The sequence below is a fragment of the Delphinapterus leucas genome, chromosome 8, assembly GCF_059928025.1.
Source record: "Delphinapterus leucas isolate spDelLeu-1000000601 "Yukka" chromosome 8, BTC_Dleu_Yukka2, whole genome shotgun sequence".
NCBI classification, from domain to species: Eukaryota; Metazoa; Chordata; class Mammalia; order Artiodactyla; family Monodontidae; genus Delphinapterus; species Delphinapterus leucas.
Window position 1 is genome coordinate 52,427,014 of NC_143136.1, and position 288,358 is coordinate 52,715,371.

A 288,358-nucleotide genomic window follows, 5' to 3' on the forward strand; every position below is an offset into this window, starting at 1 on the left:
TATTAAGTGGCAGAGACACTTTTTTTTTTTTTAAGAAGATGTTGGGGGTAGGAGGGTTTTTTTTTTTAATTTACTTTTGCTGTGTTGGGTCTTCGTTTCTCTGGGAAGGCTTTCTCTAGTTGTGGCAAGCGGGGGCCACTCTTCATTACAGTGCACGGGCCTCTCACTATCGCGGCCTCTCTTGTTGTGGAGCACAGGCTCCAGACGCACAGGCTAAGTAGTTGTGGCTCACGGGCCTAGTTGCTCCGCGGCATGTGGGATCCTCCCAGACCAGGGCTCGAACCTATGTCCCCTGCATTAGCAGGCAGATTCTCAACCGCTGCGCCACCAGGGAAGCCCAGAGACACTTTTTAAACACAGTGTTTAAAAAGCTGTTTTAAATACCAACTATTTTTATGAAAGGGGATATCATAGACTCGTGAAGGTGTAGGAGGAAGAGGGAAAGCCACAGATAGAGGGAACAGGAGGGATTACTGGGACATAAGCCAAGAACTAACATTTAAAGAGTGTGGACCACATGCCCCACTGACTTCTAAGCACTTTGCACACAAAATGGCCTTTAATCTTCTATGAAGTACCTAATTTCTCCATCTCCGTTTTACAGATAGGGAAATTGAAGTACAGAGAAGCTAAGTAAGTTAACCAAAGTCACAGAGAGGTAAGTGGCAGAGCTAGAATTTGAAGCCACACATTGTGACCCATTAGCCCAGACTCTGAAGCCTACTCCACACTACTCCCAGTCTGAGTCATAGAAGTCACCAACCAACAGACCTCCCTCAAGTTCCAGGTTTTCTTGACAGACCTGAATAATCAGAAATGCATCAGTTTTCACTTATTTCAGCAAACTTGTAGCAGGGAAGAACCTTTGTATTCTATTAAAAGGTAATCACTAAAGGGATGTTGCCTTTAAGCTTAAACTATACATAATGCCCATCTCTGGGAACCCTGCCTCCCAGGTAATGAGCATTAAGGTAAAATACCTTTGCTTAGCTCACAGGAAATATCCTGACTAGGTCCACCTGTGTGGAAGAGGAAGCAATTAACACATCCCCTCTGGAGGATGACTGGAACTAGGAAATGTTTGACTTTACTCCTTCCCCTTTTAGTATAAAAGATGCCTGAATTCTAATTTGGGCAAGATGGTTCTTTGGGACAAAAGTCCACCATCTTCTTGGTCTGCAGACTTTCCAAATAAAGTCATCATTCCTTGCCCCAACAACTTGTCTCTTGATTTATTGGCCTGTCGCGTGATGAGCTTGGACTCAGTAACAAAGTAACATCTTGAAAAAGTCATCATTTTCTTAGAATGTTGGTTTTAGTTTCTTTTTAATAGGTGGAAGTAAATCAAATGATTAAATAGCAAAGTTTAGCAGTGATTTAACAACCTATTATTTTTAAAATCACTACTTTATTGGAGGAAAAAAAATGCTTTTATTGCATGAAAATACAAATTATCTGGATATATTCATCATGAGCTAGGTTCAATAGCAGATTAAACAATAACTGAGTAAACAATTACTTAATCTTGAGGCCACAAGATAGGAACACCTTCAACCCTTCCCATTTATCTATAAATCTACATCCTGGTTTTGGTTTCCCTCCTGCTCAGAGCTGTGGGTGTAACCATTTAAATGGGGGAGGGGAGAAATATGTATATAACAAATATATATTGACAGAAAGAGAGGATTTTAGGAGTCTTGTCTTCTCACACTAAACCCAGAGATGGAGCAGTTTTACCTTGGACTTTACTAGACTTTGTTGAAAATAGATTTTCTGACTTATGATACCCACTGAGTCAAAAAAAATTCTTTTTAATCTTTGGAAACTATAAAACTAGATTTATCATTCCAGATAATACGCCCGTCTCCTACTGGCTCAAGACCAAGTGAATTTAAACTATTATCTCTTGCAATCACATTTGAACTTGGAATACTCAATAATAACAAGCGCAAGAACAGTGAAACTAGACCTTCGGGCAAATAGTGAGTCTCAAGTTTATTTCCTTTCAGCTTTCTACATGGAATTTAGTGAATCAATTATTAAATATTAGTGCCACTCATTGAGTTGGATAATCTACCAGCTTTACTGTTCTACTCTTACCTATTCACTTCCTTTGTCTGGAATGATTTTCAGAGATAGAGACACAAGATAAATTGCCTGGCTAGATTTTAAACACTTTACCTTTAGGCATTTTCTTTGCTGTTCCTTTTTTTCTGTTGTTTTAAATCCTTGCAAATTTAGACACCATAGAAAACTGTTATTTGCTTCATAATGGCCTCTTCAGTGTGTTTCACAGTCTTTTGTGGAGAATAATGACATAATGATAGTGTTCTCAGACCCATATTTTCTACTTGATAAGCTAGCAATTATATGATTAAAGCACTTTTTAGAAACTCACATTAAGTATATGATACTCTAGAAACCAGTCCATCATGTAATTACACAGTCAGGAGAGAAATAATTTACATAACTAAAAACCATCTGAAACAGTATTCATGATCAGTATGTGATTATTTTAATGGATAAATATTTAAGAAATATTAAATAATTCTATAAATAATATACTTTTACTTAGGATTATAAATTCTGAATTTTATCAATTGTGTTTAAACTTTTATTTTTTGCCTCTACTGAAAGAACACTATGCTGAACTTTGCTGAAAACATGTGCTGGATATGTTAGGACCAACGAAGAAAAACCTTATGACCTTTCTCCAAAACAACATACAAATACAGAGAACAGAGAAAGGCAGGCGATGCCTAGGTATTTAAGCTCTATGATGAACACCAATTTGCCCAGGATTTTTCTTAGATATCTTTGAAAGGCAAATCTAACCAGATCTTTGTGATATTCTTTAAATGTCAGGTCATTACACCAACATCTTGATGAGTTGGAGGAGATATAAATATATTCATACATATTATTTTCTTTAGAAAACAAGAAGGACATTTAACAGGATGCCCACAAGCTTCAAACAGCATGTACTGGAAGGACCCATCCTCAAAACATAAACATAATAACATCTCTTTTCACTTTTTTGCTCAACTTCTGGAAGAACCGGTTACCTTGCTTTTTCCCCAGTTCATTGAGAAAAACTACAAACAGCTACAGAAGTATATCCTGAGAACCAACCTCTCAAAGGGATAATTTTATACATACAATTACATGGGCGAGTACTGCCTAAAAAGAATGGTTAAGTTATTAAGTAAAAATAATCAAGGTGTAAAACCACGTATGTTACTCTAAGACACTCGCTTGTTTTTTAAGAAAGACAAATAATGTATATTTATATTGGGTTACAGCTATTTAAAAAATATCTCTGTAAATAAACACAAGAAATCTATAGCAGGGTTACTTTGTTTATGGTTGTGGTAGAGAAGGATGTATGCAAATTAGACGTGGGCAGGGAAGCAAGGAAGACTTTTCATGTATATTTGTACACTTTGTTTTTTTGAGTCATTTGAATGTATTATCTACTCAATAATTATGTCAAGTTATAAAAAGAAAGGAGTCTTGATCCCTGTGTGGAGCAGATAAGGGAGTGTGAGCTAGGCCAAGTGTATTCTTAGCCGTGAAGCCAAGTGAGCTTTAAGAGAAAAAGGGCACAAAAATTAGATGCCTCTTGTTACTGGTTTATTCCACCACCGTTACCACGCACAGTGACACTGGCTTCTAATTTAAAAGAAATTGAGGGCTTCCCTGGTGGAGCAGTGTTTGGGAGTCTGCCTGCCGATGCAGGGGACACGGGTTCGTGCCCCGGTCTGGGAAGATCCCACATGCCGCGGAGCGGCTGGGCCTGTGAGCCATGGCCGCTGAGCCTGCTCTCCGCAACAGGAAAGGCCACAACAGTGAGAGGCCCGCGTACAGCAAAAAAAAAGAAGTTGAAAAACACACCTTATTTTATGTTATAATGATAGCAACATGGCAGAATCAAACCACCACAGGGCACTTGGGTATCCACGCCATTATCAGCAAAATCATAAACACTCTTGACAGTTCCTAAAGGAGATAATGAGGAAACTACCCATGGCCAAAAACCAATTGCCACCATCCTATATAAAGCTTAACCTTGACCCTCGGTAGTATAATTGGGATACCCATTCTCAAAAGCCCTGCCATTTAAAGCACTATGAAGGGCGGAGAATAAAAACAAAAACAGCTAATGAAGTACACAAATACCATCACAACCTTGCTGATCTGACCTGCTTCTCTGCAGTTATCTGGTTCTTCCAGACCTACACTTCCTGAGCCATTCACTTTGTGACCGGGGTATCATTGACTCTGGTATTAGGAAAGAAGATAAAAGAATTGTTAATTCGTCAGTCCTTGTGTAAAGGATAAAAATGATGGAGATACCACTTGGCATAAAGCTTCACAGAATCATCACTTGCAGAACCTTGGGGGCCCATCATGACTCTGGGAAGTAGGTAGGGCAGTGGTCATTAGCTATACTTTCCTGTCACTTAGTGGGTGAGGAGCCTGCTTCAAGGCTAGTAGGTGGCAGGACCAGGACTCTATCCAAGGTCTTTCTGAGTTCATGTTCACTGCTATTACGTACCCTGTGCCTTCTCAGTGTCTGGGTTTTCTCCTTCCCCAAAGAGCAAAGGTTTTACACAATTGTGGAAAGTGAGACGTATAAATACTTAATAAAGTTTACTGCTATGCTGAGGGAGAAATCCAGCAACATGCTGTTTTCTAGGTCTTTGCTGAAATTCTCTATAAAGGTCAAAACCTTTAAAAAGGAACTGCTGTATTTTGCAAAACGAAGCTAACACTGATTGCAACATTTGAGCTTTTGACTCAGAACTTCAGAACACTGTGTTCTGTAATTTTGACTTTAGATAACCAAATGTAACTACTGATACAACCCCTGGCTGACCTTCTTGGTTTATATCTAGGAATGCTTTAATGAAAAAATAGTGAGTTGTTTCTTTATCCTACTTTTGCCCACCCATATGATTCCCATCTTCCTAGCCACAATGGGAGGCAATGTGGCAGCATGTCGATATAACCCACTACAGAAAAGAGTCAAAACTTGATGGGGAGTCTAAATCATACTCTACTTTGGACTATTCAAATAAGAAAAAAAAAATCTTGAAGAGACGTTTTCTGTTTTTATTTCCACTGTGCTCTGGTAAATGCTGGTAGAATTTCAATGCACACTTGCTCTCAGGCCTTAAAAGTAAAAACAGTGGCAGTCTGGAGGTCAGGCAGGCTACCCTGTTGTCATTCATTTCCTGTGCTAATTTTACACTGAAAAAAGTTTTAATGGTTTGGTGTAAACAGAGCAAGATTGAAAAGAAAGCTTTTAGAAAATAGATCTTCAGAAAATAAAAAAAGGCAATAATTATTGCATTAAAAACTCCATCATTTGTGCCTTAATATTATAACCTATCATAAAAATGCCACTTTAATTGTTTTAACATCTCTTTAAGTATTTTGTACTTATTGTTATTCCCAGCAGCTAACAATAAGAAAAGAGCAGCATTAAGCTCAGTTTGAGACCATTTTTACTAGAAATCAGGATACTAATGAGCTGTGAAGAAAATGTTGTTAATCATACTTCTTTTGCAGTCTTATAAAATATTACTAACACATATATAAGGTATACATGAAGTAAATATAGGTGTGTGTATATAGCTTGACAGATATACTTCTTTAATCAGAAAAAGAAAACCAAAGCTTTAGATTCTCTTTTCCATACAACAAACCACATTTAATGAATTTCACTTAAAATTCATAGTAGAGATTAAACAAAAGAGAACACATGGTGACAAAATATTTCAGCATACGTTGAATAGCGCTCAGAGCCTGTCTATGGAGATATGTACCCCAGAAGCAGATTATCCTGTGATGTTGGGGTAATTGAGAGGCCCTCTGATAACAAAGCCCATGTAGCTGGTCTTGGGGACAGAAGATCTGGAGTCTAGCCCTGATCTAGCCATCCACTGTATGTTTGAGAGCTCTACCTCCCACCTTCATATCTTTAAAATGGAGATCTTAATTCCTGTCTTATGGGATATTTGAGAGATTTAAATTCAGCACGTAAACAGAAGTACCTAATAAACTGTAAAATGAGATACAAATGGAAGGTATCATGTTATCATAACTAACACCTGAACCTGGTTATAAACAGCATTAAAATTCCAGTGTACAGATTCAAACAATCCCTCGAAGTTTTTGAGCAGAAAGAGGAAAATAGGTTATCATTTTAATTTTTATTTATGTTTTGAAAATATAATACAGATGATACTTATATTGGAGGGAAAGCAGAAAATCTGCACTTATTCTTAAAGATAAGTGTTCATCTACTCCTACTTATCTGGCAAAACACAGAATGTTCATCTCCTACTTGACAGACAAAACACAAAGATGTTAATAATGTTATTTTAAATAAGGCAATAGAAGAGCTGGGTTCTAGAATCCTACAAACCTCTCAGATCCACCTACTAAATCTGCGACCTCGGGTCAGTTACTTAACGTATTTCAGTTTCTTCACTTACAAAAAGCAAGACAGTGGAAGTATCAATGCCTCAGAAGACTTGTGGATAGAAATGAGTTATCACAGGTTTAGAGCTTAGCACACTGTCTGACACATAGTAAGAGCTCAATACGTGTTTGTTGTTACAGTATTTTATATTTCCTCACATGGGCATTTCAGACATGTGAAATCTAAGTGATCCTTGCTTTCAAATGCAGCTGGTTAACTTGATAACCAAAATCATCTCACCAAAAAAAAAAAGCTCTAATACACTTTAACAGCTTAAAGGACATATTTTCTAGTCTTAAACAATCACAACAAACGTAGTAAAGGTTTATTCCAAATTCTTGCTGTGTGGCTTCATTTCTTCATTCATTCATTAAAAAAGAAAGAAAAAAGTATTTATGGAAACCCTATCATATACCAGGCACTGTATTTGGTGGTGGGATACAAGGTCAAGCAAAAAAGAGCTACAATCTCTGCCTTCATGTTTTAAGGAAGATAAATATTAATCAAAATTATTACACACAAGGAATGTAAAATCGCAATGTAAAAAGTGCCAAAAAGGAGGAAAAGCCAGTGCTTATGGGAGTATAATATTAAAAAGAAATGAACAAATTGTGTTGGTGAGGGAAAGCTTCCCTGAGGAAGTGATAATTGAGTTGCTATCAGAAGACTGAGTGGAGTTAACAGGATAAAAAGCATGAGCTACTGTGTCCTAGTACAAGGATCTATGTGTGGGTGGTAGGGAACTTGGCCCCTTTGGGGGCCTGAAGGAAGGCAAATGAGATGGGAGCTCAGAGAAAGAGAAGCAGGGAGTGAATGACGTGAGGCTGGAGAGTCAGCCAAGCCCTGTACGCCACGATAAGAGTTTGTTTTCTTATTCTAAGAACAAAGGAAAACCATTGAAGAATTTTAAGCCTGGGTATGCCGTTGGTTTTGAGGAGAGGAAGGGGTTGATACGATCCAATGTGAATTCTGTGTGTAAAGAAGAGTTTAGAGGGGGTCTGAGTACTTGTGGAGAAACTAGTTCGGAGACTGTTGCCAGGGTTCCAGAAAGATAATGTGGAAGCATAGATTAAGGCAGTTGAGCTAGAAATGTTTGCAAGTGATAGAGGAAGAGCTTGGTTTTCCATAAAACATACATTCTTTTCTTTCACTGCCCAGGCACATTTTTCAAGTAAAAATGTTTTCCTTTTGGAATGTTCTAGAGAATCCAAGTAATGGTTAATGGTAAGTAAAGGGTTTCCACACACATTTGAATTCAATGAGGGATCAAAATGCCAATTTCTAAATAATCAGTATTGTATTCCTCTAGGTGAAAGCCTTTGTCTAGTTTTACTATAAAGCATGCGACACCAAAAATGAACCAAAGGAAATAATTTCCACTGAAACACATTTTTATTACGAAAATGTCATAAGTAAACAATCATTTATTAAAAATTAGGTCAAAGAGCAGCAACACTTTCCAATTCAAGTTGCAAAAAGGCAAACACATCCAAGAAAGGAAGAAAGTCATGGGCAACAGATCCGATAGTAATTCTAAAATAACCAATGTCATTATCTTTGGAATCTGCCAGAATAGCTGCTACCTTAGGAAGAGTACTTCTCATATTTTGGCCACTAAGCAACGACGCTTTGTATGTAAAAGTGATATGTACAATGGCCAAGGCACCTTCCTAGTACCTCATAGCAACTGAATGAATGCAGAAACACACACACATACAACCACTTACAAACACTGAAATGTATTAAGCTCGCACATCTTGAAGGATTAAGCAGGAAAACAAAAAGGACAGCACGACACACATCTTCATTTCGCAAAAAAGACATGCAGAGACATCTATTACAATTTTCTCTAAGATAAATTGTATCCCTCAACTAAAAGGAAAAAAAAATGAAATCATTGGCAGCCTAGTTCTCCCTGAGTAGAAGTGAGACATTAATTTAGATCACTGTGCACATTGAAAAGCTATTGCACTGCAGGGATTTCCAATTACATAATGCAGAATCAGAACTCTGTTTGGGTGTCACTTGGCTGCCAGCATCCATGGGTGAGCTGTATAACACTCCTCTGTCATGTAGCTCATGTGAGAAAAGAATTCTGCTGTTCCAAGAAATGGCACTCAGCTTGGAGACCTTCCCAGTTACACAAAAGAGCATAATTTCCACATTATCCCCAGGCATACTGTCTAGGACGATAAGTCTATGATAGCTTTATGTGTAAATTATATACATAGTTCTACTAATGAAAGGCATGCAGACTGCTTTTTGGTGATGGCAGTGCAGAAAAACAAAATCAATTTGCTTTTCAATTTTAAAATGACGCCCGAGCTATCTATAATAATCAAAAGAGACCGTGAGGGTTAGATGGCAGATAACGTAATTGCACTATATTGTCTAACAGGTCAGAACTAGTTTTGTCAGGCAATGTCTAGAGTGCAGACTTACCAATCACCTCATAACTGGCTTGTTTCAGGACTTTGGTTTTAAGTCCCTGATACTCTTAATATCATACTTATCTCAGTTTTTCATCAGGGACTGCACTCTTGATTCTGGTTTAATTTTTTTCGACCTATGAAAGCACACTTACAGAAGAGAGACAAGAAGTAAAGGAAGGATGAATATTTTCACGTTTATTGTCTATTTGGTGACAAAATTCCATATGTAGTGCATAGTGTGCACCAGATACAGGTGATAAAGTGGAGAACAAGACAGTGTTCTTTCCTTCTAGAAGCTCACAACTCTCTTACTAAGATGTCCAAAACATGAAAACTTTTGTATACTAGTTATCAATATTATTTTGAATTTTTCTTTTATTTCATTAAATTCAATCATTTTTATACCAAATAAAGAACAGAGACTAGAAAATTGGGGTAGGCATAATAATACCTAATATTTGTTGCATTAACTATATATACAAGTTTTGTATATATCAAAACCTAATGACAACCTAGGCATTAAATTATGAAAATCTTCATTTTAAAAATGAAAAAGCTGAGGTTTACACAAGTTATACCACAAGATCACAAATCTAATGTGTAGCTTGAACTTAAACCAATGTAATCCGATTCCATGGTGTTGTCTCTTATTCATTTCTCTGCACCACTCCAGTTTAACATTTACTATAACCTGAATATTTGGGCATCTCAATTTTTGTTTGTTTAATTTTATTGTTTGACTTGGAAACTTTTTTCATCCATTCTCCTTTTATATTATCTTGACGATCTCGGTGGGAAAAGTTAACCAAGTCTTTTTCTGGTTTATTCCATTATAGTTGAATACATAATCATGTTGCTCTCTCAAACTATTCACCTATTGCTTTCATGCTAAAATTTATTTACTGAGCATCTGTAATATGCCAAGCACTGTGTTAGGTGCTTTATGAGTAAAGATGTGATCCTTGCCATATACAGAGATGCAAATCAGAATTAAGTAATATATAAAATAAAGGTCTAATAGAAGATTTGGTAGGAAGGGTGCAGGGTGCTAAAAAAGTGACTGCCAGCAGGGGGCACAGGTGAGGCTTCCTGTATGAGGTAGTGTTTGAACTGTTAACTGAAACTTAAGGAGTACCTGGACTAGATTTTTTATTTTTCCCATCTTGACCTCACCTCCCAGAATTTAGTTTTGAATTTGCATTCCCACTGGCCTCCAACTATTACCTAATTTCCAACTGCAACAAGTCACCATATGACTGTCTACACTGTCACCGACTGCAAGTTTTTGAGGGTCTCTCTTCCTTTGATATCCCTGCTTCTACACTAATCTGGTTTTCTCCCTCCATTCGTGACTACCTGCATTTACTTTGCTTTTTCTTCTGCCCTTTCTCTACACTTACTCAGAAACTGTCCTCAGGTCCATTCTTCTCTGGTTTCTTCAAGTTTCTCTTAAACTCTCTCCCTTTTTTATTTTTATATTTATTTATTTTTTAAAAAAATTTTTATTGGAATATAGTTGCTTTACAATGTTGTGTTAGTTTCTGCTGACAGCAAAGTGAATCAGATATATATATATATGCCCGCTTTCATGGATTACCTTCCCATTTAGGTCACCACAGAGCACTGAGTAGAGTTCCCTGTGCTATACAGTAGGTTCTCATTAGTTACCTATTTTATACATAGTAGTGTATATGTGTCAATCCCAATCTCCCAATTCTTCCCACCCCCCCCTTAGTATCTATAAGTTTGTTTTCTACATGTGTATCTCTATTTCTGCTTTGCAAATAAGTTCATCTGTACCATTTTTCTAGATTCCACATATAAGCGATATTTTTCTCTTTCTGACTTACTTCACTCTGTATGACATCTCCCCCTTTTTTAAACGCATGATTTAAACTATTTTCTCACTTTTTTTTTTATGTTGACTTTCTATCAAGTAGCATAGATGATATTCATATATATTTGTACATAAAACATATAATGTATATTACATATACTATATATAATGACAAAAATAAAATTATAAATGCAATTAAAATGCTTAAAATTATATATTTATTTTTAAAAAATTTCTCTAGTAAGTTATATGAGTAAATTTTGTATTATGTGTGGAATTAATGTATGCTAAAATGGAAAATAAAAGTAAACAGATGACCTATGCTTGGAGAAAACAAGAAAAAGGAAATTGTAAAGAATAAATGTGTTCATATCCAAAATGCCGCTGATCTCTAGATCTTCCTTTTGACTTATCAAGGGATGGAGACATTAGTCTTCTTTGACTGGATTTGGGGGGGCGGGTGACAGTGGCACTTTTTCCACAATTACTGAAATTGAGGGAAATGTTACCGTCTCCTCAGATAGTACACTTCTTCTAGAAACTCACATGGCTTTCCAACAGCCCAGCAACTCAAAGGTATCAGAAAACAATGAATGAAATCCTAGACTGAATAGGATAGAGTAAAAAACAAAAGGAAAGATGATAACACAAGTATTTTATGAAGTTAGTTGAAAAAAGACTTTGAAGCTGGGAATGAATAAATGTATCTGTATTAGATCATATCTACTGAATTTACTATGAAAAAGGTATTAATATGATTTAACATGAGTTAAGGAACTTCCCTGGTGGTCCAGTGTTTAAGACTCCGTGCTTCCACTGCAGGGGGCACGGGTTTGTTCCCTGATCGGGGAACTAAGATCCTGCCTGCCGCGTGGCCAAACAAACAAAAAAACATGAGTTAGGATTGCATATGCTTCCTAAATTTGCCATCCTTATAAATTAAAGGAGAACACTGAGAATTATGGATAACAGTTCATTAAAAGCTCGTGGAACATATTCTACATATAAAGAAAATCTACTTTTCTTTCCTTGCTGCCCTCCTTTCTTCCTAATGAGGTAGAGATTGATGAGGGTGTGGCAGAGGCCCAGCTTGATGTATTGTGGTGTTAGAGCCCAAAGGGGGTTAGGAGGTTGACTCTGTGAAGGGAGAGACAGTGACAGCCAGCCTGGAGCACAGTTGAAGCCTGTGCAAGATAAGGAAGGTATTTGCTTAGGGGGCAGCTAGGCATGGAGTTGGGAGTTTTTACATATGGAAGCAATCACATTAGCACATATACCTAGAATAATGAGAGCCAGGTTTCTCACTATTCATAGGATTGCCATATAAAAATGGAGAACACTAGAATAAACTTCACAGTGTTGGATTAGAACTGGAATATTGGTGTAAACTCAAGGTTTTCAATATTCATCGATAAATATAAAAATACAAACAGGTGTAAGCATATGTGTGTATATATTCCCTAGCACTGTCCACTGGGAGAAACTGGGAGTATTGACACTCCAGTAGCAATAAACACATCTAACTCAGATCTTGGTTTCTAAATACCATCCTCCATAAAAGGAAGCAGAGATGCTTGGAGAAAAAATTAATTCCAGGACTGGGGCAGAGAAAATACAAGATAAGCCTTCTTGTGCCAGAAAGTAAGAAAGTGCTAAGTGAATATAAGGGACATGCTAAAAATACACAGAAACCAGCACGAACAAGTTCTCATTGGCCAAATCTGGGCTAAAATGGGTATTAAAATAAGTAATGATATTAGCAAATTATAACTCATTTGATAAAATGGGAATCCAGGAATCCATACTGATAAAAATAAATAAATGAATAAATAAATGGGGAGAAGAGAAAGCTTTTCTTACAGTGGACTACAACTAATAAATGCAGCATGAATAATGGAATTAGAAAATCACATTTATCAACCATCACTGTAGTAATCCAGTCAAGAAACATCGATTGATTCTAAAACTAGGGAGAGAAAAAGTCTGGTAAGGAATGAGATATTTACACAATTTCAAATTATCGCTACACAGATAGTGATTAAATTACAAAGGGAAAATGAGTAACTTTACATGCGAGAAACCTGACAAACACAACGTTAACCAAGTGATCAGTTACATCACCAGTAATGAGATAAAGTGAAGTAGTAGGACATACAATATAATACGGTACAAAAAACGTAGCTTCTCTTCTGTGATGTGATGCCAAAAATTGCATAATCTCAATCTAATATTGAGGAAATATCAAACATACTCAAATTGAGGAACAGTCTACAAAATAGCTGGCCAGTGTCTAGGTCACAAAAATCAAGGAAACGCTAAGGAACTGTTCCAGATGGAAAGTTTCAAGAGTCATGGCATCTAAATGCATCACATGATCCTAGATTGGATCCTTTTATTTTAAAGGACTTTTTCGAGACAATTGGTGAAACTTGGATAGGCTCTGTGGATTAAACAGTAGCAATGTATCAGTGTTAATTTCCTGACTTTGATGTTTATACTGTGGTAATGTAGGAGAACTTCCTTGTTTATAGGAATTACACACTAAAAATATTTGCAGGTGCTGTGGCAACATGGTGTCACCTTACTCCCAGGAAAGAAAAGTTATTTGCATTGGGCTTGTAATTTTTCCCTAAGTTTGATATTATTTTAAAATAAACAAACTTAGACACACACACACAAATATGTGTATATATGTATATAAATACACACACAAAAAAATATGTGACATTCAGTTTTCAACCAGTCTTTTTTTTCCTCTCACAAACTTTTTCATACACACGTGAAAAATGTGTAACTTTCTCCCTTGCACATAAACTTGTGAACACACGCACGCACCAAATTTTATCTCTTTAGTGGTAAATTTTTGGTATTCATTGCTGTCATTTGCTAAGGACATTTTCCATTCTGAAGAGAAGTTCTATCCACAAAAGAAGGCTAGACGAATAATGTTAATGTAGAAATATATGGATATTCTAATTCCTTTATTTGGCATATGTTTTTCTATAAAGCGTAAACAGGCATTTCTTCTGCCTGAGCAAGAAAGGATGGCTACTGAAAACTGAAAGTAAACTCTGCAGTTTGGGGAAAGTAGGAATTTTTCCAAGAACAAAATTGCTGATCAGCACTGGAGGTCATACCTAATGATCGGATAGAAAGAGAGCCCAAAGAGTGTTTAAAGTCATGGGCAGAGCAAATTACTGTAGAGAAGAGCTCTCTGCATGGACTTCTATGGTTCATTGTCTGGAATAAGAACCTTCTGAATGATACTAATGGTTGAAACGAAAGGGCCCATATTCATATTCTTGCAATTTTCTCTTAAACTGACTCCACTCTGGCTGAGGTCCCAACTATTACACCAAAACTATTTCCAGGACCACCAAGGACCTCCAAATTGACGTGTGCACTGGTGAACGTTCAGTTTTATCTCATTTATTCTGTTAGCAGAATTTTACGAAGGTGATCGCTCCCTCCTCCTTTCCTCACTTTGCTTTCATGTCCACATTAATTTTCTTCCTAACTCACTGGGTACGCCCCCTGTGACATCTTACTACTGGGGTACCTCAGAGCTCAGACCTTAGACACTTCCTCTTCTCTACCCATAATTGTGTATTTTAGTGACCTCATTCAGTCTCACAGCTCTCAATAACATCTATTCAACTGGCCCCTCCCTTGATCTCAAATTCAGATTAAAAACTACCAACTTGATACCTAGTAAACACCGAAGTAGAGATATCTCCATGTTAAATGTCCAGAATCCTGAACTTCCCCTACAAAAGCAGCTCTTCTGTCTTCCTATTTTTGTTAATGACAAATCCACTTTTCTAGTTGATCAGAACAAAAGATCTCAGAGTCATTCTTCACTTTGCTCTTTCTCTCATACCGATATCCAATCTGATCCAAATCTTGTCAACTCCACCTTCAAAATGCATCCAGAATTTCACTACTTCTCACTACCTTCACTGTCACTTTCCTGGCTCAAGCCACCTGCATCCAGCTAGGATTACTAAAATAGCCTCTTAATTGGCCTCACTGCTTTAACCTTTGCCTCTACAGTCTATTTTTAACACAGAAGCCAAAATGATCCTTTAAAATTTGTCAGATCATATCACTAAGCTGGTGAAAGTTTTCCAAGGGACTCATTTCAAAGAGTAAAAGCCAAAGTATTTACATTGCTGTATAAAGTCCTATGCAATCTGTTATTCTGTACCTTTTTTTTTTTTTTTTTTTACTTAACCTTATGGTACTTTCCTCTTGCTCACTCCACTCCACCCTCTCTGACCTCCTAGTTGCATCTAGAGTACTCCTGGCATACTCCCACCACAGAGCACTTACTGTTCTCTCTAACTAGAAAGCTCTTGTCCCAAAAACCTACATAGATCCCACGCTTACCTCTTTCATGTCTTAGCCCAGGTCATCTTTTCAGCAAGGCCTTCTCTGGTTACCCTATTTACAATCTCAGCTCTTCCCATCCCAAACCACTCCTGGAGCTCTAATTCCCCTTTCCTTCTGTAGTTTTCTTCAAAGTGCATAACATTGTCGAACGAACTATATAATTTATTAATTTGTTTTATTTAATGTTTAACTTCCTGCTAGAATATAAACTCCACAAGCACATATTTTCATCTTTTAGTTTACTACTAAATTTCTAGCACTAAATTAGTGCCTGGAGCATGGTATTCACTTCATAAATATTTATGAATGAATGAAACCTAATGGGAAAGCAATAAACTAAAGTAGGTCAACCAGCAGCCAGAATTTGATGGACAAGGTGGTAGGGAAGAGGAGAGAGAAAGTGGAAATCATACCCTTCTGTTGTATAGATACCAATCTCAGTTTGGCAGTGAGATCAGCCTGCCCTGCTACAAGCTGGTCAAAAACTCCCTTGGACAACAAGGTATCCCAGTGTGAATAAAGATTAAACACTAGTTACCTCTGATCTAGTCAGTGTAATCCGATATTTACTGAAAGGAGGAAAGGGCCAAGAACTTAGATCATAAACTTTGACAAACCAGTGTCTATATAGCATTTCAGATATTTAAAGAATACCATATTTTTAATAGTTTTAGAGGGTTAATCTCTAAATTTACATTCCAACAGACAGGTACCCACACAGCAGCAAACAAACAAAAATACAGCACAAAGGCTGATGTCAGTTTAATAACTGTGCTTTTAGAAATTTTAAATATCACAGGAAGTGGATCAGTCATCCAACAGCTAATATTAGCTAATTAAGATTTGGCAAATCACAGAATCTTGACAATTTTTATACATGAGGACACTATTCTTAATGTGAGAGCCTCTTGGGGAAATGAGAAATGTGCTTTTGAACATACAGGATACAATCTGATCCCTCAGAAATATCCCTGGTCCTTAATAGTGCCTGTATATTCCTGAGTATTCCTTATGGATATTTAAAAAACATTTCAAGAACTCCAAGTTGTCTGGCAGTAGGACTGCACAATTAAAAGCTGTTAACTACACTACAGCCAATGGACCATACAGTCGATACAGATATAGATACAGAGATAATATAAAGATTAGGATTCACCTAGCACAGGTAAATATGACATGGGTAGTGTTTGTATTGTATGTCCCAGAACACTTTTTGCTTCTTCCTTCCACTCTCTCATTTTTTCTCCCCTCAACATCCTTCGCATGTGACCAGAATTTAGATATTCACTCTACCCACTGATTTTTTATCCTCAGGAAATGACCTCATATATTAAAGTCTAAATAGTCTAATTTTTCTTGAAAGTAATAGGTCTTAGACCAAAGAGATTACCCTCTAATTGTGGAATTCAGCAATCAATAAAAAAGTAGCAATGATAGTTTTTCTAGCATCAGGAAAGCATACCAATATGATTTCTACTCAGTCATTTTCTCCATTCAATCAGCATTGAATTCAGCATTGAATACCTGCTTTGTGATAGGCAGTATTAAGTGCTGAGTATAGAGCAGTGAACAAAAAGATATGTTTCAGAGCCTCCAAAGTTTACAATCTAGTAAAGAGAAACAGATATAAAGTATGTAAATAAATAGCTATATAATTACAGAATATAACTGAAAGATGATCAAGTTTCATGAAGATAAGAGGCAGGGTACTATGACAGCAAACAACAGAGTACTTAAACAGGAAAGTTAGTAAAAGCTTGTCTGCAGAGGTACTACTTAGGTCAAGATCTGAAGGATGAGAGAGCACAGTCATACCACAAAACTAGAAGAAGAACATTCTATGGGGTGGCAAGGCTCTAAGGTAGGAAAGAGTTTGGAATTTTCTAGAAAGGATAAGTACCAGTGTAACTGGAGCATAGTTAAGGAGGGTGGGAATAGTTCGAGATAATGTTGGTCAATTTTTTTGTATCTTATAGGACATTGTGAGGAGTTTGGACTTTTATGTGCGATGGGTAAGTATTTTAAAGGATTTTTAAGAAGCTTAATTTGACTTGGTTCATAGTTTTAAAAGCTCAGTAACACTGCTATGTGATGAATGGTTATGGTGGGCTGGAGGAGGAAGTAAAGAAGGAAATGGAGAGATCAATTAGAAGACTATTATGATAATCCCAGTGAAAGATACTGTGCCCTCAACTAGGTGGTGGAAGAGATGGTGAAAAATAGCTGGGTTGAAGGCATGCTTTGGAGGTATAATCTATGACTCACTGAAGGATCAGGTATGGTTATGAAGGAGGAGAAATCAAGTATGGTTTCCAAGTTCCAAGTTTGAGCAACTATGTGGTGGTGGTATCAGATATTGAGATGGTTTAAAAAGTGGTGGGGGTGCGGGGGGAGAGTTTTCAGAGGGCAAATTAGAGTTCTGCTCTAGATATGTTAAGTTTAAGACAACTGTGAGTCATTCAAGTGGAGAGAGATGTCAAGAAGCTAGCTGGAGAAGACTTCTACTTCCAACCAAAATAAAGTTGGAATCACCAAAATAAACTAACAAAATGTATAAAAGAATTGTTTTCAAGACACTTGATATACAGCAACAAAGGAGAGTGACGCCCTGAGGTACAGGGAACAAATGAGGTGAGCCTTAAGATGATCTTATTTAAATCCCTGAGAGAGTTCCCACAAGGTGGCACAGGGACCAGAAACCTGGTAAAAGCCCCAAGTTGAGGAGATGGAGCTGAGAGTGTAGGGGGATCAAGAAGGCTTGAGTTCACAGGACAAGAAAACTGGAGAGGAGAGAACTGCATTGAGAAAAAAAAAGTCTGGAATTCTGCAGAGAACCTCACTCAAGTATATAGTAGAGCACTGGTCATGATAATGACTTGAGTAAACTACCTGAGGGACTGAGAAAGAACCATCTGAAAGGACGAGCGGGAAAAGAACTTGGAGCTGACATGGGCTGGAATAATCCCATTCACCCTAGGAAGACTGGAAAATCTCATTACTTATGGGGCATTGAGTGAATATTCAGAATTATCTAGCTTCAATAATGGTAACTGCCCTGGACTAAACACTGCTCTGATTCCACCAAATGAATCTTCAAAGAAGACCTGAAAGGATCAAGTTGTTTCCAAGAAACTTAATTGCACCCCAGAATAAAGCCCCAAAATATTTACAGGGATAAAAAATTATCCAGCACAAATAAGGTAAACTTCACAATGCCTGGCATCAAATCAAAAATTACCAGGAATGCAAAGTAGCAGGAAAATGTGACCCATTTTAAGGAATAAAAATGGATCAAAGTAAATCAACTGAAACTGACCCAGGAATGACACAGATGTTAGAATTAGGAGTCAATAATATTACAACAGTTATTATATAATTGTTTTCCATATTTTTAAAAGTTAAAGGAGAAACATGGAAGATACAAAAAAGATAAAATAAAAATTTTAGAGATGAAAACTACAATGTTTGAGATGAAAAGTACACTGAATTATATGAACAGTAGATTAGTCATTGCAGAAGAAAATACTTAGTGGACTCAAAGACATGGCAATAGAAATTATCAAAATGAAACAATGAGAAAAAGAATTTAAAAATAAATATTCACTGAACTCATTCTAAAATTCATATGGAAATACAAAGAACTAGAATACCCAAAATAACTTTAAAAAAAGCAGGGTAACACTACTTTTTTTCAAGATGGATATAAGCTACATTAATGAAAGCAGTGTGGTATTGGCATGGAAATACACAAATAGATCAATAGAACAGAAAAGATTACAGAAATAGACCTACACACATACAGACAACTAGTTTTTTGACAAGGGTGAAAGGCAATTCAACTGAGAAAAGATAGTCTTTCAAAAAGTGGTTCTGAAACAATTGAATACCCATATGCAGGAACTGGATACCATATGTAGTAAAATGAGCTTTGATCCATAATTTATACCACATAAAAATTCATTCAAAATGAACCCTACACCTAAATGTAGAACACAGAATAATAAACATTCTGGAAGAAAATATAAAATTGCTGTAATGCTGGTTTAGGCAAATATTTTTTAGATATAACTCCAAAACCATAATACAGAAAATAGATCGGTCAGTTGTACTTTATCCAAATTAAAGATGTCTGCTTTTCATTTCTCCAAAGAAGATACAAAGACTGCCAACAAACACATGAAAGGATGCTCAACATCACTAATCATTAGAGAAATGCAAATCAAAACTACAATGAAGTATCACCTCACACCTGTCAGAATGGCCATCACCAAAAACTCTACAAACAATAAATGCTGGAGAGGGTGTGGAGAAAAAGGAACCCTCTTGCACTGTTGGTGGGAATGTAAATTGATACATCCACTATGGAGAACAGTATGGAGGTTCCTTAAAAAACTAAAAATAGAACTACCGAGAGGGGAACCAAGATGGCGGAGTAGAAGGACTTGCTCTCACTCCCTCTTGTGAGAACACCTGAATCACAACTAGCCGCTGGACAATCATTGACAAGAAGACACTGGAACTCACCAAAAAAGATACCCCACATCCAAAGACAAAGGAGAAGCCCCAATGAGACAGTAGAAGGGATGCAATCACAGCAAAATCAAATCCCAGAACAGCTGGGTGGGTGACTCACAGACTGGAGAACACTTATACCACAGAAGTCCACCCACTGGAGTGAAGGTTCTGAGCCCCATGTCAGGCTTCCCAAACTGGGGGTCCAGCAACAGGAGGAGGAATTCCTAGAGAAACAGACTTTGAAGCCTAGTGGGATTTGATTGCAGGACTTTGACAGGATTGGGGGAAACAGAGACCCCACTCTTGAAGGGCACACACAAAGTAGTGTGTGCATCAGGACCCAGGGGAAGGAGCAGTGAACCCAGGGGATACTGAACCAGACCTACCTGCTAGTGTTGGAGGGTCTCCTGCAGAGGCGGGGGGGTGGGGAGGGCTGTGGCTCACCGTAGGGACAAGGACACTGGCAGCAGAAGTTCTGGGAAGTACTCCTTGACGTGAGCCCTCCCAGAGTCTGCCATTAGCCCCACCAAAGAGCACAGGTAGGCTCCATTGTTGGGTTGCCTCAGGCCAAACAACCAACAGGGAGGGAACCCAGCCCCACCCATCAGGAGTCAAGCGGATTAAAGTTTTACTGAGCTCTACCCACCAGAGCAACACTCAGCTCTACCCACCACCAGTCCCTCCGACCATAAAACCTGCACAAGCCTCTTAGATACACTCATCCACCAGAGGGCAGACATGAGAAGCAAGAAGAACTACAATCCTGCAGCCTGTGGAACAAAAACCACACTCACCAACTAAATGAAGTGGACATAGGCAACCTTCCAGAAAAAGAATTCAGAATAATGATAGTGAACATGATCCAGGACCTCGGAAAAAGAATGGAGGCAAAGATTCAGAAGATGCAAGAAATGTTTAACGAAGATCTAGAAGAATTAAAGAACAAAAAAAACAGAGATGAACAATAAAATAACTGAAATGAAAACTACACTAGAAGGAATCAATAGCAGAATAACTGAGGCAGAAGAACGGATAAGTGACCTGGAAGACAGAATGGTGGAATTCACTGCTGTGGAACAGAATAAAGAAAAAAGAATGAAAAGAAATGAACACAGCCTAAGAGACCTCTTTGACCACATTAAACGTAACAACGTTCGCATTACAGGGGTCCCAGAAGGAGAAGAGAGAGAGAAAGGACCCGAGAAAATATTCGAAGAGATTATAGTCTAAAACATCCCTAACATGGGAAAGGAAATAGCCACACAAGTCCAGGAAGCACAGTGAGTCCCATACAGGATAAACCCAAGGAGAAACATGCCAAGACACACAGTAACCAAATTGGCAAAAATTAAAGACAAAGAAAAATTATTAAAAGCAGCAAGAGAAAAATGACAAATAACATACAAGGAAAGTCCCATAAGATTAACAGCTGATTTCTCAGCAGAAAATCTACAAGCCAGAAGGGAGTGGCATTATATACTTAAAGTGATGAAAGGAAAGAAACTACAACCAAGATTACTCTACCCAGCAAGGATCTCATTCAGATTTGATGGAGAAATCAAAAGCTTTACAGACAAGCAAAAGCTAAAATAATTCAGCACCACCAAACCAGCTCTACATCAAATGCTAAAGGAACTTCTCTAAGTAGGAAACACAAGAGAAGAAAAGGACTTACAAAAACAAACGCAAAACAATTAATAAAATGGTCATAGGAACAAACATATCGATAATTACCTTAAACGTGAATGAATTAAATGCTCCAACCAAAAGACACAGGCTGGTTGAATGTATACAAAAACAAGACCCATATATATGCTGCCTAGAAGAGACCCACTTCAGACCTAGGCACACATACAGACTGAAAGTGAGGGGATGGAAAAAGATATTCCATGCAAGTGGAAATCAAAAGAAAGCTGGAGTAGCAATACTCATATCAGACAAAACAGACTTTAAATAAAGAATGTTACAAGAGACAAGGAAGAACACTATATAATGATCAAGGGATCAATCCAAGAAGAAGATATAACAACTATAAATATATATGCACCCAACACAGGAGCACCTCAATACATAAGGCAACCGCTAACAGCTGTAAAAGAGGAAATCGACAGTAACACAATAATAGTGGGGGACTTTAACACCTCACTTACATCAATGGACAGATCATCCAAAATGAAAATAAATAAGGAAACAGAAGCTTTAAATGACACAATAGACTAGATAAATTGATATCTATAGGACATTCCATCCAAAAACAGCAGATTACACTTTCTTCTCAAGTGCACACAGAACATTCTCCAGGATAGATCACATCTTGGGTCACAAATCAAGCCTCAGTAAATTTAAGAAAATTGAAATCATATCAAGCATCTTTTCTGACCACAACGCTATGAGATTAGAAATGAATTACAGGGGAAAAAAACGTAAAAAACACAAACACATGGAGGCTAAACACTACGTTACTAAACAACCAAGAGATCACTGAAGAAATCAAAAAGGAAATCAAAAAATACCTAGAGACAAATGATAATGAAAACACGACAATCCAAAACCTATGGGATGCAGCAAAAGCAGTTCTAAGAGGGAAGTTTATAGCTATACAAGCCTACCTCAAGAAACAAGAAAAATCTCAAATAAATAATATAACCTTACACCTAAAGGAACCAGATAAAGAAGAACAAACGAAACCCAAAGTTAGCAAAAGGAAAGAAATCATAAACATCAGAGCAGAAATAAATGAAATAGAAACAAAGAAAACAATAGCAAAGATCAGTAAAACTGAAAGCTGTTTCTTTGAGAAGTTAAATAAAATTGATAAACGATTAGCCAGACTCATCAAGAAAAAGAGGGAGAGGATTCAAATCAATAAAACTAGAAATGAAAAAGGAGAACTTACAACAGACACTGCAGAAATACAAAGCATCCTAAGAGACTACTACAAGCAACTCTATGCCAATGAAATGGACAACCTGGAAGGAATAGACACTTTCCTAGAAAGTGTAACCTTCCAAGATTGAACCAGGAAGAAATAGAAAATATGAACAGACCAATCACAAGTAATGAAATTGAAACTGTGATTAAAAATCTTCCAGGGCTTCCCTGGTGGCGCAGTGGTTGAGAGTCCGCCTGCCGATGCAGGGGACACGGGTTCGTGCCCCGGTCCAGGAAGATCCCACATGCCGCAGAGCGGCTGGGCCCGTGGGCCATGGCCGCTGAGCCTGCGTGTCCGGAGCCTGTGCTCCGCAACGGGAGAGGCCACAACAGTGAAAGGCCCGCGTACTGAAAAAAAAAAAAAAAAATCATTAAAAAAAAAAATCTTCCAAAAAACAAAAGTCCAGGACCAGATGGCTTCACAGGTGAATTCTATCAAACATTTAGAGAAGAGCTAACACCCATCCTTCTCAAACTCTTCCAAAAAATTGCAGAGGAAGGAACACTCCCAAACTAATTCTAGGAGGCCACCATCACCCTGATACCAAAACCAGACAAAGATACTACAAAAAAAGAAAACTACAGACCAATATCACTGATGAATATAGATGCAAAAATCCTCAACAAAATACTAGTAAACAGAATCCAACAACACATTAAAAGGATCAAACACCATGATCAAGTGGGATTTATCCCAGGGATGCAAGGATTCTTCAACATACACAAATCAATCAATGTGACACATCATGTTAACAAATTGAAGAATAAAATCATATGATCGGGCTTCCTTGGTGGCGCAGTGGTTGAGAATCCGCCTGCCAATGCAGGGGACGCGGGTTCGTGCCCCGGTCTGGGAATATCCCACATGCCGTGGAGCGGCTGGGCCCGTGAGCCATGGCCGCTGAGCCCGTGCATCCGGAGCCTGTGCTCGCAACGGGAGAGGCCACAGCAGTGAGGGCCCGCGTACCGCAAAAAAAAAAATCATATTATCATCTCAATAGATGCAGAGAAAGCTTTTCACAAAACTCAACACCCATTTATGATAAAAACTCTCCAGAAAGTGAGCACAGAGGGAACCTACCTCAACATAATAAAGGCCATATACGACAAGCCCACAGCAAACATCATTCTCAATGGTGAAAAACTGAAAGCATTACCTCTAAGAGCAGGAACAAGACAAGGATGTCTACTCTCACCACTATTACTCAACGTAGTTTTGGAAGTCCTAGCCTCGGTGATCAGAGAAGAAAAAGAAATAGAGAATACAAACTGGAAAAGAAGAAGTAAAATTGTCACTGTTTGCAGATGACATATACTATACATAGAGAATCCTAAAGATGCCACCAGAAAACTACTAGAGCTAATCAATGAATTTGGTAAGGTTGCAGGATACAAAATTAATGCACAGAAATCTCTTGCATTCCTATACACTAATGATGAAAAATCTGAAAGAGAAATTAAGGAAATACTTCCATTTACCATTGCAAGAGAAAGAATAAAATACCTAGGAATAAACCTACCTAGGGAGACCAAAGACCTGTATGCAGAAAACTATAAGACACTGATGAAAGAAATTAAAGATGATACCAACAGATGGAGAGATATACCATGCTCTTGGATTGGAAGAATCAATACTGTGAAAATGACTATACTACCCAAAGCAATCTACAGATTCAATGCAATCCCTATCAAATTACCAATGGCATTTTTTACAGAACTAGAAGAAAAAATCTTAAAATTTGTATGGAGACACAAAAGACCCCGAATAGCCAAAGCAGTCTTGAGGGAAAGAAACGGAGATGGAGGAATTAGACTCCCTGACTTCAGACTATACTACAATGCTACAGTAATCAAGACAATATGATACTGGCACAAAAACAGAAACATAGATCAATGGAACAAGATAGAAAGCCCAGAGGTATACCCATGCACCTATGGTCAACTAATCTATGACCAAGGAGGCAAGGATATACAATGGAGAAAAGACAGTCTCTTCAATAAGTGGTGTTGGGAAAACTGGACAGCTACATGTAAAAGAATGAAATTAGAACACTCCCTAACACCATACACAAAAATAAACTCAAAATGGATTAGGGACCTAAATGTAAGATCAGACATTATAAAACTCTTAGAGGAAAACATAGGAAGAACACTCTTTGACATAAATCACAGCAAGATCTTTTTTGATCCACCTCCTAGAGTAATGGGAATAAAAACAAAAATAAACAAATGGGACCTAATGAAACTTCAAAGCTTTTGCACAGCAAAGGAAACCATAAACAAGATGAAAAGACAACCCTCAGAATGGGAGAAAATATTTGCAAATGAATCAACGGACAAAGGATTAATCTCCAAAATATATAAACAGCTCATGCAGCTCAATATTAAAAAAACAAACAACCCAATCCAAAAATGGGCAGAAGACCTAAATAGACATTTCTCCAAAGAAGACAAACAGATGGCCAAGAACCACATGAAAATCTGTTCAACATCATTAATTATTAGGGAAATCAAATCAAAACTACAATGAGGTATCACCTCACAGCAGTTAGAATGGGCTTCATCAGATAATCTACAAACAGCAAATGCTGGAGAGGATGTGGAGAAAAGGGAACCCTCTTTCACGGTTGGTGGGAATGTAAACTGATACAGCCACTATGGAGAACAGTATGGAGGTTCCGTAAAAAACTAAAAATCGAATTACCATATGATCCAGCAATCCCACTACTGGGCATATACCCTGAGAAAACCACAATTCAAAAAGACACACGCACCCCAATGTTCACTGCAGCACTATTTACAATTGCCAGGTCATGGAAGCAACCTAAATGCCCATCAACAGACAAATGGATAAAGAAGTAGTGGTACATATATACAATGGAATATTACTCAGCCATAAAAAGGAATGAAATTTTGTCATTTGTTGAGACGTGGGTGGATCCAGAGACTGTCATACAGAGTGAAGACATAAAAAGAAAAACAAATATCATATATTAACGCATATATGTGGAACCTAGAAAAATGGTACAGATGAACCGGTTTGCAGGGCAGAAATTGAGACACAGATGTACAGAACAAACGTATGGAAACCAAGGGGGGAAAGCCACAGGGGGGCGGGGGTGGGGGGGTGTGATGAATTGGGAGATTGGGACTGACATGTATACACTGATGTGTGTAAAACTGATGACTAATAAGAACTTGATGTATAAAGAAAAAAAAAAGAAAAAAAAAAGATTTCCCCCTGAAAACCAACAGGGAGATCATTCAGTATATAAAAGGATTTAAAGGGAAAAAAGTCACCCCAGGGGTGCTGCCTCCTCCTCATATTGTCAGAGGACCAGATATATGCACTTGGAGCAGAAATACCAATTGTCTTCCTTCATGCTGTGGACATGGATAAGAAAAATGTCTCCTCCCCATAATCTCACCATTTACTTTGGCTCCACCTATGTATCCCTTACAAGAAAACTGGCTAATTTTGTTCTCCAAGACCAGAGAGCCATTGATTTACTTGGGTGGTCTAAGGACACCTACTCTCCTGATGAACATTTCTGGGTGACACTTAGGATTCCAGCTGTCGCTCCGGCCACGTGGGCTGCGGACTGCCCAAGTGGACTACATCTCCCAAAGGGCTCCACGGGCACGCCAACAGGAAGTGGCTGGAGCATCTCCCACCTCCATGCCGAGAAGAAGAGGTTCTATCCGTGGCCTTGGCGCTTCTCTTTCCTTTCGCACCGGTTGCCGCTGCGGAGCATGGCAGGTCCATGTGTGCAGTGAGGGGCGCTATTCCTGGGCCAGTAGCACCCGAGCCCTGGGTTTGACTGCGTCCACCCTGCCATGGACCCCAACACCATTATCGAAGCCCTGCGGGGCACCATGGACCCAGCCCTGCATGAGGCCATGGAGCGCCAGCTCAATGAAGCACACAAGTCTCTGAATTTTGGTTCAACACTGCTTCAGATTACTATGTCAGAACAACTGGATTTACCTGTGAGACAGGCAGGTGTTATCTATTTGAAAAATATGATAACACAGTATTGGCCTGATCGGGAAACGGCACCAGGGGATATATCCCCTTATACTATCCCAGAAGAAGATCGACATTGTATTCGAGAAAATATTGTAGAAGTCATTATCCACTCTCCTGAGCTCATCAGGGTACAGATTACTACATGCATTCATCATATTATCAAACATGATTATCCAAGTCGCTGGACTGCCATTGTGGACAAAATTGGCTTTTACCTTCAGTCTGATAACAGTGCATGTTGGCTAGGAATTCTTCTTTGCCTCTATCAGCTTGTGAAAAATTATGACTACCCATCTTCCTGCTAAGGAAATGTTCCAGCTGTTGCTCCAACCTCTGTCAGAGTGAGTGCCAGTTGTAGTTCTGGTATAAGAAACCAGAGGAACGGAGTCCATTGGTAGGAGCAGTGCAATATTTCCTGCCAGTTCTAAAGGACCGTTTTATCCAGCTTCTTTCTGATCAGTCTGATCAATCTGTCCTCATCCAGAAACAAATTTTCAAGATCTTCTATGCTCTTGTTCAGTATACACTACCACTGGAGCTGATACTGATAAACCAAAAGAACCTGACAGAATGGATAGAAATTTTAACGACTGTTGTGAACAGGGATGTACCTGATGAAACACTTCAAACTGAAGAAGATGACAGACCTAAGTTACCATGGTGGAAATGTAAGAAGTGGGCTTTACATATCTTAGCAAGCCTTTTTTTTTTTAAGCCTTGCGCTCCCTGAAGGTTTTCGGCAAAGCATTTTTCTTTTTTTAAACAGAGAACAGGAGTATTTTTTTATTTTTTTTTAAATTTATTTATTTATTTTTGGCTGCGTTGGGTCTTCATTTCTGTGCGAGGGCTTTCTCTAGTTGTGGCAAGTGGGGGCCACTCTTCATCACGGTGCGCAGGCCTCTCACTATCATGGCCTCTCCTGTTGCGGAGCACAGGCTCCAGACGCACAGGTTCAGTAGCTGGGGCTCACGGGCCTAGTTGCTCCGCGGCATGTGGGATCTTCCCAGACCAGGGCTCGAACCCGTATCCCCTGCATTAGCAGGCAGATTCTCAACCACTGCGCCACCAGGGAAGCCCAGCAAGGCTTTTTGAAAGATATGGAAGCCCTGGCAATGTTTCCAAGGAGTACAATGAATTTGCTGAAGTATTTCTGAAGGCATTTGCTGTTGATGTCCAACAAGTTTTATTGAAGGTGTTATATCAGTACAAGGAGAAGCAATATATGGCTCCTCGAGTTTTACAACAGACATTAAATTATATTAATCAAGGAGTTTCTCATGCTCTCACCCGGAAGAATCTGAAGCCTCATATACAAGGCATTATCCAAGATGTTATTTTTCCATTGATGTGCTATACAGATACTGATGAGGAACTTTGGCAAGAAGACCCCTGTGAATATATACGCATGAAGTTTGATGTGTTTGAGGATTTCATCTCTCCTACCACTGCTGCCCAGACACTTTTGTTTACAGCTTGTAGTAAGAGGAAAGAGGTACTACAAAAGACTATGGGATTTTGCTACCAGATTCTTACAGAACCAAATGCTGATCCTCAAAAAAAAGATGGAGCCCTGCATATGATTGGCTCTTTAGCTGAAATACTTCTGAAGAGAAAGATCTACAAAGATCAGATGGAATATATGTTGCAGAATCATGTATTCCCTCTCTTCAGCAGTGAACTAGGCTACATGAGAGCGAGAGCTTGCTGGGTCCTTCACTATTTTTGTGAAGTGAAGTTCAAAGTGACCAGAACCTGCAAACAGCCCTAGAGCTGACACGAAGATGTCTGATGGATGATAGGAAAATGCCTGTTCAAGTGGAAGCTGCCATTGCACTTCAAGTGCTGATCAGCAATCAAGAGAAAGCTAAAGAATACGTCACACCATTCATCCAACCTGTCATGCAGGCTTTTCTTCATATTATAAGAGAAACAGAAAATGATGATCTTACCAATGTAATTCAGAAAATGATCTGCAAGCATAGTGAAGAAGTTACTCCTATTGCAGTAGAAATGACACAACATTTGGCAATGACATTTAATCAAGTAATCCAGACTGGGCCAGATGAAGAAGGAAGTGATGACAAAGCAGCTACTGCTATGGGAATCCTGAATACCATCGACACACTTCTTAGTGTAGTTGAAGATCACAAAGAAATAACCCAGCAGCTTGAAGGAATCTGCTTACAGGTCACTGGAACTGTTTTACAACAGCATGTCTTAGAATTCTATGAGGAGATCTTCTCTTTAGCACATAGTTTGACATGTCAGCAAGTGTCTCCACAGATGTGGCAGCTACTACCTCTGGTATTTGAGGTTTTTCAGCAAGATGGCTTTGATTACTTTACAGATACGACGCCTCTGCTTCATAATTATGTAACAGTTGATACAGACGTACTTCCGTCTAATACCAAGTACCTTGAAATGATATACAGTATGTGCAAAAAGGTTCTTACAGGAGTTGCAGGAGAAGATGCAGAATGTCATGCAGCAAAATTGTTAGAGGTGATCATTCTGTGGTGCAAAGGGCGTGGCACTGACCAGTGTATTCCCTTGTTCGTGGAAGCAGCATTAGAGAGACTGACAAGAGAGGTGAAGACAAGTGAACTTCGAACAATGTGCCTGCAAGTTGCCATTGCAGCTTTGTATTATAATCCCCACCTACTTCTCAACACCTTAGAAAATTTTCACTTCCCTAATAGTATTGAACCAGTTACAGATCACTTTATTACACAGTGGCTTAATGATGTTGATTGTTTCTTGGGGCTTCATGACAGAGAGATGTGTGTTCTGGGCCTGTGTGCTCTTATTAATATGGAACAAATACCACAAGTTTTAAATCAGGTTTCCGGACAGATTTTGCCAGTTTGTTTTTAATTCGTTTATTCAATGGATTAAAAAGAGCATATGCCTGCCATGCAGAACAGGAGAAAGACAGTGATGGTGATGACGAAGCTGAAGACGATGATGAAATCGGAGGAACCGGGGAGGGATGAAGATGGTATTGATGAAGATGGACAAGAATATCTGGAGATCCTGGCTAAGCAAGCGGGCGAAGAGGGACATGATGAAGACTGGGAAGAAGATGCTGCTGGAGAAACTGCCCTGGAAGGCTATTCCACAAGCACTGATGATGAAGATAACCCTGTTGATGAGTATCAGATACTTAAAGCTATATTTGAACTATACAAAATCGTAATCCCGTGTGGTATCAGGCTCTGACTCATGGTCTTAATGAAGAACAAAGAAAACTGTTACAGGATATAGCAACTCTAGCTGATCAAAGAAGAGCAGCCCATGAATCCAAAATGATTGAGAAGCATGGAGGACACAAAGTCAGTGCTCCAGTTGTGCCAAGTTCTTTCAGTTTGGGAGGCCCGGCACCAGGGATGAATTGAGTTACCACTTTCCTGCAGTGTGATTGTAGTGAAGAGCTTGTGTTCCTCCTAGGAGCGGTTCCAGAACTGGTTCATGTTACCCACTCTAAACTAACTGATCAATAGATGGACAAAAAAACCCCCAGGAGGTGGGACCTGATCATGCAACTTGGCACTGAAAATGAATCCAGAAGAATTTTGGTGGGGGAGGGAGGTAACTTGGGGGGCAGGGAGTATTTTCTTTATTTTTTGAAGAAAGTAAGTTTCTGACTAAAAGTTCAAGTGACACTGTGGAAATCTGAAACAAGAGGGGATGTCATGAAGGCAGCTTTTCTTTTTCCGAGGAAAAAACTGGCATGGGCTACAGGCCTATTTAAAATGTCTCATTTACAGAATAAGCTCAGAGGTAGATGTAATTTTTACACCTATGAGTATTTGTCCGATTTCTGTCTCTTCCTCACAATTGGGTATCTATTCTTTATATGTAAATAAGATAAGGTAATCGATAGCCTTATTCAATCTTCGTCATTTTCATCATCAAAGATTGTTCCTGTGTAGATTATTGGACATTTATTGTAGCACTACATAACTGATTAAAAAAATGTACAAATGAATTAACACTTTCATATTGAAACAAGCCTGCAAGCCTATGTATAAAATAGCAAAATGTTTGCTGTTCATAAAAAGATGGGATGTAATGGGGTGGGGGGCAGGGGTAATTTCAAGTTATTAATTTTAAAATAACTAGCAATTTTGTACCTGGTGACTTTGTGGTGCACTCACCTCTGATAGTGACTTGAATTTGGTATGTTAAAAGGCGTTAATGATATTTCATTGCTGCTAAAAATGGCAACTCCCTCTGTGTCCTGTTTTTTTTTAAAGCTCTCAGTGTACAAGTGGATATTTGGATAGAAGACCTTACTGTAACAAATAGGAAAGATGATATCTGAAGCGTAAATTGGATATAAAATTCTACTCTTAAAGAGTTGATAAAAGAGTATGGCTAAACATCTATATATGCAATCTATTAGAAGAACTTAATTCTGCAAAAAAAAGAACTACCATACAGCCCAGCAATCCCACTACTGGGCATATACCCTGAGAAAACCATAATTCAAAAAGAGTCATGTACCACAATGTTCATTGCAGCTCTATTTACAATAGCCAGGACATGGAAGCAACCTAAGTGTCCATCGACAGATGAATGGATAAAGAAGATGTGGCACATATATACAATGGAATATTACTCAGCCATAAAAAAACGAAACTGAGTTATTTGTAGTGAGGTGGATGGACCTAGAGTCTGTCATACAGAGTGCAGTTAAGTCAGAAAGAGAAAAACAAATACTGTATGCTAACACATATGTATGGAATCTAGGAAAAAAATGGTTCTGAATAACCTAGGGGCAGGACAGGAATAAAGATGCAGACGTAGAGAATGGACTTGAGGACACGGGGAGTGGGAAGGGTAAGCTGAGATGAAGTGAGAGAGTGGCATGGACATATATACACTACCAAATGTAAAACAGATAGCTAGTGGGAAGCAGCTGCATAGCACAGGGAGATCAGCTCGGTGCTTTGTGACCACCTAGAGGGCTGGGATAGGGAGGGTGGGAGGGAGACGCAAGAGGAAGGAGATACGGGGATATGTGTATATGTATAACTGATTCACTTTGTTATAAAGCAGAAACCAACACAACACTGTAAAGCAATTATACTCCAATAAAGGTGTTAAAAAAAAAAAAAAAAAAAGAGAAAAAGATGTCTGCTCTTTGAAAGGCCCTGAGGTGAGAATGAAGACAACCCATAGACTGGGAGAAAATATTTGCAAATCATATATCTTGCTAAAGAATTTGTGTCCAGAAAAAAATGTATATTTAGATATAAATATATCCTAGAAAAAGAATATATTTATTCTCAAAACTCAAAACAAACAACCCGATTAAAAAATGGGCAAAAGATTTGAACAGATACTTCACCAAAAATGATACACATATAGCAAATAAGCACTGAAAAGACACTCAACATCATGTATTGCTAGGGATATAATAGTACACAGCTATTAAAATTAAAATACTGACTATACCAAGTGTTGACGAGGAAGAGGAATAACTACAGCTCTCATACACTGGTGGTGGGAATAACAACAGTACAACCACATTAGAAAGCAGGTTGGCAGCTTCCTAGAAATTTAAACGTATGCCTACCATATGATCCAGCCATTCCATTCCTAGGTATTTACCCAAGATAAATTAAAACACACATCCATACAAAGGTTTATGCAAATGTTCATAGCAGCCTTATTTGTCATAGCCAAAAATTGGAAAGAACTCAAATGCTCATCAGTAAGTGAATGGATAAATGCATTGTGATATATTCATAGGATACCACTATTCAGCAAGAAAAAGGAATGAACTACTGATAAACACGACAACATGGATGAATCACAGAATAATTAGGATGAGTGAAAAAGGCCAGACAAAAAAAAGATGAAAAAAATTTTTGCAAATGGCTGTTTAAATTAACCTTGTCTATCTTTATGTTGTCATATTAAAGCTATAGCCCTGAAACCCTTTAAATACTATAGGAAGATTCCGTACATTATATTAAACCATTCCATTTATATAAAATTCTACATGTAAACCAATGCCTAGTGACAGAAAGCAGATTTTCGGTTGCCTGGGGGACCAGTTAGGGGGTGGGGGAAATTGGAGGAATTAGAAAAGGCATGAGGAAACTTTTGGGATGGTCACTACGTTCACCATTTTGTTTGTGGTGATCATTTCTTGGGCAAATATGTATGTCAAAACTTACCAAATGCTTCATTTTAAATATGTGCAGTTTACTGTATGTCAAGTTATTCCTCAATTAAGCTGTTAGAAAAAGGAGGAGAAGTAGGAGAAGGAGAAGGGAAGAAGGAGAAAATAGATACATGAGCTTAGAGAAGTGGCGTTTGCTAGAGAGAGAAGTTTTGGAAGTCATCAGCGTGTAAATGGTACTTCAGACCCTGGGAATGAATGAAATCACTTAGGGAGAGATTAGTCAGAAAAGAGAAGGGGACCTAGGATGCTGCCATAAGAAACACCAAAATTTAGAAGTTTAGGATGGAGAGGATCATGACACATTCTTTGGTTTTCTTAAATTGTTTAAATCCAACCCATATGAAGTTTAAAGCATCTGATCACCATTTTATTCACTATAGGCTGAACCAATAGGAATGCAGACCCATTTAAGAGAGCTTGTAACTTAACAATTATTGTGTCTTTTTTACTTGCTCCTATTCATTAGTCCATAGCACTTAACATGATTATTGTTGATCTTAATTGACAGAAGTCATCTTTTGTTTTTTCCTTAATGCTATTATTTTAAGCTTTTATTCAAAATTATTATAGTGAAAATATTTCTTATATTTCTATGAAATATGCCAGCATATTTTAAAGATATATCGCATTCTAACTTATTTAATGTTCAGCTAACAACATTATATTTGGCATGTGTCATCAACAGCATACAGAACATAAAGGCATTCACAGAAATGAAAATGCAAACATGGTCATTTATCTTTTTTATAAATTTATTTATTTGTTTTTATCCTTGGCAGTGTCGGGTCTCCATTGTTGTGCGTGGGCTTTCTCTAGTTGCGGCGAGCGGGGGTTACTCTTCCTTGAGGTGCGCGGGCTTCTCATTGTCGTGACTTCTCTTTTTGCAGAGCACGGGCTCTAGGCGCACGGGCTTCAGTAGTTGTGGCTCGTGGGCAGTAGAGCACAGGCTCAGTAGTTGTGGTGCATGGGCTTAGCTGGTCCGTGGCATGTGGGATCTTCCCAGGGCAGGGATCGAACCTGTGTCTCCAGCACCAGCAGGCAGACTCTTAACCACTGCACCACCAGGGAAGCCCAACATTGTCATTTTAATTGATATTTATGATATATGTGTCAGTGTATCCTAAATTAAGTTGATTAGAGTTTTAAAATACGTAAATTTTGTGTTTAAGCTTAATGTAAATTATTTCAAGTGACTAAATTAACTTTGTCCATTTGTTTATTTCTATTTTGTTATTTTAAAGCTAAAGACCTGAAATGTTCTAAATACTCCAGGAGCTTTTTAAATTCTCATATTTATATCAGAAATGGAGTTTTAGTTTCAAAAACCAAAAAATCCAATGCATCTCTTCCCTCAGTCTTCTCTCCATCTCAAACTATTCACTCTGCTTCTTCCTGCCCATTACCAAATATTTCCATCACCGTTTATGCTCGCTGGCTCCACTTCCCATCCTTCTCAGCCAATCAGTCTTCTCAAAATGCTCTCTCAAAGTCCACCATGAAATCACGGTCCCCAGCATCCCTGAGTACTCTTCTAGTCTCCTGTTACTTGAGCTCACTGCAACATTTGAAACTACAGATGGCTCCATTCTTTTCACAACTCCCGTTTTGTTTGTTTGTTTGTTTATTGCTTCTGGGATCCTACCTCCTCTTACTTTGCTGGCTTATCCTTTTCAGTTCCTGAGTTTTTCATTCTCAGCTTAAATTTTGAATTTGCATGCTTCTATTTTCTACCCTTTTCATTCTCTTCCCTCTTCTTGGACAATCCTAGCCCCATCCATCCATGTTTTTCCCTTCAGCCTCCTAAATTATTTGCATTTTCATTTGTTCTCCCTCTTGGAGCCAAAACACCCTTGCCTACTTTAGTTTCTCAGCTAGCTCACACTGGACCTGAAAGACTCAGGTCAAGAAAATATGTAATTCTTAATGGCTTAGAAGCCATATCTGTTCAACAATAAGCAAGCCTGTTAGCAGAGAATAAACCTTACCATAACTATGTTGCAATACTGTGTAAAGTGACAACTAGACAATCAGCTCCAATTCTCAACAGAATTACTTGAGGGGTAGTTTTCGGACAAACAAGCAAACAAAAACAAATATAAACTTGTGGTTGTCAGTTACTGAGGAGTATATAAAAGTTGTAGGAAAAGGCACTCGAAAGTAAAATCTAAGAAAGGGTACGAACTTCCCACTTGGCCCAGAGCCAGGGCTCATTCTACATGAATTTCATCAACATCCTGTCTAGCTGAAAGTAAACCAAAGTAAATTAAGGTATAATTTGCAACCAGAGGATACAGCATTGTGCTGAAGCCTAGAGAGGCTCTGTTCCTAGTGTTTCTGACTCCTCACTGTTCTAGATAAAGCAACTTAAGTGCTACACTTACAGTATAAACCTCTTTGGACCAAACCCAAGATATATCTACAGTGAGGTCCATTTCAGTGTTTAGGGAACCCAGAGGATTTGGAAAGGCTTTATTCTTGTAGGTGCCACTAATGGAAGAATTTGTCTTATTGTCACAAAAGCAAATTTCTCTTCATTTCTAAATCAAATTATTCACTTCATCAAATCTTCATCAAAATCACAGTTTATGAGGAATAGACTGTATATAATTTGTACCCATGTGTTCTATAATCATAGAAAATTAACCTGTATAATCAACTATCTTTTCATTTCTTAGAAATACTTTCTTTGAGTTTTCTAAATAAAATCTGTGTTTGTAGCTGTTATTATCTGAAGTTTAATATGGACCTCAATCTTTTAATGTCCGTCAAAATATTCCATGTGTGCATTTGGTAAAGAAAAAAGGGGCAGGTGTGTGTGTGTGTGTGTGTGTGTGTGTGTGGAGAGAAAGAATATAAAAGAGAGAATGGGATTAAGAGATGATACAGAAATCAAACATTTATTCAAATTAATTTGTATATAAGATAAATGATGTGAGTCATGAAATATTAGAAGTTTTAATACACATAAGATTTTAGTTATGAATTTTTTAAATGCTTATTTTAATGATGTCTACATTCACATGTAAAATCATTTGCATATCGCTCAGTAACACACCTGTTTTTCTTATTTTTTGACTTTTGTGATCATTTTTATACCTGCATCACATGAAAACAGTTAGTGAGCTGTCCACATTAAATTATTTTTAAAACTATTTCTCTCTCAATAGTTCCTCTTACTTATAAAGTAGCAGATAACATCAGTGCATATGTACAGTTAAAAGAAAGACATTCTGTTTATTATTCTTTGATGAAGCTTTACTAGAAATGGGTTATATTCATGTAGTTTGAAGATGAGAACAGAAAATTATAAATCTTAGAGAGGCTGCAAGTATGGAGCTGGCACGTCAATGACATTTATAAAGAACATCATCTTAAACAGCTGTCCATTAATAAGTTTCTGAGCATACTGCTTGGCAGACACATTTATAACACAGGGAAGAGCCCACGAAGGCTTTTATTTCAATTACTGTGACGATTCTCCAGGGTGACTCTTGGTGTCCAGGATGAAAGGCCATTGTAGTTAGTCAATACATTTTCTACTACTGATTTTCTCCACTAATAAGATTGAAGTACATTATTTGTTTTAGGTTTCAAGATCTTAAAAAGGGTAAAGATGTTAGACTTTACAATTAAGCAAAACCCTAAGGTACTGGGGAGGGGTGGGTCCCCTCTGTAGAAACCTGTCTTGTCAAGAGATATTGAGCTGATGACTAATTATCTATACTGACTTGTACCAGAAGGCAACTGACCGCTGCACGTTAATACTGAAAGTAAGCTTCTCAGCAAATCAGCAGATGGAAACTTCCCACAGGATTCTCAGAGCAAGGGCTTTCAGCATGTTTTGATTATTCAAGATGTCTATTCATTAATTTTGAAAAGAACACTGCAACGCCCCCCCCACCCCAAATTTTTTTTCGGAAGAGTTAACTTAAAGCAACAGGAAGTAAAATGTTGATCCTGAGATCACAGGAAGAACATTATCTGACCTACTGCTCTTTAACATACTGTTGATTTTCTTCAAAAAGGATAATAAGAAGGATATTTGCCTTTCCTTATTTATGTATTTCCTTTACACTCTGCCAGTTCACATGATTCAAAGACTTCTGTCCTAAACAAGTGATTGCCAAAGCCCAGCATTATAGAGAAAGAAAACAATTAATTGCTCGTGGATATTTGCAAATGAAGCAACTGACAAAGGATTAATTTCCAAAATTTACAAGCAGCTCATGCAGCTCAATAACAAAAAAACAAACAACCCAATCCAAAAATGGGCAGAAGACCTAAATAGACATTTCTCCAAAGAAGATATACAGACTGCCAACAAACACATGAAAGAATGCTCAACATCATTAATCATTAGAGAAATGCAAATCAAAACTACAATGAGATATCATCTCACACCAGTCAGAATGGCCATCATCAAAAAATCTAGAAACAATAAATGCTGGAGAGGGTGTGGAGAAAAGGGAATACTCTTGCACTGCTGGTGGGAATTTGAATTGGTACAGCCACTATGGAGAACAGTATGGAGGTTCCTTAAAAAACTACAAATAGAACTACCATATGACCCAGCAATCCCAATACTGGGCATATACCCTGAGAAAACCATAATTCAAAAAGAGTCATGTACCAAAATGTTCATTGCACCTCTATTTACAATAGGCCAGAGATGGAAACAACCTAAGTGCCCATCATCGGACGAATGGATAAAGAAGATGTGGCACATATATACAATGGAATATTACTCAGCCATAAAAAGAAACGAAATTGAGCTATTTGTAATGAGGTGGATAGACCTAGAGTCTGTCATACAGAGTGAAGTAAGTCAGAAAGAGAGAGACAAATACCGTATGCTAACACATATATATGGAATTTAAGAAAAAAAAATGTCATGAAGAACCTAGGGGTAAGACGGGAATAAACACAGACCTACTAGAGAACGGACTTGAGGATATGGGGAGGGGGAAGGGTGAGCTGTGACAAAGCGAGAGAGAGGCATGGACATATATACACTACCAAACGTAAGGTAGATAGCTAGTGGGAAGCAGCCGCATAGCACAGGGAGATCAGCTCTGTACTTTGTGACCTCCTGGAGGGGTGGGATAGGGAGGGTGGGAGGGAGGGAGACGTAAGAGAGAAGAGATATGGGAACATATGTATATGTATAACTGATCCACTTTGTTATAAAGCACAAACTAACACACCATTGTAAAGCAATTATACCCCAATAAAGATGTTAAAAAAAAAAAAAAGAAACTCAGAATTCTCACACTGCATTAGTCTATCATTCCCCTACTTCTCCTCTGTACAGTAGGTGCATTTTTTGAGAAAAGGAGAGTTTGGTTTTGTAAATATGTTGATGGGGAGGAAACTACTCAAAGAAAAGCTAAAGCTCAGAAAAATACTCTTAAGATTTCTTTTTCCCAACCTCAGGGTTTAAACATCTTTTTCTCCTCTCGAAAAATAATTTTTGAATAAATTTTAAAATGTCCAAAATGGTTTATGTATTGGTCCAATTTTTTATTGTACTAGGATAACTTTTTTTTTTTTTTTTTTTTTTTTTTTTTTTTTGCGGTACGCGGGCCTCTCACTGTTGTGGCCTCTCCCGTTGCGGAGCACAGGCTCCAGACGCGCAGGCTCAGCGGCCATGGCTCACGGGCCCAGCCGCTCCGCAGCATGTGGGATCTTCCCGGACCGGGGCACGAACCCATGTCCCCTGCATCGGCAGGCAGACTCTCAACCACTGCGCCACCAGGGAAGCCCTAGGATAACTTTTAATGTTCTTCCTAAGTTATACCATTGATATTCATCTCTCAAACAGTAGTAAACTAGTGCCAGATAAAAATTGTCACTCGCCATCTGCCTCTACAAGGATTAGGTCACTAGTCACTGCAGTCGCTGACCTTCAATACACCCTGAAAGGAATTCAGGGCAGAGATCAGGAATGAGGCACTCTGTGTTCTGGGAAAACCTGGAAGAGCAGGCCTTCAGATAGTTAGATATTTTCAGGAGAAGATTTTATGAGCGCAAATTCTTGCATCTTCTCATATCTAGAAAAGCACTAAAATCATTAATGGAGACATCTATTCCTCGTGACGAGCAGCCACCTTCTTGTGACTAGCAGTGACATTCTGCCAAAATGTGTGCTTAATCTAAAGTATCCCCCCTCACCAAAGTCATATATATACTGACCACCCCCCTCACCTCTTCAGAGCAGTTCCTCAGAGCTATCTGAGAGGCTGTCCCCAGGCTATCATCCTCATTTTGTCCCAAATGAAACTTAACTCACAACTCTCACGTTGTGTAATTATTTTCAGTCGACACTAGAAACCCTGTAAAGATAGAAGTAGTAACACACATATTGTAGCAAAACCATTTGTATCTTCTAAAATCAATCACTATGAATAAAATAATAAAATAAAATACCACTATAAAATCTTTACCTTGCCTTCAGGGAGTGTAAGTTTAGAATTAGTATTCTTAAATTATTCTATTTAAAGTAAAGACAAGATGGGTGCCTGAATACTGCCATCCAATGTCAATTGATGAATGTGGTACATAATCCCACCCTTAGAGCTGGTAGAAAATACTGATACTGACCAGGGTTCTTGGCCTTCCCCAATCAATAGAAATTGACTAAAGGCCAGACAAGAAATTCAGGCAAGGCTTTATTGGGACCCCTGCTGCAGCAGGGAGGAGAGAGAAGGAACAACAGGTTCCCTTGCTAGCTCACTGCCTGGTGGGTAGGGGTGGGACAAGCTTGTTCCTTATACGGGATGAGAGTAGGGGTGAGTCCAGGGGTCGGACTGGAGGGGTGGCTTAGGTGTTTTGCCCACCCCTTAGGTGGTTTCTGCGCAGGAGGCATGTGGAGTACCCTGCTTTTGCTCCCGAAACCCCGTTTTTGCTCCCGAAACCCTGTTTTTGCTCCAGGTTCTTCAGAAGGGGCAGTTGGGTTTTTTGGTCTTTTTGTGTCTTTCGGTCCAGAATTTGCCCCAAATGCACTGTGCATGCAGTTATTTTTAGTCCCATACAGTTTCTTTGTATTTTGTTGCTTGAGGAGATGTTTGTCCAAGTGCAAGCATCGCAGCACTGCAGCAAAGGGTCCCAAGTCCCAGGCCTGTCTCAATACAACCAGAATAATGAATATAAAAATTCAAGTGAATGAACGCCATGATAAAGAGGACATACCCGTAGCCTAAAATATGGGTTTTCTGGACATTCATTGTATTGTTAATGATTCAAACCATATATTTTGCCTCTGCCTTCTTGCATTTCTAAGACAATGCTGCTTTATTTTCAGAATGTTTACCATTTCTAACTCTATTGTTTCCCAAAATTTCTGTCAGCAGGCTCCATAGAGTTCTTCTTATGTGAAGCACATCACCATTAAATCACTGTTGTCATCCTCTCAGGTACACTGCCCTGGCTCAGGAGTGTTAGGGCCCTAATGAACCACAAAAGGCTAAGCAATCAGGAATCAATTTCATATTGTTTCCTTGGAACCCTTCCAAAAGTGATGGGTAACAGCCTTAAGAGCATCAGGAACCTACTGCATGAAAAACAAGAGTAAAGTACATTGTATAAAACAAGTATCTTTTTCACGGAATGCAAAACGATTCCAAGTGGTGGGCAGAGACAAGACTTGAGTATACTGCTGGAACCTCTACCAGATCATCAACACTGAATTCTGAAGGAGGGTAGCTGTCTGGGGCAAATCAGCCACCATGAGTCACAGCCTGAACTTAAGTCAGGGTGAGGGTAGGATGGAGAAAGATATGACTGAAGTTGCTGTAAGCGTGTCTAGCAGAAACAAGTGCAGCTGGATCTCACACTAGCAATCATTTTATTTCCCTTTTAGTCAACTTTTAGCCCTCTGGCTCCCCTTTCCACATCCTGCTCAAAATTCATCCTGCACACACTTCCCTAGATAATCAACACCTACAACCTGTTGACAGAGAAAAAGCACAACATGCGAGTTGCGAGTTAAGTTTTATTTGGGGCAAAATGAGGACTGTAGCCTGGGAGACAACATCTCAGGTAGGTCTGAGAAGCCTCTCTGAAGAGGGTGAGGGAGGAGGTTGGTGTTACATATATGTGATCTTGGTGAAGGAAGATACATTCAATCAAGGACACATTTTGGCAGAAGGTCACTGCTAGTCACAAGGAGGTTACTGCTAGCCGTGAGGAGCGGATGTCTCCATTAATGACTTTAGTGCTTTCCTAGTTACGAACATTGAGGTGCATATATCTTTTTGAATTAACAAAAACGTAAATAGTACTTACTGTACAACATGCACTGTTCTAAATACTTCATAAATGATCTCATTTAACAACCCAGCGTGGTAGAAATCATTATTTTACAGATGAGGAAACTAAGGCAGACGGCTAGTAAGTAATTTGCCTAAAATCACATAACCAGTCAGCAGTGGTTTAGGAATTTAAATGTAGCAATTGGGCTCCAGAGTCTATACAGCAGTTTGTCAGCCATTTGAGTTTGCTATTCTATAAAATATACCCATAACCTGAATAGGTACTAAGAGAATAAAATATGTGTATATAAAAGCTACACAAATATTCCTGTTAGCTTATCATGTCTCTTGAGCCCAGAGAGAATTCTGGATATTAGAACCAGCAGTGAGAAAGAGCACAGTTACACACTGGAAAAAAACACATCTCTAGTTGAGAAAAAACGAAATTCTGGTGTAATCTCAGGTCCAGTGTCCTCTGGGATAATAGTTGCCAGAGCCAGAACTAGACACTTCAGATTTGCACAAATATAACACAAATTACTGGAAAAGATATGTTGCTAAAAGGCCCAACACATATCAACACAAAATATAATTTTCTATGTTGGAAGGTCTTTTAAATATACCCAAATGCTGACTCTCAACTATAATTGTAATAAAATAATTTATATCAATAAAAATGTGTAGAGGGCTTCCCTGGTGGCCCAGTGGTTGAGAGTCCGCCTGCCGATGCAGGGGACACAGGTTCGTGCCCCGGTCCGGGAAGATCCCACATGCCGCGGAGCGGCTGGGCCCGTGAGCCACGGCCACTGAGCCTGCGCGTCCGGAGCCTGTGCTCCGCAACGGGAGAGGCCACAACAGCGAGAGGCCCGCGTACCGCAAAAAAAAAAAAAAAAAAAATGTGTAGAATGTATAACAATCAAAGTTAAAAGGAACTCATTTTCGTTTCTTAATTGATATGTCTTAATTGATAAAGCTTACATTCCATGAGGGCAGAAAAGGGGGCAGTGGGAGCAGCCTGGAAAAAGCACAAAAGGCCTGAAGGTCAAAGGAGGCGAATCCTTGAAGAACGAGGACTAAAAGTCTCTCTCATCTATGTTGCCTTTTCGTGAAAAAGAAGGTTTAAGGAGCCCTGAATAATCTAATATTTACAACGTAGGAGAAAACTATTTCCAACATTGAAACTTGGAGCCTTTTTAGATGATTATTAAACAGCCATGTACTCTGTATTTGCCAAAAGGAGACTAAGAAAAGTCTTAGTCATGATATTGATTCTGCCCCAAGTTTAAAACTCCTGAGGGGAAATTTTTTTAAATAAAGAGGATGTCTGCTGCACAACAGGACTATATCTTTTTGGAATCACTAATCTAATTAAGTTTTCTTTGCATTTTGGGCTTAAAGATAGACTTTTAGAATGAAACAAAAAGAAAGTCTTCTAAAAACCAAGGAATCAGTAAAACTTCAGTTATATTTTCTAGGCATCATTTGGCTTTTAAAATCCTGATAAACTTCCCTTGAAAAATAAAGCATTTCCTCTTGTCTAGACAACATAGCCTGCTTTCTTTTCAGATAGGGCACTTGGGACCCCGGGCTCTGCCTCTTTTCACTCACACCATCTATGATTCCACATAAACCAGGGCTGTGTGGTCCTTCCATACCCCAAATAGAAAACCCTGCAAGGTGGTGCTTCCTATCATTCTTGGGCCACTGCCTTCAGCAAATTCTGTCTAGAAAAGCATTTGTTCCTGTTTGTTTTTTGTGTTTTTTTTCACTTACCTTGTGAGGTCTCATCCCCGTGACATCTGACAGCGGCTTTGGGTGTAGGCAAACTCAGAAAGAGAATGCAGCAAGCAGTGGTTAGGGAGGTGAGTTTCTGTGAGTCAGACAGGTTGAGTAATCTAACACAGAACATGTTAAGTTCAGGTCAGCCTTGAATACTAAATCCGAGAAGTCAGTGGTAGTGCTAGTGTGACAGCAGGCAGCTAAATGTTTCCACTATATCCACAGATGGAGTAGTGAAACGCTTCGACTGCTGAATTTTCTTTAACTACCGAATTCTGCCTTTTAAATATATTGCTTCCAACTTACAAAGACTCTTATAAGACTGCATTTTTGGGACAGGGGAGCCTTCTTCCTTTAAGGTATATTATTCAGGAACCTCTATATGTATCCCAATGCATTGCTGTCGTACCTTGTAAGTAACTCCAGGAAAGTATCCAGCTTGTATTTCGTCTCATTGCTCACAATACTAGCACGACGTGTTCCCAGCAGTTGAAGGTATGCATGCATATATCATTTGCTTGTCTGTTCACCCATTCATCCATTTATTCATTCATCTAATTTATTAGACATATATTGAGCTTCTCTTCTTTACACCTTGAGGATATAACCACAAATAAGACATAGTCCCTGTCCTCAATGAATTCATAAATCTAGTTGGGAAAAGAAAACTGAGTAAATAACTGTGAATACCATGTGAGAGAGAGGATAATAGGAATTTGTATAGAATACATTGGGCCCCAAACAGGGAAATGAGCACTCTAACTGGGATGGAAGAACTGATCAAAGGAGATTTTTTAATGGTTGTGAAGAGTATTACATGGGTATTTTCCATGCAAGGAAATGCATTCCCAGCCAGGGGTCTAGCTTATGCAAAGATCTAGAGACACAAAATAGTACAGCAGCTGGTTCTAATATATTGATGCAGGATAGAGGACCCTGAGAAGGGATGAGATAGATATTAACAAGATGATTTTTAACGGCAGGAGGCATTTCTCTCACAGAACAAAAATAAATGGCAAGCATATCCATGTAATACTTAGGAAATCTTGGTTACGTGGGTCACTTTAAAGAAAAATGTTAATGAAATGTATTGAGGAGCTCTCAATAATAGAGCCCATGCCAGAAAAAAATATAGATGCTAATGGATTTTCATAGCAGTGAATGTTCTAAGTGCTACCACATGAAGCAGAAAGTTTCTTCAAAAGGGATTAGTATTTCATAATCTATTTCCATTTTATTTTCATTTATCATAAAGATTTAGATCTAAGAGAAAATTACAGCATCTATAACAGTGTCTGGCACATAGTAAGCACTCAATAAATATGTGTTGATAGAAGTCCCACGTAAGGCTGCATTTGGCAAACAAAGAAATGCTTCGGGTACTGACCCTGACTCTTCAACCTGTAACTGCTACTGCTTTTTTGATAACTCGAGTTGCATTCACTAGGTCTCTTTTCAGTCCCTACTCCTAACTAAGCTTTCCTCTCTCCCACACAGAGCTGGAGATACTTGAATATGTTGTCACAGGGGTGTCTGGGCAGATTTGAAGGATGTAGTCATCAAGCTATTGGCCTCGCACCTGCAAATCAAAGGAGCAGAGTTGCAGTTGCCACCGTCAGTAGCAATTCAAAATGCACAAATCAAAAAGGGAAAAGCAAGAGCTGCAGGAACTGCCACAAGAAAGAAGCAGAGGCCCATTTGCTCTGTGCTCTCTCTGCTCTCTGCTATTTGGGCGCACATGGCGAGCAGGTGGGGCGGTGATGGCAGTGAAGGGAGTGCAGCAGGGAAGGAAGTAGTTAATGGACAAGTCTGCTTAACAGAGGCAGTCGAAGGTAGCGGTACAGAATCTCGGGGCCACACCCACATACTGTTTACAGAAATGCCTCTCTCCACTCACTCCTCCACTTAGCTCACCACTTCTGGGGTGCTGCCCGCCACTCCTGCTTCCTCCTGGACCTTTTGAGAATCCCTTTCCTGATACTCCCTTCACTTTCTGTTCTGCAACCACCCCACTTACTCTCTTTTCAGCAAAACGAATCAAAGCCTCAGAAACTATGAGCTGGATAGGTCTTCAGAGACCATCAGACTCAAACACCTCATTTCACATTTGAAGAAACATTAGACAGGAAAAGTCTAGCTTCTCATCCAAAACCCTGTCTCTGGTGTGTAGCAGAGATGAACTCTGTCTTCTGACAATCTCCCCTTCCCACCACCCACACCAAGTCCAAGGCTATTCTACCGTATCAGGTCGTCACTGCCCCTACTAGCAGCACATGGTAAACATGGACTCTCTTCTGTCCCATTAACCCCTTTCAGTAGATCACCAATTGAGACTGAATCCTTTTTCTCCCATGCTCCGTTCTTTTGTTCCATCTTCATCCTCTCAAACACATACTTTTAAGCCCCGGCCTCACCTGTCCTGCCCTTCCATGAATTCATCTATCTCAATTCCACTACAGTGCTCTTTGCTTCGGAACTCATGGCACCTCTCATCTGAACTCTTTATTTTGCAAGCATGTTTATCCTTTCTTGATTAAGCCCTTGAACTGCTACTTGACAAGTATCTTGTATCTTTTCTTCTTACCTAGAAGATAATCTTCCTGAGCGTAGAAACCACATTTGTTTCTGTATTTACCCATCAACTAGGATTGTGCTGTGCACAGGATGGAAATGTAAGAAATACCTGCACAATGAAGAGACCCTGGATGCTTTAATAAAAGGAAGGTTGTAATGGAAGACAAACATTTCTTGGCATGAGGCCCTTGAATACCCTGCAAATCTTGCTGTATAGTGAGCTTCCATATACCAACAAGAAAAGTGGGCCAGGCAAAGGCATGAAGATTCTTTGGTCCTAACATGTGTTTAAGAATTAGATGAAGAGGGAGGAGAAAGACTTGTCATTCAGTTTATTGAAATTAGAAGAATATGCCTAACTTGCTGATCTAGAAAGTTCTATCCAGGTCTTACATTCTAAGTGCTACAATCCATGCTGACAGTTGGAATTTGGAACACAGATTTACAGTGTTCTTCAACGTGTTTCCCTGGAATCACACCGCAAATCTAGCAATTAACTTCACCCTTCAGTCCCTTCCTTGACGAACTTCTGCCTTATTCCTGAGGAAATATGGGAGGATATGATCTCATCTATGGGTTTTTGGTTTGTTTGTTTGCTTTATGTCAAGCCTCAAGGTCCAAATGCAAATTTATTCCCAGAAATTAATTTGGAACTCCGAATGTTATTCCCTTATTAACAATATAATACATGAAAAGTAGGGCCTAAAACACAATTAGTTCTACGGTTGAGATACAGCATAGGTAAAATAAATTGCACAAGTCAGACTGAGGACATATCTACTGACTTTTCAGTTTTATATACAGAAATTTGCATATAAAGTTCTAGAATACTGAATTACAGATAAACACTTGGAACAAAATCGGTTCATACATTGGGGACTGTTTCAGCTACATTTTATCTAGCACACTCGATATCTTGAACTTATTCAATTTTCTAAATTGAATATGGTATACATCAGAGTATATCTACAGTCTTTCCTTGCCAGTTCCCATAAGAAGGGACAGAGCTGAGCACCTAATCAATTTTCATTTCTTTGCAAAATCTGCTTAGTTCCTTAGGAAGAAACCAACAACCAGATGGCACTTAATACATGTTACCGCTCAGGACAAACTTCACTTCTATACGTGAAAATTTTAAACCTTAAAGTGTCCCCTATAATTTAAGTTTTAGTTATTTATATTCATTTTGAATTCAAGCAAAACTCTCTCACTTAGTTCAGTTCTATTTAAACTAAATTATTTCAAATAAGAAAAAAATAACAGCATTTTTAATAGTTTAATATCTTGCTCTTACCCAGAATTGTAGCTTATCTAAAAGAAAAAGAAAGGCTGGTATATATCTTACATACCCCTCTATATAAAAGTACAAAAAATAAACATTTTATTTTAATTCAACAAACTACCATGCATCAGTTATATGTAGGAACGTGTGCCACTCTAAAGGCAATCAGTCGAGTTTGAAATAAACCTTCTCTGCTCTCAGTGAACTTTCATCACTTGCTAGGGTATCTCTGATGTCTTTATCCACATTACTCAGATGGAATCTTAGCAAAAATTGGACTCAACTCTTTAGTGCAAAATTTCTAAGAAGCATTATAGTAGCGGCATGGCATAGAAAAAAAGAGCTCAGTGTTTGGAGTGAGACAGCTATGGATTTGAACGCTGGCTCTGCCTCCTAGTAGCTGTGTGATTTGGAGCAAGTTAATTAACCTCTCTAAGCCACAATGTCTTCATCTGTAAAATAATGCCTACATCAGGGACCCACGTTCAGCCAGCTCACAGAGGTACTGCCACACTGGTTAATAAAGAGTTGAAGCACCTCCACACGTTGATAATAGCCGCTGCCTCAATCCCACTCTACTCCAGGATCCTCTGGACCTCCCCAGATTTAGGAACCAAAGGGTCAACACCTCTCCAGGCAGGGAGGCTTCTGGGATTCTACTCTACTCCCAGGGCTGTCATTCTGATTGGTCAGTGCCCTTGTTCTACTGTCTGTTAAACATAAAATAATAAACTTAAAACGTCTCACACAGGTATTCTTAGGATTTAGTGAGATAGCATTTAGCCTAGCATTGAGCAGGAATGTGTGTTCTATATTGTAAACTGTCCCCTCTGTGTTCAATCTCACAGGGCTGAATGTCTCTGCTGTGGCTTATCAAGAAAATCTCTCGCTTCAGAAGATCATAGAAGATTCTACCCCCAGATTATTTCCTCCTTTCTTTGATGGCTGGCAATTCTGACGACATGTCTTTAGTATAAACGTATTTAGCAATCTTAAAATGCAGGGAAAATGAAAGATTTCTAAACTACATCAAAATGAATTAGCAGACTGATTTTGAATTACAAAATGACTTGATTTTTTACTTTCATACCAATTCATTAAATTAATGAAAGTCGGTACGCTGTTTCTATGTTGTGTATAGTTTGTTCGACATTGTATAATCATAAACGCACACAAAATTAAGGAGAGAAAAAAGGTTTGTGATTTCATTTAACTATGTAGTATGAATCCAAATTGTAATTTGTTTCAGGCAAAGAATGGTTCAATTCTCAAAAGAAATCGGAAAATACATTTCTTTTCTCCAACTTTATGATTAAAGAAAATGGCTAATTCAGAAAAACCAAAATCCAAGAACCATATAAATCTTTGACTTTGAAAGACCAAGAGTATAAGAATGTAAATAGATGCATTGCAAAGAGGTGTGTTTCTTTCCCTGATTTGCTGCTCATCCCTTTTAGTGGGGAACAATAATATGAGTACACATCCCTATGTATTTCTACCCAAAGCTGACCTGCGTGCATGGATCTGAAGCATTTCTGCTCCCCTCTATTCCTGTTGGCCTGCTATGGCATAATTAGCGTAGGATATTAGGGCAGAGAGCCGGTAGCTCGCCAATCAGATTTTGTATTGAAACAGTGGGTGTTACCACTTATAGCCATTTCTGACAGTACTGTTAGGAATTAAATCATGGCATTAGCTGAGCACTATTTGGCTGTGGAAACCTAGTAGGTCATCAGTTTATGCCCCCCTCTCCAGACAAGTGGCAGGTGGAGGCATGCTAGTCCCTGCTAATGCCACGAGCTGGAGGCTGTGGCCAGTAGATGAGTTTACAGGGTGTTGTTTTTTTTTTAATTCATCAGGCCATATGCTGCCAGGCTCTCATGCGAATAGACAAAATTACAAATAATAAAAAAGAACCAACCGTTTTAGTGGTTGGCTGTTTTGTGTCACCATTGCTATCGATGTGAGGCTGGTTAATGAAAGAGGAGTCTTGGACTCCCAGTGACATCAACCTAAAGGGACGGATACTTCAAAATCCAAGCTTCATTCAGACCATGTTAAACCTCTGCCTTAGGGTGACTCAGCGCCAGTGTCTATTTGGCTGAAAACGGGGGAGCCTGGCCTTCCAGCTGGCCTAGAGATTGGGCAAGCTTCTCTAATGCTCCCTGCATCTGAGGCCCATTGTCCGCTGATGTGAGAACAGAGAAAAGGTTAAGTTTCATTTAGGTTGGGTTAAGTTGGGGCTCCTGGGTTTATCAGATTCAGGCACACTTAGAATAAGCAGCTTCAGAAAGAAAAAGAGATTAGTCAAGGTAATTTTCTGTTTTAAAATTACAAGAAAAGTAGCGTTTGTAGGCTATATGGAAATCCCTAACTTTTTAATATCAAAGACTGCAATAAAAATCTCTCCAAGAAGATCTTAAACTCTTCCTCTGAAATACTTGCATCTAAAATCAAAATGTTGCTAAACTTCTGTATAATTTCTGCTATTTCTATATTCATAATTATTACCAAGTTTCCAGTCTGTACAAATGGAGAATTTCACACCCTGGAGAGCATTCACACATTTATTTCCCATTTTAAGGCAGTAAACTCCTAACTAAAAAGTGAAGTAGACTGACTCTGAATTCATATCTATAAGTATATATTTTAAATGATTCCATTTTAGAAATGTTGTGCTTAACGTTCATTTTCACCTCTATCGGGTCACTTTGAAGCCATAATTTGCACCTTCTTAAAGACTATTCAAAACCAGTTGTACTCAGTTAATATGCAATGTGTTGCAGTTCAAGAACTGTCAAAATAAAAGTATCGTGGGAATATATACACATGCATGTGTGACACTGAAAGAAGTTTATTATGAGAGTCTCTTGCTCAACTCTTGCTACACAGCAAGGATATTCTGAAGAGTGTTTTGCCCATCGGGGCCAAGGCACAACAAATGTCTTGCAGGAAAGCAAAGGCGAATAATTTTCTTTCCTGTTTTCCTTATCATGTTACCATAACCTGTGTTCCTCAGCGTTTCACTGGGTTTACTTTTACCTCCTGGATAATTTGTAATCTAAAGTATTCTTATGAAACACACATGAGCTTAATTTTACTGTCAGGAATAGTTCCTAGATCCATGGGCAGGGGCAAGGGAATCAGAAGGTTGCAAACGTTTGTCTCCAACAAACGGTCATTAATACACTCTACCAAAATGTGACAGCTTTTCAATGAAGAAAAATTGTTAGTTTATAGATAAAAGTAACATCGTTAAAAAAAAACTATTCCATATTGTCTATAAACAATAAGGACAATGAAAGATAATGTCTCCTTTAACTGTTCAAAAGAGAGTCATTACAGAGTCCTATAACAGGGAATAACAGACACTACTGTCACTGATATTCACAGTCCTGCGTTACAAATCAACTTGAATTTTTTTTCTAATTTGAAAGGGTTTACTTCATGGGGAGTCAAGGTCCAAGGTGTAATATCTTACAAAGAAGGGTTTACCTTTCCAATGAATTTAAAGCTGAGAAAATAGCTCCCCGATTGACCTTAACTTGAACGTATGTTGAAGCAAAGAGTAACTCAGCCAGTTCATAAGGGATAAATGACAAGATTTTCAAACATTTGCATGTTAAGGGAAACTACGTAAGTGAGGAAGAGCTGGTAATGTTCTAATATCTTGGTAGGAAATTTCAAGATGTATTACTTTTCACAGTGAATTCTGAAATTTACAATTCACATTTAATGGTGATAAAAATTCTTCTCTCACATGGAAATGCATGCCCCTTATGGACAAATTTATTTTGCAAAGTAAAATAATTGCAAAAATGTACCTAGAGTTACTATACACTCAAGTATGACAACTAATCATAAATTTTAGGAGCAAAGTGGCTAATCAAATTTAGTTTTAAAAAACCAAGCACATAAACAACTTACTGATGAAAATCCCACTCTTGATTAGCTAAAGTAATAAGGCCATAAATAAATAAAATACAGATGGTTCTCATGTATAGAAAGCAAAACATTTAACCATATCCTCTAGTGATTCTTTTACATAAATAGCAGATTCAACCACAACTTCATCCCACTGAACTCCGAGTGAAATTATTTTAAAGAATAAGGAGGCTGCACTCTGGAAACGGCTGAATTCATGAACTTTTATTCATCCATTCAACAAATATTTTTGCCAGGCACTCACTTTTCTAGGCGCTGGGCATCTATCTGTGATCAAGATAATCTCTAACCTCATGGAGAGGCAAATCCTAAACAAGAAAGTAAACAAATAAACAAGATAAATAGAGACTGTGGTAAGAGCTACAAAGAAAATGAAGAGGTAATATAATCAAGAAAAACTGAGAAGAGCTACTTCAAATAGCTGAAGACAATTCTCTTCCTGGTGTGAAAAGTATAATATCATTTACTTATGTCATACTCAAAGACACACAAATCAAAGAGTCAAATCTTTGCAGAGCTAAAAAGGGCCTTAGAGATCATTCAACATTATTCCCTCATTTTATAGAATGAAACTAAAGTTCAGGTGGGTTAAGTGGCTTACTCAATGTCCTATAGCTTTAGCTGAACAATTAGCTTTCACTGTTAAAGAGTGAAGGGAAAAGCCCTGTTGGTATTTATTTATTTACTAATTATTCTATGTTGGTGAGACGTACATCTAAATGGCATCACTAAATCTGGTTATCAATCTAGTTACAATGGGAAGAAACTATATAAATAATGATCTTCATCTAATTAGATTGTTTTATAACTGTTATGCAGTACACAGACCTGAATATCTGATATCAAGTTTTCACTTTTATTCCTTCATAACAATTTTTCTTTCCAGAATGATCTAAGGAGACTGTATTCCTTGGATACTAGATACATAGGCAGATGCATAGCAAACAATAGCAACAACACGCTTTCCCGAACTTTGTAAGAAAGAGCATCACAATATTAAAAATCTATGAGTAGATCAGATCTTAAATCTTATTTAATAATAGTAGTAGTAGTAGTAATAATAGAGGGATAATGCCATCAAACACCAATAAAGCATTTTATCATTAGTTCCATAATCTAATTTGACACTCAAACAAATGAGAATGTCGTAAGTTGAATGGATATTATTATAATTCTTCTAGAGGTGATAAAGTGAGATTCAGAGAGGATAAGTGACTTGCCCAAGGTCAAATAGCCAGCAAGTATCAAAAAGAACTGAAACCTAAGCTTCTCGACCCAAACTTTGTGCGCTTGCACTAGAATGCCTATCCCCTCACAAACATGCATTACAAAATCATTGGGTACTTAACACAATGCCAAGATCCAAGGCAGAAAAAAAGACATGGTCTTTGCCACTCAGCAGCTCACAGTGTAAATGTACACACACACACACTGAAATGGATCAACTTGCTTGAAGAATGAAAGAAGCAGTGGTCCTCAGCAGCCAGTGACTCACTCACAAATTTTTTTTTTCCTATAAAATGTCCCATTAGTACCTTCTCAGGCGTGAAGGTACTAATAGTTCCCAAGCTAGCTATCTGCTAGCTTTTCTTCTTGCTTTCAAAGGGCCATATGAAAGAATATACCAAAGAAGCACATGTGAGCAATTATAACAGACTAATTTGCTTCCATCATTAACCTAAATGCAGTATATTTAAACTATAATGGACAAACAGAGGCAGCATGAGCTAGAGAAGCGCCCCAGGCATCAAAATGTTTTCATTAACTAGGAAATTTGTCCCACCAGGCTAAAGAAATCCACTATAGAAAGATCGATTATTCCATCATCTTGTGGCCAATATGGCTATTACGCGAGTCCAGCTCAGTACAACATCTCTAACTGCAGATGAACTAGCCGTTGGGATTGCCAATTGCTCGCTCAGAGACTTGCATGTAAAGCTCTGAAATGGCCCATTACATTAGGTGGTTCGGAGGCATTTCATGATCCTGACTTCTAGAACAAGCATAGATAATAAGGCTGACAGAGCCCATTATTTTTACACTCAAGTGCATCACATTAAATTAACAGACAGAGGCCACATGATGTGTGACATTTTTTCCACTGATAATCATGTATGTGGTGCCACTTGCGCTACCACATTTTTCTCTTTCACGGGCTGAACTCCAATAGCCGGTCACCATGCAGCAATTCTGTCAGCACCCAGTTTTCTTTTTTGTTTTGTTTTGATTTTTCTTAACTGGGAAAGTTATTTTGAGTCATTCTCACTGGTGGGACTCTGACGTAGTCGGAAAAAATTTGAGATAAAATAAAATATTAGCATGAAGAGAGACAAAATATAAAACTAATACTGGGCCAAATGATGCCCAATATAGATGGGAAAAAAATATGGCCTTACTGTGTCTGTTAGGAAATAATTTTTGACTATACCCTCATATTTTCAGAAATGGTATTTGCTGATCCTAGTGAATTTTCTCATAAAATGCGGCTATCCTTTGAGGAAATGAAGAAAATATTCTCACCTGCTCTGTACTTTCCAATGATATAATGTGATACTTTATAGATTCTAATTCTCATACATAAAAAAATCAAACTGAGAATTTCTATTTTCAGTAATGATGGAAATAGTGCACTTGTATCTATAATGTGGCTCTCATTACAGAAATAAATATTGAAAATGATTGCTAAAATCAAGTAATTCATAAGCATTAAATCTGACTGCAGAACAGTGAAACCTATTTGGGACAAACACACTGAAACACAGATATTCAAAAGTGTGCTTCCATCACAGTCTCTTTGAAAGGAACTGTAAAGCTTTGCTGCTGCCGTGTGGAACTAAAGCGAGAATTTAATACAAATGAGTAAAAGTGTTCTTATTTCATAGTTACATGGTCTTTCATTTTTCCCTTTATTCTTTCCTTCCTTTCATCCGTCCTTCCTTCCATCTTTCTTTTGACCTAAGGTAGTTTACTAGAAATTGACCACCTGACTCATTTATAACATATAGCTCCAGACGACTTTCATAAGTAAAATATCAAATCTACCCTTAAATGCTGAAGATTTGCCACCAGCAAAATATTCATCTGTGTGTACATAACTCATCTTTGTAATGCAACGTCCTCACCCATGAAACTAAAGTTATGAGAAGTATTATCCTTGAAACACTGTACATTTACAAATGCTCAGTACACCTACTATTTCATTTGATGAGGGGATATTTCTGAGGCTCTGTAGAACAGGTTCATCCCAAAACAGGTTTGTCTAAATTATTAAAAAAAAAATTATCACTTTGAAAATATCATTGCAAATGGTTAGATCAATTAATCTCAGTCTGCAACAAAAATTTCACCAATGGACCCCATCTCCAGCTAGAAAACTCTTCTTCCATACCCCTGCATCATCACTCTCACATCTCCAGCTTCCCATACTTACTGATAAAGAAAAAAATCCTGGACTTATCCAACAAGTTGTCTTGAGACACTCTCTTCAGAGAAAAGAATAACTTCTAACAATTGTGCTGATACATTGGAAACATCAGCCTTGAAAATGTTCACATGGTGTTCTCTGAGCTTTGTAAGGTAAACTTTGTCCGGGACACTGCTCTGGGCTCTGTGTCTCACTGATTAAGTCTGTCAGTTACTGGAAAGCTGCAGGCTTCTCCCTGTCAGCTCAGGTTTATGTGCAGATAAGTCATGTGTGTAAAGCACACTGGATGCCACACTAACAGATGCCCATAAAACATGAGATATGGATGTTGGGTTTTTTTGGTTATTTTTTAATCTTTCTTTTGGATGGATGTCATTTTTAAAGCCTCTCAGAAATGAAGTCATTTGCAGAAACAGTCTTAAGGGCCTAATAAGCCAATGTAAATTTTTTACGATTGTCACAGGATTAAATTGGGTTACACAGAATTGCCCCCACCCCAAATGCTCTCAAACTTGAGAATGGAAGCATCCCTGCGTAGAGGATGGACCTCACAAGAGGACAGAAACCACTTGACAGAGTGTGATTCAAAAAGATGCACTTGAGAAGGTCACCAGTCCCTCAATAATATCCTCATTGACTTTTGCCACAATGGTATCTTTCTTTCTTTGTGTGTTCGAGACTGCAACAGCTGAGCGGAGGGAAACAGAAAGCATGATTAAGGCACCACAGATAAAATTCATTTTCTCACAATCTTGGTAGGACCTCGCTTGATTATAAAGACACAACTCTATGTAGATAAAGATGTAAAGAGGCTTTTTCTCCGAAATAACTTTCTCCATTAATTCTGAAGCAAGATTACTGATCCAGTTTACCGGATAACTCCTTTTTCCCATATCTAAGGTCTAATAGATTATAGACGTTTTAGAAAAATTGGTGTATACAAGATGCTATAGCTTGATTTATATCTATTATTGACTTTCACCACAATTTTAGGATTCAAAAAATATCAGCCCTAAAAATTAATTTAAAAATCACCTTTGAAAACATTAATGGTTGCCCCGACACGCTCTGGATAAGGAAGCCCCACCCCCAGGCACTGCATTACCATTGGCAACGTTTCCCTACGTCTAGAGTCTAGAATCTAAATCGTTCTGCCTCCTCTGAGCCTTGAATCTCATATTATCATACTTTATCAATCACTACTCCTCCCTGTGAATCATTAACCAATTACTGGATCATTTCCCATCATTTCTTAAAGTATTATTTCCAACTAGCTTCCAAAACTTTACATCTTGAGTCATGTTTTAGATTAGATTTAGCTAATCCTCTCTGCTGTAGACTGAATGCGATCCCCACGCTACCCCCACAAAACTTCATATGCTGAAACCTAATCACCGACGTGATGATATTAGAACGTGGGGCCTTTGGGAGGTGATTAGGTCATAGGAGCAGACCTAATCATGTATGAGATTAGTGCCCTTATCAAAAAGACCCCAAAGAGTCCCATTGCCCCTTCTGCTATGTGAAGACACAGTCTATGAACCAGGAAGCGGGCCCACAACAGACACCAAATCGGCACCTTGATCTGGGACTTCTCAGCCTTCAGAACTGTGTGAAAGAAATTTCTGTTGTTGATAAGCCACCTAGTCCATGATATTCCGTTACAGCAGCCCAAACCGATCAAGAAAGCACTATAACCTGTCTAAATGTGTCTTCCTTCCACTTTTAATAAAACTTGGTGACTTCTACTTATTTCAGCTTCTCTATAAAGCATTCCATAATCTTTCTGGCTTTTCAAACTTCAAGTCACTTGGGCATCTTGTTAAAAATGCAGAGTCTGACTCAATAGTTCTGGATGGAGAGATTATGCATTTCTAACAAGCTCCTAGGTGATGCTGCTGCTGCCAGCCCTCAGGTACCCTTTAAGTAACAAGGTTCTAGCTGACAGCTGTATCTACTTCCTCTAAATTCATATAGGGCAGGGCAGGCACCATGCATGATTTATTCATCTTTATATCTCCAGTGAATCACAGAGTACTTGGCACATCACAACATTCAATAAATATTCGTTGAGTAAATGACTGACTGAATGAATGTATTCAATGTAACATACATTCAGTGTAACATTCAGTCTGGCGATTAGAAATTCTGCTTAAAATAGAGTATTTTTTACGTACTTTTTCTTTGACTGAAATTTAGTTTTGCGTGGGTATCATATTGTAGTCCTTTGCACCTTTAAAGAGCTATATATGCCCTTTGGGTCCACAGAAAATAGATACTCAATATAAACATTGATTAAGCTGTCAATTGCTAAAAGGATTGATTGAATAAGTAACTGTCAAAGGCCAACAATCTGCACATGAGCTACCTAGAATGCAAGGGTCATTTGACAAGCTGACCACACTAATAAATGGAAAGCTTCATGTTCATCAAAAGGCTGAGTCAGGGGGCAGAAATGTTAAAATGAGCAACCAGTCAAAAAAGGTCCTTTGTAGACACAGACACACTCTAATGAGAAAAGTGCTTCAGTTAGTTAAAATGCCAAGCCAGTGGTTGATATGCTTGGGAATAAAACCAAGCATTATTACTCGGGTAGGCAGATGGTGCTCTTTTTTTTTTTCTTAATTCAAAGCTTCACTTTTGTAAATAACAATGGAGATTGAACAACTGGCACATACCAAGCTTTGCAGGCTGTGTTAAGGGTGTTCAGCAATGAATTTCCTCAACAATTTCTGCCTTTGGAGTATTTAAATGTATACTGACCTGCAGTATGATTTATTCAGTATTTCCCGTCTGTGTGTTATCTTCTCAATCTGGACGTAGCCGCCCAGGAGTAGGGACCTTATCTGTGCATATGGTGGGCACACAGTAATACTTGTTGGATAAATAAAATATTTAGACGAACTTGGATAGCACACAAGTCTGGTTCCAGATATGGATCTGGTATTAAGCAGAGAAGAATAAGAAAGGTTCAGGAAGTGGAATTTGAGGCATGTAACTTGAGTTGATGCCCAGACTGGAGAGAGACTTCACGTACATTGGATATGAATTTCTTTTTCTTTTTCTCAGTTATATCCCCAGAAGATGAAGTAGCTTAGAATTCTGCCAGTGACTAGTTCTTTAAAAATATCATGTCATGTAAATAGATGAAAACTGCAGTGCCCTGAAACTTTCAGAACCACTTCACCAAACATTGACTATGCCATGAGATTACAAATAAACAGGTGCAAATAATTTATCAGTAGGGGCAATGTGCTGTTACCTTCTCATTATATTTGTATAATATATGTATTTGTATAATAATATGTATATATATGGCTCAGATTACTATATGGTTCTAAATATAATGCTTAGAACTCATGTTTTGATCTATTAACTACCTATTCTGTAATTACTTAGACAATTATGCTTTGATTCTGCTTAAAAAGCATTCTGCAAAAACATAGGGGCTTCTCATACATATAGGATTTAAAATAGAATGGAAATAGCAATCTGTAACTTAAAATTATACATAACGTTTAGCATCATTTAAAATTAGAGCACCAGAAGAAGCAGATTTCCATGGCATTTTCATTATGCAGAGAGGTAAACAACAAATAAATAAGTCATACATGAATATGAAATTAACAGCACGATAATTGCTTTATTCCTAGAGTGTGTGTGATATTAAATCCTCAAATAAACACTTACTTAACCTCATTCTCACATATGGCTATTGCTTTTATCAAAAGCAGCATACCTGGAACACTCAAACTAAGACAGCTTCCGCAAGTCCACAGAAATCACTGCCACCCCCTGGAAATTTCATAGCGGTTTCTTTGCAAGCTCTAGTATTGGAGGGATATTAGAGAATCCATGGAAGTGAGAGGAAATGTAAAAGTCAGTAAAAAATGCATTTCACATATTATTATTTTGCACGTGACATCATACTTCACTCCTCTGCTAGTTCTTTAAAAAACCTCATCCGGATCATCAGCCCAGCCATTGCAGGGAAGTACTACCACCCCACTGAGACCAAGTCCAAGCGCTCCCTCTCTTGCACAGACCCCCGCTGACTTGTTTTACAACATTTATGCAGGAAACTGTTAAACCTTATATCTGCTGAATTTTTCCTTCTCTGCAGAAATTCTTTTTTTGTATTTTTCTTTTGACTCTTAATAGCAGCTGAAGTCTATATTGTGCTCTGGGCCCAGCTTTGCCCTAAGTTTAACCCAAAGTAATGGTTTCTCTATCCTACTCAGAGCCTGAAACTTACTCATTTATAAAGAGGCTTCTGACACTACTGGAGTTTTCCAGTAAGCAAGGGTTAAAGGGTCAGTAATAATGTTACCTCTACCCTTTGAGTATGAAACTGTTAATGTTCAAAGTTGTTTGATGTAACCTGATAAAAACATCTCATCATTTTCCACAAGGCACTCAAATGTAAGGTTCGGAAGGGATGTATAGCCCATGTACTATGACACTATCTTTCCTAGCAAGAAATACCAACCACTTCATTGGAAACCAAAGACTGAAAAATAAAATAAAAGGAAAAACGTGAGACAATTATGAGATCCAAAGAAAAGAAAATCCTGTTATCCCAAATGAGCATGTTTAAAAATTATTAAGTTCTATTGTTCTAGTGATGAAATTAGTACGTCTTTGTTGATCTAAACTTAAATTTGACACAATGGGTAAATTTAAGCCTGAGGCTTTTATGCCATTATCAGAGCCTCTGTCAGTGAGTGCTTTAACCTAATTATATTTGATGCAGCAAATCAACAAAACCACTGCTGGTTATGACCTCTGCCAAGAGCACTAGCGAGCTAGACAAATGGAGCTTAAGATGCTATTCGTTGTTCTGTTGCAAAGTTCCAGATACAAGCCGACAGGAGGCTGTTGCTCGACTGGGGCATGCATCCACCAGATGGCATTCTGCACTGGCTTGTGGCAAAGCTCACAGGGATACTGGCACATTTTCTCTGTCAAAATGAAGGTTTTCCAATTACGAGGAGATAATGCGAGGAGATGCAAACTTAATCTCTTGAACAAAAGGTTGCAAGCTGTGTAATAGCCATTTCAGGGGAGTGATTTCACTATTGTTCAATCGATTTAAACATTGCAGATCACAAAATAGGCCATCTTTCCTAATAAAACCAAGGAATCGGCCGCAGTCGATTTTACTTCCTGGAACAATGTTGTAATGGTTTCATCATCTGAGCGGGGCTTCTTTTGAATTAATGCTCTACCATTGAATTGAACCCTGCGATTATTTTTGTTTGTCCCTAATGTGTGGACAGGTACAAAGAAGCCATTTTTCCCTTTCGTGAGACACAAAATGCCTTAAATGAAGGCTTCAGGTGTGATGTTATAACAGACCCCTGTTGTATACCAGACCATAGAATTTCGTTAGGAAGACTAGACATGTTAAATGGTAAGAAGGCACCATTATCATCAAAACCTGTGAGACACTTTAGCAAAAATGTTTGCTTCTTCATTTTCTAACCCAGTGAGCACTGGCAAAAATTGTACGTAGAACTATCAATAGCTATGGAAATAAGGTGACATGCCTCAACACTTGTCCAAAAATAACTGACCCATCAAAGCAAGTCAGTAGGTACTTTGTTGTAAGGTTACTTCTCAGGAAGGGGTGAATCTGCCACTTGACATGAACACGCTGTGACAAAACAGGAGAGTCATTGTATATCCACTCTGCAAATCCAACGGGGATGAGAGCTTGTGTGTGCGACTTCCAGCAGAATGTTTCACAGGATAACCATAACCACACTCCTGTACCGAATACTTTATACAGAATTTCAGCTATCCTTCAATATTTATGCTGGATTCGTGTGTGTGCGCGCGTGTGTGTGTGTGTGTGTGTGATTTAAGGAGGATCAACCAATCCCCAAAATTTTAAGCACAGATTCCGGATATTAAACAGGACAGGGTAGACTTCCAAACATTAATTAAGCAAACACATACAGAAAGTACTTTCACATCAAATTCCAAAACCATTTAAAACACCTGTTTTACTCATTTAGCTGAAGATCAATGTTGCAAGGTTGTATAAAACACCGAATTGCAGTCAATAGGGTAAAACCACGGTAAGCAGATGCCTTTTTTCGTTTCCATAGGAAGGAGCTGGGAAAGTGTCGTGTTTTTTTTAACTGAAAATTCAGTCAGCTAAATAAAGCACGATTATAAAGTCTTAGTCTCCACCGTAACATTGTAAGATCTGTAAATCAGTCAGAAATAAATGCAAGTACTTCAAATCAGAAAACTTAGATTCCTACTGAAGAGCTAAAATTTTCAAGCCATGAGCATTTTTAAAAAGTCTCAACATCAACATAAAGTGGTCTATAACAGCTGTTGTAAAGCTCGACATCAATTTTATGTTGGCTCACCTGCTAAACAGCGATCACAACGACATCCCTTAGGAGGCATTTAAGGGCCCAAGTGGATAGCAATTTAAAAACTGAGCAGAAAAAAAAAAAACAAAAAAAACAACAGCAGGAAATCAAAACTAATTCTTAGTCTGTTTACGAAAATACTTCTCCCTATGTTCTTGTACCACCACCTAGTGGTTACGTAGCTCTCAATCTGCCCATTAATAGAAACCAAATAGAAGCTGTTGTGATCTTAACAAATGGAGAGGAGAAGAAAGGAAGGAGACAGGAAGAGGGAGAAAAAAAGGAAGGAAAACAGGAGGAAAAGAAAAACAGAAAAGAGAATATAAAAAGAAAAAAGGAAAGAACAGAAGAGGGTAAAACCAAGCAAAAGCAAATACACACACCATTTCCAGGTCTTAAGATCTAATTTCTCATAAAAGCTATAGAATGCTATCAATTGAAATTAAAATATTTAAAACCATTTTGTTTTGTGCATTTATCAAGTACATGAAAATTCTGTAGTTGAGATGACAACAGCCTGTTTAAAAAAAAATGATTGGTGAATTTCTAGAGATTTATCCTACACTACAGAACCTATGGATACATTCCCCTGTGTTTCTGAAGTGCTATAAGTACAAAATTACACAGGCATTTGTAAACCTCACTGTTGATCAGTTTACGTAAATTATGGCACATCCATAAAGTAAAGCATGAAATAGAGCTTTACGTTGCTGTGGAACAATCTCTAAGATATTTGGTTAAGTTGGGGGAAAGCAAGATGTAGAACAATGTGTTTTACAAACTACCACTCGTACGAAAATATGTTTTCTTTTATATGTATACAGTCTCTCTGGAAGAATAGACAAGAAGCTGGAAAAATTACATTCACAGAGGGGCCCGGGTGAGTTGGAAGCCAAGGTGGGATGGACACTGTAGTTTTGTAGTTATTGCCTATTTAAAACCAAATACATTTTAAACCTAAGGAATAGTACATGATTAAAAGAAACTAAGTATTAATGTGGCTTTTTTAAAATCAATAAAACCACCTCTGAAACTTTCTGTTTGAAGAAAAATTTGTCACATTGAATGTGAATATAAATTTAATCTAAATTTAGTGTAACTGTGACAAAACTGAAGTTTCCATTTTTCTCTATAAAAAGAAATACAGTGGTCCAAAGGAGAGAAATTATTTGTAAAAGGCATAAAATTAAAGTAATGAAATACTAAAACCATTTTATGCTCACAGTTTGACACTCTCTAGAGACCTGGGTTGGGGAATATTCTTTCCAATGAGTTAGGATGTTTTGGGCCCTCTACTCTGGGCTGAACTGCTTGGACAGTGAGAAAAGGACGTTGGAAGCAGCAGTAGTTGCTCACCAGATATCTAAAAGTAGAAAAGTCAAGAACTATTAGGAGTAAAAAGAAGTAGGGAAGGTATATATAGTCTTTAGTAGAGAAGGAATGCGATCTGGACCATTTGGACTCAAATCAACCTTGACAAAGAACTGTGCTTTTAGACCTTAGCCGTTGTCTTCCAAATGCGGCCACACCCACAGGCACAGAAAGAGGTTGATAAAACTGGCAGAAGAACAAGGTCTATTACAAATTTTTGTGTTAAAATGTTCATTTGTTAAATACAAACATTTAACATATGCTATTGTTTCTGTAATCCTGATTTAGTAGTGCTTTATTTAGTATTATTCTAGGGGCCTCACAAAATGAAAATATCTGACAAACCCTAGAGAAGACCCTGAGTCCTCAGGAAAGCTGGAAGATAGGTTTAGAAAGGAAAAAGAAAACTCAACAGATTTTGGATCATGAGACCTGGGGAAACTGGGACTGGAGAGGGCTATAAGAGTGCTAAAGGAATAAGGCCGGCGTGGGTGAGGCACAGACAAGGCAGTGCTTCTACCTTCTACCTAAGAAAACCACCCTAACAAAAAAGAAATGCATTGGAATCCTTGACTTTTGTTTCATGACCTGATAAAAACATTCTACCCTTGATACGCCTCTTTTCTTTTTTGTTGATATTCTTATTATTCACTATATTTCAAAGGTCAATATAAGCTATGCCACTGAGATGGTTAATTGTATGTGTCAACTTGACCAGGCCATGGGGTGCCCAGATATTTGGTTCAACATTATTCTGGGTGTGTCTGGGAGGGTGTTTCTGGATGAGATGAACGTTTGAATCTGTAGACTTGAGACAGGCTGGGACCTGGGACCCTCTGCTGCAGGGCTGCAGTGCTGCACCTGGACACACCTCTCCTCCAGCAACAAAATACAAAGAAACGATAAGGGACTAAAAATAACTGTAGGCATGTGCAGTTGGGGCAAATTCTGGACAACAGGTACAAAAAGACCAAAAAACCCAACTGCCACTTCTGAAGAGCTGGGAGCAAAAGCAAGTGTTGGGAGAAAAGCAGGGTACTGCACATGCCTCCCGCATAAAATACCACCAAAAGGGTGGGAAAAACACCTAAGCCTCCCCTCCGGCCCAACTCCTGGACACACTCCTACACTCACCCTTGGGGAGCAAGCAAGGGAAACTGTTGCTTGTTTTCACTCCCCCCTGCTGCAGCAGGGGCCCCAATAAAACCTTGCCTGAATTCCCTGTCTGGCCTCTTATCAATTTCTATTGATTAAGGAAGGCCAAGAACCCTGGTCAGTATCAGACTGAGTAGAAGATTGCCCTCCCCAATGTGGGTGATGCTTATCCAATCATTTAAAGGCCTAATAGAATAAAAGGCTGAATAAGAAAGAATTCTCTCTCGCTGTCTTCAGCTGGGATATCAGTCTTCTCTTGCCTTCTGGCTCGAACTCAGACTAGAAGTTACACCATCAGCTTTTCTGGTTCTCAGACCTTCAGATCAGACTGGAATTTCACCTGGCTCTGGGCTTCTCAGTCTCCGTAGTCACGTGAGCTAATTCCTTATAACAAAGAAATACCTACCTACAAACATATATACATACATACATACACACATATGCTCTATTAATTCTCTTTCTAAGCAATCAGAACCCTGACTAATAGGCGCTTAGCACCCTGACTTACAGGTGCTAAGTTCTGTAAAAAGTTCTTAAATAAGTAAACATGTAAAATACTTAGTCTTTAAACTACGAATAGATCATTGTTGGGAACTTGGTGTGAAATCAATACTACTACATCCTGTTGAGGGTAAAAATATTCCGTAATTAACATATTATGTGAACCTAACATTAGACATATTAAAATATATTGTTTAATATTTTAGAATATTCAATAATCGGAAGTGACTAGGTTCTCTTTGGGCAAAGGTATGGGGAAGAAGATATGTCCAAGAAGCAAAGCAGCAAAGAGATACTCCCATGATGAGGCTGGTCCAACCTCATAGCTTTTGTATAAAATTAGATCAGTGCTCACTAGCATAAGCACTGACCCTTGAAAACAATATAACAAATTTATTTCTGCATTAAATTTATATCATTCCTTCTTATTGCAAAGTAACATTCCATCATATGGATATATCACAGCTTGTTTAAGTGTTCACTTGTTTCAGGACATCTTGGTTGCTTCTAATTTGGGGCTATTACCAATAAAGGTACTATGATTATCTTTGTATAGGTTTTTATAATTCTTTATTTCTCTGAGATAATGTCTAGGAGTTCAATTACTGGGTCATATAGAAGCTGCATGTTTAATTTTCTTTTTTTTTTAAACAAAATACCAAACTGCTTTCCAGAGTGGTTGTACCATTTTACATTCTCACCAGCGATGTATGAATAATTCAGTTTCTCTGAATCCTTGCCATCATTTGATATTATTACTGATTTTATTTTAGCTATTTTATTAGGCGTGTAGTGATATCTTCATTGTGGTCTTAATTTGCATTTCCCAAATAGCTAGACTGTTGAATATCTTTTCATGTACTTATTTGCCATCACTATATCCTCTTCAGTGAAATGCTTCTTCACGTCTTATGTCTATTTATATACTGGATTTTAAAAAATGTTTTCAAAGTTTTTTACATATTCTATGTATCAGTCCTTTGTCAGATATGTTTGCAAAAACTTTCTCCCAGCTTTTTTCTCTGTTGCTTTTTTCATTCTCTTAACAGGGTCTTTCCTAAAGCTAAAGTTTTATTTTTGAATTTTGATAAACTCTGTCTTTAGGGATTGTGATTTTGCTGTTGAGTTTAAGAACACTTTGCCTAGCCCTAGACCCCGAAGATTTTCTCATTTTTTTTCCAAAAAGTTTTAGTGCTTTATGGTTTACATTTAAGTCCATGTGTTCAAGTAATTTTTGTATAAGGTATATAAAGTATTTTGTATAAAAACTTAATCCAAAGTTCATTTTCTTTTTTTCCCCATTGATGTTCAATTCTCCAGCACCATGTTTTTTAACATTATCTTTCCTCCATTAAATCGCTTTTGCACCTTTGTCCACAATTAGTCGGCATATTTATGTGAATCTATTTCTAGGTTCTCTATCCCTCTGCCACTACCACACAGTCTTGATTGCTGTGGCTATTTAATAAGTCTTGAAATTAGGTAAATTCCTCCCACCTAGCTTTTTTTCAAAATGGTTTTAGCTATTTTAGTTCTTTTGCTTCCCATATATGTTTTAGAATAATCTTTTCTATATCTACAAATAATCTTGCTGGTATTTTGACAGGAATTGAGTAAAATATGTATAACAATTTGAAGAGAATGGTCCTTTACTACTATGTTGAATTTGTCAATCCATTAACATTGTATGCCTCTACATTTATATAGATGTTTGATTTCTTTCATCAGTGTTGTATACTTTTCAGCAACAAGTCCTGCACATGATATGTTAGATTTACATCTAAGTGTCTCTCTTCTTTTGAATGATTTTAAATGGTATTTTATTTTAAGTTTCAGTGCTCATTGTTAGTATACAGAAATGCTATTAATTTTATCTTATATCTTATGTTTATCTTATATCTTTTGACCTTATGTTTATCTTATATCTTTTGACCTTACTGAACTCACTTATTAGTTCTAGAGGTTTTTTGTAGATTCCTTGGGATTTTCTACAAAAACAGCCATGTCATCTGCAAATATGTACTGTTTCACTACTTCCTTTCTAATCTGTATTACTTTTATTTCCTTTTCTTGCCTTAATGCATGAGCTAGAACTTCCAGCATTATGTTGAATAAGGGAGGTGGGTGTGAATATCCTTGTTTTTTTCTGTCTTAGAGGGAAAGCATTCAATCTTTCACCATTAAGTATAATATTAAGTATAGTTATTTTATAGATTATCCTTATCAAGCCAAGGAAGTTCCCCTCTATTTCTATTTTTCTGAGAGTTTTTATCATGACTGTTTACTAAATTTTGACCAGTGTTTTTTCTGTATCAATTGATATGATCATGTGACTTTTTTCTTCTTTCGTCTATCAATATAGTGGACTACATGGATTTTTAGATGTTGAAACAGCCTTGTATACCTAGAACGAAACCCACTTGGTAATGATGAATTCCTTTTAGATATTGATGAATTCATGGAGCACTGATTGAAAATTAAGTGTATCTAATTGTCAATTGGACACCTGAACTCCCACCCCCACCCTCTATGACCTTCCACCACTCTCATGTAATAGGTACTTCCAGGACAACAGACAGCTAAAGAAAGGGTGAGGCATCTATGGAAAAAGGGGGTATTAAAAGAAAGCCTGAATGCCAACAGTAATATCCCAGTCTCCCCACCTCCCAAACCAGACCATGCTCCAGTCCACATGCAGATTCCAGTCCACACGCAGGCAAACAAGATATACTCCCAGGCTGAAAACTGGAAGATTCCTTTCATTACTAAACTAAACCAAAGAGGAAAATCCTACCTAAACCACCATTTATGTGTTTTTACCATGGAAAATCCTTTTTATCCTATAGTTAAACCCACACACTCAGCGAACACAGCCATGCACACAGAACTTCCAATCAGCTTTTTAGTGACTGACTTTTAAATATAAACAATCAAGAATCACCTGGCATTTAAGGAAATCTGCTGATGTGAAAGAGAGAAACCAAATGAAATAAGCAGAAAAATAAAAATTTGGAAGAATCAAGAACAATGCAGTAAGCTGAAGAAAAGTTAAGAGAGAGACAGGAGATATTACATTCATGAAGAAAGAGAGCAAGAGACCAGAAAAAGGAATATTCAGAGAACAAGAACGAGCTCTTAAAAACCAAAAACATAATAGAATAAAAGATTCAAAAACAGGTTGGAAGGTAATGTTGAGGATAGAGCTTAGAAAATTAAACAAAACAAAATCAGAGAAAGTATGAAAGCAGGAGAGGAAAAATAAGAAAATAATAGAATCAGATGAGGAATTCTAATATCCATTAATAAGAGTTCCAGAAAACTATTTCAGACAAAATAAACAGGGAAGATATTATTAAATAATAACTAGTCTGTGATTAGGACTGGAATAGAAGACAGAAGTTTCAAAGTGCTGACTTTGAGGAAAACATTTAAACTGATATGTTAGCTATGTGTGAAACTATATTAAGACAAGTTTTAGAGATGTAGTAGTATGGAAATGAGTTAACCATAAGAACATAGAAAACTAAGTAAACAAAATAAAATTAGGCAATGAGGGGTGACAGTAAGTTGTATAAGGAAATGTAATTATAAAATAATATATTGCTTTGCTGTGGAAGATATTTATGCTATCATAATAATGCAACCCTAAACATATATTTAACACAAATGTGATATGGTTTGGGGGGAATGGAATGAGGGAAATTGGGAGAAAGTATGGGAGGGGGTAGTGTAAAACTCCATCTTCCACGGTAGAGTGTTGTATCAATAGATAATGTCTCAAATTTGAAAGCCAAGACTGTATAAATGTGTTTTTGGAAACAGAGCTGTATAAATGTGTATAAACTCTCTGTTTTTGGAAACAGAGAGTTTAAAACCAGAAGAAAAAAAAAGTTACAAGAGTTAAAATTGAAAGCCTGAGGGAAATGGGAATCAGAAGTTGGGGAGGGTTGGAAGAGAGGCCTGGGAATCTCCTCATAAGCTTTGTACTATTGTTTTACTTTAACTATAGGTATATTTTATTTTGATTAAAAACTAATTTGAAAATACAGTTGACCCTTGAACAACACAGGTTGGAACTGCTCGGGTCCACTTATATGCCGATTTTTTTCAAAAAATGCTCCAATACCTCATGATTCATTGTTGGTTGAATCCATGAATGCGGAATCATGGATATGGAGGGCTAACTACTGGACTTGAGCATCTGTGGATTTTGGTATCATGACAGTCTTGGAACCAATCCCTCAGGGATACCAAGGGACGACTGTATAAGTAACAGTGATCACAATGCACTCTGAAAAAAATTTAAGCAATATAGAGTGGTCCGACCAAAAAAGTAAATTTCTCCCCCTTCCCCACTGCCCAAGATGATGTATCCTCTCTAGTTGTAAAGTGTGTATACTTTAGGGCATTTTTTTCTGCACATGCAAATGTGCACCTAGGTAAAAGAAATGGCTTGGGGGTAAGTAGTTTTTATGCTTAATTTTGTGTCAACTTGGTTAGGCCATGGTACCCAGATATTTGGTTAAACAGTATTATAGATGTTTCAGTGGAGAAATTTTTTGGATGGGATTAATATTAAATCATTAGACTTTGAGTGAAGCAGATAATGCTCCATAAGGTGGGTGGGCCACATCTAATCAGTTGAAGACATTAAGAGAAAACAGACTGAAAGCCCCAAGGGAAGAAGAAATTTTGCCTCTGAGCCCGTCTTTGAACACAAATTGCAATTCTTTCCAGGGTCTCCAGCCTGCCAGCCTACTTTGCAAATTTTGCCTTTGCTTCCATAGTCATTTGGACCTGTTCCTTAAAATAAGTCTCTTTTGATCAATCTTTCTAATTGTGTCTGTATATGCACACGTCCTATTGGTTCTGTTTCTCTGGAGAACCTGACTAGTATAGGAGTGTTTTTAAGGATATATTGAGAATAGACTTGAAAGCTGAGAGGAATGAGTCTGAACTAAGTAATACAGGATATGAGCTAAAGAAATCCTCAGAAAACAGAAAAGCAGAGATAAACTGATTAGGTGTTTTGTGTGATTGCAGTACCGAGAAATGCATAAAGAGGATCATTAATATGAAGCATATTTGTAATTTTAATAGTAATTTAAGAGATGACATGCTGGTGGTTATGTTCACATTAATACAGCTGCAATTCTTCTTTCAGTCAAGACAAAAACGGAAGAAACCTTTGGAAGAGAAGCTGAAATAGTAGAAAGTAGTAAGGAGTCAAACTAACTTACTCTCAAATCCCAAGACAGAGCTGGTTTCAAATCCTATTCTGTCTTGAATTTTCTGTATTGTCTTGGACAGGTTATTTCATTTCTCAAATATTGTGCTCCCACACGTATAAAAATGGGCATAATTATACTTCTCTCACAAAGTTATGGAGATAATTAAAAAGGAGAAGGTATGTGAATGTAAAACCCACATTATGTTGGGCAAGACGTCATTAACGAGTAATGAATATTAGTTGCTTCCAGGGAGCATTGTAAAGCACACCAGGTCTGAAGTGACTTTTCCTGGCAGGAGGGGTTTTATTCCTCTCTCATCACCACAGGCGAGAGAGGGGAGAAAAGCAGGGAGGGGAGGAGAGGGGAGGTGAAGGGGAGGATCCTGATCACCAGGAAATAAACCAGCTGCCATTTACAAAGCGAATGTAGGTAGAGTGTCCAAATTAGTGAGACAGAGAGCTTGAGCTACAGGGGCAAGCTAAGAGGACCTGGAGAGAATCCTTTTTGTTCTAGTCCTTGTTTGTCATTGTACGTTCAGTGAAGTTAATTTTTTCTTAGGACTTTCACAGCTGGCACCAGAATTTCTCTTAGGGAAAGAACTGCCTTTGTTCAGGAAGATGTCGTGTTTGTGTGCTCTTTCCTTTCCCCCTGAGTGCAGAGCATAGTGGAAAGCAAGATGTCAGAGGACCGGGAAGCCGCTCAGCATGGGATGAAGAAAGGGATTTCTCATTTGTCTTTTCCCCTGTAAATAAAAGGAGCAAAGATGGGTAAAGGTCAGAGGGAAGAAGGGAGGAGAGCCAGCAAGATGGAAAGAAACTGGGAAGAGGTGAGAGGAATCAATGAAACCTTCGGTGGCAGAGGGGCCGAGGAAGGACTATCTGATGTGACTGGGCTTTTTAAGGTATTTGCTTTGCAGTGATGCAAATTTGTATCTCCATTGTCTCCCCATTGGACTTTTGTGTGAGGTGATTGCTAAGCCGGGCTTTCATCTGTATGTTGGTACTTTTGCTCTCAGGAGCATATATTTTGAAGACCCCAGGGCAGAGATTTTGCATGTGCCCCATCATCCTCAAGGAAACTGTTTTCAGTGAATTCAATTTTTCAACCTTATTTTTCACTCCTTTTCAAAGCAAGTATTCTCCTACACCTATTTCTCAGCAAACCATCCACCAAACGTACTTTTTTCATTATCATCAGAGGTATTTCCACACTCTTCTGCCACCTTCTGCTCCCTATTTAATTCCTATCAAAGTTCAGCTCAATAGCCCTTCTTCCAGGAAGTCTTCCTGATTAGTCCATCCCAGATTCAGTCTCCTCTCCACCACTAACCCCAACATTAATGGCCCCCAACATTAGGATATATGTATGTGTCATTACTTTGATGATTAATCCCTATCTTTTCATATTTATATACCTCAGTCTCTAGACCAGTTCAGGGAAGGGGCCAGTAAACTCAGTAAAAGTAACCAGGAACATCAGAGTGTGTCATTGTTTAATGTTGCAGAGACAGATGACAAGGAAGTTGTCTGAGTCTCTCAAATTTTCAGCTATACGTTTTAAGCAGAATCATTCATGATAACAAAATCTGGTTAATTATCATTTCTTTGAGATTTTATACTAATTGTGTGTCACAATGCTTTGGCTGAAACTCCCAAATTAATCTTCATCAGTAATCACAAGCTACAAAACATGTCATTTGGGGAGGGTAGGACTCGGGCTCCACCAGTGAGCAGAACGGATCTAGTGTGCTTATTTATCAAATACTTGTTGAGGTACCTCTCAAAAAGCACCTCCCTTTTAGTCCTAAGTGTAGTTTTCTGGGCACAACATATTTTTGGCTGAGGGTCTTCAATCAATATCTCTCACACTTAACAACATGGATGCATGCATCCATCAAATTATTTTATTGATCGCTCTATCAATATAAAAATAATGGCATTTTGGAGCCAAAAAGCTGTGCACAGAAACACTCTGCTTTTTCTTGGTCACTTTTGGTTTCATATGATACTGTTAAAAAAAATCAGTGATGATGATATGCTGTGCTCCCTATGGGACACAGTTTTGCTTCCAGTTTCACTGAGCATTGTTTTGGGGTACCCCTGCACAGCAGTTTACTAGTGCATTACTTGGGAGAAAAATATTCTTGGCCAACTCAAACAAAAATTGCAGACAACTACAGAAATTCAAAAAAGGACGCCATGAAAATCAAACACTAGTGTTTTGTAGCATATGAAATACTTCTCTTAACAAAGCACATATACTTTTAACCAGCAAGAGGAGAGGCAACTTTTTAGAAAGCTATTGCTATCACCTGTGTATCTTGACGGTAGCAAAATCACAGGAAGTAAAAATGATGACTTCCTTTGTGCTCTTATGAAACCGAGCAGGACCCTGTGGGGCTCCTAGGCATGGAAGCCTTTCAAACATTTGGTAATCAGGGAAGGGAGAGGATGCAGAGACAAGGGAGAAGCAGTCAAGAAACAATAGTGCAGCCTTGGGGGAGGGTCCTGGTTCTGCCTCGAGGGATACACATAACAATCTTCTACAGAACTAAAACCCCCAACAAATGGAAGATGTTAGCATTCTTCATTCCAGAGAAGATCACAGTTTGATAACATCCAGAAGCTCATCAGGAGACCACCTGAGGTCAGATTAAAGGTCTGCAGGCCCTGCACACACCTTGATCCTTATCGACAACCCCCGCCCTTGAACCATTGCTGTAAAACTTCTCACCAAATCCTCCTGGGTTGGGACACACAACTTTTCAGAGCACAAGCCTGCTGTGTCCTCCTATGCCTGGCAAACCAATAAAGCAATTCTTTTCTACTTCACCCAAAACTCTGTCTCTCACAGATGTAGAGAACAAACATATGGACACCAAGGGGGAAAAGCAGTGGCGGGTGGTGGTGTGATGAACTGGGAGATTGGGATTGACATATATACACTAATATGTAATATGTATAAAATAGATAACTAATAATAACCTGCTGTATAAAATAATTAAATTAAAAAAACCCAACTCTGATATTCGATTCAGCACTGGTACACAGAGGCCGAATTTTCAGCATCACTTATAGAAGGCAAAGGACCAATAGATGGTTGTAGAAAAAACATTTCTAAGGACTCTGTTCTTGCCTGTTCCCCTGGGAGGAATCCCTCTGCCGTCACCAACACAATTGTAACAGTGGTCTGTCTACACACATCTTGACCAGCTGTTTCAAACAGCATACGTGAAAATCATATTGGACGTTTATTAAAATGCAGATTCTTGGATCACTCTGCAATAATTTCTGTGAATACATTTGGAGCGGGGCCCAAGCACTCGTATATTAGCTTCAGCCCAAATGCGGAGCTGTGGAACCACAGTTTAAGAAACACTGCTTTGGATCTTGGACAACATGGGGCCTATGTTCTCAATAGTGAGAAATGGAAATAATGTTGATGGGTCTCCCGCCAATACTGCTCAGGACCTGAGCCAATCTGGGCTCCGAGGTCGTTAATCGTGTCTGCAACAGCATGCTGCGCTAGGGAAGGATGGGCTCTAATTATGAAGATTTCCAGTAAGGGAGGTTCGCTATAACAAGGTCATAGAACTGGCAGTCGATTTGGTACAGAACGTTTGATGCTCAGTTTCAAGGCTCCCGTGCAAACTTGTAATTATCAAAACAGCAAAACACTTCAGTGCTGCATTTTTGGTGGTTCAGTTGTGTGGATAACTTTCTCTTTAATTAAATAAATAGCATTTTATGTAAATGGAGGAAGTCTGACTGGGCAGGTTGTTGCAGACATTGAGTCCTCACAATAATGATTAATTTGGGGGGCATTTCAATACATAGGATCATCTTTAGAATTGGGGCACAGTGCTTGCAGCATAAGAAACATCCCAAGATAGTGTGCCTTATGGTCTATTCTCTTTGGTGTAACGAAAGGTCATTGGCTTTGTAGTTGCAGGGTCCTGAGTTTGCATCTTGGTTCTGCCACTTTAGCTTTGCAACCTTGGGCAAGTACTTAGTCTCAATAAAATCTCCTATATTGAGGTTTTTTAAAAAGGAATCAAAGAAATCCCATATGGAGATGACAAGGCATAGCTGTACTGAGTTCTCACCCTCTCTTACTCTGACTCCCTTCTTTAGTAATACATTTCCTTTCTTGACTGACTGCATGACTATGTAGCAAGTCATCCAAACTAGAAGGTTCAGGGTCATTTAAAAACATTCACCCACTTCTTCCAGTTTTTTTATCCAATTAGTCAGCAAGTCGACCAACTCTGCCCCTAGAAACCTCACCCACACCATCAGCTCCATCAGGCCTTTATACTTGACGCCTCCTTTATCTAGAGTGTTCTTCCCCTTCTATTCCTCTATAGGAGAGAGGGTGATGTCTCTGGCTTTTAGAATGTCACAAAGCCTTTGATCATTCAGTGCTGCACAGGCTTCCTGCGGGTAACAAGGCAGCTGGATGCCACACCGTGCTGTCAAAACCACAACACTGCACACCTGCATTGCGCCCTATGGCTCAGCTCCTTCTTCAGCTGGATCCAGGCTCTAGGAGTTAGAGTGACCTTTTAACACAAGGTCTGGGTGGAGTCCTGAAGATGGACATGATCCTTAAAGCATATAGCCAATACCTATCCCTGCCCTCTCTTGAGGCTCCTAAGGCCTGTGCAAAACAATGCCCACTGCCAGCTTACCCCCTGGGGCTTACCCCTGAGGAAAGGGAAAGGGAATCACCCATTTCACAGGTATCTTAGGTCAGATAAAGTGAAGGCACTGTAAAATAAGTGAGTCTCAGGAATCAATATATCTGCGATAAATGATGGGCCTAGATATTAAAGAGTCCAATTATACAAAATAGAAAGTGATGACTGAAAGGAAAAAGAATTTCATTGCCTTATTCTTGTTGCTGCCAATTCCTAGAGCCAAGTTCTAAAGGTCTGAATGCCAATTATTGAGAGCACAATTATATACCTGGTGGTGGCACACTTACAACTGGCAGGAAAAGAAAAGCAGCAGGCACGGGCCCCAGGGACTGGTCCATTGTACCTAGTCAGGAAATCTGCCCTCAACTGGGTTAAACACATTTAGGACCTGACAATGGTTAAGAGATTTATTCAGACATTTGCCAAATACAAGACAGCCTCATGAAGTTACTACAAGAAGGTGTTCTGGGATTTGGGTGGAGGCATGGATCCTTTTGCAACATCATGACAAGGAAGACTTCCACAACACAAGTCGCCCACGGATTTATTGTTCCATCTTCTTTAAGTTCATCTATGGTCAGAAATGCTGACGCTAAGTAAAGAAATAAGCCCCCTATGAGAGGCTGGAGTAGGTGCAGTTAATCATGCAATTAGAGCTAGAAAAAGAACTAGTCAGATTGTCTAGGAAATAGGGTTCCTTTTCTGAAAATAAAGGTTATGAGGAGCTGTTTGCTATTGTACATTCGAAAAACACAGTAACTGACATTGATGGAGCACCTAACTGTGCCAGGCTCGTGTAGAGTTACACTACACTCCTGATGAAAGCGAGCAGGACCCTGTGGGATTCCTGGGCATGAAAGCCTTTTTGTACCCTGTTCCTTGTTTGTAGGGAACAGACTCTAGCCTTCAGGACCTTCCCTGAGTCCCAAAGGGCAGATTCAAACAGTTGCTAATCAGGGAAGGGAGGGGATGCAGAGACAAGGGAGGGGCAGTCAAGAAACAATAGTGCAGCCTTGGGGCAGGGTCCTGGTTCCATCTCAAGGGAGACACATAACAATATCTTTAAGCTCTTTACAATCCCAAAACCCCCAACAAATGGAGTTAGCATTCTTCACTCCAGAGAAGACCACCTGAGGCCAGATTAAAGAAACCAGAGAAGCTCATGGAGAGATTGCCTGAGACCAGATGAAAGGAGTGCAGGCCCTGCACATACCCTAATCCTATCAGCAACCCCACCATTGAACCATTGCTATAAAACTCCTTACCAAATTCCCCTGGGTTGGGACACACAGTTTTCAAGGGAAGGAGCTCGCTGTGTCCCCCTTTGCCTGGCAAAGCAATAAAGCGATTCTTTTCTACTTCACCAAAAAAATCTGTCTGAGATTCGATTCGGCACTGGTGCACAGAGGCTGAGTTTTCAGCAGCACTGACAACCTGTATCTCATTATAGCAACCCTAAAATATACATACTATTGTGATGTACATCTTACAGATGAAAAATTTAAACCACAGAGAGGTTAAGTAATTTACCCAAGGTTAAACAGCTAACATGGGGTAAAGAGACCATGTGGTTAACTGCCACACTCTATGCACCATCTTACTGTGTGACACTGACAAATTTAACTAATCAAATTTTGTCTGCTTCTCATAAACTGGAAAAACAAACCCTTGTTAAAAGCTTTAAGGTAATGATCAAATCACACTTCCTCTCTACTGAGCATAAAACTGTAACTGAGTAGGACACTATGGGGCCTTCCAGGGACAGACCTCTCCCCAATATCCTCTGCTTTAGCTTCTCTCTGAAGTACCTAGATAATAGTACCTGATACACATTTCCTGAGTTGTTTTACAGATGCTAAAACCCACACCATGTAGCCCTCCAGACTACTGGAGCCTAAGGATTGATAATGTTAATCCCTGTAACATGGCCCTGTTACCTCACTATCAACTGATCAGAGAATTGCCCAGAAGCTGATCACATACGCTGGGATGTCCCTCTGTCACCCTGTCTTTAAAAATGCTTTGCTGAAACCCTTCAGGGAGTTCGGGGTTTTTGAGCACTAGCTGTCCTGGACTCCTTGCTTGGCACCCTGCAGTAAATGCTACACTTTGCTTCACCACAACCCGGTTTCGGTATATTGGTTTTACTGCACGCAGGCGAGTGGACCAAAGTTTGGTTCCGTAACAAAACTAAAGATTTAATTAATCCAGATAACAAGATTATACTGTGAAAACATATACCATAAGAATAGAGGAAAGGGAGGTATTATCTTGATGAAAACCAGGGTGGGGAAAAGCCAAAGTTTTCCTATTAAAAACAGAAATTGAAATGGTACAGATGGCCCAAGGTTTTTTTATTTTAAACTCATAAAACTTGTAAAACGTTTTATATCTACAACCCCCTCCCCCAAGTAGCAATAATGCTAAACGTAGAAATAAACTTGATGCAAAACATTTGTTTCTGTATATTTCCTTCATGTCACATTTTAAGATAGGAATGTACATTTTCCTAGTCAAAATCCCCCTTGCCCTCTCTCACAGGAAATTGTGCCAGGGAGTGGCAGAAGTGCTTGGCAGGGCAAAGAGGATCTGGAACATAGGTAGGTAGGACCCAGCCTGGTTGATGAGCACATATCTCCCTGCCAGAGCTAGGAGAGAATGCTCAGGCTGGGTTGGGTTGAGAATGGTAAGAGACAACTCAAAACAATTTCAGAAGCATTAGAAAGAGTGTGCCTGGCTAGCTAACTCCTTTGATGATGGGCTCCAGTGGAGGGGTTGTGGGCAGGGGGTGGGATGGTGGTTCACTTTTCCCAGGAGAAGGAACACAATGGAAGCTTCAAGTCCCTAACACAGTAGTAGAAAACTAACCTCTCAACTATGAAAAACCTTTCGTAGCAGATAACTGCTAATCAAAAGTAGTTTGAGCTGCTACCACTATGCTGGGCCCGGGGCTTGCAATGAAGCATAAGGCATGGTCCTTGTGCACATGCGCTCAGAAGCCCAGGTGAGGACGATGGATAGTCAAATAGACACACAAATAAGAAAATACCTTAGTTACAGACTAAAGCGATTTCTGCTAAGAAAAAAGCCTGCTTATGGAGAGCATATAACAAAGGAAAGTGGCCTGTGTTGGTGGGATATTGAAGTTTTCCCATTTGACAATCTTTTATAGTGATAGAACAGTTGGTAATGTAACTGAACTACTAACACTGAAAGCTACCTAAGAAATCCATCCATTATAGTAGATGACATAGAGGTTTCTGTAAATATGGAAGGAAAAGAAATGAGCTCTTGATAGATTTATTGAGATTAGCACTGCTAAGTAGACCAGACTCTAACAAGCAACATTTAACAAACCTTATTCTAGTCGTTTCATTGAGTCCATGTTCTTATGTTGTTATGAAACCAAGGTTTCTCACCTATTTCCAGTTATAATACCCAGCTGTGGCATGGGGTACTTTATCAGTTCTCACAAATCTCCAAAGAGGTAAGCTAATGTTCTTAAATGCATGCCCGCTGAGAGAAATTTTACAAATCACAACACTCTATAGCTCAAAGAGGAGAGCTACATATTAATAAAAGTAAAACTGATTTAAAAATGAAAGAAAACTATATTTAATGTATTTTAAAAATATATTTTAAAATAATATTTAGCATAGTTAATCTTTGAGGCAAATTTTGATAACCCTTAATTATTAAATACTGCTATATGAAGGTCGAGTAACTGTAACCATATTTTCTCATAATAAAGATAACACTCAAAGATACCGAAGAAAGGAACTGATTAAAATGGAAAGGGAACTGCTAGTTGCAAACAATAATCTGTTCTGTATTTTAAGCTGTTTCAGTAATAGTTAAGACTGAAATTTCTTTCAAGTTAACTTAAAATACTTTTATACTTAGCCCCATCTTTATCCTTCAGCTTAACCAGAATATAATAAGCATCATTCTAAGGAGACAAGAACGTGAAAAAATTTTTTCCAGTACTCTGCGGATGTTTTTTTCATTTTCAATGTGTTGAATTCTTAAATTCCAAAAACAAAAAACAAACCAAGCAAAACCCCTAAGAATTTACAAGTTCTTAAAATATTTCTATCAAAGTTTTTAAGAGATTTTGCCAGGAAAAGTCTGCCATATTTAAAACAGTATCAGGGCTTCCCTGGTGGCGCAGTGGTTAAGAGCCCGCCTGACGATGCAGGGGACGTGGGTTCGTGCTCCGGTCCGAGAAGATCCCACATGCCGCGGAGCGGCTGGGCCCGTGAGCCATGGCCGCTGAGCCTGCGCGTCCGGAGCCTGTGCTCCGCAACGGGAGAGGCCACAACGGTGAGAGGCCCGCGTACCGCAAAACAAACAAAACAGTATCATTCCTAACTCCTGCTGTGCATCCATAAGCAGGTTGTGGATTTCAACCAATTCAACCCACCAAGGCCAGGAAACTGATCAAAATGATTTTGAAGTCCCATGCCTACTAAATTTTATTCTTTATCCTCCTGATACATTAGTATGCAAGACATAATACAAAATCTTGATCCACCTGTGTGTGACTAAGTTTGCAAAAACAAGAAACACAACATCACGAGAGCCTGAATGGGAGATCTCCTAGATGATGTTTTGGCAAATATGAGGATGCTGGGCTCACCTTTGCAGCACGTCGGGAAGTGCCCACGACTTAGAACTTCGGCATATGTTGGGGTATCGGGTGCTCTGCCAGGGTTGCAGACGCGGCTCGGAGATGTGCTGTCTAAAGCATTGCTACTCAGTCCCAGGCATCAGCAACTGGAAAGGCAAACTCGCGGCCCTCACCAACTGAATCAGAATCTCTGACGAAGGGCCCAGGACTTTGCTTTAACAAGCTCTCCAGGTGATTCTCAGTCTCACTGAAGTGCAATAACAAGAACTTCTGGGCCCCTGCGTGTTGGGTGTAGGACTTGCTAGAGACAATAGGTGAAGGAGATGAAGCTCCTCCACACGAGCAGCAGGGGCCTCACTTAGGAGCTTGCAATGCAGACTCTCCTGACCACAACTCCAATCAGAGCCTGCATTTTAGTTAATCGATTTCCTCTGTGCGCCCCGGAGGGTACTCCCTTGGGCAATCAGCCCCTGCCCCCTTCTCCCTGTCTTCTCAAGTAGTAGCTAGAATGCTCTAGGCTTCTTTTCCCTCTTTCCCTTATCAAAATCCCCATTTACCCAACAATTTGCTTCAGCCAGGTGTCAGGGGTGAGTGATTTTTCTGAGCTAATGAGCTTTAGTGTAGAGTTCCTGATAAAACTAATAAAACTCAATGTGTTACTGATTCCTGTAATGTCAGCATTAAAAAGTTAAGATTTCTGGAGATGCCTATATTTTAAGCCCAAGAATGAATCTAATGGTGGGATTCTAAGCACAGTGAGAAACTGGTAGAGAAAATAAAGGTTCTGTGGGAGCTGGAGTATTTGATATGCTACAAATCAGGCATGAGGGAGGCTGAGCTGGTCCTGGTCTTCCCCCTGGATTCCTTACCTTCCTATTTAACAGGAACTGATTGAACAAAGAATTCATCTCCAATTGAATGGGAGCCTATCAACTCCATTCAGCTATCCCCTAGGTTTGTTACAACTACTGAATAACTCTAGCCAACTGTGAGTCCAGTATTCAAGGCGTTTTAGCGGCTCCAGGAGCCCAGGAATATAACTCAAACTGAGGGCACGCCTGGGGTGGGAGTGACTTTGAAGGCCCCATCGGCACCAGTACTTTGCAGCACCTTGTAAAGTCCTGGAACCGCGCCCTCTTGCGTTCTCCACCCACCCACCCCAGCGCCAAATCTGGAAATCTGTGATCACAGGATGGGGATGGTGGCAGGGAAACATGGGTTTAAAAAAGTTTTCTAGGCAATTCCGATACACATGCCTGACTTCTCCAACGGATAATCACTAATCAGTTGTATAAGTTTTATTATTGCCCATGAAGCTTTTATACACAATTCAAGGGTGGCTACACTGTTATTACTGAAGTGCGACATATCATAAAAGTACAAGTTTTCTTTCACATATGTGAAATGTTATTTTATACCTCAATTTGATCCATGCATGATTTGAGAAATACAAGTTCTCAACCAAAACATAGGTCTAAGCATGCAAAATCAACAGCTATTCTAATTTTTAATTTTGAAAATCTCTTGAACTTTACTGGTGACTCTTTTAACCTTGCACCGTTTCAAAGAAAAACACAAATTGAAGACAGCTACATTTATTAAACATTTCTTCATCAGTATGAACATCGACAATGCACTGAACATTGCCAGCAAACAGCCTGCTGGGATTGGGGCAATCATTTATTTTCGCTCAAAATTCCCAGTAAGGTTTGAAAATATGTACTTCTGCCAGTTTAACCTTGGTTTCTGTGATTAAACTAGAACTGAAGTAAATAAACCAAACCAAATCTTTTGAATTTCAGTTGTTTACAAGGTACCTCATTGACAGGAAACAAGCCTTTCTAAAGTGGAGATTGTGGCAAATTTTTACAAGACAATAAAAACCATTTTCCCCTTTATATTATAAAAACAATGTTACCACATATAGAGGGGAAGATTAAATTCACCCATAATCTCACCACCCTAATGTGTTATCTTTTAATCTCTATCCACAAACATGATTTCTACATAGTTGTAACTTGTGTATTTACACAATTTTGATAAAATCACTATTTAAATCCTCATATACAGGACTGTATGTATACTCCTCTTTAAGAAAATTATACAGTGTAAAACCTACAAAATGCAATATGTCCATCAATCCCAAAATACCCAAGAGCTTCAACCTTCCAGACCAAACTACAACTGCGTTTCTTTCCTTCTGCATTGGAGCATATAAACTATGACAAGGCTAACATTGGTCTGAGTTCACCATCTGTAAAATAGCATAGGTAAAACACTGCTATAAATTTTTAAAGTTATCTACATCGTTTAGCACATTTTCTTTGTGCAATCTTTATAAAACCTTAAAATTCCATCTTAAACATCTCCATACTAATTGAATCAATAATCTTCAATCATTCTTAATTATCATTCCACTTTTCTTGAGCTTGTTTTTTAGGCAAAGTGGTTAATACACGTGAGAAATAAAGGGCATCTGCATCAAGTACACTTTCCATGCCAAAGGAGCAAGCAGCACTATTTAGGTAGAGTAGGTTCTGTGATGGCAGAAATACCAGCCTGGGTTTAGCAGATGTCGTCTGTGTGATCTTGAGCCAATCATTTTGTCCCCTTGCACTTCAGGTACTTTACTGTAAAATGTAAAATGAATACTTGCATTCTATCTCTTTGGGGATATCATTGCAAAAACTAGAATATAAGTAAAGCATTTTAAAATCCTCAAATGAAAAGTACAACATTTTTTAAAGATTTCATTTTTATTAGGATTGGTTGACAAATATAACTTATTATTAACCTGTATACTAAAAGTTCTCTGTATCATTCAGGTTAAAAAGTTATAGATGAGTTCCCATTTTCAATGTTTCAAAAACAGGTTTGGAGAGCGCGCTGAACTGGTTTCACTTGGTGACACACTGACATCTAGTGGAGATTTATGGTGTGCTATGGAATACCATACACCCCACAATAACTCCACAGTTCTGGTGGGGGCAAAGAGAAGCAAAAGCACCTTTTGGTCTTTATGCGAAGCATCAAGAAAATATACAAATGAATTAAAAAACAAAGGTACACTTCCTGTATATTTAAGTTTTCCCTTGTTCAATTAAAAATACCGGCCAATTCTCAAGACATTTAATCAGAAGTCGTGGGATGATGTGCGGTGGGTAGCAACAAGCTCCTCAGCACTGTAGCTTTGGGAGATCCCAGAAAACCTCCCTCTGATTCAGAGTTTAAAGGAACAACATAACTATGTGCTCAGCTGCTCTTCTTTTCCTACAACCATGGTGAGCAAAGCTGGGCGGGGGGGGGGGGCAGCAATGGGGGAGAAGACAAGGCAGGGGAAGGGAGGGAAGGGAAGGAAAATGTGTGGGAAGTAAGTTTTCTAGATTTTTCATTACATCCTGTGAGTTAAATTTTGTACCTCTTTGTGGCTAGAATTTTATTAAATCGAGGGAGAGTTTCTTTAAGCAAACGTATGTGTAACCTTTTTGGCATATCACGAAACATTTATCTAAACCTGCTCACTTAGTACACTGCATTTACTCTGGAATAAAAATATAAAATAAAATGTTTCTACAATTACACTTAGTTTTCACAAACGTCTAGCACCATCATTAAAGTGTGGCTCTGTGTTTCCTCTTCATCCCTTCCAAAGACTACAAGAAGCATAGCTGAGTGGCCTTGGGAGGAAGTAAATCTGACACTCACATTTTTAACACGTGACTATTTAAATTAAGATAAATATTCACTGGAAGATTGTCACAGTCACATCAGATCTGCTTCAGTACCAATTTAATTTAAATTTTGTCTCCCCACTTCCCCACCCCCTTTAGTGAAAGTGGGAAGATCTGAGTGCAGCTGGTCTACCGGATCCACACCTGCCTGCTTCCTTGTTTTCTACCGAGCTTCAACCACTGGATGAGACTTCTTGACACCACTGTTTAATGGCTTCGTTATTCCAGTGAACAGGAAAGTTTGAAGAGGATGAATTCTGGAAGCTGGAATAAAGAATTTGTTTTATACTGCTGTGTGCTTAGCCTCTGGTTCTGGCAGACCCTTCCACCACACCTCTTCTGGAGGAAAAAAAAAAAAAAAAGAAAAAGAAAGAAAAAAAAAAGAAAGAAAGTGAAAACATCTTACTGTTGGTCTGGAGGAAACATGGGATTAAAAGAAACCTCAAGGATTAGGAAAGTGTGATTTTTCTCTAGAGAAGAACGTGCATGAGTTTGTTCCCACCACACCCAGAATGAGTCTAAATTCTTTAATTCCTTCAGTCTTTCATTTTTGTCTGGGAATCAGAAGAATCATCTAGAAATGATTAGACCAGACCAGCTCTCAAGTGTAAAATCTAGAAGAATCTTACAGCATCTACATTGCTTAATTATAATCAAACACTCTGAAATAAATATGTATCCATTATTGGTCTGTTAAATTTAAAAAAAAGAAATATACTCACTTATGTCCTTCTTGGCAATTAAGAGTAAACTCCAATCTTCAGAGCCCAGAGACAAAAACAAACAAACAAAAAACAACAAAAAAAGATGCGACACAACCTATTAGCACAAGAAAAAACAATGTTCTAATAGTGAAGCTTCATGCTGCACTCAAAAATATAATAATCCATACAATTTGCGATGCGACACAACCAATTAGCACAAAAACAATGTTCTAATAGTGAAGCTTCATGCTGTACTCAAAAATATAATTATCCATACAATTTGCAATTGCATTGTTTTACTGCTTAAAAAAAGTCTCTCCAGACACTTTACACTGCTCAGTGTTTTACTACTAAACAAAATTCTCCCATCATTTTCCCAACATTTCTGCAGTGTTGTTCATTGTTTTTTGTTCAGTTATATAATTGAGGAAAGTCAGGCCCAGAGAAGTTGAAAAAAAAAAATCCACTGACAGAATAAGACAGTACATAAGAAATTTGAAAGCTTAGTTACTCTATCACAGACTGGTGTTTAATTAAACTATTTTGACCCTAGAGTTCAGAATCTGAAGACCCAGGAGTTAGAATTGAAATAACTACTCTTGCAGTGTTTTACTCATGAAGTAACTATTGTGGATACATCAATGACCTTTAATTACTCTAAGTGATAATACAACTAAAATTTAGAAGTTGTGATCTCTCTATTCATTTCTATCAAGACAAAGTGTCAAAATATGTCAGGTGGCAACTCTTGGTAATTAGTTTTCATATATGTGTAATAAATACTTTATTTGAAGGTAACGTTTTATTTTGGAAATGATGATTTTAAAGATTCCTGGGCAGGACCCGGACTTAAGAGCTAAGGTTACTATCCCTACTGTGTTAAATAAGCAGATTGCAGGGATTTTCAGAGAAGCCGTGAGTCCTTTGGGTGTAAATGTGTCCTTCTAAGTCACTCTTCTAGTTCCGTTGTCCCAGGTATGCCACTACACAGTAGACAGGAACTGAGTCTTCCAGACATGTTCCAGACAACTTCCAGACAAGTTGTAGATGCTAAAGAAGCGGTGACTCTGAAGTTCAGTCCATGGGTGTGTTATACGAAATGAATCTAGAGAAGTGGTCAGAGTACCTGTGCACAATATATCACTGTCAGAAAAAGAATTTACAGTAACATTATAGAATCAATAGTAATACAGAATGCCCCAGTCTTTGTGATCTTGGCTTCTCTGGAAATGTAGAAAAAATAGAAACAGGTCTGACTTACAGAATCCGTCGAAACTTTTTATTGATCTCTTTATCCTTCCAGAATTAGGAGAGCAGGCAATACAGTATCTTTAACACCAGCTCAAAGGAGTAAACCTTTTCCCAAAGCTTAAATGGGATGGACGTTTTCTCCACATCACAGTGCCCTCTCCTAAATCAACCATCAACATCCTCCATCAACAAACAGAACCCACAACCAAGTGCAGAAGGACGGTGCTTTTGCTGTTTCTCTTCAGATGTCCCCACTGGAGTGTTCTCATGTTGTGGGCTTTTGGCATCCTAACACCCAGTCTTCCCCTAATGATAACCACAGAATTACATAAATCCTACTTTGAAAATACACGGAGAGAAAATACATTTCCAGCAAATCACTAGGAAAGCTCTAACAAGCTGCAAATAAGAAAGAATACAAAACGATTTCTAATTTAAGTAACAAAAATACAGGGCTTTAGAGATGCTATTTATTGCAATCTTCCAGCCAGGCCTTAAATAACGAAATGGCTGTCTTAGCAAGGTGCCTGAGGAGAGGTTATTAACCAGGGGAATCAAATGAAACTGAGGGGAGACAATCAACATGAGACCTAAAAACCTCTGCTCCTTTAGACTCACTTCAACAACATTTGCAAACCCTCCCCTTTGATGTTAACTCTCCTTAGCCTAACAGTTAACTTTAAACCTGGAAAGTTTTGTGCCCATGTTTAAATGTGGCCGAATACTCGTTAATCTTTCTAGAAACATATCACTATAATGAAAATAGAAACAAGTGGTGCCAAACGCCAAACTGATACACAGTGCTCATCCGCTGATTATGTACTTGCCTACACTTGGAATGTCATTTTATGAAGGCGCTTACATATAGTTAGTAAGTAAGCTAAAACACTTCCAAATATTCAAATCCAGCAAAAAAATAAAAATAAAAAGCACAAAGTTGCCCACTCATCACTGAATTATTCTGGATTGAACAGAAGGCTAAATTTCAGCACTGCCAAATGCTATTAGGCACAGAAGCAATGCACCATCTGTCTTGAAGTAACAAGTATATCAATTCAGATATAAAATACTGGTGTGCCAAGCAAAGTATCTTAAGCAATCTATTTTCTGATGCTTGAAACTTAACACAGCCAGCAACAAGGTTATATGCATCAATACTTTGAACCGCTAGTAGTAAAAGAAATTATAAAAGTGTCAGAGCATCAAAGAGTTGTAGTCAGTCCTATGAGCAGAAAGGCCTTGAAGAAGAGTCAGAAGATTAAGGAAGTTTTCTCAATGAGTCACTATTGCTATTTCTCTGAGAAAATATTTTTAAGTGATAGAACGGCTGCCATTGGCCAGAATGACTCTGGTATTTTACTAAAAACCAGTGCATCTGAACCTACTACTGAAATCGATGCTGCTTCATCGTATGGGGGCGTACTGATGTCATGACAGAAAGCTGGGCTTCTAAGGAGTTTGGACTCAACTCTGAAAACAGTGGGCAGCCACTGAAGTCTGTGAGCAAGGAGTGTGCTTACTCTGGGAAGATTAATGTGACCTCAGCATGAAGAAGAGATTGGAGTCCTTTGTATAGACAAGAGGGTGACTTAAAAGACTCCTGCAGATAAGGGCCTGAATTAGACCTAGCACTGAAAAATCTGAGAACAGAATCCAAACATGCTATCCTTCAGAAATAAGGTGAAAAGCCAGCAACTATTAGCCTGTGTAAGTGTGATAGTCTAAAGAATATTATTATGATTAATTTAGGTTAAGAAAGAAGAGTCATACCCTATTTAAGTTCAGATAATTAGTTGGGTATAAGTGTGCAATAATCACACAGCAAAAGTACTGTTCAGCAAGACTCAATCAGGAAAAAAGCTGACTAAGTATTTCTTAATTCCTGACTCTCTAGGCAAAATTAAGTGGTTGAGCCAATTGTGATGTTTCGGGTCTGTCACTGACCAGGTTTTCACAGAAAATAAGCTAAGAAGAGCCCCATTTCTTATGTATGAACCTTGGAAGCAGGAAGTCAGGACAGGAACAGGAAAGAGAAACATAATAGACGGTATGAGTCCTGGTCCTTAGCTCACTGCCCCATGGGTTCTCTGGAAATGAAACTTGCCCTTCAAATTCCCTACTTCCTGAGTAAGGTAAAGGGATAGAAGGCCTGGAACTGGAAGTGTCTTCCCATGGAACCAGGGGTAGAAGTCAGGGTAACAGGAGTTGGCATCTCTGCATCCTTCTCTCACTACTACGTTACAAAGTAGACCTGGGGTAAACACTGCTCTATTTTCTAGAATCATCTGAATGGGCAAGAAAGGATTTTTGATAAGCCATTTTCCTGAGAGCTCTCTGTGCTTACCTAGGCCATCTCTTTTCCTGACTAGACTTTGATGAGCTCTTTGGGAAATGTAAGTTTCTCCCGCTTCCAGCATGTAAAGCAGCATTAGTTATAAATACTTAAATTTGTTGATTTAAAAATTTAAATCTAGTTAAGTTTGGTATCAAGGTAGATTCCTCAATGACAAGGAAAATCACTTCAAGGAAAGAAAATATTAAGGTGCTCAAGATTCAAGTCAGCTAATATTTGCTAACCATACTTGATGAAGAACAGCCATTCCAGACACTAGGGGAATTTTAATTACTTGTTCATTATTAACATGTAACTATAAAATCAAAGGCCCATCTAGCTAAACAATTCACTTAACCATTCATTTATTCTCTTGACAATAAATGACCACTCTCCTGGGCGCAGAGGAGTCACACAGACACATGAGGTCTGGTCCCCCGATCCTCCCTTTCAGCCAATAACCACTTCCTACTTCGTGGAGGTGTAGAAGCCACAAGAAAGCTTCCCACTACCACATCTACCCTCCAGCCTGGACCTATCCCCTTGCCCTCTGCTTGTTCTATTAACTATGGATGGGATGAGATGTTGCATTCCCAGAAAAGGACAATCACTTCACTTGTGTGCTACATCCCATTTTCTCCTGCCTAACTAGTAGAGCTCAAGTTTCGTGAAGGTCACTACTGCTTTAAGTGGGGACACTGTGCTTCCCAAGAGCTCCTAGTCTATTCAGGAAGAGAAAGAAATGCCCAAGGGAAGTGCAGGGAGTTTTGGAAACACCCCCAGTAAAGCACAAATGATTTTCTCAAGGACATTGCTTCTCTGCCCTACTCATCCGTTTCTCCCTCTCTGTTTATCTTTCCCATCAACATACGGTATAATTCTCCCCATCTTAAAAAAAGAAAACTCCTCTCCATCTCTCTACTGCAAAACTGTCAGAAGTCTACAGTTTCTATTACCTTTGGCACCTACTCCAACAGAGCTTTTGATCTCGCCACTCCAACGAAACGATGCTTGCCATCAGTCAGTTGCTAAATAAAATGGCCATTTCGGTCCACATCCGCACCTTAGGTGGCTCATCAGTCACATCTGAAGCTGTAGATCATTCCCACCTCCGTGAAACTTTTCACCTCCTTTTCAGGTCCCCACGCTCTCCAAGGATTCTCCTTTTTACTTCCTGATTGCTCCTTCCTGGGTTCCTTTGCTGATTCCTCGTGTCTGTCCTCAGCTTCTTAATGTTGGAGTGCCCAGACTTCTTTCTTCTCTAGCAGCACTCATTTCCTTGATGATCTCATCCAGTCCCACAGCTGTAAATATCACCTATCCACTCATGAATCCCAAATGTTGTGCCTGGCCCAGAACGCACTCCTGAATTCCAGGTCCGGATGTCCGCGGCTCTGACGCCTCCATCTGGATGCTTAACAGGCACTTCCAACTTAACCTGTCAAAAGCGAGGCTCTTCATCTGTCTCCAGTCCTGCTGAACGCCACCACCCCCCACCCGCCGCCCCCAGGTTCCTCACCTTAATTAACTACAACTCCAGGCTTCTAGTTTGCTCAGGTGCCAAACTTTGACTCCTTTTTTTACACCACATAGTTAGATCTATGAGCAAATCTTATTGGCTACCTTGAACCAGAATCTGATCGTTTCTTCCCATCTACACTAATGCCATCCAGGTTGGAGTCATCAGTATCTCTAGCCTGGCTCCCTCTCCCCTCCCCCCCAAGTCTTTTTCCTAACGGTAATCAGAAATTCTCAAACAGGTCATAAACCTATCATTCTTTGGCTAAAAATCCCTCCGGTGGCTTCCATCTTACTTAGAGTACTACCCAAACTCCTCACAAGGCACTCCACACACTACGCGGCCCTACGTGACCTGTTCAGCTGTCATCTTCTTGACTTTACCTCTTGCTGTTCTAGTTGCTGCTTTCTCTGCCCCACCTTCTCCGGGCCCTTGCTGGTTTCTGCAAACACTGAGCATGCCCCTGCCCCCAGGTCTTTTCATTTGCTATTTTCCTTTGCCTGCAATTCTCTTCACCCCGAGTGGCTTATCCCTCACCATCTTCAGCTCTTGACTCATCTTTTTGGTGAGGTCTTCTCTGATTACCCTTTCACAACTGCACTGCAACCTCCCCTTTCTCCCTCTCAGCACACTCCCTATTTCTCTTCCCCATTTTGTTTTTGACATAGCACTTACCGTCATACATATACACTTTCCCCCCCTTTTTAAACTTTGTCTGTCGCCTTGAACTGGAAAGTAAACGCCCTAAGGATAGGGATTTTTGTGTGCTTTGTTCACTGCTAATCCTAAGTATCTAAACCAATGTTAGTGAAATGAATTGGATCCCTGATTTCTAGGGGCTCGTGATCAAGGGAGGTGACAATACAAATAAAATGTGTCATTAAAAAAATTACAAAGGGTAATAAGACAGGAATAAAGACACAGACCTACTGGAGAACAGACTTGAGGATATGGGGAGGGGGAAGGGTGAGCTGTGACAGGGCGAGAGAGAGTCATGGACATATACACACTAACAAACGTAAGGTAGATAGCTAGTGGGAAGCAGCCACATGGCACAGGGATATCGGCTTGGTGCTTTGTGACCGCCTGGAGGGGTGGGATAGGGAGGGTGGGAGGGAGGGAGACGCAAGAGGGAAGACATATGGGAACATATGTATACGTATAACTGATTCACTTTGTTATAAAGCAGAAACTAACACACTATTGTAAAGCAATTATACCCCAATAAAGATGTTAAAAAAATTACAGAAGAAAAAACTGTCCCACATGAATACTTAAAATGACCTTTACCATTTGGGAATTGTGTGGCCAGGGAAAGAGTTCAGCAGAGGGCTAATGTGCTCCTAAGAAACGATAAAGGAATCAGGCAAGGGGTGCCAGCAATATCCCTGCAATACAGCTTTACTCCCTCACCTTGTGTTACTTATAATTACTCTTCTTCATCACTAGGGAGATGAAGGAATGACATGCTCATATAAAGACTTGTCATAAAGCACTCCGGTCTCAGTCCTAGAGAATCTTTAACGTTCCTTACACACTTGCCCCGGAGTATCAGGACTTCTCTTGGTGACCAACAACGCTCAGTAACCTGTTCTCCATGGGTTTATCTCTCTCCCCTCTCAGTGTGAGATGGGCCTGGAGCAGTAAGCAGCCAACATACCTGAATTTGCTTAGCCAACTTACGAAATACTCATGTTACAATGAGAAGGCGGAATTACACTTCTGGAATTAGGGAGCTTTTACCCTGTCACCTTTCAATTACACCTATTGGCTCAGGAATAACATGGGGCAATAATGAAAAAAAGTGACCTGTTTGGTTCTTTGTCCTATTCTATTTCCCTTTCTCACAGAAGATAGAAGTGGGAAAGAAAAACCAAATGAAGAGATTTGGATAATATTTCAATGACTAACTTTCAACACTCCAGGACTGCCCCCCCCCTTTGTACTACTATACAGTACAGTATACTTGTTCCTCTTCCCTAAAATATTTCTCTTAAAAGAAATTTTTTCAAAAGCTACCACTTTTCATTTTTCCTATTAGATACCCCTAAAAGAATACTGTAAGCAGACACATATATTCCATTGTCTTCTTCCTTTTTACCAGTAAAAAGGAATAGGAGAAATATATCAATTAAGACAGTAATGATAATGGGAAATGATGTACATTTTGTAGGACAGAAAGCATTTTGCTATATTTAAGAACTTTTAAAATTACAAGATTAATTCATTCTCCATTTAAAACAAGTAGGCATTAAGTAGGTTATGAAAATAACCCATTGCTACTTCTCACATTTCAAGTTTACAGGAATATCACCTACCAAGTATAAAGCACTGAATCAGTATGATGGCGGATTAAAGAAGACATGACTTATATGCTTTACATGGTCCCTGGATAACCTTATGGAGAAGATTACACCCATGATATAATATTCATTCTTTCAGCAAACGTATATCATGTTATATACTGGGCTAAGATACAGAGACAAGGACTATAGACATTATCCTCCAAAAGCTCACTATCCAGAAGTATGCATAAAGTGTTAAAATGAATATAATAAAGTATCAACATGCACGCTAGAGACATTGGATAGTCAGAGTAGTTTGAAAGACAGTAATTATTTTCAAAGCATCAAATAGTATTAAGAATGTTTAACATCATATAGATTAGATAAGACTTACCTAATTATTATACTAATATTTTCATAGCTAAATCAGCAGGGACATCTGTTTGATTTCTCATTCAGTAGAAAATGGATACACATTAGCAAAGATGTGTTCTTCTCTGCTAACAAGAGGGGAAAATCTATTTGGACAGGAAAAAAACTATTTAAGAATGTATTCATCCCTGCATGCATCACAGTGCCTGAAATGACCTTCAATTAGCAAACTCTTAAAATTTGTAGAATAAACTCACCATGGAGGTCAGTTAAGGTGGTATATAGTATAACCACCCTCCCCCCTCCACCCCTTCCATCCAAAAGAAAAAAGGAAAGAAAAAAGAATTCTTGCCCAGAAGGGCACCTGGCTTGTTTGATCACACTTGGAAATATGTACATGCTTGAATTGCTTCTATTATTTCCGATGTTTGTACAGATGGTGTCTCAAGAGAAACAGAGAGACTGACAGACTGAAGGTACATGATAGTAAAATGGAAAGGTTTCATTAAAAGAGCTGGACTTGAGATAAACTTTAGGAATTGGAAGATTTGGGGGAAAAACTGCTTTTAATGTTCTATGTTAAAAAGACCTGCATAATTGGCTTTAGCCTCACTGGATTTCAGCAAGGTAACCTACAGATACAAAAGATTTAAAGTCAATTTATAGTTCTCTAAATGCACTCATTGGTAATACCTAGGTTGATTCTGTCTGACAAGGTTTTAACACCACTTATCCACACCAGTCCTAGAAATTCAATTCATAACCACTTTGAAAGGACTATCATTCCACTGTGTAGAAACATCCCATTACACACTGGAGCGGTTCACTTAAATCACTGAAGAACTTTACCAAAAAAAAGGTTAACAAACTAGTTACAAAAAATTGTTATTTCAAATAATGCCTATCTACTAAAATGTAATTATGAATTATTTTTTATTATTTCGGTATTACTTGAAAAAACTTATTAATTGAAACATGAAACAAGGGATTTATTTACATATTCTATTCATCTAATGTAAGAAACACTAACTGAAATATAAGTGGATAATTATTGTAGAATCATTAGCTCAACCCCTTCAAATCATTTGCAATAGTTTTATGAAAATTATTAATGCTTCAAATCATGCCATGATTCTGTCCCAAGGCCACAGTATGTCAGCTGAAGATGTGCAAACGTACTGCATTAACATGACTAGGACACAGCTTACTATGTGATGCCACAGGACTGAAACTGACTTGAGTTTTACAATGCAGTCATTCTTGTAGTGCTGTAAGAACACACATGGGCAAGTAGAGGACTGACTCCAAGTACACAGCACCTCCACGTCCTTATTAGAAAGACTTAACATACACACGGGCCAAATCAAACCTACGAATTTTATCCCTGTGACATGTTAGGATATCCTAGTTTAGGGAAAAAAAAAAAAAAAAGGCAATGTCTAGATAACTGATGTATCTTATTTTGAAAAAGGTCATCATTAAATGATTGATAAATTTATCAATATATATCTTCTGATGTGGTCATGTGATGCACAGTTAAGTAAATTTAAAATAACATCGTTTATCTCATTTTCCAAATTAAAAAAGGGAAGCCAGTGATATTAAAAGTATTATGACCAATGTCTGAGACAGAAGATAAATAAACATACCTCGTATTCATTGGAATCAATTAGTAAAGGCTTATTTTGTAAGGTTCCATTTGAGACTAAAATAGAAGATTAAAATAAGGATTGACTAAAATGCAAAATTGTACTTTATCTTATAGATTACCTTTCAGAAGGTTTCTAATTTATGTATACCCGCTTTTACATATAAACATATATATATTAAATACTAACTGTAATGCTATAAACAAAAACTCTTAGCCTAGTGGTAAAGCATGGGGGCTGTGCTTCCGCATCATACTGGTTGTGTAATCTGCATCAAGCTATTTAACCTGTCCGTGAATCAGTTCTATTCTGTCAACTGAGGTCCATCAGAGTGTCTCTCTCCTGAAGCTTTCTGAGGGATATTAAACAAGATGAGGCACCTCAGTAACTAAGTGGAGCCTGGCATGTAGTGGTTTGTGCACTGCATGGCCCCTCTGAGGGCACACGATCATAATTAGAACACTCCAGGCTCAACAGGGTACATGGTGCTATGGCCATTCTTGAGTACTTACAACATTACATTTGGACTTGTAAAATTTGCTCTTAATGAATAAGAAAAAGTCTAGGTTTTAGAATATCACAATTTACATCTAGAACAAAGTTCCATGGGGAAAAAAAAAACCTATTTGTAGTACACATGGATGGACATCTATGTAACTGGGAAGTGGATCAAATATAGAAAAGATTTTTAAAAATTCAGAATTTTAAGAGAGCCTAATAGTAGGAACCGAAATGATGACTTATTACTCAGTCCATTTGAAACTGTGGCCTGATCCCGGCAAGAGAAAGTGGAACAAGCATAACAAATTTTGTAAGATTAGAATGACTGAGTTTGAGGACTAAGGACTAATAGAGAACAGGGAAATAATGAAATTAACTTCTTTGAGTTTTACATAAGAGATGAAAGTGTCTTATTTAAGGCCACAAAGGTAGTTCGTGCAGGAGCCACAAATATTTTTATGTCACCAGTTCTCTCCACTCTGTCCCAGGCAAGTATGGGACACAGCCTACAAGTAAACAGTTTGGTGGTAGTAATTAGGCTGATAGCAAGTGAAGGAAGTCAAAGGATAGCATCTCCAAATATCCTGATATTCAGTATGATGAATGCTTTTCTAGGACTAAGAGAGAAGTTTATTAACCTAGGATGCAGAATGTACAATATTGGAAGTGGGTAAAAACTACTTTCTACAGCTCATCTACATAGAAATCCTTATAGCTTACATAAAAGATGCCCATTCTCATCACATTACCTTGAACTCAAAATAGTAAAGGCTCAGAGGTTTTCATAAGCCTAAGCCTGTTTGGTGTACCTTTGTAACGTGGAGAGATTCTTTTTGGGTTTTTTTTGGCGGGGGGCGGAGAGGCGGGTGTGCGTTAAGTGAAAGACAGATATAGAAGTGTTTATTTTTACCCTGATTTAAGACTTCTACTGACAAATACTCAAGTAGGAATCCATTATTCTTTGTGAGGGTATATACAACTAGAAATGTTTTACTTTATTATCTTGGAGCAATGTATCTTCATGCTAATAATTCCAGCCTATAAATTTTAGGGTGGTATTTTATTTCCATATTTAGGACTGGAGAAGACATTTGCCCATATTCCACAACCTTGGTTACATGACCAGAGAATTACCTCAATAACTATCCCAGTCATAGAAAAAACCATTTATACTCTGTTGACCAATCTGAATATTGAAAAATAAACTCCTATAAGAAATCTAATATTTAATAATTATAACTAGAAAGAAGGAATTCATATAACCTATTAAACCCTTAAAATTCCCTATTCTTTCAACTGAGAAATAATGCCACAACTGCACAGTAATCCAGAGTTCTAGTCTACCTTCAGGGCAGACAAGGGTTTCTATGTTCATCTCTGTCTCTGCCTATATCTGTTGGACAAGTGCATAATAAGAATGGTAACGCACACCAAAAACACCATGAAAATTCAAGAACAGGATTAGAAGTCAAAAATGCATGAAAAGACACAGAAGGGCTACCAGATTAAAGTTATTTGACAATGCTGCCCAATGGTGGACAGAAGTCATCATTCTGGAAACAAAATCTTGTAAGCCAGGGTTTCAGGTTATTTTTGGCTCAAATATCATATTATCAAAGTAGAGCTTTATGTTTTTTTGAGACCAATGGTTAAAAAACGCAGTTTTGTATATTTAAACTCATGTATTCTCTCATTAGGACTTAAAGGAAAAAAACTCTACACATTTATACGACTTCAAATGTTTTCAATTTAATAAATGATTTATTTATACTAGTCCTCTGTAGTTAATCTTCATATTCACATTTTTATCTCATCAACAATCATCTCAGACACACCTTCTAACAAGACTGACTTAAAATATTACGACAGGAAACTATGCCTTCAGGAGCATGTTTATTGTGTTTGAGATGATACATCAGGTGCTCTCTGAGCTACAAAGGGTAAAAGGAAATCCTCTCGATACAAACTGACAAAGGTAAAAGGTAAAACATTTTTCACAACAGCATGAACCACATACTCAGAGATAGATCTGGGTTTAATACAAATGACGTAATTCCTAGTCATCTACGGCTACTATTATAACTTCATACAGATAATGAATTAGGCTAAAATGCACTATAATATTTGGTAGACTTCAGGACCAGTATCCTTAGTACATCACAAAATACACTTTGATATCCCAAAGAAGCAAGACTTGCAAGTAGGCGTTTTAAACGTAACTAATCTACAGCTACAAAGTTCTACTCTTGATAGCATTTACCTTTTTGGGGAGTCTCCCAGTCTCCAAAGGATAAAAGCAGAGAGTAGAATCAGTATAACATATACACAGAAGTCCGTATTGTAAAGGCTATAAAGATTTGCAGCACAGTGAGAAGATGCCTTCTGCTCCTTCACACTGCATACAAATTATGTGAATTATGTTGCATATCGCTTGGTCCACTGTCTGGCTATCCTGTCATGTTCTGCTCTGTTGGTCAAATACTGAGTGGCTATGCTTCCAACCAGAGGATCCGCTGGAAAAGTGGAAAGAACATTAAAAGATATTATATGGTGTCTTAAAGGTTCGGGTCTAATAGTCTACTGAACTGAAATGCTGATTTTTCAGCAGCAACTTGATATATAATGGCTAATTTCTCAGAAGAAAAATGTTTAAAGTAACATAATCTTCTTTATATTTTAATATTCAAATTAGAAAAGCCTCTTTAAAAAATAAATGTTGAGTTAATAAATCTGATTTTTAAAAATGTGTATGCCTTTAATATACAAAAACTATTTTTCACTCAGCATTTTATTGAATAAAAGTGTGCTAGATGATGATATTTGTTTTTCTACGGATATTTAAAAATTAATTTTTCCAAACTCAGATCCTATGATGCAATGCTATGCAGAATGAAATATTTCCTTCATTCTGTACAATAACACAACTTAAATCATTACCCTTACCTCCATTTGAAAGCTTACTTGCCATTTTGCTTTAAATAGTACTGAGTGAGAAATTGAATCTGAGATGTAAATTTTATTCTGAATTTATTTTTCAGAAAAGGTGTACTGTGTACTATGTACAACATTTGAAGTACACCAAACAGCAGCCAGTAAAATGTAAAGCTCTCTTCCCTCCTGACTCCAACTACTCAGAAGTTTCTCTTCCTGGCAAATAATTTATACCTGTTCACAGCATTTCTACCCAGAGACATTATACACATATATAAGCATTTAGAATATTGTTACGCACGTGTGTTTTTTTTCAGTGCCTTGCTTTTTTACTTAATATATCTTAGAGAGTTTTCTCTATCCATTCACATAGAGCTACCTCATTAAGCTACATCCTCTATTAATGGGTATGTAGGTTATTTACAATCTTTTGCTTTAATAAAAGATGCCACAATGAATATCCTTCTATATATCATTCTATCTATCTACCTACCTATCTACCTACCTACCTATCTATCTATCTATCAATCTGTATTTTGGGTATATGTATAACTGCTAGGCCTAATATAACAGTAATAACCTTTGGTGATTGATTAAATATTTAGAAAAAAATAAGCCAACTTCTTTAAAAAATGACCACTTAGTAAGACAGCATATGCGAAATCCCAGGTCTAAACATTATTTTTTCAAGTCAGCTACCCACATTAAAGATCATGTGTGGCTGTTAGGCATTTCTTACAGATTATGCACTAATGACTTTACCTGAGTTCTTATAATCATAATCTAGTCTAACTCTCTCATCGGCTGTCATTTTAATATCGACTATTACCACATCTAATACAACCAACCATAACCCGAAAAGGAAGGGAGAACAAGAAGCCCTTCATTACTGAGAGGCTGCGTTAAAGCACATGGCAGAATGGAAGGAGCAAGAGAAGGTGGCAGTGGTGTAAGAAACATTACTTTACTCGCGTCAAAAGGGGTTTGTGCAACTCCATTAATTTAGAAAACAGAGAGTCACCAATGACAGGGAGAAAATAATTATAGGGTAGTACGCCATTAACAAATTAAAGGAAGTTATTGTGAAACTTCTGGTCTATTCTAATTGAAATGGCATTGATAATTTCCTCAAAAAGTGTTTTATGCTGATCTTTCTACCAACAGCATTTACTTCTCAAATTCACTTTAAACTGAAAAAACTGCAGTTTTTGTAGCCTCATTGTATGTGTTAATAAAAATCTGCTTACCAGGGTTGCAGTCTGTCAAAAGAGAACAAATTGACAGCAAAACCTTTGAAATAGTCAAAGCAGGGCTCCAGTTGTCTTTAAGGATGTCCAGGCAGATGACTCCCTGACTATTGATGTTGCAGTGATAGATTCTGGTGCGGAAAGTAACCTAAGGGCAGTGACATTAAAGACAGAAAGAAAATAAAAAGCTTTATTACCAACTAAAACTCTCACTAGCAAATATGAAGTGGAACATATCACAGATCATAGCAAATAGCATATAATTTCATCGAAGAGCTAACAAACACTAGGTTTAAGTAATAGCAAAATTAAATGGATTTATTTAATTCAGTTCAAAGAAATTGTTTTTACCCAGTATAGCTGGAACTATATTGCTTTTAAACCAAATGAGTCGCTGAATTGTTTAAACAAATGATACGGTAATTCTATGAATGTATGTGTGGGCATGCACACATACACCACTATTTAAAGACAGGAAGTGAGGGGGAACAGAAACGTTTTGGTGCCAAAGGTAAGAGAAACTAGTGAAGAATTTTTTTAAACATAAAACTAAAGTTACGTTAGTTTCTTAGTAGAAAAAGGTCACCAACTTAGCTAAATCTCTTGCCACGTGTCAGAAAATACTGGAGAAGGTTGGTGAAATCACCAGCCTTTCTACTTCTCAGACTTTCATTTCCACAAATGGCTCACTGTCTTGTTAGACTGAGACAGTAAAATGAAACAAGTAAGGTCTTAAGCTACTGAATAAAGGAAACTATTATATCCTTGAGATATGTGAAAAAAGAGAATAAACCATAGAAACAAACACTCACCAGTTTCAAACAAACACAAACACAAATTGGGTGATTAATTCTTAATTTGGAGTTGCAAAGAAAGAAGACAGTTCCTGATCCCTTGGAACTAGCAATGTACTGTGATCTCCCAAGTGGAGTCTGGGAAGAAAATGTTTAAAGCACTCAAAAGTGTATTTCTGATAAGGACGCATAATTAAAAACAAGAAAGAAACCACTGGCGTAGTGGGGAAGGAGGAGAAAGAGACCACAGTAGTACTCATTTTATCCACACTTTTGCTTTCCATGGTTTCAGTTTTGGACCCCTGAGGTCAACTGGGGTCCAAAAATATTAAATGGAAAATTCCAGAAATAAACAATTCATAAGTTTTAAATTTTGTGCTATTTTGAGTAGCATGATGAAATCTTGCACTGTCCTGCTCTACCCTGCCTGGGTGTCCAGCATAATCCTGCCCAGTCAGTCTACTAAGTAGCATCTTGGCTATCAGTTCAATTGCTGCAGTATGGCAGGGCTTGTGTTCAAGTCACCCTACTTCATTTGATAATGGCCCCAAAGCTCAAGAGTAGTGATGCTGGCAACTGAGATCTGCCAAAGAGAAGCTCTAAAATTCCTGCTTTAAGTGAAAAGGTGAAAGTTTTTGACTTAACAAGGGAAGGAAAAAAAATTCTACACTGAGGTTGCTAAGATCTATGGTAAGAATGAGTCTTCTATCCATGAAATTATAAAAGGATAAAAACACTTGTGCTAGTTTTGCTGTTGTACCTCAAGCTGAAAACGCTACAGGCATAAGTGCTTAGTTACGATGGAAGAGGCATTAAGTTTGTACAAGATATTTTGAGACAGAGAGAGACCACAAACACATAACTTTTATTACAGTATAGTTATAACCTCTCTAACTTTATTATTAGTTATTGTTAATTTCTTACTGTGCCTAATTTATAAATTAAACTTTATCATAGGCATTTATGCATCGGAAAAATAGCATCATATAGGGTTCAGTACTATCCGTGGTTTCAAGAATCCACTGAGGGTCCTGGAACATACCTCCTGAGGATAAGGAGGGACTACTGTATATAACTCTAGAACTGTTCTAACACAGTACATACTAGTTACACAGAGCTCTTAAAGTGTGGTTATAAGAATTAAGATGGGCTAAAAGTGTAAAATACATACCAGATTTCAAAGACAATATCAAACAGAATGTAAAATATGGCGTTAATGATGCTTCTATTGATTACATGTTGAAACGACGATATTTTTGGATACACTGGATTAAGTAAAATATTATTAAAATTAATTTCACTGTTTCTATAAAAAATTACACATGTAGCTTGCGTTATATTTCTATTAGGCAGCCCTGCTCCAGAATATGGGAATAATGTATGTTCATATCATTGACAGCTGACTACTCAATAGATACGCATGGCTTACAAACACAATTAATACTCTGATTCCTTTCAGCTTTTAACAATCAATGAACAGAAGAGAATTAAATTTCTATTATTCTTCAAGAAGTTCAACACCTTATCTGAACTTCAAAAATAAGCAGAACTGTAGAGAAATAATTATACCTAAACCAAGATACAGCAGAAGTCTTATTTCTTTTTCACTTGTCCAACTATAGATCTGAAGAATGCTTCATAATACTGCATAAGATATCTTAGGGGAGAGGAAGGAATCAACATTAAAGGGTTAGAAAATAAAAATATTGAGACTTTAGCAAAAAAATTAACATGCTAAATTAATAAATAGCCATATTAACCAAAATAATTATGACAAATCATATACAGAAGTATGCTAGTCAATCTCTATTTCCCACTAAAAGATTCTAAGAAAAATGTCTCTTCCTTTAACAAAGTTTCCCTCATGTATAAAAATTTCATAAAAACTAAATCTTACAAACTTTTTTCTAATTTTGCTACCACGTTAAAACCAATTTCCAATATGAAAAATGATGGAAGTAGAAATAAGCCTCACTATAAATACAGTCATGTGCTATTTTGCTAAGGTTTTGTTTGCTGTAATACAGAAAACTTAAGCACTGAAGGCAAACTGAATAGTTAATGATATACTGGCTTTTAACATGTGTCATTTTGAATGTGAATACAATCTGCAGTATTGTTAACATGAGGGTTTTGTCCCTTTCTTTGATTGATCTAGCAAGAGATACTCGACATACCCGAGAACATTAAATAAGACAATCATTTAAAGATCTTAGGTTCTGATGGAACCACAAAGTAAAGCACTCAAAAACTGACAGCTGTAGTTGAGAGCCAATACCTCTAGATGATAGGGAAACTTGGTATCTGCAATTTGAGGTAAATACCACTAGGTGGAACTCTTGTTACCTTGTTAGATAAGGGAGAACCAATCTGCCTTCTTTAAAAAAAAAAAATCCTTTATTTTTACACACACACACACATAACACACGTGCACGTGAGGCAGGCATTAAATCGCTACATATATTTTAAATAGTGAAGGGAACATAAGGAACTAGGTTGACAGTTAAGGGCTTGATAACACTTCTCCCTGACATGTCAGAAGTCTTTCTAACTACAGCATAATTATGCTCAGGCTTAATACTGATGGTAAAAACTGCTGGCTTGACTATTTTATTGGGAGAAGTCAGAGGAGGAAGCTATTCAAGTAACTGTTATGTTTAAGACTTGAAAAATAATTGCCAGTGGTCACAAGACACAACTCAACCCTTCTCGCTGTTATCCACCTAATTCACATTCAGAGACAACAGGAGGCCTATGTCACCCAGCCGCCCTCACTCCCATTAATGCATCATACTTACAGAGGGCACAAAATAAGTCTATTAAATAGTACGAGTTCTCTCTTCTTTGCTATAGGTTTCTAGTCTTTGCTCATCTATAAAGATAGGGTATTTAACACAAGATTCAAGTTACTTAACTCTTCTTTCCGGAAGCTGTCAGACAAATTTACTTTTTATCCCAACAGGTTTCTTAAGCAAGGTTCATAAGATACTTTTTCTCATATCATAAATCTAAAATTTATGTGCTTACTGATGTGCAAAGTGGCATACTTTTATTTACAATTAACAAACTCTCTGCTGATTACAAAGTTATTTGTAAAAGACACAAATTAATTACTTCTAGTTTTAAAATCCTTGGTTACATGAGAGTTTCTGTATAATCCATGAAAAACAATTAAATAAAAAAAACTGCATCCATCCCCTAGAATAAACTGACTGTGGAAAAGGATAAGTATTAAAGAATGCAATTCTAGGTTCTTACCTTTGGTGGCTTAAATGGATAATCAGATGAAAATGTGATATCCAGAAAAAACACACCACCTTCATATACAGAACCTGGTGGACCAAGTATAGTCGATCTCCATTCATAAATGTTATCTCCTTTAGGCCCAGCACTATTTAAAAGAAATTAAAAATCAATGTGTATATCTGTGATCAATGAACTTAACATCTTAAACCAATTAAGTATCAAAGGTAAATTAGCAACCTAGAACAATAAGAGATAAGTATAAAAGAAATAAGTCTCAACCAACTTGTGCATGCATGTGTGTATAAACATATTTGGAAATATTTCTAACTTACAGAAAAATCACAAAAACAAAGAACACCTGTATAACTTTATCCAGAATCCCATTTTGCTCATTTGCTTTATCAACTCCCTCTCTCCCCTCTCCATCTCCTAAAAAAACAAAACAAAAAAAAAAAAACCACACACACATACACAACACACACACACAAAGTGCTTTTTTTCTGAACCATTTGAGAGTAAGTTGAATGTATCATGGCCCTTTCCCCATAAATATTTCAGGGTGCATTTTCTAATACAACTGCAATATAGCTACAACTTCAGTAAAAGTAAAATCTATACAATACCTACAATCTACAAAATAATGTTGTCAACTGAACCAATTAGGCCTTAGAAAAAAATCTTAATTTTCCTCCAGATACAAGATCCCAGTCTTGGGATCAAACATCTATACATCCTGTGCCTTTAGTCTCCTTTAATATAGAGCCTTTTAGCCTTCCTTTGACTTCTATAATATTAATAATTTTGAAGAATACAGTTTTTCTTTTAATAGAATGCTCAGCATTTGGAACTCGTCTGATGTTTCCTTATGATTAGATGCAGGTAGTTCAGTCCTGGCTAGAAGAGAATGTAAGTGATGCTGTGTTCTCCTCAGGGTGTCACATCCAGAGGCACACTGGTGATGTTAATTTTCACTATCCAGATCAAGTGCTGTCCAATTTTCCTACTGCAACCAATAAGCAACCTTTGCAAATACCCCCACTCTTCATCAGAATTTCTCCCCTAGATTTAACATCGACTTGTGATTCTTGGCTAAACTAAACCTTACTATGATAGTGATAAAATCATAATTTTCCAACGTCAGCATTTCCTCCACATTTACCAGGTGGCCCCTGAGCCCCCTCTTCTCCTGATTCTATGAATATGTATGTGTATTGTTGGTGAGGTCTCATGGATTCCTATCTTTTTTCCTCATGATTTAGAATTCTTACTGAATTTAATTATTTTGACACTCAAATCACCCCAGATTTGGCCACTGGGAACACCTTCAAAATGACCCTGTATCCTTGTGATAGGCCACCATCATTTTTTTGAACACTTCCTTATTTTCTGGCCTAACGATATGTTCCAGGCTCCCATCCTTGGAATCTGCCATTTCTTCAAGGAGTCCTGGTTCCTTTTAGTGGGAATGTTGTTCAAGGTCTGTCTGAGTGCTAGGTGCTACTAAACCCCAAGTACATTACATTGTGTTCAACACCATCATTTCATTTATAAACTACAATGAGAGATAATTCAAATAAAGTCTAAACTCACAGTTATTTGTTAGGAAGACACATCCAATGCCCCTTAAACCCTTTTCAAATTTACCTTACAGACTTCCATTTTTCTCTAACCTTTACACTATAGACTAACTTGACTTTCTGCACTAAGTTATGTATAAAGCTTTTCTTCTTTTAAAATGACCATCAGTTTATAAATGATCTGCATGTTTGATTTAATATAAGTGCAAACCTGCATTGATAAAGCAACCACACTAACTACAATAGGACATTCAGGTATACATTAAATGATTTAACTATAGCTTATTAATTCTGTAAAACATACACTGCAGACTGTAAACATCAAGTAGGCGATGCTATCAATAATCACTCTGACAACAGTTCATACAGAAAGGGTGGAGAAAACTTGACGGTACAATCAAAATGTTTACAGGATGTTTCAAAAACCTATTTTTAAGGCAGATATATATGAACTATAAAATCTTACTTTTATGGCCTATTTAGGGAAAATGCACTTTTGAAAAATACTATTTTCTAAGTTTTACGTATACACAGCAACTGGAACTAATTACAGTAATGGCTCATTGTTCTGTCATCATCTGAGAATCAGGTATATTCCTCAAGGGAATTTTCACTGTAACTAAAAGCATACAAAATGAAGTACCAATTTTGTTTAAAAAAAGAAGTTTAAACTGATTCAATGGCATTTCCTTTTCTAAGTTAATTTTTCCCTTGATGACTCAAAGTAATCGTTATAAAATTAAATTATAGTATGAGACTTTTATAGTACAGCTGCTATACTAAAATGTTTTAAACTACACATGTCACACAATGATAATAAAGATGACGACGACGATGATGAGCAGCTAAGGTTTACTCCATAATAAGCCAAGCATTTGTCAAAGCACCACAGTGTATATCTCATTTAATTCTCCTTACAAATCTATGAAGTAGGTACTATTATTACATTCCTATTTTTAGATGAGGAAACTAAAGTTCAGAGAGTTAAATAACTTTCTGTATGTCCCACAGCTACAAAATACTCAGAGAATTTGGACAAAGTCTGAATAAATCTCTATTGACTTCAATAGTTTTGCTATATTTGTATTTCCTCTTATAATTTCAGTGCTACTATGTGTAATTTAATCTCCAGTCAAGTTTTGCAAACACTTACTTGGGTAGGAACCCAAGGAGAGCAATTCTCCAAAGAAACCAAATTTCCTCGGTGATATTCTTTGGTTCTTGGCAGAAGAACTATGTTATGCTTCAGATGGCTGGGGATTACTATATTTTAATGAATCACGGAATTTCAGCATGAAAAGGATCTGGTTGAAGCCAAACCCCTCCTTTTACACTTGAAGAAACCAATTCACAGAAAGTAAGCGATCCATTTTAACTCTGCTCTGCCAGTTGGTAGAAGAGCTGGAATTCCCACACCAAGTTCTTGGTTCTTAAATTTGCTGTCTTCTCAGTTATGCTACTCTGCTACAAGACACTAAGGATATGGTTATTGCAGCAGGATACGAAATGTGACTTTCCCTACTGTTTTGGAGTAGACCTAGTAGGGTTGCAGATTATGGCTGTGTTCTAGGAACCTAGCCTAAGGTGATTTAGGGCTAAAAACCCAGCTCTTGCTGGCTGCCTTGCCTGGAGTAAGAGCCCCCATTTTCCTTCTCACAAAGGTGCCCCCTGCTAATCAAGATGGGGGGCTGGGGGCAGTAAGGAGGGTGTGTGTGGGTGTGCTGGAGGCACGACTGACTCCACCCTAATTCAAACGTAACATTTTATAGGCTAGTAATTGACCTGCCACTGAGGCTTCACAGCTGAGTAGAAAATGGGTGCTAATGCTGACAATCTCAAGATAGGTGCTAGCCACACCTTTTCACTAGTTCTCAATCTTCTCTCTTTCTCTTTTCCAAAAGGACAACACTCCAGCAATTCTACACTCCATCCTGGATCATCTATTTTTCCCTCTCTGGTGAATCATGCCCACAAGAACGCTACAAGCGCCACTTCCCCAATCTTTATTTAAAAACTAACCACGATTCCTTTACCCCTTCCAGCTCTCATTTCAATTACCTCTAACAGGCTCTTAACTCCCGCCGCCACTCCACTGAAACAGCCCTCATCCAAGGTCACCAGTGACCTCATCACTAGACTCGATGCTCATTTCTCAATCTTCATCTTATTTGACTGGCCCAGCAACATTTGACACAGTTGGTCACTTCTTCCTCCTTGATATACTTTCTCTGCTTTGTTGCTAGAATAAAACATACTTACTGGTTTTCCTCCTAACTTTCTTTGCTTCTCCTTCTCAATCACTATTGCTGTTCCTTATCTCCCTAACCTCTAAATATTGCCAATCCTCCAGAGCTCAGTCCTTAAACCTCTTCTCCTTTCTAACTACATCTACTCTTTTGTTGATCTCCTGCAGTTTTACGGCTTCCAACAGCATCAGTAAGCTCTGAACCTACAAACCTGTATCTCTAGCCTACATTTCTATACTAAATTCCAGAGCTATACATCTAAATGCCTACTAAACACTCTTTATTTTGAACTCTAATATTTTGTATCCAGTAATTTTGAAAAGTTGAACATGCCCCAAACTGAATCCCAGATATTACAATTCCTCTTACAAGCTTCCCTAATTCAGCTAATGGCAACTCTTTATCATTCTAGTTCCTCAGGGCAAACACCTAGACCTCACCCTTGACAACACTCTTTCTATCCCACCTCCTGTAAATTCCACTGGTTTTATCTTCAAAACATACCTCAAATTCTACTACTTCTCCCTACTCCTACCACCTCAACCATAATTGAAAACACCAGCATTCTCTGTCTGGTTAATTACAATAGCCTCCTCGCTTCCACTTGAGACCCTAAGCCCCACCACAGTATTCTATTCTCAATGACAACCAGGCAGAGCGATAAGTAAATCAGATCACGGGACTCTGGTCAAAACCCTCCAACGGCTTACCTCCTTATTCTGTGTTAAAGTCAAAGTCTTCTGACCTATAAGGCCCATAACCACCACCATCCTTCTTATCTGCTCCTCCTTTCCTCGCTCAACTGGCTACAGCAACCTGTTTCTCCAACTAAAATGTACATTTCCACCTCAGGGTCTCCGCACCAGTGTCTCTGCCTGGAATGCTCTTCCTCAAGATACCCACATGGTTTGCGCCACCACCTTCTACAGGTCTTTCTTGGCTCAAAAGCCACCTTCTCAGTGAGGCCTTTCTTGGCCACTCTATCTAAAATGTCACAGTCTCCACACATTTCACCCGCCTTTCTATTTTTTCTCCATAGCATCTATCACTCTCTAACATATATTTTATCTATTTATCTTACTTATTATTGTCCGTCTCCCACTAGAACTGGAAGCTCCGTGAGGCTGCAAGATGTGGACCAGGCTCTTCAACTTACGGTGAAATGGGCTTTTTATGCCCTGAAAATCAGATGTATTTTAATAACTCAAAGTGACTAAAGAGTTGTGGGATCTGCCCAAGGGGAGAGGAAAGAGAGATCTCATGGAGCAGTGGGCCCCAACCTTTTTGGCACCAGGGACCGTTTGCGTGGAAAACGATTTTTCCAAGGACCGGGGGTAGGGGGGATGGTTTCAGGATGATTCAAGCACATTACATTTATTGTGCACTTTACGTCTATTATTATTACATTAGTTCCACCTCAGTTCATCAGGCATTAGATCCCGGGGGTTGGGGACCCCTATCATAGAGCATGTTTAATGGCAGAGGAAAGGGGGAAGCAGAAAGGGAACTTTTCCTTAAATGGGTATCCCCTGCTTTTAAAAAATTCCCTTTATGCTCTTTGCTCTTACGAAAGACTTACATTAGTACCTGTTTTCACCAACCAAAAGAGATCCAAAGAAGATTTTCGCTTTTACAAAAACAGGTGAAAAGCAAAAACAGCGTTCAGTCTGTTCTGCAGTGAACATTTTAGAGACAGGGAGAGTGGCACCACCAAGCTCCTTCCCCTGGAACTACACTCAGCATCTCAGCATCAAGCCTCCATAGCTTTGAACTGTGTCTGTAAGCATCTGTGCTTGATCTCGATTTATTTTGTGCAGCCATTAGCAAGATGTGTCCTAAGGTAACTGCTTCTTCGCTTTACATCATTTAGGCTTACAAAAGGTTTTATAGGGACACTCTACTTTCAGATAGTGGGGTAAACATGTACTAATTTCATAAGAAAGGGTTCATTTACTTAGTAACTTACTTCACTGATACAGCAGAAGTAAAATTCATTCCAGTTCTGAGTCAAATTAGAAAAAAGCAGAGACAAAGTTAACAGGGACTTTGTTTACTGCAACCTCAATATTTTGCTAATGCCAAGTAGAAAGATCAATTGTTAAATTTCAGAATTGAGGACGTAAATTTTTGTTTAAATACCACTAAGATAAAGAGTAGTATTTTATTTTACTGTTTTTCCCCTGCAAACATTACTTTCCTCCCTTTAAATACCATGTTTCCCATAGCTATTATATCTTCTGCACAAAACAAACAAAAGTAAAAGGCAGGCAGAAAGTTTAGATAGAGTGACAAACTTGCACCTGGGAATTTTCTGTTACTAGCTGCTCTTACTGTTAATGAGTAACAATATTTTAAACATTAGCAGCAAGAGGACTGATCTTAGCAAAATCCATTTTCTCATCACTTGAATATTCGTTCAGCAATTACTGTTACTGCAAGGGTCATAAACACTAGCCTTTTACACAGCACTGGAGTGATTCCCCACAAGAACTCTCAAATGCCTATTTAATTTAATAACAGATTCCCTTTTACAAATATCCTTTTCTTAACACAATGCTTTTTTATACAATTTTTAAATCTCATACTAAGCCAAATGCAAAGATTTACACTAAAATCTGTATGGTTTTTATCCCTATGGCAATCTTAAGAAGAGCTGAATTAAATTCAAGGAGAAAAGAATATAACATATGTCTGACTTAAGACGGACATAACTATGAAAAGTGGTGTACTGGTGAGTGTTCCGTCCTAAACCATTAAATTGTTAAAATAAATATACCCGTGTGTGTAGTGTGCATTTAAAAAAAAGTACTAATATAAAGTTCTTATTTAAGCGTGGGTTTAATTTTACGGCTACAGAAATGAAAGAGCTTGAACTAAGATGCCATATTGGTATAACTTCAACAGACCTTATCCACCATGACTAAATTTTAAAATACTATATATTAATATAGAACCTGTTAAAATACAAATAAAATCAAAGAAGAACTAAATAAATGGAGAATACTATATGTTCATGAGTAAGAAAACTCAATACTGTCAAGATGTCAGTTCTTCCCATCTACGGATTCAATGCAAACGCATCAAAATCCCAGCCAATTATTTTGTGGATATCAACAAACTGATTAGAAAGTTTATATGGAGAGAAAAAGATCCAGAATAGCCAACTCAATATTGAAGGAGAACAAAGTCAGAGGACTGCCAGTATCCAACTTCAAGACTTACTATACAGCAACAGTAATCAAGACAGTGTGGTACTGGCAAAAGAATAGACGAATAGATCAATGGGACAAAACAGAGAGGCCAGAAACAGACCCACATAAATAAAGTCAAGTGATCTTTGACAAAGGAGCAAAGGCAACACAATGGAGCAAAGACAGTCTTTTCAAAAAATGGTCCTACAACAACTGGACACCCATATGTTAAAAAAATGAAATTTAGACACAGACTTTACACTCTTCACGAACATAAACTGAAGATGGATCACAGGCCTAATATAAAATGTAAAACTACAAAACTCCTAGAAGATAATATAGGAGAAAACTTAGTTGCCCTTGGGTATGGTGACGCCTTTCAGATACAGTACCAAAGACACAATACAGGAAAGAAATAATTGATAAGCTGGACTTCACTAAAATTAAAATATTCTGCTCTGCAAAAGACAACGTCAACAGAATGAGAAGACAAGTCACAGACTAGGAGAAAATATCTGCAAACAACACATCTGATTAGGACTGTTATCCAAGATACACAAAGAACCCTTAGAACGCAAAGAAAAAATGAATGACCTAATTAAAAAATGGGCAAAAGACATGAACAAAGATACTGCACCGAAGAAGATACACAGATGGCAAAAGAACATATTAAAAGATGTCCAACATCACATTTTGGTGTGGACTGAGTGTTTGTGAGCTGTCTCCCATCCACCCCCAAAGTTCATGTTGAAATTCCAACGCCCGACGTGGTGGTATGTGTGTGTGGGGGGGGCGGTGGCTATGGGAGGGAATTAGGTCCTGAGAATGCAGCCCTCAGGAACGGCATTAGTGAGTGCCCTTATAAAAGAGACCCCCAGAGTTCCCTTGCTCCTCCTGCTATGGAAGGACACAGTGAGAAGACAGCCATTCACGAGCCATGAAGCAGATACTCATCAGGCACCAAATCTGGAACTTCCCAGCTTCCAGAACTGTGAGAAATACATTTCTGTTGTTTACAAGTCACTCAGTCTATAGTATTCTTGTGAGAGCAGTCCAAATGGACTAAAACATCATTAGGGAACTCCAAATTAAAACAGCAAGATGTCACTACACACCTATATGAATGGCCAAAATCCAAAACACTGACAACACCAAATACTGGTGAGAATGTGGAGCAACAAAACTCTCATTCATTGTTGGTGGGAATGCAAAATGGCAGAGCTGCTCTGGAAGATAGTTTGACGGCTTCTTACAAAACTAAACATACTCCTACCATACAATCCAGCAACTGTGCACCTAGGTACTTAATGAATTGAAAACTTATGTCTATACAAAAACCTACACACGAATGCTTATAGTAGCTTTATCCATAATGGTCCAAACTTTGAAGCAAACAAGATCTCCCTCAGTAAGCAAATGGATAAATAAAGTGGTACATTCAGATGGTGGAACATTATTCAGCCCTCCAAATAAATAAGCTACCAAGGCATTAAAAGACATGGAGGAAACGTAAATGCATATTACTAGAAGCCAATCTGAATCATACATACTGTATGATTCCAACTATATGACATTCTTGGAAGTCAAAACTATAGAGATTGTAGAAAGATGAATGGTGGCTAGGGTTAAATGGGGAGGATGGGATGAACAGGCAGAACATACAGGATCTCTAGGACAGTGCAACTATTCTGTATGATACTACATGGTGGATACATGTCATTATACATTCATCCAAACCCACAGGACGTAGAATACCAAGAGTGAACCCTAATGTAAACTAAAGACACTGAGTGATAACAGCGTGTCAAATGCAGGTTCATCAGTGGTAGCAGATGTACTGGTGTGGTGTGAGATGTTGGTAGAGAGGAGGCTGTGCATGTGGGACAGCAGGTACATGGGTACTCTGTACTTTCTGCTCAATTTTGCTGTGAAGCTAAAACTGCTCTAAAAATAACATTTATTAATTTAAAAAAATACAAATGAAGTTTAGAACAAGTAAATGTTTCCATATTAAAGCAAAAAGTACTGTTTCTTTAAGTGCTGGTTTATAGAAAGAGTTTGAAACACAATAATGTGCTTTAAAATCAGGTAATTTGGAACTTTGGATCACATTTTAACCAGTAATATAAATGGTGGTTTCAATGCTGGCTCACAAGTCAATTTAAACCATTTCCCCCATAACTTTAAGTGAGGTACCATGTATGTGAAGATCCAGACTTTTCTTTTACTAATGGAGACATCAAGAGTACCTATCCTCCCCTCCAAATCGCTAATGCAAACACCCACCACCCTTTCTCCTCCTAGTGCCTTCTACTGTCTCTTGGCTGAAGCCTATAGAGTTCTACCTTCCCTGTGACACAGGAAGGTGGAGTGGGGGGAGAAGGTATGTGTGAACTAGACTAAACAACCTTTGTACTGGGAAAATGTGTCCCAACAAGAACAGCAGCTGCAGCAACAGCAGCAACCATGTGCACTGACTGAGCATTTGTATGTTGCCAGGAGTCACTACATTAAATGCTGTATATCTCATTTAATCCTCACAGTAATACTATGAGATAGATACTGTAACTATCCCAGCTTCCCGGATGAGAAAACCAAGGCTCACAGCAGTTAAATAGCTTCCCCTAAATTCCTGCTAATAGGTAGGCAGACACAGTCAGCCTATCTAGAGAGAATGCAATCTTAACCATATCTTTATTATTTCTTTCCAAACTTCAATTGTTTTATAAGTGAACAGGTCTATTCCTGACTGCTTTGGGAAAAGTTTTATTTCTCTAGGTTCAAAGTAATTAGGAGATCATCATTTATTAGGGAAATATAAGACAATGGGAGAGGGGAAATGGCTTAGGAAACAATACAGGCAAATAATTCCACTAACTACAAAATAGACCTAGAAATCTGCTAGCAGTTCACAATTATCTTCCCATTCCCCGCCCTCAGAGTGACCTCTTTCTGGTACACTTAAGGCCTTAGGAAGTCTGTGGTACATATTGCTTATTAAGCCATGCTGTGCCTTGTTGAGCATATGGATTCACTTTGAACCTGAAATATGCATTTGAGCCTTTGCAAAATTTTGCATACTTTCCACAAGACGAGTCAATGGAGAAAACAGAAACAAATTCATTCATTTATTCATTAAAGATATGAGTGTCTACTATTTTGTGCTGAGCACCTGTGCAGGAAACTAAAGATATAAAGGCCACTGCCTTCAGGGAGCTTACTGCCTACCTGGGTAGGTAGTGATTAGTCAAATGCTAGCACACACACAAATGCAGCAGAAAATGTGCTACAGAGGAGAGGTATACGTACTTTGCTGAGTGACAGGAAGTTCAGGGAGGATTCACAGAGTTCACCAATGTTTGAGATGATATTTGAAACTCTTAAGTGGGAGTTAACTAGGAGAAGGTAAAAGGGAAGAGCTGGGGAAGACTGAACAGCATATGTAAATGCCCTGAGGCAGTAAGGAGCAAGGTGAATGGCAGCGCCTGGAAGCTAAGTCTAGTGTGGTAGAGACTCAAAGAGAACTGGGGGGTGGGGTGCGGTAAGAGATGAACTGAAGAGGGAATTAGTAACAAATATCCGTGCAGGACCCTGTTAGGCTATATTAAATAAACATCTTGTCTTTATCCTAAAAGCAACAGGGAGACATCAAAATATCTTAAGCAGGGAAGGGGGTCACACTAATATTTACATTTTGAAAACATTCCTTATATTGCCGTGTGGAAAATGGTCTGGAAGAGGACCCGAGAGGCTGTGTCAGTGGACTACTGTGATAATTCAGGTGAAGATTACGGCAGACTGGACTAAGGTAATGCCAGAGGTAAAGGGAAGAGGATGGATTTGAGAGGGATTTAGGAAGTAAAAAATCAACCAAACTTCTGTTTTTGGAATATGGGAGGTGAGGGAGAAGGAAATATCAAGAATAGTTCATAGTTTTCCAGACTGTACAACTGAGATGGATACAGATACCTTTTACTAAGATACACACAATGAAAAAGGAGCTGGTTCTGGACACACTAGGATTAAGCTGCCTTTGAGATACACAAGAAATAAATATGTCAATGACGTGTGTGTGGGGTGGGGGGAGGTGGGCTGTAAATATAAATTTGGGAGACCTTGTACACAGGTGGTAACTAAAGTCCTGCAGATGGGATGAGCCAGACTGTGGAAAGAATACAGAGTGAGATGAGGAGATGACACCTGGGATGAGAGAACCACACGTAAGTCATGATAATATATGGCAGACCTGTGACAGGTGTGTAATAGAGGGACAAAAAAAAATAAATGGGAGCAAAGCAGAGGAGAGATTAATTACATGAAGAGATATGGGGGAAAGCTGGGTTTGAAAAGGATGTTATAGACTAAGGAAGACTTCATCTGGTAAGGACATGGGGATCATACCAGCTCACTGTGAGGAAAATAAAAAAGTAATTTGGAAAGATCTCTAAGACATATGTTAAATTGGGTTGGTGGGGGAACAAAAAAGAAGAAACAGAAAGAAAAAGGAAGGTACAGAACAGTGGATATGAAAAGCTATCTGCATGTGTATGCTGGCAATATAAACAGACTCTTTCTGGAAAGATACACAAGAAAATGGTAATAGTGGTTTCCTCTAAGAATAGTTCTCTACAGTAGAAAGAAAACCTACTTTTCACTGTATACTCTCTTCTATTCTATTCTGAATTGTTCACTATGTATAAAAAAAAAGTATTTTTTTTACTTGTTTCTTAATTTAAAAAGTAAGGGGGGGTGGTGGGAAAAAAACAACAGAAAACCCAGTGAGTAAAGCAGTAAGGCCACAGGAGAAAATCTAAACCATAAAGGTTTTTAAATAGGCAGAGTGAATTTGTATGATATGCTATGTTATCCTCAATGCTAGCACTCTGGCACTAGAGATTTCCTAATTCTGGAATAACAAAGATTTAATAACAGCTTTTAGATATCTTAGGTAGCACCCTTTCCCCCATTCTTTGCACATTATAAAGTCTAGAGCTCATCCAAAATTTAAGCCATTTTGCCAATGCATTGTAAATCTGTATCACAAGTCAAACATATTTGACAGGATCATGTCATTTTAATTTACCACCTTCTACTTTAAGACAGAGTATGACTGGGTAAAATACAACTAACAAGCTGATAAATGTACCAAGCTCTAGTCTAGTTTATCATGAAGCTTAAACTAAGCACAAACTCTAAAAGTACCTGTTGTTTTTTTTAGTTTTTCTATATGTTTTGTTTTGGAGTTTGATTTGAGAGCCAAGTATGAATTGTGTTGTGTGCCGCATCTTTGTTCAAAACTTAATAATCCACACTGAATCCCTGACCCGCAAAAACCTTTCAAAATTAAATAAATCTACTTCCTGTTTATGTTCTGTTTTATGGAAGATCTTTTTCCTTAGCAGATAATGTAATTATAAAGCTTTATAATATAGATAATACATATAGATATAAAACTGTAAGTGACATACTCCCAAAACTCAGGGCTAGTGATTCATTTTTGTAACATTTACTGAGTAACCACTATATGCTGGGCACTGTTAGGTACTGAAAATAGTGATGAACAGAATAGACATGACCTCTGCCCTCACAGAGATTATACAAATACTAAACAAACACCAGAAAATTATCAACATGAAATAATACTGGATAAATGCAAAGTTACTTACATAAGCGGAATGTCTCCGAAAAAGGGTATAGGAAAAAGAGTGCTTAACAAACTGATCCTTTGTTTTTTTTTGTCCTAACACATCTAAGGAGTGGGTTATACTCCTGTCAGTTGACACTGGTTCACTCCAGTTATAGGGGAAGAGGGAGGGAAGGAAGAGTGTGGAGAAAAACTCCCAGGTGATTTTAATAAGCAACCCTCTTAAGAACTACTAAGTTGCCGCAACTAAAGATCCCGTATGCCGCAACTAAGACCCGGCACAGTCAAATAAATAAATATTAAAAAAAAAAAAAAGATAACTACTAAGTTCACTGATGGTATTACTGCAGCTGAAACCATGGGTTGCAACTTTGGCTTCCAAGTGGAATCACCCATGGAGCTCTAAAAATTACTGATTCCTAGGCTGTAGCCCTGAGAGATTCTGATTTAATCAGTGTGGGAGTGTGCTGTGTGATCTGAGCTTAGAGAGATTTAAAAACTCATCAGGTGATATAAAGTGCAGCCAAGATTCAGAACAACTTGGGGGAGCAGGAGATCTGACATGCAGAAGAATGGGAAATGACAGAACAGAAACACAAGAAAATATTCTAATTCTCAGATATGACATAATTATCTAGGCTGTGTAACTGTTACTCTTATTGTACAGACAGATGTTAACAGGCTACGATAACTTCTTGCCAAAATTCGTTATCATCTTTGGATTATAGTGAATTTATGAAGGTAATGCTACTCTGGTTGGGCTCAGCCAGGGGCATGCCAGCCTCCCTGGACAACTTCCCTATCACCACCTCAAAAAGCTACAATGATAAGCAGCAGAATACAACAACTTGAAAAAAAAAAATTGGTCAAATGAGAAAATGTCTCAAAAATATTCTTACTCATATAAGGCACAAATAATTTTGCCTATACATTTGTCTCTAAAAAGTAAAATGTTTTATGATAGTTTAAGATCCTTGCTCTTGCTGTTCTCTGCTTTCTTGCCTTTTCCCTCCCTCTCTGACTATGAACAGAAGCAGACTTAAAATCACAAATACCGAGTAGAGCAGTTAGAGATGGGCAAAATACTATTTAAAATAGTACATTTTGCATTTAACATGTATCATTAAGTCTAGAACATTAATCAGTAACATCACTAGATATTATTATGACCACCGTGCTATAAAATACTTTTAAAACAGACCTGAACAGTTTCAGACCTGCGACTACCATTTGGGGTCTTTAGTAATATCATCTAAAAGAATATAAAACAGCAATAAGGTTCACTAAGAAGATCAAAAATATATTAATCTATGTGACATAAAACAGTTCTACTGGCATAACACTGGAATACTGAAACCAGGTTAGAAATGTGAAATTATAAAAGCAGTTGCTGCACTGTAAGCTAAAATGCTCCTTAGGGTAAGACCTTACAGAAAACACAGCCTCCTACTGATGTTAACCCTGCATTCTCTATCACCTTGAAAAATCCTTTTTTTCCCCACTTCCATCTCTTACCATCTGGGTTTGCCCTAAAGTTCATCAGTCTTTAACTACCCTACTTTTTGTTATATATACCACAGATATCATTACACACACTATATATATTTATTGCTTAGAGATAACTTATTTCACATGAACTACATATAGATGGTTTCTAAATCTTTAATTGTAGTATGCATATTTTGCATTTATCACTCTGCTTCTTCAAGCACTACTTACTGAATGTTATACTTATCTGTCCAACTGTCACCTCAAACTCAACAAGGTCAAAATAATCTTCAAAATAAAACCTGGCCCTTCTAAAGACCAAAATTACAGTACTTGATAGCAAAAGTGTGGGAGAAACAGTCATGCTCACACATTACTGACGGGAGGAGAGAGGAGTATAACTTTTTAAAGGTTTGCTACATGTCTCAAGAGCCATTTGATCAAGTAATCGCACTTCCAAGAAGCTGTCCTAAGAGAATAAACAGAGATGTGGATAAAGATTTTTGTACAAGGAGGCTCAAAGTAAATTAACAATGAGACCCAAATGTCCAACAAAATGGTAATAGTTAAATGACGTGGTTTTCAATGAACTAGAATGTAGTGACTAAAAATCAAGATTCTGAAGATTTACTGACACTGGAAAATGCTGATACCAGATTAATGTGCAGAAAGGTCACAACACTGTATTAGTAGTAATCAAAGTGTAAAAAATATGTATATATATCATACTTTAAAGAGGATAGATGGAAACATTAACAGTGGTTATGTCTATACTGAAATCATAGTTGATTTTTATTATGTATATATTTTGCTTTTGATTCTCATCAAATATTCTATAATAATTATACTTTTATAATCAGAAAATAAATGTTATTTAAAAAAATAGCACTTTCACTTATTGTTCAAGTTATACAGACTTGAGTTTTAAGTTTCCTTCTTCTCCAGGCCCCATATCCAATCATTCAACAAGCCCTTTTAAGCAATCGTTCTTATGACACAAGAATGGAAGTAGCAAACTAACTGTATTGGGAAGGCTTAGAAATCCTCTGGAATCCTTGGAAAAATTCCTCATGTTTTTGATCATGCCATTTCTCCCACCTCCATGATCATCCCTGTCTCTTTCAATATACTTTATTGGAATTAATTAATAAATAGAAAGCCCTCCCTAATACTAAAGTGACTTCTCCCTCCTTCTGAACTAATTTAATACACACTGCTGTTTGGTTTTTTAGTTAGGTTACACAGATGGAGGGGCAACCAGAAGAAGAGCACAGCAGCTTGAAGTCAAGGCAGAAAACATGAAACATGTAAACAACCCCTGAAGGCACCGAATAGCAACATGTTACACAATAACAGCCTTGAGTTAACAGGACAAGACTGAGTGATGCTCAGTACATATTCTGTTTCCCAAGACAAGTCAAACATTAATTTTCAAACATCTGGAAAACTTAAAATGTTCTTGAAAACTGATGTGTTAGACCAAAGAGACATGACAACTAAATGCAATGTGGTATCCTGGAAAGGATCCTGGAACCAAAAAGAGAATATTAGTGAAAAAAACAATAAAATCTGAATAAAGCCTGCAGTTCAGTTAGTAGTAATTTACCAGTATTAATTTCTTAGTTTTGACAGATATTAGCAGAAGGTTTCACAAATATTTTCCCATTTCCAATTGCTTTCTATTGCCTACATAGGCACCATTACAGTACTAAGTCAATAGTGCTAAGGTCTGCCCAGATGAGAGAGGAAGTCTTCTGCTTCACACTCCAATGCTCTTCTAGACTACGTTGCCTCATGTCCAAGTCTTGGTTGTCATTCAATCCACTGAGTGAAAGCACCAGCCATGGAATGAATATAGTTCTATTTGACAAAACCTTATCACAATTTGCAGTATTAAGAATCCTTTTGTTTCACGGCACTCACAGAAAACCCTGACATCCATTTTAGCCATTAGTACATAAAATATATTTCATACTAAGCTTGCATTACTGTTCAGTGCCCCTATGAGGAGAGGTAAAGGGCTTTGTCTCAAGTGCTATTAAACACTCTAAAATCTACTTTAAAAAGGAAAAAAAAATGTCAGTGAATATTTGAAGCACTACTCTTCACTGTACTTCTTTAGAGAAAAGGAAATGTGCTGAAGCATCAGAGGAAACACCAAGAGCCTACTCATGAAAATTCAAGTCTCCCGTTCTTCCAAGGTAAAGACTATTTCATTTACTGCACAGTCCAACTCTTTTGATCAACCTAACAATATGATAGTAAGGAGAATACTTTTATAAAAATCCCAGAAACTGTTTTGTTAAATGACATTTAAACTATGATTACTTTGAATATTATAGTTGCTGAAAAGTGATTTCCTTTGTCATCAGGCTAAACAGTTTTTCCAGTATTCTAACTTATGATACACCTGAAAGCTCTAGTGATTACTCACCCTCATCCTTTATATTATACTTTACACTAAATAGAGATTACAATTTCTTCTAACCTTAGAAGTTTAGATGTTATAGCATTTTTATACGTCCCAAAGCAGCTAGTATAATGCTTTCCACATAATATTTAATAAAATGCTTGTTGAGTAAATGTCAAGCATGATAAAAGGCATCATGGCACAAGATTGATTCTTTATAAAAATATTTTTTGTCCTATCCACCAATTTTTTATTTTATGTACATCAGAAATCAGGCACTGTAGACCGTGGTATGGATAAAAAAGATAAATAAAATGCCACATAACTAAATTTACAGAATGGTTGCAACACAGTGTAACATGTGCAGAACTATAGACAGTTCAATGTCCCATGGAAGGATGAAGGAGGATGTATGAACTCCGCTTAACTGTGTAGAACAGAAGGCTCTATGCATGCCTGAATATAAGGCAATCCACCATTTTCCCAGTACAAAGAGAAAAAAAAGTTTTTTCCCTCCAATCTAATTACATCAATTTTTAGGAATGTCAAGCAAACAGTCAGCCATTTAAAATATTCACTAGTTTTGAGATATTTAAAATCACCCAATAAAATAAGAAATTAACTTGCAAATAATGCTTTTCTCTACTCATGTTTCATTAAAATTTTATTCAGCTCCTTGACATCAGTGTCCTCACCATCACCAGAATCCTTTTCTAGAGTACACGATTCTTCACTCCTAAGTTATCGAGATACAGCACTTTTTGATTCTACAATTGACACCATTATCACAAATTTTATGGTGGCCAAAAGTACGACTTGTACAATCTTTAAATGTTTTTTCGTTCAACCTAAAAGCATATTCATTATAAACTCAATGGGACCACTTATTATATTCCTTTTTACATGTTTTAATCAGCTTTGTTGAGTTATAATTTATAATAAAATTCACCATTTTGAAGCGGACAACTGGTTAAGTTGCAACAAGTATATATAGTTCTGTAACATCACCACAATCATCATACAGAACATTTCCACTACCCCAACAGTTTCCTCATGTCCCTTGCAGTTAATCTCCTCTCCCCACCCCTATCCCCTAAGAACTACTGATCTGCTTTCTGCCATCACAGTTTTTCCTCTTCTAGAATGTCATATCAGTAGAAGTATAGAGTAAGCAGAACTTTGAGACTGGGTTCATTCATTTAGCCTAATCCCTTTAGACTCATTCATGTGGTAGCATGTATCAGTAGTTCATTCTACTACACAGATATATCACAATTTTTATTCACTCATCCAGTCTGTCGACACTGGATTATTTTCAGCTTTTGGCTATTAGGACTACAACTGCTGTAAATATTCAAAGTACATCTCTGTAAAAACATGTTTTCCTTTCCCTTAAGTAAATGCCTGTAAGTGGTATTGGTGGGTGTATTCATTTCCTAGAGCTGCCATAACAAAGAATCACAAACTGAGTGGCTTAAACAACAGAAATTTATTCTCTTCCACTTCTGGAGGCTAGAAGTATGAAATCAAGGTATTGGTAGGGCCATGCTCTCTTGAAGCTTCTAGGAAAGAACCTGCTCCATGTCTTTTTCTTAGTTGATGTTAGTGCCTGTAATCCTCAGCAGTCCATCTCTCCCCTCTGTATCCTCCTTGTCTCTCTCCTCTTCTTGGGAGAACACAGGTCATACTGGATTAAGAAATCTCTACTCAAGTAAGACCTTATATTAAGCTACAATGACTGTATTTCTAAATGAGGTCACATTCTGAGGTACTGAGGGTTAGGACTTAAACATACCTTTGGCGGGGGGTGGGGGGCACGGGCACAATTCAAACCGAACAATGAGTCATACGGTTAAGTGTATGTTTATAACAACAAATTGCCAAACTATTAGTCAAAGTGGATACACCATTTTGCCTTTTCAACTGCAAACGTATGACAGCTCCAACCACTCCACATCCTCCCCAACACTTAGTATGATTTTTTTTTAAATTTTAACCATTCTAGTCTGTGTGTAGTTGTACCTCACTGTGATTTTAAATACATTTCCTTCATGACTAATAATGTTACGCATCACTGGAATTTATACAGTTTTGTAGGTGGCATGTACATTCAATCTTTTGCCCATTCTGAACTGGTTTGTTTTTCTTATACTTAAGATATAAGAGTTCTTTATAGGTTCTGGATACAAGTCTTTTATCAGACACAGGTTTTGCAAATACTTTCTCCCTGTTTGTGGCTTGACTTTTCATTTTCTCAATAGTTTTCTATTTTGATGAAGTCCAATTTACCCGTTTTTGTTCTTTTATTTCATGCTGTTTGAGGCCTAAGAAATCTTTGCTTAATCCAAGGTCATAAAAACTGTCTCATATGTTATGTTCTTGACGTTTTATTACATTAGCCTCTACATTAAGACATGACCCATTTTGAGTTAATTTTTATACATGACGCAAGGCAAAGGTCAAGGCTCACTGTTTTGCACGTGGATATGCAGTTATTCTACACCATCTGTTGAAATCCTTTCCCTACTGAATTGCCTTGGCACATTTGTCAAAAATCAACTGACCATTTTTGTGTTGATCTATTTTGGGGCTCTCAAGTCTGTTCCACTGATCTATATGTCTATCCTTATGCCAATACCACACTATCTTGATTACTATAGCCTTATACAGTATGTCTTGGAATCAAGTAGTCCGAGTCCTCCAACTTTGTTCTTCATTTCCAAAAATTATAATGTCCAAGGTGGTACCAGTTGTATCCAGCCAGTACTTCCATCCTGTTCATTTCAATTAAAAATTTGGTATTTCAATACTACTCAAGAAAATGAGGATTATGTCTCTGCTGTTTAAAAAATGTACTGTATTGATATTACCTACCACACTGGAGACTTACATATATAGATAAGTATAAATACGTACTTCGAGTGTGTGTATGTGGATATATATACACACTTACTTAAGTGTGTGTGTATATACTTACTTTAATATATACCTCTAGGGTTCAATATCACATAAAATAAATCTTGAATCCAAAGACAGCTGACTACTGAAGGATTAAAAAAATTCGTTATAAGCATATATTGCCCATTATGTGACCCTCCTCTTGTCCCCATACTGCCATTGCCAAGAACCCTGGGAACATATAAAGTAAAACTTGTATTAACAATAATAATTATTTTAAAGTGAACTCATACTCTTTAGGAACATATTTAAAAATCAATAGAATGATGAAAATTCTTGCGCATAAAAAAAAAGAAAAATTACTAGTTGTAAGGACTAGTTGTTCTTACAACTAGTAATTGTGGCAGCAAAAAGAATACCCCAGGAAAAGGAATATTTTATGAGTGTGTGTGTATAACAAATACATACAAATATTCTTATAAGGATATTTTATATATATCATTATATATCCATCCTTATATACCTTATATATCTATGTCTGTCTATCTCCATATATATCCTTGCGTCATACAAATCATCGAACAGCAGGTATCTTAGAAATTTTTCACTTGGAGTATTAAATTTTCATTGCTGAAAATGGTTTTGTCCCTTAAAGAGGATGCACACAAATACTGCAACAAAATGGTTCTTTTGCTATATATACACAAAAATTAAAGGTTATGAATACTAAGCCAGAATTTTGTCATTTACCTACATAGAATTTATTTACCTGGAATTATATAAAATACTAGTATCTTACCTTACCCCTTTCTCTACCTTTCATAAATTACAAGTCTCAAACCAATTCCTCCCTGAAGATATTATTATATATCCTTTAACTGAAGATATTATTATATATCCTTTAACTTTAGAATAATTTCCATGACAATGATAGATATTATATATCCTTTATATCCTTTAACTTTAGAAAAATTTCCATGACAATGATAAAGTTGTGTTTTCTATTACTAAAACCATTTCACCTGTCCTTCATATTTTGTCCTCCTCAGTACCTGCTTTGAAACTTCAATATAAATAGAAATGAAATACAATTCAAAAACATACTAAAATTTGAGCAGGGCATAAAATAATATTACATCATGCTAGCTCCAAGAAATTTCAGATAGTGTTAGATAATCCTAAAATTACAAGAAACATTTGCCCATAAATTTCAGTGATTCTGAATCATAGTTGGAAATAAGGAAGCACACTTGAAAACTATATTTTTTCAATCTCATTTCCTTTGCATGTCCAAATTATGGTGATACACTTAAATTTTTCTCTTTTACATTCAGAGACTGTCAATTTTTCTTATTCAGAAAAAAAAAGAAATACCTGGTAAAAAGATTGAGAGAGTTAACTATAAAGAAATGCACACAAATGAGAAAGTTCTAAGGTGCAAAGAACATATGCAAAAACAGTGAATGAGTCACTGTAATATTTTTTGAAACTTCATTATCCTATCCATACTATCTATGTTACAGAGGTTCCCTTTGATAGGGGTTATTTGAATAAGTTAGCTAAATGATTTTTCTGTAGTCTATATATATGAAAGAATAATATACATTTTTATCAGTAGAAGCTGACTCTACAGAGAAATAAATGTCACCAATTAAAAATTAATGTTGAATATATTATTTCATACAATTACTACCAGATGAATAAGTAGGGCTGTGTTCTATTTTTCTTTCCCTTTGAAATAATGAGGCTTTCATAAGATATTACTTCAATATGAAAGTTCATTTTGTCAGAGATGTCTCCCAAGGAAAACTGAACACAGAATCTGCTTAAAGTAGCACTAGAAGATTCTACTTCTTCAGAGAAGAAAAACCTCAGAAGAGTGATTATCAGTAGGTTTTGGTTTCCAGGTTTTGCTATTGGAGTCCTTCCCTGATGTAGGTTTCCCATTGCAGAAAATACTCTTGGATGATAAACACAGGTTATATGGAATTTCCAAAGTGGCATTTGTGAGCCGGGCAAACTCTGAGTTAGACAGAAACAATGGCATTTAAAAAATTGTTAGTCTGGAACCATTTCAAATCAGGAAAGGAGCTGATTGGAGTTAAAATGTTCCAAAGTCTTTGTGTTACATGAGAGGTTGTTAAGATATTAACTTAGAACTTCTTTAAGTACTAAGAACTTCTTTAAGTAGGCATGGTAAAATTTCAAGGGAACCGTAAGAAAACAGAAAGTGTGTATCTTCTAAAAATAAAGAGGAAAAAAAATGAAAAAAAAAAAGAAACTAATAAACATGTAAAAAACCTACAATAAATTTAAAAAGGGAGAAAGAAGAAGTGCAAGAAGGTAATAGTGAGACAGGGACAGGAAAAGACAGAAAAATAGGAAGTACTAAGTAGATAGTAGAAACAAGCCCCAGTCCAATAAATATAAATGGATCACTTTTCAAAGACTGTCAAAGTGAATTCTCTCTGTCCCACACACACATACACACAAAGAGTAATAAGGTATTTTTAAAAGACAAAACCCAAAAGCTATAAAGATAAATGTTTCAGGGAATTCCCTGGCTGTCCAGGGGTTGGTACTCGGTGCTTTCACTGCCATGGCCCGGGTTCAATCCCTGGTTGGGGAACTAAGATCCGCAAGCCATGTGGGAAAGCCAAAAATAAAAAAAAAGATAAACATTTCAATTTACTGAGGCATATGATTTCAAACTTGCTTTAGCTAATAAAATAGCCTCAAGATACACTGCTATGGGAGAGATTAAACAAATGCACACATTTTCATGCTTGTTTTTGATAAGTAGGAAAGAAAAGAAGATATAAAATATTTGAACACACAATTACTGAGCTTAATATAATGGAGACAAACAGAACCCTAAACCTAACAATCAGAGAAGACACATTTTTTGAAACATACTGAAAATACTTACAAAACCTAACAATGTATTAGGCCAAAAAGCACATCTCAACAAATTTTTAGAACCACAGTATCAGAGGAACCACAAAAACAGTACTTAGAGGTAAATTTACAGTTCACAGGCTTACATTACAGAAGAAAAGTTGATGATTAGTGAGCTAAATACTCAAACTAAAAAAAACTACAAAGAGAACAACAGAATAAGCTACAATAAATAAGAAAGGATTACAAAGGTAAAAGTATAAATTAGTGAAATAGAATACAAACACAAAATAGAGAATCAACAAAGATTAAAAGTGTTTTTTATTTATTTTGGCCAAGACTAATGAAATATACAAACCTGTGACAAGACTGACTGAAAAAAGGCACAAACAACAGACAAGAAAAAAATCTTAGACAAATGGTCCTACTCCTAGAAAAATATTAATATAACTTACCAAAAGAAACAGACTATGAGAACACTGCTATTATCAATTAAGAAGTGGACTAGTAGATAATCTCTACCTTTTCTTTATGCCAAGCCACTCCAAATATAAAATTACCAGGTCCAAATATTGTTTTACAGAAGAGTTCTATTAAATTTTAAGTAGATTTTAAGTAGAAGATCATTCCAATCTTAAAATTCTTTGAAGAACCAAAAAATTTCTTCTCTGAGACCAATATAACCTTGATATTAAAAACAGGCTAATAAAGCAGAATTTTTAAAAAAGAGTTAAAAGCTAATCACACTAACGAACATAGACGAAAAACTCTTAATAATAAACCACATCCAAAAGTGTTTATATTAAAAAGGATGATATATCATGACCAAATTGGGAATGCAAAGTTAGTCTGACATTAGAAAAATTATACAAATGCAATTTCTCATATTAACAGACTAGAGAAAAAAACATGACTATTTCTTTCAATAGCAGATAAGCATTTGATGAAAATTTTAATACCCAATGAAGAGTTTCCATAAGAACACCACAAACAACAAAAATACCGTCTCAGAAAAACAGAAAAAAGGACTTCATTAACTGATAAACAGTAATCTTTCAAACATACACATCAAACATCATTTTTAAAGACAAAAATTTGCACCACTCTGTTTAAAATCTCAAACAAGACAGGAAACCCACTTATGACCTAGTGGATATTACAGTAAGATAAAGAACTAAATGGAAAAGGGATTAAAAAAGAAGAACGAAAACTGTCATTTGGAGACAATAAAATTGTCTACATAGAAAGCACAAAAAATGTTTAAGTAAATTATTAGATTTGATAAAAGTGTTGAGGCAAGGTTGCTAAATACAAGGACAGAAAAAAAAGTCAACCTAATTTCTAAATAGAAGAACAGGAACAAACTGAAATTTTTAGATGATGTAATTCACAATACATATCATCAAAATTCTAAATACTTAGGAAAAAATCTAGTAAAAGATGTACAATACTTACATAGAACAAGTTATAAAACATAACTGTAATCAAAGAAGTCCTAAATTAATGCGGTAATGTATATATTCATGGACAAAGAGATTCAACATTTTTAAGAATTTCACTTCTCTAATTTGATAAACAAGTTCAATAAAATTCCAATCAAGACCACAAAAAGAATTTTTCAAGAATTTGATAAGCTGATTCTCAAATTATATGAATCAGTCAAGCAGCTCCTGATGAAGGAGGCATGGATGTTTGCCCTAACAGATATCAAGACCCAATAGAATTTTAGTAATTAAAACAGTACCATGTAGTATCTGTGCAGAGATAGAAAATCTGATCAATACAACAGGAGAGCCCAGCATGGAACCATGCACAGAATCATGAAATGACAGAAATGGTACTCTAGTCAACAGAGAGACTATTTAATAAATCATACTAGAACAGTTATCCATACGGGGAAAAATGCAACTGGACCATGAACTTACACTATCCAAAGAACCAATTCCAAATAGATTTAAAATAAATATGAAGGACAAGGCTTTAAAAATAAAATATTGATAGTATCTTCAAGACCTTAGAGCAGGTGAAGAGTTCTTAACCATGACCTAAAAAGGTTCTAACCATGTAAGAGAATGATACACATGGACTAGGGAAAAAAAATCAAGAAGTCTGCAAAGTGTCCGTATTGATAAGCATATATAGCAAAGAGAATGACTGCACTCTGCTGATGAGACTATAAAATGGTGCATGACCAATTTAGTGTTATCTTGCACGGATGAACACACACATACCCTGTGACCCTAATTCCACTCCTAGATATACACGCAGAGAATTTACTCACATATACCAGAACACATGTTAAATAATCATCACATTAAACGTGTTCATGACAAAATAAACATTGAACACTTGATGTTCCCTACTATAGAATATATCAAGGTATTTTCACATAATGAAATATTTAGTATGCAACAATGAAATTTAATGAACTACAGCTACATGCCATGGCTCAAATAAATCTTGAAACACAATTTAAGAGAAAAAGGAGTTTCACTTTCCAAAGATGGCAACATTTAAGGCCTGTACCTAAGAGAAAGGCCCTCAAAATATCAGCTCTGAAAGGCAATGGGACATATGTCCATGAGACCCACAAGGCTATAATGAAATGAAAAACAGGTCTTAAAGGGCACAAAGAGACTCACCAAGGCTATCCCACAGAGCCCAGCACAGAGCAGCTGACTGAAATCCCCTATCTTTGCATAAAAGAGGTCATCTGCTTATCTTGAAAGCTTCTACCTGAGGGCAGGCCTCTAATTTAATACACATCTAGGGGCCTACAGAAATTCTCCCCAAAGAACAGGAAGCCAACGGGTATCATCTTCACTCTCTCCTTCCACTTGACTCCAGGTTGTTGGTATCTCCAATCTCCAAGGAACTTGTGCAGAAGTCTGGCGCCACCCTCATACCCTGGATCTGATGGCCAGCAGGGCTTGTGATCAACAGATGGTAGCAAACAAACAATTCTTAACTGGCTATCACCCCAGGGCTCAGGGCAGAGAAAGCACACAGAAACACTCATCTCCCAGTCCTCCCCAGAAAGAGGTATATCCGAATACTTTAAAAGATACTACCTGATAATTTAGCTTCCAATTTGCCTGAATCTAGGTGCTGATTAAGAGCCTTCCCTTTGGGACACTGACACACCCTGAATTACTGGGAGCAACTAAGAACAAAGTAGGCTGGCTTGTACTATTTCAAGGTTTCAAAGACAACTAAGAGCTAGGGCAAAGTTAAACAATAAAGTTCATCTACTACACTAGGTCACTACTCCTTTAAGAGATGGCTGAATTATCTAATGCATAGAAACCAACACAGAGTCAAGGAAAATGAAGAATCAGAGGAATATATTCCAAACAAAAGAATAAGATAAAATGTCAGAAAAAGACCTCAATGAAACAGAGATAAGTCATTTACCTGATAAAGAGTTCAAAATAGCTGGCATAAAGATTCTCACTATAAAAAAAAAATCTCACTGAGGTCAGGACAATGTATAAAGTGAGAATTTCAACAGAGATAGAAAATATAAGAAAATACTGTGCAGAAATCACAGAGCTGAAGAATATAACAACTGAACTGAAAAATACAATAGAGGGGTTGCAACAACAGACTAAATGAGGAAGAAAAAAGGATGAGTAAACTCAAACAGAAGGCAGTGAAACTTGGGACTTCCCTGGCAGTGCAGTGTTAAGGCTCTGCATTCCCAATGCAGGGGGCGCAGGTTTGATCCCTGGTCATGGAACTAAGATCCTGCATGCTGCACAGCATGGCCAAAAAAAAAAAAAAAAAAAAGGGAAAGAAAGAAAAAAAAAAAAGGCAGCAAAACTCATCCAATCAGAGCAGCAAAAAGAATGTAAAAGAGTGAGGATAGCATAAGGGACTTATGGAAGATGGTCAAGAGGACCAATATTAGCATCACAGGGCTCCTAGAAGAAGTGAGAATCAACTGGACAAAAATTTAAAAATATACAGAGATCTGTTTCATTTCTTTACACTAATAATGAACTATCAGCAGGAGAAAATTTTTAAAAATTCGATGTAAAATTGCATCAAAAAGAATAAAATACCTAGAAACAGGATAGAAAACCCAGATATAAAGCCACGCACATATGGTCACCTTATCTTTGATAAAGGAGGCAAGAATATACAATGGAGAAAAGACAGCCTCTTCAATAAGTGGTGCTGGGAAAACTGGACAGCTACATGTAAAAGAATGAAATTAGAACACTTCCTAACACCTTACACAAAAATAAACTCAAAATGGACTAAAGACCTAAATGTAAGGCCAGACACTACGAAACTCTTAGAGAAAAACATAGGCAGAACACTCTATGATATAAATCACAGCAAGATCCTTTTTGACCCGCCTCCTAGGGAAATGGAAGTAAAAACAAAAATAAACAAACGGGACCTAATGAAACTTTAAAGCTTTTGCACAGCAAAGAAAACCATAAACAAGACGAAAAGACAACCCTCAGAATGGGAGAAAATATTTGCAAACGAAGCAACTGACAAAGGATTAATCTCTAAACATACAAGCAACTCATGCAGCTCAACATCAGAAAAACAAACAACCCAATCCAAAAATGGGCAGAAGACCTAAATAGACATTTCTCCAAAGAAGACATACAGATGGCCAACAAACACATGAAAAGATGCTCAACATCACTAATCGTTAGAGAAATGCAAATCAAAACCACAATGAGATATCACATCACACAAGTCAGAATGGCCATTATCAAAAAATCTACAAACAATAAATGCTAGAGAGGGTGTGGAGAAAAGAGAACCCTCTTGCACTGTTGGTGCAAGAACAGTATGGTGGTTCCTTAAAAATCTAAAAATAGAACCACTATATGACCCAGCAATACCACTACTGGGCGTGTAACTTGAGAAAACCATAATTCAAAAAGAGTCACGTTACCACAATGTTTATTGCAGCACTACTTACAACAGCCAGGACATGGAAGCAACCTAAGGGTCCATCGACAGATGAATGGATAAAAAAGATGTGGCACATATATACATGGAATATTACTCAGCCATAAAAAGAAACGAAATTGAGTTATTTGTAGTGAGGTGGATGGACCTAGAGTCTGTCATACAGAGTGAAGTAAGTTAGAAAGAGAAAAACAAATACCATATGCTAACACATATATATGGAATCTAAAAAAAAAAAAAAAAAAAGAGGTCTGAAGAACCTAGGGGGCAGGACAGGAATGAAGACACAGACGTAGAGAATGGACTTGAGGACATGGGAAGGGGGAAGGTTAAGCTGGGACAAAGTGAGAGTGGCATGGACATATACACACTACCAAATGTAAAACAGATAGCTAGTGGGAAGCAGCCGCACAGCACAGGGAGATCAGCTCGGTGCTTTGTGACCACCTAGAGGGGTGGGATAGGGAGTGTGGGAGGGAGACGCAAGAGGGAAGGGATATGGCGATATATGTATACATATAGCTGATTCACTCTGTTATACAGCAGCAACTAACATACCATTGTAAAGCAATTATACTCCAATAAAGGTGTTAAAAAAATTTAAAAATAATTTATTAAAAAAAAAAGAATAAAATACCTAGGAATAAATTTAACTAAGGAGGTGAAAGCCCTGTACAATGACACTGATGAAACCAACTGAAGAAACAAATAAACAGAAAGGTATTCTGTGCTCATGGATTGGAAAAATTAATATTATTTAAAAGTCCATACTGTACAAAGCAATCAAAAGATTCCACAAAATCCCTTTCAAAATGCCAATGACATTTTTTCACAGAAATAGAACAATCCTAAAATTTGTATGTAACCAAAGAAGACCCCGAACAGCCAAAACACTCTTGAGAAAGAAAGCTGGAGACATGACACTTCCTGATTTCAAACTTTATTACTAAACTATAGTCATCAAACCAGTACAGTACTGGCATAAAAACAGACACACAAAATAAATGGAACAGAATAGGGAGCCAGAAATAAACCTATACATATACGGTCAATTAATACGCAACACGGGAGCCATGGGGAAAGGACAGTCTCTACAAAATGGTGATGGGAAAACTGGCAGTCACATGCAAAAGAATCAAATTGGACCACTATCTTACACCAAATACAAAACTCAACTCAAAATGGATTAAAGACTTAAACATAAGACCTCAAACCCTAAAAAGCCTAGAAGAAAACACAGGCAGTAAGCTGCCTGACATGGATCACCAAAAGCAAAAATAAACATGTGGATCTACATCAAAAGTAAAAGTAAACAAGTGGGACTACATCAAATTGAAAAGCAGTTCTGCACAGCAAAAGAAACCATCAACAAAATGAAAAGGCAGGGACTTCCCTGGTGGCGGCAGTGGCTGGGAGTCCACCTGCCAATGCAGGGGACACGGTCAAGCCCTGGTCTGGGAAGATCCCACATGCCTCAGAGCAGCTAGGCCCGTGCACCACAACTGCTGGGCCTGCGTTCTGGAGCCTGCGGGCTGTAACTACTGCTGAGACCCACACGCCTGGAGCCTGTACTCCACAACAAAGACAAGCCACCACAATGAGCTAGAGAAAGCCCGCGGGAGGCAACAAAAAAACCCAACACAGCCAAAAATAAATCAATTAAAAAAATAAGGCAACCTACAGAATGGGAGAAAATATTTGCATATCATATATCTGACAAGAGGTTAATATCCAAAATATATTTTAAAACAAATACGACTCAACAGCAACAAAACAAAAACGAAAGCAAACAAAACAAAACAAAAACGTAACAAAACAAAAAAACACACCAGAATCTGACTTTAAAATGGGCAGAGGATCTAAACAAACATCTTTCCAGAGAAGACATACACATGGCCAACAGGGTACACAAAAAGGTGCTCAACATCACCAATCATCAAAGAAATGCAATTCAAAACCACAATGAGCTATTACCTCTTACCTGTTAGAATGGCTACTGTCAAAAAGACAAGAGATAACAATTGTTAGCAAGGATGTAAAGAAAAGGGAAGACTTGACACCACTGATGGCAAAGTAAATTGGTGCAGCCACTATGGAAAACAGTATGGAAGTTCCTCAAAAATTTAAAAATAGAACTACCATATGATCCAGCATTTCTACTTTTGGGTACGTATCTGAAGGAAGTGAAAACACCAACTCAAAAAGATATATGCACCCACACGTTCACTGCAGCATTGTTTACAAGAGCCAAGATATGGAAGCAGCCTAAATGTCCACTGATGGATAAATGCATTAAAAAAAACATGGCATATATATATAATGGAATATTACTCAGCCATAAAAAATAATGAAATCTTGTCATCTGTGACTACATGGAGGGAACTTGAAAGTATTAAGCTAAGTGAAATCAGTGAGACAGAAAGACACATACCATATGATCTCACTTACAGGTGGAATTTTTAAAAAAATGATACGGAGAACAGATGGCTGTTGCTGGAGGCAGAGGGATGGAGAGCAGGCTAAATGGGTGAAGGTGGTTAACAGGCTCAAACGTTCAGTTATAAAATAAACAAGTCCTGGGGATGTAATGTACAGCCTGTTGACTATAGAGAATAATACTGTGTTTTCTATTTCAAAGTTGCTGAGACAGTAAATCTTAAAAGTTCTCATCAGAAGAAAAAAAATTTTAAGTATGTGTGGTTACAGATGTTAACTAGACTTATCATAGTGATCATTTCCCAATAAATACATAAATCAAATCACTGTTATACACCTAAAACTAATATAATGTTAAACCTCAATTATACCTCATTAAAATTTTTTTTCAGTTTTAACAAAAGAGAAAAAGAAGACTGTAGGAGTCTAATTACATTATGATACCAAGTATATAGTGCTCAAAAATAAGCAAAAGATACACTGTTTAGGAATATACAGAGAACCTATATTTTTAAAGTAGTAAGGGAATAATTTTTAAAATCTCATCTGGGTGAGGGGAAACAGAGGAGTGGATATGGATGGACAATATAGGTTCAATGATGTATTCTAGTCCCTTAGGTAGGTGAGAGGTCATCAGTGTTTATTTTATTACTATGCTTTACAGCATGTTACATCTATTTTTTTCTATGCATTATGTAGTGCACAGATAATAACAGTATACTTACAAACAAAACAATAGAGTATGATTTTTCTGCAGAATCAAATGACTAGGAAAGTAGTTACAGCAATGTTAAGAGTGCGAGACAGCAAACAAAACCTAGCTGAACTACATTCAGCTTCAATACTTCATTTAAAAAGTGATACTAGGAGAGAATTTGGGCTTTTCTATCACTCTAAAAGCCTTTAAAAGACACAATATGCTACAATTCTCTTGCATCTCATAATTATATAACACTTTCCTCCCAGACCTTCAAATAATTAAAAAAAAACCCAAAATGTCTAGCCTCCATAATGCTCCAATGACAAAACTTTTAAGAAGTCTACCCATAAATGAATTGTTTAAGTTAAATCTCAGAATTAAATGGCTTTACACCTAGGAATTCCTGCTAAGATTTTTTCATTTAATGGGTCAAATAGTTCTACTTTCAAATTTATTGGGTATTTTAAATCATGGTTAACCATGCCTATCATTTCAAACAAGAGGTTTGGCTGGCCATGATGCAGTTACTAACTTCTTAGCCAGAAAAGCAAAAAGCAGGATATTGTTACTATAAAACTTGCCTACACTTTTTGTTACAGTCCATCTTATATTCTAAGATTTAATTTGTACACGCATGCACATACATATACATACATGTATATTTGTTATAAATTTGAAATTAACATGAGTTATAAAATATATGACCTTTAATTTTAAAAGTTGCAGGTAACATTTTAAAGGAGTACAGATTACCTAAGAAATTTTGAATAAAGTTTCACTAAAAATGCTGATAACATTCATAAATGTAGTTTAAATTAGGAAAGAATAGATTAAGTTTGGATATGCTGCACAAATGCTGGTTCACAAATCTTTTTACTAACAAATAATTAGCTTCATAGAGAGATATTTCTGACTGATTAGATAAATCCAAATCAAAACATTTAAAATACAATTCCCTAGGTAACTGGTTATCAGTTTTATGTTTCCAATAACCATAGAAATTATACAAAATGTCACATGGTCAACAGACTCAAACTGGACATGAATTTCAATCAATATCAAATAAATACAAGATTACTGACAATTTATGTACAACGGATCCAATACTGGCATTGCCACAGATTTAATTAAACATAACCATATTGACCGACACAACAGAAGTATAGGCAGCCCAGTCAAGGAAATGTAATCTACTTGAAGTGATGGTCGAACAAATCTCATACCCCAAATTAAAATTAATGGCATTGCTGCAACTTGAAGAACACTAATTTATCCTGCTTAATTCCTTTGAAACGCAGCTTTCCCCCCATCTCTTCCTTTTTTTCTCAGCCTCTGGAGGGCATTTTTCCAGGATTATCGAAAAATGGTTTAAAGATCTAATAACTCCCTGACAGAAAATATACCCACAAAGAGAGGCCTCTTTCTTACCTGCAGACAAACAAGACATAGAAGGCACGAGAAATAAAAATTCTCTATGAGCCCACAGGTGTCTTTTCAGGGAATTTAACTGAGGGAGCTACCTAGGTTTATTCAATGTCTTCTTAAATTAAAAAAATCAGATTACAAGAAAATGCCAAAACAATCTATAGAATATGTAAGCTATTGATACATTTACCTGTTTTTCTGCTTCTATGAAAACGTCTAAAGTATTAGGCTCAAATCATTACTTTCAAAGTTTATGACTAAATCTCCCAAAGTATTTGAGTTTGCTGTTTCAGTTTTTTCTGCTGTTTTAATTCAAACTATTTATTCATTATCCCAACACACTTGATCCTAGAGCAAAAGTCTCTTCAGTTCTATCATCACTTTATTAACTACTCTGTTGACCCTCTAAATGAAATAAAATTGCTTCCTGGTATTATTCAAATGTTAACATTTTTGAACATTAAAAATAATTTTTATACATTTTAGATAAAATGTGAGTACAAGTTTACTGCACAACTTTCCTTAAGTCCATTTCCTGCTCTCTTGAAAGCTGTTTTCATATAAAGTTTAATTATCTTAGAGAGTTTTAAAAATAAAAAAGGGCTGTACACTTACATTAGAGTTATTCTTATAGAAGACAAAATGTGAATTTAATATTTCTTTTCTCTTTTATTAAGTCTTTACCGCTAACATATGTAGATGTAGATGTGACTCTGGAAGATCATTAATAGCCAATAATATGATCCAAATCCAGAATTAATTTAATGACCCGGTATTTCTATCATTTCTGAGACAAGTTCAATAACACAGCCACTTAAAACCAAAAAAAAGTGACAAGTGGTATTTAACAACTATGATTAAAGGTACCTCTTAGATAACTGTTCTGAAAGAATATCTTTAAATGCATATATTATAGGCAATTATACCTGTTTTCACAATAAATACTGAAGGAAACTACTGAAGTTATCTTGGCCAACAATGCTATTCACATTTTAACATCAACTACCAGGAAAAAATAGGTAACATCCTCAGTGACAAAAATCAACACAATGACCCTGTGCAAATTATATTTATTTGTAAATAAAATACTGCTAATAAAAATGAAAACAACATTTTCAAAAAGTAAACTTACTGCACTATCTTATACGCTATTAAGAGCACGGTTTCTGATTTATGTAGGAGAGTGTTCAGGCTAGTGAATACATTTAGTAATTCAAGCATATTGAGCAAAGTGGTCTGATCTCTGGACAAATGCGTAGACCCACGCTAAATCCGAAACTGTACCTCAAAACACTGCTGACCCTAAAAATTACTTGATATTATTAACAATGTTTTACAATTGGCTGTACTGTCAATGGAATCATGAGAATTATTTTGCTATTTTTCTACTTTTATTAGTGGAGCTGATATGAAACAGTATGATAATACACATCAGAAAGACCTACTTTAGAAGTTACTCCATCTGAATTACTACAATTTAAGCAAATTACTCCAAGTAAAAAACAAAAGACACCTTTATTTAATTTCTACTAAAGACTTCGGGGGAAAGACATATTTGTTTCTTAAAGTGTACAGCTTTGTTTATGAAACTGTGACATAAAGTTACCTTTATAGAAATAAATTGCTCAGTGACAGATGCCAGGTGGTGGGCACACAAGTAGTCACTAAAATTTTTAGCTTTGAGTAATAGAGGAGACCCTTCCTCCCCAAAAATACATCAGAAATAAATCTACATGTAGAACAGCTCCTACAGAACACCTACTGAAGGCTGGCAGAAGACCTCCGACCTCCCAAAAGGCAAGAAACTCCCCATGTACCTGGGTAGGCCAAAAGAAAAAAAGAAAAAACAGAGACAAAAGAATAGGGACGGGACCTGCACCAGTGGGAGGGAGCTGTGCAGGAGGAAAGGTTTCCACACACTAGAAGCCCCTTCGCGGGCGGAGACTGTGGGTGGTGGAGGGGGGAAAGCTTCAGAGCCACCGAGGAGAGCGCAGCAACAGTGGTGCGGAGGGCAAAGCAGAGAGATTCCTGCACAGAGGATCGGTGCTGACCAGCACTCAGCAGCCTGAGAGGCTTGTCTGCTCACCCGCCAGGGCGGACAGGGGCTGAGAGCTGAGGCTCGGGCTTCAGAGGTCAGATCCCAGGGAGAGGACGGGGGTTGGCTGCAGGAACACAGCCTGAAGGGGGCTAGTGCGCCACAGCTAGTCGGGAGGGAGTCTGGGAAAAACTCTAGAACTGCCTAAGAGGCAAGAGACCATCGTTTGGGGTGCACAAGGAGAGGGGATTCAGAGCACCGCCTAAATGAGCTCCAGACAAGGGCGTGAGCCACGGCTCTCAGCTAGGACACCAGAGATGGGCATGAGATGCTAAGGCTGCTGCTGCAGCCACCAAAAAGCCTGTGTACAAGCACAGGTCACTATCCACACCTCCCCTCCCGGAAGCCTCTGCAGCCCGCCACTGCCAGCATCCCGTGACCCAGGGACAACTTCCCTGAGAGAACACACAGTGCGCCTCAGGCTGTTGCAACTTCACTCTGGCCTCTGCCTCTGCAGGCTCGCCCCGCATTCCATAACCCGCCTGAGGGAGCCAGAGCCTCCTAAGGAGCTGCTGCTTTAACCCTGTCCTGTCTGGGCAAAGAACAGAAGCCCTCAGGCAACCTACATGCAGACGTGGGGCCAAATCCAAAGCTGAATCCCAGGAGCTGTGCAAACAAAGAAGAGAAAGGGAAATTTCTCCCAGCAGCCTCAGGAGCAGCGGATTAAATCTCCACAATCAACTTGATGTACCCTGCATCTGTGGAATACCTGAATAGACAACGAATCATCCCAAAATTGAGGCGGTGGACTTTGGGAGCAACTGTAGACTTGGGGTTTGCTTTCTGCATCTAATTTGTTTCTGGTTTTATGTTTATCTTAGTTTAGTATTTAGAGTTTATTATCAATGGTAGATCTGTTTACTGATTTGATTGCTCTCTTCCTTTTCTTGAATATATAGGTACATATTTTTTCCTTTTTCTCTTTCTGTGAGTGTGTATGTGTATGCTTCTTTGTGTGATATTGCCTGTATAGCTTTACTTTTACCATTTATCTTAGGGTTCTGTCTGTTTTATTGTTTTTTCTTTTTTTTTTAGTATAGTCTTTAGCACTTGTTATCATTGGTGGATTTGTTTTTTGGTTTGGTTGCTCTGTTTTTTCTTCTTTTTTTTCTTTCTTTCTAATTTTTTACCTCTTAATAATTATTTTTTATTTTAATAACTTTGTTTTATTTTATTTTACCCCTCCCTCCCTCCCTTCCTTTTTTCTACCTTTTCCCCTGAGCTGTGTGGCTGAAAGGCTCTTGGTGCTCCAGCTGGGTGTCAAGCCTGTGCCTCCGAGGTGGGAGACCCGAGTTTAGGACACTGGTCCACCAGAGACCTCCCGGCTCCATGAAATATCAAACGGCAAAAGCTCTCCCAAAGATCTCCATCTCAACACTAAGACCCAGCTCCACTCAACGACCAGCAAGCCACAGTGCTGGACACTCTATGCCAAACAACTAGCAAGACAGGAACATAACCCAACCCATTAGCAGACAGGCTGCCTAAAATCATAATAAGGTCACAGACACCCCCCAAAAACCCCACCAGACAGACAAGATCCAGCCTCATCCACCAGAACACAGGTACTAGACTCCTCCACCAGAAAGCCTACACAATCCACTGAACCAACTTTACCCACTGGGGGCAGACACCAAAAACAACAGGAACTACGAACCTGCAGCCTGCAAAAAGGAGACCCCAAACACAGTAAGTTAAGAAAAATGAGAAGGCAGACAAACACACAGCACATGAAGGAGCAAGGTAAACACCTACTAGACCAAAGAAATGAGGAAATAGGCAGTCTACCTGAAAAAGAATTCAGAGTAATGACAGTAAAGATGATCCAAGCTCTTGGAAACAGAATGGAGAAAATATAAGAATTGTTTCACAAGGACCTAGAAGAACTAAAGAGCAAACAAACAAAGATGAACAACACAATAAATGAAATTAAAAATTCTCTAGAAGGAATCAATAGCAGATTAACTGAGGCAAAAGAAAGGGTAAGTGACCTGGAAGATAAAATAGTGGAAATAACTACCACAGAGCAGAATAAAGAAAATAGAATGAAGAGAATTGAGGAGAGTCTTAGAGACATCTGGGACAACAGTAAACGCACCAACATTCGAAATAAAGGGGTCGCAGAACAAGAAGAGAAAAAGAAAGGGACTGAGAAAATTATAGTTGAAAACATCCCTAATACAGAAAAGGAAATAGTTAATCAAGTCCAGGAAGTGCAGAGAGTCCCATACAGGATAAATCCAAGGAGAAACACACCAAGACACATATTAATCAAACTATCAAAAATTAAATACAAAGAAAAAATATTAAAAGCAGCAAGGGAAGAGCAATAAATAACAAACAAGGAAATCCCCATAAAGTTAAAAGCTGATCTTTCAGCAGAAACTCTGCAAGCCAGAAAAGAGTGGCAGGACATATTTAAAGTGATGAAAGGGAAAAACCTACAACCAAGATTACTCCACCCAGCAAGGATCTCATTCAGATTCGATGGAGAAATGAAAACCTTTACAGACAAGCAAAAGCTAAGAGAATTCAGCACCAACAAACCAGCTTTACAACAAATGCTAAAGGAACTTCTCTAGGCAGGAAACACAACAGAAGGAAAAGACCTATAATAACAAACCCAAAACAATTAAGAAAATGGTAATAGGAACATACATATCGATAATTACCTTAATAGTAAGTGGATAAATGCTGCCACCAAAAGGCAGAGACTGGCTAAATAGATATTAAAAACAAAACCCATATATATGCTGTCTACTAGAGACCCACTTCAGACCTAGGGACACATACAGACTGAAAGTGAGGGGATGGAAAAAGATCTTCCATCAAAAGAAAGCTGGAGTAGCAATTCTCATATCAGAACAAACAGACTTTAAAATAAAGACTATTACAAGAGACAAAGAAGGACACTACATAATGATCAAGGGATCAATCCAAGAAGAAGATGTAACAACTGTAAATATTTATGCACCCAACACAGGAGCACCTCAATACATGAGGCAAATGCTAACAGCCATAAAAGGGGAAATCAACAGTAACACATTCATAGTAGGGGACTTTAACACCCTACTTTCACCAATGGACAGATCATCCAAAAGGAAATACATAAGGAAACACAAGCTTTAAATGATACATTAAACAAGATGGACTTAACTGATATTTATAGGACATTCCATACACAAACAACAGAATACACTTTCTTCTCAAGTGCTCATGGAACATTCTCCAGGATAGATCATATCTCAGGTCACAAATCAAGCCTTGGTAAATTTAAGAAAATTGAAATCGTTATCAAGTATCTTTTCCGACCACAACGCTATAAGACTAGATACAAATGACAGGAAAGGATGTGTAAATAATACAAACACATAGAGGCTAAACAATACACTACTTAATAACCAAGAGATCACTAAAGAAATCAGAAAATACCTAGAAACAAATGACAATGAAAAGACGATGACCCAAAACCTATGGGATGCAGCAAAAGCAGCAGTTCTAAGAGAGAAGTTTATAGCCATACAATCCTACCTCAAGAAACAAGAAACATCTCAAACAAACAACCTAACCTTATACTTAAAGCAATTAGAGAAAGTAGAACAAAAAACCCCCTAAGTTAGCAGAAGGCAAGAAATCATAAAGATCAGAGCAGAAATAAATGAAATAGAAACAAAGAAAACAATAGCAAAGATCAATAAAACTAAAAGCTGTTTCTTTGAGAAGATAAACAAAACTCATAAACCATTACCCAGACTCATCAAGAAAAAAGGGGAGAAGACTCAAATCAATAGAATTAGAAATAAAAAAGGAGAAGTAACAACTGACACTGCAAACATACAAAGCATCTTAAGAGACTACTACAAGCAACTATATGCCTTAAAATGGACAACCTGGAAGACATGGACAAATTCTTAGAAAAGCACAACCTTCTGAGACTGAACCAGGAAGAAATAGAAAATATAAACAGCCAATCACAAGCACTGAAATTGAGACTGTGATTAAAAATCTTCCAACAAACAAAAGCCCAGGACCAGATGGCTTCACAGGCAAATTCTATCGAACATTTAGAGAAGGGGTAACACCTATCCTTCTCAAACTCTTCCAAATTAAAGCAGAGGGAGGAACACTCCAAAACTCATGCTGGAGGCCACCATCACCCTGATACCAAAACCAGACAACAATGTCACAAAGAAAGAAAACTACAGGCCAATATTGCTGATGAACATAGATGTAAACATCCTCAACAAAGTACTAGCAAACAGAATCTAACAGCACATTAAAAGGATCATACACCATGATCAAGTGGGGTTTATCCAAGGAATGCAAGGATTCTTCAATATACGCAAATCAATCAACGTGATACACCATATTAGCAAATTGAAGGAGAAAATCCATATGATTCCAATAGATGCAGAAAAAGCTTTCAACAAAATTCAGCACCCATTTATGATAAAAACCCTCCAGAAAGTAGGCATAGAAGGAACTTACCTGAACATAATAAAAGCCATATATGACAAACCCACAGCCAACATCATTCTCAATGGTGAAAAACTGAAACCATTTCCACTAAGATCAGGAACAAGACAAGGTTGCCCACTGTCACCACTATTATTCAACATAGTTTTGGAAGTTTTAGCCACAACAATCAGAGAATAAAAAGAAATAAAAGGAATCCAAATCAGAAAAGAAGAAGTAAAGCTGTCACTGTTTGCAGATGACATGATACTATACATAGAGAATCCTAAAGACGCTACCAGAAAACTACTTGAGCTAATCAATGAATTTGGTAAAGTAGCAGGATACAAAATTAATGCACAGAAATCTCTGGCATTCCTATACATTAATGATGAAAAATCTGAAAGTGAAATTAAGAAAACACTCCCATTTACCACTGCAACGAAAAGAATAAAATACCTAGGAATAAACCTACCTAAGGAGACAAAAGACCTGTATGCAGAAAACTATAAGATGCTGATGAAAGAAATTAAAGATGACACAAACAGATGGAGAGATATACCATGTTCTTGGATAGGACAAATCAACATTGTGAAAATGACTCTACTACCCAAAGCAATCTACAGATTCAATGCAATCCCTATCAAACTATCAATGGCATTTTTCACAGAACTAGAACAAAAAATTTCACAATTAGTATGGAGACACAACAGACCCTGAATAGCCAAAGCAGTCTTGAGGGAAAAAAATGGAGCTGGAGGAATAAGACTCTCTGACTTCAGACTATACTACAAAGCTACAGTAATCAAGACAGTATGGTAGTGGCACAAAAACAGAAATATAGATCAATGGAACAAGGTAGAAAGCCCAGAGAAAACCCACTCACATATGGTCACCTTATTTTTGATACAGGAGGCAAGAATATACAATGGAGAAAAGACAGCCTCTTCAATAAGTGGTGCTGGGAAAACTGGACAGCTACATGTAAAAGAATGAAATTAGAACACTTCCTAACACCATACACAAAAACTAACTCAAAATGGACTGAAGACCTAAATGTAAGGCAGACACTATAAAACTCTTAGAGAAAAACACAGGCAGAACACTCCATGACATAAATCACAGCAAGATCCTTTCTGACACACCTCCTAGAGAAATGGAAATAAAAACAAAAATAAACAAATGGGACCTTAAAAGCTTTTGCACAGCAAAGGAAACCATAAACAATATGAAAAGACAACCCTCAGAATGGAAGAAAATATTTGCAAACGAAGCAATGGACAAGGGATTAATCTCCAAAATATACAAGCAGCTCATGCAGCTCAGTATCAAAAAAACAAACAACCCAATCCAAAAATGGGCAGAAGACCTAAACAGACATTTCTCCAAAGAAGATATACAGATGGCCAACAAACACATGAAAGGATGCTCAACATCACTAATCATTAGAGAAATGCAAATCAAAACTACAATGAGGTATCACCTCACACCTGTCAGAATGGCCATCATCAAAAAATCTACAAACAATAAATGCTGAAGAAGGTGTGGTGAAAAAGGAACCCTGTTGCACTGTTGGTGGGAATGTCAATTGATACAGCCACTATGGAGAAGAGTATGGAGGTTCCTTAAAAAACTAAAAATAGAACTACCACATGACCCAGCAATCCCACCACTGGGTATATACCCTGAGAAAACCATAATTCAGAAAGAGTCATCTACCACAATGTTCACTGCAGCTCTATTTAATAGCTAGAACATGGAAGCAACCTAAGTGTCCATCGACAGGTGAATGGATAAAGATGTGGTACATATATACAATGGAATATTAGCCATAAAAAGAAACGAAATTGAGTTATTTGTAGTGAGGTCATAGAGAGTGAAGTTAGTCAGAAAGAGAAAAACAAATTCCGTATGCTAACACATATATATGGAATCTAAAAACACACAAAAAAAGGTTCTGAAAAACCTAGGGGCATGAGAGGAATAAAGACACAGATGTAGAGAATGGCCTTGAGGACACGGGGCGGGGCAAGGGTAAACTGGGAGGAAGTGAGAGAGTGGCATGGACATATATACACTACCAAATGTAAAATAGATAGCCAGTAGGAAGCAGCCGCATAGCACAGGGAGATCAGCTCGATTCTTTGTGACCACCTAGAGGGGTGGGATAGGGCGGGTGGGAGGGAGACCCAAGAAGAAGGGGATATGGGGATATATGTATACGTATAGCTGATTCACTGTTTTAAAGCAGAAACTAACACACCACTGTAAAGCAATTATACTCCAATAAAGATGTTTAAAAAAATTTTTTTAGCTTTGCTGTATGTTTAAACATTTTCATTAACAAAATGTTGAGAAAAAAACTGGAAAAAACACTGACTCATATCTACACAGCAGCACATCACAATTACATCTTTACTATATTTTATATACAAGGATATTGTGTGCGTACATATGTGTGCATATATATAGGTATAATGTGAAGTCTGAAAATAAATTGAGGAAAAGTGTTAAAGTATAATTTATAGTTCCACAATTCTATTTTATTGGAGCTTTACCTAATCTTGTTATTGCTTGCTCATTTCATGATGACTGAAACTCAGTTCCCCAAATACTTCATTAAATGGTCCCTCTTTTTTGAAAACTTTTCTGGATTATTTTTCATGCAGTCATTCATGCTCAATGACTGCAAGATGGTAGGATAGTAGGATGGAGTCTCACTTTTCCCTGATCAAGTCTTAACATAATCCATAATGCACTTTTAAGAGTCAATCTTATATACACTGTCAACCATTTTCTAAGAAAAAGTCAGTCAAAAGACTATTCTTGGGGGAAGAAAGATGAAGATATTAATAAATATTAAAAAAAAATAATCCTTTGGTGACTCATTGCTCAAGTCCCCATATCAACTTTTGGCTCATAATGGAGGACTGAACGTACATGTTTCTCTCTTCCCCTTCCTGACTTCTTACAACGATAGTAAAAGGGTGGGGAGTGACTAATTACATCGATGATAAACAGGAATGCTGGGAGACGTTACAAACATGAAAACTATAAAGCACGGGGTTTTCAATTGCTCTATCACTCATGACAGTAAGGGGCAGGGAGGAATAAAATGGGTCTGCTTAAACTAAGGATGGTAACAGTAGTAATAATGATGACAGCTAACATTTTCTGAGCAGTAAGTTAAGTGGTGGGCACTATTTTATGTATGTTATATGTATTAGTTAATTCTCTCACCAAAATCATGATTGTATTATTATTTTCCTCATTGTAAAACAGAAACTGAGGCACAAAAAACTTGACAGAACTAAAGTCACACATCTAGTAACTGATCTTACCAAGATAGACAAGAGTCCATACTCTTAACCCCTTTGCTATACTGGATGCCCCTGATTTACACCCAGAATTACCCAGAGGTTGTCAGAGTGAAGTTGCTTAGCTACTGCTGAGTCAGGTAGTATAAGGGATGCCGCACATTGGCCACACTGGCCAAAGTCCTCTGTCATCTTTCTGATGCCACACAGCATTTCGTGATTCCTTGAATAGCAGATTTCTTATCATCAAATGAAAGAGCAAGGCATTACATTATATTTACTTATTTGTTACAAATATCATGGACAATGGAGATTTTTGTGGTTATATTGTTTGATAAATCAAAAGATAAAGATAGAGTTTATTTACTGTAAACATAAATTTAAGAAATTAAGATGAAAAGTCTCTGAATCCAACTTTAGCAATTTAATAACAACCCAACTCATTCTTTTACTGTTCAGTAGGCAGTTGATCCTCATTTATTCACGGATTTTATATTTGAATTCACCTACCCCTCAAAATACATTTATAAACCCCAAATCAATACTAGCAGTGCTTCTGCAGTCATACGAGGCATGTGTACAGTGGCAAAAAATTTTAGTTTCAGCTAAGGTAGAACAAGACAAAACTTGCTTCGGGACTTCCCTGGTGGCGCAGTGGTTAAGAATCCGCCATGCCAATGCAAACCCTGGTCCGGGAAGATCCGACGCGCTGCGGAGCAACTAAGCTTGTGCGCCACAACTACTGAAGCCCACGCTCTGCAACAAGAGAAGCCACCACAAAGAGAAACATGCGCACCGTGACAAACAGTAGCCCCCGCTCGCCTCAACTAGAGAAAGCCCAGGCGCAGCAACGAAGACCCAACACAGCCGTAAATAAATAAATAAATAAATAAATAAATAAACAATAAAAACTCTGCCTTCTTGTTTCAGCTCTCATACTGTAAACAAGTCCTCTTTTCGTGGTCTATTTAGTACCATGTTTTTCCCATTTTTTGTGCTTTTTGTGGGTGACTTGCTGTTTGGAATGGCCCCCGAAGCATAGTGCTGAAGTGCTGTCTAGTGTCTGTCCCAAAATGCAAGAAGGCTCTGATGTGCCCTAAGAAAACATATGTGTTACATAAGCTCTCTCCAGGCCTGAGTTATAGTGCTGTTGGCCACCGGTTCAATGTTAATAAATTAACAGTATATATTAGATAAGGTATCTTTAAACAAAAACATAAAGTTATGCTTTCATCTGTTGACGAAAAGGTAACCAGAGGCTTGCAGGCAACTAATCCTGTATTTCCTTTAGAGACAATGGTTCAATATTCACTAATTCAGTGTTTGTGGCAACACTAAAGAACATAACCACTGCAAATAATGAGAACTGACTTAATTGTTTTCCTACCACCTGATAAGTCTTCTTGAAATGGATCGAGCTAGCAAAATTAATCTTATTTTCAAGACAATATTAATGAAAAGGTTAAATTTCATAACCATCAGATAACTATTAAATATTCATTAAAAAAGCACTCCATAATTCCTAGATTTATAGTATATTTACCATAACAAACATTAATCAGAGGATATCACACATTCCCACTTAAGTTCTAATATTATTAATGACATCTTACTGTGTTTTACAACTGTACATGTTTTACAATTTCCAAAATGATACACACATTATTTTATTTTTACAAAAGTTGTGAGTGAGACAGGGCAGCTTTTTCCCTTAACAAAACAACTGCTCAAAAGAGAAAAACTAGTGGTTTCATTTATAAGGAAGACCTAGGTCATGGATTCTCAGGACTGTTACTCTGAACCTGCAGGTATACTTAGAAATCATTTAAGTTAAAAAAACAAAATCCAAAAACATTTTCCAACCTACATATGATCCTTGAAAAAGATGAAGTACAAACTAACAGAAACAGATAGTCTACAAGAATATTAAGAAACCCATTGCTTCAAAACACTCCTAAATTTAAAACAAAACAAACAAAAAACCACTACTAAATTACTTTACTTGGTTCCATGACCAACAGCTGTTAATGGATATAGCACATCTAAAAAGAAAAACTGTTAACTAGGGGGTGGTAGGGGTTTGCAATTATGTGAATAATTAATTTTTAAAACCTGAATAAGGACAGAAAAATGTAATTTAAATGAATACATAATTTCAAGAGGGAGAACAATACTTCACTGGGATTAATATTTTGTTTGCCAGTAAATACCACAATCTCAACTAATCTGTTTTTTAATTCCAACTATATTATTGTATATGCAAATCCACAGAGTGGTATATTGCTGTAGCAATGATCTACTCCATTATTTTTGTACCTGTTAAACCATCTTTCCTGAAATAATTACTGCTTTTTATGCACAGTAGTCTATAAAATTATTGACAAAGTATACAAAACCCTTTTATTAGTTTCAAATGCTTATACATTAAAATACTGAGACATTTCCAAATAAAACATTATGAAACAGGAAGGATAAAATTCCCCCTTTCTTTTCCATCTTTTATCAATCTCTGAATCTAAAAATTTAATTAGAATAAAGTTTTCTACTTCCTATGACTACCTAATATTTTTTTCTTGTGCATTACATATGTAACCTACTTCTAACTGTTCACCTTCTTTCTCTTAGCTTTATATGAAAACTAGTTTCAACACTTCTCTGAATCTACTGTAAGGCTTTTATTTGATCTTAGATAACAGAAACAAACAGAATTCAGTAACGTTTGCTCAGCAGATGGAAAGGTGGTAGTGGCAGTGTTGAAAGATTCATGAAATAAGGAGTAAGAGGACAATAATCTGGTTTTAGTACATGAGGACTTACGATCATAATCTTATCAACAATTAAGGGTTGAACTGTGCTTCCCCCCAACCCCTGGCAAAAGATATGTTGAAGTCCTAACCTACAGTACACTTCAAAATGTGACCATATTTAGAAACAGTCATTGCAGAAGTAATTAGTTAAGATGAAGTCATATTGGAGAAAGGTGGACCCTTAATCCAAATGGCTTCTATCATTTTAAGAAAAGAGATACAGAGACACTCAAGGAGAAGCTGGCCATGTGACAGTGGAAGCAGAAACTGGAATGATGCATCTACAAAGCCAAGGAATGCCAAGGACTGCCTGAAAACACTGGAGACTAGATGAAACAAGGAAAGAGTCTCTCCTACAGGTTTCAGAGGGGACCATGGTCCTGCCTACATCTTGTTTTCAAGAATTTCTAGTCTGCACAACTGTTAGATAATAAATTTGTGTTTAAAGCCACCCACAGTTTGTGGTACTTTGTTACAGCAGCCCAAAGAAACTAATATATCAACCTTTTGAAAAAAACTAACAGTAAATAGACTTAAAAAAAAAAAGTCACTGTACATTGTGCCCTCCAATGAAAATAAATTTTGATATAATTACAAATGAAGCCCCCCACTCCTGAAAGTTCTGTAGTTACTATTATTCCTTCAAAATGTGAAATGAAAATAAAATCCATGTTGTGCTTTCCAAAGTAACAAACTGAAACAAGAAGCTAAAAAGGCCACTGTGGGACTTCCCTGGTGGCACAGTAGATAAGAATCTGCCTGCCAATGCAGGAGACACGGGTTCAATCCCTGGTCTGGAAAGATCCCACATGCTGCGGAGCAACTAAGCCCATGTGCCACAACTACTGAAGCCCGAGTGCCTAGAGCTCGTGCTCTGCAACAAGAGAGGCCACCAAAATGAAAAGCCCACACACCTCAACGAACAGTAGCCCCCACTCGCCACAACTAGAGAAAGCCTGCATGCAGCAACGAAGACCCAACACAGCCAAAATTAAATAAAATTAAACCTTTAAAAAAATAAAAAACAAAATAAAAAGGCCACTGCACGGTGCATTTTGAAAGTTTGAAAGTATATACTGTAAGGAGGAAAAGGAGATTAATGCAAAGTTAATATGTTTCTGAGTGACATTTATGGGCAGCAAATTTTGAGCACTATCTGAACATGCTCCAATGATTTAATGTCTGTCAACTAAGAATTTCACGAACCCACATTCTCATAAATTTTAGAGCTGGAAAGAAACTTCAGAGTTTTAGTATTTTCAACTTCCTCATTTTACAATGAAAAATCTGAGCCCTGAGAACGTAGATCTCTCCTGCTCTTAGCCCAGATAATCATTTATCAGGAAAATGATTCTCCCCTACACAAAAAGCATGAGCTTTTCTAGATCCTCCAGATACTGGGGAAAAAAAAATTATATATGTTATACTACTACCCTACGTCCATTTATTGATATTACTATTGTATCAAATCAAAGATGAAGAATCCTAGCAGAAGGGAAAACCAGAATGAAAAAGCCCTAACTCCTGCAATTAAAATCATTTCCTTCTTCAAGCTCTTCAGAACCTGCTTATTAAAAGGTCTAATAAAAGAACAAACATAAGAAATTGAAACAAAATACAGAGCTGTCAGCAAGTAAGAAGGGCACACAGTTTTTAACTACCTACACTCCCCTGGGTCCTCCGGCACAAAAGCTAATAATGAATAGATCATCTACACTGAAATATGTATATGTGTATATAGGTATACACACATGCACACACAAACACACCACCCCAATAGGTATATAGTACAAAAACTGTGTCTTCCTATAGGTCAAACATATATATGTATACGTAAAAATATTAACCACATGTGTAAACATGGGTGCTTGTGTGTTTATGTATGCATGTACATTACCAGTATACAGTCCTCCAAGAGGGACAGAATCTTTAAATATAAACACTGTTCTTTAGGTTTTACTGGCATAAAGTACTACTGTAATATAACCTTTTTTATTAGTTATTTAAGAATATTCATTTTAGAAGAGATAGCCAACTAAGTACCAAAAGCAAAGCAAATGAAAGTCCAACAGGCATGAATGAAACCAAAGCAAAGCCACTTTGGCAGTCTCATTATAAACAAAATTAACAAGGGTGATCTTTGAGGTAGAAAGAGAAAGCAGAAAGTAAAGATACTGTTGAAAGGAAATGGAGAAAAAAAGTAAACCAAGCTCGCAAGCTGGAAGATGATGACTGACAACACGAGGGATGGGATTTCTGTAACCAAGAAAATCTGCCGTCAGTAGGACTCAGTCCCTCAGGTCAATAGCTCTCTTCAGAAAGGCAGCCTAAATCCCCTATTCTCTGGCTATCAAAGCCCTCTTTTTAGTTGGGAGTTGAAAGATAAGGCAGGCTGAAGGAGCATTCTGGATCTAAGTGTTATTTAAACAAGAGATTTTTAAAAAACCTTTTATTTACCACTTTTCAAATAAGCAACATATGAAAGGAATACTTCTACACAAATTAGATCAAGGAAGAACCCAGAGCTATGACAGATTAATCAAATTTAGAATCAGTCACATTTACCAAAATGGTAGTATACATACAAACTATCTCCCCTTGGAGAAAACTGCCCAAGCTGCAGAATCCATGGTCTCGTCTTAGAAGAAAAACTGTTGTCTTAGTACAAGAGAGACTCATACTTGGTCCCCCACCCTATGCCCCCAACTCATCCTCCAGGGTCCCAACCTCAGATGTACCCAACTCTAAACTTTCATTTCTGAGCTCGCCTCACTGGCCCTGCCCTTGTCCTAGTGGCCCCTCTTAGGCCTCAGACTTTACCTGCACACTTTCGTAATCTCTGGAGAGTCCTGGCCACTGTCCTGCTTTAATCTGGGCTCCCAGTCCTATGCTTCTTCCAGATTTCCCAAACACTTTGGCCCTCCTTCAGGCTTTATTTACACTTTTTCCCTGTCCCAGGGAGTGTTCCATCCTCAGCTCCAGGCTTTCCTATAATCCAGGTTCCATCTCTGGTCCAATTCTGTCCTCTACCCTTGAGCTCTCTTTTAAATCAGACCCAGGTGCTGCTTACCCTCTCCCCCCATCTTCTTGTTAACTAGGGTGATACAGTCCTCAGATGGGATCCAAACTGCTAGTCTCAAACACACCTATTCTCTGAACTGTTCTGGCATTTCCAGGCCTCTAACACAAAGAAATTTCTCTCTCTCTGGGTCCCTGGTTCTTCCAACCTTTTATAAATCTCTCTAAATTATTAAATAAACATTTCAAGTGTCAAGCCCTTTCCATTTAAAAAAGAAAACAATTTTAAAAAAATCTCTTTACTTCATTTTCCTCTGCAGCTACTGGCCTCAGTCCCCCTCCTCGCCTCCTTAACCATACTTCTTAAGAGTTGACTCATCAGGCATCCCCATTCCTCCCTTCCCAGTCACTTTTCACACCACTCCAATTTGTCTTCACTTCCACTCTTCTACAAAAACAATTTTGTTAACGTCACCTCCAAGAGGCCAAATCCACAAAATATTATTAAACCTTCAACTTACTTGACTTTTATGCACTCTTGAAATACTATCTTCCTTAGGTTCCCTTGACATACTTATATTCTTCTTGTTTTCTTCCTACCTCTCAGGCCAGTCCTTTTCAGTCTTATGTGCTAATGTAGTCTCCTCTAATCAATCATTTAAAGATGACATTCCTCAGAACCTTTCCCCCCTTTTTAATCTTCTCAGTTTACATTCACCTAAGTGAACCTACCCATACCAATTGCAATCTATATACCTAAAATTCTCAAATAATTATTTCCAGCCCAGACTGCTTCTCTGAACTAGACTAGCAGCATTCCATTCCCGTTGAATGTCCCTCATATAACTCAAACTCAGTATGTTCAGAAATAAACTTAGAATATTCCCAACTCAGCCCACCATAGCCACTGAAAACAAAAACCACTGAAAACAAAAACAAAATCTCCTTCCCCACTTTGGTCTTTATACAAAATTTCCCATCCCAGGATATGACGCCACATCCACTTGACTGCTTACGTCTGGAAGATGGGAGTCTTCTCTAACATCCCATCTTCTTTACCATCCACATCTTTTCAATCACTAGATTCTGTCCATCCTTCTGGCCTATCTCTTACATGTATCCTCTTCTTTCCACTCCCACTACCACCACCATCATCTCCCTCCTGGACTACGGGAAGTTAACTGATCTCTCAGCGTCCTCTCTTCCTCTCCCTTCTGCAACAGTCTGTATTTTCCAAAAATGACCACATCAATTCTGTGGTCCAAATACTTTTTCCAGAACCTTGCCATTCCCCATTAAGAGGTATGGTTTCTTCCTCTTTTCTTGAATTTGGGTGGGATTTTGAGACCACCCTGATGAGCAGAATGCAGCAGAAGTAATGCTGTATGACTTCCAAGACTAGGTCAGAAAAGGCAATGTAGCTAGTTCTCTCTCTCTCTCTGTCTTTCTCTCTCTGAGAATGCTTGCCCTTGAAACTCAGCCATTATGTTTTAAGGAAACCCAGGCCACATGGAGAAGCCACACTCCAACACCCTCCGCCCATCGCTTACTCCGCAGGCAGTTAGCTGCTACGTCATACGGAAATTTAAGCAGCCTATGGAGAGGCCTATGTGGTGAAGAACTAAGGCCTCCTGCCAACAGCTATATGAGTGAGCCATCTTGAAAATGGATCCTCCAATCTAATCAAGCCTGCAGATAACTTCAGCCTGCTGATACCCTGACTGCAACTTCATGGAAGATCTTTAACCAGAATCACTCAGCTAATCCTCTCCAAATTCCTGACTCACAGAAAGTATAATAATGTTTGCTATTTTAACCCCTGAGTTGTGGGGTAGTTTATGAAGCAGCAATAGATAGCTAACAAAATCCCTATGGCATCTATCATAACAGTTAGTATTTTTCCTTTGTTGCACTTAATATATTTGCAATTAAAAAAATTAATATATATGTCTTCCTGACTAAAAAAGGAAGAAGCATATGGACAAAGGCTGACTTGTTCACTATTATATTCTCAACACCAAGTAATGTCTAATACATAGTAGGGACGCCAGAAACAGTCAATGTGAGAAACGTCAATGTTTATCAATATCTCTAAATTCATGACTACAAATGTGTTATTAGATAGTAATAAAACTTTAGTCTAAAGTATGACATCAAATGGCTTAACACCTTAATTCAAAACATAGATGTTAATTACATATATATGTATATAAAATGACAGATATAGGGGTATGTATGTGTGTTTAACAAATTGTTAGTGTTCATGGAATATACTGCATTTTTTTTACTAGTCAGATCTTCCAAACTGGCTTTCAGGCATAACAAAGAGAGTACTTCGTTGTTAAATGTTAAACCTCTGTGCGCTTACCTGACGATGTGCAGTTGTGTAGATAAACGACTTAAAATCAGTTACACACACATAAACATGAATCCATGACAGTGCACGCACTTGTGCGTGCGTATGTATACAGACACACACACCTCCCCCCACCCCAACCATGTTTGTTTGTTTTTAAAAAGCTAGTAAAGTACGTAATTATACAGCAAACTACCTAGGAAACAATGTTAATCATCAGAGAACACTGATTCAAATGATAACTATAGTTGACAAACATCTTGGCTCTCTATCAACTCAATAAGACAAAATAAAATATGTGCCTGACACGTTTGAAAATTCCTAGCATACCCTATATATGTAATAGATTTGTTAAAAACCAATCTAACTGGTGTTGTTAATCTAATCAGGATTGCCACACAACAAAGGAATACACATACTATTAAAAATTATCATTCTTGGCAAGGGACAAAACAAATCTGTAGCTAGTGACCAATCACACTGCTTTCTCTCAAAAGAAGGCAATAATTAATTTTCCCCCTCCCACCTAATAACTGAGTCCTCTACCTCACAGTGGAACAAAACAGATCTGCCCTTACACATAAAATGAAAGTTTAATTCTGAAAACACTGAAGTGACAGGAAAACATGATGTATTCTATGGAGTCCACTTTGCCTAATAAGCCTCACTCAGGGAATTTAAGAACAAATAAATACAAACCATTGTTCATAATGTGAAATTAAATAATTGGAAAAAATGTTACAGTCAATCTTTACCATTTGTTCTTCCTAAAAGCAGCTAAAAGGAAGATACACGGCTCATTCGCTTCAAAAGCTAAAATAAAACAATAAATAATGTTATGATCCAATTTTTATAACACTACTTGCCAGAGGATCTCAGTGATTAAGCTGTTATAGCTCACACAAAGCTGGCATTAAGATGAAAGCTGAAGAATGGAAGAACATTACCTGGCAACTAATATAATTAGAAATGATGATTCTATATCATGGTTCCTTTGCAGCTACTGGGCTATCTTTCTAAAATAAAATTTTGCTTGAGGAACACTAGAAAGAACAATGGACTGGAGCCTGGCGATCTGGACTTCTGTTCTGGCTCTGATCAAAAATGAGTCAATACCTCATGGCCAAGTCACCAAATCACTCTTTGATTTTACTAACAACATTAGGGGCTAACAGTAAATAAGTCCACAAAGGCCCTGTGTTTTATGATGTGCAGTTGAAGTAATAAGTCTTCAGTAGTAAGTTTTAACACAGGGCACTCACTAATAAAGAAATCAGTAGGTTCATTTTTGCAGAGGCACCCAAGGCACATATAAAAGTCTGAGACAGATTTGAATATTGCCAATAAGCACATCCATATAAGAGTAAAATGCAAAAATAAGAGAATATAACAAAAACTACAAGCAGGAGGTACATATATTCAATACTCTATAACATCGTACTTCTTTTTATCAGAAAGGGTTTCTTTTCCCCTAAACAGGTTTTAAGAGTCACAGGCTGTTTTAGCTATTCTTAACTCCCACTAGAAAACACTACTTATCCAAACGGAGAAAAAGGAAAAGTATAACATGATATTGAGAAAAATTCTACTAGCTACTGTTTTCCTTTTATATCTAACTGTGAAAATCAAGTTCACATGTAACTTCTGAATCCATTCTTGGGAACCACGAAACAATTATCAAAATCTAACTAAACACCAATCCTAACAGAATTTTTACACCATAGTGAGGAAAATTTTCAATCTGACAGGAATAGTAAAAACCTGCATAGCTCCTGCACATGATCTCCCTTTTAGTAGTAATAGCAGGAACCTACTATAACTGAGGAGCATACAAAAAGATTTAGGGCAGGCAGGCACACCTGGAAATATATGAACATCCCTTTGACTTCTTCTACAACCAATAATATCAACCACTACTCTTATTTTAAAAAGAAATCAGCTAAAAGCAACCACCTCAAAAACTAACCCTTCAATGTTATAAAGGATAGGACAAACAAGAAACAGTACAATAACATGTTAGTAACCAGCTCTAAGACACCGGAAATTGACCCTACTACTGATTTCTTTGAAAATAAGAACTACATAGGACTTCCCTGGTGGCGCAGTGGTTAAGAATCTGCCTGCCAATGCAGGGGACACGGGTTCGATCCCCGGTCCGGGAAGATCCCACATGCCGTGGAGCAACTAAGCCCATGCACCACAACTACTGAGCCTGTGCTCTAGAGCCCTCAAGCCACAACTACTGAGCCCACATGCCACAATTACTGAAGCCCACGCACCTAGAGCCCGAGCTCTGCAACAAGAGAAGCCACCGCAATGAGAAGCCTGCACACCACAATGAAGAGTAGCCCCCTGCTCACCGCAACTAGAGAAAGCCCACACGCAGCAACGAAGACCCAATGCAGCCAAAACTAAATAAACAAATAAATTTATTTAAAAAAAAGGAAAGAAGAACTACATAGAGAAACACAATAATACAAAAGAATACAGTCTACCACAAATATATATCCTCTAATTGTTGTAACAGTACCATACCAGAAGTAAAACTTCGGTAGACTTTCATCTTACTGTTTCTAGTTGGTAAAACATTACCATGATCCAGAAAGGGTAAAAAAATGGATGTAACTAGAATCCCATTACAACCACATATCTGGCTAGATTAGGACAGAACAGAAATAGTATTTACGATATCAAAATAGAAATACATTAAGAGGACAATTGATGAAGAATAAAAAATGTATTAAAGAAACTGGAAAAGTTAGTTTATTAAAAAATCATAAATTGTAATTTTATGATAAAAAAGCATTTATAAAGTAGCTAAGTGCCAATGTCCTTATTAATACCACCCTGCAAATCTAGATATCAACATATCCTTAAAACAGTGTTTCTTACATTTCCTAAATAAATGAGGGCTAGCACATACTTTAGAGTACAGGAATCCAAAGACATGTTCACAATCAACACTTCAGTAGAACAGAAATACTGAAAGGAAGAAATTTATATTTGTTCATGACTTCAGGCAGGTGTATATACTACAACAGACTAAAGCCATATGATAACTTAATAACTCATAGTATCTCTGAAGATAAATGGTAGAAAAGATAATTTATTTTTTAGTCACTTATTTTGTAATGTGCCCAATCTGTCAACATTAAAAATAGTACATGCCTAGGAAAAATAACACATTAGCATTAATTACTGAGGAAAATCAGGATTAGATAGGACATTCTTTCAAAAGGAGCAGGCAGGTGACAAAATGTCAAGAGTTGGCTAAAAGGGAATTCCCTGGTGGTCCAGTGCTTAGGACTCTGTCTGCACTTTCATTGTTGATGGTGCGGGTTCAATCCCTGGTCGGGGAACTAAGATCCCAGAAGGCACTTGGAAACCGCGTGGTGCGGCAAAAAAAAAAAAAGAATTGGCTAAAAGAAATAACTATTTCCTTCACCTTATACAAACAGTATAAAATACACTGTTTTAGAACAACTGTCTTTAGCACTGCCATAGTACTTTTAGCATTGCCATAGTATTTAATGCATCAAGACCCGGTGTTATTCTATTCAACTAATTTTATATTTCCATTGGAAAATGAAACAAATTATAGCCTGGTCTGATGAGGAACAAGTATTGTTAGACTGAATGACTCTGTCAAAGTATATGGTCATAATGTATCAAATTATTATTTCGAATTTAGCTTTCAAGAGATTAATCTATCACCTCTCAGTAACTGTTTAATGTTTGCTTGTAAGAAGCTGACCTGCCTTAGCCATGCCCAGTGCTCTTGCTCTGCTTTAAGTATGCCCTTTTTCCAACCCAAAGCCACTGAGGAATCCCCTTCCCACTCCACTATCCTCAGCACATGAGCCAGGCCCAAGCTATCACCCAGCTAGAACCCAGAGCTGACCCCAGCACTCCCCTTAATGGCTTAGAACCGGGATACTTTTCCAATCAGGGCTGCAGTATACATCCCTGGACCTCAACTGGAACTAAGAACACATTCTCCACCAGTACTCATCTTGTAGGCACACAAACAAATGTCTGTGGCCACTTTAACAACAACTTAACAAGATCAGTGCAGTACAGAAGTTAAGAGCATGAACTCTGGAGCCAGTACGCCTGAGTTCAAATCTTGGTTCCACCTTTTACGAGCTGTGTGATCCTAGGCAATTATTTTCTGTCTCCGTGCCTCCGTTTTCTCTTCTTAAGTGAGAATAACATCCATAAAGCTGCTGTGAGACTTGGAATAATGCCCGGCAATAGTGATTGTTCAAGAAATATCAGAATTATTTCCTTGCAAAGCATTCAGCCAAGTCTCATGGAGAAAAACAAAACCCTCATACAAAATAACTGCCTGACTGGTACAGCAATCATATTTGTCTATACTGTAGAGACCCATGGTGTCACAACTGGTGATTTTATCATTAAGGCCAAAGCGTAAATGATTAGATCTTGACACCTGTCAAGCCCTACTTTAAAAAGCCAGGCTATAGGCTATTCAAAATACTATATTTGTTTGGTTTTATTTTCAGTGTATGCTTGGGGAACAAACACAAATTGACCTGTCTATTCCTGAAGAAGCTTGGATAAAGATTTAAGACTCCATTCACTATGGTAGCCACTAGCCACATATGGTTATTAAAATTTAAAATAAGTAAAATTAGGGAGGGACAAATTGGGAATCTGGGTTTAACAGATACACACTACCTTATATAGAAAAAGATAAACAAGGCCCTACTGTATAGCACAGGGAACTATATTCAATATCTTGTAATAACCTATAATGGAAAAGAATCTGAAAAAAAATGGGTATAATAACTGAATCACTTTGCTGTACACCTGAAACATTGTAAATCAACTATACTTCAATAAAAAATAAAATAAGACTAAATTACAAATTCAGTTCCTCATTTGCACCTTTTAAGTGCTCAGTTCCCACATGTGGCAGATCAAACATTATAACCACTGCAGAAAGTTCTTTGGACAATGCTGTTATAATCGGAGCCCTGCAGCAGCACCACTGCCGAAAAGGCCTCCACGCACTGTCTTGCCTCCCAGGGAGTGGTGACACGAAGAACATATCGAGGCACTGCCCCTCCAGAGGAGGTAAAGCTGGAGACCAGAGCTGACCCAATGGAAGGTCCAGTGGACTAATTAATTCCAGCTCCAATTTTCATCTCCTCATTAGAGAACAATGTTCTAGAGCTATTTACCCAACTATTTCCAAGCATAAAGGAAAAAGAGAGATGATCAATTTTTACTAAGTTTTACTTAGTACACAGTTTTACTTCACAGTTCTACTTCCTCTCCTTTCCCCCAGTTCAGTCTATTCTAAAATAAAAGTACTAATGAGGTTTGTTTACCAATGAAGATTAACAGCTGGGATTGACTAAGTAGCTGTGTGGGAAACAAGCTGGTCATGTTTCTCCCCATGCTATCCTGTCAAGATGAGGAAAAAAGACAAATTGAAACAAGCTAGCTGATTCAATTTGACGCAAGAACTCTGAAAACTGGAAGCATCCGGTCTTTTCTGTTTCCCATCTTATTCAAAGGTGTGGTAGGCAAATTATAATTCCACAGTTCTGAAATCACCACAAACTGCTAGAAAAGACAGAACTATAAACCCTCTTGCCAAATCTGGGTCAAAGGAGTTGTAACAACTTTAAAGGACTGGGCGATGAAAGAGATCTGAGACTACCTGGCTCAAAATATTACCTGTTCAGAGATGTCTCAAGCTAAATTAGTTCATTGTTTCCTAACATTTCCAATGCAGTATCCTGCACAGCTTTTCAAGTAATTTTATTCTGCAATTTTGAAAATGGTGAAGTACTTTTAGTAGTATCTTAACTCAAACATTATTCTTTCAAAAATCAGTCTTCTCTGAAGTATTAGAGGGTCTCCAAAAGATTTCCAACTAATATTTATTATTGGCAAAACACAACTGCTTTGAGGCTGGGTTGCCTTATGATGAAAAGACCCAAAGAGCGTTGCCAAATTTAGCAAATAAAAATACAGGGTGGTCTCTCAGAATTATTTTTCACAACTGCGTATGAATCTACAATTATCTCAAAATAAGAAGTTTATTTGAAGAAAACCCAGGACACCCAGTTAAAACTGAATTTCATATGAACAAGAAATATTGTATAAGCATATCCCATGTGTATTTGGGACATACTTATACTAACAAGTTATTTGTTGTGTAACTGAAATTCAGATTTAATTAGGTGTCCTGTATTTTATCCCGACACCCTAGACTCAAAAGGATTAAAGGCAAAGAGTGGAAGTCGACAAAATCGGAAATCACCATCAATATAGAGAGTAAATATAGACAATGGGTGGAGAGGTGTGTCTTTAAAACATGCAAAGACATGCCTGAGAGCAAACCCTAAGGCTCTGAATCTAATGCCAGTGCAAGAGAATCCTGTCGGAAGAGGTTTTTTTCTACATTAGTTGTACTCAATTCTAGATCCCACTCAATTTTAACCTGTTGACACAAATCCCAAATAGTGCCACAGACTTGTGCCTCTCTACCCCATCCAGTTCTGGCTTGCTCTGAGTCAGGGACTCTAGAAATGCCTCTGATTCTGTTCCTACAGAAGGGCTAGGCTTGGAACCTCTTCCTTCCAACTACAGCAGCCCATCCACTGGTGTTTAGATTAGTAGCTCCTGGTCTAGTTGTAACTATACATACATGCCGAAACCTTGGCTACAAGGTCTTCTAAAAAACTGCCAGATGCAGTTCAAGACATCTGGCTGAGGTTTAACCAAGAAATAAACTTGTTTTGGTAAAGTCATTTAAAAAATAACCCAACCCGGGCTTCCCTGGTGGCGCAGTGGTTGAGAGTCCGCCTGCCGATGCAGGGAACACAGGTTCGTGCCGCGGTCCGGGAATATCCCACATGCCGCGGAGCGGCTGGGCCCGTGAGCCGTGGCCGCTGAGCCTGCGCGTCCGGAGCCTGTGCTCCGCAACGGGAGAGGCCACAACAGTGAGAGGCCCGCGTACCGAAAAAAAAAAAAAAAACAAGTACTCTAAAGTACCAAGCAGGTAATGTAAATTACTTAAATAAGCCAGCGCGCTTGAAAGAGTGAGGACTATGGTGAAATAAAGAATACCTGCCACCCCAAAAGAAATGCACATTGGATTTGCTACTCTGCCCCACTCACCTGACTTGCCACTTCACAGTTGCAGCCCTTCTCATAACCTATACGCCTACCCCAATATCAGGGATAGGCATGAACCATAAGTGCATAACATTTCACCCTTACTCCACTCATCCCATTGTGATTGATTCAATGATGAACCCAATTAGAGTTATGGAGATGCAACTGGACTTCTGACAGAAATACTGGGGCCAGTAATCTCACACTATTTCATACTGCATCTGAACCTAAAGGATGTAACTGGGAGGTACTAGCAGTTATTCTATAACTGCAACGACAAAGCCTGTACAATATTGGAGTCAACTAAAAGGAAACAGACCTGGCAGATGGAGAGGTAAGTCAAGACATTGAGGACATGCCTAAGGCCAACTCTACCCTGAACTTTCCAGTTACGTGAGACAGCTTATTCAGTTGTGCCATTATTCAGTTAATGCCAACAAATTAATGCTTTTCTCAAACCAGTTTGGTTTGAATTTTCTACTACTGAAACCAAGTGACTCGATACAGGCATTCAAAATCAGTTTTTTAAAACAGTTCACACAAACACACAATGGTACGTTTGGCTTACAGGCTGCCAGTACGCAAGTATATGCAAATATAAACTCTTAGGTTTTATTTAAATTTTTTTCAAAATATTTTCTTTGTAAGATATAGTATACCTTAAGATTTAATATACCAGTACTAGCCTTCAAAACTACATCTGGCAAAAGGCCAAGAAGCAACAGCAGCCTTGATCGTCACTACATAATATATATTACTTTCTTACAAGTATAGCAGACTATAATGCCTAGGCCTCTTTAAAAAGAAACAAGCCCTAAGCATGTGCACACAACACAAGCATAAACTGACAAGTATTCACGGAGTACTGTGATAAAATGATTATGATCATCTCTTCACGGCCACCCCACATACACATTCTCACACACACAAATACACACAGCCATGCACTAAGGCACGTGCCCACACACACACACACACACACACACACACTCACACCTGATGCCGTCAGAATATCTAAGGCATTGTGATGAACAGCATGGCTTTTGGGATCAGACAGACTTGAGCTTGAAGCTTGCTTCCACAATTAATTAGCATGTTTTTAGACTAGTTACATAATCTCTCAAAGATTTATTTACTCTTCTCACTTCTAAAAAGTTGATTATAATATCTCCCTGAGAGAACTGAGAAAAAAGATAAATACATGTACATTACCTAGCAAAGTACCTAGCACAGTCAATAAGTAATAGCTATTGCATCAAATGGGCATGCATACCTCCAATTAAGTGACACTTGTCATAATTCAACACATAAGAAAAAATGGTATAAAAATATAAAAGATTAGAAGCCTTAGAAAACATAGTCTGGTTCTACCGTGTACTATCAGCAAATTTTGTTTCATGAAGTTTTTAATATTCAAATTAAGTGTTCAAAAACAGCAAAATGACTATGGCATTAGGGTAGTAAATAAAAATCACAAGCCAGAAAAACAGAGAACTAACTATCTTATTTAAAGTTTACATCAAATAAGGTCCAACTGTAATTAGATTAAGTCAACTTTACATCTTGAGGTAATATTATCCCTCCAGGAATTAAGTTCTTAGAAAATAAGACACAAATAATTTGAACTAAGGTGGTACTTCTAAGAATGCCCAGAGTGGGAACACCATACCTGCTCATTAGAGACTGTCTAAAACATGAGTGCTAATGGCAAGGTTATCCGTAACAAGGTAAAAGAGTTACAAATACATAAGCTTACATTTGCTTAAAAGGTGTTACTATAAAAAATTTAACTCACAACAAATGACATTTCAGCTTAGAAAACCAATAATAATACATTTAAGTCCAATGTAACCTCCTTACTAAATAAACTCCTCCATCTAGGAATCCTAATTAAGCCAAATATACTTCCTGTCACAAAAGTGATGTTCAAGACATGCTCTCCATTCACAAAAAGGAAAGATTCTTTCTCAAGTAAAAAGGATGCACATACTACCCTAAGACAGCAATAATGAAGAATCATGGGCAGAGAAATATATTTCAAAACAGAATCCCTTGGAAAACAGCTCGCATTTCTACACTGGGTGCTGAGCTTTCTTTTAGACCTTTCACATCTAATTACCTCCAGCCACGAAGGGTTATTAATCTTACTTTTACAAACTGGGGTGTGCCCCAGTTCTTAAAATCTATGCACAATAAAAAGTGGTAAGAGGGAGTAAAAGACAAGTTAACCCATGACAGATAGAAAGACACGGCAAACATTCCAAATCCATGCTGTCCAATACAGTAGCCACTAGCTACCTATGGCTATTAAGCACTTACAAAGTGGCTAGTCTGAAATGAAATATGTTGTAAGCGTAAAATACAGACCAAATTTCAAAGATTCTGTATATATTGTTTACATGTCGAAATAATAATTTTGGATATCTGCATTAATAAAAACTTTAAAATTAATTTCACATTTTTTTATATTTTTAATGTTACTAGAAAATTGAAAATTACGTATGTGAGTTGCATTACATTTTTATTGGACAGCACTGTTCTAAGTCATAGCGTCTAAATCTATTAGTTTAGAGGACTTTCTTCATTTGTAATCATTTCTAAGTTTGTCTTTAACAACAAAAAAGAGATAAGCATCTGTCAATTTACACAATCTACATTTCCTGTCCCACCTCCGCACTTTTCATACAACCTCTTAGGACTTGTTAACGCCAGTGAACACTACAAATACAGAATAAATGTAATATATGATATAGATTATATACTTGAACATTATGCAGTTACTAATGTACTAGTGCTTTTGTCATGCAGCCAACAACTGATACACATTTTCATCAAAACAGAAATCCATTAAAACAAATCCATTTCAAGAGGTGGTTAGTAGGCCAATCATAAAGTCAACCTAATTCCCAGAATTTTATCTGCCAGCTAGGCGTGGAAGGCCACATGTAGTTCCTACTAATGACAACTGGGCTTCTGTGATAATGTAATTAATGCCTGTTGCTTGTGATACTCAAGTCCTTGAATCCCCAATGTGCAACAGCTAGAAAAGTACAACTTCCTTGTAAACTTCCATTATTAAAACACAAAGACATATATAAACGTCACTTTTTTTAGTCACCAAGTATTTAAAAGTGAGAATAGCACTGTCTTATAAGAGGTTTAAAAAGGTAAAATTATAAAATTTCCTCATTCTTATTTGAAAATAATATATTAATTGATTTGAACAATGAACTGCACCCAGATCCATTTCCCCCTAGGAGCATCCATGCGTCAATTAGTTACCTAAGTCTCTAACCACTACAACTCACTTTACAGGCTCATCTGTTACACCTCTAAATCCCAACTCCTCTTTTCAATACTCTGCAGAGATTTCCTATTGCCCTTCCACGTCAGGATCCTTATCTTCAATTTTGAGTTTCATTAGGCTAATCTCTATTTTTTCTCTACTTTTCCGCCTATTCCTTCCATTGTGCTTGAACAAACCTACTGATCTGGTGCTCCATTAACCCACCCCTTCTCCAAATCTTCTCTTTTGTTATATTTCCACTTCCTGTTCCCCCACACATTCGTAAGGGGGAAAGTCAAGGCAAAACATAGTTTTATTTTTCTTTTCACCAGCTATTTAAGAAGCTCTTTTAATTCTACTTTCAACATGCAAGCTCTCAACTTTCTAAAGGGTATAAAGTTATTTCTCTCCCAAGTATCTTTCCTGAATAAGTGACAAATTTTAATTTGTTTCTTCATACTAATTTACAGTAAATGTAATAATCCATTTATAAAACTAGAGCTTGGAAGAAAATTTGTGGTCCCCAAACCTCCTGAAATGTTACACATAAGTATCTGACTTTTTACAGTGTATTTAAGATTTTCATCCATATGGAGATTATATTGTAAAAGTTGTGATTAACAATTTTTATTTATTTATTTTTAATTAATTAATTTAGTTATTTTTGGCTGTATTGGGTCTTTGTTGCTACGCACAGGCTTTCTCTAGCTGTGGTGAGCGGGAGCTACTCTTCGTTGTGGTGCACGGGCTTCTCATTGTGATGGCTTCTCTTGTTGCGGAGCACGGGCTCTAGGCGCACGGGCTTCAGTAGTTGTGGCACGTGGGCTCTAGAGCACAGGCTCAGTAGTTGTGGTGCATGGGCTTAGTTGCTCTGCGGCATGTGGGATCTTCCCGGACCAGGGCTCGAACCCATGTCCCCTGCACTGGCAGGTGGATTCTTAACCTCTGCGCCACGAGGGAAGGCCGATTAACAATTTTTAAAATCACTATTCATTTACCTCAACTTGATTTAATAAATACTCTTAATTCCATGTTTTGGAAAGTTACTTTAACAGATTTTTTTAAGGTGTTTGTTTAATATACTCTCTGTCAATCTGAACCTGTATTCAACAAAACTTAAAATAATACATATGTATCTTCCACGTGCTAGAAACTGGGCTAAATGCTGATAATGAAAAATGCAAAAGATGGCTGCTGAACACAAAAATTTAACTCTTACCAGAGAAATAAATCAATTACCATGCTGTGTAATATTTTCTTATTCTGTCCCACTCATCACTGCTATTTGTGGACTAGAATTATTTTCTTGTACAATTATTGGTTCTAATACCTCATTTTTTCAAAATGTTCTTCCATAAACATGCCTGTTTATTTTTCCATATAACTGCTATTTACCATTACATGTAACATATACAAGGTATGTAATATCTAACTCACTAAAAAAAACAGATGAAATAGGATTATTATCCACATTTCTGAGAGAAGAGTTAAATAACTTGCTCAAAAGCTCACAGTTAATTTGTTGGAGCTGGGACTTGAACTTGTATTTGTCTAACTCCAGAGCCCTTTATCTGGGTCAGCTGGACTTCCTGGATGTACAAAAGGACAGTTTTTGCTCGTCTGTTTGTTTTGCAGGCGGGGCGGGGTGGGGGGGGGGATCTGTCTCTGCTTTCCCAATAGTTAGGAATTTTATAGTCACAGTTATTACCTAACTATAATGGTGGCACCTTTGGTTTCCCCCCGCCCCTAAATTTAAAAGAACTGTTCGCAAGTATTTTCAACAAATAGAATATTGGCTTTTTGTTAAAGAGAAGCATATTTTATTATTTCAAGGAAAAATTCTCTTCTACTTCACTGTTTAAGATTTGAGAGTCAGTTAAAATATACCAAATGGTGCTCAACATCAGGAGCATTTAGGAAAATGCAAATCCAAACCACAATGAGATGCCACTTCACACCCACCAGAATGGCTAAATGAACAAACAAACAAATAAACAACAGAAAATAAGTATGGCAAGCACGTGGAGAAATTCGAACCCTCATACATTATTGGTGAGACAGTAAAGTAGCACAGACTTTGTGAAAAACAGTTTGGCAAGTATATGACCACAATTCCACTCCTAGGAATGTACCCTAAAGAACTCAAAACAGGTATTCAAACAAATGCCTGTACACACAAGTTCACAGCAGCACTATTCACAACAGCCCAAAGGTGGAAACAATCAAAATGTCCATAACTTATGAGTGGATAAAATGTACCAAATGCTTTTATTTCATATTGTGTTTCTTTTTTTTAAAAAAAATTGAAGTACAGTTGATATACAATATTATACAAATTACAGGTGTACAATACAGTGACTGGTAATTTTTAAAGGTTATACTCCATGTATAGTTATTATAAAATATTGGCTATATTCCCTGTGTTGCACAATATATCCTTGTAGCTTATTTTATACATAACAGTTTGTACCTCTTAATCCCTTACCCCTATGCTGCCCCTCCCCCCAATAACCACTAATTTGTTCTCTGTATCTGTAAGTCTGTTTCTTTTTTTTAGTTATATCATATTATGTATTTCTTGAAAAGCTCAATAACTTTTCTTCTTTAGCCTACTGTTGTGACTTATCAGAGGACTGGGAACTGCCATTCTTCAGTCTTGCAACAAACTCCCTTTGTTTGAAGAGTAGTCTATTTGTTTTTACAAATTTTTTTTTTTAAAGAAGATGTTGGGGGTAGGAGTTTATTAATTAATTTATTTTTGCTGTGTTGGGTCTTCGTTTCTGTGCGAGGGCTATCTCTAGTTGTGGCAAGCGGGGGCCAGTCTTCATCGCGATGCACGGGCCTCTCACTGTCACGGCCTCTCTTGTTGCGGAGCACAGGCTCCAGACGCGCAGGCTCAGTAGTTGTGGCTCATGGGCCCAGTTGCTCCGTGGCATGTGGGATCCTCCCAGACCAGGGCTCGAACCCGTGTCCCCTGCATTGGCAGGCAGATTCTCAACCACTGCGCCACCAGGGAAGCCCCTGTTTTTACAATTTTAATGCAGGGAAGCCCCTGTTTTTACAATTTTAATGCTCGTTGTTCATCAATGAAATTAGACCATTGTCATTTTGGCAGTACTAGTATCATGCTTGGGGACTTAGGTCATATTTGCCTCAAAACATGTTTAAGGTAGTTTGTCATCTTTTCCTATGCTCTAGAATAAAAGATAACATGGGAAAGAGCTACCACTTGGAAGTTTAAAACATCTTAATTGTAAATCTATAGAGAAAAGTATTTAATAAAAGTATTAAGCATAAATTTTTAAAAGTTATTTTACAAATAATCTAATCCATGTTTTCAAATGAATCATCCTCTGTCGATTATCGTTAAGAGACTGCTGTTGAAGTTTGTTTTAAATTTTCTTTTTCTTTTTTTTTTTTTTTTTTAAATAAAAACATCTAGTAAGATTTAAGGATGTCTCTGGTGCTTTTAGCTAATGCCATCTTCCTCCAAAGTTGCACCTTATTAAGTTCTGATTTACTTTTATTTTCAGCTGTTCGCACTAAAACTTCATGCCCTCATTAAGTCATTAGCTACACACACACATATACATATGCACACGGCGCTAATGTTTCTCACACTCCTCCCACTTTTACCAATCTTTTGCATTATGACACAGGCAATCAAAGTATAGAGAGTGCTTATGTTAAGAAACAGCTAGCCATTAAAAACCAAGTAAGAAACACAACCTTAACTGTTCTCTAGCTTCATAGAGAATAAACGGTATTTCATTATCTCCCCTGTCCCTTCCCAACTCTCCTCGTCCCAACAATGACCCTAAACCTCAGAGCACTATTTCTCAAAAACTGATTACAGCGTAGCTAGTACGTGAATCCTAAGACATGCTTCTCAAAATGCACATTCTCAGGCCACCCTTGGACTATGAAATTAGAATCTCTGCTTTGAACAGTGCCTGATTACAAGAATGTTTTGATTCACCAAGGCTAACCAGAACACTGCGCACATATAGCATTAGGGTAAGGTAACCCTACAACTTATCATACTAACTGGGATATTTCTGAAAGTGAAAGGAAATGCTCTTAACAATTACACCAAGACAAAAGATATAAACCAGGATGTATGGTCAAAGTAGGGTTCCTGTGGTATGCCACACCTTTGAGAATTTGGCTAGTTTCAGAACTACTTTCAACTTAGGAGTTCATTAACATTATCCTAAAATGTAGTGCGAGAGTATTATACTAAGAGGTGAAAATATAAAGAAACATAAGATCCACACCCAGTTCTGGTGCCCAGTTCAGTTAGAAAGAAAGGGCATGTGACAAGAGGCGATAAGTAGCAGAGAATAAATATGTAAGTCTCTCAAAAGAGAGATATGCAGGAAAGGCTTCACAAGATGTAGGATTTGAAATGGGCCTTAAAGGAGCACTACTGTTTGGTGGATGAAAGACATTCTATGCAGTGAGAGAAGGTAAACAGAGATGCAGAACCTAGAAACCCATGTTATGCCCAGGGGGTGGGAAACAGACCACTTCTGCCACAGCATAGCTTTTATACATAAGAGAAATTAAAAATAAAGATAAGTTAAGAACCAAATGCAGAACATTTTGGCGGACACCCACTAAAATTCCTGAGGGAATTCCATAATCAAAAAGCAGCTGTGACACAATGTGGCATGAGTGCCCAGGGGAAATGAGAAGGGATAAAAGATACAAGAGTGAAAAAAAAGAATAATATCCCACATAAGAGGAAATACTAAATACTTAAAGAAGAGTAATTAGGAGAAAGAAGAGACATTTCAGGGACATCAAAAAAGAAGTTGAAAGTAAAAACATATAAGAAGACAGGCAGTTAAAACAAAAAAGAAATTTAAAATAAGTCATATGAAGAAAACACTGACAGCTAGATTACCAAAGAGCTTTTTCAAATAAAACAGAAGAGGAAAAGCCAGATTACAAAAAGATGAAAGAAATACAAGACAGAAAAGTGGAGATGTGGCTACATATATGGCTCAGTAAACTAAAAGATAAATGGGCAGCCAGATAGTGGATAAGAAGAGAAAAGATGACAATTAAATGGGCTTAAAAAAAAAAAAAAACTCTCAGAAACAGGATAAGGTTAATAATTGGAAAGAGACTGGAGATAAATGAAAAGGAAAGGTTCAGTTTCAGGCAATGGGCTAGCAGAAAAATCCAGTTAAGAGCAAAGATTTTCCTGTAAATAAAATCAAATTCACTCACAATAAAAAGATCAAAGGAATATACAAAGATACATATTTGCCAGAGAGTGTGTATATGTACACGTTAAGGTCATACAAAAAGCTTAAATTTAATGAGATTTCAGAGTTTGGGGGAGGTGTAAAAAAAAGTAAAATGCTAGAGGAAGAAAATATCTATTTTTTGCATAGAAGACAATTTCATATGCAGTAAAATCATACACACTTGGTCATGATAGATTTTACATAAGAAGTCTATTACAAATTATACATTACTTAAAGCAATGCTATACAAAAATATTTTTATTACAGCATTATGATTTGCTATCATTATAATGTGGAATCTAGACCAGTAATTTGCAACTGGAAATGATAACCCTTCTTCCCTCCTAGACATTTGGAAATGGGAGGAGGAGTTGGTTTCTGGTGGCCACAATACTGGGAGAGGCCCTACTAGCACTATGTCAGCGAAGTCCAAGGATGCTCAGTGTCTTCTAAGGCAAAGCACAACCCAGTCCAAAATGCCAAAGTGGACACCAATAAGAAACACTGTAAACAGACAAAGAAGGTCGCTTTTCTTGTGTATTCTTCTTGTATATTTAGATAAAAATGAACAACAAAGTTCATTTTTAAATTTAATTCTTGTGATAATTTGATTCTGATAAAGGTCTTTGCATTCCACCTTAATCTATTTTAATTCAGAACTTAAGAAGAGACATAGAGTTCTAATAAAGGAATTTTGGTTATTCTAATGCTAAGACATTGATTATCCCTTGACAAATGAAGACGTGGCCAGGAAAATATGTTATGTTTAAAGCAATAGTTTCAGTAAGTATTCTGTTTTAAAAATAACACCCAGGGCATTGGTTAAGTTGAATAACATGCATTTGCATTTTTTTACCACCAAATATGTCCATGCAACTTTTACACATCCAAAGTTTCCTAAGGCAAAGCAATTTAAGTTGAAGTTTATTTAAAATTAAGAAGGTCTGTAAGGACTACAGCAGCAATATACTGAAGTACTGCAATGTAATGAAACACAACAAATACAAGTTCACAATGAGTCTGAAAACGATAATAGGAAACCAACTCATTATTCTGAAAAGGAAGAAAAAAATAAATCTGATAAACAAGGGGAAGAATTAACCACTTATTCTGCCCTCACTATGTAACTCACCGGATTGGTAACCAAATGGAAGATGTGGGTAAATTTCTCTTAAGAGATGTATTCCAATGGCTACCAGCATCACAAAAAGACAATCAGATCTTAAGTGTTTCCTGATAGAAAAGTTCACTACAACCTATAAGGCAGTTTTGTCAAAAGAAAAAAAGGAGGGGGGCTATCAATCCTGAATATGAACAAGCCTCTTGACCTAACTCCCAAATTTACAGGAAACACTGAACACAAAGAAAGATATTATACTATGACTAAGAATGCAATAAGCAAATCCAGACTTAGAAACTCAGCCCTATTTCATTAAATAAATTGCAAAAACGAAAAAGAGAAAGACAAAAACAAAAAAAGAGAGAACTTATAGATTGGAAGATACATAAAAAACATCGACCAATCTCAGTGTCTCTACTTTATTTGGATACTGATTCAAATTAGTTGCAAAGAAGGAAGGCAGACATCCCTGAGACATTTGTAAATTTGAACAATGACTGATTCAAGAATTTTGATATTTTTAGATGTGTTAATGACATCGTGGTTAAATTAAAAGAAGTCCTTACCTTTTGAAAATGCACACTGAAATAGCTGTTCTTTAAAAATGCAGATGAAATGATGTCTGAGATTTGCTTCAATGTAATATGGGAGGGTGAAATGGTATGGTGTTATAAATGAAACAAAATTGGTCAAAGGCTGGTAACTATTGAAACTGGGTGAAGGCTACAAGGGTATTTATCACATTAGTCTGTTTACTTCTGTATATGCTTCAAGTTCTCCATAATAAGTTAATTTTAAAAAATTAAGAAACCTCAGCAGGAGGGAAAAGCGATCATTTGCAACATGTTTATTTTCGGGCTTATAAAAGAACAAAATGAATACTTGGCATAGTCCTCTAATGGATATGGGGATATTAAGCATCTGGGAGGATATAACAGAAATGTCTTTAAAAATTTTAAACAGACACTGATGTAAATAAAATAAAGAAAATCTAAAGGTGCACTAGTTAAAACTGTCACTGAATTCCACACAGGTCACATGCATTTAAGTTTGTGTTTAAACCCTTCAAATGCCAGATTTCCCCTCTTTGTGATAGCAGGTAAATTTACTACAAGTATTTACAAATCCAACAAATATTACCAATACCCTTAGAAACAAGTGTGAAACAAAAATAAAACCATAAAGCCAAGGCTTTATGATGCGCTCTATATTTTGTTGTTGCTACTGTTTAAATTGAGAAGACTACAGAAAGCAGTAGGAAGCCATAAAAAATGTGTAGCCACAATCTTCTGAGATTGATTCTCTTGGGGACCCTAAATAAATGGATTCTTGACTTACTAAAATTTAATGTAAAAAAATGATCCATTTGTAAAGGACCTATAAGATGGTAAATGGCAAAACAAACTACAAATAACCACCCTCAGAAAGGGAACGAATGGTGTTTATAAAAAGCGAGTCCCATGGATATAAAGGGAGAATCATCATGATGATTTATAAGTAAAGGAAAATAAAATAAAAAGGTAACAAAATTCATGTTTCCCTAGGCCTTTCACTCAGGCCAAAACATGTGGAGCTATACTCCCAAAAGCAATTTCAGACTAGAGATGTCTTTATTTTTCCCCAGACAAGCTAGAAGTTAAACAGAATGACAAAGTATATTTACTCTGGGACAGTGAAGCGGCAAAGAAACTTCACAATGGCAAAACTGGTCCAAATCCCTCCAAAACAGACAGACTAAACCTTGGACAATGAATGAACAAGGCAATATTGCAACTCCTTTCAAAATTTTATCTGTTGCAAATAACCATAAAATTAAAACAATTATTATTTACAACAAGGACCAAACAGGAGGCTGGGATTTTAAAAATTTAATAACTCTAGAAATTTGACCCTCCTGCTATTACTTAAGGTTAATCACATCTTACTGACCATCACATCGAAAACAGGTGCTAAAAACAAGCTTACACTATTTCCTTTTATACCCTTATAAAACTGATGAAATGTCAACAGAAAGAAAAACCTGAAAGCTTTAAATTTTAATTTTAATACAGCATTTAGACAAGATGCAAAACACAGATTTGATTCATAAAACTCATTTAGTTTTATCAATCTAAAATGAACTATATCAACCTAGGTCACACTGAAAACATTAGGTCTGTTTTGCTAAGTGGAACAGTTCCTCTTCCAGAGAGACTCCTAGGAAAAAAGCAAATCTCCATACTATTATCTGGAAATATTTTTGTATAAATTCACAAGTTTAGGAAAAATAGTGTTTAAATAAACTATGAAACGATATAAAACAAGACAAAATTAAGAGGGATCTAATATAAAGCCAAATTTCTATAAAAAGTCAGATCTAGTACCAGTATTAAAAAATAACAAGTGCACATGTTGCTGAGAAATCAGCATTAAAATACTCCTAAAATCCTATGTGATTAGGACTTTTCTCCATAAAGCTAGAAATTCTTATCCATAGATTTTTTTTCCAACTTCAAAGCAATTCATAAACACAGACTGCTTCACAATACCCCAGACAAAAAAGTAGAGGCAGATTTAAAGTCTCATTGCTTTGCCCAAAGAAAAGCCTTACACAAGGAACTACAAGCCAGAGAACAAAGATTTGCCTTTTCCATTACGATCGTATTCAATCCCTGACCTTCTTCCTTACAAGGCAAGAGAATAACCAAGAAAGCTGGCAACTTGGGGAATGCTCCTTGAAAAGAAAATGCTTCTGAATGATTTAAAAAGAAGAAGAAGAAAAAAAAAAAAAACTCAAGGTGATCCTAGCACCCCCAAGCCAAAGAAGGCAACTCTTCTTTCTCCAACTCACCATCTGGACCTCTCTTGCCAGGTTCTAAAACCATACAGTATTTTGGATCCTTCAAGAGACTATAAGCAAACAAATGGGATGTACTTATACTAAACATGCACCTACAAACCCTTAAACAACTCTGAATGCTTTTACCCAATTTCTCAAGCAGCAGTGTACAAAAGCAAAAGTGCTTACCTTCACGTAAAAAGTAAGCCTAAAGGGCTTCCCTGGTGGCGCAGTGGTTAAGAATCTGCCTGCCAATGCAGGGGACACGGGTTCAAGCCCTGGTCCGGGAAGATCCCACTTGTTGCGGAGCAACTAAACCCGTGCGCCAGAACTATAGAGCCCGTGCTCTAGAGCCCATGAGCCACAACTACTGAGCCCATGTGCTGCATCTACTGAAGCCTGCACACCCGTGTTCTGCAACAAGAGAAGCCGCCGCAACGAGAAGCCCGCGCACCGCAACGAAGAGCAGTCCCTGCTCCCCTCAACTGCGAGTAGCAGTGAAGACCCAACACAGCCAAAAATAATAAATAAATAAATGTATTTAAAAAAAAAAAAAAGTAAGCCTAAATTTTTGCCCTGGAGCTGTTATGTATATGCACTACATGTGTGACAACTCTCAGATTAGCTTTTGAAATCTTAACAAGAATGATACTTCAAAGGATTGTTTCGGGAATTAAATAAAATAGCATATTAATAGGCACTATACTATGGAATCCAGCAGTGTCAGGCTGGGTGCTCACTTATTCATGAAGTATATATCCTTTGTATATAGGGAGAGAAATCGATTTCTCACTGAATATCCATATGCTCCCCGACATTTTCCAGCCACCTTGCAGTTGGTCGAGGCCATGTGATTAATTCATGCCTTACTTCCAGACCAAAGCACTTAACAGCCAGCACATGACCCTCTAGCTATCTTGCCTGGACACATGTTCCAAATGGCAGGGCTACAAGATGTAAGCTGCACAGATCTGAGCCAACACGTGGAAGAGCTAACCAGGAGAGTCCCTGGACCCGAAGAGGACTTCATATAAGTGAGACAAACGTTTATATGCTCATGTTATAAGCTTTCTAGGTTTGTCTGTTAACGCAACACAGCTTAGCAAAATTCAACGTCTCCTTTTACAGCCTAACTGCACTCAAATGCTAGACAAAATGCATACCTAAAAATGTCAAGTCCTGAGCTTAGGTATTAAAGGATATCTTCCTTTCTGTGTAATTTTGTATATCCAGAATGAACAGAATGGTTAAAAGAGAATTCTGATAGCAAAGTAGAAAAGTAATCCAATGTACACAGAATAACTTAAAAAGAAACTGATACTTATAGTTTCACCTTAAGGAGAAAAAATTCTAAAATCAAGAGTCTAAACTTTTTTCTAGTTAAGCACACAAGTTATACAGAAAAAAAAAAAGCAACAGTACAAAAATAACAACTGAGAAACTAAAAACAGCTATCAGGAAACAGGTAAAAGAAAGAAAAGCTGAACAAGACTTTAAACACCCTTTCACCATGAGTAAAATAGCTGAAGTCACTTGTGATTGTAACAGAAGTGTTATAGAGCCACAATTGCTTACCCGCAATTCTGGAATATCCCAAAAGCTCTAAAAATCAAAGATTAAAAAAAAGTAAGTTTGGAGAAAAATAATTTGGCAGCAACACCAAACATGAACTAACCAAAAACTATCTGTAGTGTCTATTTATCCCTTTAATATGAACATTCATACAATTTGACTGTAGAAATATGAATGTGTTTGATTATGGAGTGCTTCTCCAGATCCCACTGGCGGTGTTACATAAAACACAACAAATGTATCACATTCCCTTTCTAAAATCTTAAAATTTCCAAATTCTCAAACATTACTGGCCTCAAGAGTTTGAAATAAAGGACTGTGGACTTGTAACAATAATAGAAGTAAATAATCTCTGTATTGTCTTAATGATAAAAATAAAAATCAAATGAAGAGCATGGCTTTCTAACCTGTTTGTAGTTCAATCAACTTACTGAATCCAATTGAATTTTGATGACTTTCCAATGGTATTTCTACTTGATGATACTTCAATATTCCCAGTAGCACACAGATACAACCAGCCTAAAGCTAAATCATGAGAGGGTATAATTAACTAGAAGGAGACTAGTTAATTAAAAATACTGCTGTAAGCATTTCTGGCCTCAATAGACCATAATTTAGCAGGTACTCAAGGTAGCCATTCCTGTAGGTTCACATAAAAAAAACAGACATGTATCAGATAACATAAGATAAACTACAGCACAAGAGTAGTGGGAGATGGGGACACCAACTCTGAGGAAGGTACAGGAGAATGTATTCAGTAGGCATCACTAGTAAGATAGGAAAACAGTAAAAAAAAAAAACAAACTATGTAAAAATTAAAGAGGCAAGGCACTGGAATAAACATCTACAAGCAGGATTTCTCAACCTCAGCACTACTGACATTTTATAGCCCAGATAAATCTTTGTTGGAGGGAGCTGACCTAGGCATTACAAGGTATTTAGCAGCATCCCTAACCTCTACTCGCTAAATTATCAGTAGCAGCCCCTCTTCCCCCAGTTGTGAAAAGTCTCTAGGCATTGCCAATTGCCCCCTAGGCCAGGGTGGGGTGAGGGAATAAGAAGGCAAAAACTGCCCCCAGTTGAGAACTGAGGCAAGATAAATATTAAAAGTTTAAAGATGTTTATTCTTCTAGATCCTAAAATGCCAAATATACTTCCTGTTAAAAGCAGTATGGGAAGGGAAAAAAACCATTTTCTATTTCTCTAGATCTACAGGTGGTTTTATTCTGTTTTTAATCTTAATTTTGTAGGAAAGACCAGAATGGCAGATCAAGTTCTCCGTTATCAATCGGAGCGCCCGGCACTCTAAGGAACAATGACTTGTTGACTTTCTTATAACTAAACATATCCATCTGCTGTTACAGCAACTTATTCAAGGAGAGAATAAGGTACCAGTTGGTTATGTATAGAAAGGAACAAAACAATTTGAGTCTTGCATGCAGCAGCAAAGTAACCATGCAACTTTTTAAATGCACAGTTTTCACACACTTTCTAATTACATTATCTGCACTGAAATTAACAGATCCCTAATAAAAATGTGACCTTTAGATGGGGAAGAATATTATTTTCAATCACATCATTCTTTTGGAAAAAATTTTTAGTCACAACAGAACTGAGTCCTGCTACACTGGCACATATGAGGGAAATAATTAGCTTTACTGTGAATCAATTTCCTTTTATAATAAAAATGGTAACAAAATACCTCTGAATAATCATATTAAAAATTACAATTATAAAAAAGTAAAGAATATATGGGATATATAATAGATTTTCTCCAATCCAAACTCATTGTTTTGCCTGGAATTTCTATTCCTGTCAATCTGACAGACTTCAACTTATTTATTAACTTAATAAATCTTCACATGAAAAGCACTGTGTGAAGACAGAAAAATGTTCAAGACAATCCTCCTTTCAAAGGACCACTAACTCTTGCAGAAGGTAGACAAACAAGTAAATAATTATAGTATATAGTATTAACATACTGGATTCATGTATTGATATTACAGCTATGCTGAACCAATTATTAGCTTATTAAAAAATAAAACATTTAAAATTACCAGGAATGTCCAAGTACCAAGAAAAATCCTCATGATTTTTGAGGTCTATGCTGATGCCAAAATGTAATTAATTAATAATAAAATAAGAACTACCCTTGGTAGATGACCACAGTAGAGTGAGATGGAAAACACCTTCAGTCAGAGTAGTTCTATACTTATCTGTTTTACAAATTGAGCGTCCAACGGAGATTTAATTTTTATAAAAAGGCAATTGCAGGATTTCTTTTCAAGAGTTGAAAACAAAAGGACTAGATGATTAATGGCACAATTTTGTTTTATAAAATAGGGTACCTTCACATAGCACACACTGGCTAATATAAACTGGCTAATACTGTTGGCTAATAACAATCAAATGTATAAGTAAAAAAGAAAAAGCAATCTATCCATATGTGTGGGAGGGTTTAAAACCAAGTATTGTATAAGCAACCAGCAAAGCTATGTAGATATCACATTATTTTGATCATGACCTGCCTTCATACACCAATTAGGGAAAGCTTCCAAAATCTCTCCCTAGATCAGAGAGAAGGAAAGAATGCTATGTTTAGGTAACGAGTAAACTGTATCAACTCAGAATCTAAATTTTACAAAAACATTGATATAATCTCATTCTCAACACAGTAAAACTACAAATTCCTACAATGGAACATTTAAAAGGGAAAACATAACTATCACCACTATTTAAAAATTTTTTATTATAATTTATTGGACAGTCAGAGCATTCTCTACTGAATTAAGTATCATTAACCTTATGCATATTCCTTTAAAGAGGATATACTATTTGTTCAGCTTTACCCAATGTTCTTAGGTTTATTTTCTTTTTTACTCAAGTTCCAAGGAACTGCTTTTACTAACATCAAAAAAACAGCTGCCTGACATAGTCTCAATAAATAGGTGCGGAGCTGATTAAGATGAAATTATTCCTACAGTCGGATGCTGATGCACTGGAGAAAACGCCAGCAAGAGTGAAGACATACTGCTATAAACTAGCTCTTTAACCATGCTACGGCCATTTTATTGACCAAGTTTACATTGTTAAAAAAATTTTAAACATATTAATTCATCTAATCCTCACAACAAACTTATAAAGAGGGATATCATTTTAATCTTCATTATACAGATAAGAAACTGAAAGACAGAAATATTCCATACCTTATCTAAGTTAACATAGCTATTAAGTGCCACAGCAGGGATCTGAACCCAGACAGTCTAGTCCAGCGAAGTTCTATCTTCCCCAGAAATGGTGTAAAGTGGTGGTAACCCTCAAAGGGAGATAGAGCTCATCCAGTTAGACAATTAGGTTTACAAATAAATCAGGGCTTGCCAACTTCTGGTTTAGAACTTAACTGCTTCTCTTAATTTTTTTTTTAGAAAGAAGGAAATGAGCAAAACTTGCAAGCATTAGTACCTACTTTCAGGTTTCGCATATTAATGCTATAACTTGATACCATAACACCTCCCTCCCAATAAGGTCTTTCCCACATTCAAAAACGATTTACAAATGTCCCTGAATACCTACTTTAACACAGATTCAATCTGAACATATTAAAGAATATTTTTGGAGAGTATTTTTCTACTTTCTCAGATACAGAAAGAATTAGAGGCTAAGTTCAAAATCCAGCACCTTTCTAAACTTCCACCACCTGTCAAGTCCTGAGAGGACAAGAACACTCTTTGGATGGAACATAAATGTCTTAATAGCACATACAATTTCCCTTCATTCTCACTGGTGTATCAGCTGTTTATACTCTAATCTGGAGCACAGTAAAGAGTATGAATTGAAGGCACTAAATGTCATATCCCTATGTTTAGAATGCTTTGGCCTAAAGCACTCCAATACCTAAAAATTGAAATGCCATCAAATCATTGGAAATAACATTTTATCAAACTTTTATACTATTGGAAGAAGAAATATCAATACTATCAAAATGTATTCAAAGATGTTTAAAGCCAGACACTTAATTCAGTAATTAAGTCTATCCTATGATCACCCTGGGTGTATACATATTTGACACAGCTATATAATAACTAAAGAATATTTTGTTAATTAAACATAGGAAGGAATTTAAGAAAAATCTTAATCAAGTCTGAGTAAGTTTGGTTTTGTTGAGTTTTCTTGTATTCCATTCAACTTTTTCCTGAATGTACACAGACATACTTTACATTTCTTCCCTGAGGAAGAATTAAATGTGTCACGTACTTTGATAAGCTTATAAAAATCATATTCAAAACCATAATGGAATTCTGATTAACTACACATTAAAGTCAAAAGAATTAGGTTTCACAGATTTCAGGCAATATGAATTCACATATTCTAGAATTTATTAATATAGAGTCCCATTTTTAATTAAGACAAAAATTAACAAATTTAAACTGTACGATCATCATAAAGCTAAAATTCTCACCAATGCACCTGTGAATTACAAGAACACCACAAGTATGACACAAGGTAAAAATCCAATACAAATTTTAAATTAGCTGTCAAATTCCTAAAATGCCTCCACTAAACACTCACTATTCCAAATTCCTGCTCAAGAACAAGGACTAGATGTTCTTCCACCCAAAACAATCTGAAGACTTATAGAAAAACACACGAAACTATGTGGGTATTTTACTTGTCCAGCATATGAAGGAAGGCTGTCCCCAAACTAATAAAAAAAACTTCTCCAGTCTCCTACTAAGACTCATATTTTCTGTTTTTTTTCTTTAATCACTCACACAGTCACAAAGAAACTCATACATAACAAGAAGCAGAGAACTGAAAGATGTCATTTGCAATAGTTGACAGTGATCACAAGTTGTGACAAGGGAAAGCACAGATGCTGTTTCCAAGTTACTGCATACGGGCAAGCCCAAAGGTTCACTATTTCACTAGCCTAATCACTAAATGTGAAGCATTATTTCATGGACTGAAAGGAAATCTGGTAGATAAAGAGAAAAATAATAACAAGTTAAACTTTCTATCTCCAAGAAAGACTCTACTTCCTCTAAAATAATCGTCAGTGACCTGGTGGAAACATTCCTGGGCTAAACATGTACAGCACATTTCTTCAGCAACTGCAACACTAAGCTACTCCTCTGAGGGCATCTCACACATCTCTACTGGGTTCGCTAGATTTACACAAGAACACTAGATTGTGCCATTTGCAGAAAATCAACAAAAACCTTTAAAAAATGTTTGACCTTACATGCAATTTTAAAACATTTAAGACCTTTGAACTGATAGATCTTTATGTCTTTTACAATGAGAAATACCAGAATACACTCTGCCAAGTTAAGTGATTCTTCCAGAGAGCAAATTTAACTTGACCTCCCTAAATGGCTACAGATTTGACACACCATTTAGAAGCCTGAAAGGAAATACTTTGATTTATTTATTCTCTAAAGCAGTGCTGTTCAACAGAAATATAATGCGAGCCACAAATGTAATTTTAAATTGTCTAACCGTATTAAAATGGCAAAAAAAGAAATTAATTTGAAAACATTTTATGTAACCCAACGTATCAAAAATATTAATATTTCAACACGCAATAAATATTTTTCAGAAAATCAGTAAGATATTTTACAAAAGTTCTTTTCTTCATACTAAGTTTTCAAAATCTGATGTGTATTCTACACTTACAGAACATCTCATTTTGGGACTACAACTGAAATGGTCAATAACCACAAGTGGTTAGTGGCTACATTACTGGACAGTGCAGCTCGTAAGCGCTACTTTGAGATCTGACATACCACTATGTTTAAAATTAGTCTACATTCATGTTTCCTTTTTGAACTGAAATGTCTGATTACAAGTATGAGCAAATAAGGATCAGATCACCTTATTGGAGGACCCACTTAACACACATGATAAGAAGCAGTTGGATTATATCCTATTATATCTCAAGTAGACTTCAGAAATAGGTCTGATCATCACAAGTGAACACAACTTGTAGCAAAAATATAGGTAAAACAAGAAAACATTTTCATATCAAACCACGACACTTCCTTATTTCTAGCAGCCACTCTTGTTCTTGAGTAGGTATCTCCATGCAAATCATCTAAAGACTGGTTTTCTAAGTTTGATGAATTTTGGAAGCCATAAAGTCACTGTTGAAAAACTGAGCACTAAGTAAGAGGAATTTTAAAAAATTTTTCAGGAAAAAAATTACCAACCAGTTACTATTAATACACCTATACCAACCAACAATCTTAAATTATTCTGCATGAGTTTCACTGAAATGACTTCTTCCCACAAATTCCAACTCATTCACTGCTTTTTATACACGAATTTCAAGTACTAAAATTACTAAGAATTTTCCCAAGTAATTAGGCCATTTAATTAAAATGTAAATAATTCCAGCAATGCATTCTCTAGAAAACAGCAACTAAGACCATTAGCTTAGCACGTAAAAAATTTGTCCTTAAGGCAAATTACTGAATAAATCAAACAGAAACAACTATACTCTTGTTTACTGCATTTACATTTTGTAACAACACATTCAGCAATTTCTAAATTTGGAAGGTCAGTTCAGATTGCACACAAGCAGTAACTTTAAAGCTTAGCAAAATTTTAGAAGTTTCTGCAATATACTTCTGAATAAACACAGTATAGAACTATTACAGCAGAACAAAAATCAGCACTATTCATACTAATCCCGGCAAGAAGCACAAAATCATATTCGTAAGTCCAAAGTGTATGATACACACTAAAAAGGTTTTTTTCCACCCAAATTTAATTCACCCAAGACAATTTTTGTTTAATCCACTTGCAAAGCTGAAAAGAAACAAATGTAGCCTCTTCTGCAGCACACATATTCAAGGACAATACATGAATCTCTTGATATTTTTCCACAATTTGAAATTAAAACAAAATTTGTTTCTTACCTGCAGTTAGGAGGAGGATCAAGGGTTATTTCAGCTAGCTCCTTCTGAATTCTGTTAGTGAAATGAGAACAGACAAAAAGGATTTGAGAGAGTCTACAGAATAACCGGGGAATTACACTGCCCTCTACCACCATGCAGTTAAATGCAAGGCTGGCTTCGCCTTCAGTAATGCTAACATGGCTGCTTCCTCTTTGTTCTCAGAGGCATAACCCAAATCCCTTAACAGAAACTTTGCAGCTTTTTTTCTCACTTGCTACTATAAATAAGTAAGACATTTACACCTGATTTGAGAACTAGCCCTCCACTAGTACTCAGTAAAGGATATAAAATGTATTTTAAAACACTTTTTACCAAAGAAATTCTCTTTTCAAGCTTATATGCAAATGAGACAAGAAGGGAGGAGGGAAAAGCACTAGAATATTTGACAATGACTTCAAGTCACTTTTACCAAGGTAAGAGTTAACAAGCTACTGCAAGTGCACATTAATAATTTTGACAATATTTTATCCGTAAAAAAAAAAAAAAAGTTTGAAATTTACAAATATTTTTACCAGTGAAAAACTTCCAAAGGATTCTGGCATTCTTATTTAACTGAATCTGTTTTCCCTGACCTTAAGTACAGCACTTAAATTAAATAAATTTGGAAGAAGAGATAATGACATCCCTGAGGTAAGAGGAAAAAACGCAGTCCTTATTTTATTCAAATTTAAAATGCTTTCAAAACTTAAGATGTGTCTAATATGTTCATCAACAAGATTACAACAAATTGAGAATTTTAAATTATCTCAAAGACTGCTGTTATTTCATAAATATTCTCATTATTAATACTTTGATGTAATAGAGGCGAAAATCCACAGAATATCACTACAGAATGCCAACATTTTAACAGCTTTTATATTCTTTTTCTTTTGGTTGTGATCAACAAAAATCAATAAAATGTCGATATTGGTTAATGCTATAGAAGCATTTGATGTATAATTACTAGAAATCATGGGTATTCCACTACTACTACCACTGATGGGGTCCCACTGACAGTCTTTTTTTCACCATTACAGATAACATAAATCAACAAGAAACAAATGATCTTTCACTTATATCCAACAAAATATGTTTCTCCTGCTGTTGAGTATTAACGTGACAAGCATATCCACAAGTTTCAGAGTGAAGAGGAAAAATGACAAAGTTGTCACTCACCAAGTGCCACCTAAAATGTAAATGGCTACTTTTCAGTTTTATTTGCCCTCACAAGGACACAGAGCTATATAACCATAGCTTAATTACAAAAAGTAATACCTGGGATGCATGACTTAAAGTAATGTTTGTAAAACTGAAAGGAGATTTGGAGCACAATTTTAAAATCTGCTTTCAAATATAGCCAAGGCCTTGAATTTACAAATTTTCTAGCAAACATGACCATTTCTGATCATTAAGTTTCATGAAGAGACACTGCTGATCTAAGTGTCAATTTCAAGGAAGCCGAATATGACTCATAAAAAGGAAACATCCTCAATGTACCAGCTAATTTGGGTTCACCAAATTTTCCTTGCCAACTCCTTAAACAATCTGTCAGATGTTAGTCCAATCTCTGCTCAAGGACACTCTCACTGAAGTCACCAAAGTACAGAACGAGTTTGCTTAAAAGTCTAATTCTAGGGAGGTGGATTATATGCCACCTAAAGAATGACAACTCATTCAAGTCCAAATAAAACTGAGCGCAAAGGAAATGTTTTCGAACTATTGCTACTGATATAAAACCAACAAAAGCGTCCAGCCATTTGGAAGACAACCTGACAACGTGCTTAATCCTTTTTCTACACATTACCTTTTAGCACTAGTGGATAACTTAGCAGTGGTTTTGCTAGAGAGTTTGGTGTTTTTCTTCTGCTGGGTGGCAGAAGGTTTTCTTTCTTCTTGTTCTTCAGGCTCTGGAGCGGCTGGGTCTCGCTGGTCCGCATCTGAACTACCACTGCTGGTGCTGGGGCTCTCATCATCGGACCTTTGCCGATCACTGGACATCTTGGTGAAGTTATTTCTTGGAAAACTTTTAAAGAGAAAAGGGGGAAATAAAGGAAATGTAAGTCTAAGAAATAAGCCAACAGCATTTTCTTCTCTTAATCTTCACCTAAAATCATATTTTAATGAAAACGCTTCAAAAGTGTTCACACATCTCATCGTACAGGAAGGTTACAGGGGAGGTGATGTGTCTCACAACGGCAGCGTTCAGGGCTTTACCGAACTCAAGTTAGAAAACCCACTCACATTTTTTTCCATCCCTTGGACAATCTATCAATTGTCTACTTTCTCAGAAGGCAAGAAACAGATTTGCCAGGGAACTTAGGCAACGAGCATTAATAACATATGACACACTGTAAATAACAGATCTCGCTGAAAAATGTTAAAAAGTCACTAATAACGTCTAAATATTTACACACTGACATTGGTCAAAGCTACCAAATTCCCTTTCCGAGAGGAAAACATACCCTATTAATAGCCCATATGCTTATTTAAGGTGGCGATTCCTCCTCTGAGCCCGTAAGCCTTTAAATACAACACTTAACGAATTTTAAAAAATCAACTAACAAGCTGCTCTGGCCGTTTTCACGGCCAGCAGAGAAGATTCATCCGGCCAAGACCGAGCTGCCACCCTGGGAAAAGCAGAATTCAAACTGCACCTTCTGCAAAGCTCCCCGTGCCATCAAGGTTCCTCGCTCAATTTTTACATCACGGACCGACATTTTGTCCAAAATAACGAAAAAAAAAATTTCAGAGGGAAAACAAACAAACAAACAAAGCCCCAAGAAGTGCAACAAATTTCCGCGCCCGCCGAGGCGAGCCGCGGCCGGCGACGGCGGCCACGCAGCTCCGCGGCCCTTTGTGGGGAGGGCCGCGCGGGGGCCGCGGGCAGCGCTCACCGCGCCGGGCGCCAAGTGATGCGAGCAGCCCGGCCGGCCCCGCCGCGGCTCGCGGACACCGGCGGCGCGGGCTCCCGGCGCGAACAAAGCTGCCCGCCCCCGCCCCCTCCCCCACCGCCGCCGCCGCCCCGGCCGCCCCCCACGCGGCCCCCCGGCCCCGCCGCCTTACCTCGGCCGCCCGCCCGGCCCGCTCGCGCGCCGCTACGATGTGGGGGAGGGAGAGAGAAAAAAACCCTTCCTTAAGGAAATGGAGGCAGCTGGGGGGGGGAAAGGGGGGGGAGGGAAAAAAAGAAGCCGAGGAGGCTCTGGCCGGGGAGTGTGGAACATTGAAAGTCGGAGGGGGTTGTGCAGTGCCGGGCTCCGGCCGGAGGGTGGCGCCGCCCAGCGCCTTCGGAAAAAAGTGGGGGGTGGGAGCTCGGCTGGGCGAGGGCGCGAGCTCCCGGCGAGGCGTAGGGGACGCGGGAGACCCCCGCGCACTGTGGCCTCCCGCTGCCGCCGCCCGGCTCGGCTCCTCCCGGCCGCGCAGTCAGCAAGTTCCGAGGCGAGCGCGGGGGGAGGGGAGGGCGCGGCGGCGGCGCGCGTGCTCGCTCGCTGCTTGCCTGGCGGAGGGGCGCGCGCCGCCGGCGCCCGGCGGGCGCGTGCTGTTCCCGCGCGCTCCCGCGCGCTCTCTCCGCGCCTCCCTTCACCCGGGGGGCGCACGCGTCCGCCCGCGCGCGGCCAGGACAAAGAGCGCGGCGGGGACCCGGCGGGCTGGCCCCTGACGCCCTTGGCCGCGGAGCCGGTACCGGAGAAGGCAGGGGCGCGGGCGCCGTCTCGCGGGGCCGCTGTGCCGCGGGGTGGCTTCCGGCCTGAGCCCGCCTCCGGAGCGAGGCTGCCCATTGGACTACCCGCCCCCGCAGGCTGGGGCCAGGGTCATCCCCGGGGCTGGCCGCATCTCCTCTCCCTACACACGGGCCAGCGTGGTCCACGGGGCCCCCACGCCTGGGCAAGGGTCCGGGGCGCGTGGACGGGAGCCCCCCGCTGCCCTGGAAGACTGGAGACTAATGGGTGTCGTTGACGAAGCCAGGCACGCAGGCGGAGGAAAGCTGCCTCTTGCCCCCCGTGTGAGCTAAAGGGGCAAGATGGGGTCTTGGGCATTGAAGGAGGAAAAAAGGATTTCGAGACTAGGTGACTAGCCTCTGCTCCTCCTTGGCCCTCAGCCTTCCAAAGGGGAAGGTCCTTCGGATGCTTTGAAAACTTAAAAATTCAGAACAATTATTGAGATGTCCCATTCAAGATTTTTTTAAGTGAAGAGGGACCTTGTAAGGAGGGTTTATACCTGATGCTTTGCTGGATGCCCTTCTGATGTGCCTGCTAGACGCCAGTTCTGGAAAAAGAAGCCCTAAGTGATACTGGGTCAGAATGTCTACACAGAAAAGCTTCAGATGGGGTTAAGGGAAGGTTAGTTTTGTTCTGTCATTTTCTCTTGCAATCTCCAGGTGGACTCTGCAGTTTTTGCCCCGGGCACAAAGTGGCCAGAAGTACAAAAACTTCCTGTTTGCAGCCCAGACCTTCTTCTGCTACTGAGAACTTGCTCCAGTGATGGAGCCCCTAAGGAATTTGGGGATTCCTCTCCCACAAGTGTCAGGGGCAGGGGTGCTGGGAGAATGTGGAGTTCACAGAGGGAGTGACAATAGCAGAGTCATAATATCTGAACTAGAATGAAAGGAAAAAAGGAGAAAAAAAGGCTGAGTGAGCCAATATGTTTACTTATTTTTCCTCCAAATAGAAAAGTTTTGGTAAATTGTTGCTTACAGTTCTGACGAGTAAGTTACATTTCTGTGATTTTTCCAAAGACAACAGTCATTCAGCGAACCTTTCAGAGGGCTATGCCCTAGGTGCTGGACACACAAAATTCACTCATTCATTTACTGTGTGACTCAAGCCAGGTCTCTACTCTGTGCTAGAAGCAACCAGTCCAGAAGGGGAACAGGTCATTAAAGTGTACCAGGTCGATTAGGAGGAAGGATACTCTAGTCAGAAGGAATAGGAAGTCTCAGACAGAGCATGGTGTGTGTGTTGACAAGAAGTTTCACTGGGCTGGATCAAAGTGTACCTGTGGAAAGAGCTTGTTAGTGAAAATACAGGCAGAAGTTTCCCCCAACTTTTACACTGTGCTGCTACAGCAAAAGCCAACCAATTTGGAGTTTGGATTTTGCTCTATTTGGAATGGGAAGTTGTGAAAGGAAAGCTATATATAAAAAAGTGGGATATTTTAGGAAATTTAATATTACAGAAGTAGACTGAAGGCCCAATGGCAATTTGCTGATAGGATTAGGGTGGGGCTAGGAGATTGGTAGATAAAGATATTTAGTTGTGTTTGGTAGCATTTTCCATAAAAGAAACAACAGTGGACTGAAAAGCAAGGGAACTGGATTCTAATCTTATTCTATCAAATTCATGTGACCTCAGGCAAGTTACTTTTTTAAAAAAAATAAATTGTATTTATTTATGTACATATGTATGTATGTATGTATGTTTTGGCTGCGTTGTGTCTTCCTTGCTGCGCGCTGGCTTTCTCTAGTTGCGGCGAGCGGGGGCTACTGGGGCTACTCTTCGTTGTGGTGCGCAGGCTTCTCATTGCAGTGGCTTCTTTTGTTGTGGAGCACGCGCTCTAGGCGCGCAGGCTTCAGTAGTTGTGGCGTGCGGGCTCAGTAGTTGTGGCTTGTGGGCTCTAAAGCACAGGCTCAGTAGTTGTGGCACACGGGCTTCGTTGCTCCGCGGCATGTGGGATCTTCCCGGACCAGGGCTCGAACCCGTGTCTCCTGCATTGGCAGGTGGATTCTTAACCACTGCGCCATCAGGGAAGCCTAGGCAAGTTACTTTTTCCAGTTAAATCTTTCTCGTATGTAGCAGAAGTGTAAATCCTTGCTCAAAAATTTCATGATTCTTCAATGAGTTTGAAGTCATGGAGTTCCACTCAATATTCACGCAACAGATTACTTAGGAACTACCAAATGCTAAGAAATTGGAGTGAAATATGGGTGCTGCTCTTATTGAGCTCAGTGGGTAGTGGAACAACCAGAAATGTAGACTACAGGATGAGAAGTGCTGCATTCAAGGAGTGGACAGAATGAGTGGAGTGTTATTAATTATGAATTAAAAATTAGTAGTGGAATTATTAATTCAGCTTGGGGTTATGCACCATGGGGTGTGGGTCAAAAGAAGTTGCAATGAACTGGGCCTGGGGGGATCAATAAGTGATAATATAGATAATGCTCTGGGCAAATTACCTGGGACATAATAGGTGTTCAATAAATAGTACTTACCAAATTGTTAAAGTCACCATAAAGAAAATGAATGGCTCCATAAGGTGAGGGACATTAGTGGCCTGCCCTCACAGTATTAGGTACCCAGCTACCATTATTCACTTGACTAAAGGGGTTTGTTCAAGAAATTCTTTCCAGCTCACAGCTCTCCTCCAAGGTCATCTGACATCACTATCCTGACCAGAAGCAACTTGTAAGTTATGAATTGTTATCTAACTTGAAGTTCTTCTTCACAGGACACCTGTTTTGTAATTGTTTTATCTTTCTCTTTTTTTTTTTGCCGTGTCTACCCTTGGAAACAGGGATCATGTCTTATAGGCATTCCTGAGCACATACATATTTCATCTAGTGCAAATTATTCTATAAAGTATGTAATAAAAATGTTTTCCCATATGACCCCTCAAAATAGTACCACAAAGTAGACATCAGCTACCACAAGAAGATTGTTCCCTCTTGGTTTCCTCTTTTTCTCTTCTTGGTATGGGGTCCTTCCAGCTTCTCACTCACAACTCTGAAAAAGGCAGAAGTAAGAGGAAAGATAAAAAATTCAATTGCAGCAGATATTGCCACAAAGACCTCTTCTCTCTTCCCCCCCCCCAAATGCTGTGACCAAAAGGAACTGGTCATTACAAGGGCAGACAAGGCAGGACCCAGAATCCTTTAGACTTACCTGGTTTGGGAGTTGCTTTCTCCCATGCCTTTCAATGGGTCTCAGTGTTATATAGGTACATGAGTTTGTGTGTGTGTAACCAAGAATTCTACAGAAATATACATCTGATTTGCTTAATAAGTTTCTGAACTGAGTGATTATATAAGCTACAGTAGGGCCACAAATCTTTTAAAATCACCCACCATGGCCAACAACATACCTTACACATAATGGATATAGAATACTTATTAATTTGTTTTGTTGATTTCAGAATGCTTTTGTTTATTTCCTTCCGCACAATAACCTTTCTCAACATCCCTTCCTTTTACCCTTCTTTTTTTCAGGCTGTTTCAGATGCTATCCAGTTACTTGTATCCTTTTGTCATCTGGCTATAAAACTCTCTTTCTATCCATTCAAAAATAAAAGAGTTTGGTTTATTAGGAAGTCATTTCCTGGCCCAGGCTTAGTTTAAGAAGCCGTGATTGCCATTGCTAGTCTCAGTGTCTCTGGACCTCCAGAGTCCAATGCACTGATTGACATCTAGTGTTCCTCCATTGTGTCATGTGTACAAAACCTTCTGTGTGCCAGACCCTGGGCTGGGGCGTGGAAATGGAAAGGTGCATTAAGCCTCTGTTTGACTTCAGGGACTTCAAGGCACAAAACTCAGTGATCATTTCCCGCTTTTCTCCTTTGAGATAACTCTGAGGGAGAGTATATACCAAAAAGGGCTTGTGTCTTTATTCCATAACGAGCTTGTACACATGAAATGAAAACATAAGCACCTTAATAAGACGAAAGTCATGAACAGATACATTTTTTTTTGGCCACACCGTGCAGCTTTCAGAATCCTAGTTCCCTGACCAGGGATGGAACCTGGGCCCCCTGCAGTGTAAGTGGAGAGTCCTAACCACTGGACTGCCAAGGAATTCCCTGAATAGATACATTTTAAAAGAAATACATTTATTTAAACTTATTTTAACAAAACAAAACAAAACCCTCAACCTTGCTAGGTATCAAAAAAAGGAAAATTAAAATGAGATACATATCAAAATAACAAAAACAATTTTTAGTGATTATTATCATTGCTGGCAAATTAGTAAAAAATTTCCCTTTGTCCATTTCCAGTGGCAATGAAAGTTGGTACTAGCTGTTTGAAAAGCAGTTTGTAAGTCTGTGTCAGGAATATTAAATGTGTTCATAGCCTTTAACCAAATTTCTCCATTTCAAGAAATGTATCTTAAGAAAGTATTCTAAATGTGGAAAAAATAGCATTGAAAAATTGGAAGTGTCCAACTATAGGAAAATGATTACACAAACTGATTCACCCACACAATAAAATTTGCAGTTATTAAAGTAATACATATGAGGAATATGCAAAAATACAAAATTGGATTATGATAAAATGTTAATGAGGGCAGGATTTGTCCATTTTGTGAAACCAGAGCTTGACTCAATGCCTAGGAAGGTATCTGGCACAAAGTAAGTGCTCAATAAATATCTGTCAAATGAATATGCACTATATCTGTACAGCTAGCAAGATAAAAATATCTGAAAGGAATATACTCTAAAAGGTTAACTAGGGACTTCCCTGGCGGTCCAGTGGTTGGGACTTCACCTTCCAATGCAGGGGCTGCGGGTTAGATCCCTAGTCAGGGAGCTAGGATCCCACATGCCTCGAGGCTAAGAAACCAAAAACGTAAAACAGAAGCAATTATGTAACAAATTCAATAAAGACTGTAAAAATGGTCCACATCAAAAAAAACTTTAAAGAAAAATAATAAAATAAAATAAAAGGTTAACTATGCTTATACTTTACAGCAACTATGAATAACCTTTTTAATTCTTTCTATATTCAGCATTTTTTTTTTCAATGAGCTGGCTACTACTATTATAATGAGGAAAAAATGGTGTGAATAAGTACAGAGGTGTACATTTGGTGAAAATAAATACTGTTTTAACTTTTTAAAATTATTATTTTTATAAATTAAAAGAAATGTAAATACAAGTAGACTTTCAGAATTTGTCAAAGTTTTAAGGTCGATATAAGAAAAAATAAAGACCATTTTTAAAATCCATAAAAAGCTGTGTGAAGGGGCTCTTCATTAAATAAAACAGTAAGCTCTGGCTCAAGGACAGATAGATCACTGAAACAGAAGAAGTAAATAAGAATTAGGTGATTTAATATATAACAAATGAGACTTCATCTAAAACATAGAAAAATGAAGGATTATTCAATTAATGATATTGAGGTAACTAGTTCCCAATATGGAAAACATAACTTAGAACCATACCTTATACATCAACATAAATTACAGATGAATTCAAGAGTTAAGTTTTTTAAAAATCGCTCCTTGGGAAAGTTAGAATAATTTGATTACTTATTATAGATAGAGATGAGTTATGATAAGCTATGCTAAAAACCAACAGAAAAAGAAAAATCACAGAAGAAAATATGTATTTGACCAGGTACAAAAATTGAATCCTCAGTATGCTTCCTGACGCACATACACGTGCAGTCACCAAGCTGAAACATCAAAATAGAGCAGTTTGTACTATGAAAAAAGATTAATATACATCACATATAATTCTAAATAGACTTATAAAAATATCAAATCATCATAGACAGTTAAAGGACAGATTCGAAATTGGAGGTTATTGAACTACATGTTGTCTTAAAAATCTAAGATATATATATATATATTCCACAAAATTTACAAATCTAAAAGCTGTATGATGCCAAATACTTGTGAGAATATTATGAGAAGGGCACTTTCCTGTATTGCTGGTGGCATTGTAAATTGATATAACCTTTTTTTGGAAAGCAATTTGGCGATGTGTTTCGGGAGTCATAAAAATGTTCATACCCTTTAACCTAGTAATTCTACTTCTGGGAATCTATCCTAAGGAAATAATCCAAAATATTAAAAAATGCCATATGCTTGACAATGTTTACCCCAGTGTAATTTATACTATATAAAAATGGAAACCACTCAAACTGTCCCACATAAAGGCTATGCTTTAGTAAATTATGGTCCATTCACTCAACGGACTGTACGTGAATATAAAATAGTGAGTATTATAACTATCATTTGTACTTCTCATGGTAAATCCTTTTCTGTGAGATCAGCTCATGTCCTACTTACTTAATAAAACTAACAAAGATGTCATACATCATCTTTTTAACTGTTGTTTTACTTAACATTATGTCACTTAAAGTTTTCCAAGATGCTTTACAGTATGTCATGTGTAAAAACAGGTTAAGTGTATACTTTCTGCTTCAGAAAACAAACTTGTATGCACAATATGATTGCCTGGAAAATGTATACAAGAGCTTTTGAAGAAATATGCAAACAATCATTTTGGGTTAAGGGCCAGTTTATTTGTGATTCTGGCCATCTTTTCCATATTGCACAAGTGGTTATCTAATTGGAAGAGATTCAATAAGAAACAATATGTTTTAATTTGGGGCTGCAAAGAAAGTAGTTTAATTTGCAATGATAAACAAGTTTCCATTTTACTTAAATGTCTTTATATCAAAGAAGTAAAACAATATATTTTAAAATGGGGATATTAATTAAATATGTTGAGTTATATTTTAGTTTTATTCAGGTCTAGATTCTACAGGCTTGTCATTTATAAAAGATCTCAAAGATGTGCCTAGTAAAATGTCAGAATGCATATGATTTTAACTTCTCTGAATTATAACATCCCAAAATAGCTCAGATAAAGTAAATATCACAGAATGATGTGAGTGGGTTAAAAAAAAGTGATAGTTTTCAGTAAGACTATATACTCAGTGTGTGGTGAGGGTAAGGAGAAACTTGGACTCATATTAAGGAATGACTGCTTAGTAGCAGTACTTATAATCCAAGAAGAGGATATTGAAGTGCTAGACTTTTAACCAAGGAAACAGTCTCAGAGATACCAAATCACTTTCCTCAAGTCTGCATTCGGCCCCCATTTCACTATGCTGTCATATCCACCAGGGCATACAGACCACTTTTCCAAGTCACTAGCTCCTATAGAAATGTCAAAAGGATATCATCAGAAAGTTCTTAAAAGTGTAACAGTCTTTTCTCACCCATGTTCATAAGCATGAGAAAGAGCTCCGATACGCTGTTATAAATTTGGTAATCTGGTAATAATCACTCATAATACCCTATATATATTGTATAATACTTATCATGGTTTGTAAACAAATATTTTGTGTTTATTTCTTTGATATTTTTATCCCCCTCCTAGAATGAGGGCAGGGACCATATCAGTGTTTTGTGCCTAATACAGTGCCTGGCATATAATATTTAGTAAATAATACCTGAATGAATGAATGGATGGCCAAGTTACCTTCACACTCAAAGTCAGTTGAAGGGACTGTTATAGAATAACAGCAACAACAAGAAGAAAGATCTTTTCCCACTGTCTGACATATTTATGGACATGAAAAGTAGCACAGGCTAAGCATATGGGAATCCAAAATTATTTAGAGAAATTAAAGGCCAATAGGTTCATACATTCAAATAAATTAAGGGTGTTTGGTATGTGACCCTAAGCTCTGAAATACGTGTCAGGAGAACAATGACCAAACTTCTTATAGAACCATAGTCAGAAAATGAATATTGGCTTATGTTCTTTTCTAAAAATACAGTAGGGCAGCAAAACCTTTTCTAATCTGCTTTATACAGTGTCTACATAGAAGAGGTGGAGTTACGTGTTCTATAAAGCTAAATGCTGGCGACTAAGATTAAAATTAATCAACCTCAATCAATCTCAGACTCATTGGCAGAGGCATTTAAAAGGACCAATGGAAAAATAAAACTGTTATATATTTGGTCCAACTTTCTCTAGCTCTTAATCAGAACATCATGGTCACTGACCCAGAAACCTGGCATCTTGGATTCTAGTTCCCATTACATTGTTCATCCTTCTAGATGCCAGGTTCCTCATCAGCAAAATAAGTCTGGAGGTTTTTTCTGATTCTGGAATCTATGATTTATGCTATTGTATAAGTAAGTGCTGTTGAGCAAACTGAATTAACTAGTATGGCTGGTAATGCTTTTTTAAATTCTAGCATTGCTTAATGGCAAGATTATGCCAGCAATGATTTTTTTTTAACATCTTTATTGGAGTATAATTGCTTTACAATGGTGTGTTAGTTTCTGCTTTATAACAAAGTGAATCAGTTATACATATACATATATCCCCATATCCACTCCTTCTTGCATCTCCCTCCCTCCCACCCTCCCTATCCCACTCCTCTAGGTGGTCACAGAGCACCGAGCTGATCTCCCTGTGCTATGAGGCTGCTTCCCACTAGCAATCGGGTTTACATTTGGTAGTGTATATATGTCCATGCCACTCTCTCACTTTGTCCCAGCTTACCCTTCCTCCTCCCCGTGTCCTCAAGTCCATTCTCTAGTAGGTCTGCGTCTTTATTCCTGTCCTGCCCCTAGGTTCTTCAAGACCTTTTTTTTTTTTTTTTGGATTCCATATATATATGTTAGCATACGGTATTTGTTTTTCTCTTTCTGACTTACTTCACTCTGTATGACAGACTCTAGGTCCATCCACCTCACTACAAATAACTCAGTTTTGTTTCTTTTTTATGGCTGAGTAATATTCCATTGCATATATGTGCCACATCTTCTTTATCCATTCATCTGTCGATGGACACTTAGGTTGCTTCCACGTCCTGGCTATTGTAAATAGAGCTGCAATGAACATTGTGGTACATGACTCTTTTTGAATTATGGTTTTCTCAGGGTATATGCCCAGTAGTGGGATTGCTGGGTTGTACTGGCCAGCAATGATTTAAGGCCATATGTAACCACACAAGTTGATTATCCATTAAAATTCAGTTTGGCTTGAAAAAATTTGAATGTGCTTCTTACATAAAGGCTACCTACCATAACCAGCTATCCCTCCCCACCCCACCCTCAGTTATTTTGGCTATATGAATATACCAAACCAGTTGTCAATTTAAGTGGAAAATATATATACCAGTAATTCTAGTTGTTTGAAATTTTCCAAAGAAAATAATGTCATTTCTAATAAGGTTGTTTACATCCGGTGAAATTTCCACTTCTTGGTTAGATTAATTCTAAACTTAAGTTTTTTCCTTGTCCCTGGAGAAATTTCTTAGAAAAAAAAAGTCCATAACTTACCTATGGCCATTTTTGCCACCCACACAAAAACCCCCACTTGAACTTAGGAAATATAATTATTTGCATATCTGAGCCTTTATTTACTCGTTTAACAAACATAACAAATGTCTTTTCAAGGACAAAGCACAGCGCTAGAAGATGTGTGTCAAGACGTGATACCGTCTCTTCTCTAAAGGGTTTATAATCTAGCAGGATGGTTTAAGAGGGAGGACTTCAAAATCCAAGAACAGGAGTTTCCTGCCTAAAAAACAATAGCAGAATTTCACTCACCTCCTCTTCTTATAATAAGCAGCCCCTTAGAATTGTGCTTTTACTACCTTCAAATACATTAGAGGAGAAGCCAGAGGATGTAAAAGAGGGATTTTATATGCTTATTCAACAAACAAACATGGAGTACCTACTGAACAACTGGGAAAACTATAGTTTTGAATGTAGATGACATCTTTCAAAACACACACATACACACACACACACACAGCAGGCTCTGAAGAAGTAAGCACTGGTTGAGTAGATGGAAAACAAGTTCTATCTTAGGATAATTATATGGTTAAAAAAGCAGCAGTTGAATTATTTTTGCATCGTAGCAAGTTATCCAGTTTTTTCTTTTCTTTTCTTTTCTTTTTAAGGAGAACAGAGTTCAGAGTTCAACCTTCCAGCTAGGATACTTCAGATACTGGTCTCTTTCACTCACTCCCTGCCATCACAACTGTATCCCCTGTGCCTAGCATGTTGTTGGCGCTCAAGAAATATTTGTTGGATAATAGCAAACACTTCTGTAACACTTAATTGTCTTTTATGCTGTATTTTATATGCACTGGCTCATTTAATTCTCTTAATAGCCCCCATAAGGCAGGTACTGTTATTATACATTAATGTTACAGATGAGAAAACCAAGGCACAGAGAGATAAAGCAACTTGCCCAAGGTCACGTGACAAGTGAATGGTGGACTCTGGCTGGGAAGCCTACGCTCTTGACTGCTATGCTATGCCACTTCTAGATAAGTAAGTGGCATTCCGAGTGAGGGGATGGGAGGGAAGAGAAGGAACTAGCATCACTGGCCCCATAGCCAGAAGGGAAATAATTGGGACCCTTGGGACAGGCTGGAGATGTTGACAGCCAGCGAAGAATGAGGAAGTTTTAGGCATCCCATCAGGGTTACTTTTGGACTGTCTTTGGTTGCTGGGGTTGACAGAGAGACTGTTCAATGAGAAAGAGACATGTAAGGAAGCTCTTATAAAAATCAGAAATGATCTGTGGTCCGTTTGGGCAATTTTTCTTCTGCTAATCTCTCTCTAGTTCGTTCTTTTTTTAATGCCATTCTCTTCCTTTGTCCCTTTTCTTTACTATCCCTTTTAGCCTGTTATAATCTTGACCTAAATTTTAAATTATTGTATTTATTAAATCAAATGTATATATCATCCCACTTTTCTCTGCACTTCCATTAAAAAAAACAACAAAAGTTATTTCGAAATTGTTCCCTATTAATGCTGTACATGCAGGTCAGTGATTCTTAATAGAAAAAAAAGTCTCCCAAAGTGGACTAACCCTTAAAAAGTGAGAGATTATGAAACTAAATCTTGGTACTCTATCACTTCAATATTAGTAGAAGAGATGGCCAATCTTAAATACAAAGCAGTTCATGCTGAAATTTAACATTTTCTTTCAAATTTTAAAAATATCTCCAAGTTTAGACTAAAGAACATTTTAACATTGATTAGCCTCTTCACTTTATGATAGGATCAAGAGTTCATTTGTGCCTAATGTCAGCTAAGGGATAGTTTATAGAATGCTGAAATTTCTGGGTTTCTGAAAAGAACACTAAAAGATTAAGAAATTATATTTGTTCATTTAACTATGTGAGAATATAAAAATAATAGTGAGTCATTTACAGGAGTTGTCTAGAGAAAATCCTCAGGATAACTAGGCAATTTGTGCCTAGCCTGGTACAGTATACAGATTAATGACTTAATCTGAGTAACTTTAGTCTAATTAGTAAAAAAGTGCAAATGTTTATACATATATGAGCGTATGTGTGTGTGTGCACAGATAGTCAATTTGCTACAAGAACAAGCACTTGTTTGTTAAAGACTGAAAGTAAGGATCAACATTGCAGCATTCACAACCACATAACTGGATAAACCACATGACGTAGGTGCTGCAAATAAGGAATAAGTAAAAACTAGTATCGGGCTGACATCAGGAGCATAGGCATAGGCTCTAAATTGCAGAAGCTAAGTAGCTACAACGTGGTTTAGTGTGGGATGTGGAATGTAAAATCCTAACAAAAGGGATCCCATTTTAAAGAGATTGATTTGGGACGAGTGAAGGTGATATGATATTTATCTCCGTATAGCTTTTTAAAACTGATTTAGTACGGTGGCTTATGGAAGTTAACAGATGTTAATTTGAATGAATATTCATTTGCTGACATCAAGTCACAGTAGATGACACTTTCCTCTTAAGAGGTCATATTTTCCTCTTACAGAGTGTTTGCTGTTGCGGTTGCCAGTTGTCTATTTAGAAGACATAACACTAAGGAGCTATGTGAAGTGCAGTATTCATGTATAATGATGTAGAGTCTGAACCAAAGGTAAATATGCTAATTAGAACCAGCAATAATGCCAGATATAAACATCATAGTGACTTACCTTATCTTTGTTGACAGCATCATGATAGCTTCTCATCAACCAGTCACGAATTTTCTTTTAAATTACCTTATTAGTACACCACTTGAGCTGAAAAAAACACATTTATTTAAGAAAGAACATTACCGAGAAGTGAGGTGACTTTAAATCACCACAGAAACCAAATAAAGAACTTTATTGTGAAAAAGCTAAAAAAATTATAAAATTCTATATGAATAGAAATTATTATTATTGGGGGCCTAGCTGTATCTCTACCATTTGCTATACAAAATCTTGCTTTCTTCTATGTGTATTTTTAGAGAAAACAGCAACATCAAAAGTACGGATAGACTTACAATTGTTTTGTTTCCTAGATTCATGCATTGGGCCCAGTTTATCGTACCTAAAGTTACTTTGGCTCTGCAAATGATTATTTTTGGCAGAAGTTGTATTAGTGTGTCAAATTGTCTTTTAAGAAACTTGGCCAGGATTACTGCTCAAGATGGTAAGTTATAAATTTTAAACCTTATTACTACATACTCCCACTTCCTTCCCCCAAGACAGTAGTACTATCGAATTTTCTGGTGCTATGATCCAAACACAAATTTGTTACAGAATTCCAGAAACAAATAAGATAATTTTAGGAGCAGAGTTAACAAATGAGATAATGATCTGGTTATATTTCTTGATCCATGAAATACCTAGAGTATTTAGCAACACAACTATGTCTTCATTTGCTGTGGTGTTAGGAACAGATATGACATATACATGGAAATCAGTAGCTAATTCAAAAGTATCACTGTTAAGCCATTAGAATCAGCGTTCTTTCTCAAACTCACAGATGTGTTTTCTATTATCTAACCCTTTGTATTCATGGTTCGCAACTTGGGCTCCATATTAGAATCACCTGGTGACGACTGGCGAGTGGTTAAAACTCCTGGTGCATGGGCTACACTGCCAAATAATTAAATCATAAACTCTGGGGGTGAGACCCAGACATTAGTACTTTTCTAACCCCACCCCCACCCCGGCCCGAGTGATTCCAATGTACGGTCAAGGTGGAGAACTACTTAGTAGTAGAGATGCTGAGAATCAGCGAGGTGGAGAAATAATAAGAAAAGAACGTCTATTTGCTAAGTTAAAAAGTAAACGTCAATGATTGTTCAAACTGTAGACCAATGATAATGTAGAAAGAGATTATTAGGCTATCTTTTTTTCTGATTTCTTTGAAAATCATAACTTCAGTTCCACCTATTATATGAGAGGGTAAATTTCCAGATTATACAAGTGTTTATACCTATTTTATTTTTTTATTTTTAAAATTTATTTATTTGATTTATTTTTATTTTTGGCTGCGTTGGGTCTTCATTGCTGTGCGTGGGCTTTCTCTAGTTGCGGCGAGCGGGGGCTGCTCTTTGTTGCGGTGCGCTGGCTCCTCATTGCGGTGGCTTCTCTTGTTGTAGAGCATGGGCTCTAGGCACGCGGGCTTCAATAGATGTGGCACACAGGCTCAGTAGTTGTGGCACACAAGCTTAGTTGCTCCGTGGCATGTGAGATCTTCCTGGACCAGGGCTCGAACCCGTGTCCCTTGCATTGGCAGACGGATTCTTAACCACTGCACCACCAGGGAAGCTCTATACCTATTTATTAAAATTGAAATACGCCAGTGATATAAGTTGCCCCTCATTTCAATATATAATAATTTTTAATTTGTGGAGTTCTTTTTCAGAGAAGAAAACTTGAACACTTAGCAAAAATATATTATTAATTTAAAAAGTATGCAGAATAAATAATTTTCAAATGGTAGTTGGAGGTAGCAGAGAAGTCCTTGGGAGGGAAGTAGATTTTAGCCAGTCTCAGTTTAGGGAAAAAATGATAAATCTATATTTTGTGCTGTTACTCCTTGAAATTTATTCATTTTCATAAAGTATGCTTTCCTGAGGTATCTTATTAGCATCATCCAGTAAGAAAGATGAATTACAGTAGAGGCAGAAAAATTCCCCCTAACTTTAATGTAAGTTGAAAGCAGTGATTTATTTGCTTAGATATAATTAATATAGAAGGTAGTATGTACTGTGATTAGACTCAAACAAACCATGGTTCAAAACCTAGCTCTGCCCCTCCTAGCCAGGTTTCCTGGAACATATTATTTACCTAGTCCAGGACGCACTTTTTTCATCTACAAAAGGGGCATATTTACATCTTCTGTACAAGGTTGTTAGTTATGGGAGATTAAGTGAGGAAATGTTGACACAGCCCTTAGTATAATGGCTGACACACAGTAAGCTCTAAATAAGTGGCAGTTATTTTTTAATTATTCAAGCACATTTTTTGAAACTCTTCTTCCCCCAGGGTAATATGTGCTGTTTTTTATAACTGTCCACCATAGACTCGGCATTCATGAGAGTTACAGGAAATTTTTGCATATTCTTAAATTTAGGCATGGAGTGGCAAGCTGTGTGTGAGTTGCTGCACAGGTGCATTCAAGGCCATGTGAGTCAAGTGCATAACCCACCACGTTCATTCACCAAGTGAGGTACCCTGTTCTGTGACCAGATGGGAAACAAGCAATATGTGTCACAGCGAAGTTGAAATCACCCCCCGTCACGGACCATCTCAGGTACTAGTGAAGAGTGGGAATCAAGAATGTTAAATCATCATATTCTAAGGGTCTCTATATATTACATTTCAATGATTCTAATGTGCACATTTTAACATCTCCAAAATCAAAAGGTACCATCTAATCGATGAGGTCTTAAATCACTCTCAGCCAGGCAGCACTTCTGATGTAGCTGGCACTGCCTGTGAATGCACGAAAGTGGCCATAGTTCTTCATATCGTTGTGATGCAAGATAAAAACCTAAGGCCAAGTAAGTTTAAGAAAATTCTTTAAATAACTATAAAATAAAAAGTCTAAGTGATAAAAAAGTGTCATAGTTTAATTGGAAGTCATTTTTCTTCCTTAATGGCACATGAAATGACAATGCATCTTAGAATCTAATCTTTAATTTGATGTAATAGTTTGCAATGGTTTTTGCAAAGCAATTTGACAATATGATTGAAAAACCTTTACAATACATATATCCACCAATTTCAATGCTCATAACTCATCCTAAGGAAATAACCAAAATTAAGCCACGTTAATGCTTCTGTCTCAGTTGCTGTTTAGGCTAAATTTGTTAATGTGGTAGACAGAATAATTCGGCCCCCCCCCCAAAAAAAAGAGATGTCCATATCTTTATCCCTGGAATCTGTGCATATGTAAGGTTACGGGGCAGGGGGTGGGGGGTGGGGGCAAAGGGAAATTAAGGCTGCAGATGAAGTAAGGCATCTAATCAGCTGATCTTAAAAGAGGGACATTAGCCTGGATTATCCAGGTGGGGCCAATGTAATCACAAGGATGGTTAAAAGTGACAGAGGGAGGCAGAAGGAAGAGGAGATGTAATGAGGCAAGAGGTCGGAGTAATATGCTGCAGTGTGAGATGGAGTCATTCTCCTGTTGGTGACTTTGAAGATGGAGAGAAGAGCTACAAACCATGGTGTGCTGGAGGCTTCTAGGAGCAAAGCCAAGAAAAAGGCAAGGAGATGCTTTCTCCCCTAGAGCCTCCAGAGGAAAATGTGGCCCTCCCACCACCTTGGTGATAGCCCAGTGAGGCCGGGGTCAGATTTCTAACCTACACAACAGGAGCAGTATAATAAATTCTTGTTGTTGAAGACACTGTTTGTAGTAATTTGTTACATCAGCAATAAGTAACTAGTCCAGTTTTCAGACAAAAGAATTTTTATAATTGATTGCTTGCATTAGGTAAATAGTTACTAGACTGATGACTTTAATAGACCAGTAAAAGTTCCAAAACATGTTAGGGCCAACTGACAGCTTTTAATTTTGCTGCCTTATTCTAAACTTCTTAAAATTATAACGTAACACCAGCATATTATAACATGGTCTTACAAAGGAATAATAATGTAAATATAACATATAAGAGCAAATATTTAAATAAATTTAATTGGGAAAAAAACTCATTACATTGTCATCATTTTCCTCACTTCAACCAAAAACCAGTAAAAATATCCCATACCAGTACTATTCTATGATCAAGTATTTGGGAATTACTGTGTGAGATGCATTTTGTTTTTTATTGTTGTTGTTGTTGTTTTAAAATTTTTTTAATTTAATTTTTTTAACACCTTTATAGGAGTATAATTGCTTTACAATGGTGTGTTAGTTTCTGCTGTATAACAAAGTGAATCAGCTATACATATACAAATATCCCCATATTTCCTCCCTCTTGTTTCTCCATCCCACCCCTCTAGGTGGTCACAAAGCACCGAGCTGATCTCCCTGTACTATACGGCTGCTTCCCACTAGCTATCTATTTTGGTAGTATATATAAATCCAGGCCACTCTCTAAGTTTGTCCCAGCTTAACCTTCCACCTCCCCAAGTCCTCAAGCCCATTCTCTACATTTGTGTCTTTATTCTTCTCATGCCCCTAGGTTCTTAGCATACAGTATTTGTTTTTCTTTTCTGACTTACTTCACTCTGTATGACAGACTCTAGGTCCATCCACCTCACTAGAAATAACTCAACTTCATTTCTTTTTATGGCTGAGTAATATTCCATTGTATATATGTACCACATCTCCTTTATCCATTTATCTGTCGATGGACACTTAGGTTGCTTCCATGTCCTGGCTATTGTAAACAGAGCTGCAATGAAAATTGTGGTACATTGACTCTTTTTGAATTATGGTTTTCTCAAGGTATATGCCCAGTAGTGGGATTGCTGGGTCGTATAGTAGTTCTACTTTTAGTTTTTTAAGGAACCTCCATACTGTTCTCCATAGGGGCTGTATCAATTGACATTCCCACCAACAGTGCAACAGGGTTCCCTTTTCTCCACACCTTCTCCAGCATTTATTGTTTGTAGATTTTTTGATGATGGCCATTCTGACGGGTGTGAGGTGAGAACCTCATTGTAGTTTTGATTTGCATTTCTCTAATGATTAGTGATGTTGAGCATCCTTTCATGAGTTTGTTGGCAATCTGTATATCTTTTTTGAAGATATGTCTATTTAGGTCTTCTGCCCATTTTTGGATTGGGTTGTTTGTTTTTTTGATACTGAGCTGCTTGTAAATTTTGGAGATTAGTCCTTTGTCAGTTGCTTCATTTGCAAATATTTTCTCCCATTCTGAGGGCTGTCTTTTCATCTTGTTTATGGATTCCTTTGCTGTGCAAAAGCTTTTAAGTTTCATTAGGTCCCACTTGTTTATTTTTGTTTTTATTTCCATTTCTCTAGGAGGTGGGTCAAAAAGGATCTTGCAGTGATTTATGTCATGGAGTGTTCCGACTATGTTTTCCTCTAAGAGTTTTATACTGTCTGGCCTTACATTTAGGTCTTTAATCTACTTTGAGTTTATTTTTGTGTGGTGTTAAGGAGTGTTCTAATTTCATTCTTTTACATGTAGCTATCCAGTTTTCCCAGCACCACATACTGAAGAGGCTGTCTTTTCTCCATTGTATATTCTTGCCTCCTTTATCAAAAATAAGGTGACCATATGTGAGTGGGTTTATCAATGAGCTTTCTATTCTGTTCCATTGATCTATATTTCTGTTTTTGCACCAGTACCATACTGTCTTGATTACTGTAGCTTTGTAGTATAGTCCGAAGTCTGGGAGCCTGATTCCTCCAGCTCCATTTTTCTTTCTCAAGATTGTTTTCGCTATTCGGGGTCTTCTGTGTTTCCATACAAATGGTGACATTTTTGCCCTAGTTCTGTGAAAAATGCCGGTGGTAGTTTAATAGGGATTGCATTGAACCTGTAGATTGCTTTGGGTAGTATAATCATTTTCACAGTGTTTATTCTTCTAATCCAAGAACATGGTATATCTCTCCATCTGTTTGTATCATCTTTAATTTCTTTCATCAATGTCTTATAGTTTTCTGCATACAGGTCTTTTGTCTCCTTAGGTAGGTTTACTCCTAGGTATTTTATTCTTTTTGTTGCAATGGTAAATGGGAGTGTTTCCTTAATTTCTCTTTCACATTTTTCATCATCAGTATATAAGATTGCAAGAGATTTCTGTGCATTAATTTTGTATGCTCCTACTTTACCAAATTCATTGATTAGGTCTAGTAGTTTTCTGGTAGACTCTTTAGGATTCTCTATGTATAGTGTCATAGAGTGCAAACAATGACTGTTTTATTACTTCTCTTTTCTGATTTGGATTCCTTTAATTTATTTTTCTTCTCTGATTGCTGTGGCTAAAACTTCCAAAACTATGTTGAATAATAGTGGTGAGAGTGGGCAACCTTGTCTTGTTCCTGATCTTAGAGAAAATGGTTTCAGTTGTTCACTATCGAGAACGATGTTGGCTGTGGGTTTGTTATATATGGCCTTTATTACGTTGAGGTAAGTTCCCTCTGTGCCTACTTTCTGGAGGGTTTTTATCATAAATGGATGTTGAATTTTATCAAAAGCTTTTTCTGCATCTATTGAGATGATCATGTGGTTGTTTTCCTTCAATTTGTTAATATGTTGTATCACATTGATTGATTTGCATATACTGAAGAATCCTTGCATTCCTGGGATAAACCCACTTGATCACAGTGTATGATCCTTTTAATGTGCTGTTGGATGCTGTCTGCTAGTAGTTTGTTGAGGATTTTTGCATCTATGTTCATCAGTGATATTGGCCGGTAGTTTTCTTTCTTTGTGACATCTTTGTCTGGTTTTGGTATCAGGGTGATGGTGGCCTCGTAAAATGAGTTTTGGAGTGTTCCTCCCTCTGCTATATTTTGGAAGAGTTTGAGAAGGATAGGTGTTAGCTCTTCTCTTAATGTTTGCTAGAATTCGCCTGTGGAGCCATCTGGTCCTGGGCCTTTGTTTGTTGGAAGATTTTTAATGACAGTTTCAATTTCAGTGCTTGTGATTGGTCTGTTCATATTTTCTGTTTCTTCCTGGTTCAGTCTCGGAAGGTTGTGCATTTCTAAGAATTTGTCCATTTCTTCCAGGTTGTCCATTTTATTGGCATATAGTTGCTTGTAATAATCTGTCATGATCCTTTGTATTTCCACAGTGTCTGTTGTTACTTCTCCTTTTTCATTTCTATTTCTATTGATTTGAGTCTTCTCCCCTTTTTTCTTGATTAGTCTGGCTAATGTTTTATCAATTTTGTTTATCTTTTCAAAGAACCAGCTTTTAGTTTTATTGAACTTTGCTATTGTTTCCTTCATTTCTTTTTGATTTATTTCTGATCTGATCTTTATGATTTCTTTCCTTCTGCTAACTTTGGATTTTTTGTTCTTCTTTCTCTAATTGCTTTAGGTGTAAGGTTAGGTTGTTTATTTGAGATGTTTCTTGTTTCTTGAGGTAGGACAGTATTGCTATAAACTTCCCTCTTAGAACTGCTTTTGCTCTATCCCAAAGGTTTTGCGTCATCGTGTTTTCATTGTCATTTGTTTCTAGGTATTTGTTGATTTCCTCTTTGATTTCTTCAGTGATCTCTTGGTTGTTAAGTAGTGTATTGTTTAGCCTCCATATATCTTTATTTTTTACATATTTTTCCTGTAATTGATATCTATTCTCATAGCGTTGTGGTTGGAAAAGATACTTGATACGATTTCAATTTTCTTAAATTTACCAAGGCTTGATTTGTGACCCAAGATATGATCTATCCTGGAGAATGTTCCATGAGCACTTGAGAAGAAAGTGTATTCTGTTGTTTTTGGATGGAATGTCCTATAAATATCAATTAAGTTCATCTTTTTAATGTATCATTTAAAGCTTGTGTTTCCTTATTTATTTTCATTTTGGATGATCTGTGCATTGGTGAAAGTGGGCTGTTAAAGTCCCCTGCTATGATTGTGTTACTGTCAATTTCCCCTCTTATGGCTGTTAGCATTTGCCTCATGTATTGAGGTGCTCCTATGTTGGTTGCATAAATATTTACAATTGTTATACCTTCTTCTTGGATTGATTCCCTTGATCATTATGTAGTGTTCTTCTTTGTCTTTTATAATAGACTTTATTTTAAACTCTATTTTGTCTGATATGAGAACTGCTACTCCAGCTTTCTTTTGATTTCCATTTGCATGGAATATCTTTTTCCATCCCCTCACTTTCAGTCTGTATGTGTCCCTAGGTCTGAAGTGGGTCTCTTGTAGACAGCATATATATGGGTCTTGTTTTTGTATCCATTCAGCCAGTCTATGTCTCTTGGTGGGAGCATTTAATCTATTTACATTTAAGGTAATTATTGATATGTATGTTCCTATTACCATTTTCTTAATTGTTTTGGGTTTGATATTGTAGGTCTTTTCCTTCTGTTGTGTTTCCTGCCTAGAGAAGTTCCTTTAGCATTTGTTGTAAAGCTGGTTTGGTGGTGCTGAATTCTCTTAGCTTTTGCTTGTCTGTAAAGGTTTTAATTTCTCCATCAAATCTGAATGAGATCCTTGCTGGGTAGAGTAATCTTGGTTGTAGGGTTTTCCCTTTCATCACTTTAAATATGTCCTGCCGCTTCCTTCTGGCTTGCAGAGTTTCTACTGAAAGAACAGCTGTTAACCTTATGGGGACTCCCTTGTATGTTATTTCTTGTTTTTCCCTTGCTGCTTTTAATATTTTTTCTTTGTATTTAATTTTTGATAGTTTGATTAATATGTGTCTTGGTGTGTTTCTCCTTGGATTTATCCTGTATGGGACTCTCTGTGCTTCCTGGACTTGATTAACTATTTCCTTTCCCATATTAGGGAAGTTTTCAACTATAATCTCTTCACTCTTTTCTCATCCCTTTCTTTTTCTCTTCTTCTTCTGGGACCCCTATAATTTGAATGTTGGTGCATTTAATGTTGTCCCAGAAGTCTCTGAGACTGTCCTCAACTCTTTTCATTCTTTTTTCTTTATTCTGCTCTGCAATAGTTATTTCCACCATTTGTTTCTTCCAGGTCACTTATCTGTTCTTCTGCCTCAGTTATTCTGCTATTGATTCCTTCTAGAGAATTTTTAATTTCATTTATTGTGTTGTTTATCATTGTTTATTTGCTCTTTAGTTCTTCTAGGTCCTTGTTAAATGTTTCTTGTATTTTCTCCATTCTGTTTCCAAGGTTTTGCATAATCTTTACTACCATTACTCTGAGTTCTTTTTCAGGTAGACTGAGTATTTCCTCCTCATTTGTTTGGTCTGGTAGGTGTTTACCTTGCTCCTTCAAGTGCTGTGTGTTTGTCTGCCTTCTCATTTTGCTTAACCCAGCTGTGTTTGGGGTCTCCTTTTTTCAGGCTGCAGGTTCGTAGTTCCCGTTGTTTTTGGTGCCTGCCCCCAGTGGTTGAGGTTGGTTCAGTGGGTTGTGTAGGCCTCCTGGTGGAGGGGACTGGTGCCTGTGTTCTGGTGGATGAGGCTGGATCTTGTCTTTCTGCTGGGCAGGACCACGTCCAGTGGTGTGTTTTGGGTTGTCTGTGACCTTATTATGATTTTAGGCAGCCTCTCTGCTAATGGGTGGCTATGTGCTCCTGTCTTGCTAGTTGTTTGGCATAGGTTGTGCAGCACTATAGCTTGCTGGTCATTGAGTGGAGCTGGGTCTTGGCATTGAGATGGAGATCTGTGGGAGAGCTTTCGCCATTTGATATTACATGGAGCTGGGAGGTCTCTGGTGGCCCAATGTCCTGAACTCGGCTCTCCCACCTCAGAGGCACAGGCCTGACACCCAGCCAGAGTACCAAGACACTGTCAGCCACACGGCTCTCTCTGGGCTTCTATTTTGACAGCAACAATGTACTCTGGATGGTGTGGGCCACTTTTTTGGCCAATTGGCCGAGGAGAAGTGTGAGGGCACCCAGTGTCTCTTGAAAATGCAAAACCAGTCAAGTTGCATTTTGTTGATTTTAGTTTGTGGATTTTAGAGTCCGTTAAAAAGAAAGATTGATATAACAACAACAAAAGTCCTTAGATTATAAATTCTTAGTTCAGATTCTCAGAGTTTGGAGTTAGGACATCTTGATTACTTTTACTGTGATTTTTCTTTTTTTTTTTTTCCAGTTCCCTTCCCATATATCCAGAAAATGTTATGTTAGTTTCCTATGGCTGCTATAATTACCACAAACTTGGTTCTTACAACAATAAACATTTATCCTCTTACAGTTTTGGAGGTCAGAAGTCTGAAGTCAGTTTCACTGAGCTGAATTCAAGGTGTTGGCTGGGCTATGCTCCCTCCTGAGGCTCCGGGGCAGGGGAAAACCTGTTTTTTTGCCTTCTCCAGCTTCTAGAGCTGCACTCCTCATCTCATAGCCCCTTCTTGCTTCATCAGAGCCAGCAGCAGTGCATCTCCAAATCTCTCTGCTGAGGTCACATGGCTTTCTCTCTTCTATGTCAAGTCTCCCCATGCCTCCCCCTTCTAAGGATATTTGTGATGACATTTAGACCCACCCAGATACCCAGAAAAATCCTCCATTCTCAAGATCCTTAATCACATCTTCAAAGTCTCTTTTTGACATATAGTAACATTCACAGGTTCTAGGGATTAAAATTTGGATATATTTGGGGCCATTATTCAGCCTGCCACATACGCTTAGTTTATACACGTACCGCGTAGCTGTTATATTTTTAAAATTTAAATAGGAAAATTTTCTTTGTAAGAATCTATTAAATTATCTGTTAAAGTTGTGACATATTCTAAGATGTCTAGGTCTTGGAAAGCCATGTATATGACTACCAAAGAAAAGGGTCATAACACAATGAAGCAGTTTTGATTAATATTATAACTTATTTCTTATTACAATGTCTTCTACAGAAAGTCCTCTCCGTGGTAGAAAAGTATAAACTGAATATTCCACATTAATTTTGGAACATCCTCTGAAACTCCTGGTGCACAAACAACACTCAGACTGCTGGTGCAGACAGCCCACAGAGCACCTCTCAACAGATGCTCAGGCACCCGCCTTTTTAGCAGCACATTCCTGAGATCAGCTGGTGCTAAGGCATATAAAAATGAAATTTAAGAGAGCTCTGACCACCTCTTCTCCCCTTCTATTGAATGCTATCAGACAACTGGAGGATCAGTTGTACTGTCAGAAAACATAACAAGACAAGCTGGCAAACCCGATCCTGGACTTGACAACAGCTGTCCTGTTCTGGCTGTTGCTGCTGAGGTTCAGTAAACAGTATCTGAGTAACTCCCACCCACGCAATGGCCAGCTAACCACCAAGGTACTTGGGTACAGGGAGGATTTGTCTCTGTGTCACTTCATAATAAATAAAACAAATATCTTCTTGTATGCCTGGAAAAGGAGAGACCCTCTATATCAGTGGTCAGATTCAGTTCCAGGTATTATAGGATTTCACAGGTATCTTGAATAGGACTGTGAGGGTAGATGGAGCAGACAGAACAGATTCAGCTCTGGGTTATCTACCCTAGGTTTATCACTTTTATCTGTTTTACTTATTGGGATTCTATGTAGGTTTTTCTGTTGAAAAATAATTCAGCTACTTTTTAAAAAGTAAAAAGCAATTCTAAAGAAACACTATCTTAGTCTGTTCTGGCTGCTATAATAAAAATAACAAAAATCTATTGCTTACTGTTCTGGGGGTTGGGAAATCCAAGGTCAAGAAGCCAGCAGATTTAGTGTCTGGTGAGAGCCAGCCTTCTGGTTCTTAGATGGCTGTCTTCTTGCTGTGTCCTCACATGGGGAAGAACAAGGGAGCTCTCTTGGAGTCTCTTTTGTAAAAGCACTAATCCCATTCACGAGGGCTCTACCCTCATGACCTAATTACCTCCCAAAGGCCCTGCCTCCTAATACCATTACATTAGGAGGCAGGATTTCAACATATGAATTGTAAAATATATATGAAAATAATGGGCAAGGATCTGAATAGACATGTCTTAAAAGAAGACATTCAAATGGCCAACAGGTACATGAAAAGGTGCTCAAAATCATTAATCATCAGGGAAATGCAAATCAAAACCACAATGAGATATCACCTCATACCTGTTAGGATGGCTATTATCGAAAAGACAAAAGCGTTGGTGAGACTGTAGACAAAAGAAAACTCTTGTACGCTGTTGGTAGGAATATAAATTGGTAGAGCCATTATGGAAAACAGTGTGGAGATTCCAAAAAAAATTAAAAATAGAACCACCATACGATCCAGCAATCCCATTTCTGGGTATATAGCCAAAGAAAATGAAGTCTGGATCTTGAAGAGATGTGCACTCCCATGTTCATTGCAGGATTATTCACAATAGCCAAGATATGGAAACAAGCTAAATGTCCATTGGTGGATGAATGAATAAAGAGAATGTGAAAAAAAAATCACTCACCCACATGCACAAATACACTGGAATATTATCCAGCCTTAAAAAGAAGGAAATCCTGCCATTTGTGACAACATGGATGAATTTGGGGGACATCACACTAAGTGAAATAAGCCAGACACAGAAAGACAAATACTGAATGATATCAGCTACATGTGAAATCTAAAATAGTCAGACTCATAGAAGGAGAGAGTAGAATGGTGGTTACCAGGGCCTGGAAGTAGGGTGATATGGGGAGATCTTGCTTAAAGGATACAAAGTATCAGTTATGCAAGACAAATAAGTTCTGAAGATCTAATGTACAGCATGGTGACTATGTTAACAATACTGTATTGTATACTTGAAATTTGCTAAAAGGGTAGATCTTAAAGCATCCTCACCACAAGAGAAAGAAAAAGAAAGAAAGAAAGAAAGAAAGAAGCAACTATATGAGGTTATGGATATGTTAGCTTGATCATGGTGATTATTGCATAATGTATGAATATATCAAAATATCAAGTTGTACACTTTAAATATACACAATTTCTACCTGTCAATTATACCTTAATAAAGCTGAAAAAATATGTATGAAAAAGCAAAGGCCTGGAAATAGCCAAGACAATTTTGAAGATGAACCTATTGAAAAGATGTGCTCTACCAAATATAGAGACAAAGTTACATTAGGACAATGTGCTGTCAGCATTGGGATAGTCAAATAGGCCATAGAGGACATAAATAGAGGAAAGTGTGAACAAGCCAACAGTTCACATCAGTGGGAAGAAGACAAACTTCAATAAATAGATCCAAATCCCATTCAGTACATAGGCCTAGGCCTTAAGGACAACAGCCAAACAGACTCCCGTATTGCATAGTTGCAGTTCCCAACTTTGGTATTTCATATGGGAAAAACTGGATTCCCCCTCATCTTATGCACAAAATCAAGCTGGTAGAGGGATGGAAACTAAAGACCTGAGTACGAAAAGCAAAACTTTAAAACTATTTGAAGAAACTCAGAGTTAAAATGAAAAAAATTTTAAATCAAAAGACAGCATAAAAATTGAACAGGTAACCCACCATCATTTAGAAGATATTTGTGACACCTCTAATTAAAAAATGATTAATATCTATACTATCTAGAACTCTCTACAATCGACAAGAAAATGACTCAATAGAAAAAAATGGACAAAAGTGATGAGCAGGCAATTCACAAAGGATGAAACACAACTAAATAATAATTGAAACATCTGCCATCTCTCTAATAATTATGCCCAATGTTACGCAGCTGGAAAATGGAACTATGAACTCTGAAGCTTATGCTTGTTTACATGACAAAATATCTTGTATAAGAAGACATTTAACACACCATTAGAAAGTGCTCTGATAGATACAGTCTTCCTATTTTGCCTGTTTCACAGGGTGATTCAGAAGAGAGAATGAGATAACAGATGTGAAAACATTGAAAAGACTTTAAAGTGCTATACAAATCACTTATTACAACCTACATCACAGCAGAACTGAAATTCCTGCTTGGCTCCAGTCTTAAAGGAGCATATCGAGCAGTAAATTCAGAAGCTCCTGGACTCATGGCTGGAAGTTCCAAAGAAAGACACTCTTTTTTTTTTTTTTTGCGGTACGCGGGCCTCCCACTGCTGTGGCCTCTCCCGCTGTGGAGCACAGGCTCCGGACGCGCAGGCTCAGCGGCCATGGCCCACGGGCCCAGCCGCTCCGCGGCCTGTGGGATCCTCCAGGGCCGGGGCACGAACCCATGTCCCCTGCATCGGCAGGCGGACTCTCAACCACTGCGCCACCAGGGAAGCCCAAGAAAGAGACTCTTAAAGGAAGACACTGAAACTCTGTTCTGGTCAGGCTTCTTGCCTTGACTGCTGTTCCTGGGAATAACCTATTTCAAAATGAATTAGTTTACAAAGAGCTAGGTAAGTCTAACACCTAGAAATAATATTAACATTAGACTAGACTTAAAAACACTTTACTCCAATAAAAAAAAGTATGGGGAGGGGAGGATACTACCTGTATTTCTAATCAGATAATATTTCTAGAACTTTACAAGAGTCATGTGTTGTCATAGTATAATCTAAATTATTTTGTTTCATAGCTTTATTGTGTAGCTTAAATTTTTCAAAATAACTATTTTATTATTTTTTAAATTTTATTTTATTTATTTTTTATATAGCAGGTTCTTATTTGTTATCTATTTTATACATATTATTGTATATATGTCAATCCCAATCTCCCAGTTCATCCCACTACCACCAACCCCCCTGCCACTTTCCACCCTTGGTGTCCATACATTTGTTCTCTACATCTGTGTGTCTATTTCTGCCCAGCAAACCAGTTCATCTGTAACATTTTTCTAGGTTCCACACATATGCGTTAATATACGATATTTGTTTCTCTCTTTCTGACTTACTTCACTCTGTATGACAGTCTCTAGATCCATCCACGTCCCTACAAATGACCCAATTTCATTCCCTTTTATGACTGAGTAATATTCCATTGTATATATGTACCACATCTTCTTTACCCATTCGTCTGTCGATGGGCATTTAGGTTGCTTCCATGACCTGGCTATTGTAAATAGTGCTGCAATGAACATTGGGGTGCATGTGTCTTTTCGAATTATGGTTTTCTCTGGGTATATGCCCAGTAGTGGGATTGCTGGGTCATATGGTAATTCTATTTTCAGTTTTTTAAGGAACCTCCATACTGTTCTCCATAGTGGCTGTATCAATTTCCATTGCCACCAACAGTGCAAGAAGGTTCCCTTTTCGCCACACTCTCTCCAGCATTTGTTGTTTGTAGATTTTCTGATGATGCCCATTCTAACTGGTGTGAAATGACACCTCATTGTAGTTTTGATTTGCATCTCTCTAATAATTAGTGATGTTGAGCAGCTTTGCATGTGCTTCTTGGACATCTGTATGTCTCTTTTTTTTGCGGTACGCAGGCCTCTCACCGCTGTGGCCTCTCCCGTTGTGGAGCACAGGCTCCAGACGCGCAGGCTCAGCGACCATGGCTCACAGGGCCAGCCGCTCCCCAGCATGTGGGATCCTCCCGGACCAGGGCACGAACCTGCGTCCCCTGCATCGGCAGGCGGACTCCCAACCACTGCACCACCAGGGAAGCCCATCTGTATGTCTTCTTTGCAGAAATGTCTATTTAGGTCTTCTGCCCATTTTTGGATTGGGTTGTTTGTTTCTTTGATATTGAGCTGCATGAGCTGCTTGTAAATTTTGGAGATTAATCCTTTGTCAGTTGCTTCATTTGCAAATATTTTCTCCCATTCTGAGGGTTGGCTTTTGGTCTTGTTTATGGTTTCCTTTGCTGTGCAAAAGCTTTCAAGTTTCATTAGGTCCCATTTGTTTATTTTTGTTTTTATTTCCATTTCTCTAGGAGGTGGATCAAAAAGGATCTTGCTGTGATTTATGTCATAGAGTGTCTGCCTATGTTTTCCTCTAAGAGTTTTATACTCTCTGGCCTTACATTTAGGTCTTTAATCCATTTTGAGTTTATTTTTGTGTATGGTGTCAGGGAGTGTTCTAATGTCATACTTTTACATGTAGCTGTACTGTTTTCCCAGCACCATTTATTGAAGAGACTGTCTTTTCTCCACTGTATATTCTTGCCTCCTTTATCAAAGATAAGGTGACCATATGTGTGTGGGATTATCTCTGGGCTTTCTATCCTGTTCCATTGATCTATATTTCTGTTCTTGTGCCACTACCATACTGTTTTGATTACTGTAGCTTTGTGGTATAGTCTGAAGTCAGGGAGCCCGATTCCTCCAGCTCCATTTTTCTTTCTCAAGATTGCTTTGGCTATTTGGGGTCTTCTGCATTTCCATACAAATTGTGAAATTTTTTGTTCTAGTTCTGTGAAGTATGCCAGAGGTAGTGTGATAGGGATTGCATTGAATCTATAGATTGCTTTGGGTAGTACAGTCATTTTCACAATGTAGATTCTTCCAATTCAAGAACATGGTATATCTCTCCATCTATTTGTATCATCTTTAATTTCTTTCATCAGTGTCTTATAATTTTCTGCATACAGGTCGTTTGTCTCCCTAGGTAGGTTTATTCCTAGGTATTTTATTCTTTTTGTTGCAATGGTAAGTGGGAGTGTTTTCTTAATTTCACTTTCAGATTATTCATCATTAGTGTATAGGAATACTAGAGATTTCTGTGCATTAATTTTGTATCCTGCTACTTTACCTAATTCATTGATTAGCTCTAGTAGTTTTCTGGTAGCATCTTTAGGATTCTCTATGTATAGTATCATGTCATCTGCAAACAGTGACAGCTTTACTTCTTCTTTTCTGATTTGGATTCCTTTTATTTCTTTTTCTTCTCTGACTGCTGTGGCTAAAACTTCCAAAACTATGCTGAATAATAGTGGTGAGAGTGGGCAACCTTGTCTTGTTGCTGATCTTTGTGGAAATGGTTTCAGTTTTTCACCATTAAGGATGATATTGGCTGTGGGCTTGTCATATATGGCCTTTATTATGTTGAGGAAAGTTCCCTCTATGCCTACTTTCTGCAGGTTTTTTTTCATAAATGGGTGTTGAATTTTGTTGAAAGCTTTCTCTACATCTATTGAGATGACCATGTGGTGTTTCTCCTTCAATTTTTTAATATGGTGTTATCACACTGATTGATTTGTGTATACTGAAGAATCTTTGCATTCCTGGAATAAACCCCACTTGATCATGGTGTATGATCCTTCTAATGTGCTGTTGGATTCTGTTTGCTAGTAGTTTGTTGAGGATTTTTGCATCTATGTTCATCAGTGATATTGGCCGGTAGTTTTCTTTCTTTGTGACATCTTTGTCTGGTTTTGGTATCAGGATGATGGTGGCCTCGTAGAATGAGTTTGGGAGTGTTCCTCCCTCTGCTATATTTTGGAAGAGTTTGAGAAGGATAGGTGTTAGCTCTTCTCTGAATGTTTGATAGAATTCGCCTGTGGAGCCATCTGGTCCTGGGCCTTTGTTTGTTGGAAGATTTTTAATGACAGTTTCAATTTCAGTGCTTGTGATTGGTCTGTTCATATTTTCTGTTTCTTCCTGGTTCAGTCTCGGAAGGTTGTGCATTTCTAAGAATTTGTCCATTTCTTCCAGGTTGTCCATTTTATTGGCATATAGTTGCTTGTAATAATCTCTCATGATCCTTTGTATTTCTGCAGTGTCAGTTGTTACTTCTCCTTTTTCATTTCTAATTCTATTGATTTGAATCTTCTCCCTTTTTTTCTTGATGAGTCTGGGTAATGGTTTATGAGTTTTGTTTATCTTCTCAAAGAACCAGCTTTTAGTTTTATTGATCTTTGCTATCATTTCCTTCATTTCTTTTTGATTTATTTCTGATCTGATCTTTATGATTTCTTTCCTTCTGCTAACTTTGGGCTTATTTTGTTCTTCTTTCTCTAATTGTTTTAGGTGTAAGTATAGATTGTTTATTTGAGATGTTTCTTGTTTCTTGAGGTAGGCTAGTATTGCTATAAACTTCCCTCTTAGAACTGCTTTTGCTGCATCCCATATATTTTGGATCGCTGTGTTTTCATTGTCATTTGTCTCTAGGTATTATTTGATTTCCTCTTTGATTTCTTCAGTGATCTCTTGGTTATTTAGTAACATATTGTTTAGCCTCCACGTATTTGTGTTTTTTACTTTTTTTCCCCTGTAATTGATTTCTAATCTCATAGTGTTGTGGTCAGAAAAGATGCTTGATATGATTTCAATTTTCTTAAATTTACCAAGGCTTAATTTGTGACCCAAGATGTGATCTATCCTGGAGAATGTTCTGTGTGCACTTGAGAATAAAGTATAATCTGCTCTTTTTGGATGGAATGTCCTATAAATATCAATTAAATCTATCTGGTCTATTGTCATTTAAAGCTTGTGTTTCCTTATTAATTTTCTGTCTGCTTGATCGGTCCATTGGTGTAAGTAAGGTGTTAAAGTCCCCCACTATTATTGAGTTATTGTCAGTTTCCTCTTTTATAGCTGTTAGCAGTTGCCTTATGTATTGAGGTGCTCCTATGGTGGGTGCATATATATTTATAACTGTTATATCTTCTTCTTGGATTGATCCTTTGATCATTATGTAGTGTGCTTCCTTGTCTCTTGTAACCTTCTTTATTTTAAAGTGCACTTTATCTGATATGAGGATTGCTACTCCAGCTTTCTTTTGATTTCCATTTGCATGGAATATCTTTTTCCATCCCCTCACTTTCAGTCTGTATGTGTCCCGAGGTTTGAAGTGGGTCTCTTCTAGGCAGCATATAGATGGGTCTTGTTTTTATATCCATTCAGCGAGCCTGTGTCTTTTGGTTGGAGCATTTAATCCATTCACGTTCAAGGTGATTATCAATATGTATGTTCCTATTACCATTTTCTTAATTGTTATGGGGTTTTTTTTTGTAGTTCCTTTTCTTCTCTTGTGCTTCTCGCTTAGAGAAGTTCCTTTAGCATTTGTTGTAGAGCTGGTTTGGTGGTGCTGAATTCTCTTAGCTTTTGCTTGTCTGTAAAGGTTTAAATTTCTCCATCGAATCTGAATGAGATCCTTGCTGGGTAGAATTATCTTGGTTGTAGGTTCTTCCCTTTCATTACTTTAAATATATCATGCCACTCCTTTCTGGCTTGTAGAGTTTCTGCTGAGAAATCAGCTGTTAACTTTTTGGGAGTTCCCTTGTGTGTTATTTGTTGTTTTTTCCCTTGCTGCTTTCAATATTTTTTCTTTGTCTTTAAATTTTGCCAATTGGATTACTATGTGTCTCGGCATGTTTCTCCTTGCATTTATCCTGCCTGGGACTCTCTGCACTTCCTGGACTTGGGTGGTTATTTCCTTTCCCATGTTAGGGAAGTTTTCTACTATAATCTCTTCAAATATTTTCTCGGGTCCTTTCTCTCTCTCTTCTCCTTCTGGGGCCCCTATAAATGTGAATGTTGTTGCTTTTAATGTTGTCCCAGAGGTCTCTTAGGCTGTCTTCATTCCCTTTCATTCTTTTTTCTTTATTCTGCTCAATGGCAGTGAATTCCACCATTCTGTATTCCACGTGACTTATCCGTTCTTCTGCCTCAGTTATTCTGCTGTTGATTCCTTCTAGTGTATTTTTCATTTCAGTTATTGTATTGTTCATCTCTCTTTTTTTGTTCTTTAATTCTTCTAGGTCTTTGTTAATCATTTCTTGCATCTTCTCGATCTTTGCCTCCATTCCTTTTCCAAGGTCCTGGATCATCTTCACTATCATTATTCTGAAATGTTTTTCCAGAAGTTTTCCTATCTCCACTTCATTTAGTTGTTTTTCTGGGGTTTTATCTTGTCCCTTCATCTGGTACAAAGTCCTCTGCCTTTTCATTTTGTCTATCTTTCTGTGAATGTGGTTTTCCTTCCACAGGCTGCAGGATTGTAGTTCTTCTTGCTTCTGCTGTCTGCCCTCTGGTAGATAAGGCTATCTAAGAGGCTTGTGCAAGCTTCCTGATGGGAAGGACTGGTGGTGGGTAGAGCTGGGTGTTGCTCTGGTGGGTGAAGCTCAGTAAAACTTTAATCCGCTTGTCTGCTGATGGGTGGGGCTGGGTTCCCTCCCTGTTGGTTTGGCTTGAGGCAACCCAACACTGGAGCCTACCTGGCTCTTTGGTGGGGCTAATGGTGGACTCTGGGAGGACTCACACCAAGGAATACTTCCCAGAACTTCTGCTGCCAGTGTCCTTGACCCCATGGTGAGCCACAGCCACCCCCCCCCACCCCCGGCCTCTGCAGGAGAACATCCAACACTAGCAGGTAAGTCTGGTTCAGTATCCTATGGGGTCACTGCTCCTACTCCTGGGCTCTGATGCGCACACTACTTTGTGTGTGCCCTCCAAGAGTTCAGTCTCTGTTTCCCCCAGTCTTGTCGAAGTCCTGCAATGAAATCCCGTTAGCCTTCAAAGTCTGATTCTCTAGGAATTCCTCTTCCTGTTGCTGGACCGCCGGTTGGGAAACCTGACTTTGGGCTCAGAACCTTCACTCCAGTGGGTGGACTTCTGTGGTATAAGTGTTCTCCAGTTTGTGAGTCACCCACCCAGCCATTATGGGATTTGATTTTACTGTGATTGCGCCCCTCCTACTGTCTCATTGCGGCTTCTCTTTTGTCTTTGGATGTGGGATATCTTTTTTGGTGAGTTCCAGTGTCTTCCTGTCAATGATTGTTCAGCAGTTAGTTGTGATTCCAGTGCTCTTGCAAGACGGAATGAGCACACGTCCTTCTACTCCGCCATCTTGAACCAATCTCAACTATATTTTAAATTATAAAACTGCTACATGTTCAGGACAAAAAATGTCTAAATAGAATAAAGGGCTAAAGGTAAATAGAAAGTTGTCTGCCACATCTTCAGCTCCCTCACAATCAGTCCCAATAATCAAGAAAATTTAATAACATTTTCATATTTAAAATAATGTAATAGTACAGTAAAGAAATAATCTCCACATTTATTTGAAATCATCATATTTCTTAGCAATACTAAGTATCTGAGGTCCCAGGAGCAAATGGGGATCTTGAAAAACCTTAGATTTTGAGTTCCTGTGGCAGAAAGCATGTCTTTGGTTGCCTGACCTTATTTTGTAGTGTTTCCATAATTCTCTTCCTTTTTCCCACATTCTTTCTTCAAACACGGAAAAGAAGCACATCTCTCTTTTATGGTCATATGAGAAAAGGCAACGTTAACCAGAAAATATCAAAATATTGACAATTCTATAGCCCAAGATATCCCATAGATTTTCAGAAAGTTCTCACAGAACAAGTACTTACTAGTACTGTTACTACTACTACTGATGCTATGAGTATTAAGAATAAGAATAATACTTGGAGTTGCTACCATGTTTTAGTTGAGCACAGTGTGCCACAGACTGCTGGCATTTTTCTCATTTTTTTTTTCACACTCTACATGTATAAGGCTTATTACCATTCCAAGAGAAGCAAACTGAGATGAAAGATTTTAAGTAACTAACCTCTGGTCATACAGTAAGGGTCAAAGCCTACATTTGAAACCAGAAGCTCTCAGAACATTCTGTGCTTTTTAAGCATTAAGCTTAACTGCCTCTCAATCTTACAAACTTACCAAATGGAAATTCTGAAAGCACATTGCACCCTATTAGTAACAATTTTTATGGTTGTCAACATTATAATTTAATGAAAATTATTAGAAATTATTTTTATACCCTATACTGATGTAGAAAAGTAATATTCTCAGAATACAATCAATCAGTGCAGATGCTTTAAAAAAAATCTACCTCTTCTTTCAATAATTGATGATTTTAAGACCCTGCACATTTTCTCTTGGGGTCATAATTGAGATCCATGGTTTTAACTAATGCCAATACACTGATGAACCCCAAATCTTTAATCCTAAGGCCAGCTTTTCCTCCCAGTTCCACTGTGTATTCAGTGCATTGGGACTTTTCCAAGAGGATACCCCATAATCATCTAAAAAATAAATATCTAAAGTAAAAATCATTTCCCCCAACAACACTATTATATATAAATCCCCTCACTGTCTCTTAGCACTCTGGTTTCCCCTTTATTCTTTTTACCATGATTGTAATTCAGTATTTATTTGCTCATGCATTTTTCTCCATCACTAAAGTGGTAGCTCCATGAGGGCAGGGACAAAGTTTATTTTGTTCACACAATATTCTCAGTGGGTAGAACAGTATGTGATTTATAGTTGAAACCTAAAAAAAAAAAGCGTTTGGTAAATGAATGAGTGAAAGAGCAAATGACACCCGTATCTCCTCCCGGATTTACTGACTTGATAAATAGCAAGACCATCCACATTCACATGGTACAAGCCAGAAAATGTCAAGTCAGCACAGACTTGCTCTTCTTCATTTCCACTCCAGTGACAGCCCAGGTCCTTTATTTTCTCTTTGTATCAATATAACTGCAATAGCCTCTTTACTGGGCTCCTTACTGCTGGTTTCATCTTCAAATGATTTTTTACACTCCTGCCAGAGTGGTCTTTCTAAAGCAGTATTTGTCACACTTTGTAACTTTCAAAAATGTTTTCTTCTTTACCTTCTATATAGTTCCATGAAGATCTTATCAAACTTTACTTTCTGCTGTTTATATCACAAAAACAAGAGGTATCGTGATATGCTTTGAAAAAGCGAATCCCCCAAGATCTGGGCATGGCTCTCCATAGGCCCTCCCACTTCAAGAACTAATACTGCTGTTAGCATAAATTTGCTTAAAATTCCTCAATGGTTCTACATTATCTAGCATTGATGTTCAAATCTGTGATTTTCATAACGGTGGTGGTTTTGCTCAAGCTGGGGTCCCATTCTCTCACAGATCCCATGACTAAATAAAAATATATTTTACATTTGTATTTTCACTTTCATGATGATCTAAGATGATATAAACAAGTGTATTCTGGAAGATCTCAATGACTACCTTATTTAGTGTCCTTGTCTACTTTTATGTTTATGAGAGCATGCCCAAAAAATAGTATAACTTTTTGTGTTGTGGGTGAATTATAAAAGAAAATAATGAAATGTGGCAGAGATTGCAAGTTGTCTACCAATAATCTGTCACAGTCTGTTGTTCCCTTTTCCTCAGTAATAGAAACACTGCCTTTAATAAAGGCTCTTATTTCCCAGCATCCTTTGCAGCTAGGTGTGGCCATGGGATATAATTAAACTTGGAACATGCAACCTGTGGGGAGTGCCCTTAAACAAAGAAAGCATGACCTTTTCCTTCCCTTTTCTCTGTTCTGTTGTGTGGAATGTAGTCTCATGACTGGAGTTGGAGTACCCCTCTTAGATGATGAGATACTTAGTGTTCATTTAGGGCCATTTAGGGCAGAGCAACAGGATAGTGTACAAGAAGCCTGAGTTTCTGACACTGTGGAGACTATACCAAGCCTGTATCACCTTCCCAGACTTATATAAGAGAGTAATAAACATCTATGCAGTTTAATTATTTGGTTTACTGCCACTTGTAAATGAACTTAATCCTAATAAGTACATGGACTCAATATCCAAAAAATTTTTAAGTGGAGGTCAGACGACATCCAAGTGGGCTGTATAAATTAGCATTCACAGTAGTTCAAATAGGAAAAAATGTTGGATGAACTGAGTCATCACATGATATACAATCTTATCCATATGTTAAACCCTGAAGATCTAGCACTACAGCAGCAGAAAGAATCATAGTCACTAAGAAAGCAACAATTTATCTCAACAAACATCATCGCACAATTGAAATTGATGTTACTAGATTTAAATTTCATTGGTTTCAAAATTTTTTGTTTGTATTTTATTTAGAAATAATTGTGGTCAATTAAAATTTATTTTTCCTACAAAAATGGTCCATATGTTCATTAATTTTAGAAACACTGACTAGGAGAGCTTGCTATAATGTCTAATTCTCAGTCCACAGAATCTGATTAAATGGGTCTCTGGTGGGACATAAGAATCTATAATTTTACTAAGTGTTCTAGGTGATTCTAATGTAGCTAGTGTCTGGAAACAAATTGGTATATCTGAATTCTTAAACTGGTTCACAAATTCTTTTAAGATCTGACCCTGCCAATCCCTCTAGCTTCTTTTCGGTCTCACTGTCACCGCACACCATTTTCCTTACAGCCATAATAAACAACTTGATGCCTCTGAAGTTGTAAACTCTGCTTCTGCCTTGTGCTTTGACGTACATCTATCTAAGATTTCCTCAAGCTTCCCTTTAGTTGACAAAATCCTATTTATCCTTCAAAATCAGTCATGACTTCCTAAAAGAAGCTTCCTTTCACCCTCCTACTACCCCTCCTCTGTGCTAACAGCACCCAGAACCAACTGCTATTTCTGTTCATTTATCACCCTCTATTATCATGATTGGTTTGTCTATCCTATTAGACCTTACATTTCTGGAGCACAGAATTAGCAATATTACTCTTGCTATCCCCATTGCCTAGTGTAATGCTTGATCATAATAGGGGCTCAACAGATGCTTTCTAACTGAATTAATGGGAAAGTGAATGAATGAAGTAGTGAACAAAACATATAATACATTCCAAACATATAGAAGTTCTTAACATTTTAAGATAGATGCATCTAAGCATAGTGGTAAGGGTACTGTAAATACTAAAGTACTGGAGTTTTGTTTGTTTGTTTATTTTTTTTTTTTGCATTATCAGGAGTTTCATCAAGAGCTTTGAAATAAATTTACCCACATCATACAGAACACAACAGGGCATCGTAATCTACTAAGATTGATTATAAAAATTTCCACTGAAAATCAGACTATAATGATGTGTTTCTCCACAGAAGACTGAATTTTATATAGTGAGCAGCCCCATTCCAAATACCCAAAATATGACTGGACAAATTTCAGGACAGAATGAAAACAGATGTACTATATAGCACACAATGTTATGTTGTATTAGTTATTTATTGCCATGTAACAAAAAACCCCAAAACTCAGTGTGTGGAAACAACAAACATTTATTACCTCACACAGATTCTGTGGCTCAGGAATCTGGGAGTGGCTTATCTGGATGGTTTTGGCTCAAGGTTACTCCTGAGATTACAGTCCAGCTGTCAGCCAGAGCAGTAGTCTCATCTATAGGAGTATCCACTTCAGAGCTTACTCATGTGGCTCTTGGCCGGCCTCAGAAGATTCACTTCCAAGATTACACATATGCATCTTTTCACAGGACTGCCTCACTTATGGCAGTTGGCTTCCCCAAGGTGAGTCAAGAGAGAGCAAGATTCAAAATAGAACAAGAGAGTGAGCAAGAGTACCCAAGACAGAAGCCACAGTCTTTTTATAACCTCATATCGAAAGGGGTAAAACATTACTTCTGCCACACTGTATTTTTTAGAAATGAGTCACTAAGTCCAGCCCACACTCAAGGGGAGGTAATACACAGTATGAATACTAGGAGGTGGGGATCTTTGGGGGCCATCTCACAGGCTGCCAACCAAAAACATACTCTCTGTATTTTAGATATATTTTAAACAGAACAAAATAACAGCATGTTACAGGTTAATTACATAGAAATTCAGTTGATGGAAACAAATAATAAAGAAGAAAGGCCTAGGGAGTTCCCTGGTGGTCCAGTTGGTAAGACTCCGCTCTCCCAATGCAGTGGGCCCCAGTTCGATCCCTGGTCGGGGAACTAGATCCCTCATGCATGCCACAACTAAGAGTCTGCATGCTGCAACTAAAGATCCCACATGCCGCAACAAAGATCCCACATGCTGCAACTAAGACCCGGTGCATCCAAAATAAATTTAAATAAATATTTTTTTAAAAAAGAAGAAAGCCCTTAAAATAATGTTTAAACTCAATTTTTCCCAATTTTATTGAGATATAATTGACTCAGAATATTAAATTAGTTTCAGGTGTACAACATAATTATTTGATATATGTCTACACTGCAAAATGATTACCACAATAAGATTAGTTAACAACCGTCACCTCACATAGTTACATCTTTCCCCCTTATGATGAGAACTTTTAAGATCTACTCTCTTAGCAACTTTCAAATATACAATATCTATTAACTACAGTCATCATATTGTGCATTACAGCCCCAAAACTTATTTATCTTATAACTGGAAGTTTATATTTTTTGATTATCTTCACCTAATTCCCCCACCCCCACCTCTGGCAACCACCAGTCTCATCTCTGTTTCTCTGAGTTTGGTTTTTTTTAGATCCCATATAGGATCTTGTCTTTCTAAACTCAGGGTTTAAAATGAATTCATGTTATGTAGAGTTGGCTTCTGTGATAATACATTGTGGGCACAATCCATCTAATAGTCATTAAAACTGTTACGGATTATGCCTATTTTGGAATTAGAGTCAGGTTAAGGCATTAGTTCTAAATACAAGTCAGGTTCCTTACCATCAAAATATAGCAACTGAAAACAATCATTTGCTATAGATATTGTATACTCTATGTAACTATTACCATTGGCATCATTTGACTTTTCCTCTTAACTGAAGGGGAAATAATATTCTTTTAATTACTAGGTTAACCATAGTCTACCTACACACTAACATATGTCTCTAGGCGGTTCAGTATGATTCCTTAAAATAAACTAGCAGTAAAGTAACCATGAAGTATTAACTGTCTTCTGTTTCTGATGTGCTCAAAGAAATAAATATTAGTTTAGTTAGGAACAGAAGATTTTGAATTTCATATTGTTAAAAAACAGCAAAAAACAAACAAACAACAAAAACCCCCTTAATATCCATGTCTGAATCATAGCAGAAACTTCCAATCCTGTTTAAAAGCAATTTTATGTTATTAGCTTCATTTTCTCCATTCATATTTAATAGTAGAACTAGACCTACAATAAGAAAAACACATATCCATTATTTGTTGTATCCTTTCTTAAATGAGTTTCTAAATTGAACACACCTTAATATATGTGAGTCTCAGTCCTAAATTTTCTAATCCTTTTTGATGGAGGTCTATCTTTGGTTCTCCAAAGCCCTGAGACCCTTGGGAAAGGGGTGTGATGGTCAGAGAGGAGAGGAATGCTGAAGGTGGATACCGAGACTGAGAATTTGAGCACCTAACCCAGAAGCAAGTTAGCATCACGGCAGCTACTAGAAATCAACGAGATCAGGTTTTATAGGGGGTCAATCAGGGACTCCTATTTCAGGCAATCAAATAGGATTTGGTGAACTCCTTTGGGGGGATTCAAATAAGTAGAGAAAGTACACAGTCTAGTTGGAGAGAGATGACAAATCCATAACAAGATGGCAATACAAGGTAACATAGACAATGAATAGTATTGCATTTGGGCAACCCACTATCTTTTTATCCATTTATTTCACTCCATCATGTTCCCCAAATTATTTAAGGTAGCTTACAAAAATTGCATGAATATGACATTAAAAAATACTCATATAAGGCTTCAAAAGAGAAGGGGCTTCCCATGGGTGGGTTTTAAAAGGAAGAACTGATGTAGATAAGCAGAGAGCAGTGGAAAGCACTGTAGTCAGGAAACAGGAAAATAAGAAAGGTGATAGTCCTCTTGTGTGTCTGGGGACAACAGTTTATCTCAAATGAGAAAATTAAAGTTAATAGCTTATATGAGTTTGCTAGGACTGCCATAACAGAGTATCACAAGCTGAGTGCCTTAAACAACAGAAATGCCTCACATGGAGTACAGAAGTCTGAGACCAAGTTGTTGGCATAGTCATGCTCCCTCTGAAGGTACAAGCAAAGCATCTGTTCTAGGGCTGTCTTCTAGCTTCTGGTATTTCCTTGGCTTGTGGCAGCATTAACTCCAATCTATACATGGCGCTTTCCCTCTGTGCATATGTCTGTGTCCAAATTTCCCCTTTTTACAAGGATACTAGTTATATGGATTAGCAGTCCACCATACCCCAGAATGACCTTTTGTTCACTATTACATCTATTTCCAAATAAGGTCACTATTTCCCCTGTTTGCAAATAAGGTCACATTTTGAGATCCGAGGGGTAGAGACTTCAACATACAAATTTTGGGGGGACACAATTCAACCCAAATCAAAGTCCAAGGAGTCTACTGAGTCTGTAGGCAGTGGTGAGCTTCTAAGTGATAATTTTTTTTTTCTGTTTTTTTTTGTATCAGGAAACTGATGTGTTCCGACAGATCTTTTAGAAAGATGTATCTAGTTGTAGTGGGCAATAGTAGTTCTATAACCTGGAGGCAGAGGCTAACTTTAGGCTGTTCAAGGGCTACAATCTAGTACAAAGCCTACAAGGGGCAGCATGATCTGGCCACCCTACCTTGCCACCCTCAGGGTAGACCTCCTCTCTTTGTCCTCCATCCAAATGGCTTTGCCCCAGTATTCTGAATGGCCCAGGTCATTTTCTCCTCAGTTTCTTTGAACATACTGTTCTTCATGCCTAGATTGCTTCTCCCTGCTTCCTGTAGTTAATGCCACCACTTCAGAGCTCAAGGCAAATGGCACCTCCTCAAGAAACCTTCACTTGAGCCCTCCAGACTACATCTGCCTCTCTAGTTACTTTCTGTTAACAATTCTTCATTCTTCTTTGAAGCAACTGTAGTTACATGATTAATTGTATAATTAATTGTATAATTGTCTGTCCACCCAACTACACTATATATTCCACAAGGGTAGAAACAACATCTGTCCTAATATCATTGCCACAGTGGAATGCCTTGTACAGACTAGGTGTTCCATAAATATTTGTTGCATAAAAGAGGTAATAAAAACCTGTCATAGGGTGGGTGTTATGGGAATGGAAAAGAAAGGACTGTACACAGGTTCAGGAGAGTTTATGATTTGGTAACTGGATATGGTAGGCAAAGAAGGAGAAAGTCAAAGCTAGCTCAAAGGTTTCAAGTGTGAGAGAAGGACGGTACCACTGGTAGAAATGAAGCTAATGGAAGCTAGGTTTGGAGTCCCATTTTTAATGTAAGAAGGATGATGATACACTTAAGTAGAAACATCTACCAATCAAAGAAAGGAAGGTAAACAGATATTTGAGGTTGACATATGGTTCTCATGCTGGTTCCAAGAAACTCTAATAATCACTGTTGAGGGATGAGAGGTTATATCTCATTTGATCTGCATTTCTAATACTGTATCTTCACAGCCATTTTTCTAACATACGTAAGTGTTTTTTATTATTAAAATATTTTTGTTTGATTCAGATAATTTGGACAATAAAGAAAAATATAAGGAAGATCTGGTAAGCTAGGTACACATGTAGAAACTGGCTTGCTTACAATAAAAATATGTAAGTTGGTATAATACCTCTGGATGGTCATTTGAAAATGTGACATAAAACACTTAAAAATAGCAATATTCCTCATATCATTTCTATGTTTAGGAATTTACTCAAAATAATTAATCAAATATTATTTGTAATATTAATTATTAAATATATAATATTTGTATAGAAGGATGCAATCTCTTTACCTAGATATGACTGCTACATGGTTGAATTTCCTTTCAGTAATTTAAAAATATTGAGTTTTATTATATAAATAATTTAAAAACTTCAGATCATATATACATGTAATGCATCAAACTCTACCTTTTTGCACCCTATCTTTGATTATAACTATGTATTAGGTTATGTCCTAACAATTTAATAATTAGGCTATTCCCATTTTTTTCTTTTATAAATATGCTATTACAAACATCACTTTATATAAATCTACTTTATCCAAAGGAGGTGATCAGATGTGACCACAAAGTAGAATTGCTGTGCCTTTAAAAACTCTTGATACGTTATCAAATGATCGTCCAAATGGTTGAACCAACTTACATTCTTACTACCAGGATATGACATTTTATAGTGACACCAAATTCTGGCCAAATTTAAAGCTACCTCTGATTAGATCTAGGTGACTCACTGGGTCCATTCAATGTCAAACAGCCATTTTTCTGGGCTTCAAGAAAGGAGAGAAGGAAAGGAGGTCACCACTACACATCGGTCATTAGTGCCATAAATTTTAGGATAAATGGACTTAAACCAATGTAATAAGTGTTTCAGTCTATTTACATTGAGTAAATATAAATTTACTCAATGTAAATTTGAGTTGCATATAAACTCAATTATATTGCATATAAATTGCATATATAATTGCATATATAAACATAGAACTAACATCTATCTTGGAAATGTCTTATTACCCTCCACTTTTATATTTTAGAGAATCATTAGTTTTTGATTGAGGCATTATAGCACTATATGTGCAATAGGTGAATATCAGCATGTTTTTAAAATAGATCTTTATTGGAGTATAATTGCTTCACAATACTGTGTTAGTCTCTGTGTGCGCCAAAGTGAATCAGCCATACGCATACATATGTCCCCTTATCCCCTCCCTCTTGAGCCTCCTTCCCACCCTCCCTATCCCACCCCTCTAGGTGGTCACAAAGCACCGAGCTGATCTCCCTGTGCTATGCAGCTGCCTCCCACTAGCTAACTATTTTACATTCGGAAGTGTATATATGTCGATGCTACAACCACTATGGAAAACAGTAGGGAGGTTCCTTTAGAAACTAAAAATAGAACTACCATATGACCCAGCAATCCCACTACTGGGCATATACCCTGAGAAAACCATAATTCGAAAAGAGACATGTACCCCAATGTTCATTGCAGCACTATTTACAATAGCCAGGTCATGGAAGCAACCTAAATGTCCACTGACAGATGAATATCAGCATCTTAACTGCACAGTAGCCCCTCAGTATCCGTGGGGGATTGGTTCCAGGACTCCCTCACCCCAAGGATACCAAAATCCGAGGATGCTCAAGTCCCTTTTATAAAATGGTGTAGTATTTGCATATAACCCACACACATCCTCCTGTATACTTTTTAAATTAATTAATTAATTAATTGGCTGTGTTGGGTCTTCGTTGCTGCATGCGGGCTTTCTCTAGTTCTGGCGAGCGGGGGCTACTCTTCGTGTGGTGAGCGGGCTTCTCACTGTGGTGGCTTCTCTTGTTCAGAGCACAGGCTCTAGGTGCGCGGGCTCAGTAGTTGTGGTGTATGCGCTCAGTTGCTCCAGCATGTGGGATGTTCCCGGACCAGGGCTCGAACCCATGTCCCCCGCATTGGCAGGTGGATTCTTAACCACTGTGTCACCAGGGAAGTAACCTCCTGTATGCTTTAAATAATCTCTAAGTTACTTATAATAGCTAATACAATGTAAATGCTATGTAAATACAATGTAAATGCTATGTAAATAGTTGCCGGCATAGGGCAAATTTAAGTTTTGCTGTTTTGAATTGTTTGAATTTTTTTTTCTGAATATTTTTAATCCATGGTTGGTTGAATCCTCAGATGTGAAACCCAGGCATACGAAGAGCTAGCTGTATATGTTGGTCTTTCGCTGATTGCCCTCTGCTCTCTGGTGTATTTAGAGGTGGAGTCACCAGTATTAACAGTTAACAAAAGGAAACTATTCTGAGGACATTTTTCTTCCCAAATTGGGATTCAGACTAAATAAGCCATGCTCAAAAGGATTATGCAAGGGTTATTCTCCAATGAACTCTTACATATTACATCATGGGTGTTTTTAAACTGGGAGCATAACTTATTACATTGCATTTGCTGCACTAGAAACTATGAAAAGCCTCTTTGCAGAGACAGATGAGAATCCCATTTTCTAGAGAAGAGATAAGTAATGTTGGGCAATTTGGAGAAAAGCTCTCTACTGCTCTTTGTTCTAAAATAGAGAAAAAAATTAAAAGGCAAATAAAAATAGACAAAGAATGGAAACTGAACATCACTCTAGAAAAGCAGCACAACCAGGAAGAGCAAAATGTAATTACCTCAAAATGGCAGGTAACTCTGAAATTAATTTTTTTTTTTTTTTGTGGTATGCGGGCCTCTCACTGCTGTGCCTCTCCCATTGCGGAGCACAGGCTCCGGATGCGCAGGCTCAGTGGCCATGGCTCACGGGCCTAGCCGCTCCACGGCATGTGGGATCTTCCCGGACCGGGGCACGAACCCGCGTCCCCTGCATCGGCAGGCGGACTCTCAACCACTGCGCCACCAGGGAATTTTTTTTAAGTTGAAAATTCCTTTATATTTGATTGCCTCAACTAAGGTAGTTTTACAGTTTTTAATTATGCCCTTTCTCTCTCCACAAACACAACAAAAATTAATTTTACATTCACAAAAAGCTTTTATGTGAACATCAATGAGGAGCATTTTTTTCTGCATGGATGAAGAAATTTGGCTTAGAAATTTGATTAGTTATACATGTTTGGAAACAGCTTATACATAATACAACGGCTTCCACTTAAACATGAGGTTGTGATTATATACATGTTTGCAGATGTGAAATTTAAATATAACATTTACTAAGTGACACAATACATTTATTTAAAAACTCATAGCACAGTGCCTGTACTTTGCTATTTTAAGACTTTTTGGTAAATGTTAAGAATTCATCAGTAGAGCCAATTCTATCCAATTTTTGATAGAGCTTTTAGATGAGTCTGGTAAGTGCTACCCAACCAATATTTATTTTCCCCCTCCACCCTTACTAACAAATTCTCAATTTGCTCAAGGCAACAAAGTGCATCACTAAAAATACTGACCTCCTGATGCTGCCTGTCATCCAGGCAGGTAACATGACACACTCTGGCCAAAGGTAAGCAGAAGTCTGCTGTGTATGTGCTCTCCTAAAACAGATAACTACTCCTTCACTCTTCCATCTTATTCTTTTCTGAAACTTAGATGTGAAATGGAGGGGTATAAGAACCATCTTGCAATCACGAGGCAACAAGCGTGATGAGGACGGCTAGGATGGTGGAAGACAAAGATGTAAGGAGCCTGGGTCCCTGATGATGTCACTGTGTATCCCTATGTCCACACCCTAGACTTCTCATAGCTAGTCTGTTTTATCATGACATGAAAAAACTCTTCTGTTTAAGCCACTGTGGTAGAGTTGTCTATTATTTGCAGCTATGCACATTCCAAACCTCATACAGTGACCAATAATTTTACAAACTCTTTTCACTTTCTACTTAGAAAAGGAGGGGGTGGGGAGAGAAACATTTTATTTAGAATAGTGAAATACTTCTATATAGTTTGTAGATAGCTACTGCCTCAAGGCTTCCAACTGCCAGACCCTTGCCCCAATGGTCTTGATTATTCCTCTGAGACCTACTGAACTTCCCAAGATCCAGCATGAACCCCAGGTCAATGTCAGGCACAGCAAAGGGCCTCCAGAACGCTGCACCTTAGAGGCCCTGCATCCTTCCAGATAGGTCTTTCTCATGCCTTAAGGTTGTTAAATATTATGAATGTCATCTCAGATGAATGCCCCTTTCTTTCAGTTCTAACTAGATATCCATAAACTTATTTTCTTTATGGCAGATAATATGGATAATAAGAGTCTTTTGTTCAGTTTTGGATCTATCAATTTTCTATCCAATTTTCTGTATCCAAGGTTATTCAATCTTATGCTCCAGGGACCTGTACCTTGGTCAGGCCTCATGTCTCCTGTCTTACCTCCTTGCTCCTTTAACTAAGGGATAGAAAAGAACTTGGATTGAACCTGAAAAAACCATGAGTCATCTGTGTTTAATACACTCACCATCATAAAGCAGGTATTTCTTACTCTCTCCAAATACTCAGTTTTATAAAGTCTCAGTTCTTTCTATGATCACTTTAAGCCAAAGAACATGTATTTGGCTTCCTTCCTTTCTCCTTACGGATGTCACAAGAAGGCATTCTTGAAGCCTACATTTACTTTTCCCCCTCTTATTCTTTTTAAATTTTACATCTCTTTGTAGGGGGAAAAAAAGAACCCTATTTTTACTTCTCCACCTCTATTTCATTTCTACTCTCTATTTTCCTCTCCCAAATCTTTTCCTAATTAGATGCAATGAGAGGGGATCACCATTGTCTTACATTAGAGCTGAAATTCTCACAGTCATTGAAAATATATACAGAAGGGAATTTCATAGTTGGACAGGGTAAGGAAGAGATTACTGAATTCAGTGAGCTGCTCTGTTAGGTAACAATTTTTAAAGTGATTTCAAATTATACTATAATATATATGGGTTAAAGGATAGATTTTTTAAAGGGTGAAATCATAACTCTCATACAAACATAAAATGAAGATATGTCAAAGATTTTATTTAACTCACTAATTAATGAGAGAACAAGCAGATGCTATAAGCAGTTCAAATGACAACTTACAGTCAGATGAGGAATGCTGAAATGAATATATAAATGGATAAAACTGGCCAAAAGAAGCCACTGCCCACAGGGCAATAATCAAGCATTCCACCAGACATAGTCTGCATTTCTATGGACAGGAATTATTTGCATTACTATCCATTTTCTACAAGTTAATTTCTATATCTACAAAGTTGTAAAATAGCTCAAAGACAAGCAAAGGTGGTCACTAGCTGTATAAACTAGCAAGGACATCCCATAATTTCCAAGTCTTTCACAGTTTTTCCTTATACATGGGACCTGGTGCAGTATAACCAAAAGGTGGTGCTCTTTCCTGACTCCCATCCTGGAAACTGGCTTATTAGTCTTTCCTAGGAGATAAAAATGGGGGTGAGGGAGAGTGGGGAGAGAGGACAGTTTCAAAGGTCAAAACTTGGAAACTGAGTAAGAGTGAGGCAAACTGTCCTTTCTCACTTGACTTGCGGTGGTGTTAAGAGCTTGGGCCCTAGAACCACAGCATATAGTTCAAATCCCATTTTTATCACTTCGTACACAGAGTTGCCTATTAGGCAATTCACTTAATCCTTTGAAGCCCCAGTTTCTTTATCTAGATAATGGCATTATTAGTAGTACCTAGTTGGTTAAGTTTGTTGATGGGGATCAAGTGAGATGACCTAAGTAACAGGCTTAACATAACTGGCATGACAAAGTGCCCAATAAATATTAGCTGTCATCGTTAATAGTTTTTTCAACATTATACTTTTAAGTGAAACTAATATGTCCAAGCTAAACAAGTTCAGATATATAATAACATCAAATTAATTTTTTAAACAGCTTTGTTTAGATATAATTGGTATATAATAAAGTGGATATACTTGAAGTATACAATTGAAGTTTGGCATCTGTGTACAGTAGTAGTCCCTTATCTGTGGGAGGATATGTTCCAAGACCCCTAGTGGATGCCTGAAACCTTAGATAGTACCGAACCCTATTTATACTATGGTATTTCCTATACATATATACCTATGAAAAAGTTTAATTTATAAATTAGGCACAGTAAGAGATTAACAATAACTACTACTAATAATAAAATAGAACAATTACAACAATATACTGTAATAAAAGTTATGTGAATGTGGTCTCTTTCTCAAAATACCTTATTGTACAAATTTAATGCCTTTTCCATCTTAACTAAGCACTTATCACACACCTTTGCAGTTTGAAGTGCAACAGTAAAGCTAGCGTGAATTTCTTTTTCCTTTTGCACTATTTTGCACTATTTTTTTTTGCACTATTTTACGGATAGAAGATTGGTAGATCTTTGGCAACCTCAGGTATGACTTTTTCTGTTCCTTATTAAGTCAAGCACTATCACCTTTTTACTTAAAGAAAGCACTACGGCTGGCTTCTCTTTGGCATACTGGACTTGCCAGCATCATTACTCTTGGCGCTGGGGCCATTTTTAAGTGAAGTAAGAGCTATTTGAATGCAAGCACTGAGATAGGCAACAGTCGACCAGGTAACTGAGATGCCTACTAAGTGACTAACAGGTAGGCTATGCAGGACAAAGGGATGATTCACCTTCTAGGCAGGATGGAGTGGGATAGCATGAGATTTCATCATGCTACTCAGAACAGCATGCAATTTAAAATTTATGAATTGCTGATTTCTAGAATTTTCTATGTAATACTTTCAGACCCCAGTGACCTCAGGTGACTGAAACTACAAAAAGCAAAACTGCAGGTAAGGAGGAACTATTGTATTGTAAAACCATCACCGTAAGGAACATAGCCATCACCTCCAGCAGCCCCCTAACTCTACAATTTCTCCCTCCCACACCCCCCTATTTCCCATCCTCATTCCCAGACAACTACCGATCTACTTTTTGACACTATAGATTAGTTTACATTTTCTAGAATGTTTATAAATAAAATGTAGTATGCTTTTTTGTCTGGCTTCTTTTACTCAGCTTAATTATTTTGAGATTTAGTCATGCTGATATTTGTATTAATAGCCCGTTCTATTTAGTTCCCAAGTAGCATTGCCTTGTATATGTATACCACAGTTTATTTACCCATCCAGCTGTTGAGGGAATTTGGATTGTTTCTCATTTTTGGCTGTTACAAATAAAGCTGTCATAAGCATTCATGTACCAGTATTTATATGGAGGAATGCATTAATTGGATAAATACCAAAGAGTGGACTGGCTAAATCATATATGTAGGTATATGTTTAACTTTTTAAAAAACTGCCAAGCTATTTTCCAAATTGGTTGTATAATTTTTCATTCTCACCAGCAATGTATGAACACTCCTGTTGTTCTATATCACTGTTAACACTTGGTATGATCAGTCTTTAATTTTAGCTATTCTAATAATTGTGGGCTAGCATCTCATTGTGGTTTTAATTTATATTTTCCTAATGACTAACGATATTGAGCATCTTTTCATGTGCTTACTGTCATGTACTTTTGAACTAATATAAGGTGCTTTGCTAAAAGTATTGTGGGCTTTGGTTAGTGGGGTAGTAGATTCATGTGTAATATATTTTGCCTAGATGAAACCCATAACAGTTAAAATGGAAAAGCCATAGACAGAGTCCAAAACATGTAAACATCTTCAAGGCTCATAACAGACAGAAATGTGAACAAGTAAGTGAGACTGAAGCTGAAGGCCTGCCAGATGATGGGCCTGGAAATAGAAGTGGGGAATGGATGGCTCCTGCTGGTAATGAACTTTTTAACTTCTCCCCAGGAGATGGGGGATCTTGCCTGTTTCATAGTTTGAAGCCAGTGGCCGGAGTGGGGCCTCCCTGGCTCACCTTTTTGAAACGAAGCTGAAAAAGAAAAGCTCTATTTTCCTGCTTTTCTCCTTATTGCTGACCTGCTGTCTGAGGCTTACAGGAAGCTATACGCTAAGGAAGCAAGAGGACTTGTGACTAGGAACTGAGTCAAGCTGCTTCTGGTGCCAAGGCCTAAATTCATTATAAACCCATAGGTCATAATAGTGTAGGAATCCCAAAACACATTATAAGACTCAACCCTGGACCTGAGGTCTGAAGGAGTGGGAGAGAAGGTAAAAGTAACATGGGTACAGGAGAGAGACTGAGAACAAACCAAAACAACAAATCAAAACAAAATCTACCCCTCAAAATAAATCTCATGAAAAAAGTAATGATAAAACAGATAACAAAATCAAGAATCAGAAAATAAATCCACCCCATATGAAATCAATTGCATGGCGCAATATGACAAAGACCTTAAAATAAGTTTGTTCTGGACTTCCCTGGTGGCGCAGTGGCTGAGAGTCCGCCTGCTGATGCAGGGGACACGGGTTCGTGCCCCGGTCCGGGAAGATCCCACATGCCGCGGAGCGGCTGGGCCCATGAGCCATGGCCACTGAGGCTGCGTGTCCGGAGCCTGTGCTCCGCAACGGGAGAGGCCACAACAGTGAGAGGCCCGCGTACCGCAAAAAAAAAAAAAAAAAAAAGTTTGTTCTTTCAAGGAAAGAAAGGAATTCATTACAAGGAACAAGATTTCATGAAATAAAACAGGCATAGAAATGAATATGTGGATATGAAAAAGAATTAGTTAGAAACACTGGAAAAGAAAAACTATATTTGCAATACAAAATATAGAAGATGGATAAACTCTAGCCAGGTATGGTAAACTGCAAAGATTGGCCAAATGTGCTTTGTAGCTCCTACTGTCAAAAGGTGGAGTCCATTTCTCCATCCCTTGAATCTGGGCTAGGCAACATGACTTGTTTTAGCCAATGGATCACTAGCAAAAGTGACTCAAGTATAGAGGTTTGAAAAAGTACTTGAGTATGGGGGTCTTTCATACCCTTGCTTCTGGGAACACTAAAGCCACCATGAAAGAAGCCTGTGTTGCTACCTCCTGGGTAGTGAAAGAGCGTGTGGAGCAAGGGGTTCAGCCATCTCAGCTGTCTGACAGCCCTGTGAAGTCCAGACCCTAGCTGACCTGCCAGATGAATGGAGTTAACATGAAGGAGTCCAAGCAAGAAAACACCTAGCCAACCTACAAAATCATGAAAACTAAGAGATTGCTCTTATTTCAAACCACTAGTTTTGATGTGATTTGTTAGGCAGCAATAGATAATTGATACACTGGTGTCATAAAAGAGAGAATTTCGGAATGAGAAGATAGTCTGAGAAATTCACCTAAAACACAGCATAGGGAGACAAAAGTGGTTAAAATGTGAAAAGCCAATTAAGAGATATAGAGGATAGACATGAAAATTCTAATGTCCTTCTAACAAGAGTTCTCACGGAAGAGAATGGAGGGGACTGGCAGAGAGGTAACACTTGAAGCAATGATTCCTTAAAACTTTCCAGAACTGAAGAAAGTCATGAGTCTCTAGCTCCAAAACTATTAAGGTATATTTTATGGGTTTAATAATATAATTCACATACCAATTAAACTTTACCACTCTTAGAAGATGTTTGCATACTGACTTGAAGAAAATGTGAATTCTGCTCAAGTTAAACCGAAAAGGGTTAGTTTCTCATTTTGAAATCCAAGTTTCTTAAAGTTTGACAGGTGGCCAGGACGGCAGGGGGAAGGCCTCCTTGTAGCAAGTGTCACCATATTGAACATGCTTTGTTTTTGTTGGTCAAGGCCCCCTTTCTTTTAGGAATTAACCCTCCCACAATCCACATGGCTTTGATTGTCTCTACATCATGAATCCTCAACCCCAGCTCCAGTACTGCAGGGAACAATATATTCCAAAGAGTGTGTTCTCTCCTAGGAATTTTCCACTTCAGATAAATTCATTATAAACACGCCATATATTCTCGTATTGCACACGTACAGCATATTATTTCTTCCATTTCTAAGGATTTGGGAAAAGAAAGATGAGGCATACACATGTGCTCAGTCTACCATTTTGATCTAATCTTTCGTATGGATTCTTTTTCTGCTTAAATTATCCAGTTTTTGAAACAGCGGCAGATAAAAAGCAGCAAATTTAACGTCAGGAAAAAGTCTGCTAGAGATAGACTTATTAACAGGATTGAAGACTGACAGACTAGATTCTGATAGTAAGGAAGAAAACCAAAAAACTTTAAAAAGGAGACACTACTAGTCAAAACACACATCACTGGGATGCTAATGTAGGGATACATACATATATATACACACACAGACACACACACACACACACACACATGCTTCAGCCGACTCCAAGGGCATCAGTGTAAGTTGAATATAGAGTGATAATTCTGTGGGTCAGAAAGGCACTTTAAAATACGTTTTTGTAGTCTCTGTTTAACAAGACAGGAAAGTGGCAAATGTGCCTATACATTTGTAAAAAGATTTCTATCAAAACAAAACTTTTATTGTTTAAAGGAATAAACACTCGTGTAAAATTTATTCTATAAGGACTTGAGATTTTATTCCATTAGCTAAACTCTGATGGTTCATAACTGTATCAACATTTTTGTTTTTTTTCACTTTGTCATGCTTGTTTTCTCAGAAAACGCTCTATAGTCCCATGCTGATAAAAATATAACATTTTCTTTCTTGGATATGGTATGTAATGTTTTAAATTTTATCCAAGGGAAACTTCTCTTCTTTGTGTAATTCAGAGTAGTTCTATTTTTCAAAAGGGAACTCTGTGCCCGCTAAGGTTGTTTGTATTTAATGTATTGACTGCTGGTTGTTCTGAGTCACAGAAAGATCAGGACCTAATTATTTTTGCCACTAGAAGATTGTGAATACAGCTTTTCCCAGATATTCTCTTTCAGATGTGTTTTCAGTTATGTTTAAAAGTGTGGCGTGTAAGGACTGATTTATCATATTAGGAAATAAAAAGATGAAATGAAAGCCCAGGCTTCCCAAGTTAGTTACCTACCCAGATGAACTAATTTAGTTGTCATTTGGTACTACCCTTCTTTTAAAATAGGAATGAATCTTCTGTACAAAACTCTGACGGCTGTCATCCAGTCTCTGCTTGAATGCTTGTGGCTACAAGGGTTCATAACTTTACAAGGCATCCCATTTTACCTTTAGACAGTTCATGCTGTTAAAACACTATATTGCTTATCCTGAAGAAAATATGCCTCCCTGTACCTTGTATCACTGAATTCAAAATGAGTTTTTTTTGTATTTCTATACATGGGTCCTTAAACTATCTGAAGACAATGATCATAGTTCCCTTTCTGTTTCCCTTTGTCTAAAATAAATTTCCCTAATTTCTTATATAGCCCTCTTTCAAAGAAAAATAAATGAAAACCAAGCTTTCTTCTTTACTCCCTCTCTGTTCATCCCTCCTTCCCTGCCATCCTTTCTTCCTGTCTTTTTTCCTAATTCCGTCCAAAAGCCATGAAATGGAGCAAAGCAAAGCAGGGGTATATGTGGTGGGGAGAGGGGTGATGTCACAGTACAGGGTATTGGAGCCTGACTGAGGTGAGGACAGTAGGATTGACTCGAGATGCAAGGTCAAATGATCATCAGGTGTCCCCCTCCATCTCTTGGCTTCCAAGCAGTGGCAACATGGCCATCTTAGCTCCAGACTTACTCAAACAAAAGTCTGGGGCTTGACTCTCTCAATCCCATCCCTGAATCAGTATCTGTGACTGTCTGGGAATACAATGATTGGCTGAGATTAGGTCACATGCCTACCCCTTTGCTGAGCCTGGGTTCGAGTTAATTTTACCCAGTCATCGGGCAGAAGATAAGAAAGGGATAATTGGAAAGTCTGTGTCTCGTTGTTAGGAGGAGAAATGGGTCCTGGATGAGCCAAAACAACCAATGTCCACGCTAGCATAGCTGTTCATATTTTGAGTAATGATATCTACATTTTAAAAATAAACATATATTTTCTACAGTGGGATCATTATATGGAAACTCTATTTTGTGACTTGTTTTCGTTTAATTTAAAACCAATAATAAAAATCTTTCCCCATGTCAATGAATATTCTTTAGAAAATCATTTTGACAGCTACAAAATACAAATTTTATTTAACAGTCCCTTACTCCTGAACAAGTTAAGTTCTTTGCATGTTTTTCTTTGCTGAACAACACTGTGAAGACTCTTTGCATACAATTCTTTGTGCACTTATCCAGGTATTTTCTCAGGATAAATCTATAAAGGTAGCATCATCAAGTCAAAGAATATGCTAATTTTAAGATTTTCAACCATCTGTAAGTACCATTCTTCATTTGGCATTTGAGAAACACTCAACAATGTTTGTTGACTATCATCTTGCCTACCTACTCCAGTTTGTCAATGCCTTTCTATATCAGTGTCAGAAAGGAACATAAAACTCCCAGTGTGTGTGCAGATATTATTGGGATAAATACTTCATTTTAAAAAGATATATATTTTCCACTGCTTATGATTCTATTAATTTGTGCATTTAGCAATACTGGTATTCACACCAACAGAATCAATAGACTACAACAGAAATTATGGCATGTTACTTGAGATTTGGTTATAAAAGACATTGTGGGATATTCTCTCTCTCTCTCCACACACTCACACACACACACACACACACACACACACACACACACACATTACTGTATCACTTACTCTGGAGTAAGTCAGCTGCCATGTTGTGAGGACAGTGAGGTAGCCTATGAAGAAGCCCACAAGGGGAGGAACTGGGGTTTCCAGCCAATGACCAGCAAGGTACTGAGGCTGCCAAAAACCACACGAGTGGTTTGAGGTGGACTCTCCTCCTGTTGAATCTTCAGATGATGGCAGCTTAGGCTGATAGTTTGACCCAAATCTCATGAGAGATTCTGAGCCAGAAGCACCCAGTTAAGCTGCTCCCTGATTTCTGACCCACAGAAACTATGAGATAATAAATGTTTGTTCTTTTAACTGCTAAGTTTTAGGGATAATTTGTTACACAACAATAAAAGTCAATATAACTAATACTTTAAAGAGATTGAAATTTTAATAAAAGCCTTTCCACAAAGAAAATTCCTGGCCCAGATGGCTTCAGTGGTGAGTGCTATCAAACATTTAATTAAGAAATAATATTAAACTTACACAAAGTCTTTCGGAAAATAGAGGAGAAAAAGACAATTCTCATTTTGTAAGGCTAGCGTTATGCTATTACCAAAACCAGATAAAAATACTGCAAGAAAAAAGTTATGAACTAGTATTTCTCATAATCATAGTTGTAGGAAATCTTAATAAAATCTTAGCACATCAAATTAAGTAATATATTTTAAAACCAAAACACATCATGACCACATAGCGTTGACATAAATGCAAGATTCTTTTAACTTTCAGCAATCAATGTAATTCAGATTACATTGCAATAGTTTACTAAAGTAGGAAAACCCTCACAATCATTGCAAGAAATGCAGAAATAGTATTTGGCAAAATTTACCACCTATTCATGATAAAAATTCTCACCAAACTAGAGATGGATGGAAACATCACCCATCTGATAGAATTTTCTTTATGAAAAGCCTACTGCTCAGTGTTGAAATTTTAAGTTTCACCTACTTCTGTATAACATTGTACTAGATAGACATTCTACCCAATGCATTAAGAAAAAAAGAGACAAGATTTTAAGGGAAACACAAAACTATTTTCAGATAATATGGTTGTGTACAGAAAATTCTAAAAAAAAATCCAAACATAAAATACTTAGAAATAAATTTAACAAAATGTATAGAACCTCTACTCTGAAAACTACAAAATATTGCTGAGAGCAACTAAATTAAACTTAAATAAATAAAAAGATATACCACGTTCTTGGATGGGCAGACTCAATGTCTTTAAGATATAAATTCTTCCCAAATTGATCTGCATATTCAATGAAATCTTAATAAAAACAACTGCAAGATTTTTGAGAAATTGACAAGCTGATTCTAAAACATATGGAAGATTTGGGCAAATCTCTAAAATGGCTAAAATAATCTTAAAAGTTGAAGGGCTTACATTACTTAATGTCAAAACTTGTATAAAGGTTTAGTAATCAAAACAGTGTGGTATTGGTCAAATATAGACAAATAGATCAATGGCATAGAATAAAGAGCCCCCAAATAGACCTATGTACATATGGTCAAATGCTTTAATACAAAATTACTAAAGTAGTTTTATGGAGAAGGAAGGTTTTTCAACAAATGGTGTAGGAACATTTGGATATCCACAAGGGAATAAAATGAACATACCACCCTACTTATTCCATACTACACATCAAAATTAATTCAAGAGGGCTTATAGACTTAAAGGCTAATTTATAAAGCTTCTAGACAAATTCATTGTAAAATAGCTTTGCAACCTTGAGCAAAATGAAAATTTCTTAGCAATGAAACAGAAAGCACTAATCATAAAAGAAAAAATGTTGTTGATTGAAGTTCATCAAAATCAAAACTTGTTTTTCCAAAGACACCACCAAGAAATGAATAGTCAATTCATGAACTGGGAGAAAATATTCACGACATATGTCTGACAAAGAACTTATTGCTCAGCATCATGAAGCACAGGAAAGCAAATTAAAACCACGAGATACCTCTTATTAGGAGGGTTAAAATTTAAAACAAAAACAAAAGCAAAAAAACAACTTGCAACACCAAATACTGTCAAGGATATGGAGTTTTCAAAATTCCCATAATGCTAGTGGAAATAAATATGGTAAACCACTTTGGGAAATAGTGTGGCAGTTTCTTACAGAGTTAAAGTTTAAAATCATATATTTACATAGCGTTGTACTTCCTAATGTTTATCCAAGAGAAATGAAAATATGTATCAACAGAAAGCCTAGGAGAAGAATGTTTATAGCAGCTCTATTCATAATAGTAAAAACTGGAAACCACCCAGCTGTTTGTCCATCAACTGGAGAATAGATAAACAAACTAGCATATTCATACAATGGAATACTAATCAGAAAAAAAAGGATCAAATTAGTGGCATACTCTGCAGTATGGATGCATCTCAAAAAATATTATGCTAAGTGAAAGAGGCCGGAGTCCAAAAAGTACATATTGCATGATTTCACTTACATGAAGTTCTCAACCATGCAAAATTAATTTTTGTGTGATAGGAATCAGAACAGAGTTATCTTCCAGGTGGGAGGGAATGACTGCAGAAAGGGGCACAGGGAACTTCCTGAAGAGAGAAATACCCTATGCCTTGAGAGATGGGTGGGTTACTTCAGTGCCTGCATTTGTTAAAAGTGAAAGATACCTTAAAATCTGTGCATTTCTATGTGCCTTAATCATATATCAATAATTTTTAAAACAGCATCTAACATTTTAATTGTTGTTCTCCGTTAGAGCCTCCCCTTCCTCAATCCATTAATTAGCACACATTGGTCAGGGCAATTCAGCTGCCATTGAATCACTCTATCTGAATCTTATGCAGTCCGTGTTTGACCATTGTCTCCAAGGATATCATGAGTTACTTGATCATGTTAAATAAAGTTATGTTATGTTTGTGATACTCCTTAATACATAAAAAGGTCCAGTAATTTTGACCACTGATGAGATTAGACACAGAAGTCAGTTTTAAGTTTCACAATTAACTATTCATTTTTTGACCTTATTTTCTCTTTGCTTCTTATATCTTGTTCTATATTTATATAACTTATTGTGATATTTAACTCCTTTAATACATCATAGAGTCTATTTCCTAGCAACTTGGATTCTGTCCCCAAATATGAAATATACAGAACGTTAAAAAGGAAGAATAACAGAATAGGAGTAACAAAATCCTTCTAAACTTAAAGGTGGTGGTGGGGTGGCTGGGAGGAGAAATATTGGAGCTGGGCATTGGACAAGAGGGAGAACGAGAGGAGTAAGGGAGTCACAGAATGAGAAATTTAGGGGTTGTGCAAGGAGCTGTCCAAGGTGTAAATCAAACAGATGTCAGGCAGCCACCTTTTTCAGAATGGTCCAAAAAATGGTAGAAGACACCATGAGAAAGAAGTCTTACTTTATTAACAGTAAGTCCATTACAAGCCTCTTCAGTGAGAGAGGCAATTATAGTAGAATATTATTACCCAAAAATGAAAAATGTATTTTGTAGAGGCCCAGACTGAGCTAAAGCTATATTATTAGAAGTATTCCAGTCTGTAACGCTATACAGATTTCTTTGTTTTAATAGTTCATGAGTTAATGAGAAGCTTTTGGTCCCATCAATATCTGTCAATCAATATTCAGTACAAGGGCATTTGTGTACTATATTATACAATACCATTAAGGATTAAATATGTCATGTTACTTTAGAATCTAATTATTTTAGATAGTTATTACTGCACTGTAAAAGGATTATTTATAACAGTGATGATGACGATGACAACAGCTAGTACTCCTTGAGTCCTTAATATATACCAAGTAGTAGTCAAATATTTTCCATGGATTTATCTAAATAATTCTTCACAACAACACTAGGACACAGTACTGTTATTATTTCTATTTTACAGATAAGGCAAGTGAAATTACAAGTGCGTATAACACACATTCAATGTTACTTAGCTAGCAATGACTAAGTCCAAAGCTTTCCTCTTAACCAAAGTGGATGCAAAGAGGCCGATTTGCATGTAACTGAATGTTTATATAGATGCTCTTTTCTTTTTAAAGTATTCTACTCATAACATGTTCCTAGTTTTAAAGTCCTTTTTTCTTCGGGCTGTTTATTGTTTATTTGTGACAGCATCTTCAAAGAACAGGGACAGAAATCTTATTTCTGTGTTCTTCCATGTAAAAATGGAGCTTTTACCCAGCATGAAAGTATTAATACAATCTTTTCCCAGAGAGATGGATTATCAGTGAAAGTAAACAACAACATTCTCTGGCAATAAAAATAACGAGACAGACAGGACAAAAGTAATGACATCCTCTAGCATAATCTTGGCAGAAAATATCAAAAATAACCTTGAAGGAGATAAATTGTTACAAAACACCATCCTTGTTTAATGCGGATTGACAGGGAATGACGGGATCCTTCAAGAGGATGGCAGCCCATAGGCCCACGTGCTTCCAAGGGATCAAAGGGACCGATACCGCCCGCCAGCCCCATCTAAGCAGAAAACAACTAGATTCTCCCTAGGCGGATATTTACTCTAAGATATTATTTCTGGGAAAAGATAGCTTATTTGGGAAGAATGACAGCATCTTTCCTACACATCCTGTCCTCTGTTAGAGTGGGACTGGGGTGGGGGGAGAATCTACCAAACCTGTCCTTGGGATCCAAATTAGTCATAAATCTTTAGCAAGCTAGGGAAATTGAATTGTGACACGCTGTTTTAAAGATAGAACATGCGGAGCATTTAGTTTACAGATTGTTATTGATTTCCCTTCTATCGATAGAAAACTTTTAAAAAAGTTTTACAAAGACTCAGTTTATCATCCTCCAAAGTGGATTTTAATTATGATCTAGAAAGCAAACTAGCGATAATAAAACAATAAAAGTTCCAGAAAAAGAAGCCATGGAAGAATGTTTTTATATTCTTGGGAATAGAGAAGATTTTTCTAAACATGATATGAAATCCTGAAACCCTATGAAAGAGACTGATTTGATTATACGAAATTACAAAACACTATTAAAAAGTTTATCTTTAATAAACTTTAACAAAAGTTTATTAAAGATAAACTAGTGAAATTAACATTTACAATCAATATTACATTGGTTATTGTTCTGAACATAATAATTCTTATAAATGATTAAGAAAAAAAATGACATCTGAAACGGCAAAGTGTATGAACAGGCACTTTAAAGAGAATGAAATTCAAATGGTTATTGAATATATGAAAAGATGTTCAACCTCTCTACCAGTCAAAGGAATGAAAATCCCAACAGCAAGGAGATCTCATTTCTTACTTATCAGACTCCATTCAAAAGTAGGACAGTGTTCACTGATGTTGAGGTGTCAGAAAATGTGCTATCTTCTGTGTCATCTGTGGACTGTCAAATTGTACACAGGAGAAAAATGGAATTTTGTTATTTTCTCTGAAAATCTAAGATGTGTGTATTCTTTGATTTAACAATTCCACTTGGAATTTATCCCACAATAACACCTTTAGAATAACACAAATATTTATATGTATTGATGTTCACTAGAGTGCTGTTTATAAAATTTACTGTTCCTACATTCTGAGGTTTATAGAAAAATTCCAAGAATAACCAAAGAATACAACTTTTACCCGGAATTCTCAAATATTAACATTTTATCGTATTTCTTCTCCTTCTTTTCCTCTCATACTCTCTCCACACACACTCACACACAACTTCTTTTTTTCTGCACTGGGAGTAAATTGCAGACAAAGCACTCCTTTACCCCTCAGTGCTCTATAGTGTATTTCCTAATAGTCCAGAATATTTTCATACAATCTCAGTACATTTATCAAAGTTAAGAAATTAATACTGATACAATACTATAATCTCATCTAGAGAACTGAATAAGTTCTCTAGATAAGATTCAGATTTCTTCAATTGTCCCAGTAATGCTCTTTATAGCAAGAAAATCCATGAGTTGTATTCATTGGCTTATCTCTTTACTGCCATTTAATCTGGAACAGTTACTGTCTTTCTTCATATGTCATGACTTTGACATTTCTGAAAGAGTACAGGCCAGGTAGTTTGTAGAATTTTTCTCATTTTGGGTTGATCTGATGTTTTCTCGTGATTAGGTTCATGTCCTGCACTTTTGGCAAGAATACCACAGAAGTGTTGCTGTGTTTTCCTTAGTGAAGCGCACTGAGAGGCACATGCTACAGTTTTGTCTACTTACTGGTATTAACTTTGATCACTTGGCTAAGGTGTTTGCCAGGTTATTTTAGTGTAAAGATACTACATTTCTCTTTGTAATTAATAAGTATCTTGTGGGTATACCTTGAGACCAAAAGAAAAAAAAATTGGTTATTCCTCAAACTTTCACCCACTAATTTTAGTGTCCAATGTTGATTCGTATGAATTATTATTAATATGATGGTTGCCAAACGGTGATTTTCTAATTCTATCATTTCTTCTATATTTTTTGCTTTGTACTCTAAGGAAGAGCTTACTCTTTTTATCTATGTATTTAGTTTTTCTTTATATCCATGTGGACTGATAGAGTCTAATTTTAGATAATAGAATAATCTTTATTAACATGTAATATTAACAATATTATATTAATTATTAAGATATAATCTTTATTATTTTGGTGCTCAAATTGGACCAGATTGGCAAATAGGACCACTTCAAGCAAGCTTCTGTGTTCTTCTGATATATCCGGGTCATTTTTAGAACACTTTCCTACTTTCTGGTACAACATGATAGTCTAGACTCACTGTTTTTGTGCAAGCCCTGGAATCAGCCATTTTCCCAAGGATCCCTGGTTCCATTTAGTGGAGAAAGGTATTTTGAAACCAGGATCTGGGCAGTAGGTGTGTAGAGCACTGTCCTTTCTTTCTTTGTTTTTATTGTTTTGTTTTTTTGAGCACCATTTTAAATAGTAAACAAATGAGAAACAATTTAACATTTATCAGAAGAATGAGTTAAAGTGTATCCATGGAATGGAATATTATACAGCTATTAAAAATCATTAAGACTCTTTATTGAACTGATATGGAAGAGGGTCTAATATATATTACGTTTGGGAAAAGCAAGTTAGTGAACAGTAAGTATAGTTTATTTTAAATATACATAAGTAGTGTGCATTCAAATAGAATATTTTAAAAATCTGGAAGATTATATACCAAACCACAGCATTTAAAAAAAACTTCTGGCAGTGGGATACAAAAGGTAAAACTTTCATTTATTCATAGGCTCCTATAACTTCTTTTTTTGCATGAAGCATTTATGAATTTTTATTTAGACGTATAAATCTGAAACGAATACAAGATAAAACAACAAAAGAACTGAGTATTAATGGCTTGCAAGAGAATAAAAGTAATCTATGAGAAGTTTAGGGAAACTTGACCTCATTGTGTATTGAATAAAATTGCTAGGATTACTACAGACTAGACAATTTGTTTGAAATAATTGCCTCAATCAGTTAGTCAACTTTCTCCAAGTGTCATTCAGTATCGTCATTAGTTAAGTGTTTTCATCTGTAAATACAATTTCATTTCCCAGGGCACAAACTTGTTAACATATCCCCAAATCAAGACTAGTAGATGCCTCTGAGGCATGCTTTACACTCTCTCAGCCCACTCTGAATTTCAGCTGAAGCTACAAGGGCAGTTCTGTGCCAGTTCAAACTCACCTTGCACGGACACTGACCAGTCCCTAGATCACATGCAGCATAACTCCCCATTTAACCAGGGGCTTCTCAACTCTGTAAGAAATTACTTGCCCTTCTTACAAGCAAGGCCAGGAAGTGAGGAAGATATAAAACTCCTCCTGGAAATCCTTCAACAGTTGTGGATAGGAACTTGAGGATAAATGCTCTTAAATAGGGGTAGACAAATATGTTCTGAAGAGGGCCAGATGGTAATTATTTCAGGTTTTGTAGGCTGTATGGTCTCTGTGGCAACTACTCAACCCTGTCCTTATTGCCCCAACACAGCCACAAGCAATAAGTAAACAAATCAGCGTGGCTATGTTCCAACAAAACTTTATTTACAAGTCACTGTCCAGATTTGGCCCATGGGCCACAGTTGGTCTAGCCCTGCTCTCACTGCCTGCCTTCAGGTGGACAGTCCTGGGAAGCCCCTTATACAGGCTTCTGAGGAAGTCCCAGTGACATTGGGACTGTTGCCCACAGCAGTGACGTGGATAATATCCCTTTACATTGGCCTTTTCCTCCTTTTTTCTTCACTCTACCTGCTTCCTCCCTCCTGCTTCCTATGGTAGCTTCTAAAATCAACCACATACACCCAAGTCAGAATCTCACATCCTAAAGGAAGACACAGAGTTCCCACATTACATTGTTTTGCGAATGAACTGAGAATCAAGTGGAGAAGACAGCATCTGCCTGATGACTATGGAGTCATAAAAAGACTGAAATAAATTTGGAGATTATGCCACAGACAATAACTCACACTCCAAAGAGGACATAGCTAAAGTGTAAAATGAGTAGGAAGGGAGGTCGCATCATGCTCTATTTTTTATTGTCAAAATTACTTAAATGATCTCCCATGAATAGTGTAGAACTTGGAGGCTCTCTGACATTTCACACTGAAAAATAAATTATACAGAGCTAACTTTAGGGAAAATGCACACTAGACAAAATTTATCTTTAGTACCTGTATATTCCCAATTAGGTCCTACTTCTTTCCTCTCTCATACACCTTTCCAGCATCTCTCATGCTGCTTTCTCATCACCTGAACTCCTCCCTGGCATCAGAAATTCATTCATTCAGAAAATAGTTGCTATACACCAGGCACTGTTCCTTGCACTGGAGGCACAAGAGTGAACAAAACAGACAAAGGCCCTGCCCTCTAGGAACTAGTGTTTAAGTAGCAGGAGAATGACGCAAATAAATATGCAATTAGTCAGGGGGTGGTTAGGGCTACGAGGTAGAAATAAAGGTGGGAAAGTGGGATGGAGGGTTAGGTGCTACTTTGTTTAGTATGCGCAGGGAAGCCTTTTTGATACGGTGTTATTTGAGCAGACAGTTGAATTAAAGTGTGAAGTTCACTGGGGGATGGCCTTTTAGAAGCAGATGCAAGTGTCCTGAGGTGGCAGCAGGTAGGAGGCCAGTGTGGATGGTAGTGACTGAGGGCCAGAGGGTGAGAGATGAGACCTGAGAAGAAGGGAGAAAATGTGTGTGAGGGGGCAACCGGGAGTGGGGGAGGAGGGGGAGATAATAAACATTAATTTTCCTCCGAGAAAGCCGATGAGTCGAGACATTTTATTTTAAAATGATCCCATCAGCTCCTGCATGTGGAGAATACACTGGCAAGAGGCCAGTTGGAGGGGATTTCAATAGAAGCCCACTGCAACAATCAGATAAGAGAGGTGATGGTTTAGGATATAGGATAAAAGTGGAGGTAAAGTAGTTAGATTCTGGGTATAATCTGAAGGCAGAGTTGACAAGATTTGCCAACTGAATATAGCTCATGAGAAAAAACTAAGGAGACATGGACAATCTTGAGGTCTTCGCCTGAATAGTGAGAAGGCAATTATCATTTACTGACATAGAAAAGACAGTAAACAGGTCTTGGGGAAAATTCAAGTGGTGTGTTTTGTCATATTAGATGTGATATCCCTATTCAGTATCAAAGAGGAGATGTAGAATATATGAGCCTGGAGTTCACAGGAGAGATTGGGACTGGAGATAAAAATATAGTTGTTCCTTTGTAGATTGTTTTTAAAGTCACGGGACTGGATGTGACCACCTAGAGTATGCCTGTAGTTGGAGTGATGAAGAGAAGTGTCTCAGGATCGACCCTAGGCGCTCTAATGCTGGGTTGGGGAGAAGATGCAGTAATGTGCATTGACATTAGGTTTTACGTGTGTGTGTGTGTGTGTGTGTGTGTGTGTGTGTGTGTGTGTGTGTGTGTGTGTGAGAGAGAGAGAGAGATAAGCTAGCAGTTGGGTATGTTCATACTTTGGGCTCTTTCCCTTTTTTCTTCCTGTATCAAAACATACCCATACCTTGTTGATGTGGTAAATGAAATCATCCTAGTATTGATAGTATCAACTCCCGACTAAACTTAGTATTATAACTGGAACCTTAAGTGCCTAGGATGAAAAAGGTTAGGATCATAGGATGTGCTCTGAAAGGCCAGTGGAAAGAAATATTTTGAGGTATTGCTGATATGGGGATTCAGTGTATAACATATAGGTAAAGCAATCTCCCAACACGTGAGCTTGAAGTTAACTCTAAAAGAAATATACCTGGAGTAAAATAATCTCATCATCTTAAGTAAAGAAATTAAAGTTTTAAATTTTAGTAATGAGATTAAAAAATACCAGAAATTATTCTTTAAATAGAGAATGCACAAATGAAAACGCAGGTTATGACCACTGGCAAAGCTATTAGTTTAGACATAAAATACAAATATTTCTTTTCTTGTAAAATAAACAAAACAAAACAGCTAAAGATTAAAATTAGAAGTAACTAACTCCCCGTGACTTTCGATTTTGAAGTAGCAAATTTAAGCGGAATAGGCTCTTTTGATTTTCAAAATTCTTTTGGAATTACTGGGGAACTCTTAAGTGTGACAGGAATAATTGGAAAGATTCTTAGAACTAGGGGAATTTCTGGGAAAAATTTTAGCTTTACTTAAAAAAAAAAGGTATGTATTTTTTGCTTTCCTCAATGGGACACTTTGCTTATGAAGAACTTTGTCACTGCTGCATCCGTAAGTATTAAGCACCAACTATGTGTAAAATTTCATGACTTTTCATATATATCTATAGATATTTCTCAAGCATTTGACTGTGTATCATTTCAATTCCCCAGTTTCTATTTTACTGGTATCATATTCTTTAGAAATATTTAAATCCCATGTCATTTTAATCTGTTATTTAAAAAGATAATAAATGAATAGGACAATCATTATTAAGAGGCTGAATGAGTGTACATTTCACTGTTTATCCAGTTCTTTTAGGATAAACACATAGAAGGAGGAATATATCTGTCAGCAGAGTATAGGTTATACTGCAGTAACAAACAACCCCAGCATTTTTAGTGGTCATAACCACAAAAGTTTCTCACTCGTGATATATGTTCATTGCAAGCAGGCTCTGGCTCTCCTTCATATTTCCATATCTCTAGGAACCAGGCTGAAGGAGCTACCTTTATGTTGCTGTTCTTGAGGCAGAGAAAAGTGACACAGCAAAGCATAAGCTGGCTCTTAACAGCTTCCACACTAAAGCCACACGTTCACTTCTACGTTTCATGAACAACTTCTAAGTGGAACAGGAAAGGAATGTATAATCCTCCCACAGGGAGGACCCTGAAATGAGGAAAGAGACTAGATGATTAAATAAATGGAAAGAAAGAATCTTCTAACCTACAGGTCTGCCATCACTGTACTATGTGCGCAAAAGACTGATTATAACAAAATGAATTTCTACTTGTCAAGGTTCCAATTCCTTTTTGTCTACCACTTGTCAAGTTTCCCGAGTGACTTTGGTGGAAGCAGCCTTTATGTTAGGAAACTTGTCTCTGGTTAGCATCGCTGTAACTTATTAGCTCCTGAGGTAGCTAATCCACAATGATACGGCTTATTTCTACATGTCAGGATTTCTGATAAGACTAACGTGCTATGCCTTAATACATATAAAATACCAAGTCCTAAAGATATCAAGTCTGAATACATTGGGAATTTAATAATTTTCATGTACCTCTTCAAATTTTCCACCATATGGAATAATAATCCTAAGGTAAAGGCATGCTAGCAATAATAGTAATAAAACTTCACTGAATAACGGCTTACATTTACAAAGACCTTTCTCATCCCATTTGGTGCTGCCAACGCTTTATCCATAAGAAATCTGTATGAATTGGGAAAAATATTTCCCCAGATTTTTCTGCTTAAGCCAAAGAGGAAAACATCCAGTCAAACTCATTTATCACAACTGTTTGTCTATAGTATGAAGGTTTCCTTGGCCATATTCTTGGCTAATTTGTACTTGCCAGTAACTCAAAGATCATAAAAAAATATTAAAGTAGGAAAACATTTCGAATTTCTCAGTGAAAAGGCAGATACATTTCTAAATTAGGGACTCTAAAATGATATACGACATACAATGGGTAAGAGATTTCTGTTTTTTTTTTTTTTCTTTTTTAAAAACATCGTTGAGGGTTGGAGATTTGTAAAAATGGCACTGAAAATGAAATTCCTCAAAGAAAGAGAATACAAGGTAGCATTAGTAAAAAATCAGTATGACTGTATAAGGAGCTTTCTGATTAACATCTTTTGTTTAAAAAGACGTGCAGGGCTTCCCTGGTGGCACAGTGGTTGGGAGTCCACCTGCCGATGCAGGGGACGCGGGTTCATGCTCCGGTCCGGGAAGATCCCACATGCCGCGGAGCTGCTGGGCCCGTGAGCCATGGCCGCTGAGCCTGCGCGTCCGGAGCCTGTGCTCCGCAACGGGAGAGGCCACACAGTGAGAAGCCCGCGTACCACAAAAAAAAAAAAAAGACGTGCAAAAAGATGAAGAAGAGACTCAAAAATAAGGGTTAATTCAAAAGGGCATCACAAATATCTAGAAATAATATTAGAAAGATTAAGATCTGGAATAAACTGAAGGTTTGAAAAAAGTTACTGGAAACAACCCACGCCGTGTTTAGAGCAGGCAGAAGAATAAGAAAGGGTTAGACTCAATGTTAGAGGAAAATGATTTCAGGTTTATAGAGGTCACAAACAATATCCAAAACCTGTTTTGCTTCCACGTTTGCTACCAAATGGCAAGCTTTCCAAATAAAAATGGAAAATCAACAAATTATAGAAGGAATCAAAGACCAAGATATGTGAGGTTATATGAAACTTCTGATAACTTCAAATGAGTTTTAATCTCCAGAAGCAAATAAAGTGTCATTTCTGGATGGCAAAGAAACTTTCATCAGTTACCTAAGATTTTCTATTAGCAAAATACCAAAAAAATCATAGAGTCCTGCAAAGGTTTCTGGAAACTTGAAAGATAATAACATCCCCATTTCAGACAGTAAAAACCTATTCATTGTGAGATAGTAGAACAAATTATTAAATAAATGATTAATATTTAGAAAAGAGCATAAGATTTTACATGGATTCTTTAGGATAAAACATTCCAAAATATTTTATTATATTTTGTCAGAGTTACTAGACTGGTAGGGATGGAATGTTAGGACTGGTATACAATAATTTTAGAAAAAAGAATTACGTCTCATGATATCCTTATGGATAATCTGGTTATATAGGTGAATAATAGTCCAGATATATTCACAGCTTATCTAACATCTGTAGCTAAAACACTGATGGCTGTATTACTTTAAATATTGGCTCTCTTTGTTTATCATGAATAGAGTGCATATGAGTTTAGGGGATTCTGAAGGTGTTCCTTTCTTCCTGTTACAGCCTGGATCTCAATGGCAGCCATGTTGGTAGTGATGGAGCCTGTTTCCCTCCTCAGAGTAAGCATGAATCCCATTGAAAACTACAATAGGACATAAGGGGAGAAATTAGGCTGTGTTCTAGTCCTAACCGTGACTTTTGGTAGCTGTGTGGCCTTGCAAGTATACTTATCTCTAAAATAAAGATACAACAGTTGCTATAAGTAAATCTTTCAGGTGGTTGTGAGGTTTAAAAGGCTTTACGAAGTATACCTAGGCATCAAAATACAAGACAAGGGTATCATCACTATCTCTGTTTCAATCTGGAATGAGGGCAAATATGGAAGACCAGAGGGTTCCCTTCCTAAAGCGATCCTGACCAATACTCTTATCAATGGAAATGGAAGACATTAGAAGTAAAAAGCTTGGCAAAGGTAGCCTCAAGGTTCAAAACTTTACTCCCCAACTCTGCCAAATTATATTTCCAGGCAAAAAATATCAGAGCAAAACAAGATGAAATTTAGCAGGAATAAAGGGCTGCTGCTTAGATTGGAAATGCTAATATACAAGCACAAAACAGTAGGAAAAAGCAATCAGGTAGCAGTTTATGTGAAACAATCTGCAATGTTTGGTTGACTACGTGGTTCATAAGAATGTTATGAAAAGCTTAGTTCTCTTCAGTCTCAGACAGACCACATTGGTTGAATGCCTGGAATGTAAGAGATACATGAAAAAGTTACTTTGCTCAGTTCAGCACCCCTTTCCCCTTAATTCAAGGCAGGCATCTATGGTCTGTTACGTGACCAGTAGATCTGGCAGTGTCAGGAAACTATGATCTACAGGAAGAGTGGAAGGAACTAAGACAGGTTAACCTTAGGAATCAGACTAGTGAAAAACCTTAATAGCTATCTTCAAATATCTAAAGGTCTGTCAAGTGTTGTTACAGGGTTTATTTTCACTCTGTGTCATTCCAGAGAGCAGAGCAGGAATCAGGGGATGAAAGCAAAAAGGAGGCAGCTGGTTGGCTCACAGAAACAACTTTATAATAACACCTCTATCTGTACAACAATAAGAAGGGCTGCTTGGTGAAAAAATAAGATCTCTATTGTTGAAGGTTTCAGCCAAGGCTGGCTGCAATCTATTAAGGAATCTATACAGCACGTTTCTGCTTTGGGCTGGTCCCTAAGGTCCTTGCCAACTCTCAGGTTCTATGATTTTATTAGAAATTTTTCTTTATTTCCAAGACTACTATATGTCCAAATGTTTATTTTTACTTCTCTTATTACATAGATATCAATAGACAGTTTGCAGTAGAAGGTATATTGTTTTTCTGCCCACAGGACATCTTGCAGAAGCTAGTCAGCCCTTAAAAACTGCTGATTTACCATCTTAGAAGTTTCTTTACTCCACAGAAATAATTTATTGTGCACAATTATGATATATAATATCTCCAGCTTATTAAGCATGAAAAAGCCATGTTTCTGTAGTATTATGGTTGAGTTTTCTACCTTAGAAATCCTTAATGTTTATAGTTAAGGTTACTATGGTAACCATAACTCAGTTCTTTGTGACTATAAATTACTTTTTATTCCTATACATTAACTTTGATTCTTTATGTCCATGTGATACCTAGCTATTCAAAGTGACAAACTATAGTCTCTCCATAAAGATAAGTTAAATGGGTTAAAGATCTTTCCCCCTAATGATTATAAAAAGAACTGTTTGAAGTAGATAAGCTATTATGAGCAAGAATAGAATAATTAGTATGTTGTGTGATAAGGGAGGGAAAGCAGAGGGTCATGGTAGATTACAGCATGGGTTGTAGTGAAAAATAAAGTGACCATAAATCAGTAAAATTGTATTGTAGTAAAATGGATAAACTGTGCAGCTCTACAGATGATTGGGGACGAAAAATACTTTAGCTGTATACAACTACTTCCCCTTTCTATGCCCATGGTAACATCAATGATTAATTATGGCACTTTTTAAAATTAATCTCAAACAAGGCTTCAGATCCTTTACAGCACAATATTGTAAGAACTGACTATTAATTGACCTCAGTTCTTCTCAATTCTCATTTCTGAATACAGAAAGAGAAGGCAATCCTCTCCATAAATTTTGCATAGATCAGATTCTACTCTTCCTGGGGATAGATCTAGGCAGTTGGTTGGGGGATCTACTGAAGGAACAATGATTCTGACATTAGTGGTTCCATAGTGACCATGTTTTATTGACAAGATTGGGACTTAGACTCAAAAGGAATCCTAGATGTGGCACTTGGGCAAAGAACCTAACTTCTCTGAGTCCTAATTTCTTGGTATGTAAAATGTACATAATAATATCTATCAGTGTTGTTCAGAGGAAAGCACTTTGGACATTTTATGACGGGTGCTCTATGCTGGGCTAAGAGGTGAAGGGAAACATACATTTGTCAAGTCAGATCAACTAAATCAATACTGGTGATTAATGAGGTCTGGACTGTTGCAGCCACATTATCTTCATATTCAAGTGAATATGAAGTTTACACGTCACAGTTTACACTGACAACCCAAAAGAACTTGGATTAAATTTAACTAGTAACCAAGTTTGGGTTATTATGCTTTGTTTTATTTCCCTAGCTAGACTGAAATTTCCCTGAGGTCAAAGATAATATTTAGTTTGACTTCATGTCTGCAAAAGATCCTTGTATTTATAAGATTTGAAAAATTTTTGTTATGATAAATTAAAAAGTTAGTGGTAAGACACAGGAAGGATAATTTCAACCTAATATACCTTAAACTATAGATAAAAATAGAGATTAATGCTACTGGTTAGAGAATATCATGACACAGGCTTAAACGACAGGATGATGAATGTAGCTTAGGTGCAAAATAAAACACCACTATAGAAGACTACAGGAAACTGAAAGAAGAGTGGTTAAAATCCAGTTCCACAGGTTAACAAACAATGTCATTTCTATTATATTATCCTGAATTTTCCAAAATTACTGAGTATCAGATTAGGCTGCCTACAGAGATGATACACTCCCACCTAGATTATTGAAAATGCAAACATTTTTTGGTATTATTACCTAGGCTATCCTCAATATCATATTTAATATGTATTCCTTTGAGCTGTTATTAGTATATTGTTTGTACATATGTTTGCTTTTAAATGTTAGTAATAGATTACTGATAACTATATCAATAATAATCAACAATAATAAAAAGAATAATAATGAAAATATCTAGGAAGCTATGTATTATCAGATTGGGAAAAATAATTGTAATAGCACAATAACAATAATTTCTAAAATGCAATCAGGTGAAATTCATGTGGAATGTAGGCGTATGTATGAATTAGAAGAAGAAACTTATGAAAACTTAGAAAGGAAAGAAAAGGTGCAAAAATGTAATGAGAAGGAAAGCCATACCTGGCTGAAAAGCTTAACTATTGCAAATGTTAGAAAGAATTTCTCATTTCTCCAAAATAGGTCCTTAGTCAAGGAGAACTATAGGACAACAAAAGTGAGTCATACAAGACTAAACAGATATCAATAACTTATGAGTAGGAAAAAAATGGATCAAGAAGAGGCAAGGATTTTGACAGTATTACAGACCTCATCAGAGAGGCTACTTTAGTTCAGAATCAAATCTATCTTTATGGGTAGCACTGTAAATTTTTACTACGGGGCATATGACTACTGAGGTTTGTCCATAATGGTTTTACTTAATAAAGTTTCTTCTGGGTATTTTATGACCAGAGTGCTTACAAGAATCCTCTAGGTTTCTAGATAGGATCTAGAATTGTAAGCAGTCTAGTGTTTCTAACCTGGATCCGCTCGTCACCTGGCCACAAGGGTCTGATATAATAATAAGTCAGCAATAAAATTTATAAAACCCATCACTTGTGAGAATAGATTTAATCGGGTGCCTTGCTTTTGCTAAAAATTGTGGCATCATTCAAGTTCTGAATATTCTTTTGTACATCACAGTATAGATATAGTAGAATTATGTGATTCTTGAAAACAGTGGAAATTTTTTAGTAACTTTCTCTTATTACACAAGCATTACATGTAGCAACTTCAGAAATGAGATTAAAAAAAAAGAAAAAGAAAGAAAAATCACACTGCAATTCTGCCTCCCTGAGATAGAGTCACTGGTTCACATGCTTCATGAGGGCCAGGCCCAGGCCCTTCTTGTTCACCACTGTACCCATGGTGAAGACCCCAGTGCCTGGCATGTGGCAGTGATAACAAATATCTGCTAAATAAAATAAATGTTGGCATTTTGGTGTATGCCCTCCTAGAATTCATTTATATGTAAATATTCTTTGAAAAATGAGGTCATAGTGTGCACATTTTGAATCCTGGAACATAACTGAACTTTGAACACTAATCTTGGATTGAGAATATGTTCTCTTATTACGAAAAGATTTTGCAGATTCATAAAGTATGAGAATTAGATGGAATTCATCTAGATATTTAGTCCAAACCTTTCATATTAGATAGAAGGGAAAAACTTACTCTTAGAGTGTGAGACAAAATGGGTGTTGTAAAGTCCAGGTCTTTGAACTTCAGCCAGACTTTTTTCTGCCATATAATATGACTCCTATACAGTATCTTAATACAAGCTTTTTGAGATTGAAATTGAAAATTCATGCTTCTTCATGAATTTTGGTCACTTGTTTTTGGGCATTCCTTTGAATACTTCTCACTCTAATATAAATTTTAAAATGTTTGGCTAAAGACTCTGTGAAGATATTTGGTGCTAATTACCAAGTCTAGGTAATTTCTAATACTTACTTTATCTCTTCTGTTATTCAGTAAGTTATATTTATTTTAGTATTTAAAATTTAATTTTTTGTTCCACTTCAGGATACATACATAGTTATTATTATAACTTGATACATGTTTTGAAAACTCCATGGCTTTTCCATTACCAAAAAAGCATGCAATTTCCATACTTAAAGTAAGTTACTATTCTTAAGAGCAAACGCCTGCTTTCTGCCAAACACCAGTTGGTAATTAGATTTATTTTCCTACCAAATATTTTCATTCTTCATGTACACTGTTTCTTATACTATTCATCTTATTTGACAAAACATTTCCATTAGGTTGTTAACGGTCAAGATACATGTTTCAAGATTTTGAAGGTGAGTAGTTTACAAGTATGCCCAGCATTTTCTGTCAAAATACTAATGCCTCAGGCTATTTAAGTGGTAGCCTCAAAAAAGAAAACATGAAATTAAGATCACTAGCATGGTATATTTTGCATGTCATTGTGCAATATTTTTAAATATAACCAGAACAAACCAGGTAGTAATAATGCAACAGTTCTGCACTTATCCCAACTTGCCCCTCTCATCCCCATTAAAGGTGATTTCCCAAGCCGGAAATTTACGACTTTTTCTTGAAAGTGAACCTGGTAAATCTCTAAGCCATATTAGCCCCTTCCCTCTCCTGCTTTATTCAGATTTGCTAGATTTACTGAACATGAAAAAAATAAATGTTAGTAGCCAATCCCTTTCTACCTCATCCTCCCATCCTTTTAAGCATAGATTCTTTTCCTCTCTCCTTTACAATATTAACCCAAGACTGCAGTTGGGAGGATGTCTGTGCCCTTTTCTGACAAAATGAAGAAAATGACAATGCTGCAAAACAGATCCTGACTTTTTGTGAGAAGTAAACAGGAGAAGGTAGAAGAGTAGGAGAGGGATGGGGTGGGAAGCAGGAGAGAAAGAATGAACTATATACTATGACTTAAAGTGGACTTTCATCTTCTAGCACCGCTTAAGATATTTTTCAACCTTAAAATTATTATTTTATTTTATTTTTAACTGACAAGTTAAGATGAAACTGGAGCTGGAGTAAGCAATTTCTGCTCGTCCTCTCTCGGTCCTCGCATTCTCGGGTTCCCATCATCCGCTCTTCTCCAGTCGGGAACTGTTTGCAGTGGTGCTTCTAGCTTAGCGTTCCCTCTAATTGCTATCCATCTGTTTCCATTAAGCGTCTAAGCCATTTGTCTCATTTAAATATCTCGTTCCTCTTTCTAAACACTTCAAACCAAATTCCGACCTCAAATATTTACATAGCATTTCCCTGGATTTCTGCACCTGAGGACAGTGTGATTTGCTATTTTTAAAAGACTGTTAATTCAGCACCTTTCACACTGTGAGTGCTAAATGTGCAATGATTATTACTTTGATAGTATGATAGTAAAAAAAAAAAGTTGAATGGAGCACTAAGTTCCTCCTTTCATAAGAGATTCTGTAATTTAATTTAATGACAATAGTATCTTCTCTGATTCAACTTCAAGATAATTATTTTGACAAATTCTTTTGAGATTTTTAGATCATAGAAATATGATTAAATAAAACCAGTTGGCAGTTGGAGATATTACAATAGCTCCAGAGTGCTCCTCCAGCGATCTAAAACAATGTTTTAACAACACTCCTTGTCTCCAAATTCTGTCTTGTTACATATGAAATAAAAGTCTCAATAAAAGTCTTTCCTCTAGTTAACTTTAAAATTGTCTGTAGCTTAAGATGGAGTCACTTTACCACTACTTGGCTATGGTTTAAGTTCATATTTCTTGCCCGTTAGGGAACTGGGTCCCTGTTCTGCATGATTTTGGCTCCTGTCAAATTAATTTTCCTAAACTTTTATGCTATAGCATCAGCCAGCTTAGAGAGATGTTATAAGAAAAGGCCTGTGACACTTATCACTGGTGTAGAGGTGGTGCTGATGATGCCATTTGCTGTATCAAAGAGGGTCTACTTTATGACGACGCATGGGAGAGAGGTCTCGCATATGTCAGCACGGGAAATAACCACACCACCTGAGCATGTAGACCTGATGGATCATTAACCCATCATATTTCCCCCTTAAAGCTAAATTTGTAGCCCTTCTCTGAAAAGGACTCTGAGCCACGTGCATTCTAAACTACTTAGAGCTTCAACTTATTTTTCAAACACTCACTGTTCTATTTATCTCAGTTTTCTTGGCTAATTATTGTATGTTATGATGTAGCCAGTTATAATAGGACATTGTAATTCTGTCTGGGAGAAAGAGAGGTATAAACAAAACAGACGAGCCAATAAAATCACATTGCCTGTTGCTTGCATATGTAAGGACAACCGTATAGGTATACTTTGAAGTAGACGTCTCAACTTGGGGGAGAAGAAAAAGCTGTAGTACGGAAAATGACGGATATTGAGGAATCATCAAGTTTACATTCATACTTTAAATCTTAACATTTAACAGTAATTTTCTTAAAGATGTGGAATTAGTATGTTTGAAATAGAAACAAGAAATTAGTTATATATCTAAATAGATAAAAGAAGGCAAGTCCCCATACTTGTATAATAAAAATATTTTTGTTGGGGCTTCCCTGGTGGCGCAGTGGTAGAAAGTCCGCCTGCCGATGCAGGGGACACGGGTTCGTGCCCCGCTCCGGGAGGATCCCACATGCCGCGGAGCGGCTGGGCCGCGTGAGCCATGGCTGCTGAGCCTGCGCGTCCGGAGCCTGTGCTCCGCAATCGGAGAGGCCACAGCAGTGAGAGGCCCGCGTATCGCAAAAAATATATATATATATATAAATATATATATATATATATTTTTGTTGTTGTTAATTACAAAGTCATAATTTATGGGTAATACTAAAATTGTCCCAATTAAAATATTATTTGTGATTTTCAGTATTCAAGTCATAGCTAGTTCTTAAATTATTATTATTCAATTGTTCTGATAAATCATCCACTGAGGCTTATTCATAATTTATTATTTAGGATTGCTGTATAATTTTATATTTGTGAAGTTTAAAAAATTTACATGTCATTCATTCTCACACGATTCAATATCATGTTCATACTTTCCAATTAGTATTGAATGCTACAGACATTTTGAAATTCTTCCAGATATCTTGCAGCCCTCCACATTGCTTCAGGGTGTGCGATACTGACAGCTCTATGTACACTATTAGAAATCTTTTGCTACTAAATCTAAAGCTCAAAAATTTAGTGCCAGCTCAGCTGAAGCGCCCTTGAATGGAAAGGCTAGATATAGAAATAAAATGTAACTTTTAGATTTTTAAAAGGAAAACTGTAAATGGCATCCAATATTTGCGTGCCACATGGCTCTATGTGCCAAGGGAGCTGAGTTATAATTAATAGGATTCATCAGTGTCAGTAAATATGCCCAAGTCATTTTCAATTTGGAAACCATCACCCTTCAATTAACTGATTCTCCATACCATAGTTTTGATCATGGGAAACTTGTTCTAGATATATAAACTATGAGTGTTTTTTAAAAAGTTAGTTTCATAGACCTGTAAGTAGGCAGTTAAAAATTTAAGAATTGAATTTTTAAAATGGTGATAATTATGATGATGACAAAATGTTTGGTACTTTGTAGCATACACTGCTTTCTCATATTAGTATTTTTTTTTGTTCCTCAGAATATTATTATCTTAAATTTACACATGAGAAAACTGATAAAGAACTCATCCAGAGTCAAATAACCAGTAAGTAGAATAGCAGAGACGTGAACAGAAGTCCTCTATTTCTGCTCTCATATTGTTTCCAGAATTTTTCTCTATATCACAGTTGGATATTAACTGTAATATCCAGCTTTGCTCAGGAACGTCATTAACTGTTGTTAAATACAGTTTAATTGAAACTATAAATATTAATGTGGAATTTTGAGAACGTTTCATAATTATAGTAATTAATATAAAGCTTAATGATTTTTAATTTTTTAATTTGCGTCAAGTCCTCTTTAAAGAACACATCTGTCATATCCACTATCCTTTCTAATACGAAAGGGTCTCTGCTGCTCTTTTCCTTGGTTTACACCATATAGAATTCCTCCTTCTAGAAGCATTTCAACACAGATTAATGCCTGAAATTTAGAGCATTTTTTTCTTGCATCTTATTAATAGCCACGAAAAAGTAAAAGGATCATTTGAGAGAATCAGTGATATTTAAAAGATAAAATATTGATTTCTTTTTTAACACAGCACATTGAGAACCACCTATGGTATTTTTAAACTGCCTGGGTTCTGAATCTTGCTCAATTAATTGAGATTTAGGAGGTTCTGAGGGCTCAGAAACTGGCTCTAAAATAACCTCACCATTAGAATAACACAAATCTTTGGGTTTACTTCGCCTTTATGGGGCTCAAAAGAGTGTCACATTTCGGACACTGAACTGCTGTTACATTCCTTAGTGTAATATGGTGTTCCTCATTGCACACTGCACTCTAGAACCTTCCAGGATAATTATGATCATCCTAACTCAAAAAAGTCAGAATCACTGCAGGTAGGGCAGGACATTGAACATTTTCAAAACTCCTCACTTAGTTCTAATCTGCAATCAGGGGTTAAAAACCATAAACCTACTTGGAACTCATATGGGAAAGGAATGATTGTTTTCTTGGCCACAGAAGTCTCTATGTAAGGCGTTTCCCTGCAGTTGGTAGCCAGTCTTCCTTTGCATTGCATTTTGCTTTCAACTGCCCTTGACAGAGCACGGTTCTTCTGACTGTCATCTAAGTCATTTAAGCCTCAGTTTTTTCCTAGGAACGCCCCTTAAATGAAATGAAAACAAAACAAACTTTTCAGTTTGAAATAATTATTGATTCACAGGGAGTTGTAAAGGTAGTATGTGGAAGACCCATGTATCCTTCATTCAGTTTCTCCCAATGGTCCATCTTACATAATTTAATATCAAAGACAGGAACTTTAGACATTGACATGATGTGTGTGCAGAATTCTATGTTATTTTATCTCATGTGTAGACTCATGTAACCATCACTGCAATTAAAATACAGAACTATTCCACCACCACAAAGATCTCCCTCGTGCTACCCTTTTATTGCCACACCCAATTCCCTCCCCCCACCACCACTGCTAACCCCTAGCAACTATTAATCTGTTTCCCGTCTCTAAACTTTTATCATTTCAAGAATGTTATAGAAGTGGACTCATAGTGTATGTGTCCTTTAGAGAGTTTTTTTTCCCCTTAGCATAATGTCCTTGAGATCCAAGTTGTTGTGTGTTATCAATAGTTCATTTCTTTTTACTGCTCAGCAGTATTACATTTTGGTTGTTTCTAGTTTTTGGCTCTTACAATGAAGCTACGACAATAATGTTTCATTTCTCCCAGATAAATGCCCAGGAGCACAATTGCTGGGTTGTTCGGCAAGCGTATGTTTAATTAAGAAACGGTCAAAGTGTTTTCCAGAGTTGCTGTGCCATTTTATACTCCTACCAGCAATGTATAGGATATCAAGTATCTGCATTCTGGCGAGTGTTTGGTGTTGTCACTATATATTTTTTATTGTACCACACTGAGACATATATAATATCTCATTGTGGCTTTAATTTGCATTTCTCTAATAGCTAGTGATGCTGAACATCTTTTCACACGCATACTTGTCATTTGTATATCCTCTTCAGTGAAATGTCTCTTCATGTTTTTTGCCCATTTTCTAATTGGATTATTTGTTTTTACTGTTCAGTTTTAAGAGTTCTAGATGAGGGTTTCCCTGGTGGCGCAGTGCTTAAGAATCCACCTGCCAATGCAGGGGACACGGGTTTGAGCCCTGGTTGGGGAAGAGCCCACATGCGGCGGAGCAACTAAGCACGTGTGCCACAACTACTGAGCCTGTGCTCTAGAGTCCGCGAGCCACAACTACTGAGCCCATGCGTCACAACTACTGCTGAAGCCCGCGTGGCTAGAGCCCGTGCTCCGCGACAAGAGAAGGCACCGCAATGAGAAGCCTGCGCACCACAACAAAGAGTAGCCCCCGCTCACCACAACTAGAGAAAGCCCACGCACCACAACTAGACAAAGCCCGCACGCAGCAACGAAGACCCAACGCAGCCAAAATAATAAATACATTTAAAAAAGAGTTCTAGATGAGTGCTTTGTCAGATACGTTTGCAAATATTTGTTTTCTTCTACTCTGTAGCTTGTCTTTTCATCCTCTTAACAAGATCTTTCACAGAGCAAAAGTTTTCATTTTGATGAGGTAGAATTTATTGATTTTTCACTTTTATGGATTGTGTTTTTGGTGTCACGTCTGCGAACTCTTCACCAAGTCTAGGTCCCCCCAGCTTTCTCCTATGTTATTTTCTAAAAGTCTTACAGTTCTACATTTTATTTTTAAATCTATGATTTATTTTGAGTTTTTTTGGTAAGTTGTTTGAGGCTTGGGTCGAGGTTTCTATTTTTTTTTTTGCTTACAGATGTCCAGTTGCTCCAGTGCTATTTGTTAAAAAGCCTATGCTCCTCCACTGAATTGCTTCTGCACTTGGGTCAAAAATCCCCTCCCCTCTTGGCCTCTGTGGATATCACCCTGGCTCGGAGGAGGAGGGACATCTCCTTACTGCTTCCCACAGGGCCTCCACCAGTACTGCTGGGGTGGTCATGTTGCCACTGCACCGCGGTGAAAGTCCTGACTCCACTACAGGCCTCCTCTGACACCACGGACGTGAGGATGGGGCTGGGGCACCTCCTGACGGCCTGCATGGGGGAAAGTCTAGACTCTCCAGTGGGCCTTTGTTGGCGGGGGCAGGGCTGACACATTCCTGTGATTATTGTCTAAATGTTGGCTGCCTTGCTAAGCTGCCCCTTTGCTGGGCCACTGGAAAGGACAGGCTTTTCTTGGAGGTTTTTTTGTCTCTCTCATTAGCATTTTAAGGGTACTGGCTTCTTCAGTACCCAGCCTGGGATGTATGAGGTGAGAAGACAATGCAGGGAATTCACCATGGTGTAGATCCTGGGAGTCTAATTCCCTAGATGGCCTGCCTTCTTTCCACCTTTGAAAAGCTTCTTATGTTGGTTTTACATATAATGTGTAGGATTTTTAGTTGTACCCAGTGGGACGAATAGGGAAAAGTATTTCTACCCTCTCCTTTCAGAGACTGAAGTCAGCGTGACTTTTGAATATGACACCTGGCTTATCATTTACACGAGCTTAGTCTCCAAATTTGATACGAATCTAGCAGCAGTTTTTGAAGGCTATGATAATATACAGAAAATAAATTTTACTTACATATATAATAACACATAGTTTTTTGGCACTTAACCATGTTCTATAAAACTCTCAACAATACTATGTCGTAAAGAATGGTGTTATTCTTTTTTTTTTTTTTTTTTTTTGTGGTACACGGGCCTCACTGTTATGGCCTCTCCTGTTGCGGAGCACAGGCTCCGGACGCTCAGGCTCAGCGGCCATGGCTCACGGGCCCAGCAGCTCCGCGGCATGTGGGATCTTCCCGGACCGGGGCACGAACCCGTGTCCCCTGCATCGGCAGGCGAACTCTCAACCACTGCGCCACCAGGGAAGCCCAGGCGCTGTATTTTCATACACATTTACACAAAATTTATTCTCTGAATCTGGGCAAGTACTTTCAATTTTCTGGCTCTCAGTTTTCTCAACTTTAAAGTGAAGGGTTAATCTTGATTTCTAAAATCTCTTCTTGAGTAATAATTTTATGACTATCTAAAAATACAGAGAGAAATATAATTTGGAATTTCCAGACTGGAGGGTATTTCTGAGTAGTCCTTGGAGCTCAATCTGTAATAGTGTAGCTAGTGGTGGCAATGCCAAGTGAGAATGAATTAAGTAGGCTGTTTCAGAAGTCTCTTCTTCTATCTTTAATATTTATCACCAGATGTAGAGTTCCAAACACCTGTTTCTGAATGCACAGGTTATGTGAGTCATGGCGTAGATCCAGTGAGCCTTTGGAGAGTGTCAAGGGTGAAATGACAAGATGTGAAAACCATTGTCATTGTGTTTTAATGGGGGAGGTACATGTGGATATATGTGCTGGAAATCTGCTGCTCCAAGTATATAGCAGGATTATTATATCTTCAGATGCTTCGTTAAATGGTGAACATCAACGGTTAATGCCCCAATTAATGCTCACCTATGTGACATTGCTTATGATTGTTTCATTATTTTGTGCCAATCACCTTCATTTTCTCTGCTTTGCATTTGAGCCTATTTGTATTATTTTATGTTCCAAACGTGCTCAAATTTTCTGAAAGGAGGAACATATTGCCATGAGAAAAGATAATGGATCTGTACATCTGCTGAGTGTTCTTGCTCTCACAGAACAACTTCATATGTACAAGAAAAATAATTCAACAGAAGTTCTGTGATTTTTTTTCTGCAGCTCCCCTCAGCTGTTATCTTGCTTTAAAACTATATTATATAAATGTCTAGCAATGAACAAGGCAATTTTTAACATGTTTAGTGAGATTTCATAAACCTTTGTAAAACATCTAAAATTTGCCTGGATCGGTGGTAGGTTCTGGAGGGGATAATAATGTAATGCATAATGGGCTTTTATAGAAAGATATGTACATGTTAAAGAGTAAGTGTGCATATATTTTTTTCTAAAAGTTTTTTTTAATGATACCATGTATTCCACAGTTTCACAAACTGTTTTCCTTATAATATTAATTTTCCTGGATAGGTGGATTAAATAAATTTAGCATTTCTTTGCTGTGAGAATTCTGCTTTTAACATAACCCTCTACATTATTAATCTTTAAGAAGATTATTTAATATGCAGCATTTGAAAAATTGTTTACCCGTTGAACTTTTTTTCCTTCATAGTAAACATCAGTCATCTAACGTTCTATGAGCTGGATTTTGGATAATGGTGCTATAAACAAATATAATTCAATATCCATATTCAAAGTCCAAATTACTGTAAAGTAGGGTTATTCAAGATGATTCATAGGGAAAATGAAGTTAGCCAGGACTTGGAATTTAGGTTGTTCCAGATTTATATTCACTCCATTTATATACATCTTTTATATATGAGAAAGGAAAAGGTGGTAGTTATGTGAATCCTTATTCTTTTCCCTTTTATTCTTCCTTTCTCCTCTGCTAACTGGTCCCAGTGCTGATATTCACAGGACTCTGATCCAACTCTAGGAAAGCAACTGTCAAAGGAATTAATCAAGAAAGCAATTTGTACAAAGATATTTATAACAGCACTATCTTAAGAAGTGAAAAAATAGAAAAAATTTAAGGCCATAAATTTGGAGACAGTTAAGAAATCCACTATGGAATACCACAAGGACATTACAAAAGACAAACATGTGGACAAATTTGCTACAAGGTATTGCGTGTTAAAAAATGTCAGTCAAAAAAATCTGAATCCAATATCATATGTACATGCCAATTACAGCCATGTATAATTCAGGTCGAAATTGACAGAGCTCAAAGAGTTAGGTTGCAAATAGTTTTTTGCATTAGTTTTTTTTTTGTTGTTGTTGTTCAGAATAATAATTGTAAAAAGAAAAAAATGTCATCTAGTTTACCTCTCTGTCTCAGGTTGGGTTTTGGGGAAGGAAATGTGGAGATGGGCTTTGGAGTGAGAGATGTGAAAGGAAGAGGGAGGAAGCAGGGCTGGGCGCCAGGAGAAATTGAACCGATGCAGGCCAGCAAATCTTAGACTGATCCAGCAGGAGTTATACAGGAATCCTGCCCTTCAGAGTTGTTTGACTTAGATCAAAATGCCGGGGGCCCTTCAACTCCTGCGCTGCTCATCCAGCAGATGTGGGTGGCCTTGAAAGGACGTGATGTCAGGGGAGGTGGTTCTTTACAGCTGAGGTGAACCCTGAAGGAGCTGACAGCTGTCAGCATGCTGACTGGATTCCCCAGAGCCGGGCAGCAAGTCCTTTCATTGAAAGGGTTCTGGCAGAGCATCTCTGAGTCTACCAAACATCCCTATCGCCAAATTATGTTGAACTGCACTCAAATAACCTGAGAGGGAGGCCGTTTCCAAAAGATTATTTTTCCTGCTTTTTGGAGACTTTCCTTAGTGGCAACTAGATAATGATTCCCTTTGCAGTAGTTTTGGTTCAAACTGTCAAGTTGTTCTGTAGTGTTCCAAACTGGAGTTACTCCAGACTACAGCAAGCTTCAAACCCCAGGCAGAGATGAAGATGAAACTGGTATTTAACCTTAATGGTCAGGAAATGTTTGGCTCTGTTTAGATGATAACATTCACAGTCACATTTCTCGCACTTTGCAGAGGAATAACTATGATTAGTTTGGATGGGGCAGAGATGATCCCCACTCATTTTTTGTATCATTTCTCTCTCAGTTGTTCCCTGGGCAACTACCTCCTTCACAGAACCCAGAGAATTTCCTGGGTTTAGAATTTTCCATTCTAATTCTTGTTTACTAAATTAATGCAAAAATCCATGATCAGAAAAACACCGACATTTTAAATAAGGACAGGATGAGTAACAGATCCATGCTGAAGCATATTAGAACCAGAGGTAAGAGAGAAAAATCTAGAACACTGGCCCTATTTTTATTTAAAATTTTGATACTATCTTCACCATGGAGTTTTTGCACGAATTTTTATTTTTAATTATTTTTAATAAATTTATTTATTTATTTTTAGCTGCATTGGGTCTTCGTTTCTGTGCGCGGTCTTCCTCTAGTAGCAGCGAGTGGAGGCTACTCTTTGTTGCGGTGCGCGGGCTTCTCACTGCGGTGGCTTCTCTTGTTGCGGAGCGCGGGCTTCAGTAGTTGTTGCGTGCAGGCTCAGTAGTTGTGGCTCATGGGCTCTAGAGTGCAGGCTCAGTAGTTGTAGCACAGGGGCTTAGTTGCTCCACGGCATGTGGGATCTTTCCAGACCAGGGATCAAACCCGTGTCCCCTGCATTGGCAGGTGGATTCTTAACCTCTGCACCACCAGGGAAGCCCGAATTTTGATTTTAAAAATATTGCATTAGAATGTGATTTCTCTAAATTACTGAGCTCTGGCATCCCTTAAATTTTGCACCTTGAGGTGAATACCTTACTAAGAGAAGCGAAACCCACAATACTTAGAGGCAGTAGTTTTGTATAATAAAAAGTGAAGGCTTTCGAGTAGCCTGTACAGTTTCTTTTACATGCCAAATAGAAAGACCTCAGTTTCTAGAATATCAGTCATTCTTTCTGTAATTAAGAGGGCTCACCAATTGTGCCCTGCCACGTTTAAATCATTATCACCCATTAGCCTGATGGTGGCGCTGTGTGCTATTCATCTTGGCCTCCCCACAATTTTCTAGTCCCCCAACTTCCAAGCAGATATTAAATGTTTATTCCAGATATTGAAAAAAATATAAGTGGTACTCTGAAGTAAGAAATATATTAACCAATGAGTATTGGTATATCTCCTTTTAATTTTAGCATTTGTTGTTATGTGAAGAGTATAATCTTGACCATATAAACTATGTCACCGAACACTATAAATTTTATAACAGAATTATACTTAATAGTATACTCAATAAGCTAAACAGTATCTAAAAAGGTCCAGCTATTATGTTCAGTACTGATGGACATCTTTAACTGGATAGTAGGGAAATATTTGAATTATATTATGAAATCTGGGGTAGGAAGAAGGGAACACATATAATACAAAGAGCTGTAAGTATTTACTACTTTTTCAAGTTGCATTTTTTTTAATGGAAAACTGATATATAATGAAAGCATGTAATAGAAAGGTGCACCATTCTGGGAAGTCTGGGAAGGCTTCTCCTTTTCATCTGGGTCCTGAATATAACTGGACCATCTTGAGGCTTGCCTCTTTTACCCTGTCGCATCCAAAAGAAACAAATATGCCACGCCAAATAAAACAGAAGAAGTCTTGAAAAGCAATGGAAAACTTTATTACATTTTATCAAGGGTACTATGGGGAGTATTAAACAAACATCACACAGGAAAACATATTAAAATTTTCTGCCCAAGTTCCTGCCTTTATTGTAATCACACATTTTGTTTCCTCAGCTCGCAACTAGAACTGTCTACTTCTGAGTCAGTTTCTCCTTGGCTCTTCTATGTCAATCCCCAATTCTCTGCTCCCCTACTTTTTTTGTTCGCTCTGTTAATACTTAAGGAGCCTTTAATTTGCTCCTTCTTTGCTCCCTACACTTTATTTTGCTGCACAGCAAAATCACCCTCTTTATATGGCTTTTTTCATTCTCCACCCATACCTATATAACCTCCAGCACCAACACCATCTAAATCAGCATAACAAAGAAGTGTAGTTGAGCAACTAAAAGTCTCTCTTTCATAAGCAGAAGAAGAGGAAAGATGGGGAAAGTGTGACTTTTAATGTTTGACCTCTTCACATCATTTGTTTTTGGTGATTATTATCTTGTTGCATATAATTTGGGTTGGGGCAAGTACCTAGAGACTACTGAGATCTTAGAGGTGATTGAACATCTATAGTTTATATACATTTATACTCAAACGTGAATATACAATGTTTTTATGCCAAATTCATAGTGTATTATTTGATATGTAGACTTAAAGTAGATCCTGAGTTTTTAGCATCCTTTTCATAATCACTGGATGTGGTTAAATCTGACACCAAGGAAGCTAGTGTGACGTGTTAATTTCTTTTTTTTATCATGAGGTTTTGCATGACTGATTATCATGTCAAGCTTCTGCCTTCCACAAATAAGGGCTTCAAGTATGTCTAAGCAGTCTTTGGGGGCTATGGTCAGGCAAGCTGTAGGAAGACTATGAATATATAAGATACTCATCAAGCTCTTGTGTCAGAATGGGACACGTGTCCAGTGAAATGTGTTTAAAACCATTTCTACTCAACCCACTACTCCAGAAGTCATGACAAAATCAGGGGAAAGAGAATAACATTCTTACTTGTTGTATGACAGTTTTAGGAGAAACCAATAATGAGAGACTTTGAATTGGTTTTAATTTTTGTTGTCAAGTCTTGTATTATTCACGATACAATTAGGGGATGGGAACCACAACAGTAATTTGAACAGGAAAACATAAATGATTATCAACTAGATATAGGATGGTTAACTACTAAAAAACATAAAAGAGAACTCGAAGGTATTCTGAGGTAGCAACTGTAGAAAGAAGGACCCTTGGGACTTAGCAAAATGCAAGAAAGAAGGGACTTCTGGAAGAAAGGATCTCTTACCACACTGAGATTCAGATCTCTGATGAGAGGCTGTGTCTCTGGCACAAACGTGCTACCTGATGCTGGGCTGATGGAGAAGTAGATGGAGGTTGTCTGCTGCTATAGAACTATGAGAGCTGCCACTACTGGGGAAGACTTCCAGGACCCCCAAGCCCCACCCACCCCGGCCAATTTTCTCACCACAGCATGAAAAACAGAGCCCTGGAAGAGGAAAATCTCCCTCCTTCTTCCAGCTTTGCAGTCTCTCCCAGCTCCCTCTGTTGGCAGAACCTAACACTAAGCCAGCTGGCAAAGGAGAAATGTGGTCTGCAGAGCCCAGCTCTGGTATCACAAGGCAGGGCCAAAAGAATGTGTGGAGATAAAAGGTAACAAATTAGGAACTAGAAGGACCCAATTCATCATTGTCACTAAAGAAAGTTAACTCACTAGGCAGTATTACCTCACCTCTAGCACTTTTGATTTGGTGCTTGATAGCTTGGATAATAATCATGGTATCAACAAACATATAAATCAAGTTTCCCAAATTTATTCTAACTTTTATGTGACACATATGATTCAGAAGAGAAGGCGTTTTAGATTAGCCGTTACTCATTTATAAACATCATAAAATCAAGGAATGCGAATATGGGAAAACTTTTTCAGAGATCAAGCCTAGACAGTAGGATTCCATTATGTATGGGAATTTTGACTATAGGTCACCATCTAAAAATTCTTTTTGAATACTTCCAATTACTAGGATTTAGTTCCTGAGCTGATAAACCACTTTTTTTACATCTAGAAAGTTCTAATTTTCACAAAGTTTCTCCTTAGGCTGTGCCAAAACCTGCTTCTCCTTAACTGCCCGCCGCTGGGCCTCATTCTGTCACCTGGAACGTGCTAACCATTCTGTGATAACCATTATGACAGCCCTCCAAATACTTGAAGGTTCTGTCTTATCTTGTCTCTAACCGTGGTCATTAACCATTCCTCATATGGCAGTTCCTGTAACCTCACATCACTGAGGTCATTATCTTGTAACAATCTCTTCTCAAAATTTCTTTTAAAATGTGATGTTCAGAAATGAACTTTATTAGTTAGACATGACAGGTTTGATGCAAAATACACTAGACATATTACTTTTAAGATCTGGATACTATATTTCCATGAATGCTGCCTTAAGATTTGACTGGCTCTTTCAAATAAATACATCACATTTTTGTTTTAGTTAGTACCCCTCTCCCCCCACCCCATCATTAAAAAAAACTAGTAATCTCTTTTTTCAGGCATCAAGGAATCACTGAATTGTTTTTATATTAAAAATATATATATATAACACACATGAAAACATGCCCAACATCACTAATTATCAGAGAAGTGCAAATCAAAACTATAGTGAGGTATCACCTCACATTGGTCAGAATGGCCATCATCAAAAAGTCTACAAATAATAAATGCTAGAAAGGGCGTGGAGAAAAGGGAACCCTCCTATACTGTTGGTGGGAATGTAAATTGGCGCAGCCACTATGGAAAACAGTATGAACATTCCTTAAAAAACTAAAAATAGAGTTGCCATATGATCCACAATCCCACTCCTGGGCATATATCCAGAAAAGATAAAAACTCTAATTCGAAAAGATACGTGCGCCCCAATGTTCACAGCAGCACTATTGACAATAGCCAAGACATGGAAATAACCTAAATGTCCATTAACAGATGAATGGATAAAGGAGATGTGGTACATATATACAATGGAATATTACTCAGCCATAAAAAAGAATGAAATAATGCCATTTGCAGCAACATGGATGGACCTAGAGATTATCATACTAAGTAAGTCAGACACAGAGAGACAAATATCATATGATATCACTTATATGTAGAATCTAAAAAAATGACGCAGGTAAACTTGTTTATAGAACAGAAACAGACTCACAGACTTAGAGGGTGGGATTGTGGTTGCCAAGCAGGAAAGGTGGGGGGGAGGGATGAATTGGGAGGTTGGGATTGGCATATATACACTACTGTATGTAAAACAGATAATCAACAAAGGCCTACTGTATAGCACAGGGAACTATACTCAATGCTCTGTAATAACCTATATGGTAAAAGAATCTGAAAAAGAATAGATATATGAATATGTATAACTAAATCACTTTGCTGTATACCTGAAACTAACACAACATTATGAATCAACTATACTCCAAAATAAAATTTAAAAAATATATATAACATAACTTGTTCTAAGAACAATATCATTTTAAGTACTAAATCATTTTTCACTTCTCCTAAGAAAACCCTCCCAACTGGGATGGTAGGGAGAGTCGGGATGGAAGCTTTCCTTGACTCTTCCAAGCCTCCGCATAAGTTTTTTTTTTTTAATTTATTTATTTATGTATTTATTTTTGGCTGCGTTGGGTCTTCGTTGCTGCGCGTGGGCTTTCTCTAGTTGTGGCGAGCGGGGACTACTCTTCATTGCGGTGCACGGGCTTCTCACTGTGGTGGCTTCTCTTGCTGCAAAGTACGGGCTCTAGGCACGTGGGCTTCAGTAGTTGTGGCACCCGGGCTCAGTAGTTGTGGCACATGGGCTCTAGAGCACAGGCTCAGTAGTTGTGGCACATGGGCTCTAGAGCACAGGCTCAGTAGTTGTGGAGCACGGGCTTAGCTGCTCCGATGCATGTGGGATCTTCCCAGACCAGGACTCGAACCCGTGTCCCCTGCATTGGCAGGCAGATTCTCAACCACGGCGCCACCAGGGAAGTCCCCTCGTAGGTTTTTAACATTTGCCTTAGAACCGGGGAAAGCAGAATTTACCTGGGACTACAAAGTCAAAAGTGAAAGTTGGATATTAAGCTAAATTATTTTTTAATTACTACTCAGGGAGGGTTCATGACCTATTTACTTCCTCTACATTACCTAATATACTGTGAAACATGCTGGGACAGAAATGATCCCTCACAAAGCAGCATTCTGTAATGGGTGCTGCTCCTTTGAAGCTGATCCTATATTCTGGGATCCAGAATCTTGACTGTGGTTGTTAAGGTCCAAGAAGCCATGGAATCTATTTCTCGTGAAACCTGTAAGAGTTATTTAATTTAGTTGGAGGCAGGAAAAGGATTTGCCTGAATGATAATTCATGCTTAAAATATATTTTAATATATTTATAATGATCATGTAAATGAATAAAATACTCATTTTACTACAAGGAAACGTAAGTGTAAGTACCGACAACAATGCCTGAGCTGGATACTCTTAACATAGCATCCTCTTCCTTCAGATAGCTGTTGAGGAATTCCTTCATCTCCTTCAAGTCTTTGCTCAAATGTCCGCTTATCAATGACGCTGGCTTGAACAACTCTTTAACATTGTGAATCACCCCTTCTCCCTTCTCCATCTTCCCTTTCCTACTGGACTTTTTCTTTTCCCACAGCACTTAGCATTTTCTAACATACTATATCATTTACGTGTTCTTTGTGTTTAATGCTTGATGCCAGTCATTTCTCCCCTCCCCAGCCCCTGTGGTGTAAGTACCCTGAGAGCAGGTATCTTTGTCTCCTTGTTTTCTTTGCACCCTGATGTAACACAATAAATATTTGTTGAATTAACAACATTACCTTTCAGTCTCTTCTCACAAGCTGGTGATAATTATTGCAGATAACAGTATATTCTTTGTCCTGAATTTTCTTTTTCTCTATTGTCCAAATTTTGTAGCTTCTTTTGTGTGTACTCCACACTATCTTACTCTTTCAGACCGCCCTGATTGATACTTTTGTTGTTTTAGCCTATTCTCAAGCTCTGTAAAATTAAAGAAAGTATCTTTTAACTAACTGAACCTGAGGCTTTGCTTGCCTTTGAAATGCTCTGCAAAATGCAGGCAGCTGGCTCTGTTTGCCCTGTAGCTCCTTCTAACTGAATCAGCTCCATCCTCAGCCTTCTTTACCGGTCTCTGAGGAAGGAGACACTCTGTAATTGTCCTCTTTGGTAAGAAAAGTCACTTTCTGATTGGAAGCTGCAATGACACTCATGTCTTAGGATGCGATACTGTGATACTTCCTATGGAACACCGTTAGACATCCTCTTTGTGCAAGCAGTAACATTGGACCATTACTGCTTAACCATTTCCTCTCTGGCTTCTGACAAATATCCCTAACCACTTTGCATAAAACCTCCTGTATTAGTCAATTTGGGCTGCTGTAACAAAATATAGACTTGGTGGCTTACAAACAACAGAAATTTATTTCTCATGGCTCTGGAGACTTGGAGGTCCAAGATCAGGGTGAGAACCCTCTTCAAGGCTGCAGAGTGCCTACTTCTCACTGCATCCTCTTATGGCACAGAGCAGAGAGAGGGAGCAAGCTCTCTCTCACTCTTATAAGGGCACCAATCATATTCATGAGGGCTCCACCCTCATGACCTCATCTAATCCTAATTACCTTCCAAAGGTCCCACCTCATAAGGCCATCACACTGAGGGGTATGGTTTCAACATGAATTTTGGGGGGACACAAACATTCAGTCCATAACACCCTCTTCCCCATTAGTCACATTACTGACCCCTCTATCCTTCAGATCTCAACTTAAAATGTTAATTCCCCAGAGAACATTTCTTGGGCCATTTACGGTGGATAATTACCCTTTATACAAATACACTGTGTCCTGGTTATTTCTTCACAATACATATTACAATTCATAATATATACTGTTCATTTTCTGTCTCTCCCATTGGACACTGAACTGTAGCCTCCAATATGTCTGTTTCATGTGCCCAGTCCGAGGATAGTACTAGAGCAGTCATCCAATATATAAATAGATCTGAGGGAATACCAGTGTGTTGTCAATGTATAATACCTACTGAGTTGGCCTAAATTGGGGCTTATTTAGGTGTGGGCCTGTATCTCCTAAAGACTGGTGCTAAATACTCCAATCACTCTTATGTTTAGTAACTTATTAATGGATACTTTCTTGATTAGAAGCCCAGGACAAACCTGGGAACATTTAGCTGTCTGCATTCATAACTCTTGTTGTTTATTATCGTATTTATTGTCTTTATTAAAATGTGGCCACAGATGTTTGATGAGGGGGCACCATCATATGCCTATGGGACATCTGGTTTAAGTAATTTGCCATATATATAGAAAATAGATTCAACAGTTTACATAGATAAGTAATTAAATGTGAACACATTCAATGCAAAAACCGCCTAGCATGTATAAATATTAGAAGTATACATAGGTTCAATAAAATCTTTAAAAAATTGAATAGTGCATCGTACAACCTATACTAGAAGGTATACATATTATAATTCATTTTGTACAAAACAATAATAAGTCTCCATATGCCTTATCTTATTTAACCTTAATTCTATGAATTCAGTATTATCTTTTTTTCATTTTTGTTTTCCTTTCATGAATGAAAGTGTTAATTAGTGGTTAAAAATAGCTTACCCAAGGTCTTACAACTAGAAAGCAGCAGACTTGTGAGAGAACCATTAATCTTAACCATATTGCCCTACTCTTCTAGAAGATTATTCAAATGATCACTTCCTGGTACCATGAAATTTATGGTTTATGAAAGTAAGAAATTTTAGTAGATGGAATACAAAAACAGCATTAAATGAATTTGTTTTACTTTTCTGCAGATCGTCTAAAAATGAAGGTTATGGGTCTTCAGATGAAGAAGGCAATAAATAGGTTTTTCGCATAATTTGAGAACAGTATCAATGTTTCCCTCTAGACATTTGAGTCAGGGTCGGGATGGGTGGAACAATGTAGAACCATCTTTGTTTGTTTGTATTCATTGCCTTCTTCAATATTGTGCATCTACCACCTTGCACTCTTGTCAAGTCAAAGTTATAGAATGTCTATTCTGTAGTCCAAATACCATGCAGGAAATACCCATAAGTAGTTTGTTTTCATGGGACTAATTCATTTTTATAGCTGCTCTCCTGAGGCCCTAAAGAGAGAACCAACACTGAAGATGGGATTTCCAAGGTAATTATATCTGACAGACAGCCAAAAATGTGAGACAGACATTAAAAAATTATAATAACTTGAAATCCAGAGCTAATACCCCATCACTTCCTACTGTGATTAGTTCAGTTTGACACGTTTCAAAGTATAAACCTAAGCTATTGAAGTGACATGTGTTCCATTCCAGTTCGCAGATGCTTATTTTTCCTTAGAAAGTGTCTAAGCTTTGACTTGACTGACAGCCAGTTGAGTCTTATATACGAGAGAAGAGGAGACAATGGGACAAATTACAGTTCTGTGCCTTTCTGCTTTAAGGAACAAATACTAGTAACTGAACTAGGTTCTGATCTAACTAATTTTTTATCAGATGGTCAAATTTTGGTCAAATGGATTCTTTTTTTTTTCTCGATATGCGGGCCTCTCACTGTGGCGGCCTCTCCCGTTGCGGAGCACAGGCTCCGGACGCGCAGGCTCATTGGCCATGGTTCACGGGCCCAGCCGCTCCACGGCATGTGGGATCCTCCCGGACCAGGGCACGAACCCGTGTCCCCTGCATCCGCAGGCGGACTCTCAACCACTGCACCACCAGGGAAGCCCCCAAATGGATTCTTTATGTGTGGCAGTTAACATGACTGCAATATCTATGAGTTCTTAAAGGACCAAAGAAAATGAATTGCTTTGACTGACATGGTCTAAATAATTTTGAAAGTGTTCTGCTTCTGTAGAGGCAGCCTTTGGGGAAGTGATCTCCAAATGGTTAAATAGGAAGGCCCCAGGCACCTGAGCTGGGATGGCAGTGGGGAGGGGAATGTGTAAGTCTAACAGAAGGATCCCAAAGGAAGATTTTTAAATGTTAAATCAAGCCTGGAGGCTGTTCTGTTCTCCTCTTGCCGAAAGCTAAAGTGAGATATAAAACTCCTCCAGCTGCTACATTAAACCTTAGAAAAAAACTGTACAAAACTGTAAACAGAGAGGGGTCATCCCCAGGAAGTTGGCAACTGCAGTAGCCATTTTACTCAGTTTCCACACATGTATATCAAGGCTTAAAATGAAATAAATGAGGAGAGTGGTTTTTTTTTTTTTTTTTGCAGAAGGGCAGAGCTTTGCTTATGTCAACAACTCGAGACAAATTACCACAGTTCTGGTCTTCTTAGAACATTCATAAAGAATCGGTGCTGAAAGAGTAGATTTGGAGCAGATGTAGACAGAGTTAGATAATTTCTTCATTTAATATCAGAAGCTCTGACGACAGAGTTGCTCTTGTTAAAGTAGACAGGAATGGGATTCAGTAAGGATGCTCAGCAGGTGATGAAAAAAGATGTCCATATGGCCTGTCATAGACCTAGGTGTTTTCCAAGTGGCTGAGGGTTTCACTACATCCTGATGAGGAGGGGCTGATAATCAATCAATCACTCAATACCAGAACAATACTGTTTAATTTTTGAAGCTTACTGTGTTACAGTTGCCTCTCAAGTAAACAGTATACAGTTCTTACTACATACTGTGTTCTTTGTTCAATCTCAGTGAATATTTTGAGTGTCTTTGAGTTCCAAGTTAGAGAATTCCAAGTTATCTGTAACAATACCTAAAAAAGTTAGAATATTCTGGCATTAACAATACTTAGAAAAGTTAAAGGATTGTTAACAATCCTAGGTGTTGGCAAAGATAAATCCTTGCATTGGACAGACCTCTAAATAGTACTCCATGTGAGCAAACTAGATAACCTTCTCAAATATTGCACAGTAGTGCGGGAATAAGGTCAGTTCCCGTCAGTGTTACAAGTTACACAAGTGACTATTGTGTTTCGTGATGCAGTGTCGGTTAAAATAGGAGGAGGCAGCTGCCTGCAGAATGTAAACTACGCTGCCAGTTGTTCAAGGGGGTTGCTAGACCACCTGCCTCTTTCTACGTACCAAAAACACAAGCCTCCTCTTGCCATACAGAGTACAGCATGCCTTTGGTGCCAAGATGGGTATGCATTTTCCTACTTGACTTGAATATGATTTTATAAGTGATTGCACACAATTACACATGTATTTTTTCAGCATTTTTTAGAGGAAGACGTGTTTTGGAGCACGGTATTTGCAGAAGCCTTTGAATAGTACATGATCAGATACATACATACAAACAATTGTGTACTATGTGTTTACATGCTGAAATAGCAAAGACCTGTAACTTGTCTTCATGGGAAGAGCAGTTTCTTATAATCTGAGCTTGTGTGAAGGCATTGCTGACTACATTTGGACAATTAGGTCAAAACAGAATTCTTCCAAACAGCACTCATCAGTTCCTCTATCACAGATAGTGTTTTATTTACTAGAGCTGTCAGAATTCAAAAGCTGAATTTCAGTAACAGTTGATGTGGCACTTTATAAATAGCATAAATCAATTGAAAAATGAATTACTCATGGTTTGTGACCAAAATAAAATAACAATGATAAACCCATCACACAACGGTCTAGAAATGGGAGAAAATGTGACAAGGGCAAAATATTGGTAAGAGATTATGCAAAAAGACAAAACTATGACTTTGGAAGAAGGAAACTCGACTTTTACATGAAATATTGGTTTACTCTAGAGCTGCTCTGAAGTATGGCATGTTGAATATTTTGGACCTTTCAACATAAAATACGTGTTAAGTATGTTTACCTTTACGATCTAATTGGTTGAAAGACATACTCAGGAAAAAGTGATATAGTTTATTGGATAAATATTTTCAAATGCCCTTTGATTCTAAGTTGGTTCAAAAGCATGCTTTACTTTTTATTTAAACCATGTTGTAAAGAGCATTTTGCTAAAAATTGAATCCCCCATGAAATTATAATTTTTGAAGGAATTCTAAAGGTTATAGAATGAGTTTTCTAGTTAAATATTCATGACAAGTCCTTGCACTTTTTGAATGATAGTATGCGTATATATTTTTCTTATTCAGTTATGCCTATACATATATGGTGTTGGGAGAAAAAAAAAAAGAAAATTGGACCCAAAGGGGACATGCCAATTCATAAATTCAGAATTAGTAGATTTTATGGTTGAGCAAAGCAAATACCCCGAATGCATGTAGGTAGCCATCAAGTGGATTTTCAGCTCTATTTATAGAATTAAAACTACAGTTGTATGCTTTCCTGCTGGCGCAGTGGTTGAGAATCTGCCTGCCAATACGGGGGACACAGGTTCGAGCCCTGGTCTGGGAAGATCCCACATGCCGCAGAGCAACTAGGCCCATAAGCCACAACTACTGAGCCTGCGCGTCTGGAGCTTGTGCTTCACAACAAGAGAGGCCGCGATAGCGAGAGGCCCGCGCACCGCAATGAAGAGTAGCCCCCGCTCGCTGCACCTAGAGAAAGCCCACGCACAGAAACGAAGACCCAACACAGCCAAAAAAACCTACAGTTGTTATATATCATCCTACTTCTAGTAAATGGTCAGCAGATATTCAATTTGCATCAGTAGTTACATTGAGCTTACTCTGAGGCTTTGTTCTTCATAATTATTAGTACTTCCTAAGGTTGCCCCTGACAGTGTATCTAATATATCTGATTAGTCAAATCCTTCAACATTCCTCAGTGAGGTTAGATTAAGTTCAGTTTTCTCACAACAGGCAATCCCCAATATTTCAATTGCTTGCTCAAGTATCTGGATCTTACACATTTAGCCTTGCATCCTTCCTGGTGTCCCACACAATACCAGGCACATATGAGGCACTCAGTAAGTACATGCTAAAACGAAACAAGAGTCTTTCACAAACAGCAGATTCACTGGCTAGAATTCCCTCTCTTTCTGCTGACTATTGAGCTTCTCCTTTTTCATTCTCTTCTATTTCAGTGTTGCAGAACACACAGCTGAAGATGCCTTGATGACACTGTCTTCTTATCCCACTTCACAGAAGGACTTACAGTGGCTTCTTGGGCCAAGATGGAAAGGTAGGAGAAGAGGGGAAAATCCCTGTGCTGCTGATGCCTGGCAGCCCTCTTCTCTCCCCTCCTCTCTGCCCCCTACCTTGCCACTTTCTTACTTCCAGGCCTTTGGAGCAGCAGCTCCAATAAGGTATGCACAGGCAGAGTAGAGTCTCCACAACAGCTGCAAATAGTTACTACACAAGAGACGGGCCCACACATTCAAGGCGGAACTCTGAATGCATTTCCAAGAGAAATTTTATGCCATTTTATGATTAGCCTACAAAGGTACCGCCTCTAGTATGCTTTAGTAGCACTATGGAGGAAATACACCATGGTGGTCCATCTCTGAAAGTTACCTACCATCTCAAAAACTTTTTCTAATTTTTGTGTTTATAAAAAAGCTTTAAAATTCCCCAGTTTTTTTTTTTTTTTTTTTTTTTTTTTGCGGTATGCGGGGCCTCTCACTGTTGTGGCCTCTCCCGTTGCGGAGCACAGGCTCCGGACGCGCAGGCTCAGCGGCCATGGCTCACGGGCCCAGCCGCTCCGTGGCATGTGGGATCTTCCCGGACCGGGGCACGAACCCGTGTCCCCTGCATCGGCAGGTGGACTCTCAACCGCTGCGCCACCAGGGAAGCCCCAAATTCCCCAGTTTTGACACATAAAACTCTGCAACTTGATCTGTTAATAAGAGAAGGATTTTAGTGGATGCTCCAGTGTGCCACTTAAATCACCCCATCGGGACTGACACACTCGTTTTCAGCTGCTGGCAGTGTTGGCAGATAGCTCTGAGCTGAATCCCTCTCCAGGAATTTCCCGCCTTCAGAGGAAGCTGCTTCACTTAATGTTATGTCCAAGGTTACACCTCCTCTCTGAGATGGATCCCCATCCAGTGACTGGTCAATGGAGTCAAAGACCTGGGCCACTTGCTTTCTTTGGGGCAACCGTGAGGGGCCATCCTAGCTCTGGGGCTCCCTGGGAGGCATCTGTGGCAACTACTTCTCACCTTAACTCCTTCCTTTTTCCAGTACCACTCCCCTCACTCCCTTGGGAATGTTGTTCCCACAGACGCTCACCCCCAAATCTCTTCCATACAATATCTCCTCTCACAAGGAACCCAAGCTGAAATAGAGAAAAATAATATACACATTAAGGCTGTCAACTTAAGGCTAAGTAATCTCACATGACTCCTAATACTTCTTCATACTTGTATGATAATTATATTAGCATTTACACAATTTAAATTTTTATTCAAACAATATGTATACATGGCTTAAAAAGGTACATAGTACTGCAGTATTTATAATGGAAACAGCAGTGCCCTGTCCCAGGCCTCCCTGAGAGCTTTTACTGCAATTTCATGGATTTTAAAATTATAATCATTATTTACTGACTTTCTACTATAAAGGATTAAGATTTGAACCTCTTATACTCCTCCATATTTCCCACTATCTATTCCCTCATTAGCCAATTTGGAAAATAAATAGTCATTGTTTAGATTATCATTAATATGCACCATTGTCATAATAATCTTTACTGTTGAGCCACAGAATATAGTTTGGTTATATTTCGTTTCCTTTCTTAAATAACGTTTTTCCCCCTGAGGCTAGTAATTTCCTTTTACTTTTTAAAATTTGATTTGTTTAGTTTTCTTGTACTTATTTATTTATTTATTTATTGTGGTACGCGGGCCTCTCACTGTTGTGGCCTCTCCCGTTGTGGAGCACAGGCTCCGGATGTGCAGGCTCAGCGGCCATGGCTCACGGGCCCAGCTGCTCCGCGGCATGTGGGATCTTCCTGGACTGGGGCACCAACCCGTGCCCCCTGCATCGGCAGGCAGACTCTCAACCACTGCGCCACCAGGGAAGCCCTTCTTGTACTTATTTTTAATTCATCCCCCAACTTTATGTGAAATGCCTCTCAGTATGATAAAGCATATCTGATCATCTTTCAGTTCTATTCCCTGCCCCCTCCCCCTTGGGGACATCTGACATCTATCTTAGTGCCCTCTGTCCTTCCACCCAAATCTAAACTTCTTGTTCTCTATGCCTGGCACATCAACTGTCATCTTGGGTCTTTTCTTCACTCTTGCCCTTGGATTTGCCTTCCTCTAGTGTTGAATTCTATGTATCTTAGATCACATGCTTTCTTTTTTCTTGGCTTACACATTTGTTTTGCTGAAGTATATTCTTCAAAACTCTCCTGAGAATGAGTATATCTCTAGAATAATTGTTGACGCTGTGAATGTCTAAACTTGTTTTTATTCTACTCTCATACTTGTTTGGGTATATACTTATGGGTTGTAAATAATTTTTTCCAGAAATTTGAAGGCATATCTCCATTATTGTTTTGAGAATTATAAGGTCATTCTGATTCTTTATTATTTGGAAATGACCTGTTTTGTTTGTTTCTTTGCTTTTTCCTGCTCATATGCTTTCTTCTGAGGATTCTCTCTTTATTCCAGGTGTTCTAAAATTTAATAATAAGGTAGCTTGTTGTGGATCGGTTTTTACGCATTGGACTGAGAACTGTCTGAGCTCTTTCAACCTGAAAACTTGTATACCTCAGTTCTGAGAAAATTCCTAGTATTATTTTATTAATACTTTCCTCTTATTTCTCAGTTAATTTATTCTGGAATTCCTATTAGATATCTTGTGTCTTCTGAAATGATCCTCTTATTAAAATTTTTTTCTACTATGTTCCTTGTTTTTGTGATTTTCATTTTATATTTTCATCTTATTTTACTTTACAGGTGATTTACTCAACTTTATCTCCCAAACTTGATAAATTCTGTTATCATATTTTTAATTTTTAAGGGCTCTTTGTTGTTCTCTGAATGTTATCCCACTTTTAAAAAGTAGCATTCTGGGGCTTCCCTGGTGGCACAGTGGTTGAGAGTCTGCCTGCCGATGCAGGGGACATGGGTTCGTGCCCTGGTCTGGGAGGATCCCACATGCTGCGGAGCGGCTAGGCCCGTGAGCCATGGCCACTGAGCCTGCGTGTCCGGAGACTGTGCTCCGCAACGGGAGAGGCCACAACAGTGAGAGGCCCATGTACCGCAAAAAAAGAAAAAAAAAAAAAGTAGCATTCTGTTCTTGTTTTATGAATGCCACATCTCTTATCTCTTGAAGGAGATGTATTATAGTTGCTTGAAGTTTTCTTCTGTTCCTTAATATGATAATATGGTTTTTGTTTTCTCTCGTTTTCTTATTTCTTTATTTTGGGCTGGTCTTGTAAGTTAGATTCCCTCTACTTATGTATCATGGCCTTTAGCCATCCATTCATATTTAAAAATGAGACACTAAAAGATAAACTGGAATTTCTGTGTGCACTGGTGAGCTTTGCCAACTGGTAGGACTCACTGTGAGTGACTAGGCATGATGACAAATTTTTTGGCAACACCAACTGACAGTATCGATAGGTATTTTTCTCATGGGCTTGTTGAGTTCTTTAGAGAGGGATCTTCCAATCTCCTGCCTTGGGACAGGGGAGGGTGTAAAAGGTAGGTAACAAGTGTTCTGAGAGCTGAAGGGAAAGGGGAAGAGTAACTTCCATTGCACGTACACAATTTCACTGACTCCCTTTATTACTCCTGTTGCCTCCCAGTAGAGCCTCTTGGGCTCAGGATCTCCAGAGAGTAATCCATCTGGCTGGTGCAGAGGCCAGAGGGGCCTAAATATTTTTCATTCAGACTTTAATCAATCCAGTGTCTTCAGCCTCAATTTCCACACTTGATCTAGAGACAGCTGATTCTTCCCCCCAGGATTTTTGTGGAGTTCTGAGGTACTGATCAGTTTATCTCTTAACGACCTCCTCACATTGCCCCTTGCATCTACCTCTCCTCCCTATGCAGGCACTCAGCAGAGAGGAGAAGCTTGAAACCTAAGCCATCTACTTTCCTTTTTTTTTTTTTTCAATTTTGTTGACTTATACTATCTGTTACCTGTTCTCTCCTATTCTCTTTGCCTTTGTGATTTTGTGCATTTTACTGTCATTTTCATGGTGTTTCAGGAGGAAACAGAGATACACTGTTGTGTTCAATCTGTATGGCTAACAGGAAGTTTATAAATATTTGTTTAATTCTGTCTTCCCTGCTCCACATCTATCTGGTTGACTATCGAAAATCTAGGAGTTGAGCAATGACTAGCACATGCAAGAGGCACAATACGTTTTTGTTAAATTAATTAAGGGACAAATATTTATTTTAGTTATCTGTACAGACGCAATTTAACTAAAAGTCTCCTCAAATTATAAATTATTTGGTAATGCCAGGAAGGGAATTTCTAGAAGTTTAACATGGTTGAGCTATTGAAGAAGAATAAAACTTCAGGGCATGATTAGCTAAGACTAGCTCTGTGATGATAAATTCTAAAATGAATATTGAATTTGTATTATATTGGAGTGGAACAAACATTTCATCTCTTTTCCTCAACTTTAACAGAAGCAATTCACACCATGAAGAGAATCTACAGATATTACTAATGTCCTGGCAGATGATCAAGCAATTATTTGGTCTGTATATGATACACTCAAGAAAATTATTGATTAAAGAAAGCATTATATTTGGGAGTTTTATTTTCATAATGGTATTTCTCTTCAATTTTATGAATTTTTGGCAGAGTGTCTTCATAACATATTATCCTCATAGTTAGAAGATTACAATTGTAGTGTTTTTTCCTTTGGTAATTAGCAACTGAAAAATGACACAATAAAATCTGAACATGGTCTTGCATGATAAATAGGAAATGACATTTTACAAGCTATAAATTGTACTGCTTTTTTTGTAAAATATATAGACAGTCTATTTTTAGGAGGATGGGTTTTGAAGTGACATATATAGATAATTCACCAGGTTAAAAATTCAGTTACTTGATAGTTTTCACGTGTGTGTATATCTTCGAAAATCTAAAATTGCGTTGCTACAAAGTTAGTCTCCCACATGCCATACTACGCCATGCAACATACGGCCTGGTATATGGCAATAATCACCAAAGTTTGTCAGTGCCTTCAGAAAAGTGATAAATTGTACCTGTCGTGGATCAGTATTAGTATAGCAGTCCCCCTTATCTGAGGAGTATATGTTCCGAGATGCCTGGGGGAAACTGAGGATAGTACTGAACCCAATATATACTACTTTTCCCCTATACATATGTATCTTGATAAAGTTTAATTTATAAGTTAGGCATAGAAAGAGATTAACACAATAACTAGTAATAAAAGAGAACAATTATAATAAACTGTAATAAAGGATATGTGAATGTAGTCTCTCTCTCTCTCTCAAAATACTGTACGAATTTAATGCCTTTTCCATTTTAACTAAGCATTTATCATGCACTGTGGCCCTAACTCTGGCAGCTTGAAGTACAATAGCAAAACTAGCACAAATTTCTTTCTCCTTCTTCACAATTTTACAGATAGAAGATTTGTTCTTACCATAGATTCTAGCAACCCCAGCATACAATCTTTTTCTTTCTTTATTAAGTCAAGAACTTTTACCTTTTCACTTAAAGGAAGTACTTTATGGCTTCTATTCGGAAGATCTGGATTGCCAGCATCACTGCTCTGGCACCTTGGGGTCATGATTAAGTAAAGTAAGGGTTACTTGAACACAAGCACTGTGATACCATGATAGTCAATCTGCTAATGGACACGGCTACTGAATGACTCATGGATGGAACACGCTGGACAAAGGGTTGAGTCACATCTGGGCAGGACAGAGTGGGACAGCGTGAGATTTCATTTCACTACTTGCAACGGAGCACAATTTAAAACTTATGGATTGTTTATTTTTGTAATTTTCCATCTAATATTTTTGGAGCTTGGTTGACCACAGGTAACTGAAACCATGGAAAACAAATCATGGATAAGGGGAACTACTGTAAATAAAAACAAAGTCTTAACTTTCACTAACATTTAAGTCCATTTCTTAAGGTTTAAAATATGACCTGGATAAGCTGTTTGATTTATATGTATAGATCTAAATCTGTAAGGAATTTCCTCACTATACACAATTAAAATGATTATTAAATAGCTTTATTTTGAAAACTGATTTTGTAAGTTAACCTCACCTTAATAATTCTTTTGTGCAGATTCAGTTACATTTTTTTCTCTTTGTTACTTTGAAACATTAATTTGTTCTATTGCTGGACTTTGAATAAATTCTATTTATTCTTAAGAGGCACTTCAAATGGTAATATTTTTGTTTGTTTTTAGTTATTTTGACTCATAAAAACCTTCTAAGTTTTGAACATTGGAATAGAGCCTAGTGCAAATGATCATATTTTACAGGTTGAAAATCAAATATGTTGCTGCACAAAATTAATTTCATTATGTTCATGATTACTTACAATTAATGTATATTCATTTGGTTCAATAATGACATTTTACCAACTAAAATCCTTTTTATGTGATTTTTTCCTAAGAAATGGTATGAAAGATGGCCAAGGTGGTACAGTAGGAAGACCCTGAGCTCACCTCCTCCCATGGCACACCAAAATTACAACTATTTACAGAGCAACTATTGATGAGAAAGACTGGAAGACTCACGAAAAAGACCTTCTACAACTAAAGATATAAAGAAGGAATAACAACGAGACAGGTAGGAGGATGGAGATGTGGTATAGTCAAGACCTATACCCCCAGGGTAAGAGAATGGAAGAATAATTACAATTGCAGAGGTTCTCCTCAATGAGCAAATCATCTGACTCCCACATTGGGCTCCCCAGCCGGGGGTCCTGCACTGGGAAGACAAGCCCCCAGAACATCTGGCTTTGAAGGCTGACAGGGCTTATTTTCAGGAGAGTCAGAGAGCTGTGGGAAAGAGACTCAACTCTTAAAAGGCACACACAAAATCTCATATGCTCCGGAACCCAGGGCAGGAGCAGTAATTTGAAAGGAACCTGGATCTACTTGCTGTCTTGGAGAACCTCCTGGAGAGGCAGCAGGCAACCTGAGCTCACCCTGGGGACAACTCCTCACGTTTTGGGGAGCTCGTTCTACCATGTGGACACTGGTCCTGGCAAGCACCATTTCAGATCCTCTCTTGAGTTTATTTGCGCTGGGACCTGACCCCACCCAGTAGCCTTTTGGCACCAGTACTGGGATGCCTCAGGCCAAGCAACTAGCCAGGCAAGGACATAACCCTACCCAGCACCAGCAGGCCTGCTGCCTCAAGACCCCTGAGCTCACAGCCGCCCCAGGACCTGGCCCTGTTCACCAGAGGGCTCAGGACACCGACCCACACAACGGTGCCCTGGCACTAGCCCTGGGAGCCCCCAAACCCAGGCACCTACAGCCAGAGACCCTGGGATTCAGCTATGCCCATCAATGACCTGGCACTAGTTCTGGGAATCTCTGGGCCCCAGTCCCACCAACCAGCAGGCTGATACCAGCTCTGACACACTTTGGACCCCTCAGCCTGCTAGCCCGGGGTCCAGCCCTACTCACCAGTGGGCCAACACCAGCTTTGGAACACTCACCACAGCCAGCCATGTCAGGAACTGGCACCACCTACAAGCAGGCTGACACTAGATTCTGGTCCCACAACCACTCACTCCAGAACCCTGCTTTGCCCAGCAGTGGGCCAGCACTAGCTCAGGGCCCCCCTGGGGCTGCAGCCGGCAGCCCCATAACCTGACCCCACCAACCAGTGGCCAGCAGCCTCTGCACGAGGCAGGGCCTGGCAATCAACTGAACTGGGGGCCAGCCATGCCTACCAGACCACCCAAAGTAGTCAGTCAGTCTGCCACAAGAGAAGGACCCACACAGCCCACATAGGGGGAACTCCTAGAACATATAGCTCTGGTGACTAGAGTGGAAAGCACTGCTGGGATGCATAGGATGTCTCCTACAAAAGGTCACTTTGTCTAAGGTTGGTAAATGTAACCAACCTATCAGATATGTAGAAATAAAAATAGCAAATTAGGCAAAATGAGGCAACAGAGGAACAGCTTCCAAACAAAAGGATAAGATAAAACCCTGGAAGAAGAACTAAGTGAGGTGCAGAGAGTCATCTACCTGGTAAAGAGTTCAAGGTAATGATCATAGAGATGTTCAAAGATCTTCGGAGAAGAATGGAAGAACAGAGTGAGGAGTTTTTAATGAAGAGTTAGAAAATACAAAGAACAACCAAACAGAGATGAAGAATACAATAACTGAAATGAAAAGTACACTAGAAGGAATCAATAGTAGATTAGACGATACAGACGAACAGATCAGCGAGCTAGAAGACAGAGTAATGGAAACCACTGAAGCAGAACAGAAAACAGAATAAAAAGAAATGAAGACAGTTTAAGAGACCTCTGGGACAAAATCAAGCATACTAATGTTCACATTATAGGAGTCTCAGAAGGAGAAGAGAGACAGAAAGGGGCAGAGAACATATCTGAAGACATAATAGCTGAAAATTTCCTTAACCTGGGAAAGGAAACAGACATCCAGGTCTAGGAAGCACAGAGAGTCTCAGATATGATCAACCCAAAGAGGACCAGGTCAAGACACACTGTAATTAAAATGGCAAAAATTAAAGAGAAAGAGAGAATATTAAAAGCAGCAAGGGAAAAGCAACAAGCTAGGTACAAGGAAACTCCCATAAGGCTATGAGCTGACTTTTCAGCAGAAACTCTGAAGGCCAGAAGGGAGTGGTACGATATATTTAAAGTGATAAAAGGGAAAAACCTACAACCAAGAATATTCTACCTGGCAAGGCTTTCATTCAGATTGGATGTAGAGATCCAAAGCTTTAGAGACAAGCAAAAGCTAAAAGAGTGCAGCACCACCAAACCAGTGTTACAAGAAATGTTAGAGGGGACTTCTCTAACCATAAAAGAAAAGGCCACAACTGGAAACATGAAAATGACAAACGGAAAAATCTCATTGGTAAAGGCAAATATACAGTAAAGGTAGTTAATCTGCTATGTATAAAGCTAGTAGGATGGTTAGGAGACAAAAGTAATAAAATCATCTATATCTACAATAAGTAGATAAGGGACACACAAAACAAAAACTGTAATATAAGATGTCAAAACAGTAAATGTCTGGTGGGGGGGGCAGTAAAAATGCAGGGTTATCAAAATGCTTTTGAACTTAAGAGATCAGCAACTTAAAATAATTATATTTATATATATACATACATTGCCATGTACAGTGTGGAATATAGTCAATAATTGTGTAATATCTTTGTATGGTGACATACTGTAACTAGACTTACTGCAGTGATCATTCTGAAATGTACAGAAATTCCAAATCACTATGTTGAGTAACAGGAACTAACATAGTGTTGTAGGTCAGTTATATTTAAAAAACAAACAAACTCACATAAAAAGAGATCAGATTTGTTTACCAGACGCCTGGAAGTTGTGGGAGTGGGAATTGGATGAAGGTGGTCAAAGGGTACAGACTTCCAGTAATAAGATAAATAAGTACTAGGAATATAATAGCTAACACTGGTGTATGTTATATATGAAAGTGTTAAGAGAGTGACTCCTAAAAGTTCTTATCACAAGAAAAGGTTTTTTTTCTATTTCTTTAATTTTGTGTCTGTATGAGATGATGGATGTTCACTAAACTTATTGTGATAATCATTTCATGATGTATGTAAGTCAAATCATTGTGCTGTACACTTTAAACTTATACAGTGTTATATGTCAATTATATCTCAATAAAACTGGAAAGAAAAAAAAAGAAATGTTATGAGAACCAGGTGTTGTAGAAAATTTATGTAGAAAAAGTTTCCAAGATACTACTGATAATGCAGGAAGAGCTCCATCATTACAACCTAACGGGCAACACTGCCCTGAATCTTATAAAGAGAATGGAATACAATCAAAAACCTTGGCCTTGAATATCAATGACTTCCTCCGAAGATGAAGAGTTGGTACCTTCTTTGGCAAGTGGCCCAGGGTCATCTCATCATTGTACAACCTACTTTACTCTGCACTGTCTCTAAATACCTTCTGTTTAACTCTTTCCACTGTACCTAATTTTTTTTTTTTTTTTTTTGCGGTACACGGGCCTCTCACTGTGTGGCCTCTCCCGTTGCGGAGCACAGGCTCCAGACGCGCAGGCTCAGCGGCCATGGCTCACGGGCCCAGCCACTCCGCGGCATGTGGGATCTTCCCGGACTGGGGCACGAACCCGTGTCCCCTGCATCAGCAGGCGGACTCTCAACCACTGCGCCACCAGGGAAGCCCTGTACCAAATTTTTAAATTAGCTATGTCTGTTAAAAGAGATTTCCACATACTATGCCTCCGAAGGTTTGTTTAGCCAACAAATATTTGTCATACACTGTGTATTTAATATTCTTTTAGGTACTAGAAATATAGCAACAGACAAAAAACCATGCCCTTATATTTACATTACATTCTAGTTTACATACTAGTGGGGAAAGAATATATTAAACAGGATAAACGGGGGGGGGGGATAAATTGGGAGATTGGGATTGACGTATACACACTACTATATGTAAAAGTGATAACTAATAAGGACATATTGTAGAGCACAGAGAACTCTACTCAGTACTCTGTAGTGACCTATATGGGAAAAGAATGTATAAAAGAGTGGATATATGTATATGTATAACTGATTCACTTTGCTGTACACCTGAAACTAATACAACACTGTAAATCAACTACGCTAATAAAAATTTTTTAAGAAAGGTGAGAAAAAATCACCTATACTCATGAGAATGAACTTTCAACATAACAATATTTGTAGTTTTTTCTCTAAAAAATAAAGTTTTTCCATAATAGAAGTATTAATATTGTCTTAGAAAAAAATGTAAATGCAGAAACGTAGAAGAGAAACATCACCTAAATTCATAAGACAACTGATTCTTCTATTGTAAAAATTACCTTGTATTGTTTGATTCCTGATTGGAATATACATGCAGAAAATACTGAAAAGTATATAATATGAAGAATAAAATCACTGATATTCTCATTAAAAGAAACAGGATAAATAAGAAACATATATAGTATATTAACCCAAAGTAAATATTAAAGAGGGGAAAAGTAGGGAAGGAAGATAGATGGTTTCATGGTGGGAGTAGCTATTGAATTTTAGATGGGGTGACCAGGAAGGGAATAGCTGTAGCCTGGAGCTGTGTGGCTATTTAGAGAAACAGCACTTCAGATAGGGGTCAGGAAGCGAAAAAAGTCCCAAGGCAGGAGAGCTCTGGGCTGTCTATAGGAGGAGTCCAGTGTGGTGGAAGCAGACTGGACATGCTGGGCAGTAATCAGAGATGAAGTCCAAGAGATATAGAATGTGTATGTGGGGAGCAGATCACGTAGGTCTAAATACAAGGAAGTCTTGTGCTGTGAATGAAATGAGAAGCCACTTCAAGGTTTTCAACAGGAGGGATGTATTCTGGTAGGTCTGAACAGAACTGCATTGGCTGCTAGATCAACAGTAGTATTAAAA

The 288,358-nt window shown here is 37.7% G+C and overlaps 2 protein-coding genes across 12 annotated transcripts; one reads left to right on the forward strand and one right to left on the reverse strand.

Annotated features, from left to right (window-relative positions):
• The first annotated feature begins 26,395 nt into the window (after window positions 1-26,395).
• On the forward strand, window positions 26,396-30,663 carry LOC111171624 (importin-7-like). The gene is given in 7 exon segments (XM_022567182.2): window positions 26,396-26,913; window positions 26,991-27,325; window positions 27,707-28,366; window positions 28,369-29,492; window positions 29,495-29,596; window positions 29,598-29,802; window positions 29,805-30,663. Coding segments are annotated over 7 exon segments (3,123 nt in total). The 5' UTR covers window positions 26,396-26,434; the 3' UTR covers window positions 30,023-30,663.
• A 7,714-nt stretch (window positions 30,664-38,377) lies between these two features.
• Window positions 38,378-181,937, reverse strand: UBE2E3 (ubiquitin conjugating enzyme E2 E3). Of its 11 annotated transcripts, XM_089916609.1 has the most exons (8): window positions 181,724-181,937; window positions 180,465-180,683; window positions 178,643-178,693; window positions 100,627-100,759; window positions 96,575-96,722; window positions 82,506-82,541; window positions 81,928-82,047; window positions 38,378-80,682 (listed from the first exon to the last, which is right to left on the reverse strand). In XM_089916609.1, exons 2-7 carry the CDS (start codon window positions 180,656-180,658, stop codon window positions 81,947-81,949), a joined length of 663 nt encoding a protein of 220 aa, XP_089772735.1. In that variant the 5' UTR covers window positions 180,659-180,683; window positions 181,724-181,937; the 3' UTR covers window positions 38,378-80,682; window positions 81,928-81,946. The 11 variants fall into 11 exon arrangements, 10 of the variants coding, with proteins under 10 accessions (XP_089772735.1, XP_089772733.1, XP_089772734.1 ...); XM_089916607.1 differs by having other exon boundaries at window positions 38,379-82,047; XM_089916608.1 differs by lacking the exon at window positions 181,724-181,937 and adding an exon at window positions 181,315-181,635 and having other exon boundaries at window positions 38,379-82,047.
• Window positions 181,938-288,358: the final 106,421 nt, after the last annotated feature.

What these genes read in the sequence shown, in the direction of transcription:
- UBE2E3 (XM_089916609.1), bottom strand. Translation starts at nt 180,658, where the DNA reads ATGTCCAGTGATCGGCAAAGGTCCGATGATGAGAGCCCCAGCACCAGC. An exon ending in TTATCCACTAGTGCTAAAAG is followed by an intron (nt 178,694 to 180,464) that starts GTAATGTGTAGA and finishes TTTCACTAACAG; the next exon opens with AATTCAGAAGGAGCTAGCTG. An exon ending in GATCCTCCTCCTAACTGCAG is followed by an intron (nt 100,760 to 178,642) that starts GTAAGAAACAAA and finishes TCTTTTAAATAG; the next exon opens with TGCTGGGCCTAAAGGAGATA.